The sequence below is a fragment of the Ursus americanus genome, chromosome 9 (genome assembly GCF_024610735.1).
Source record: "Ursus americanus isolate L20-20 chromosome 9, mUrsAme1.1.p, whole genome shotgun sequence".
In the NCBI taxonomy this organism is placed as follows: Eukaryota; Metazoa; Chordata; class Mammalia; order Carnivora; family Ursidae; genus Ursus; species Ursus americanus.
The window spans coordinates 27,287,680-27,522,203 of NC_142135.1; the positions used below are offsets into that span (position 1 = coordinate 27,287,680).

At 35.7% G+C, this 234,524-nt stretch overlaps 1 protein-coding gene and 1 pseudogene across 1 annotated transcript; one reads left to right on the plus strand and one right to left on the minus strand.

Moving 5' to 3' along the window:
• Nucleotides 1-3,370: 3,370 nt before the first annotated feature.
• Nucleotides 3,371-199,345, minus strand: LOC148109433 (BH3-interacting domain death agonist pseudogene; annotated as a pseudogene).
• A 27,337-nt stretch (nt 199,346-226,682) lies between these two features.
• On the plus strand, nt 226,683-234,164 carry KCNV1 (potassium voltage-gated channel modifier subfamily V member 1). The gene is made up of 3 exons (XM_045805631.2): nt 226,683-227,304; nt 228,230-228,759; nt 232,057-234,164. Exons 1-3 carry the CDS (start codon nt 226,838-226,840, stop codon nt 232,566-232,568), a joined length of 1,509 nt encoding a protein of 502 aa, XP_045661587.1. The 5' UTR covers nt 226,683-226,837; the 3' UTR covers nt 232,569-234,164.
• The last annotated feature ends 360 nt before the right edge of the window (nt 234,165-234,524 follow it).

The window sequence follows — 234,524 nt, forward strand, 5'->3', positions numbered from 1 at the left end:
ATAGCTCTATAGTCTAGCAACTTTCACTCTGAAAACCTTAGCCAGACATATTACTACAGAGGAGACCTCAGGCAATTAAATCAAAGAAACCCAGGGCACACGCCCATTATCCATGTTTCAACAGCTCTCTTTGTGACGGGTACAACTGAGGTGAAACTCTCTTTTGTAACTCTTCTTAAATTTGACATGGTTCTGTGAAGTCTGTTACAGAGCAATTAAAAAGAGAATCCAATCATACATTCAACTCTATCTTAAAGTTGCAGCCTGTTCAGCTAAGACAGGTGGGACTTTAAAATGAGGAAAGAAAAAAGCTTATATAATGTCTTTTCTATACCATTTTTCATTAACTATGAATTTGTGTATACCGTAGAATAACCTTCAGATACCTATAATACCATATTACCTTGTTTGCTATAGTCTTATTGCTACAAGTTCAGTGTGTCAAGTACTTAAATGTAAGATTAAAGCAAATTTAAATTACATTTAGAGACATATATTTTAAAATTATAGCTATTCTCAGATAATGCAAAATTTGACTGGTTCTCATTCCAATTAGCCTAACAGGAGCTGGGACAAGTTCTATGTTAATGAATCGTCACACTAGACTTTTGATTTCTTTGGGGCCTAGAAATATACTAAGAAAAAGAAGAAAACCTATCATATGTTATATTATCAATCTTACAAAGAGAACTGGATGAGGGTAGTGCTCTTGAATTCTAGTCTTTACTGTTGCTGCTCACAAGCAGAAACCTTTGGGTGACAGGGGAAATAACAACAGATGGGGAAGGGGACTATTTTGAGTGCATTATGTGCCAGAAACTTCGTACATGCGGTCAATTAACATTCCCAATAACCTCCCAATTACTTCCCCATCAGACAAACATCTGCATGTGGTCAAGTCAGTAAAACTCGACAGCTCTGCTCCTCATTCTTGTCAGCTATAAAATGAACTGTTTGGACAGCTGATCATGAAAGCATTTAAAAATTTCTTAATTAATTCTTACCTCTATCTATGGACCCTGAAACAAGAGAGGCAAGTGAAACACCGAGGGACAGGTAGTCCCGAAGTTTGGGTTATTTAGGAGCCATTCGCTAGCCTTAAAAAAACAAGGAGAATCTGGCGAAGAAAGGGGAGCAGGGCTCTCTGTGGAACTAGAGCCCTGCCTGATTTCTATGGAAGAACAGAGCTGTTGAAAGGCTGCACTCTTAGCAAAAGGATCGGCGAGGAAATAGGAGAAAGAAAGTTTATCTGATTGATTTAGGCTCCAAGTAGAAAAAAGAGTCTCCCCATAGGAATTCATAACAAAAGTCTATCCTGTTGTATGTTGGTATTGAATTGTCGCTATCTGTGTTGTCCAGACACTCCAATGCTGAGAGTTACCATAAAAAGCCATTCCAGGCTGGTAACAGCCTTGTCAAGACACCAACTAAAATATCCTTTGGAACACATCCTCTTCTTAAGCCTCACAGAATTCTCTCAAAGAATGCCCTAGTGAACATGGGCTCTAATTTAACAATCTGTACCAGGAGTTAATCAATATTAAGCACAGTTTTCAGGAAAAACAAACTGCAGAGCTCAACCTACAACTTCAGGTGTAAGACAAGAGGGCAGTGCCAGGTTCAAACTGTTACACAGGACTTGATGTTGAGTGGGGGGAGAAGGAGAAAAGTAAAAAGATTAATTAATATTAATCATAGCTAAATAAAGTATAGGTGTTAACGTTTAAAGATTAACTTCAAAAATAATAAAAAATAAAATGTATAAACTTCAGTGCAAGAGCTGTTGGGGAACAATCAATTTTTGAACACATTTTTAAAAAAATATATTACCTAGAAATATCAAATTATACATTGAAGAAGTCATTTATCCAGAAAGCATAAAATAGGATGATATAAGTATAAATCTATCAGTAATAATAAAGAATATCATTTATTTATTTGTTTATTTATTTATTTATTTTTCATAGTGTTACTGGAAGACTTATTTCCAAATGGTAGCCTTCATACTGTATGGCTTTTAGTACTGCTTTTAGTATTTGTAACATATTGCAGATATCAGATTGAGACCCAGCCCTAGTGTGGTATGTATTTAATGCTGAACAATATAGTCATTTTTTTTCTTTTCTAATTAAACTCCCAAGGAAGAGAAAAGTGTTTTTGGTAACAGGAAAGTATTTAGTAGCTAATTAATCTTGTTCATATGCTTCCCCAGAGTGTCATATTCACAGTAACAAGAGTGTTACTGGTAAGAGTAATGGTAACGTGTGTGATACGGGCCCAGCATCCACTATCATACTTTTACACAGAATCCTAGGAAATGCTTATCGGGGTTGCACTTTCTAAAAGTAAGCTCTCACTGGTTTATTCTGGCACTACCTAGGTGACTTGCTTTTGTTATTACTCAAATTCTGACTGTGTCTCTAAGAAAGGAAACCACCTCAAGTGTTGAATTTTTAAGAGTCTGTTTTTTCATCTTTTATGCCTGGAAACCTATTTTCTTCAGATACAGCTTCTTGGGCAAGGATCAGCTGAGGCATATGGGGGGGAAATAAAAACATAAGATTATGAACAGACATTCCCCTATGGGATGTATGCAGTGGCTTCTGATACCTCATTAGCTTAAAATTTTTATCAAAGTTTTGACTTCTTGGAAAGAGAAAAGGTGTATTTAGTTACACAATTTTGGAAACTGAGGTTGACATAGGCCCTGAAAATACCTCCACACCTTTTAAGTTCCCATGATCCTTCTTGACTCAAATAAAAGGAAATCAAATTGAGAAAAAATAATCAAACACATGTTTTGAAGCCTGATTTTCCCATTGTTTGAGTACAGAACTTTAATCCAGGACCTCTCATACTGTTTGGTTTTTAAATGAGAATACTGTTACTTCTTTAGTATTAAGATGTTCCCTATTTTGAGAGGATTTTTTTCATTTGTGAGGGGTATGTGCATCTGTCTCCAGTCCTTGCTCTCCTCAAACACACCTGCTGTAAGACCATGCCCCAAGGTCACACTTTAGTAAACAGTAAAGTTTTTTTTTTTTAATTGTGTTTTTTACTTCTGCTTTAAAATCTGTTCTTCAATTTAATTTTCAAGTGAAGACCCATACAGCTAAAATAAGATAAAGGCACAATGTGTAGTGGATTTAGAAGATGGCATGAAACTCATTGAAATATGTACAAGTCGACATTTTCATTCAAGCATGTTAATGTAAAAATTTCTAAAGGGATCACCTGCTTAAAACATCATCTTTAAAACAGTAAGAAATAAATAGCTATTATCTCATGTCTATCTTCTCTAAGAACTTTGTTTAAATGGATGGCTCCATCTCCACTGGAGGAAGGTATACTGTTGTCACCATATCAAGTTTTAACCAGTCATACTTTGAAGAGTTGTCCATTCAGTCCATCTCATTCCTAAGTTCCTCACATTGGTGAGTAGGCTCTGATTAATAAAGTTCACTGTTGTGCGAAAGACATCAGGGAGCAAGGATGGTGTGTGATTGGCCACCTTTTTGGCCAACAGCATGGGTCAACATCAGCTTGGTCTTCTCTTTCTCCATGTGTTTAGGGTAAGCCTTCATGACCTGCTCCAACACAGCAGTGAGATACTTCCTTCTGTCTTCCTCCCACAGGTTCACATTCATAAACTGCATCACCAGGTTATACACTAGTCTTGAGTGGATTCTGTGATCTATCCGGTCCCCTATTTGGGTGAGTTGCCTGGTGAGATCCTGGATGATTTCCTCTCAGAATCTGTCTTCTCGCTGTTCAGGAAGTGGCTGCACCAGTTGCCATTTGTCTGTAGCTCGTCATCGTGGTCCTGCAGGTAAGCTGGCACCGGCTGATATTCATGACCCAACATCTCCAACTCTTTGCAGAGATTATAGTTGGAGCAGTTTTAGGGGAAGAAAAACACCAGCAAGTTTGTGATGAGTTCATCCTGGAGGCCTGAACCATTGCTGACCTTAGAATCTATTGGCGCGGGCAGCCTTTCAGGGCTCTGACTTGCTTCTGGCTTTGCAGGTGTCCTGAGTCAACAGCCTCCAAAGGAGATAAAATTTTAAAAGGCTCCTATGTCCATAATTTATTAGATGTCATACTTTTCCTGCTTGTTGCAGCTATTAAGTTTCTTGGGCATTCCAGACCCAAGTCCCCACCCATCAGCCATGGCAGGAGGCTGAGAGGTGGGTAGCTGGGGGTGTGGTGCTGGGTGCCACAGGTCAGGTGAGCTGGAGGTAAAGTCCCCAAGGCACCAAGAATATACACTTATTAAACTCAACAGTTAAAAATAAAAAGAGGTGACCTTATCGGATAAAATACAACCTAACTGTTTACAACTTAAAATCAGCATATATAAAACATAAGAACACAGAAAGTTTGAATGTGAACTAAGAAAAAAATGAAGTTAATATCATAGCCTAACATATTTTGGGAAAAAATATACATAATTGTAAAAAGCAATGAGCAAATCCACAATTATAATAAAATGCAGTTTAACACAACTCTCATAATGGGGAAAGAGATCAATGGGGAACAATGTGAAGAATAAAGATTTGAACAATCTGATTACAAATTAATCATGGGCATATTTAACCCTATGATCAACAATTAGAAAATACAGTTTTCAAGCATTTGCAGAAAAGACAGTGATACTGTCTATATATTTGACTCAAAAGGAAAACTAATCATATTTCAAAAGAACAACGTTTTATCAAGTTTACCATTAGTTAGAAATCAATATCCAAAAGATAAACAAACAATAATAAAATAAATTAAAAATTTAAAAGCATATTGCTGAATAAGTGTGATGAAATAATAGAAATCAGAAAATATTTAACACTAAGTGTAGTGAAAAGTACAATTATAATACCCTTAAAATGCTAATGGAAAATAAGCTGTATAAATATAAAAATAAAAAGCTGTATAAATATAAGCTTTATAAATATAAAATAAGAAATTAATAACAGAAAACGAAAATGCAAGTGAAGATACTGAAATACAGACACGGATTCCTTAGAAAGCAAAACTAATGAACTAGACCAACCACTCACAAGGCTGATCAAGGAAAACAAAATAAGTTCCAAATAAGCAATATTAAGAATTAAAGGGGGAAGGGATGCCTGGCTGGCTCAGTCCCTGGAGCATGCGACTCTTGATCTCAGGGTCATGAGATCAAACCCTACACTCGGTGTAGAGCTTACTTCAAAAATAATAATCACAAAAAGTTTTAAAAAGAATTAAAAAGGAGACTATAGCAGTAATTTTTTAAAACATATGTAAAAAGAATATATTTTGAATACTTAAACTTGAAAATTTAGAGAAAATAGTCAATAAACAAAAAAATATAGCTTACCAAAATTAACTGAATATGAAATAGAACATATTAATTTACTATAAAGTTTAACAAGATTAAATCAGCCCCTCAAGAGAGGGGGAAGGAGGAAGGAAGGAAGGAAGGAAGGAAGGAAGGAAGGAAGGAAGGAAAGAAAGAAAGAAACAGGGAGGGAGGAAGGAAGGGAGGGAAGAGGGAGAAAGAGTCAAAGAAAATAAAACCCCAGGCATAGATGAGGAAAGAAATAATACCTCACATTTAAATTGTTCCAGGGATTTGAAATAGAGCAAATGCTTTCTAATCAATGCATGAAGCAGTATAAATTTATGTTGTAAAACCTGGTAATTGTAGTAATATAATCCATAATCCATAACATTTTAGCTGGGATCATGGCCAACCAGCTAGAGATTATATATCCCATCATTGGCCATGAAAAGGAAAGAAAAGGATTATCTCACTAGGTTCAGAAAAAAGTACTTGACTGAAGTTATACATTCAGTTATTAAAATTAAAAATATATACAAACAACTTATCAGCAATCAAGAAACAAAGAAAATGTTCTTAAGCTAATAAAGTGTGTCTATCAAAAAGCCTATGGCAACAACATAATGGATATTAAAATGTTAGAAATATTGCTTTAAGAGCGCAAATAAAACAAGATCCAAATATCACAGCATGTGTTAAATATCACAAAAAGGATTCAGTCAGTACAGAAAGATAAGAAAAACAAGCAGCAGTTTAAAGACTGGGATAGCAAATATCCTTAGAAATCAAGAGAAGCTACACATTTTTAGATGTAGTAGGACAGTTAAGTAAGGATTTTAGATCAAAGATTAATAACACAAACCAAAATATATGTTAAAGATAAATCAATATATAAAAATCAGAAATAAATTTAGAAAATGTGCTTTGAAATAAATAAATCTTCTTGATTTCATGTATGAGTGTATAAGAGAAAATAATTCCAATAACAGTTATGATTTTGTGTGGGGCGGGGGGGACATATTCTAAAATTTATATAAAAGATAAAAGACCAAGAATAATCAAAACATTGTTTAAGAAAAGGAACTGCTGTGTGTGGTAGGTGGCTAAACTTGCCTTATAAGGTATCATGTGTTATGAAAAAAAAATAATGAACAGTATAGTATTGATGTAAAGATAAATCAACACACAAATGGAACAGAATAGGAGCCACCATAAAAAATATCTGTGTGGGGTGCCTGGGTGGCTCAGTCAATTATGCATCTGCCTTCGGCTCAGGACATGATCTCGGGGTCCTGGGATTGAGTCCCACATTGGGCTCCTTGCTCAGCGGGGAGCTTGCTTCTCCTTCTGTCTGCTGCCTTCTTGTGTCCTTTCTCTCTAACAAATAAATAAATAAAATCTTTAAAAAATATATCTGTGTGTAGGAAAGTGTCATTTGTGATGAGAGATATAATCAAACATCAGTGGGGAAAGTTGGACTTATTTTTCAAAACAATGCTGGAATGATATATTAAAAATATAAGTGGATTCCTATTTCACATCGTGTACACAATTACATTATGAGGAAAAACAAGGAAGTTAAACATTTAGAAAAAATATATGATACATTTTTAACTTCAATAATGGATGATTTCTTAAAGAATACAAACAAAAAAGTATAAAGCATAAATGAAACTCTATTGACAGTTTTAGCTGTATTTAAATAAAAATTTAAGTGCTCCAAAAGACAACAAAAACAGTAACAAAAACAGTAAAGAAAAAAGTCACATATGTGTGCAGCTAATTGCAAAATATATTACCAAGACAATTAAATATCAATAGCACACAACAAATATATACAACTCAAAAGAGAAAATAGGATTGTCAATACAAGTAAAAAACACCCAATTACACAAATATTATGGAAACATAGAGGAAAGCCACAATGAAAATCGATATTGCATATAGTAAACTGGCAAAAACAAAACAAAACACCAAAAAACCTTTTAAGTTAATTAGAATGTGAGCAAACTGAAAACTTAGCTGCTGATGGTGAGAGTGCAAATGAGCACGATCTCATTTGAAAATCAAGTTGCTGAAAACTTATTAAAGTTGAAGAGTTGCATATGCTTCAGACAAGCCATTCCACTTTAGGTTTATACCCTGGAGAAACACTTGAATATTTTCTCCTACAGATATGTACAAGAATGTTCAAAGCAGCAGTATTTGAAATCTCAGGAATTTAGAAATAACTTAAATGTCTATTTAAGTTAGACAGGAGAATAGATGATAAATTCCAGTAGATGTATACACTGGGGCATTCTACAGCTCTAGAAGTGAATTATACAGAGCTATATGAGTCATAATGATACAATTTCTATAAAAATTAAACAGAAAATGACACCATATATTGCTTTAATTTAATTTGTATACATGTATATATAAAGTATATTCATATACATACATACATAAAGTATAAAGGAGCAAATGAAATTTGTAAACACATTCAAATTCAAAATGATGATTAACTCTAGTTGGGAGGGTGGAGAATATGATCCAAGAGGATTAGGGAAAGGTGCTCTGATAGAAATATTTTATTTCTTAAGCTGCATTATGGGTATATTGCCATTTTGCATACAGTTCTCTCTCTCCCTTTCTCTCCACTTGCTTTTTGAAATCAAGACAAAAATAAATATATTAAGATAATTTGATTTTACAAGAGAATCCGTTTAAAACAAAAAACACTGAAGTTACATTTTCTATGAATTGACAATACTGGATACACCAGTTTTGAGAGTGGAACCCAACCACAGTGAGGTCACTTTTTTGAAGGATCTAATCTTTCTGATTCTCACTCAGATAAATTTTCTCTGACTCAAGAACATGTAAATAATAACACTATAAAGGTACTTGAAGGCACAAAGAGCATGTCATCATGCTGGGAATTCATCTGCCTTTCTGATTAATATTAGATGTGAGCAATTTCAGACTACTGATTAGATTTATCAATAATTAATGCAATGTTATTGTGGATGATTAAGGTTATTTCTTTTAATGGGATTCTCAAATCACTTTTAACACCCTGATATAAATTCTTCATGACATATACCCCTGCATACACTTTAGCAAGCCTACCAGACAAGTTTTATAATAGTGATTCAACCAATCTCAGGGCACCTATGAGGAAGAATTTTGTTTTCAGACTTGTTTAATAAATGCTTATAATAAATGCTGAAAACCTTTAGGGGTAGCAAGATTGCTCTCTATATCTACTCTTAGCAACTTTCTTTTACCATTCTGTGATTTATTTTAACTTATTTCATATTCAGGTATGCTTATTCTGTAATTCTACTCACATGAGAAAATAAAGTTGAAATAACAGCTTCAATATCTATTTGGTATGTCAATGCTATAATATGTCAACTGGTAGTGAGGTTCTTTATGTATTTGGAGACCTTAAAAACAAATTTCTATAAAAATGAAATGTTTATCTTCATAAGAAAAATAGACTATGCTATTATATTAGGATGTGATTTTTCCCCCTTCTGTAATGTTCCCTGGTGTCCCAGAATAGTTACTTTAACTTAGGAAAATTAATATGTGTTTATACTCAAGATTTATCCTGAAAATATATGTTAAGGAAATAGTGAGACAATTTATTCATAGTTCTTGAGCCAAAGAACACAGCTATCATAATATCATATCAGCTATCATGATATAATTTTAGAAGACCTAAGAAACATTTGCTCAGGAATCAAAGTAGGCAAATCACCAAAGAGGAAACATATTGACTCATAAAAATAAATAAAACCATGAAATCTCCCCAGTAATCAAATAAATGCAAAAAATAAATCACCAATGAGATGTCACTTTCTTTTGCAAAACTGTCAAAGATTTGTTAAAAAAAATAATGACACTCAGATTTGGCACAGAATTATTACAATTTCAAAAATTTGAAGAAATGAACATTCCCATAACCAGCTAACAATAAGGTAAATCAGTATCTTTCTAAAGACCACAGAACACTCCACCACAAGACGGTGGAAGATTAGGGGACCTGGTTTCATCTGGTCCCTTGAATTTAGATAGATAGCTATCAAACCATTCTGAACACCCATGATTCAGCCTGAGATGTAAGAAAAAAATATCTGGAATTCTACAAGTAGAAAAGTGACTGCTTTGTGCAAGGTAGGAGGTGCAGAGAAGTGAATCTGAGGGGAGATATTGGAAGATAAACGGATGGGGGAGGGAACCTCCATAAGCCGGCTACCGGAGAGTGATACAGTTCTGGAGGGCAAAATCGGAACCCTTAAAAATCTGCTCCAGTGAGAGACACGCCTATCCAAAAGGGGCTCAAGGGATTAACAGGCAGAATTCTAGGTGGGTCAGTATGGTCTCAGGATCCCAGGAGTCACAGAACTAACTGGGGCGCCTGAGCCAGTCGAGTTCCCTAGCCGTGGAGCAGGGAAATTGGTTACAGCAGTGAGCCCAGAAGGGGGATCTCAGCTCCGGTCATCGTAAACCGCAAGCTGGCTGAATCGGGTGACTACTCTCTGCCAGGCACCCTGCAACAGACTGGAACCTGGGGACAATCTGCCATCCCCAGGGAGGGGTGGAGCAGGTACACACACGATTCCGAGACCACTGTCAGCATCAGGCCCTACAAATGGCAGTAACTTGGGACCCTCTAACCCCCCCACCCCCCACCCCAGGGAGGATTGCTGCGGGCCAACAACACAGGAGTCTACGGAGTTTGGCACACACAAAAGTGAATACCCCTTGTAGGGGATTTACTTGAGGGGGGACTGCGATCTTTCAGCTCTGGGGCTGGAGATTGGGGCACAGCCATTTTTATTTTGATCCTCTAAAGAGGTGTGGAAAGCCTTCAGGGAACAAAAGCCACGCAGAGGACCAGCTTACACTGAGCTCAGCCCCCATGGCAAGGCACGGTGCAACTCCCCCAGCAAAGACACCTAAGAAGCAGCACAGCAGATCCCACCCCCAGAAGACAAACTAGAAGAACAGGTGCACAACAAGTTTATGGATCCCACAAGACTGTAAAAATCCAGTGCCAGGGGAAAATAGTATATAGAACTCGAGGTTTTTTTCTCATTATTCATTTATCTTTCAGTCTAAAATTTTCCATTTCTTTCTTTTTTCCCTTTTCACCTAGTTTCTTATTTTATCAACTCTTTGTTTTTGAGTTGCTTTTTTACTTTTATTTCTTACATCTACATTTTATAGATATATGCTTCATTTTTGGCCTCCTTTCACTCTTTTCAATTCAATTTTATTTTCGTATACCTATAAGTTCTGCTTTCTTTGCAGTTTTGGGAGTTAGTGTCTTCTAACACACAGACCAAAATGCACTCAGGAACAAGTGGATCACACTGTTTTCTCCACCCTGTGAGATTATATTCTCTCTCCTCCCTCTTTTTTTTGTTTTTTTTTTGTTTTGTTTTGTTTTTTGTTTTGTTTTTAAAGATTTTATTTATTTATTTGACAGAGAGAGACAGCCAGCGAGAGAGGGGACACAAGCAGGGGGAGTGGGAGAGGAAGAAGCAGGCTCCCAGCGGAGGAGCCTGATGTGGGGCTTGATCCCAGAACGCTGGGATCACACCCTGAGCTGAAAGCAGATGCTTAACCACTGAGCCACCCAGGCACCCCTTGTTTTTGTTTTTGTTTCATTTTGTTTTGTTTTGTTTGCTTTTCTGTTTTGGTTTCTGACCTTTTTGTATTTGTCTAGTGTGTATTTTTCTTGGGTAATTGTTGATATTTTTGATTCTGCTCACTTGTTCATCCATTTTTCTCTGGGTAAAATGACTAGCAGGAGAAATTCACAACAACAAAAAAAGAACCAGAGGTAATATTCTCTGCCACAGATCTATGGATACAAGTAAGATGCCAGAGTTGGAATTCAGGATAACAATTATAAAGCTAATAGCTGGGCTTGAAAATAGCATACAAGACACTACAGAATCTCTTAGTGCAGAAATGAGATCTAATCAGGCCAAAATTTTAAATGCTATAATTAAGATACAGTCTACATTGGATGATCTAACAGCTAGGGTGAATGAGGCAGAACAGAGAGTAAGTGACCTAGATGCCAGGTTGATGGGAAAGGAAAGAAGTTGAGGAAAAGAGAAAAACAACTAATAGCTCATGAAGAGAGGCTTGGAGAAATCAATGATGCCATGAAATGTACCAACATCAGAATTATTGGGGTGTCTGAGGGTAAAGAGAGAGAGAGGGCCAGAAGGCATAATGGAGCAAATCATAGCTGAGAACTTCCTTAATCTAAAAAAGGAAAAAAGCATTCATATCCAAGAGGTAGAGAGGACCCCTCCCAAAATCAATAAAAATAGATCCACACGCCAACATATAATAGTGAAGCTTCCAAATTTCAGAGAAAATCCTAAAAGCAGCTCAAGACAAGAGGTTCATAACCCACAGAGGTAGAAACATTAGACAGACATCAGACCTATCCACGGAGACCTGGCAGGCCAGAAAGGGCTAGCATGATATATTCAGGGTACTAAATGAGAAGAACATGCAGCCAAGAATACTTTATCCAGCAAAGCTGTCATTCAGAATGGAAGGAGACATAAAGAGCTTCCAGAACACACAGAAACTGAAAGAATATGTGACCACCAAGCCATCCCTGCAAGAAATATTAAGGGGCAACCTGTAAGCAGAGAGAGACCAAGAGTAACATAGATCAGAAATAGACAGAGGCAATCTACAGAAACAGGAACTTTACAGGCAATACAATGGCACTAAATTCATATCTTTCAATAGTTATTCTGAATGTAAATGGGCTAAATGTTCCAATCAAAAGACACAGGGTATCAGACTGGATAAAAAAGCAAGACACAGCTATATGCTGTCTACAGGAGACTCATTTTGGACCTAAAGACACCTCCAGACTGAAACTGAGGGGGTGGAGAACAATGCTAATGGACCGCAAAAGAAAGCTGGAGTAAGCAAGCCTCATATCAGACAAATTAGATTTCAGGGGCACCTGGGTGGCACAGCGGTTAAGCGTCTACCTTCGAGCCCTACATCAGGCTCCTCCGCTATGAGCCTGCTTCTTCCTCTCCCACTCCCCCTGCTTGTGTTCCCTCTCTCGCTGGCTGTCTCTATCTCTGTCGAATAAAATAAAATCTTAAAAAAAAAAAATTAGATTTCAAACCAGAGACTGTAGTAAGAGATGAATAAGGACACTATATCACACTGAAAGTGTCTATCTAATAAGAAGATCTAACAATTCTAAATATTTATGTCCCCAACATGGGAGCGGGCAATTATATAAACCAATTAATAACCAAAATAAAGAAACACATTGATAATTATACATTAATAGTAGGGAAGTTCAACACCCCACTCACAGCAATGGACAGGTAATCTAGGCAGAAGATCAACAAAGAAACAAAGGCTTTGAATGACACACTGAACCAGACGGACTTCACAGATACATACAGAACATTCCATCCTAAAACAACAGAATACTCGTTCTTCTCCAGTGCACATGGAACTTTATCCAGAATAGATCACATACTGGGTCACAAATCAAGTCTCAAATGATATCAAAAGATTGGGATTATTCCCTGCATATTTTCAGACCATAATGCTTTGAAACTTAAAATCAATGACAAGAGGAAATTTGGAAGGAATTCAAACACTGCAAGGTTAAAGAGCATCCTACTAAAGAATGAATGGGCCAACCAGGAAATTAAAGAAGAATTAGAAAAATTTCACATCGCAGCAACTTTTTAGAAGACATGTCTCTAAAGGCAAAGGAAACAAAAGCAAAAATAAACTGTTGGGACTTCATCAAGACAAAAAGCTTCTGCACAGCAAAGGAAACAGTCAATAAAACTAAAAGGCAGGGGCACCTGGGTGGCTCAATCAGTTAAATGTCTGTCTTCAGCTCAGGTCATGATCCCAGGGTCCTAGGATCAAGCCCCACATTGGGCTCCCTGTTCAGTGGGGAGCCTACTTCTCCCTCTCCCTCTGCCTGCAGCTCCTCCCTGCTGTGGTCTCTCTCTCTGTCAAATTAATTAATTAGTTAATTAAATCTTAATAAAAGAACTAAACTAAAAGGCAAATCTACAGAATGGGAGAAGGTATTTGCAAATGACATATCAGATAAACCCTGGTATCTAAGATCTATAAAGAACTTATGAAACTCAACACCTAAGGAACAAAGAATCTAGTCAAGAAATAGGCAAAAGACATGAACAGACACTTCTCCAAAAAAGACATACAAATAGCCAATACACACATGAAAAAATGCTCAACATCACTCAGCATCAGGGAAATATAAATCAAAACCATAATGAGATACCACCATACACCAGTCAAAATGGCTAAAATTAACAAGACAGGAAACAACAAATGTTGGTGAGGATATGGAGAAAGGGGAATGCTCTTACACTGTTGGTGGGAATGTAAGCTGGAACAGCCACTCTGGAAAACAGTATAGAGGTTCCTCAAGAAGTTAAAAATAGAGCTACCCTATGACCAGCAATTGCACTACTGGGTATTTACCCCAATGACACAGATGTAGTGAAACAAAGGGGCATCTACACCCCAATATTCATAGCAGCAATGTCCACAATAGCCAAACTGTGGAAGGAGCTGAATGTCTCTCAACAGATGGATGGATAAAGAAGATGTGGTTTACATACACAATGGAATATTATTCAGCCATCAGAAGGATGAATACTTACCATTTACATCGACATGGATGGAACTAGAGGGGATTATGCTAAGTGAAATAAGTAAAGCAGAGAAAAACATATGGTTTCACTCATATGTGGAATATAAGAAATAGTGCAGAGGATCATAGGGGAAGGGACAGAAAACTGAATGGGCAGAAATCAGAAAGGGACATAAACCATAAGGGACTCAACTCTGGGAAATAAACTGAGGGTTGCGGAAGGGGAGGTGGGTAGGGGGATGAGGCAACTGGGTGACGGACGTTAAGAAGGACACGTGATGTGATGAGCACTGGATGTCATATGCAACTGATGAAACACTGAACACTACATCTGAAGCTTATGATGTACTATACGTTGGCTGATTGAATTAAAAAAAAAGACCACAAAATGTTACAAAATCATTCTGACCTAGCAACAGAATTTCCAAAATAATTAGATTTAACAAATTATCTTAGAAGTAAAAGGGTAAATTTAAAAAAGTTTGGCTATCAAAATATTCATTGCCACATTACTAGTAACAAAATTAGAAAATATTTAACATCTAACAAGAGTTTTTGAATAAACAATGACATATAAAACTAATAACAGGAAGAGTTAATAAGTTAAATGTCAAATTACAAAACAGCATGCATATTGTGGCCACATTTTTATGTTTTAAAAATTTCACACACACACACCCACACACACTCTCTCTCTCTCTCTCTCTCTTTAAAGAAAACACATTATTTTATCAAGTCAAATTAAAGCCAGTTCTAAATCTCAAGCCTCCAGTGGCCTGGGTATCAGTCCTCCAGAGCAACCCCTCCTTGGCTTTAAGTCATGAAAGTATACTCAGCTTACACAGTGCAGAAAGTTTAGAACAGAAGCTGGGGTGACATCAAGAAGATGGCCAAATAAGACATCCCTTGCTCATATTCCCCTCAATAATAACAATTTGGTATCCATCCACAGACAAAAGTGCCTTTGTGAGAGCTGTGGGATTTGGGTAAGAGATAGTGAAATCCTGGTACAGTCCAACACCCAGGAGAGCCATTTTGAGAAGAAAAGCCCGCAGCCAAGCAGCTGATGTGCTGACCTGTGATCCTGTCTATAGATCTGGAAATAGCTCCATATCCCTGAATGCTTAGCTACAGCCATTTTGGCTTTGGTTCCGTCACCAGGTTTATACACCAAGGAACCAGGAGGATTCTAACTCACCTATGCATCAGGTAAGAAGCATACATACCCCGATCCTGACTGTGGACCCTGATAGGAACTGTGAACCAGCTCCAGCCCCTCTTGGCCTTGGTGTCAGAGCCCCTGGACATCACTGATTTAGACAGTCACTCAGGGACCACAGAGCCTTTGCAAAAGTCCAGGAACACAGCAGAGAAGTTCCAACACACTGCTGGAGCGAAAAAAAAAAAAAAATCTGAGATAGTACACACTGGAGAGGGTAAGTGGAACAATTTCACTTTACCAATGTCAGCTCTCCCCCAGGGTGGCACAAGCCAGTGCCAGGGAAGCTCGTCTTGGCCCCTGATTTTTCCCACAGGGGAAAGTGAGAGAAGGTAAGTGAGTGCCCTGCTTCCCTAGCTGCGTGGGATGCTGCCAGACAGGCTCATTTCTCCCTCACTGCACCCAGAGTACAGAGTATCAACTAAATGAAATGGCAACTTACACAATGAAAAAAGTATTTCCAAATCATCTATCAGATAAGAGGTTAATACCAAAGTATATAACAAACTCCATAAAACTCAACAGGAGAAAAGCAAATACAATCTAGTTAAGAAATGGATAGAGCACCTAAATAGACATTTTTCCAAAGAAGACATACAAATGGCCAATGGGTATATGGAAAAATATTCGACGTCACTAATTAGCTGGGAATTGTAAATCAAAACCACAGTCAGATATCACCTCACACCTGTTAGGATAGCTATTACCAAAAAGACAAGAAATAACGAGTATTAGCAAGGATATGGTGAAAAGGGAACACTTGTGCACTGTTGGTGGGGATGTAAACTGGTGCAGCCACTATGGAAAACATTATGGAGGTTCCTCAAAAAAGTAAAAATAGAATTACCATATGATCCATCAATTCCACTTTTGAGTACCTATCGGTACTGAAGAAAAAAAAACCCACTAATTTGGGTTGCCTGGATGACTCAGTTGGTTAAGCATCTGCCTTTGTCTCAGGTCATGATCTCAGGGTCCTGGGATTGAGTCCCAAGTTGGGCTTCCCTGTTCAGTGGGGAGTCTGCTTCTCCCTCTCCCTCTTCTGCTCCCCTTGCTTGTGCTCTCTCTCTCTCTCAAATGAATAAATAAAATCTTAAAAAACACACAAATTTGAAAATATATATGCACCCCTATGTTCATTGCAGCATTATTTAAAAGAGCCAAAATATGGAAGCAACTAAGCGTCCATCAGCAGATAAACGGATAAAGAAAATGTGCTGTGTATATATACACAATGGAATATTATTCAGCCACAAAAAAAAGAATAAAATCTTGCCATTTGTGACAACATGATGAACCCTGAAGGCATTATACTAAGTGAAATAAGTCAGACAGAAAAGAACAAATACTATAATATCATTTATATGTAGAATCTAAAAAAGTTAAACTCATTGAAGCCAGAAGGAAAGGATGACTGCCAGCGCTTGAGGGTAGGGAAAATAGGAAGATGTGTGTCAAAGAGTATAAACTTTCAGTTATAAGATGAGTAAGTTCCTAGGGTTTAATGTACAGCATGGTGACTGTGGTTAATAATACTGTATTATATAATTGAAAATTGTTAAAAGACTAGATTTTAAATGTTTACACCACAAAATAAAAATTGTAATTATGTGAAGTGATAGAAGTGTTAACTAAGCCTATTGTAATCATTTCACAATCCATACATGTATCAAATCATCTCATTGTACATGTTAAATTTACAGTGTTATGTGTCAATTATATCACAAAAATCTGGGAACAAAAAAAATAAGAAATATAACCCATTGCTAATGAAAAACAAGTACCTTTGTTTAAAACTTTGTTAAAACTCCATGGCTTTGCTCTGTACAGGAGTCAGTCCGTTTATGTTCAATCGGATGTTGGTTATCTTAGCTTCTGCAACACTGCAGAACTTATTTGTGATCTGCAAGCATTCTTGTATCAAAGCCAATGAATACTACCTCCTCAAGGGGCTTCATTGTCTCAAACGCCCCCAAACTCTAGGAATTCTCTGTTCTTTTTTGGCATTCTTGAAGGTCACTCCCTCCACCCTCTAGATTTCCCTTCCTTCCTAGGTAAGGCAGTTTGTGTACCTTAGAAGCCCATACTTTAGAATGACAATAACATTTCCTTAGTAATCACCTATGGAAAGGGAACGCGGGACAGGAAGTCTTGGTAATTCTTCAGGTGTTGGATGGGTGAAGACAAAAATTACCTCTCATTTTTTGGTGATCACTTGGAGAAGAAAATAAGAGAAATGAATAAGAAATTATTGATTAATCAATAATTATCATATTATATTAATCAATCATAGATTGATATGTTATGTGCTATAAGTAATTAACGGCACATTCTCTAGAATCAGATTATTTTGTTTTGAACTTCAGCTATGCCACTTACTAGCTGTGTGACCTTGAACAAGATTCTTAATTTATCTGTGCCTCAGTTTACTCATATTTCAAATCAAGACAATATATGTATCTATATTATAGGATAGTTATGAGGATTCTAGAGTTAATACTTTTTTTAGAGAGAGCACAAGCGAGCAGGGGCGGGGAGGGGAGCAGCAGAGAGGGAGAGAGAGAGAGAATTTTGTTTTTTTTAGAAAACAAAACAGTTTTTAATGAGGCTAAAAGAAGTTATTGCATCTCAATTTAGCAAGCATTGCTGTCTACTCTGTGCTGGGGACATAAGCAGGATTGTACGAGAAGTCTGTAGGAACAACTGGTCCAGCTGTGGCTGTGGCCAGCCAGAGTGGACACTGGCCAGGAGCTGGATCCTTGTCTTCAGCTGGATATGAGTCCTGGGTATAACCATGGCAGGCTCCACACCAGGCACTGAGCCAGACATGGGGCTCAATCTCATGACCCTGAGATCATGACCTGAGAAGAAATCAAGAGTGCTTAACCAACTGAGCCACCGAGGTGCCCCAGTAGTTAGTACTTTTAAAGATTTTAGAATAGTGCATGTGGTAAGTACTATGTAAATCTTTATTAATAAAAATAATATGAAGTATTCAAAAACAGCACACCCTTTTCTTTACACCAGCTGCATGGAATACAGGGTAATTTGTCCAGAAGCCCCCAAATTTGGAAGAAGTTCACAAATAGGGAAGGAGGAAAATCAACCCAAAACCGTTAGCTCAATAACTTCTTAATAAATGACAGATAATTAAAGATTTCATGGAACAAACTGAGGAAGATCAATCAAAGTTCAGTTTTGTTTCAAGAATTGTTCACTGTTGAAATTCTCAGAAGGCATGGGGAACCAGAGGATGTGTTAATGATGACACAGGTTGCAAGACCTCAAGACTAAGACTGCAGTTAGCCATTAATTGGTTTAGCCATTAATTGGCTGATTTTTGACCAGGAAGAGGGGAGGACCAGTTTGGGGGCTAAGATCTTCCTAGGGTCAGCTGAAAATTTTCAGTTCTTCAGCAGCTTTTGCCCAAGACAAAAGAAGAGAGAATTCCAAGAAAATTAAATGTTAATAAGGAATTACTTGAGGGCAAATGAGGTGCTTTCTCACATTTAAATCCCTGCCAAAGACAAACTAGTCTAGCTAGCATAGAGGTCACCAGAGGCAGAATATCTGAATGTATAGTTAGACTGTTTACATCACATCCCTGGTGCAGCGAGTTTTGGTAATTAGAAATTTACACACCAGGGATCCTGAAGTAGCACTAGGCAGAAAGGCAACTTACTAACCAGACATTAATACCAGAGACTCTCGTATCCACACAATTAATGTTGGAAATGGGTTTTTGTGGATGAAATTAATGTACATTTGGGTAATACATATCAAAATGAGTTATCAGTGGTGCATAAGCAACAAAAGGTATTCAAGAAACGTGAGTTGAATAAAATATCCAAAAGACACTCCTCTCACACAAATGAAATATAAGAATCTATTAAGTCCAATAGCCCCTAAGTTTAAAGAAAACGATCGAAGCTTAAACCATAAATGATTTAATGTCCTCGGCTACTTTGGAGGATTTGTGGACTCCTGACTCAAGTAGATGTTCAGCTGAATCCTCAAGGTGGAATGCTGTTAGATCTTCTTAACGTGAAGTTAAAGCCAAAGTGTTTGCCAAAGTTGCCAAGGACCAGAAAAAAAATAGAGAGAAAGAGCCAAGACCACATCAAGTTTAGAACAAGTTGTATGACAGAATTTTTTTTCTGCTTTGCAGTGTATATGTGCCATGTGTTTTACATGGAGGACTTTTGTCCCTTACTACTCTTCACTGCAACCTGTGGGGTAGCTGATTTTTTCCAACTAGCACTACTGAACAAAGCAAAACCAACATACTAACAAAAAAATAGGTTAGTATGACCAAATTGGAATAGATTAATTCATATTTCCAATTTTATATCAGTGACAATAAAGCATTGCTTCATACAGTGAACAATTGTAGGTACTCATATGTATTTAAGTTTCATGTCATGCCATTCAATCAGGTATGCTATGTCACCATTTTAATACTACACACACTTAATTTTGGTAATAAGACACATGGAAATCTGACTATCATGATTTTTTTTAATCTGGGGGAGAGAACCAGTTGAGAAAGAAGCATCAGGGAGTTAGTTAGGGAAAAGACTGAGGTTCTGCAAAGGTTAGTGTGTTCTAGTACCATTGTTAGGTAGATGAAAAGTTACTGCTGCTATTAACTGTCGATTGACTGATTTGACACTTATCAGAGAACACTGTGGACAGTTCACTAAGCAATACGCTTTTACAACAGACTTAAATTTGCAACCATCTGTGCTGTTTAGAAACAGATGGTGAAAATTCTGGCCTTTTTTTTTTTTTTTTAAACCTGGAATTAAGGAAGGCAAAAAATACTTATTTCACAAACTGGTACATGCAGTTACATTTAACCTATTTTAGTTTCTATAGGTTCTCAAATAACTGCTTTTATAAATCATTATGTATCTTTAAATATAATCACTTGATTTATTTTGCATTTATGTTTCTTAAATTAGATTCATGTAATAAAAATGAGCAATATATTTATATCTGTAAGTATATAAATAGACTAAAATTACAGCTGTATCAGCATGGTCATTACATTCTGTTAAAATACCGCTCCACTTATCTCTAAATTTGACTTATTCCTATTAAATAGTTTCAACCCTGGCAGGATAAAGAGAGGGGTATTTGGGAATTTTTGCAGTTACAACTTTGGTTTTTATTTCAAACAAGTTGCCTAATTATCTGCTGGATGTTTGAGTCTAAAAATCCCCAAGTACAGATGGTAAAGAGATTCCTTCTGCATTTGCTTATCAACAGTTCTTGCTTTGGCTTGAGAGTGCCTTAGGATTCAGAGAAACCAAAGTGTACTGTAGCTACTTTCTAGAGATGGCTAGTGTCTGACACTTTGTGATAAATTTAAATCTTTACAAAATATGTTGGAGTGGTGGGGATGTTATATGGCACCAGTCTTAACTCAAAAGAATGTCCAGGACCATGCCCCTCCAGATTTTCAGCCAGTGGGAGATGGACGCATGATGAAGGGGGAAGAATGACAAGAAATAATTTCCATTTGAAGATAGAATATTACCCATCTTAATGTGACACATTGAAAAATTCGATGAGCCTTAAGACAATCCCAAATATCCACCCCAACTCTGCTTTACCACACCCAAATTTCCAGTTTATCTGCATAAATTTGAGTCTGGCCTGAGACCAGAAATAAAGATGGGGCCAGCTATGTTGGAAATAGAAGACTTAGTCTGCCGTTGAAACATGGAACAGCCCGAGCCAGCAGTAGAGCTAGGGCCAGCTGGATCCAAAGAAAAACTGGCATGAAGCAGTGGTGGGATGAGTTCCCAAAGCAGAAATGGGGCTAGCCAGAAGGGAGCAGAGCAAGTGGCCACATGGCTGAAAGAGAGCCAGTCTTTCAGGATTCCTATATATCCAAATCAGCCCCATTCCCCAGTGATCTAGATATAAGAAGTTTTGTTTTATTCCTACGTAAAGACATAGTACTTGGTATGAAGCCCAGAGCCAATACAAGGTTTTTGCCAACAACCACGGCCTAATTCAGTCAAAATTCATAGGGGAAAATTGTTAAAATAAAAATTTAAACATAGTTACAATATTGTATTATATTGCAGATACCTGAATTTGGGGGTAATACTATCATACTGAAAATTTGATGACAATACCAAATTGCTATGGTGTGTAGAAAATTCAAATACAGATAACATTAAATGATTCAAATGTAATTGTTATTATATATTACAAGTGTAATTTTTAAAATTCAGTGAAGGTAATGGTGATGCTTTTCATGGAAATATTATTATACTTAATTGTGCCTCTTAACTAATATTAAAACAAGATCCCTTGTTATAATATTACCCATGATCTGAATCTCATAGCCCTCTTGCCTTCTCCTGATTTTGAAGAAATTTCTCCTGCTGATTGGCTTCTTTTCAAAAGCATTTAAACATGTTCAAGTCTCTCTTGTATTGAAGTGAGATATCTTTCTCTGGGCCAGAATGACCAGGCTTTTATACTTCTGGATCTATAGTTTGACGAATGAGGGCCACGCAGTTAGGGGTGTAACTTGCACAACCCCTAAGCTGACAAGGGAGGGCTTTCTGAGGAGAACAATCCCAGCATCACCATCAACATGTCCTTCCTTGAGAGAGACTGGGTGGCATAGCACAGTTCATTCCTTTAGTTGTTTGAATTCACCTCTTCAAACACAATTCTGGAAGCAGCTCCACCGGGATTCTGATGAACCTTTCTTCTTTAGGGGAATCATAGAAAAAGAAAAACCAGTGCCCCACAGTTGCTGCTGGTCTCATCATTTCCTTCATCTACTATCCATCCCACATCCTCAGCAACACCTCTGCTGGTGGCTTACATATAAGTGGCATGACCCAGACTCCCAACTCTGAGACTTCTGATCCCATGATCATCATACTTTGCTTCAGGCCAAGTTTGATGAACTTGTCCATTTACCATCAAAAGAGACCCTTAATTGGATGATCTGGATGACAAACATACCACCCCCTTACCTTATTATGAAACAGTAGCCCCATCACTTCCTAATCAAGATCTGTTACCCCAGCCTGGATAGTGACTCCTCTTCTTGCCTTCTGGTCCCTTGGAACAAGGAGCCTGAAGTCCTCAGACAACAGTTACCACTTAAAATTCAATGTCTGTTTCCTCAACAGAAGGATATCCCATTGAGAACTAAAGTCTTTAAACTAACAGAACCCAAAGTTGCAAGAACCAGAAGTCAAAAATTCTACAAAGGGTCAGCTTTTTGTTATAGTTTTTTTAAAAAACATCAATAGAGCTTAACAATGGCTAATTTTGTTTTCCTCATAGTTGCGAGTTCCTCATGATTTCTCAAATCCTTAATGTACCATACTGGCTAATACATCCCCTTCCATCAGTATATAATCCCAATTTTCTATGCCAGGGTTCACTGCTTCACCTACAACCAATGACAAAATCCTCATTGTTGGCTGGGTAGTGAGTGATGCAGCTTCAAAACTTCATCTTTCTCACCTGCTTTCTCAGACAGGTTGGGCTTCCCTTGGAAGCTTGTTTTAAGATGGAGTTTAGCGTGCAGGCAGTTTATTAAGGAGTGAATGGAAGGAAGTGGGAGGGAGTGGAGGAAAAATCAAGCTGTGAAACTGACCCAACAATAATTTACAGCAACCCCACTGGAAGCTCTGGAGGTAGAATGGTCCTTCAGTTTTCCTCAATTGGACAGAGATGTCCAAAGCTTTATATATCTGCATCAATGAGTCATTGAATGTGGGTCTTCCATAAACGGCCTTGGGCTAGATAGTTTTTGTGCAGCTGAGACCTTGGTATGCTCTGAAGGAGTTGAGACTGAAGGTTGTTTACTGACAACAATCTTAGCACACAGTGTAAAAAACCTTCATTGAAGGAAAATCTAGTAGGTGAATAACTGTGTTTACCACTCACATAATTGTGGAAGGTGCCATCAACTCTGCACTACTCAGGAGCAGGATTGTTAGACATATGACTTAATTTTGATAAATACTGTCAGATTATTTTTGGATATTCTTAAACATTTATATTCCCAGTAGCCTCAATATGAGTTCCAACTCCTCACAGTCTCATCAACACTGAAGGGATGGTAGGTAATAGCATACCTTTCTGATTATAGTCCTGCAGTTTGGGAGAAGTCAATTTTTACTATTTTTATTATTAGTGAATTGAATATGTCTTCATATATTTAATAGCCTTTGGGTGTTCCCTCTGGGAGTTGGCTATTTACCTCCCCTAGCCAGTTTTCTATTGGATGTTATGTCTTATTTCCTTACATTTTTAAGGAACTATAATCTTGTCAATTTTGGATGTTGCAAATATCTCGTTTCAACTTGATCACCTGTGAAATAATAAGAAATATATGGATTGGTCTCTATTTCTGGTTTCTGACATAGCACTCCTAAATTCCTTGGAATTGTCTGAATAATAGGAACAACTTTTGTTCTAAGGTGGAGATTCTTAGTGCTCCTGGATAGGGGTGGATCACTAAAAATATCAAGCCATGGTTAGAAGTTTGGCACTTTTGGCCCCACTTTCCATTCTCCGGAGAAGGGAGAGAGGCTCAGAATTAAGTAAATAATTCATCATACCTACATGATGAACCCTCCATAAAAATCCCAAAAGTATAGGGCTCAGAGAGCTTCCAGGTTGAACATATCTACTCGCCAAGAGGGTGGTATACCCCAAATACGTGGGAACAGAAGTCCCTGTGCTTGCATCCCTTCTGTATGTATCTCTTCATCAAATCGTTCATCTGTACCCTTTGTTATATCCTTTATCATAAACTAACAAACATAAGTGTTTCCCTGAGATCTGTGAGCCTTTCTAACAAACTATTGAACCCAGGGAGGGGGGTGTAGGATTCATAGCCAGTAGGTCAGAAATTCATCTGACAATCTTGGTCTTGCAATTAGTGTTTGAAGTGGAGGCATTCTTGTAGGACTGAGCACTTGGGGGGTATGGCACTAATTACAGATTCCTTGGTACTTGAACCCAGTATCTTTTCCCTACTGAAAAACCCTACTGTATTAGTCCCTATGTATATCATGATAGAACTGAATAAAGACTGCCTAACTATTTTAACAAGAGTAAGAATAATTTTTTGACATAATGCATTTGAAGACTTAGGAAATCACTGAACACAAATAACTCCATAAGTATTAGTTATTACACCATTATTAAGAGTGTCATATCATTAAAATTATTTCTAATGGCTAAGATTCATTTCTAATAGCTCTTTTGCCCATTTTGGTGGTGCCATCCATGTAAGGCTCCTAGATTCTGGTACCACCCTCGAAAAGGAAGTGTCCCAGCTATGACTGGAATTTACCACTACCCAACAGAGGATTAGTTCAGAGTACAAATAATTTGTTTTAAAAAGAACACAATGATTTTGATAGTATATCTGAGAATGTGGACTCAGGCTCAGACAATACATAGTCACCTAACTATGCAAACACTAAGGATATACAGATATCTTGAGAGTATCCTCATAGAGAAGACATCATTTAATATCATAACAAAGTTCTTAAAACATGTATTCCTTTTATCATTCTCCTTCACAAAGGCTTCATCATATCAACTTACAATCAGTAAAATCAATTTTGTAGAGGTATCAATAATCTAAAGTTTTACTAGAAAAATAGGTCCTAAAATGGGAGAAATTTTTAAAATAAAACTTCCTAGGTTCAACCTCAGAATTATTGAAACAATATTCCTAAGGCTGAGGTTCAGAACACTTTCCATTGTACGAGTGTTTTGCATCTTATTTCATGATAACTGAAGAAATTATGGAGAAATTATTAATGCAACATCTCTTGTTCAGCTATTTTATCCAATCATGTTTGCATTCATTCACTTCTTTACTGACAAAATACTTACCAACTCTCTTCTCTATCTAGAACTGTGCTAAACACTAAGAGTATAACAGCTGCAATTCATGAATTACCATATTGTCTGGTAAGTGATACAGAAAAATAACAATTCATAAAATAGTATGAGAATCAATATGACAGTTCCACTACAAGGATGATATGGGAGCATTTAGAAGGGATTATTTTGAATGTTGGAAAGCTTTGATAGATATTAGAGAGATTTTCAGCAGTGAGCTTGACATTGTCCTAACTGGAAAATACATTCCCAGGTAATACAATATCCCCACCATAATACATCTTGTTTCTAGGAGTGATTGACTCCCACTATTTATTTCCAGTACATGTTCTCATCATCATTCCTCATTCATTAATGTGATGCAATCAGGCATGCATCCTCCCAACTATCTTAAAGTCTTATAAATCACTACCAAAGTGGTATGCTTTTAGTTATTTCCTCAGCACCACTTTGAGACAGTTAAACTCACATTTAAGTTCACATATGAGAAACCCTTTGTGGCCTAGCTCTTTCAAAATACATGTTGAAAGTCCTCTCAAGGAAAGGATTTCCATTAGGAAAGTAAATGTATGCAGCATTCAATAACGCACCAATCTTAGCATCCCACTCTATTCCTTTACTCAGTGGTCAAACTGAGAGCACAGATCCACCAACACTGCTCTGGCTATCCTTCAAGGTTGTTACAGCCCAGAGTCCATTATCCCTTGTGAAATGTCTAAATGAAGGCTTCTGAAGGACTTAAATAACCACATATCTCTCCCTCTTATTTAGCAGTGGCATATATATCCACGTCATGACAAAGAATGTATACATTAGCTCATTGATATAGCTATTAAGCTAAACTTTATAAAGATCTGGGTTATTTGTGTGATCCACAAAAAGTAAACCCTAAATAAGATTGACATTTCCGGAATTGCCTGGCTCATTTCAAAACCAAGATTAAAGTGAAAAAAAGGTACAAACTACTGAAGAATTTAATAGTTATAGTAGCATATACTAATAGTTAAGCATATTTAATAGTTATAATTTTATTAAAGCCTTAAAACTATTTTCAGAATGGAAAATAGAAAAGGGGGAGGAAAGAATCTTGCCATAGAAGTTTCTCAAAAAGGGACAAGTAGAAAGATCCTTCAGTTATGAGAGACTATGAAGAACAGACAAGAGAAAAAATCAAATAAATCAGATTTTAAAAAAAGATTTCATTTATATATTTGAGAAAGAGAGAGAGTAAGCACAAGCGGGGGGATAGGGAGGGGCAGAGGGAGAGGGAGAAGAATTCTCCCAAAGCCTAACGACATGATGCTCCATCCCAGAACCCTGAGATCATGACCTGAGCCAAAGTCCATTGCTTGATCTATTGAGCCACCCAGGTGTCCCGAAAGAGGTCAGATTCTTAATTTTTTGTTTAAATAGATCTTCACTAGTCAATTAGTTTTTTGTTGTTGTTGTTTTAAAGATTTTATTTTATTTATTTGACAGAGACAGCCAGCGAGAGAGGGAACACAAGCAGGGGGAGTGGGAGAGGAAGAAGCAGACTCCTAGCGGAGGAGCCTGATGTGGGGCTTGATCCCAGAACACTGGGATCACGCCCTGAGCCAAAGGCAGATGCTTAACAACTGCGCCACCCAGGCGCCCCTAAATAGATCTTCAAAAACTCAGATTAATCTCATTTTATTTACTTGTGGTTAATATTTCCAACAATGCAGTAGGGAAAAGAAATAGGAAGTGTATAACTGATATAATTGATTAGGTAGTTTACATTTCTTGGATTTCATTATAAATGCAATATACACATTTACTAAAATACTATAAAATTTCATTTGGTATTCTGACCTTTCATGAAATACAATATGAAATATCCAAATTAAAAAATGATATTTTCAACAACTTCTCTAAACTGAGTGGATGTTAAAACTGAGCTACTGAGATAATAATGATACAGGATGCTAGCTGCATTCAATGTTCAGCTGCAGTCACTGGGTTGAGATGAAACATTATTACAGTTGTACAGAATTTTAGGAATAGCTTTGTATTTGAAATAATGAAAATAACAGCATCGAGCTGAGGAAATCAGTACAAAATCAATTAAAAAGTAAATAAAGGGCTCAACTATTGGGATATCTCCCACAAAAATTAATCATTTTCATTTTGTACCGTATACCAATAGTTTAGGAGAAATGAGAGCATGCATTTCACCTCTCCTTTTTAATTAGGTTGTGATTTCTAGTTTAATAATAGAATTCTCTAACTGGCTTACAAAATAGTTTAGAACTTTGGCTCTAAAAATTTGCTGATCTAATTCTAGAATATTATAGAGCAGATAACAGTAGCAATGAACATGGAATGCAGGGGAGAGAGAGGTGATGCAACCTCCCAGTTAGAAAGCCAATACTCTCATAACACTGAAAATGCAGCTCTATGTGTCTAAGAGACTGTGATCTGGAGACTATTTAATGCAATTGAAATCTCAATTTGTTTTTCAAATATCTTTTGGTTAATTTTATCAGAGAATGTGAGATGAAAATATAAAGATGAAAAAAAAATTATTTTATTTAAACCAGATTGAAGGTCAGGCCAGATTCTATAGATAAACTCTTGGCTTATGATTTTTCAACTTTAGATGAAGTCGTAATGAGACCATAAAGTGACAGTAAACCAGTCAGATCAAAATGGAGATCTCAAATCTTATACAGCAGAATACTGGAAAATAGAGCAGTTCTTTATTTTTTGCTTAAACAAAACACTTAAGTATTTATATAATAGGTTACTGGGCAACTGGAACTTGCAAAAATATAGAGCAAAGTCAAGAGTACAAAATGTTAGTGTAATTTTGAAATATTGTGGACATTATAACCTAAATGTATTTTCTTCATAATTAGCATGAGATATGAATAAATTTTACAGGGGGGAAAAAGTCCATATACAAATAAGTTTGCATTTTTTTAAAGATTTATTTATTTTTATTTTAGAGAGCGAGTGAGTGCAGGAATAGGGGGAGGGGCAGAGGGAGAGAGAGGGAGGGAAGTAGACTCCCCACTGAGTATGGAGCAGCTATGCAAGGTTCCATCCCACAACCCTGAGATCATGACCTGAGCTGAAATCAAGAGTCAGATGCTTAACTGAGCCACCCAGGCACCCCTGGCAAACACAGTTTTGATATAAGTGACTTGCAGTTAAACAAGTAAAAAAGTCCTCAAGGCTTTTCTTTTGTGGCTTCTATATGAATTTCCAAATAGCCAATATAGAATATAAGAAGCACTTCCAAATTTATTTGAATATGGATTTTATTTATCACAGAGCACATCATTGGTCTAAATTTATTTGGAATATACTTTAAGAAATGCTGAATTTAAAAAAAGGATATGAAATGGAGCCATCAAAGATAAAAGGCATATAGTCAACTTCTGGCTTGCCTAAGCCTAATCTAGTTTTTGACACTCTCTAACAGAAAAACACAGTAGTAAGGATTTAAAGAAAAATCATGAGTAACTGGAGACAAAATGCCTACCACTGGTAATAAGAGATAACCACTGAAAGAATAAATTTGTTTGCATTTATTGTCATTCTGAAAACAGTTACCAAATATTACATATGCAGACACTGTTTGAATTTGGGGTTCCAAAGATAAGTAAAATTAATATGCCATATAATCCCTGCCCCCAGGGAGCTCACAATCCAGTTGGGTGAGCAGGTGGAAGAAGGAGAGATATTTAAAGAGATCATTATCATCTACATTGTAGATTTCATAAAAGAAGTACAAAACTTAAATCCATAAACTGTTTGTAAAAAGTCAGTAAGATAAGTCTTACATAAAAAATCATTTTCAAAAATATACACTTTTAAGTTGTTTTAAAAGAACTACAGAAAGTGTAACAATCCTGAGTGACATGCATTCTCCTGAATAAAATGGTTATTGTATAAAAACTAGACTTCCTTTTTGCATGCTGCCAGTAATCTGTTTTACACTTTCCATAAAATCCTGTAAATCAAAATCAAGCCTCCTAACATACCTTGCAAAAGACAGAATTACAAATAATGTACAAAGGCTAACAGCTGTTGCACCAGATTACCCTTCCTGAAAAATGTGATAATGCAGATCCTTTTCTTTCCTGACAGTCATTTAATAAAATAAAGTTCCCCCAAGTGAGAAGTGCCTGCCAACTAAGCAAGAAAAAAAGGTGTTATGTACTCCAACACCTTTTTTTTTTTTTTTCTGCTGTGTCAGGATCCATAAGGGAACATTCTAAAAATGACTTCCATAAATCCCTTTCTTTTGTTCACATTTTCCCAAGCATTCTTGTTCTGTGTGATCTTTTTTTGGTTTGGTTCAATAAAGTTATTTGATAGGTTTGCCATTTGTTCTTTTAGGATTATCTAAAGATGTCATCTATGTACTCTTGTCATAATGTCCCAGAATGTGTCACCTAAAATAGATTAACAGCAGTTGGCTTCAATGGTTACGGAGCTCAGTTTGCATTTTGTCTGTAGAGAAGTTGAAGTAGAAAGCAGGAAATTTGGTAATTCTTGGGGAATTAACATAAACTAATTATTGTGTTGAGAAGAGATTGCAGCAACTAGTGTGCTCTATAAATATAAATAACTGAGTTCAGAAAAAGGCATAAAATTAGATAATAATATTGCTGTTAAGCAATGCAAGAAAGAGGACATTTGGTTTATTATTTTTAAATATATAATTCAAATGTATAGTTCTCAATATATTTTGAGGTAAAATCCAAGAAATGAAAATCCAGTCTTTGGAATTCTAAATGTTTTTTAGAAGTCTTAAGCCATGAGTTTATTTTTTTTTTTCATTTATTACTCAAAATTTTATCTTATTAAAAAAATCAAAAATAAAGAAGTCAAGTACAATAGAAACCCATTGATTCAAGTGAGGGAAAAATCCAGAGTTAATGAATGTGGAAGTGCAGATACCTCTTTAAGATCTTGATTTCAGTTCCTTTGAATATATACCCAGAAATGGGATCGCTGGATGATATGGCTCTTCATTTTTTAATTTTTTGAGGAAACTCCATACTGTTTTCCATAGTAGCTGCCCTGTTTTATATTCCCAGCAACAGTGCACAAGGGTTACAATTTTCCCACATCCATACGAATACTTGTTACCTTTAGTTGTTTTTTAAGTAGCAGCCATCCTAACATATGTGAGGTTTTGATTTGCATTTCCCTGACGATTAGTGATGTTGAGCATATTTTCATATACCTGTTGACAATTTGTATGTCTTCTTTGGAAAATATCTATTAAAGAGTGGGAAACGTCAATATCCCACTTTTAATAATGAATGAAACATGCAGACAGAAAAACCAATAAGGAAATAGTGGACTTGAACAACTCTGTAGATAAAATGGACCTTAATAGAAATATCCAGAACTTCCCGCCCAACAGCAGTAGAGTACGTAGTCTTTTGAAGCTTACATGGAACATTCTCCAGGATAGATCACTTATTAGATCACAAAATATGTCTTTCATTAACTTTATAACATAGACTTTTCACCACATGTTAGTCTTCAGAATTACCTAAATTTTCCTCTTCTGACAGATTTTCAAGTAGCTTTACATTTTTACTACAATAATTAACCTAACACTGAACATCATTGTACATATATCCCCCCCCCCTTTCTTAAATTAGTTGCTTGGAATTGATTCCTTGAGGTAGATTCAATAGCCTAAACTCAGGAAAATTTTATGGTGATAGATGATTAACAAAATTTTGTACAAAACTTTGTGATCACACACTCTATAGCAGAACTTCTTAGATTCTGATTTTATTCTTCATAGGACATAATTTTTTGATTATTGGTCAACATTTTCTTAAAATACTGTTTTGAAAATAGGGTCTATATATTAATTTAAATGTATTTAATTAAATATTACTGATTATCATAAACTGAATGCTCACTGTATGCCAACCCACCAGATTGTTTTATGAGTTAGTTTTGATTATTCCTATTTTACAGATGAGAAAACTAACTTTCAGAGAAGTAATGGGAATTTTCAAGTTTTCAGACTAGAATCACCTTAGCTTAAGGTGTATAGGTATTTAATTATCAATGGAATGTCTTTTCTCTTCGCTTGGAAACTAAGTCTGACTTTCCCCTTGATCCCAAGTTCTTTTAGGAGGACACCTGTACCCTACCTTAGAGTCAGCACTCAGGTACCCCAGGCAGGTAATGGAATTCTTTCATCCCTCCTTATACTTATGTCTTAATAACCAATGCAGTACTTAGATTCCATTAGATCTGGAGTTCTATTTTCCATCCCAACTCCAGGGAGAAACACATTATGTATATCCCAAAGTGGTTTGACTTTAATTCCAATTGCTTACCTACTCTGATTTATAAATTTTCTAGTCTTTTTATCACTCTGTTTTTCTCCCTGCCCAGGACTTATATTTAGTTATTGCTTAATTCTCATATGCAAATTCTTGCCATGCTTACTACCTATTGCTTGCCACCATATTCTTAGAGTATTTTGCTCTGTCTAAATAAAATTTGTCTCTTTGGGGTGCCTGGGTGACTCAGTCAGTTAAACGTAGACTTGGTTTCAGCTCAGGTCATGATCTCAGGGTTGTGGGAAGAGCCCACATCCACTCTATGCTGAGCATGGTCTGCTTGAGATTCTCTCCCTCTCCCTCTACCCCTTCCCCTGCTCATGCTCTCTCTCTAAAATAAATAAAATCTTTTTAAAAACTTTTGTCTCCTTATCTGTATCTGGGTTGGCTTCACAGCCTCTCTATCCCAAAATCAAGCTCCAATTCTCATCCCCAAGGGGATTACCCCACCCCAACACTTTGTACTGCCTCATATTATATGGTTTACCATATTTCAGAGAAGAAAAGGTTTTTTTTTCCTATTTGTGCTAGATTCCCAAATTTAGTCTTTAAAATTAACTTTATACAATAGCTAAAAGATTCTCCTTGAAAAAATAAAGTATGTATTTCTTATCAATTCCTCCTGTTACTACTGATGTGTATACTAATACTTCCAGGAGATAGTTAAGTGTCATATGGATTTTATAGTTCCAGGCAGATCTTTGATAACCACAGTATCCTTCTTCCCTCTAGAAGTCAATATAGTCAATAATGCTTAGTCTATGATCTTCGATTGCAGAATTTGGTCCAATGGTATCACAACTGCCCAAGGGACCAGGTAAAGAAATATGTGAAAAATCCACTTATCTTACTACCTCTATCCCCTGCTGCAATGCATCTCCAATGTGTAACACCCTTATCTCAAAGATACTTCATACTTGGGTCCTTCTGCAAGAAAGAAAACTAATGTAGGGAGAGGCACCTGGGTGGCTCAGTTGTTAAGCATCTGCCTCGGGCTTGGGTCATGATCCCAGGGGGATCGCGCCCTGCATCAGGCTCCCTGCTCCGTGGGAAGCCAGCTTCTCCCTCTCCCATTCCCTCTGCTTGTGTTCCCTCTCTCGCTGTCTCTCTCTCTGTCAAATAAATAAATAAAAAATCTTTAAAAAAAAACAGTAATGTAGGGAAAACATTAACATTATTGATATCATGGACCCCTCCTCCTGTGATACACTGATTTTTAAAAGAAGTGAAAAAACTGGAGAGCTATATTTCACCATAAAAAGTCAACATTATTACAAAATTCATAATTTATATGATATGGTCTAGCAGGCCAATTTGAAATAAATGTTGGAAGGTATTAACTCTATTTTAAAAATTACACCCATTCAGTTATTCAATTATTTGCGATATAGTTTCATTAAAACAAGGAGCATGTACTAACTGAATAAGAGGCTTTTAAAGGAATTGTAGGGGATGTTTTAATTAATTAAAATAAACAAATTTTAATGCTGTATAAATGGTCATGTATTTCCTTTCCTTTCCACAATATCTGCAAATGCAGTTAATATGGTCTTAATAAAACAGTTTATTTTGCCAAATACATGTTAAGACTTATTTCTGTATTTATAATTACAATAGGATACACTTCCCTGATCACTTCATCATGAAGTCTCATATATGTACTGTGTTGAAAAAATTAGGATAAAAGGAAAATCAATTAGTATTTTTCATGTTTCCTCATATCTTTTAATGAATACTCATTGGCCAGTCAATAACCCCTAGCAGTCAAGATTTTACAAGGTCTGTTCTCACTTTACCTCTTCATTCTTCAATGAATGAATCCTATAAATGAATCCTGTGTTCAAGACAGAATTGGAACAACTCAATATTCCCTGAGGCAACCGTAAACATTCCTGCCTCACTACAATGCCAACTTCACCTCAGCCTCTCTAAATTCTAATTTAATCTAATTCTAATTTAATCATTTTTAATTTTTCGTGAGTCACATGGGTAATCTTGAGTACCTGCAGAATGCTACAGTCTCTGTCACTAGAAAAAACACACATAAAAGCACACCAACATTTTGCTTGCAATATCTAGAGTCTGTTCCTTTACATTAGGAACATTTGGCCACCAGATATGCCACTTCTTCATGAAATCTTTATTTTGGGCAATGTCATATAATGAGGAGTATATTAGGCAGTGATAGAAAATTTCAGGTTTCCCATCTCTGCAATTAACTTGGACAAGTCCCTTTACCATCTTGTCTCACTTTTGTGTATAAAATAAGAATCAAAGTATATTATCCATGAATTGCTATCCAACTTTCGAACCCTACTTTTGAGATCCACGTTCAAAATATAATAATGGGATGCTATGTTTCTGGTTGTCTCTGTATTTTCATTCACTAATTAATTTAACTCATATTTATTGAGAGCTAACTTGTCATCAGACACTGTAGTAAGACATTTTGATATTAGCTGAATGAGCTACAGAAAACTCTAAAACTTATTAGAAGATTTTAGTAAGCTAGACATATATTCTAATTCATTTGCACCTAAAAGCTGACCTCATTACTTTGGCTGAATACCAGAATCTAATTTCTTTCAGTTCCTGCTCTCATGGGCCACCAATAAGTCTTCAACAGCCACCAACCTCTCCACCACTAATACATGTTAAAACAGCAATCAGACTTTCTCATAATTAAAGGTAAAACATCAAGGAAAAGCTCTTATGGTTTGTTTTATTATTATTTAATCATATGTTTTCAAATTTTTTAAAAAAGATTTTATTTATTTATTTGACAGAGAGAGAGACAGCCAGCGAGAGAGGGAACCCAAGCAGGGGGAGTGGGAGAGGAAGAAGCAGGTTCCAGTGGAGCAGGGAGCCCGATGCGGGGCTTGATCCCAGGACTCTGGGATCACACCCTAAGCCGAAGGCAGATGCTTAACGACTGAGCCACCCAGCTGCCCCTCAAACCTTTTTATATTTAAAATTACATGTTTGTTGTAAAGTATAAATAACTATTCATCTTTGTATTCTATATACTTTGTATGTAATTGATGATTAATAGGCATTCACTTATTCGAATTGAATTACTTATCCCAAATACATTCCCGTCAATTGTAATATCTAGTATTTCACAGAGCAAGAATTAATATTGCCAATTTGGACCATCCAATTCAAGCAGCCCTGAAGAAGAAAGATAAGTTATTTATCATTTAACCTACTTGCAACTCTCCTCAAGTTGATGCTTCTTGGTACTTTGTAACACTGTTGTGTCTTGAATAACTACTCTATCACGTACTTTATACATATTTATTAAGTTTATCAGTAGTTCAACAAATAATTATCTATTGCCTACTCTGTGAAAAAGATAGCTCTAGACTTTGAGAACACAGAGATAAGGCATCTTTGATTCCGAAGGAATTTCATTCCAGTGAGAGAGACAAACAATAAACATGTTCATAAATGAGCAAGATAATTTTAAAAAATAGTATGTACTATGAGAAAAACAGAAACTTATGGTGATACCATAGATTGACTCAATAGGGGAGGATTCTCTGAGAAGATAACAGTAAGCTTAGAATTGATTGACAAAGTTGACCATGTGAGAATTTAAACATTCTGGGTAAAGAGAGGGCAACATCTTCAAGATGCAGAACGAAGTACAGTATGGCTGACGTTTGACTCTCTAAAAGCAGTTGCAGTAGATCACATTCAAAGATGTATGTAGGAGCCAGAAAAATGTGGCCCCTCTAGGACAAATACGAAGTATATATTGACAAATCAGGAATTCCCTATTATATAATTTAACTCTCACTAGTAGGTATCCTTCTTCCCATTTTATAGGAAAGTAATTTGAAATTTAGAGGCTTTGTATAACTTAGCCAGAGAGTAAAATGATGGAGTTGGTGTTTGACAAGAAAGGATTCTGTTTCCAGATACCATATTAATCCCACTATACTACCTGCCCTGGTCATATTTTCCAATTCTTGATCATGGCCCCTCGTAAGGACTACAATATTCTCCTTCTCCTGTGCAGTCCATCCCCAAAGTTTCTCCCCTCCACACAGATGTGCCAGTTAAATTTTTGAAATCTCCCTTGACTAATTTTTTGGTACCAATGGTGACAATCCTCCCATACTGCTTCCTGTTGGGTTATTAACTAAACCTAATAACCCCTGATATTGTGTGGCCCTTAGGCTTCACTTTAGCCCAGCCCTGTGCTGTACCAACTGGGGCAGCCTACCTGGAATTCTTGACTTATAGCTAGAAAGTGATTAACCTTCTCCAGAGAGAAAAATAAAACATTTTTTTTTAAAACAAACAAAAAATCATGTTGGAGATATTGTTTTTGGATTACAATATTCAAATAGTGAGTAAGTCAAAAAGAAAGCAGCGAACAAGAAAGAAATTTTATTATAAACAGAAAAGAAGTTTTAAACAGATGGAATCTTTAATGAGTAGGATGATAGAATCTAATCAAGTTTTGCTAAACAAGATTGAGCGGCTAAAAAACCAAACTCGATTGTGTGTTGCTAGACTCCAGGGTCGGTGAATTCTGAAGGAGGAGATGATTTGATTGTATTTATGAAAATATGGATTCCTAAGTTACTGAAGACTGATACAGAGAATGATTAAATTAGAGTAAAAGGGCATTTTCGATGCCGTGGAGAACTTTAATAATGTAAGAAAACAAGTGGCTCCAACATTTAAAATCTCTGATAACAAAAAAAAGTACATAGATATTTCCAAAAATGACAGATAAAACCACTTTTAAAATTGTCATTCGTTTTGCCAGTCTTACAAGAGCAGGTAAATGAAAGATAAATCTTCCACTTATTTGTGCTTTAAAGAAAATAGCTATGATAAACAGGGAAATCCTTAAGTAAGAGGTTCTGCATTTTTTTTCTGTTGTACCTTATTAAGACCTACAGTAGTAAGATTCAACAGCAGTGGAAAATACACAAAGTGACCCTAGTCCAATTGGTCACCTATTCAGCATATTAACTATCTCGTATATATCTCTCATTATGTGCCAGGACTTTGATTTTTTATCAGTTGTTTTTGTTTGTTTTTACATATATTAACTCATTTTAATACTCGTAACAACTTTTTGAGGTGTTATCATTAGTTCCAATTTACAAATGAGGAAACTGTCACAAACATGTTAAATATCTTGCATAAAGTTAGATAGCAGTAAATTATGGATCATAGATTCCAACCCAAGAAGTCCAGGTCAACACTCTGTGCCCTTAACTAGCATATTTTGCCACAGATAAAGAAAGGCACGTGACAGGTAGGATAGCATGCAAACTTCCATTACTCAGTTTAACCTTAAAGCACAACTTGTGCTCTCACTACAGCCTCAATCCATCTTCTCAAGTTAACTCTATCTGTTATACAAGCTTTATGGAATTGCACTGCTCTCTTTCACTAGTTCATCTTTACTTCTGCCCAGGTCAAAAGCTAAGAGTGTTGCCTTTCATCCTTTCTGGTCATTCTAAGCTAGGGCCTTTCTGTCACCCAAATTTCCAGATCAACCTGTAAGAGAAACATTCCTGAAGAATCCTAGTCTTCCTACCAGATCACTGCTTCCGTCATTCTATTATCCCTAATTATTATCCTGGGTGAAAATTTCTCTTTCTCTCTAGCAATTTCTTTAAGTCAGTAACCATATAGCTCGAGATAATAGTCTAGAAGTTCTTTCCACCTTTAGTTAATCTGAGCATTTTGCTATTTCTACTGTAGTTCAATAAAGTCATCTCATTACCGTGACCTTCCTAAGAGCTCCTCCCATGTTACTTCCAAGAAGACCGTGTTCATTCTAACATCATCTCTTTCCTTAAATCATCTCCAGTTCCAACTGCACTACCTCCCACTCTCCAAAGAAAAAAGTGTGATTAAGAAGCCAATTTGGAAATTCTACGACCCTGAGCTTTTTAAAATTTCTGCATCCATCATGGAAACAACTTTACCCACTCTCATTTCCTCCAAGCATAATGGTTTCAGAGATGCAGTCACAATTTTCCTCTCTATTTCCCCCTCACTCCTTTTCTAAAGCCCAGTCTCACATTTCTTTACCATCTTCAACATCAGGACTCTGCTTCACCTCTCCTGGCTTTATTTATTTATTTTTAAAAGATTTATCTTTTTTTTTTTTTAGAGAGAGAGCAGAAGTGGGAGGGGTAGAGGTAGAGAGAATCTCAAGCAGACTCTGCACTGAGCCACTGAGCACATTTGTTCCCTCTCTCAAAAAACACCTCTTCACATACTTAAAGCAAGTCTTCTCTTTTTTATCAATTTCATCCTTTTCATCTTTGTCATCCTTTTCAAATTTGCATCTTTGTCAAATTTGCTCTGAATGCTAACTTGTCAATGCTTCCATTAAAATAAGTTATAGAGAAGTGAGTAACTTTCCACTGCTTCAGAAATGTATATACCATCACAAAGAGAAATCAGATGTGGAGATGTGTTTACTGTTGTATCTTCAGTGTTTAGAATAGTCCCTAAGACACAGTAGATAATAAAAAAGAAATTAAACAAATAAATAAATGAATAAACTAAAGAATATATGCCAAATGTGCTATATTTAAATCTGAATATAATGGAGTAATTATCACTGTGCCTGCACACCATGTTTTGTTTACAAAGCCAAATATTGAATTAATTTTTATAATAGTCTTATTACAGTTTGTTGTTTACTAAAGTCTCTAGGTTTTGGCTAGGCTGGATTCATTCCAATATGAATTTAATTGTAACTTCACTTATCTTGTATTTATGCAATGTTTTAAAAACTCACATGTAGTTTTTACAGTTTTCCTGTTACATTTCTTTTTCTTAGATGTAGCCCACCTTATTATTCAAAATCTTTCTGAATCATAATGCATCACATTAGAGATTCCCAGCTTTGTGTCTTCCACCTGTTTGATTCAAATGACATCAGAGGCATATGGTATAGAGAAATGCTATTTGTTGTGTCTATATTCCAAGCATTGTGTCAAAAAAATTGCACAGAGCTTTTCCTAACATCTACTCCCTCTGGTATATTCCTAGAAGTTCCTCCCATGCTGTTGATAAGCTGCCATGTGTGTCTTTATATAATTACTGATTAAAACATGACAATTCTGCACAAGTCAAGAAATCCTATCCTAATCATTGATTCAGACATTCATTGATCTAATAAATATTTAATGAGTGCTCACTGTGTGCCAGGCACTTTTGTGGTGTCAAGGTTATTCTATTTTAAAAAGTCCTTACCCTTGTGGGAGAGACAAATAAACATACAATATGGTGGCAGATTCTGTTATGTTCTACATAGAAAAATAAACTATGGTAATATAAATTGAGTATGAAAGTACCTATTTTAAATATGTGGTGAGGAAAGAACTTCTTAAGGATTCAGAAACCTAAATGAAGTGAAAGAAAGCCATGTAAATATCTAGGTGAAGAGGGACAGCAAGACTTTGGGGTGAAATTATGCTTGGTCTATTAAAAAAAAAAAAACAAGAAGAAAGCCAGTGTAGCTGAAACAGATACCCAGAATGAATCAATCTATTATTCAACACATGTTGGCTATGACCAAGACAAGTTGTCACTTATTCTTATAATTTTACTATCACCTAACTCATATTTCTTCATTTTATGGGCAGAGAGACTAAGAAATAGTGTTAAAGGTCTTTCTTGATTCCAGATACATGCTATTTCTAATGTTGTTGGGTATGGTAACTCATGGACTTCCTAAGTCTCCTTACCTTCTAAACCAACCTGAACATGGGGTTTATCCAGTCAATTATTATTTCTATGTCATTCTACAACCCCTTATTTCTTTGTTCTGCTAAAATTGTATGCTGGCTAACTTCCCACTAATCCTCAGTGTTATTTAAATATTTCTAAATGATTTACTATAATATTATCAATAGCAGCCATTCTAAAATCTCTACAGCTTAAGGTTCCATGACAACATCCCAGTTGAGGTCATTCAAAAAGTATTGTTTTCTCAACATTGACCTTTCTCACCAATAAGCTTTTTGACTACTTGCTCATTATCACTTTTTCCCTAGCTTTCTTAGTTTGCCCTCCACTGCCCTCACATACTGTTAAGTTTAATTTTCCACAATTGACTATGATTTTAGAGTGGTATAAGACTACCAGATTTAGATTTAGAAGAAATTTTTATTGCTGACTTCATTAGCTCCAAGAAATTGAATGGTAATGTTTCTGTATGTCAATTTCTTCATCTGTAAGTTGGAGATGATGATAGTTTCTTGCATGGACACTTAGAATAACCTTAGAACACCTCTTTCTCTTGTTCAATATTCTTCCTTTTTTAATCTAAGTGATTCCATATCCTAATAAACATTGTCTCTATTATACTGGAACTACAAGGTCTGTGCCTTTGCATAGATTGCAAAGCGTCCAGAATACTTTTGCCTCAACTTATCTCTCCCCTTTCTTTGTAAATGGCTACATGTTTTCCATACATAGCTCCAGGTAGTAGGACTTTGTACAGGAATCTATTATTATATCTTATTTGTCTTTCCTGTGAGACTGGAAGATAAACGAGGACTGGAACTATTAATTATTTATATTTGTGTCACATTAAAACAACCCTAGAATAAAGTAGGATATAAATGATATAGACTACATATTTACAACTTACAAACATACCTCCATAATATCTATTTAGAGTGAGACAGTTTGGCAATAAATTTTAGATCCTAAGTTTTAGGGGTGCCTGAGTGGCTCAGTTGGTTAAGCGTCTGCCTTTGGCTCAGGTCATGATCTGAGGGTCCTGGGATGGAGCCCTACATCAGGCTCTCTGCCTGGCAAGGAGTCTGCTTCTCCCTCTCCCTCTGCATGCTGCTCTGTCTAATGGTGCATGTGTGCTCACTCTCTCCCTCTCTGTCAAATAAATAAATAAAATCTTTAAAAAAAAAAGACCCTAAGTTTTAAAGCAAAATTTCATGGATTTGTATTCCACCTCCATTGCCTCAGAGCTGTTACCTAGGAAAAGTCACTTAATATCTTTGAGCCTCAGTTCTCCATTCTTTAACATTGGTTTATAAGTATTTTTACATCATAGCATTGTGGAGAGAATACGAGTACATATAGAACACTTGGTTATTTAAAATCTTAGATATTATTCTACTTCCTCTTCATATATATATATATATTCTTTTTGTGTCTAGAAACGTTGTCTTGTACATATCAGGGGATCACAGGTATCCACTGCATATAGCAGTGTCTGCAACATGGTAGACAATCCATAAATGTTACTGAATGATGAATGAATAAATGAAGTTCTACCTTTCTGAAGTGAATTTCACAGAAGTTTTACTACAGGAAAAACTAAAAAGTGTAAGTATAAAGTAACTTGTCTGAGAATACAAAGCCAGCAAGTAAAAATTATAACTTAACTTTTTAAACATTCTAATTTTACAAAGTACTTGTTAATATACTGTATTTTCATAATTGATCTGTGTGTATTTTAAGTAAATAAAGTAAAGAAAAGAAAAGAAATACAAGAGATTAAGAGAAGGAAAAATATATTCAGTTTAATTACAGTTTATTAACCAATTGGGGCAAGATTATAAATTTTGCTAACTCTTAACCAAATTCCTATTCATGATTTAAGATTTATGATGCTTCCCTTGACTCCTACCACTCCTGCAGTGCCCTCATTTTTACTGATCCAAGCACATACTTGGCACTCCTTCCATAGCAAACCTACCCACCATTACTTCTAACTACTTGTTCTATCTGGATGCAGAGTGTGTAATTCAAAGAGAATCAACTACATGAAATATGGTCTAATTAATATTTATTGAGAGTCCCTAAGGTGCATCATTTACTAAATGAAGAATGATTTGTTTTTATTTAACAACAACATGACATAATTTAATCTGGAAGTGTAGTTGCAAGCTCCTACAAGGAGTAATTAGAGAAGAATGAATGTATAAATGACCATGCAGGCTTTTGCCTTTGGGAGGGAGAGATCTGGATGGCACACACAATCAAAAATGAAACAGAGTTGGTTTATTTTCCCTTTATATTCTAAATCCAAACTTAACGGTTTGAACACTAACATAAGTTAATGAGAATTTCACAGAAGAAATTCTATATAGTGTATGCTGACATCTGTAAGCACCATGAACTGGCCAAAAAAGCAAGAACAGAATGAAAATTTTTAGCAACTTGAATAAAGAAACCCTTTACACAAAGATGTTTATCATGAGTAATGAAATAAAACTTATAGTGACTTTTACTCCCTGAGCAGATCACTGACAAAAGACAGATCACTGGCAAAAGACATTCAGGGAGACCAGAATGTCTTTCAGGAGAGCTAGGAAGAATAATTCTACCAACCAAGTTAAAGTCTCCTTGGCAGTTATGTTATCCCATCTTGTTTATAGCTGTGGTCTGTGAATTATTGCAGATGACACCTCCAGTGTAACAAGTTACCAACAAAAAAATTGGCAGAACAAAGCCAACAGACCAGATACGTCAGTTATTGCAGGATAAAGGACTGTATGATACCACAGCATCTGCTGGAGTGTGCATTGTTCTAGGGCTCCCACAGACATGGTGGACACTACAATGTTTTGCACTGCTGAACCAATCATCTCTGAGCAAATAATGACAATCTGAAGTGAGTTTTCAGTAGCTTCTAAATTCATTCTTTTCATTGTTCGTGTCTCTCTCCATACAGACACCCTCTGCTTAAGTGCTAAAATCCAGGCTTTTCATGCTCCTTAACTGAAGTGTTCCTGCCAATTGCTCTCCTTCTGGAGGTGGAAATGTGTACCATTTTCTTATTTTTTCCTTATATTATCAGAACTCATCTCTGCTGTCTCTACCCCCCCCCACCAGATCTTCCTTACTTACTTCTTTATAATGAGCATGTTACAAAACTGTGTGTCTCAAACTGTAGCAACATCAGAAAAACCCGGAGGTCTTATTAAACACACATAGCTGGGAGTCACCCGCCAAGTTTCTGATTCAGTAGGCATTTCCAACAAGTTCCCAGGTGATGCTGAGGATTCTTCTGGTCTGGGGACCCTCTTTGAGAACCACTGACACCATGACTTTAATACTTAGTCATTAAAAGATAATGTTAACAGCTCGAGGTCCCTTCAAAGGTATTATTTTTTTGTAACATTAGATAATGTAATTAATATAAATGGCCACATCTCTCAGCACATGGAAGACTGCCTAGCACATAACAAATTTCCATAATGAGAAGTTTGAAGATTATAAACATTTTCATAGCCTGCACATGCTGGGCTCAAAGCAGTTAAACAATAAATCTCAGACTGCACATTCTAGAGAAATCTTCGAGTGTGTGCAGCCCAGTAAGTGTCCTAAAGTCAATGACTTCTACACAGCAGGGAAAGCTTTCTCAGGTGGTGACCAACCTGAAAGCTATTCACTTACAGCCAACATCCAAAACAATCCAGATGACCTTTCCCTTGCTAGAGAAGGATGTAAACCGTGGCTTACAGGCAGGCATTTTGCACAATAACTATTAAAAGAGAACAAACATTCTTAAAGCCGCAGCCTCCCAAAAATCTATTCCAGACCAAATTAGAAACAGTGAGAGGCAGAGCAATAGAAATCCATAAATGTGGAAGATGCAGTTTAGGAAAGTGCAGAAAGAGGCCCGAAATGTAGGTTAAACCCTAGAACAAAGATGAGCCCATTTTTGATTCAACAGGTTGTGATGCAAGAATGGCATGCGCACAGAAAATCAGCAGGGCAGCAAATGAAAGAGTTTCAAAAAAAAATTCCATTTGCCACAATAACTATTCTTTACGGTTGAGGTAAAGGATATACAAAATTATATGTAATTTGAAACATACATGTTTAAATTCACTATATATAGAAAATTCATCACTTAGGTGTTATTAAAGAAATTACTTCTGAACACTAAGTGAGCAAAGTATTATTCCTTAAGGATTAGTGTTATAACAAGATATATTTCTCCCCTGGAAGCACAGCATTGCATTTTGGTCTTCAACACTCAATCCTGTGAACTCATCAATGGTATGCACATGTTACACATAAAAAAGGAAATTGAGGCTCAGAACTGGGACTTGAATTCAGGTCATTTGAGTGCAAACTCAGAATTCGTTTCATATCTGTAGCTATCTCCTTCTGGTATCTTGCAGTTAAAGTCCTAGTAATTATTTAATGGAATCCTACAGCATAATCTAGGAGAAACATATCAAAAATTATCTACTGCAAGTATTCTAACAAGGTCTGCTCTTCAGACAAAATTACACTCTATGTGATTCTGAAGCAAGTATTTCATCAAATGCCACCTCCTCTTTGGTCAACCACTTTAGTTTGGTGGATAATATCAACTTTAGTAGCAGTATTTGAATACAAAGAAAATGTATTACAAAAATGCAAGTGAATATTTTTAGATTAATAAACCCACCACTCTGCATAGCCTATGTTTTACCATATCTTTTCTTATTTTAATTTTTGAGCAGTATTTAATTAAGAAAATCTTTCTAATAATATTAAAAATAATTTAAAAATCAGTATGGAGATAGTTTTACAATTACATCACTGACATCCACGAAAGCCAACATCACATGAAATTCAGCACCTTGGGGTCTGAAAGGAACTTATCCAGCATTTACTTCAACCACCCATCAGAATACAGTGGAAATGGAACGTTTGAAATTGGGTTGACCTGAATCTGAATGCCAACTCCAGCACATATCAGCAGTTGAATGTCAACCTCTCTGAGGCTTGGTGTACTCATCAGTAATCAGGATTGTAGAAACAGATATTTCTTGAATAACTCATCTAACATACATATCAATTATTCCCTCTTCATGGAATCTATTTTATATTTTGCATTTATAATAATATACAGTTTGTTTATTTGTTCACTTTATTACTTGTCTCCTGTACTAAAATGAAAGCTCCATGAAGTTAGGAACCACCTATGTCTGTTTCACCACTATATTCCCCATGTTGAGCACAATCCTGGTACACAGTTGACAATCAATAATTATTAATGTCAGGCTTCTAAATTTTTGTCACATTTTGTTCAAATGTAAATCAGCCAAAAATCCTAACCAAAATGTTTGTCAACAGGTCCACTAAGAATATCATCCTTTAAAAAAAAATTCCAGTTTAGGGGCAACGGGGTGGCTCAGTCTGTTAAGTGTCTGACTTCAGCTCAGGTCATGATCTCAGGGTCCTGGGATTGAGCCCCGTATCGGGCTCCCTGATCAGTGGGGAGTCTGCTTGTCTCTCTCCCTCTGCCCCTCCCCCACCCACTCATGCTCACTCTCTCACTCTCTCTCCCAAATAAATAAATAAATAAATAAATAAATAAATAACATATATTTTTTAAAAATTCTAGTATAGTTAACATACAGTGTTGTATTAGTTTCAGGTGTACCATATAGTGATTCAATAATTCTCTACATTACTCAGTGCTCATAATGATAAGTGTACTCTTGACCCACTTCACTTATTTCACCCGTTCCCCCTACCCACCTCCCCTCTGGTAATCATCAGTTTGTCTCTACAGTTAAGAGTCTGTTTTGGGAGATGCCCTGGGTGGCTCAGTCAGTTAAGCACCTGACTCTTGATTTCAGCTCAGGTCATGATCACAGAGTCATGAGATCAAGCCCCAAGTCAGGCTCCACATTTCTTATTTCAATATAGCTCCAATAATTTATTTTTGCTTTTGTTTCCTTGCCTCAGGAGACAAATCTAGAAAAATGTTGCTATGGCCAAAGTCAGAGAAATTGCTGTCTATGCTCTCTTCCAAGATTTTTATGGTTTCAGGTCCCACATGTGGGTCTTTAATTCATCTCGAGTTTATTATTGTGTATGGTGTATAAAAGTATTCCAGTTTGATCCTTTTGCATGTGGCTGTCCGGTTTTCCTAACACCATTTGTTGAAGAGACTCTTTTTCCCATTGCATATTCTTGCCTCCTTTGTTGAAGATTAATTGATCATATAATTGCAGGTTTATCTCTGGGCTCTCGATTCTGTTCCACTGATCTCTGTGTCTATTTTTGTGCCAATATCATACTGTTTTGATCACTACAATTTTGTGGTATAACTTGAACTCTGGGATTGTGATACCTACAGTTTTTTTCTTCTTTTTCAAGATCATTTTGGCTGTTCAGGGTCTTCTGTGGTTCCATACAAATTTTAGAATTATTTGTCCTAGTTCTGTGAAAAATGCTGTTGCTATTTTGATAGGGATTACAATAAATCTGTAGATTACTTTCGGTAGTACGGACATTTTAACTATATTCACTCTTCCAATCCATGAGAGTGGAATCTTTCCCTTTGTTTGTGTCATCTTTAATTCCTTTCATCAATGTTTTAATGTTTTCAAAGTACAGGCCTTTCACCTTCTTGGTTAAGTTTATTCCTAGTTATTTTATTATTTTGGGTACAATTGTAAATGGGACTGCTATCTTAATTTCTCTTTCTGCTGCTTTATTATTAGTGTATAGAAATGCAATGGGTTTTTGTATATTGATTTTGTATCCTGAGACTTTATTGAATTCATTTATCAGTTCTAATAGTTTTTTTGGTGAAGTCTTTAGGATATATATATATATATAGTATCATGTCATGTGCAAATAGCAAAGGTTTTACCTCTTCCTTCCCAATTTGGATGCCTTTTATTTCTACTTATTGGCTAGGGCTTCCAGTACTATGTTAAATAAAAGTAGTGAAAGTGGACATCCTTGTCCCTGATCTCAATGGAAAAGCTCTGTTTTTTACCATCTAGTATGTTAGCTGTGGGTTTTTCATATATGACTTCTATTATGTTGAAATATGTTCCCACTAAACCTACTGTGTTGAGGGGTTTTATCATGAATGGATGTATTTTTGTTGATTGCTTTTTCTGTATCTATTGAAATGATCCATCTGTTAGATCCATCTGGTCCAATGTGTCATTCAAAGCCAGTCTTTTCTTGTGATTTTCTGTTTGGCTATCTATCCATTGATGTAAAGTCTATTTTTGTCCAATATAAGTATTGCTACCCCAATTTCTTTTCACTTCCATTTGCATGATAAATGCTTTTCCATCCCCTCGCTTTCAATCTGCATGTGTCTTCGGGTCTGAAATGAGTCTCTTGTAAGTAGTATATAGATGTGCCTTGCTTATTTATCCATTCCATTACCCCATGTCTTTTGATTGGAGCATTTGGTTGATTTACATTCAAAGTTATTATTTACAGGTATGTATTTATTGCCAATTTGCTCTTTGTTTAATGGATGTTTTTGTCATTCTTCTGTGTTCCTTTCTTCTATTGCTCTCTTCTCCCATAGTTTGTTGGCTTTCTTTAGCGATATACTGGGATTCTTTTCTCTTTATTTTTTGCATATCTATTGCTGGTTTTTGATTTGTGATTACCTAATGGTAATTGTGTATATATAAGATCTGATGCATATAGCAGTCTATATATCTATCAAACTTAAGTTTGAACCCCTTCTTTATTCCTCCCCCCCCCCCCATTTTGGGTATATGGTCCTTCCTACTTTTCTTACTCCTGCTTATGGGCATTCCTTTCCACTCAAATAGTCACCTTTAACATTTCTTGTAGGGCTGGTTTGATAGTCATGAGTTCTTTCAACTTTTGTTTGTCTGAGAAACTCTTTATCCTTCCCTCCATTATGAATGATAGCCTTGCGGGATAGAGTATTCCCAGCTGCAGTTTTTGTTTTTTTTTCTTTTATCATTTTGAATATACCATGCCACTCTCTTCTGGCCTGTGAAGTTTCTGCTGAAAAATCAGTTGATAGCCTTAGGAAATTTCCCATGCGTGTACCTGTTTTTTTTCTTCTTTTGCTGCTTTTTAAATTCTCTTTGGAGTTTTCTGTACTTCTTGGATCTGGATTTCTGTTTTCTTCCCTAATTTGGGGAAGATTTTAGCTATTATCTCTGCAAATAAACTTTCTGTCCCTTTTTCTCTCTTCTTCTGGGATCCCTGTAATGCAAACGTTATTATACTTGATGGTGTAACTAAGTCTATTTTCATTATGTAATATTGTTTTCTCTTACTTGTTCAGCTTGATTGCTTTCCATTACTCTGTCCTCCAACTTGCTGATCTGTTCTGCTTCCTCTAGTCTACAACTTATACTAGTGTATTTTTAATTTTAGTTATTGAGTTCTTCATCTCTGATTGGTTCTTTTTTATGTTTTCTAACTCTTTGAGGGTCTCGCTGAAGTCCTCCACTCTTTTCTCAAGTTCAGTGAACATCTTTATGACCATTACTTTACACTTTCTATCAGTCATATTACTTTTCTCCATTTCATTTAGCTCTTCTGCTGTGATTTTGTCCTATTCTTTTATTTGGGACATATTTTTCTGCCTCCTCATTTTGTCTAACTCTCTGTATCTGTTTCTATGTATTAGGAAAGTTAGCTATGTCTTCTGCTCATGAAAGTAGTGGCCTTATTAAGAATAGGTCCTTAGTACCCTGCAGTGCAGGTCCCCTATTTATCAGAACCTGGTGTTTCAGGGGTGTCGCCTATGTGCGTTGCATGTGCCCTACTGTTGTGGCTGAGCCATTTTTGCTTTCAGTCCAGTCATCTGCAATGGTTTTCCTTGCTTCTTGTGGTCAGGTTTGGTCCCTGTGTTGTTAGTAGGCCAGTCTGTAGCTGCCTTGGGCTTCAGTTGAGTAAGACCCAGTGTTTCCAGAGATGTGACAGCACTAAATTCCAGGGTAGTTTCCCCATGTTTTCCCTGTGTTATGTTGGTGGATGGGGTCTATAGGCAGACCAGATGTCTACCCATAGCCCACTACTGGGGCTGCCATCAGACTGGTGTGTGTGGTTATCTTTCCCTCTCCATGAAGCAGGAGTCACTTTGGAGTGGTGCTGATCCTTGTTGGGGCTGCTTGCATACTGCTAGGCTCAAAGCACCACCTTAAAAGGGCTCTAATTAAAGGCATGTTGGAGGGGGCAGGTACCCAAGAGAACAAGAGGACAGGGAACACAGCATTAGCAAGGTTTATGCAGGTCTTACGGAGAGGGGACCTGGAGCTGAGGTCTGGCTGGAGGGGGCCATGTCTGCAGAACACAAGGGCAGGGCATGTTGTCAGTAAGTTAGGTAACAGGTGCTGCACTGGTTCCCACAGGTTGTCCATGTATCTAGGCTGGGGGGTTGGGGTAGGGCAGTGGCACCAGACAGCTCTTTTGTTCTTAGAAATGTTTCACAACAATCCCTGCCCCTCCAGTATACACTCTGAGATTTGTAAACAAATCTCCCTCTTGTATACTCCAGGCATTTCTCAAATTGTTTCTTCTATGTTGTATCTCAGCAAGGTTGTTTGTTATGCTGTGTCTTCAAGGGCAGGGACTCATTTTCTCTTGCCCTTTTAGCTCTCCTAGAGCTGAGTCTGCTGATTTTTAAAGTTCCAGGTGTTAAGCCCCACTGACTGTAAGAAATCTTGAAATTATACCCGTCAAAGAAAACAGTTACAGGGATTCATCTTCCTTGTGCAGGTTCCCCATGCCTTGGGTGCCCAGTATGAGGGTCTGTTTCCTTCCCCCTTCCACACCCACATTGTCCCTCCTTCCTGGGAACCCTCCCTCCTTTTCAAAGTCAGTTTAACTCCTGACCACACCTCTGCCCTTCCCACCCTCTTTGACATGGCTCTTCTCTACATTTAGCTGGAGAGTCTGTTCTGCCAGTCTTCAGGTCATTTTCTGGGTTATTTCCACTGATGTGGGTGTTATCTAGTTGTATCCACAGAATGGGGTGAACTTATGGTCCTCCTATTCCATCATTTTTCCCAGAAGTCCCCACATATATTGGCTTTTGAAGCTTTATTAAGTAATTCTTGAAAGCATTCTTGGTAATAGTAAAACTTTGAAATTTATATGTATCAGTGATAGAACTCAACTAGTATACAGGACTTAATTTTCATATTTATAATTGAGCTTTGAAATATCCTGAATTGTAGGGAGAATCTCTTATTGAGGCTCTTACTTTCTATTGTTTAAATTTATACTCTGCTTTGGAATAAAATGCCATTGAAAAAACTACAACTCTTGCAGCATGTAAATTTCTAGATTCATCAAAAGAATCATACAGACAAATTAAGAGTTTTGTATTTAAAAAAGATGTCATGGAAAGCTATTCTCAATGGAGACAAAAAGACAGTAACCCTGAAAACATTTCATGTAAAATATTTATACCTTTAACTATGAATTTATGCATTATAAAAGAGTATTTTTTTCGAAGAGACAAAACTGTAGTAAGAAAGGGACAACAGTGGTTATCAGGAGTTAGAACTGGAGGGAGGGTGTGACTACAAAAGGAAAGCACAGAGAACTTCTGGGGGGATAGAACTAATCTAACTCTGTATTGATGGTTATATGAATCTATAAGTGTCTTAAAATTCTTAGAACTTTATACCAAAAAAAGTAAACTTACTCATATGTTATATTCTAAAATTTTAAACTATTATTATCTACAGAGAAGAATCAATTTAAGTTATCAACAATTTCAAATGCGTTAGCTATAAGATGTAATCAATTAGAATTGCAGGCTATTTTATGAAATAATAAGAACATACTAGATACTAGAGACAGAATCTAGAGACAGAAACAACCAAAAACTTTTTGTTATTAAGGTGCACCAAAAATAATTATTCTGCTTCTATTGAATTTCATACTCAGAAAATCAATAATGAAGAGAGAATTTAAAAATATTCTTTAGTGTACAGATATATTGCTTAATTTTTAGAAAAATTACTTTTGAAAGTAATATTTTTTAGAATTATTATATATGTCTCTTAACTTATTGAATTAGATTTGTGGGTCAATTAGCATTCAAAAAGTAATGTAATTTTAATTGGTAGTGTCCTCTTTTACTCTCAAATGCATTTCAGTTTGGATGACAAATTACATGGTCCTCCTACACACCCACGCAGCTTGTTGGTATCATTAGGTCTGAACATTTGCAACATCTTCTGTGTAAATCTCCTTTACTCTTTGTTCATCTGACAAACCCCTACTCATCTTTCAAGGTTCAAGTCAAACTCTAGTAATTCATGGAGAACTAACTTCTAAATCAACCAAGTTCCAATAACGTCCTTGGCATACCTGCAGTGTGTATTTATTATTGTCAACAGGCATATTGAAGGGATTTGGGTATAAAAAGAAGAATGTATAAAAATTAATCACTGCTACATAAGATGAAAGTATACATTTTGAAAAAAAGAATCAGATTATATGAGGTCTGACCATTTTAGACTAGGTAAGGACTATGCTCTTTACCTGTGTGTGAACATAAGCAGCTCAATTCTCCATTCAGTTAATGCGTTTATATTTACCTACTTCTCCCTAAGCTAAAAGTCTGACAGCAACAGTAGTCTTTAAGGATTTTCACACTCTAAGACAAAAACTGTCTTCTTGATTCCTGTTTTTGTTTTCATTTGTTTTAGAGGTTAGCCCTATTTCTGAGAGTGTGAAGATTTTTCTGAGTGCTATCATCTGAGCATTTTTAAATTTTTGAGTCTGACTATGAACATAAACATTCTCCCCATTTGATTCCCTAAGAATTCACCAGAAGTCTGTCAAAAATAACCATAATGTAAATACTTACACTTTTACAAACACCAGAAATCTGTCAAAAATAACCATAATGTACTTACACTTACACTTTTACAAACACTTTTGGCAAACACATTATCCTAGTACTCTTCTCTTCCCAGTCAAGCCAAAGCTTTTGAGTTTATCACAGTGTTTTTTAGCTTTTCTGCCCACAATTACGGTTAGTGACTCTCACATGAGAAGAAGTAAAAGCATAGTAAATCTCTTAGGGGAAATGTCAAGTGAGAATTATTTGGGGGAGGCAAACACTAATAATGACCAGAGTGACAAAATTCAAGGTACTGTTTTTAAAAATAAACATTGTAAAATTTGCCATTTGTCTTGTGACTTTAACAAATCCTTTGAATTTAGTTGTCAAGATAGGATTATCATATGATCTTCAAAATCAGTACTTGAATATGTTCTATATTTTGTAATATAGTTCACCTGTGTTTTTTGTGTTCATTTCACAAAATTGCTTTAGAATGAAAGAGATCATATGTGTGGTATGTTTGGTGCTTACTGGTTTGGAAGTCTATTCAACTGCAATGTCTTGACATTTTACAAAGTTTGTAGCAAACCCATGAGGACACACCAAAAAGAAACTCACTATTTTTAGACCTTAGAAAATCACTTGTAAAAGTGACTTCATTTCATGAAATATAATATTATCTTCAACTCCCTTGTTTCTTATGACACTGAGTTTATTTTTGATTGAGGTAGCCACAGAAACACTGTTCAAGCTAGAATGTAGGGTTTTGTGTTTTTGTTTTGTATTACCAGAACATAAGGGACACGAGGGAGAACATTCATTGTTCACAACTCTAACATCATCTTTTGAGAGGGTGGTGTTCTGGGAGTCACTGGCAGTTCAATTGAAGTAGGTTGTCTGAATTCATCTGGGAATGTGTGTTGTCTATAAATAATCAGTTGGACTGCATGATCATTTTCTTCTCTGGATGACTCCTTATAAAACGGGGCCACAGCTCCTCCATGTTTGAGTGCCAGTGTCTTTAAAACACTATCTTACTTATTATTCACAAGGTCTCTGTAAACTGAGTACTACTGTTATCCCATTTGGTGAGAAAACTGTTCATAGATTTACTCAAGGCCATATCTGAAGGGAGAGGTTGAAACAACATAACCTGAGCCTATTCCACTTCATCACCTTTACTTCATTTCATCAAAAGAAACGAGTTTGCTACCATATTTCACAGAGGCCCTTTCAGTTGCAGTCTCAAATATATATTTGAAAGGATTCCGGGAAGATGATAGCATTGAAAGTACTAGGAATCTCTCTCTCCACCTAGACAACAATTACACAGGCAGAATCTGTCAGATGTAACTATTTTGGAACTCTGAGGTCTACTGAAGGCTTACAACTTCCAAGAGGAGGCTGGGACAGTAAACGGGTTGCTTTAGGTCAATTTCACCTCTTAGCACAGTAGTAGTTGCCCATCTCTCAATTCCCATCCTTATGGCAGGCATCTGTGCATGTGTTCTACGAGCAGCTTGCCTGCAGCTTGTGAGAGCCAAATTGGGCAAAAAGGAACTATCCTCCAAATATTGGGGGTTTGTACTATGATTGCTGATTGCTGCTTCTGATTGCAGAGGTGCAGACAGAGACAGAAAATTGTTCCAAGCACCTACCCTCTGGCTATAGTGAATTCCAGGGGATTTAGAAGTTGGAGATTTTACATTTCCTAATTTTAAAACTGAGTACAAAGCTATAATGATCAAAAAAGCATGGTAGTGGCATAAACACAGACATATAAACCAATAATATAGAGATCTCAGAAATAAACCTTCACCTGATTTTTGACAAGGGTGCAAGACCATTCAATGGGAAAAAGTCTTCAACAAATGGTTCTGGGAAAAACAGATATCCACATGCAAAGAATGAAGTTGTACCATTACTTAAAAACATAAATATAAATTAACTCAAAAGGTATCAAAGACCTAAATGTAAGAACTAAAACTATAAAATTCTTAAAATAAAGCATAAGGCAAAAATCTCATGGCACTGAATTTGGCAGTGGTTTCTTGGAAGTAACACCAAAGGCACAGGCAACAAAAGAAGAGAGAAACTGGACTTCATGAAAATCTTAAAATTTTATGCATCACAAGATACTATCAACAGAGTAAAAGAGTAAGCCACAGAATGAGAGAAAATATTTGAAAATCATATATGTCATAGGGGATTATTATCCAAATTATAAAGAGAACTCTTTTTTTTTTTTTTAAAGATTTTATTTATTTATTTGACAGAGATAGAGACAGCCAACGAGAGAGGGAACACAAGCAGGGGGAATGGGAGAGGAAGAAGCAGGCTCATAGTGGAGGAGCCTGATGTGGGGCTCGATCCCATAATGCCGGGATCACGCCCTGAGCCGAAGGCAGACGCTTAACCGCTGTGCCACCCAGGTGCCCCTATAAAGAGAACTCTTAAAACTCAATTCAACAAAACCAAACAACCCAATTTAAAAATGGGCAAAGGAGTTAAACTGACACTTCTCTAAAGAAGTTATACAAATGGCCAATAAGCCCATGAAAAATGCTTAAAATCACTGATCATTGATCAAATACAAATTACAATGAGACACCACCTCATACCCATTAGGGTAAACAAGCTAAAATAATAATTGTTGACAAGGATATGGAGAGATTAGAACCTTGTGCACTGTTGTTGGGAATGTGAAATATAAAATGACATAGCTGCTATGGAAAACAATATGGAGGTTCCTCAAAGATATAAACAATGGAATTAACATATGACCCAACAATCCCACTTCTGGGTATTTATCTAAAAGAAACTGTTATTCACGTAGTTAAAATGTGGAAGCAACCCAAGGGTCCATCATCAATAGATGAATGGATAAGCCAAGAAACTGAAACAACCAAAATGCTGATAGATGAACAGATAAAATATGGTATACATATACAATAGAAAATTATCCAGCCTTAAAAAGAAAGAAGATTCTAACATGTACTACATGGATGAATCTTGTGGACATTATGCTAAATGAAATAATAAGCCATTCCCCAGAAGAGAAATAATATGTGATTCCACTTATTATGAAGTATCTAGAGTAGTCAAAATCATAGAGACAAAAAGTAGAATAGTGGTTATTAGGAGCTAAGGGAAGAAGGAAAATGTTATTACTTGATGGGTGCAGAGTTTCAGTTATACAAGATCTTTTTCTGCATCCATCTGGAGATGTAAGGTAATTATGATAGCACAACCTTACAAATATATTTAATAACTCTGAATTGCACACTTAAAAATGGTTAACATAAAAATGGTAAATTTTATGTTACATGTATTTTAGCACGATAAAAAATTTAAGATATACTTGAGAAAGAAGGGATAGAGAAGTGATCTTAAAATTCTATGATAAATGCTGGGAACTCAAGCGAAAAAATAATTTCTGTGTCGAAGGTTGGTACCATCAGCAAGCTCCGTATTTATAATATATTAAGCATTCCTAAAATATTATGCTAATATATTTTCATGTGCACATGGGAAAAAACACTATGGAAGTGCACTGCTACTTGCAACAGAGCTAAAATGCACACGGACTTTGTCGAAGAAAAAAATCATTGTAATAATAAGTAATAAGAAAAAATCATTGTAATTTCACCACTCCACAAAATCAGTCTTCTCTCTTCCCTCAGAATAATCATGGGGTTAGAGCTAAAAAGAGCAGAATACACAGAATGAAGTCTTAACTACTGCTAAACCTAACTGAACAGGCTCTGCCTTTGTGTGTTTTTTTCAAAGACCTTTGAAATAAGCTTCACTTGGAATAAAGCCCAAAAGCCAACTGGGCTGGAAAATATCCACAATGTTCTTGTGATTTTTAATCTCTTTTCTAAGCCAATAGCCAATCATGTCACATAAAACACTGTTAAGAACCACCCAGAGGCAAAATTCTTATACCACTGCTGAAATAGTCAGTGATTGCTTAGAAAATCAAATACCTGCACATTTTAAAATATTACATTAATGACTAAAGGGCAACACTCTAACACCTTTATTTCTTCCTAGAGAATATTTAGGCAACTGCAGCTTGGTTGCATTCACATATGTAGAATGTCCTGCTATGCAGTGATCCAATCCCCTCAACTTAGCCCATTAAAAAGATTCAAACTTCATGAAAATTTCTTTGGGAATTTTTATTTTTAGTCATTTACCTTGTAACTGGAACCCCAGAATCATGGACTGTGTGACCTATAGCAAATTTTACGAATGTGGAAATATATTTCACTGTTTACAGCTTCAGCTACATGTACTTTCTATACATTTTTTAGAGTATTTCCTTTAGAGACATTTCCTAGTGCACTCTTCTACTCACAGTCACCTGCTACTAGGTATTATTTTGCTAGTTTCTATAACTTTCATTTATTCTCTCACTCAAAAGTTACCATGACATAATAATAATGATAATAATGAAAAATAAAATATCCATCTTATGTTCGATCGTACCTATTCTTTATGTACCCAACACACACGCAACTTTTTTCCCCCCTGCATTAGATTAAAAGTTATTGAGGACAGGAAAACATTTAATTTCTTTTGATTATACTTCTTAGAGGCATTCAATAAATATAGTTAACCGGCTCCTTGAATTAAGCAAAGTTCTGTCATCAATAGGGATAATACTAATAAAGATAAATAATGTAATAAAAATATGGATAAAATGATGCAAAGGAGAGAGTTCTCTTAGAAAAAAACAGTCACATAATCAACTTGTATAATACATGTAGTACCTCATCCCTGCACTACAAAGAGGATAGCAATCTATCACATTAGAAAAGATGGGTTCCTTAACTCCCAATTTAGAGCTAATGTCTTGATTCGCTCTAGATAAACTTTAAAGCAGGATTAATAGGAATCATGGCTGCCATCGTTAATGTGCCCCATGTTTTTATGAGCACCAACTTTCTATAAATAAGCTCTTTTATATACTTTAATCAGATCAGTAATAGACAAATTGCAAACATGTTTAAAATATACAATTAATGATATTATTTCTTGTTTCTGACTTAAGGAATTATTCTACCCTTAGATGGGAAAAGCAAAATAAACTTTAATAGTCATGTAAATGTCAGTGGAGCTATTATTAAAGGTGAAATGCAAAAATAAACTGGCTTTGACTTATGTGAAGATTTAATGCTGAACGAGCCCACTAATCAGACTCCATGGAGCATTTATCACATTAATACATTTTGAATTAAGGAAGCTTCTAAAAGTGGCTCTTTCCCCCTCAGATATTAGCCCATTTTTCTTAGTTCATCAACCTTGTTCTTGATATAGTCACTAATAGTACATAACGCTACGTAAATTTTTGAATATATAAACATAAGTAGGAATAATTTTTGAAGTACATTTTCAAATATAAGAAAACTTTCATTGGCTTTTGTGGTGAAATGAATAAGAACACTCAGGCCAAAACTGAGATCAACTCTGTCTTATAATGTTTTCAGTTCTCTTTATAGGTCTCAAAGGTGTCCAATAAATTATTCAAAGTAAATGACATTAAATTCCAAGCACATTCCAAGTAATATAGGATTTTATATGTTATTGTTATTTTTAATTAATTCCCTATCACTAATACAAAAAGTAATTTTAAGTGAACCTGCAGGTTAAATATTTGGTGTATCCAAATGGTAAGCAATTTTTTATTTTGTTACAAAACATAAATAAACTTCAATTAAGTCAATGAAACACGTGTGTTATTGAATTCTGTTGATATAAAGCAATTCACTAAAATTTCTGTTTTTGTATCAAACAGATGTTATTGTTTCTTTTTTCGGTATACATTTTCATCAGATTTGTTGTTGTTGTTTTGCTTAGCAATCATTTCCCTTCTTTAATAACTGTCTCCTGCTTTTTACTTGGGGATCTGCCTAGCTCCCAATCTAAATCCATGTTATTTGAATACAGCTGACCTTAAACCTGTCTTATCTTCAAGAATGTCATATGGCCCAGGACTGATCAATATGGCATTCATACTTCTGGTAGAAGAATTTGTTTCAAGTACAGATGTGTGGTTCAAGTTGGTCTAATAAAGATTCACACTGATCATCTGTCAGAGCTACTAAGAAAAACAAATTCTTACCCTAAGTTTTAAGGACAGTAGAATGCTTTTTAGCCTGGGTAAGTGAATGGCCATTTACCACCATTTGGGAACTGAGAATCAAGCAGACATTAGGAAAGCAGAGATAAGAGAGACAGAGTCCCAATGACCTGAGTCCAGCATACCTGAAGTGATATAAGGAGGTCATCCCTTCAGAGAACTAGCACTTCTGAAAATACTTTAAAAATATGTTACTAAGATCATCTCTATATATTTTCCACTTTAATTTTAGTAGGCTTTTAATGTGAACCTCTGAGAACTAAGTTAATTAATTCACATGAGGAAACACAATAAAATATAATTTTAATATAGATCTGCAGAAACAAAATAAAGCCTTTCGTCAAGAACTTATTTTATATCAAATGCATGAATGAGCTCCTCCTACTCTCTAAACCTAACCCAGTCACCTGAATTCTGGTTCCCATTCCCTTCTCCCTTCAGAGGAAATTGTTTTCAGTTGACTCTCTTTCCCTTTAATCTTCAACACAACAACCAATGCTGTTTCTAAAATACAAACCAGATCACGCAATCTCTTACTCATAATGCTTTAATGCCATCTCCTCACTTAGAGAATGTGCTTTTAAGCATGGCATTCAAGGATTTTCATGAATTGGCCCTCCAATCTGATGAAGCACATCTACCACTCTCCACATCCCATTATCTATATCCCATATAACCATAAATAGTTTCTCAAACATGGAAAACGTTCTCAAGCCTCCATGCTTTCCATATGTTGTTTCTTTGCCTCTTTTAGCAATGCCAAGGAGTGGTCCTATACATCCTTCCAAGGATGACTGCCTCAGAGATCATATTTTTTATGTAACTTTTCCACTGCTACCACACACTTTGTATATACCTCTATTAGAGCACATATCATATTATTTTGCAATTATTTTTTAAACAGAAGCTGTTAAATGTGGCTTAAGAGACTAATCAGGTTCAAAGATTTGCTTGGTCCACACCATATTTTCTCACATTCTCAAATTTAAAATGTTTACACTAAAGTCTAGATTTCTGGCTTCTCTTGAAACTGAAAAGACTTGTTACTATACAGAAACAATTATCTCTGACCCAGTAGTACCTGATACTTTGTATTTTGAACACAGGCACTTTTTCCGTTTACCACTCTGTGAACGCTCTCAATTGTCTCTCACAAACCTGACTTGCTTGGCTCATGCTATCACTTGATTCCTTAGATATTTTTCTTGCTTTACATGTCTGTTTTCCCACTGTAATTTCCTTTAGGATGGAGACTTAATTTTATTTTTTAGCCTCAAAGAACAATAGTCAAATCCAAAAATCCAGGATTCATGTGAAAATAACTTGTTATATGAGAGAGCTAAATGTTTGAAAATGTTTCTAAAAAAATCAAGAGATTATTAAAAATAGAAGAGATTGACAACATATCCAATTAAATATTTTCATGACAATAAATACAGTTGTCTTAATTTTCTTAACTTTTGTTGATTGTATGCGTACATACTCAAATGTAAAATCCTTACATAAAAAATCTATCAAGATTTGAGAAGACAAGCCACAGACTGGGCAAAGATATTTGCAAAAGATATGCTTGATAAAGGACTTTGTTATCCAAAACACGCAAAGAACTTTTAAAACTCAACAGTAAAAAACTGAAAAACCTGATTTCGAAGATCTGAACACATTCCTCACCAAAGAAGATATACAGATGGCAAAGATGCTCTACATCATATGTCATCAGGGACTTGCAAATTAAAACAATGAAATATCACTGTACACATATCACAATGACCAAAATCCAAAACACTGACAACATCAAACACTCTCAAGGACATAGAGTAATAGGAACTCATTCTTTGCTGATGGGCATGCAAAATGGCCACCGCCACTTTGGAAAGCAGTTTAAAACTTTCTTGCTAAACTGAACATACTCTTACTATATGATCCCACAATCACACTGCTTGGTATCAAAGGAGCTGAAAACATGTCTACACAAAAACCTGCACACAGATGTTTATAGCGGCTTTATTCATAATTGTTAAAACTTGGAAGGAATCAAAATGTCCTTCAGTTGGTGAGTGAATAAATCAACTGGACAACTAGACAATGGACTGTTACATGGCATTAAAGAGAAGTAAGTTACCAAAACATTAAAAGATATGAAGCAGACTGAAATGTGTATCACTAAGTGAAAGAAGCCAATTTTAAAAGACGACATACCATATGATTCCAACTATATGACATTTTGGAAAAAAACAAAACTATGGAGATGGTAAACAGATCTGTGGTTATCAGGGATGTATGTGGAGAGAGGGGTCAAGAGGCAGAGCACAGAGGAATTTTAGGGCAGTGAAACTATTCTGAATGATACTACAACGGTATATACATGTTACTATACATTTGTTCCAAACCCCATAGAATGTGTAACATGAAAAGTGAACCCTAATGTAAACTATGGACTTTGGGTGATATTGACGTGTCAATGTAGGTTCATCCATTGTGAAAAAAAGTACCACTCTGGTGTGGGATGTTGATAGTGGGAGAGGCTGTGCATGTGTGGGGCAGGGGTATACGGAAATTCTTTGTATCTGAAACTCATTTTTGCTGTAAACCTAAAACTGCTCTAAAAAACAAAGTCTAATTGAAAAAATCCAAACGGAATTTCTGGTGAAGCCCATCAGTCTAGTATTTATAGGTAATAAAATTAGGCTTAATAAATACCTCTAGAGAGCTACAATTCTGCAATGATTTTTTCACCTGAAAAAAATCATTGCAGAACTAATCCAGATAGAATGTCTGTGGCACTCATTGGTCCTGGTATATCAGTATCATAAAATCAGGCCTAAGTTTCCAGAGACTTGCCTGTGTAATATACAGCACGAACAAATTTATTTAGTAACAGTGACTAGTATAATAGTTTTAGAATGTCTCAGTTGTCAGCTTTACTAGGCAGTAATTCGTCTACTCTCAAGAACTATTAAGGATCTGAGATTTTACCTTACTTGCAAGCTAGTAAGTTAGACTGCCACAATTTTATGGATGCTGACAGAAGACACAAGACTCCTGGGTCAGAAATGAGGATGGATTATTACACAGAGCAAGTAAGGAACCTGGCTGACTCGGCTGATAGAGCACGCAACTCCTGATCTCAGGGTTATGAGTTCAAGCCCCACATTAGGTATAGAGATGGCTTACACAGAGCAATAGCAGTAGCTGGAATAACAGCATTTCTGTGCTGTTTCCCTAAGAACAATTCCCACATGGCTGTGTGAAGTGAATCAGATAGCTACACAGGTGGTAGGTTGGATTATGATAGAGGAACTCTGAGTTTAGGGAACTAGAATATTTTACAATAGCCAAAAAGCATGTTTGCCCTTCATTCTGGAGGAAAGCATTGTCGTCATATACTGGACAGTAGGCATATTTGCCCATTGTTCCAGGAGGAGATACTGTATCTTTCAAGATGATTTTCTACACAAACATTCCAGAATATAGTATGGAACAAGGAGCATTCAGTGCCTTAAAAAGATGTGCAGAAATGCTGAAGATCAATGGGGAATTGTTACTCAAATGTTATAAACATAGAAACTTTTGTATGCTTTAAAAAAATAAATAATGGTCCCAATGAAATTCAACTGCTATGCCAGCTTATTAAAAATTAAGTTTTGAAAGAGTATTTTCTGTTTATTTCTCTCTTCACTGTTTGTTTTTCTTTATCAGGTATTTTTGACATTTTATTTGTCACTGAAGTGTAAGCCCTGTGTATGCCAGGGTTTGGGAATCACTAGTACTTACTTTAAATATTAAACTGCAAGAGCTCAAGGCATTTGTCACCAGTTTCAATTAGAAATTCAGAACAGCTATATTTGAATAAATGTTTAAGAACTCACAGAAGTGAAAATTGACTGATACAAACTGAGTTATTTTTCTTTTATTACCAACAATGCTAAATAGCCTCAAGGTGAACTTTGTGTCTGTTTGGAAAAGTTATATAGTAATGTATCATTATTTCTCAATATAACCTCACCGAAATCTGGGAAACATTTTTATTCCTCTCCCAAACTGAATACATAAGCCCTAGAACTTCCTACTAGATGAAAGCTGAAAAGTTTATTATTGAGTGCAAATTCATGCTTTATTTTTAACAGCTTCCTTCTGTATAACCAAATATCATAGCAACAGAGTTAGAACTCCAAAACAAATCACAAAGGAAAAAAAACACCAATATTGGTTTTACTTACATTTTAGGCACTTCAGAGTATCATCATAGCTAATTGCTTAAAAGGTTATGTGCATCTTAGATAGAATTTAACAACACACTAAAATTTTTGAGCTATTAACCATACAGGCATAAGTCATCTTGTCTAAATGAAAGCATTCATAACCAGTTTGCAAAAACCAGAAAAGAAGCTGGCACTTATAGGCACAGGGAAGTTCTGACTTCAAAGAGAATTATCAGAAGAGAAGTAGATAAAATTTTTATGAAGTAAGTAGGGTATCATTTTATTTTTTTCTAGCTCTATGGCTTCCTATTAATGATAGATATTCCTGACAAAAGAAGTCAGCCATCCAAATCAGAAAATGTGACTCTAGAAGAACAATGACATCGTTTTTGGTAATAGGACAGTAGCAAAATCAGGGTACCTTATGAGTTATTGTAGCAAATATCATAATGATGGGATTTTCCATTTTCATCCACATTTATATAGTCACAAAGGGAAAAATGATAAAATAGAGCAACTATTTCGAAGAATTGATCATATATTTTTGAAATCTTTTAATGTAGATATAAGAAAAATAAAACTAATGCTGGTTAACACATTTTTTCTCCTTGTCTGGAGTTTAGATTTCTGTACTTGAGGATATTGACATGGATGTCTGCCTCCATTACCAAACCATAAGCTTTTTGAATGCAGAGATGTTCATTTTTAAAGGATCGGGACAGAATCAGGGAAGAGTACGAACATAAGGAGATAGCAATCATGGGGACCACCCTAGAGTCTGTCTACTACAGAAAAGCCCCCTGAAAATAGAGCCATCACAGAGAAAAGAAGGAAGAAGATGGAAGTCTTTCATGAAAGCTGAAATCTCTTGAACCCCTGGGTCTCAAGAGGCAAAATCAGCCTTACATTTAGCTCTGTCTGTGATGTGAAGAGGGAACAATGAGTTTAAGAACCTGAAGCTAATTTAAGTTGGATTCATGCCACTTGCAGCTGAAAAAAAAATGCCGACTTACACAGGTAGAAACCATATTGGTAATTATCATTATTCCATTCTTATTAAGTATGAAAAAGTGGGTTATCAACGATTGTATGCCATGAGAACTAAACAGGCACATTTCTCCCAAGATCCACCCTTAGTAATATTCTGATATCTTGAAATTAGCCATGGTAGGGATATTTATACCACAGAATTTAGCAAATAGTACAAACCAGGCCGTTCCCCTCCTTTCCTTCCGAACCAATTGTTAAACATTTATAATGTTTAACACTACAGGTTATAATCCACAGAATCATGTCCCTCAAGTTAGACTCTATCACCATATCATCCAGCATGAAGCCTTTGAAAATTAAAGAGCTAATAATAATGGTAATTTTCTTCATGTCTAAAGATATTTTCCACCATTTTGGTTTTAATTATAAATTATACCTACTCAAATAAACCCTGAAACCAAACCCGACTTGATGGAAAATGTTCAGAATAATTTATTAAATTTTAATTCCAAGATATCTCTGAAATACTGGAATGAATCTGGCCTTCTGGGTATCTTAATAAAGATAAAGCAGTTGTTTGGCTTTAGAATACCAAGGAGACTGACAACTGTGATTATCAATATTACTTATCTCACTCTAATTAGCTTCTTTTTAATCACTTTTTCTTGTGACTATGTATTTGGCTCTGCTTCTGAATTTTTCTCTACATCGTCCATATTTTTCCCTCAACAGCAAATGCATTCCTTTTATCTTTTTATTTAGATGTTTCTTTTACTCTTTATGTCTCTCTATAAATTCTCTATGCCCCTCTACTTTTGCTTCTCTGTTTCCATGTTTGTCTATTTCTGTGAAAGGCTTGAGATGATTATTTTTCTTTAACTCTAATGATAACCTAAAATATCCAAATCTGAATAATAACTGTAATTTTACTAACACTTTATGACTACAAAATAGGAAAAATTCCTATCCCGCTGTATACAATTAAATGCATACAGTTGAGTTAATTTGACCATTAACTAATAGTCCATACACAAATTAAGTATAAAATTATATGCTTGCTACTGTATTAGGCACAGGTAAATTGAAAAGCGATGCTTGCTGTCTTTACAGAACAATAATCCAGATTCATAAATGTGCTGTTAAAATACAGTCTGAAAATCTGTTCTGTTGGGAAGTACACTGTGCTAGGGAATCACACAAGACAATCACCACTAACCAGAATTTAAGTGATCAGGGAAGTCTCTAGAAGGAACTGCTCCTTTCTAAGCTGAAATATAATTTTATAAAGGAGGAGTTGTCCAAGATAAGAACGGAGTGGGAAGAAAAAATGTCCAAGGTAAAGAGATGGGCATATGCAAACATCTCAATGGTTAGAAAATGTGAGGATTGGGAGGGAAATGGCAGCTGTTTATAATCAGAGAATTGTGATGAAGAAAACTCTCTTTTGTCTATCTTACTCTTTCCTATGCCATTTACCTGTCCATAGTCAATTCAATTACACAAGAACTGATTTTTCAATTTCTTTGTCATTTGCCTTAAGCCCTTTGCTTTTTGCTATCACTCAATTTACTCTTGAACTATTTTTCCAATCTCTCTCTCTCTCTGTCCCTCTCTCTCCCTCCTGCTCTCTTTGTGTCTCTCTCTCTCTCGTCTATGACCACTACCCCTGCTCTCTTGCAGCCTCTCACTATCCAATAATCTCTCACCATTGCCAGGCTGATCTATATTCTAAACTTTAATTATGTTTCAGATAATCCTGATTTTTTATAATGCATTAATACCTAACTGTATATAATTTACCTATGAAAATTCAATTCACTTAGTAGGCATTTTTTTTTCAACCAATTGACCTTCACTTTATTTGTAGCTTTGTATGGAGTTTTCTGGGTACAATTAGATGCCTGGCAAAATCTCCCTTTTACTTGGAGTCTAGAACACACATAACAGAAGCAATCATGTTTCCATTTATTCCCAGAAGCTAAGGAGACAAATTGATAGTTACTGTAATAAAAATAGGTAATGTTTACCTGTAGTAGGTGATGTTAGATCACTCCCCCAAGCAGGTGCACACATTCCCCCCATGGCTATGTATGTTGGCTGCTCAGGCTCATAGCTTCCCCTTCCTCCAGAGAACTGTTTACACCACAAAACCTAACAGCCATCAACCAATGACTGACTACCATGGGTTTACAAAAGGTAGGGCCTCTTCTCCAGATGGCACCAGCTCGTAGTGTAATTTCTATTCCAGAGCACAACACTGTGTAACTGTCTTCTGTCTTTTCTCGTCTTCCCTTCTACTGAGAGTACTTCTCAATAACTTATTTCACAAGAGTTTCTTCCCTAACCTCTGCTTCTAAGGAACTTAACCTGAGACAGCACCCACACCCTATTTGGGAGATTAGACCAAAGTGTATGAGAATTTGGCATGCTGAGCTCCTAAATGGTGACTCTGAAAGAGCTCCAACACAACTTGCGGGGCATCAGTGCATATCTAAATATATAGAGAAAACACACAGGGCTTAATGATATGGAGAGTTTTAAAAAATGAACGCAAATGAGGCTTTTTAGATATCCTGTTTTTGTTTACTTATACTTTATGGAAATGGTGTGTTCCAATGTAAATGTGAGACATGGATCCTTGTGGCATAATCTCTTCCCCTATGCTAAGGCTTAATTAACAGGTGACTAAATACTCCAGAACTGCTTTTTAAAATGTGTGTGAAATCTGGCCACATTGAAACAACTACCTTAACTTTCAGCCAGAGGTCTGAATGGCTGGGGTGGAGGAGCTACCTTAATGCTTTTGTATTTTTTTACTTTCTTTTTATGATATCACCCTAACCCCCCTTTCTAGCCTATTAAAGCATCCCAAACACCGACTCCATAATAAATAATCTGTGCATTCTACTTTCTGCCAAAAACCGTATGAGCTTGGAAATGAATTCTGCCCTAGCTGTGATTCAGATGAGACTGCAGCCCTGGCCATTAGCATAATTGTAGCCCTGTAAGACCCCAAAATAAAGGACCCAGCTGAGTCATGCTAAAACCCACAGAAAATATGAGCTTTTTTAAGTGTGTTGTTTTAAGCCATAATAATTGTGATAATATTGTCATATGGACAATTGTTCACTAATACATCTTTCCAGAGAGAAGAAAAAAATTTAAACTTATCCTCACTTCATGCAGTTCTGAATGAAGGAATATCTCTTTCCAAATATTTCAAGTTAAATAAAAGTCTCCAGGCTAGATTGGATCAAGTACCCATTCTTGAACCAATCACTTTGAAGTCTGATTTACAAACTCTGGGTCATATGTCAAAGCCAAGAGCTCTGGGTACTGATAATATTGGAGGGTCATTTCCTGAAAGGAAAACGACTGTGATATCAGAAGAAGGAATTCTTTGCCAGCAAAAATAGATGTCCCCCATAACATTCCTGAATCACACCACAAATCCTTTCTATTCGAAAGTAACTCAGACTAGGGGCACCTGGTGGCTAGTCTGTTGAACATCCAACTCTTGGTTTCATCTCAGGTCATGATCTCAATCCCTGCTTTGGGCTCCATGCTTAGTGGGGAGTCTGCTTGAGTTTCTCTCCCTCTGTGCCTCTGTGATCTCTCTCCCTCTCTCTCTCTCAAATAAATAAAGAAAAATAAAATCTTTAAAAAAAAAAAAGTAACCCAGACTAGCATAATGATTGGATGTGGCAGGCAGATATAACTTACACCTTGAAAATAACTAAAAATAAATATTTTAAGGATTATAATAGAAAAACTGAACCTTCATTAACATATGACTATCAAATATAAAAATATAACCTAGATGAAAAATAAGGACAAATTCGATTTTGGGGAAGTTACTACAATTCTCTAATTAGACTATAGTCAGATCATTAGATCTTCATGATGACTGAGTAGCAAAGATACTTGTGTCATAAGTATTTTCTCTGGGTTTAACTTTCTGCACTAGGCTACAGCAATTACCAATAAGGCTAAAGCTTCTGACTTTTCTTTTCTTCTTCTTCTTCTTCTTCTTTTTTTTTTAATTAAAAGAGAGTTTTGTAGTACTCATAGCAAAAGCACAGGCTACTGTGATTATCGCTCACAAATTATATCCTAAGATTCAAGTTTGTGATGACTTATAACTAAGGATAGATATGGTTATTTAAACTTATCCATATGTTCTTTGAAGATATTTTTAAGATTAAGTTTCCAGCTGTCATGATGTTTTTCTCTTGGTATTAAAGAAAAGATATCTATAGAAGGACAAGGTAAGAAGCTGACTGGATGCAGAATGTTTATTCTGACTCTACTATATCACTCACATCTTACCTGATTCAGAGCCCTTCAAAGTACCAGCATCCCAGAGGCAAGAACATTTCCCAGTTCATTTATATTCCCTCTATTTGCAGCCAAAAACAAGGAAATTTGCCTGGGAAATGCCCCCTCATTATAGAAAAGCAAACTAATTCGAAAAACTTAAATTAAGTATTTCAGTGGCAAAATGTATCCCTTTATTAAGGAACTAATATTTATGTCCCTATGACTTCATTTATTATTTTATAAAATGTTACTTTGCCATTGAGTACAGTAGTGAAAAGTGAGTTGCAGGCTTTCAACAGGACATAACCCCCAGAATTAGAGGACAAGTTAAGGAAATATCATCACTGAAAGTAAAGCTAGTATGTAGATTAAATAAACCAAATAAAGTACCTAACCCTAAGAAATAGTTTGAGTGGAATTCAGATGTCTCTTAAATATCATCAGGGTACTTAATATGAAAAGAATCCCATGACACCACCCAAAAGACAAATAGTTACTAAGAGGAGGGACTATCTACTTCACTAACATAAGAATAGGGCAGCATTTCATATAAAGGCTAAAAGAAAGGGGCCCATGAATTAGAATTTGTTCAACACAATCTGAAATATAAATTCTATACTGAGAGACTAGAAAAGTAGAATACAAAAGCAAGAGCAATAGAGAAAACAGTCAAATTTACCCATTCGATAAAAATCTCAAAAAAAGACTACATCACCAGATCTAAGATGATGATGAAGCAGCCAAGACCCACAGGGCATAACTATTTTCTGGATAGGTATGTTGTAGAGAAAGATGTATCGAATATTCTTCATGACTGCCATACCCCTTTGCTCTGATTACGTGATCCTCAAGCCATTTCTGGTCTAAGACAGCAATCAAAAAGTAACTGAGCACCTTACATTATTAAGTAGAGTTTTTTGCTGATCTGAGCATTCTAAACCCCAAAATAGTAGGATCTGAGCTTGAGCCTAGAGTCTTCCTATCAAGGTACACATGTAAGACCCCACTGCAAGAGACTGGTTATACTTTTTTCTTTCTGTCTCTTCACCATGTTTCTTCACTATAAATTAGGAGTATAAAAGTTTAAGTGCTTTAAAATTTTTTCAAAAAATTTTTTTCTGCACTTCAAATGTTGTTGTGGTTTTTCATGCAATAATAGTCCCACACTGTACTAACTAATTGGACATGTATTGCAAAGAAGGCCAATTCATTTACCAGAAGCTAATGAAAGGATATTAAAATAATAGAAAAGGAACAAATGTTTAAATTACCTTATATTAAAATTAAGTGAAACACCACCATGCATTCTCAGTTTTTGATGAAGATGTTTAATCAACTGTTATACAGATTGCATTATTATGCCAACTATACTAAAATTACATTATTGTAACAGACCAGCACATATTACTGTCAATATACCAGAATATCAATGACTCCCTCTAGCTTTGCCCCTGTGTAACTTGAGCATTAATAGAACATAAATTGATATTAAATTAGCAAAGATATATTATTTAAACCAAATTCAATTTTACCTTAACCCCATGATCGTAACATTAATGCAAAATTGTGCTAGTGAACTTCCTAAGTAAGGAAGTTCATGAGAAATGTGCTTGCACTGGAAAACAATGTCTGATCATAAACAGAAGTTATGTTCACCTACCTCTTCCCTATTGAGGCCACAAGAGGAAAAAAAAGAAAAGACTATATCCTTATCTTCCTTATTCATTTGATAATTCACTTTTCTAATTCAAATTCCAAGCTCCAGACTTCAGGTACCGTGTTTCCAACTGCCGATCAAGTCTTTCTTAACTATCACAATAAGCATAGAATTGAGTGAGAAGTTAGTTGAGGTGAAGCCAGAAGAAGTAAGGCCTATATGACAATATCCAAAGTCAGAGGAAGTTTGTATTAAACCAACAAAAGCTGGGGTGAGGGGAGGAATTAATAAATGTTAAAAGTTCACAAATGCAAGCTGGAACTAAGTTTGGTCTATGGAGTAGGGAGAGTTCAGTTAATGGAGAAAGCCACCTCTACAATGTGCCATGAAGGACCCAAAAGACAGGAGTCAATGGGTAAGTTATTTACATTTTTCTTAATTAAAATTTCTTTTTGTTTTAAATAAAAGTACAGGTGATAGCTACCTCATAAAAACTAAAATGCTACAAAAATTAACTTGAGGGGTGCCTGAATGTCTCAGTTGGCTACACGTCTGCCTTCTGCTGAGATCATGATCTCAGGGTCCTGGGATCAGGCCTCACGTTGGGCTCCCTGCTCACTGGGGAGCCTGCTTCTCCCTCTCCCGCTCTCCCTGCTTGTGCTTGCTCTCTTCCTCTCTCTCTCTGTCATATAAATAAATAAAATCTTAAAAAAAATTAACTTGAATGATAATGCAAAACAGTTGCTTGTACAGTACAGTCTAGCACAGTAAAGGAATGAAATACTAGTAAAGGAGAGTTATTAATAAAAGGATTACTTATTTTAACTACTGCCAACAAAGAAATGTGGCCTCTAAGTGATTTTAGTTAACATCTGTAAAGGGATCAATTGACTCTTAGATAAGAACCGGAAAACCTTCAGAAGCATCTGGAATTGGAAACTAGAGTTCGAAGGTAAAGGTTGACAGAATCCTAGGCAGAAACCAAAAACAAACTTAAGGCACTGTTTAGGGGAGACCATTGTTGACGCTGAATGCAGTCTTAGTTAATAATTCTCCAGAGCCAAAATGTGTGAGCTTTATTCTGCCACTTTTCTACAATGCCAAGATCTACAAATAGCAGGAATTTTAAAGCTTGACCGAGCCTTCTGTGTCTCCACAGGAATGCAGTAGGAGAAATACTCAGTTGATTTAATGAGGACATTCTATAGGCTTTTTAATTTAATTTCCCAACTCTCTACTGCTTAATTTACTCTTGGGGGATGCATTAATTTGCTATACTAATGGATCATTAGTATAGCATATGCACATACTATATAAAAGAGCATTATATAGTTTCTGATAGAGTTCTGAGGTCTATAGAAAGCCCTTTGTCTCACTTGTGTCTTTACAGATTTCTTTTTTGTTAAAGACTAAGATTCAATATGTGAAAAGGTCCTACTACAGTGTTCAGATATTGTTACAGAAATATAAACATGAAACCCATCTCACATTTCATCATTTGGTAAACATTTGTTGAGCATTTGCTACTGGGGTCTCTAGGGAATTACAGGGTAGCTATAGTTTTCCTAGAGACACAAAACACTTTTTCTACTTCATACAGCCCCTCATCATTTCTGCCAGCCTCAGTCAAGCTGGTGGTCTTCTGCTTTCCTGATTCATCATTCAGTGATTTACTATATAGAGGTGATAAAAAAATAGAAAATGTCAAATTAAGTTAAAAAGAACTTAAAGTCTGTCACATTTGGATCACAGCAGGTTTTCAGGGAAGATATGGAGACCTGAGAGTATAATACTGTTACACAAAATTAGGATGCAGCTCCACAGACCTCGAGCCTCTACTCCCCACGAGTTGTATGTTACCTAAGCCTACAGTCAACCTCTGACATGCTGAACAGAGAAAACCTTCTCTGTTGCAACCTTCTTTTATGCATATTCATAGCATTAGTCATGAATATATAGATAGTGTCAAATGCAATTTAACCTTCCTGTGTCATGTAAGTGAAGATAGATTTGTGTCTCAGTATTTGATAGTTTAGAAATATCCTTGGGTTTCCAGCCCATGTAAACATTTAGAAAGCTTTTAACCTAGTGACCATGATAATTTATTTGAACTACTAGGATATTAAAAAGAGATCATCAAACATTTGCATTAGCTAAATGAAATTTATCCCCAAAGGCAATGATATCCTAATTGACATTCTAATATGTATGATAATTAGAATGTTAAAAAATAATTTCTATAGAATCTGTAAACCAATATTACACATGCAAATAATATATTTTAAGGAACATTTTAGTTCCTCAAAGAAAGATGTATTCATATTTTTGAATTTATTTGTCTCTCTTCATTTATTTTTTTTGAAAAAGAATTAAATGTGAAAAAAACCACATGATCAAAGTTCGTGTCTCCGTCACCTGAGGGTCTACATTATAATCCTACTGATTTCTAACCTCATCAAATTTCAGTAAGTACCATTTTGACAATCCCAAATACTGTGTGCTTGGGGGCAAACACTCTTTTACATTGAGGTTGTGAGAACAATGATCTGCTGCTCTTTATTAGGAAGCACACCTTCTCTAAAGCTGTAAGTAATAGAGGGGGACATAGCAAACTGCTTAGAGGATGGCCAAGGATTATACCCAATTTGATAGCACATGTACAAACTGTGATATATTTTTCAGTGTTTCAAATGCCTTTTTAATTTCTTGAGGAAACTATGCTTATCAGGTAGGGTATTGATGAGGTGATTGATACCAATGTTAGGGGCTCAAACTGCTCAGGGCTTTAGTACTGCATCTGTTCCAGAGGGGTAGAGAGATTCAAAGATTTTTATATTACAAATGCCCATGTGTGAGGGAAATGTTTCTGGAGAGTGGGTAAAGAAAGGAGAGGAAGGAAATAAATCAGACAATCAGCAGTCATAAATTTTCCTTGCCTTCATGTTTTATTCTAATGAAAAGCTGATTTTGATGCTCTCAGATGAGTGGAATACAGTTGATCTTTTTTTTTTTATTTTTTTTTATTATATTATGTTAGTCACCATACAGTACATCCCTGGTTTTTAATGTAAAGTTCGATGATTCATTAGTTGCGTATAACACCCAGTGCACCATGCAATACGTGCCCTCCTTACTACCCATCACCAGCCTATCCCATTCCCCCACCCCCCTCCCCTCTGAAGGCAGCCCACGGAATGGGAGAATATATTTGCAAATGATACTACAGATAAAAGACTGGTATCTAAGATCTACAAAGAACTTCTCAAACTCAATACGCAAGAAACAAATAAACAAATCATAAAATGGGCAGAAGATATGAACAGACACTTTTCCAATGATAACATACAAATGGCTAACAGACACATGAAAAAATGTTCAAAATCATTAGCCATCAGGGAAATTCAAATCAAAACCACACTAAGATACCACCTTATGCCAGTTAGAATGGCAAAATTGACAAGGCAACAAACAATTGCTGGAGAGGATGTGGAGAAAGGGGATCCCTCCTACATTGTTGGTGGGAATGCAAGTTGGTACAGCTACTCTGGAATACAGTTGACCTTTTTGACTAAAGTGCATGGTCCACTCATACACAAATTTGTTTCAATAAATACAGTACTGTAAATGTATTTTCTCTATCTTACAATTTTAATAACATTTTCTTTTCTTTAGCTTACTCTATTGCAAGAATATAGTATATGATACATATCATACAAAAGATGTGTTAATCAACCATTTATGTTATCAGTATGGCTTCTGGTCAACAGTAGGCTATTAGCAGTCAACTTTTGGGGAGCCATAAGTAATATACATATTTTCAGCTGTGCCAGGGTTGGCATCCCTAATGCCCAAATTATTCAAGGGTCAACTGTATTATTATAGTTCATGTTCCACCAACCTGAATGCAAGCATCATAAGGGCAGGGGATTTTGACTATTTGATTTATACATAGCCACAGTTCTAAGAACAGTGACTGGAATATAGAAGTTTAATAAATATTAGTTGAATGGACAACTAAATTTTTCATCATATTTTCCAGAGTTGAAATTTTCTCCTCTGGCCTAACAGTAAGTATGAGAAACACATTACCATAATATATGTGCAGTTATTATAAAACAATCATGTATATAGGCATAGACTATGCCCCTAAACCCAGTGAGGTTAAAAAACAAAACAAAACAAAACGCATAAACTTAGCCACAAAGAGAGTCCGATTACAAAATGACTTAACCAATACAAGTACATCATCACACTAAAAGAAAAGATTTCAGCCAACAAAAAGCCAATAGTACCATTATAGTTTTAATTCTATATAACTAGAGAAGTCATAGCGTTTCCTGACATCAGAACTTGAGATACCATGAACATGTTCATACATCTTGATAAAAGTTTGTTTTCCTTATTTTTTGTATTTGAACTATGTTTCCCTGAGGTCTCTGGTAAGCTGAAATAATGGCCCCCAAAGATAATCAGATCCTGATCTCTGGGAACTGTGAATATTACTGTAAAAAGAAACTTTACAGATATGACTCAGTTAAGGATTTTGAGATGCAGAGATTATCCTGAATTAAACAGCTGGGCTTAAATATAATCAAAAGTATCGTTATAAAAGCAACATAGGGGGAGATACTACCACAGAAGTGAAAAGGTGATGAGATGACCTCAGCAGAGAGAGGAATTTGAAGATACTAGGCTATTGACTTTAATGGAGGAAGAGGCCACAAGCCAAGAAATGCAAGGAGCAAGCTGCAGAAGCTGGAAAAGGCAAGGCAAAGGGTTCTCCTCTAAAGCCTCCAGAGGGACCAGAGCCCTGCTGACCTCTTGATTTAGGCTCACTGAAACTATCTCAGACTTCCAGCCTTCAGTACTGTAAGAAAATACACTGGTACTATTTCAGTGCACAAAGGTTGAGAAAATTTTTTAAAACTGTCCTAGTAAATGAATATGGAAACTGTCAAGATAGGTTCAGGCAGCTTTCACAGGGTAAGTCTATGAAGAAAGGGTTAAAAGAGGTCAAATGTTAACCAAGAAAATTGCAGGTAGTGAATTCTTGGAATCAAAGGGTAAAATGAATTTGTATTTAGTGAGCTATATTTCCCAAAGGAAAACTGGTAGATTTAAATCCCATGACAAATACAGCATTAAATGAATAAGAGATAAAACCGTATTTCAAAATCAGTAAAATAATTCTAATTGGTCTTTAATTAAAATGGTGAGAAATATCCTCCAAGTGCAAATGTTTATGTGTTGAAAGTCTTGATTATTCAAGAATAATAGTGTAAGTACCAAATAAGTGTTAAAATAGTTTTAAAATCTTAACACACAAGTATTAAATAGGTATAATATATACTTTGAAATGCATCAAAGACTAAGTCAAAAATAATATTTTACTATCACTGATATTAAACTTTGAGCAGAAATATAGAATTTTAAAGCCAGGAAGGACATTTAGTAAACGTATTCCAAGTAACTATGCAAGTTTCAGCATCTGTGATCATTCAGATTGACATTATGGCTGCCAAAAGTACTGTACTGAGGTAGGCGGTAATACCAACTCTTGTTTTGGAGAGAACTAATGTCATCATCAACTGTGAAGTAGTCCATGGCCAGCTGTGGGCAAGACTGATGCCTTATTTTCCATGTATGTGCCAGCCTTTGTCGAGTTCACTTTTTTCCTCATATGCCTGAGACGCAGAATAAGAGCTTGAGCATAGACTAAGTCATCAAGTGAAAAGTTAGCAAGAGTGATGGGATTTTAACTTTGATCTCCTAAAATAAATGATTCTCTCTTCTTATGCTTGAAAATAGATTTAGGTGGAAAATTTAGATAACTTAAGATAACATAAGAACCATCCTATGAGATCTGAACTAATGTTTCCTTTGCCCCATTGGTAATCTTTCCTACATCAAGTAGAGGCATTCTACTTTATTCTAACACCTTACATAAAAACTAGCACACCCAATCTTAGGGACCACTAAATGACACTATGCTTCTGAAATTCACCAAGTGAGTGGGTAAAGTGTAAATGTATTAAATAACACCAATACATGAAACCCAACAACCAAAGATGATACTGTATATGTTTTTCCTGTTAAAGTTTCAAATATTATGTAACAAAGAAAAAGAAAGAAAAGATACTCATGCTTTAGGAGCAAAACACTGTTCCTTTCTTGCTTTCTAGGTTCTTTGGCTGATCTAATAATTAAATTGACATAAAACAGATTAATAGGAGAAAAACAAATTTAAATTCCTACTCACAGGAGCTCCTAGAAATATGAGACTTGAAGAACTGAACAAAGCAGGCAGCTTTTCTACCTTTTAGACAACAAAACAATAAACTTGTGAAGAATTGACAAGACAAAGAATTTTGGGCTTGGGACAGTAAATTAGTAAAGAATTGACAAGTTTGTTTTATATAACATTTTCACCCTTGGATTCCCTATCCCTGGCGATAATGATGATTCCTTTCCCCCTGGTACAGAGAGGGTACCTTTCACTTAAGAGACTTACTTCCTGCCTTCAGGGAGACAAAGGACATCAGTGTCCTTCTTGCCTTGGTTGTTTCTTATGTAACCTTAATTCAAAATAATCAATATGCCAAGGTGGCATATTTGGAGAAGGCTGACCTGAACCTCATCAATGCGTAAGAAAGATGTTAAGGAATTTTTTATAAGTATCATGCTGTGTTTTTAATAGCTATGATATTATCTCTGCTTTTAAGATAGATCGAGTTTTTAACATGCAAAACATTATATTCATAAAATGTCATACATATCTCTAGTGAAGCTAGACCTTGTTATCCATTTGCATTTACTAATCTTGTTTATTCAAGCCTAATTAATAGCAGAAGAAAGTTTGGAAATTAAAGGTTGCCCTTGTGGCATAGTCACCAGTTATTGAAAGATTTGGAAATCAATGTACTTTATTAATTAGTAGTGATTTTGCTTTCAACTAAGCAGATAATAAAAATGGGCATGTCTGTCTCACACGACATAAGATTAATAAGTAACATGAGAGCGACTGATTCTGTCCTTACATATAAATCTTGGCTATGAGAGAGTTTGTGCCATTGATCAAGAATATAGATATCCTAGTTGGTTTTATGTAATGGCTGGTCAATGATGGAAAGAAATGTTCCAAATATCTCCAAATACTTCTGAACAATGTTTCCTATCTTCTGCTCTTCAGTATATCCAACCTGAAGAGAATAAAGCAAGAAAAGAAAAAAATAGCACAAAACAATAGGGTGTGAAAACCAAGAATGATAAAATTGATTCTACTTTTTATGCCAAAGCTAATACAGCATAGAATAACCTAGACTGATTGAAAGATTTGTAACTCAATGCACTTTATCATTAGTGTCTCTCCTTTTCAGTTTATCAGCTAATAAATGTATCACAAGAAAATGTGTTTTGTTTTTTGGGGTTTTTTTTCTTTTCTGCCCTAGCTCCTTGATAGCAATTGTACACCAGAGGTCCTGAAGAGCCTCAATTCTTTATGTAACCAGACTTTCCACTTCCATCTCAGGAACTGGTTGAGCCCCAGGTTAACTTCTCAATAATATTAGAATTGATATATATTTAAACTAGAATTGTCTTGACTGTTAACTCCACATCAGAGTCTCATAAAAACAATGAGCAAAGTTGAGAGGAGTGTTCAGCCTTCTGGGAAATCTTCAATGTGGGGGATGGGAGCAGTATTAGAATTCAGCTGGGTTTGCAGAGTGAAGGCGTGTCAGAAAGAGGAAATCAGGATTAAAAGGAGTGCAGTTGATGTTGAGAGGAGGGTGTCAGAAATGCTAAGTCGATGATTTGATTCAAACAAAACACCCACATGGGGAGGACAGCGGAATCATGTTCAAGCAAACTTGTATTGACAATGAATTCCTTAACCCTCCCCTGCCTCGGTTATGGTCATTCCACGAGATTTTCTTCTCATCTTTCTTAGTTATCTCAGCTACCCCAATAAGGTCAACCATCCCTCTTTTGAGAGCTTCCTGAATTACTATATGGTGGTTCTGAATTACATAGAAATGGGTCTGAATTTTGCCATGTCAACTTTCTTAAGCAAACCTGTTGCAAGTTAATAACTCTTATCTGTATAATGAGTATAATATTGGCCTTAACCATTTAAGTTCATTGTGAGAATTAAATAGGATAGAGAATTAAAACAGGGTATTTTAAATGTTTAATAAAACTTCAACCAGAGTAAGTACTCAAAAAATATTGAAAACTGGAATGATTATATCTATGAAAATTTGCTCTTATATTTCCATTTGAATCAACACTCTGATTCATCCCTTCATTACTTTACATCTAAATGTCTACAATTCCTTTTTCTTTTTGGCAGTGTCTTTTTGAATTCTTCTCCATGGTCATTATTTTAACAATAAAAAATTTAAAAAGGGAAAAGAAGAAAGCATTACTAATATCACTATAACATTTTCTATGCATGTTTTAAATAATTTAGTTTTTACTGCAAATTATATTATATAACCTGTAATTTACATAGCAATTTAAATATGGTATTTCCTTCATTATTAAATAAACATTGCATAAAGATTGTTTTGAGTTTCATAGTATTATTTTATGTGAACATACTAGAATCTAGAATTTATTTAACCAATTACTCTTTTTTTATTATTTAAAGAATACTGCGATGATTGTGTTTACGAATTTTTCTTGTTTGAGGATTCTGGGAAGCTCGTTTTTCCCCCTTAATGTAAATTCCTTGAGTTGGTATTTCTGAGACAAATAAAATGAGCTTATACATTATATATTTTTTAGTAAATTTTCTTTCCAAAAAATTCACAGTAATGTCCATCCTCAGCAGCCATATACATTTTACTTTATTCTCATATGTTCTGAGCAACACTTTCTAAAAATATTTGATAATTTTGTAATGATGAAACCACTTTGTATTTCATATCTCTCACTTCAGTTTTCCCTTTTGACCTGTCCAGCTTACCACCACCAGATTCGTATTCATAATCACTGTTTTACAAAGTACTTCCTATACAAAATATTCAAGAACTCCCCCTTGCCATCCAACTGAAGTTCCAACTTCAGTTTTTACCTTAGAATTGAATACTTTCACAGTGTGATCATGACTATTTTTCATGTCTTATCAACTTATCTGCCATCTAAAATTGTGATTTCATGCTCCTTTGGGACCGACCTTCAAGGTTCATTCTATGTACTCTGAAGAGTCCCTCACTTACATTAACTCTTTTCAGATCTCCGGTTCTTATACTTAGCTGACTGAACAACAGCACTTGGATCTTTCAAAGGCACCATAACCCTAACACATTCAAAACAGAACTAAAATATATTATTCCTACATCTTTCCCCTTTCTGAACATGGCAACTATCCATGCAGTTCCTTAGGTCAGAAACGCTCTTCACCAAATCCACCATCTGAACTACCAGCAAGCCTGTTATCTCTACCTGTACAATGTATCTCAACTCCTAGCATGTTTCTCCATGCCCACTGCAGCCACCTTGCTCAACCTACTTGCACGTTTTCTGGGAAATGCTGCAGCCTGTTGGCACATCATCCTAACTCCATGCTTACCCTTCTCTCCCCTTCTCCTCATATTGACCAGACTGACAGAAAAGTTTAAAGAAAAGACCAGCTGAATTTCACCAACTCATTTTTCTTTTTTTTTTTTTTAAGATTTTTTTATTTTTATTTATTTGGCAGAGATAGAGACAGCCAGCGAGAGAGAGAACACAAGCAGGGGGAGTGGGAGAGGAAGAAGCAGGCTCTCAGTGGAGGAGCCTGATGTGGGGCTCGATCCCATAACGCCAGGATCACGCCCTGAGCCGAAGGCAGACGCTTAACCGCTGTGCCACCCAGGCGCCCCCCCAACCAACTCATTTTTCTATGCATGTTTTTACTTAGTTCAGTTTATTCTCCTTTTTAAAATTCATCATTAAAAGATTATTATAACATTATAACATATAAAAGATTGTCATTCTCTAAGTAAAACTTCAATGGCTTCTTATTATACTTGCAATAAAATGCAATCTCTGTATCATGATTTATTAGACCTTAAACAATCTGACCTTGCCAATCTCTCCAGCTTCATTTTGTGCTACTCTCTACTTCACACACTATGCTCCATGTACATTAGCACCTCTCACACGCTCAAAAGTGTCAAGTTCTTTCTTGTGGTAGGACTTCTGCACATGCTGTTTCTATATGAAAAACCCAAGTCAGCCTCTCCTTTGACTATGAATTGTATGTTTGTTTTTACAATGCAAATATGGTTATATGCCACCCTATCTGATAGAAGATCCTATAGGGGATTCAAAGGCTCTGAGCTGATCAGGGAAAAGATAACCACAAAAACACAAACTTTGTTTGAGTGACACTGACAGTTTGCATGCAAGGTAATCTCTTACAGCATGGGGCCACCCAAGATTATAGTCTTGGGGATAGGGATACCATCCAGAAGAGGAAGGCAAAGGAACTCTTGAGGGAGCGAAGGACTGGCTACGGACTCTAATGTGTCTTGATGGATGTTGCTCAGCAACATAGTGTGGAGGTTCCAGGTTAGAAGCTTGGAAGGGCAGCAATAGTTGGAGACTTTTCAGCCCAAAGTTTTATCTAATCTACGGCCAGTTGATGTTGAGCACAGTTTCCCTACATAAGCAAATCAGACAGTCCTAATGGCTAAAACCCTGCTTATTTGTATTATGTTCAAACAATTTTGTGTATAAAATTTTGAGTTTGGCAGAGGGATTTTTGAGCTAACAGATCCCATCCTGTCATAAAGTAAACAATTTAAGGACCAAAATACAAGACTACCTTTGGTTCATGTATATAGCAGGTACTTCTTTGAAAAAGCTTATTATAGCATAGAGAACTATTATGAATTTTTCGATTGAGATTCTACTACATATTTGATCACCCAAACTTGTGGGTCCAAAATAACACACAAAGTCAATATTTTTAATAAATATATACTAAGAAATCTTTCTTTTTCCTTTTCTTTTTTTTTAGAGAGGGAGAGTGGGGTGAGGGTCAGAGAGAGAATCTTAAGCAGGCTTTCTGTCCAGCATGAAGCCCAACGCAGGGCTTGATCTCACAACCCTGAGATCATGACCTAAGCTGAAATCAAGAGGCAGCTGCTTAACCGACTGAGCCACCCAGGCACCTTCTAAGAAATCTTATCAGGAACTATGCCACATTGAAGTCTTCAGTTTTCCCTAAATCAGTTTTCTAGTTTTACAACTTAGTCATGGAACTAAGAATGTAGGAATTAGGATTATTAATCATCTGCTTGATATTAATGATCCTCCTAAAACTCTCTCTCTCAATCTTTACTTTTTAGAATATTTCTAATCTATCCTGACTGGTTTACTAAATGTCAGTAATATTCTCTTACTCAGAATTTTATAGCTATCCATTACAAAGTTAAATATATGCTAGATTTTCTTACATTTCTTCATTTCTGACAAAACTTTAGATTGACAATGAAAAAAAGGGAGAAGACACAAATAACTAAAGTGAGAAATAAAGGTGGGGATAGACTACTGATCTTATTGAAATAAAGAGGAGAATGAAGGAATACAATGAACAGTTGTATGCCCAAAACAGTAGATGAGCCAAATGAAGTGGAAAAATTTCTGGAAACTAATTAATTAACCTGACTCAAGAAGAAATAGAATATCTCAATAGATCTGTAAGAAGTAAAGAGATTGAATCAGTAATTGAAAACTTCAGGGCCAAGAAAAGTCTAGGACCAGATGGATGCTTTCACTGGTGAATTCTACAAAACATTAAGAACACCAATCCTTCTCAAACTCTTCCAAAAAACCAAAAAGGAAGGAACACTTTCTAACTCATCCTATGAGGCCAGCATTACCCTGATTCTGATACGGAAGCCAAATAAAGACATCACAAGAAAAGAAAAATGCCGACCAAAATCTCTTAGGGAAACAGACATAAAAATTCTCAACAAAAGGCTAGCAAACCAAACCCAACAGGATATCAGAAAGATTATATATGACCCAACCCGGTGGGACTTGTCCAAGGAATGCAAGTGTGACTCAACATAAAAAAAAATCAATTAATGTAATATACCACATTCATAAAATGAAGGAAAACAATGACATAATCATCTCAATAGACACAGAAAGGGCATTTGGCAAACTCCAACACTCTTTCATGATTATAAAAGACTCAGAAAGCTAGGAATATAAGCGAACTTCTTCTATATGACTAGAGGATATTTATTTTAAAAACTCAAAGTTAATATCATACTCAATGGTGGAAGACTGAAAGCTTTCCCCTAAAATCTGATTCAAAAGGGTAGGGGATAGGAAGTTATTGCTTAATGGGCACAGAGTTTCTGTCTGGGATGATGGAAAGGTTTTAAAAACAGTGATTATGGTTGCACAATATTGTGGATATAATTAATGCCTCTGAGTTGTAACCGATATAATTAATGCCCCTGAATGGTTAAAATCTCGTATTGTATGCTATATATTATTTTAACACAATAACATTTAAAAATGCTTTACTAAAATTAAGTAAACCAAATATTAGAAAAGAAATTTAAACAAACTTTAAAATGATTTTTAATGAGCTTGTAGCATTTATTCCAAGTTACTAATGCTTAAAACCACAGGAAGAATATATATTTAGTACAATACATACTAGAAAAATATAACTAGGGGCTCCTGGCTGGCGCAGTCAGTGGAGCACGCAACTCTTGATCTCAGGGCCGTGAATTTAAGCCCCATGTTGAGTGTAGAGACTACTTAAAAATAAAATCTTTAATATATGTAAAACTATCAGCTGTAATTGAGTGATATGGTTTGTTGCTGAAATACACTGATTTAAGATGAACTTTTAAAAAGTATATGTTGTCTGGAGATATGACAAAAGTGAGTTTTTAGCTTACACTAACTATCTAAAATGCAAGGTATGATAGCTTTATAAGGCATAAAAGACATGAATTATGATCTCTATTTTGCAAATGACAGGGGACTAGAATAAGTAACTAGGAATGTACATTAGTGTATCCCTAGCACATGGAAGAATGCCTAGGACAGAGCAAGTACTCAGTGAATATTTTTGAATCAACAAATAATGATCCAGTATTAAAGGGATCCAACATTAAAAATATGTATATAATATTAAAACCATATCAAGTATTTAAGATGAAGAATAAATCACTAAGACTGAAGAGAGTAGGCAGATAGTTTGGGAAAGCAACTTTCAAGTCACTCTCCCTTTAACTAAAATCGTAGCTTATTGGCAGCAACCTATCCTTGCATGGCCATCAGCTTTGCATGTGGCCAGACGCTGTTTTAAGTATTAAAGATACCTATTATGAATATGCCACATCTAGCCACAAGCAGCTTCTGTATAATTATAAAAGGTATTGCCATCCCACTGGTTCTGTGAAGCTTTCCATAATGACTTCAACCTTCATTGATCATGTCTTGTTGCACGGGATCCGATCACACTATTTGGCTCACCTTTATTGTTATTTATCTGAATTCGGGGCCATAATAAAACAGCTATAGTATTTTTGTTTGCTTTAATCCACGGCAACTAGAATTTTGTACAGCAGGCAGTAGCTTCAAATTATTTGGGAAAAGGATAGTTGGGAGTTGGAAGGAATATAACTGAGAAGAATGTGGCTTTTAAATTTTTTTTCTTCTTCTCAATATAGGGAGCAATAGATTCAAAGAAGAAAGAAAATTAGTAGCCCCACTGTGCTTTTAAGAAGATGGTTTTTCTGGCAGAAGTCTTATACAAAACACTGGAACATTGGTAAATGACTAAATAGGCCCAGCCACAAAAGCAGTCTTCGTGCTAGACAGATAGAAAAGAGGAGAAAAATTCTATAATTTACTGTGTATCATTAATAGATTAATAACATGAAATCAATTTTGTACTGAAGATTGTTGGACTGAAAACAAAATCCATAGAAGCATCAGGGCTAAGTTCTTCTTGGCTTTTGTTTCCATGTATAGCAGTATGGCCTCTTAAAGGCAAAAATAGAAATGGAATGAGCCTGTAACCATAGAAACTGCATGTAGCAGTTAGGGGGAAATGCACTTAAGATGTAAAAACACCAAGTGAATATACAGTACATAACAAAAACATATTCGTAGTTGTCAAACTGAAGTACAAGTGTGAATATTTTTCACAATAGTTTTGGCTAGTAATCCTACGTCTTAAGGAGATACCTGCTAAAAACATAAATCTCACTGTATAGCTCCAAAGATTAAAAGGTGAAAAAAAATAAAAACTCTTTTCTGATAATTGTAGCCTTTGAGTAGGCTAGAAAGAGATTAATAGGAAACAAATAGGACTTAAGTTCAATTTTACTTAAAGATATATTACACTCTTTAATCAATAACCAAATACTGTTTATTGACTATATAATAGTTCCAGTGAAAAACTAGTGTTGCTGTACTTAATTTTCTAGAAAAATAAATGATAGTATTTATTATTCAAGCCAAACTAACAAAGACCTGGACATTATGAATGTCCAGGAATTATGATAAGAATGTCCAGGAATTATGATAAGAACAAGGGGAGTATAAAAAAGGATCAAGGGTAGAGAATTGATTATCAAACAGAAAAGAATATGTCAAAATTGCATAGAACTTACATTTTTAAAATTATTAGTATATGCATATGCTACACTTTTCCATTGTAGACTCTATCCGAATGACATTTAATAAACAGAATAGTCTTCTGCTTACTGTCTTACTCCCCAAGCAGACAGTAAACTCCTCGGGACTGAGTCACACCTGTTCATCCTGATAACCTCAGTGCCTAGCGCTGTGCCTTACATGGAGTAAGGACCTCTGATATTTGCTGAATGACTAAAAGAATAAAAAGACTTTATAAAAATCAAACAAAGTGGTTATGAGCTGGTGAAATGAGGTGGTAAATTGCGGGGGGGGGGAGGGTAAGAGATGAAACCAAAGATACTAGAAAGTCATTAGAGTTTCTAGTCAAACCACAATCACAAAAATGCAGGTCTGAAACTATCTGGAGATGTATGTACAAGAAGGCTACCGACTTCTGGTATTTGTATTGCCAAAGGAACATCAAGCCTGTGACTGCTCCCAAAAAAATCCCAAGTCCTTAAAATGCATCAACAGAAAGCAGATCAAGAGCTCAACAGCCCACACAAAAAAGTGAAGTCTCTCCAATGGACATGGACAAGGGATAAATAACCTCATGGAATGTGAAGCAGGCCAGGAAGGACAACAGACAATATACAAGGGGCACCACTCTTACCCCAGAACGCAGACCCAGAGAGCATCGGATCTGGCATCTGAGGCTGTTACTCCATTTCTGGATCATGCAAAGCAGATGATTTTTGTAATTTCTGCTCAATGGGATTTGTAAATGCCTAGGAACCCGTGATTAATGCCTGTCTTCATTCTTTCCACTTATCAGTAGCAGTTGTTTAGCAACTGTCCTATTCTTACTCTGTTACTCCATACTGAGGGTATGTTAGTTGTGGGTGGGGATCCACAGATAATTCATCTTTTATCTTATAGTGGGTCAGACCATGAGGATCAATATCCAGACATAATGGAAAGAATGACAACTTATTCCTGGACTTTGAACTGGATAGAACAGCAACGGTCTTTGGGGTTGTTAGTTGGAGAAGGGATGAATGAATTGTGTGTGTGGGAAGAAAAATACACAAACATTGGACCCATCACAGTAATTTTCTTTAGAAGAGATGACTGGGCACTCACAGTATCTGTTCTCCACAAATAGTTTGGCTGAAAACATAGCCACCCAACTAAAGACTATGTTTCCAGTCTCCCTTGCTCTTGGTATGGACATGTTTCTATATGCTGAACAATGGAATGTTAAGTGAATCTAATGTAAGCAAATGGCTGATCAGGTTCTGAAAAGGAAAGGACAATGTTCTGCATTTCCTTCTTCCACTCATCTCACTGGTGGAACTCAGACACAACGGCAGGTGCTACCCTGCCACATTATGCTACAGGACAAATGTGTAAAGAAAGAAGACAGAAGAAGCAGAGCTCCAGGTACTGTGGGGATTACCATATGATCAGCCCTGAACTTCTGTTTTTCTAGTTCTTGTTATAGAAGTTCAACCAGCTTTTTGATTTTTAAGTAACAATGGACAATTTATATAATTTTCCTTTTCTTCATATCTAAAATGTATATAATAATGCAGCTGCTTCTTATGGTTCTTGGGAGGATTAAACCAGATCATGCCGTGAAAACTCTTAGTATGGTTTCTGACACATGGTAAGTGATAACTAATATAACTAATATAATAAACTCGGCTCTACTTTAATTTAAACTTTGGAATATAGGAATGACTACAATTAACAGTGGCATTCTGCCTCCTTCATACCTGGCCCTCCTCACTCACCAAACTATCCTTTAGTATTTTAAAAGCTGATTGATTTTTGGATGCTGGGTGGCTCAGTGGGTTAAGCAACTGCCTTCAGCTCAGGTCATGCTCCCAGGATCCTGGGATCGAGTCCACATTGGGCTCCTTGCTCAGTGAGGAGCTTGCTTCTCCCTGTACCTGCCCCTCCTTCTGCTTGTGCTCTGTCTGTCTCTTTCTCAAATAAATAAAAAGTCTTTTAAAAAAAAGCTGATTGATTTTTGGTAAAGTGAATAAAAATTTATGTTGAATCTTAATTGCCAATCATGTTTATTACTCCACACACATCCCTCCACACTAGTAAAAATTTCACACAGCTAAATTAGCCATTGGCTTCACATTCAGGTTGTATACAAAGTAAGATGGAATTCCTCCTTTACAGGCCAATTTTACTTCTGAAAAATCTTCCATTCAATATTTTGGATAAGCATCCAAGAATAAATTATTTTCCTATATAAACCAATAATAATCATCTCACTTAACGTTCCTCAAGTTTCATCTATGTTGCATACTATAAGATTTCCCTCTCTTCTAAGGCTAAATAATATTACATTGTATGTATATACCACATTTTTTATTAATTTATTTTTCAGTGGACATTTTGGTTGTTTCCACAATTTAGTTACTGTACACTTAAAAAATCTGTTAAGAAGGCAAATCACATGTTAAATGTTCTTAACCACAATACATTCTATTTTAAATTGCTAATTTAGCTGGCCATATTTTTATTAAGTATCATAATTTGCTTTTAAATAGCTCACCATATCTCCATACTGGGAATTATTTTCCTTCTTCCACATTAAGCATGTATTTTCAAAGTTTTGCATCTACTAATTCCAACATGCTCTAATAGCCATTATATATTTAATAGAACATTTCATTAATATATAATAAAAACAGATCAGACAAGAATTAATTTGAGAGAAAGCTTCGTAAATGTTTTCTGATGGTAAATATCATTTAATGACTTTCTGGAAAGAGCTATATCTCACCACTAACCTCAGCACATAAATTTTGAGGAATCAACTTTAGTAAGTAACAGTGGTGGAGATTTAGCATTATATGGACCACTACATATCAATGCATACAAAATTGGTCATTGAGAAGACTGATCATCTAAGTGACAGGTTGTCTGATTTATGAGAAGCAATGCTTGGTGTTGACTCTGAAATTCTGTATTTAGCTACAAATATTCAAAAATATGGGCTAAAATTATATTGCTTATGTTGGTTCTTCTATTGGCTATCTCCTTCTGAGTAAGTTTTTAACTGTTCAACATATCATTTTCCTCACTTATAAAAGAGAAATGGGAATAGTTTAACTGAAATTGATGTAAAAATTAAAAAATATAATTCATATGTGGTACTCATTGCATGTTAGAAAATAGTAAGTCCCTGACCATTCCACCTATTATCATAATTTTTAACTTTTTATTTTGATATAATTAAAGATCTATGTGCAGTTACAAAGACATGTACAGGTAAATGCCATCTATCCTTTACCCAGCACCCTTCTATGTTTGCATGTTGTCATTACAGTATTAATACCAGAAAATTGACATTGGCAGATGCCACAGAGCCTATCTGGGTTCTATCAGTTATACATGCACTTATTTGTGTATGTGTGTGTGTGTGTGTGTGTGTGTGTATTTATGTGTTTGTGTATGTGTAGCTCTATGCAATTTTAATCACATACACAGCTTCCTCACATCACCAAAATCAAGAAACTAAGCTGTACCATCCTTCATGTTACTCCTTTGTAGCCATACCTGCCCCATCAGGCTTCCCATCCCTAACTTCTGGCAAGCAATGATCTATTCTCTATCTTTAAATTTTTGTTTCATGTTTTAATGTCATGTGAATAATAGACTAAGAATAGCTATGTGCCAATAATGTAGCTGAAATGTTTACACTTTGCTCTTCATACTCCTGGTCATTTCTTGAAGAGTTGTTTTCCATAACTACCAAAACACAAAAATATAAATGAAGAAAAAATGCATTCATTAGGGGACTACTTATTTCAAGTTTTATTTTTAGTTCCTACTATTTCTGAGGTCCTAGGCTTAGTCTAGGATTTTAGAGCCCAAGGCTTACAAAACTTTTCTGTTAAGAATCATAGCTAAAGCTCTTAGCTAATTTCCACAGCTGAAGAAAAAAAAAAAGTCTGTGTTAACATCTTTCATTCCAATGTTGATTGTTTGTATTAAGAGGAAAGAAGACTAACATGTTATTGAGTTCCAACAATGTACTAAGTACTGTGCTAAGGAGCACTGTATGCACATTTTTGCTTTTGTCTGTGTAATATCTCTAAAAGGAAAGTATTATCATTTTAATTTTAAAGCTCATGAATCAAAGTCTCAAGGAAGTTAAATATTCATGTTTCTTTTTGACCTCTCAGTTATCAGATTAATATTCATCTCAATATCTATAAAATATGTCCTCTACAGGCAATAAAATCTTAATATTTCTCTTATTAGTTTTACCTATAAAAATCTCAACCAATGATTACTTAAACAAAAACATGTTTATTATATTTAATAAAATAGTTGCTCATTACAGCAGGAATACTATATAAGTCCCAGTTTCCGATTGTTTAGATCATTAGTGTCTTACCTCCTGCCACAGATTTTAGCTATTTGATGGATATGATTATGAGGACAAGCAGAGATCAATAATCCCAAACTTTGACAGCTCCAGAAGTTTCTTGGTTTGGGACAAATTTATAAAATCTGCAAATCTTATGGCTGTTACTCCCAATGACGTTTGCCCACTTATTCATTAGTCAGTACTAATATATTTTTTTAAGATTTTTTTTTTTTTATTTGACAGAGACAGAGAGTACACAAGCAGAGGGAGCAGCAGAGGGAGAGAGGGAAGCAGGCTCTCTGCTAAGCCTGATGTAGGACTTGATCCCAGGATCATGACCTGAGTCAAACGCAGACGCTTAAACAACTGAGCCACCCAGGTGCCCTAGTACAAATATTTTTTTTAAAAATTGACCCTACTATCACTAACAGTAAAAAAGAGGGTGGTAGTAGAAATTACATTTCATGCTGTAAGAAAAGGTTAGCGTGGATTACTGCCATTTCAATTCCCATAAGTACTACAAGAAGGCAAGGATGGCAAAACATTAAGACCGATAAACAATAAAGAATCTTTAAGGAAACAACGTATTTCTGATCTCTAAAGTTTCCTTGGACTGAGAAAATTTGTCTGATTACAAAGTCAGGGTGAAAGTGTCTGTCTGGACATTTGGAGTGGTGGGTACCGGGCTTCTGGATGCTTGGTGGAGAGTGTGTGTGTGTGTGTGTGTGTGTGTGTGTGTGAGCATTTGAAATAGGCTTTGCCATTCAAGGTCGAGCAACCCTTAAGTTGCCAAGTTAAGTACAAATCAATTCTGTCAAACTCTAAAAAACTTTCTTTTGCCTTGAGAACTAAGCTCAGGAGTATTCACTTCCTATCATAACAGGATATTCAAATAATTTCTTAGAATACTAAATAATTATTCATTTTAAGAGTTTTATATGTCAACAATAAAAAATCCAATTTTTTTCACTAACTTAATCTTACAGTCTTTATTCTTGATACCTATCAATAAGCTCAGTAATTTTTGATATGCTAGATTTTAGGGTTGTTTTTAGCAAGTCCCTATTCCCTAAGTTTCTTGGTATGTCTTATTACATGGTGAGTAAAGAGAGAGGTTTTCTCAAGAGCCGGATGATCTGTGTTTAAATCATGGCTCCACTATTCACTGTCATAAGACCCTGGATAAGTCAGTCCACCTTTCTGACTTTTTTTCTATCAGTGAATTGCAAGTGAGTAGTGCCCACTTCACAGGGATCCTATATTAAATAAAGTCAATCATCTAACGGGTATAGTGTCTTTCCTGGTCCATAGTAAGCACTATTAAATTGGAAATATTACTATTACAGTAGTGAAAGTGTATCAGACACTCTATTAATCCCCAAAGACTTAAAATGAATAAAATATGATCCTGACTGCAATGAGCTCACTGTTTAGTAGGTGTCAATTTCTAAAATAGAAGTTTACATAAGATATAGCTGGTTACAGAGCAGAATGGCCAACTATATCCGAGGAAATTAGCAATGGATTTCTTGAAGAGGTGTCATTTGACCTGAACTTTAAAGAATAAATAGGAGATTATCAAGACAAGGAGATGAGTCAAGGTATTCTGGGAGGTAGGAACAACACTTACAAAGTCAAAGAAACAAGTAATTGTCAGAGAAAATGTGGTGCAGTTCTGCTCAGGAATCAATTATCAGAGGAAACTGATGGGCGCTAGGGCTAGAGAGAATTGGGATCTGGGTAATGCACTCTATATTAAGGAGTATAAACATTTTGATTAGAAAATTGGAGGTAACTGGTATTTAAGAGGTTTTTATTAAGAAAGAGACATATCCCATGAGGGTCAGTGAAAAAATTAATTACAGGAAAGCTTAACAAGAGAATTAAGGAAAACTAATCTCATGAAAATAATCACAATAACTGAGGCAGAACTAATGTTTCTGAAGTTTTATATCCCCATCTTATTCTCAATAGAAAAAAGCTTATCTACAGATTGTGGCTTCTAGGAAAGTTATTAAAACAAAATCTATATATAATGAATACGCTGAATTAGCAAACCAGGTGGTGTGGAGGAGTGATCTAGGCATGTCTCAACCACCAAACACAAATTAATCTATTTATATGTGTTATTATCGTTATTAAACAGAAAAAAAAAAGGACAGGATGTTAAGTGTGCATTTTACAGATTAAAAAAAAGATGTATTTAAGTATCCTAGAAAGTTGCAAAGTCAAGAGAAACACAGACTGCATTTGATCGAGATATTTTTTGAGAATTCTAAGAGAAAATAAAATAAAATGTGAAGTTCCAATAGAAATTAGTTTTAAATGAAAAACATTCAAAAGGTTGTTGAAAAGATAATAAAAGTGCTGTCACTGACATCTTTAAAATGACAAAATTGGTTTTCATGGATAGAATAAACTATTTCAAAGTATTTTACCTGATTATCTCTACAAGCTAAATAAAATTTATCATTCTACTAAGACAGCTTGGGTTATCGTAAGATGTATTAAACTAGACACCTATAAAGTTCTCATGTTCTACTGGCTATTCAACGACTGACTTTTTAAAAAGATTTTATTTATTTATTTGACAAAGAACATGAGAGAGCAAAAGCAGAGGGAACAGCAGAGGAAGAGGGAGAAGCAGTCTCCCCACCTAGCAGGGAGCCCAATGCAGGGCTCGATGCGGGGCTCGATGCAGGGCTCGATCCCAGGACTGCGGGATCATGACCCAAGAAGAAGGCAGATGCTTAACCATCTGAGCCACCCAGGTGCCCCACAATGACTGACTCTTACAAGAATTTTCCAATGGTTTAAGGAACTCCTTTATAGAAACATTAACCAAATAGTTTAGCTCTTAATCCACACATAGAAAACATCCCATGTGCTTTATTGTACATCATTTTCTAAAAAACAGATCAATCATTTTGAAATATCAAAGATACCAATAAATTCTAAGACTGTAACTGTAAAATTCCTTCATTGGTCATTTTAGAAAGAATTTTATAAAAAGTAATACATCGATAACAAATTGCTTGAAAATATGGATGGCAGGCTCATTTACAAGTTTTCATTTATACATAAATGCCATATTTGTTTATTCTATTGTTCTGTGAGAAATGAAAGTCAAGATATTTTGTCATCTCATGAGAAGTTAATAAAACTTGCTTTTGAAAATGATTAATTCTGTAAAAAAAAGAGAGCATGGATAAAAGGATGGTCTGTCTGTCTGGGACCAGGAGGGTTCATCCTAGCCAAAATATCCCAAGTATGGTGGCAGGTGGCATAGCTTAAGTAGGCACAAGCCTTCTGCCAGGGTCTGACTCTGCTGCAGATGCTACCTTCCATACTGTCACTTCAGGTTGTATGATTTGGGCAAATTAATTGACCTCTCTGCTCTCATGCTTTTTTATCTTAAAAAAAAAAGGAAATACGAATAGTAGCTAAGCCATAGGGTTGTTATGAGAATCAAGTAAGTTCATATTTTAAAGCACTTAGAACAGCATCAAGAACAGAGTCAGCACTATGTAACTATTAGCTATTATTATTTATAAAAAATAATTTTTGCTTCATAATATCATCTCTACCCACCTTTATACATATGCATGTACACACACACACACACACACACACACACCACAAACACACACATCAAAAAAGCAGAAACAACACAAGCAAAGGTAAAGATACAAGACATTTTCAGACACGATGTAGCTTGATTCTTTGAGAATCAAGTGTAAGAAGGGAAATGGTAGGAACTGGGACCAGAGAAGAAATTGGGATACAGTTAATGTATGTAAGAAGAGCTACAGTTCTCAGTAATTATTGATCTTGCTTCATTTCTCCCAAAAGACAACACTAACTTACACCTTTATTTCAAAAATAAACAAAAGCTTTTATCAAGCACCCACTGTGTGTGTGAGTCAGAAGGTAGGTGCCACAGCACATCCCATAATAAAACAGAAAATGGTTATAGTTTCAAAATTTTACTCTATTAGAGCACATGAAAGAAAAAGAACACCAATCCCTCCAATAAAAGGTTGAATATGAATAATGCCAGAACATATTACAAAATTTTCTCAATATTTACTCTTCAGAGGAATAGGAAGATATCACATCTAATGGGAGAGAAAGGGGGCAGTTTTAAGAAGTCGTGGCATTTAAGGATATGCACAAAACAGGGGTTGGACTTAAGCGTCTGGAAAAGTAATGTATAGCATCTTCCTATGTTTTAAGTGGAATACCACTATCTCCTTTCTTCAGCAACATAAAGCCATAAAATCTGTAATTCTGCAATTTCCAATTGAAGTTTGGTTAGGACTGTTAACATAGTTCAGGTTGTTTTTCTCAAAATCCTCTTTAAGAGCCACCTTCAAATTAAATTAATAATACAATTGAAACATCTTCTAACTTCCTGATACCAGAAGCCTACACCAGATGTGGCCTTAGCTGGCAGGGAGCCCTGATCTTTCTTGGGCAGGGACAACAAAGTCTATCCTCACATTAAATATTTACCCACACATTTTGAAAAATTTAAGACTAAATTACTTGATGCAATTAAAAAAATTCAAACAATCCATAAGATACATAGATTTGTGTTGATATTTCCATAATTCCTATTAAAATTGCATATTATGATGAATGAATTTAAAATGTCATTTGTAAATAAAAATGAAAAGCAAATGTTTACCAAAAAAACTCTTCAGTTTGACTTGAATGCTATAAACTTTTCAATAAAAAAGATGCTAACCAGCAGATAAGGTCATTTTCTGTGCCACACATACATTATTCAAGAGGATAGCACTAGCAGACCATGGTGACCTCAAGAAAGCCAGGAAGTGCAGCCTTGCATACTGCATTCCAAATGTAGGAGCAGAGAAAAAGTAACCCTGATGTTTGATTCTAGAGAGATGTATTTTCCTTAACCTTTGGTGCTCTGCTCAATACGAAGGGTTTCATTCTCCAGCAATCTTATTTCCCCCAGCTTCTATTGCTCAGAATTTCTTCAGATAACAAGATATAAAGATTTTAATAGCAAAGAAGGGCAACTGGGAGACAAAGACCCAGCAGGAATTGGGGGAATACAATATGATATAGGAGAAAAAACACAAGATTTTGAGAACAGAACCAGGTTCCATCCCAGCTCTGGCATTTAATGGTAAGGTGACCTTTCCAGGTAACTTGACTTAGTTAAGCATCATCATTAAAGTGACTGACATGCCCTCCCTGAGTTTGTAGAGAAGGTGAACAGTGTTAAGATATTTGGAGCATCTTAGTTTACCACTGCACATACCCTAGAAAGTCAGTAATACCAGTTCTTTCACTTTCTATGGAAATACAAATGTAGAAATCAAAAGTATGCAAGTGATTTTTGAAAATACAATTGATCTAATTACTAACCTTTATTTTCCCTTTTTAGTTCTCATACTTGTTGATCTTCTGTTTCCTTCTATAAAATTTCTTCCTTTAGTTAATTTCCTACCAGTTTTTTATCCCATATCTCAGATAATTATTTCCCTCTCCCTATTTTTTTGCTCTTCTCTTTATGGAATATCATTAAATATTAGATATGTTGGTATTCCTGAGAGTTCCATTCCCGTTCTCTTTCTCTATACTACTGAATGCCCTCATTTGTTCATACGGAGTAACTTCAACTTTTACATCAATAGCTCCAAAATCTTTGCTCCTGTGATTCATATATTATTTGAAAATATCTAAATTGTCTTCAAGTTAATATATGAATCCAAACTCACCATCTTTTTTGCTAAACCTAATCCTTTGTAGCAGTCAACCAAAGTAAAACCTCAGATGTTTTACTTTTTTCTACTCCTTCACCTACAATATTCAATCCATTACCATTTTCCATTGATTCCATTTTCTAAATATCTCTTGGTTTTCCTCTCACCATTATCATTGCTATCACTAGTTTTAATCCTCATTAGCTATCTCTTCTATTAAAACACTGACCCATTCACTTCCACGTCTTTATTCATTTTCCTTCATTACCCAATACGGAAGCCACTAACCACATGTAGCTATTCAGCACTTGAAATTTCAGAGCTAGTCTGAATTGAAATACACACACCAGATTTTGATGACATAATATGGAAAGGAAAATATAAAATATCACATTAATACTGCTTATATTGACTACATATTAAAATCATAATATTTGGGGTAAATTGGGTTAAATAAAACATGAAAATTAACTTTATCTGTTTATTTCTAGTTAAAAAAATTTCAGTACATATGTGGATTGCATTCTATTTTTATTAGACAGCACTGTCTAACCCCCTTATCCATTTTCTTGCCAGAGTCATCTTTCTAAGATACAAATTGGATTGTGTCATTCCTGTTTTAATCCTCTTGAGTATGTTTTCAGTATCTTTGAAGCAGAGCTGCCTTATTATGCAATTCTAGAATACAAAGAGAATGGGGCTACATTTGTGCACAAACTTGAGCACAGGGGCTGGAATTTGAGGGGAAGAGTATCAGTTTGAGCCATTGTCAATCTGAGGTGAAGGTGTATTGACTTGGCATTGAGCAAGTGGCAGGCTGTGCATGCTGACTCAGATAGGAGGCTGGCTGGACTGTGAATTTGGGACCCACAAGCCAATGGCATTGTGCATGACAGGGACGTGGCTGGTTTTGCTTTTAACTGTTGTTTTTCTGGGAAACTCTGGGATTTCTCTTTCCATCCCCAGGTTCAGGAAGGTTTTAGCTATTATTTCCTCAGACAAATCTTCTGCCTCCTTTTCTCTCTCTTCTCCTTCTGGGATCCCTATCATGCAACTGTTATGCTTGACAGTGTCACTGATTTCCCTGGGTCTATTCTCATTTTGCATATTTTCATTTTTTCCTCTCTCATCTGCTCAGCTTGATTACACTCCATTACTCTGTCCTCTGGGTGGCTGATCCATTTTCGTACTTCCTCTTGTTTACTATTTATTCCAGGTGGTCTATTTTTAGCTCTAATTGGCTCTTTTTACATCTCCTATCTCTTGGTGGGGGGTCTCAGGAGGTCCTGCACTCTTTTCACAATTCTAGTGAGTATCTTTATGAGCATTATTTTAAATTCACTATCAGACATATTACTTATCCCCATTTTGCTTAGCTCTCTTGCTCTAATTTTGTTCTGCTCTTTTTTATTTGGGACATATTCCTCTGTCTCCTCATTTTGTCTATTGTTATGTCTGTTTCTATGTGTTAGGAAAGTCAGCTATGTTTCCTGCACTTGAAAGTGGTGGTTTTATGAAGAAGAGATCCTGCAATGCAATGTCTCCTTTTCACCAGAAAATGGTGCTTCAGGGGTGTCTCCCATGTGTGTTGCTACAGGGGTGTCCTACTGTTGTGGCGGAGTTGTGTTTGCCTTTAGTCCAGACTGCAATGGCTCTCTGCCTGTTGTGGGCAGAGTCTGTTGCCTGTGGTGTTAGTTGAGCACAAAAGTGGGCATAATTGTAACAGCAAAATGAAGCAACCCAAACAGTGACACTATTTATGTGGAATATATAATGGATAAAAGGACTGTGCTAAGCTGAGAACATCTCCAACAAGCACATCAAAGAATAATACATACAGCATGATTCTGGTTAGTAAAAGAAACAAACTTGGGAAAAATAAAACAAGATGAAATCAGGGAGGGAGACAAACCATAAGAGACTTAAGAGTAGGAAACAAATTGAGGGTTGCTGGGAGGGGTTGGGGGGATGAGGTAGCTGGGTGACGGGCATTATGGAGGGCATGTGATGTAATGAGCACTGGGTGTTCTATGCAACTGATGAATCACTGAACTCAACCTCTGGAACTAATAATACACTATATGTTAATTAATTGAATTTAAATTAAGAAAAGGACCCCCCCCCAAAAAAAGAACGGTGTTACTTCCAGCATATAACTCCGCCTGCAAAGTAAGCTTAAGTTCTCTACCATGCCTTCAGAGTTCTCTCAACTTATTTCACCATCTTTATCCCCATCACACCCTGCCCCAACATTGAACTCTGACCACTTTAGCCACACTTGGCTAGTTCAATTTCTGAGCAATCTATTCACTTTTATGACCTTATACCATTTAATAATGCTATTTTTAAAGACTGGAAATGCCCTTGTCTAAGCAATCACTTACTAATTATCAAGGTGCAACTGAGAACTCAACTCTCTGGAAAGGCTTTTCCTTCAAACCCACTCCCAGGAAGAACTGATTACTTTCTTTTGTTCTTAGTAACACTTAGCACATGACTATATTTTGTACTTATTACTTATAAGGATTGTTTTATACAGATGTCTCGTATTAATATACCAAATGACTCAGTTAAGAAACTATGATGTATTTCCTAAGCCCATTTTTTTGCCTCTACCTACATTCCACTCTGCAGTCATAATAATTACTCTCTCTTAACAGAAAGATAAAGACTTGGCTAGGCCTAGAGAAGACATTGGGAATTTTGGCTTTAGTTGGAAAGCTAGTTTTCATCTAACAACATAATGATATCCCCCCTTTTAGAAAATTATAATCTCATTCATGGAAAATAAAACATGCATTGGAAATACTATTTAAAAATTGTATAATTATGTTTAATGAAAATGTGCACAATATTTTCTATAATATATTAAACTAGATATTGTGCTGGAAAGTCCCTCTCTTCTAAGGACAGTGAGAAATAATCAGTCAGAACGTCTCAACCTTGTTTCTAGCATGTGAAAACATATCTAAAGAGAAAAATGCATTCATGGGCAAAAGAGGAACCCAAACTGTCTTTAAGGGATTTCTAACTGACTCAGCATTCATGCAGTTTACAACAAAGCAGTTAATCCACCATATTTGCCTTTTAGCTTCAGACTAGAAACCTGGAGACAAATGTTACTCTCAGCAGAATGGCTGACTGAGAATGGTTCCATTAGGATACGTAGTTGTCAGTTACTTAAGGGTAGATTATAGTCTCTCACAGTCCTACAAGCTTTTAGGTCCATATCCTTCTGGTCCAGTGCCAATTTTTAAAGGGTTTATTGGACAGTGGAAAAGGCACTGAGAGTCTAAATCAAATTAGACTTCTTGAACTAAGTACACACACCTTGGAACTCTAACTGGGGTAAAAGATGATGACTTAAGTTTCTACTATGTAAAAATACGTAAGTTTCATTGAACTTAAGAAAATTCCAATTGTCATTTCCATTATTCTAGTGATTATAAAAATTGATAACACACATTTAATCAATACTTTTTACATAGCAGGCATTATGTTAAGACTTTCTGTGAATTATTTCACATAATTTTCTTTCATTTCCTATGAAATATATAGGCATCAATTTGAGTTCTTGGATAAAAGCAGTAAAAGTTACTTCTGCCTTATTAAGTAAAAAGAAATTTAATAAAAGACATTTGGATCCTCTCTAGTTCAACTGGAGCTGAAGGACTACCAATAATGGAAACAGAGAAAAAAAATGACAACCTGAGGTTTGAGACATCAGAAAGACAGAATCTGGACATTTGCAGAATGGTCCACTGAGGACACCATTCTCCCCTACTACAGCTATGTACATGACGTCCAATGATTCCCTTCATCCATTTACTCACTCCACTCACTCCAAGGCTACAGTCTGAGAACAGAGATTCTGACTGGCCAAATGTAGGTCCTGCAGCCTCCCCCATGGCAGTAATAGAGTAGCAGAGGGAGGATCATCTCCTCCATCTTCCCATACTTCCCATAATTTCCACCAAAACTATATACTCTTCCCATACTTCCCATACTTTCCACCAAAACTATATACTCTTGGGAGGTGGGTAATATCCCCAAACAGAAAATTGAGGTGCTTTTCCAAAGTATATAGAAATGCAGAGAAATCAGAAATTACAAAGATTCAGTATGTTCAATCCTCTTTGCTGCCCAGAATTCACATTTATATCTCATTCTTTCAAAAGTGCTCTAACCTGACAAAGTAAAATTATCCCCCGTAAAACTGAAAATGAGCTCATCCTTTTCCTCCCAACACTAACTTTGGTTTTCCAGTATTTTTGTACTGTAACTCAAAGATAACAAAGACTCCTTAAGCATAATCAGTAAAAGCACCTGATTTTCAGTCTGTTTGTACTGTACAAATATAGGAATTTGAGTTTATCAATGCTTTTTAGTCCATTCAGAATCATCAATGACAGCACCCCAGCTGCAGTTCCTGAATTCTCCACAGCCTTCATAATATTGTCTATGGAAGCTTATGTAATCAGAGAAACTTACTTTCCAAGTACGCTCTGTTGTACGTGATAATGTATTTGTTTTTTTCCACCACAGAGAACAAAGTTGCCAGATTCTCCTCCCAAAATGCAAATAGTCGTTTTGCCACCTTATAACCTCATCTTAGTTAAGTAAAGAATAAAAAATTACCCAAATTTGCCTGAGTCTTTGGCCCAACATCCAATTTTTCAGTGGCTCTTCTGATTCCACAAAGCAATAGGAAGAACAAAATTATGGCTGAATTTTAAAAAGATGGAGAACATAATTAGAAGGTTTTTAGAGGTCTGCAGAGTTAATGGAAATTGAAATCATTGGCTTGAGAATAGACAGGAACTACCCTATCTCCATATTGCTAATAAGTGGGGAACTCTATCCCTCCTTGGTTGCAATGACTTACCATAGCTGCATAGGGTGTCTCCAGAGGTATTCAGAGAGCTTAGTTGAGAATCTAGGGGACTTGCTCCATTTGTCAACATAGAATTTTTGTCTCTTCAACATCCCATGACCACTCAAGTCTCTGCTTAATTTTTTAGTTTCTCAACTGCTTTCTGCTTGCTTCTTGGAGTCTTGTCCATGCACGAGTAATAAGAAGTTGGCCTTGAAGAAAAATTGTGACAGAAGTGTCAGGTTTACTTTTCTCCAACTTCTCTCTCTCTGGGTTACTGACACTTTGAATCCTGGCTGCTTTGCACAGTTAAACTGTGGCAAGTTTCAGAATTTATGACTTTTAGCTTATTTTGTCCTCAGCAGAAATAGGCAAATGTTTCAGGAGCAAAATGGAGGCAAATATGAGCTTCACCTCAAAGTTTTATCCTTTATTCTGGAATCTTAGCTTCTTAGTTCTACTGCTTTGGTTGTTCTCTGATGCTTCAATCAGTTGATTTTATATTTTGTCCAGATTTCAAAAATATTGTTTTCAGGAGGATTAGTCTATTTGAAGTTGCTCCATTATAGCCAAAAGGTGAAGACCTCCCAGTTGCTGAGTTTTATTTAATTGTCTTTGAGAAAAAGTAAATAATTCAGACTTTCTAATTGGGTCACATTATGGTTGATAGAATCATTCACCAAGACAACAGATATAGAAAGAAGAAAAAGTTTGGAAGGATGTATGTAGAGAGTGCTAACTAATAACAAGAGCTGATATTTTGGTTCCTTTCTCTGGTAGAAAGGTAAGTCACACATGTGGAGCACATACACACACTTTCAAGGAAACAATGATATACTTTCTTTATGTAAACACCTGATGAAACTACGGCAAATACCAGGATTTTCCACCACAAATCTCTGTATTTTGAACATTGTCAAGAGTTCTAAGCAGTTGTTCTGAAATACTCCTTCAAACTTGCAAGCTCAAAGAATTTTCATATATTTCTGCCTAGTGTAAAATTGTAACTTCACAGTCCTTCTAGGATAACTCTTTATGTGCCTTGGTTCAAAGTTTTGAGATAGGTTTATATTCTAAGAGAAAAAAGGTAAATGACATCTCTGATGGCTTATCTATGTTATTTGTTCTTGGCAGTTTAAGTTTGGTCAAGTTGATTTGGCAAAAAGAAATTCCAAAGCTCATAGAGCCTGGAAACAAAGATTTTTGAGCTTATTTACTGTTGCCTGATCCATGATCTTATCTTTATTTTGCTTCTTAGATAATAAATTTTAAAATGTATTGATATTTTCAAAATTCAGGCTGCTTTCTCAGATTATCTGTAGTCTTCCCGATCTAAGTACTATCTTTTGACCAAAACTTGAATAGAAAAAAAAGTTAGTCTGGAAAGATTTTATATATTAAATTTGTCATATACTGAAAAGAGTTCCAGAGGTCTAGGGGGCAAAAATCCTTTCAAATGGATAACTGTTTCAAAGGTCATAAGGTATACACAGAGCCTTTAAACTAATTAGATTGAAAAACTTGATTCAGCAAATGCAGTTTACTTACTACAAACCACATTTGACCTCCCCAAGTTTAGAAATGATTTCCATTACTTGTGACATTAGTATGATGCCTCTATAACTTTTCATCAATGTAAAGGGGCAAACCTTCAACCCTGGAAATGATCTATTGTACATCTCTTTACGATCATTAGCAAATGCATAAAATTCCAGAGTGCTTAAAGTAGCATGTCCTTACTTTTAAACTTGCTTTTGTAAAAGGGAGTATTTCCCTTCCTTAATATGTGAGTGCACTTTCCAGCCTCGGGGACAAACAACACCATTATGAAAATTATAAGCAAAGGGAATCAATTTGTTTTCCTAACTTAATTTACTTTATAATTTTAAATAAAAGTCACACTGTATATATCCTTTATGGAAACTGGAAGTTCAGTTAATCCAATAGTTAACCATAAAAACAAATTATTTTTGTCAATATTGAAGCTGTTGCCTTGGTCCCTCCAGCCAACTCAGTAGTCTCTAAGTTTCAGCAAGCACCTCTAGCCCTAGTGATAGATTAACTAAACCATTCTTTGTACATCTGTAGATCATGCACTGTTTCCCAGAAAGACTCAGAATCAAATTCTCTTGGACTATCTCCCCGCCATCACTGGGGAATCAATATACACCTTCCAAGCACCACAGTAACATATAGCTGGCATACTACTGAGTTGGCATGCAATCAAGAAATGTTATGGACCAATGTGCTCCCCTTTTACTGATTAACTGACTAAGGTTGCTTTAAAAATCTTTGGGCCAAGCAGAAACCTTGGAGTTGGTTTTTAGACAAGAGTCCGCCTTCTCCCCACGTGGCTGGACTCCGAATAAGGTTCATATTCCTTTCCAGTCAAAACTTGTCTCTTGATTATTGGCTTTTTCAGTGATGACCAGCCAAACTTGGCTGTTTCAGTAATAATATTACATGGATCTAATCTATCTTAAATATGTGACTAGAAGCAGATGTAAAGACAACTGATGTAAAATTAAGAAGAGGCACTGCAGTCCTGAGAGAAAAAGAGGATTCAGCTGGGAGCAAATCCAAAAGCCAAAAACAAAAAACAAAACAAAACAAAAAACCAACAAAACAAAAAACCACAAAACAAAACAGCATAGAAACACTAAATGTTAGGATTCTGGGGCAGATAATGCAAAGAGATTTCCACAGACACTGCTTTTCATGGCTGAACCTCTTTTGAAAAGTCATATACTTGTTTCCTAAAGGAGTCCTGCTTTTAAAGAATATAGAGTCTAAAAATCATATGCTTTTCTCATGATGTGACACTGGAAAAGATAAACATACTGTTTTATACTTAAACTATACTTTTATACTTTAAACTATACTCTCGTATTTTCTTTAAGAAAATGAAGTAGAGATAGATATGTTTGAAAGAATTTCTACATTAAGATTGTGGCATGATGAAATTATGCCAAATAACAGGAAAAAAATTCCTTAACTAAAATAGTAATAGAAGGAAAAATAGCCAATGACCCAGGAAACAAGGCTGTAGAATGGTACCTAGCAACATGAATGCTTTATGAAGAAGAATTACTTAAAAACTTAAAAAAAATCATTAAATGAAATACTCATAAAATAAAAGAATTATTGTTTTATTTTATGCTCTGTGGTTAAAACTTAAGGTAAAACACTTGTTAGGCATTATTAGCAAAACATAGATCATCATTTGATGCATCAAAAGAGAGTTATGTTGGCTATGTTATATAGCTTTCTAAAGTTAGTGCAAATTATAAGATTAAAATAATGAAAATACATGTAAAAGTAAGACTCCTCTTCTCATCCAATTTAAATATATTGGAGAGACAGATGTGTACAAATGACAATTACACCAAAGTAATAACAGTTATAATGCAGATAAATAGAAGGTAAAGTGGAAACATAGAGAAAGTCCCTTAGTCCTCCTATGGGAGTTTCAAAAGGAAGAATTTCCTCTGCACTTCAAGGTCCTTCTACCCTGACTAAGAATCAAATTGGCATGAGGCAGATTAGCAAGAAGAAATCAAATTTAATTTCATACATATAGGGAACGCACACAGACATGAAATTCTAAAGACAGTCAGGCAAAATGAGGTATATATAGGTCATTCTGAACTAGGAAAAAGAGGGTAGGGGTCTGGGACTTCAAAGAGAAGGAATGGAACTTATAGGAAGATGTAAAAGAGTAAACATGGTAAACAAATGCTTTCAGGGCCATCCAAAAACCATGGGACATAGAGGGCTTTGATCAAACAGCCCTTGTTAAGTTCCTCCTTGTCCACCATACCTGGTTCTTATAATAATGTAGTTCTCTATGGTGATAGCTGTCTTCCTGGAGCCTTTCTTCCTCCATCTAAATTATTTTTAGGCAGTTGAGGGAGAGGTAAAGAGTTTTTCTGGAATCTGCTGGGTTTTGATTGTTTTTAACTCAAAAATGATCTTTTTGCCAAAGTGGTTCATCTTGGGGCAGCCTGCCTTTGGCCCCTACAGGAGTCAGGGAACTCCACAGAAAGTGACACTGGAACCCATGTTAAGTGAAGAGCACTATGTGAAAACATGACAGAATATTTCAACGTTAAGGAACTAAAAATAGTATGATATCTCTGAAAGTTACAGCATCAAACAGAATGCCTGAGGGGGGAAAAACACACAAGAAAGCAGAGACAAAATCATGAAGGAACTATGCTGTTGCTACGGCCAGGTGTCAGCATTATATCCTATAATGAAGATATATAAAATCAAAGAATTTTGCAGTTCCATTAATGCTTGGAAATGCATCTTTATCTATAGGAATCATGTTATTAGTCATTACAATTACATGTTGTGATACTGTGTTTTATAAGAAATACATATATATTTGCTCAATTCAGTTTATCGTAAGGTACAAGTAGCTGTAGACAGAGAGGGAAAAAGAATAAACTAGTAGAAGAATATATAACTGTTTGTAATGGTTTTGTAGGACAAATGAGTTGTTTCTTTAAATCTATCCCACATTCTCCAAATGTTAGGCATATTTTGTTTGTACTATTGCTCTATCTGTCCTATAGGTGCTACACTAAGTGTAAGTGCTGTGACAGGTATGACCATTTTTGTTCAAAGACCAGCAGGTGGACTGTGATATTGTGATTTATAAGCAATATATCTTTGGTCATTCAGATGACCAAAATACATTTCACATATGTATTTGGTCTTCATCCACCTTTCCTGGTTCACAGCTCCCAAAACCCTTGGAATTCCCCAAGCGGTAAGAGTGACTAAAGCATCTTTTGTCATAATTGGCCTCCTGTCCTTGGTTATTGGAAACACTTTAGAGCCATGAAGGTGAAATGGGTGTATTGCTATTCATAACAAGTCCCTTTCCACCACAAGTGGGTCTATGTAATGAAGGTGACTTTTAGGAACTTCCAAGGATGGGGGTTGCTTGCCAGGGGACTCAACCCTGGATGGAGGGTTGGAACTTCCAGCCCCATCCCCTCATTTCCAGGGAGGGGAAAATGGTTTGAGATTCAATCAATCACCAATGGACAATGATTCATCAATCATGTTTATTTATTGAAGCCTCCATAAAACCCCACAAGTAGGAGGACTGGGGAGCTTGCAGGTTGGGAAAACCAAATACTTCCAGGTGCCGCTGTGCTAGCCCCCAAGCTCCACGAGGAAAGAAGCTTTTTTCTTTAAGACCTTGTCTTTTTTTTTTTTTTAAAGACTTCATTTATTTATTCGACAGAGATAGAGACAGCCAGTGAGAGAGGGAACACAAGCAGGGGGAGTGGGAGAGGAAGAAGCAGGCTCATAGCAGAGGAGCCTGATGTGGGGCTCGATCCCATAACGCCGGGATCACGCCCTGAGCTGAAGGCAGAAATTGACCGCTGTGCCACCCAGGCGCCCCCTTTGGGACCTTGTCTTATATATCTCTTCATCTGGCTGTTGATTCATATCCTTTAATATCCTTTGTAATGAATCTGTAATCTAGTGAGTAAGTTGGCTTCCTGAATTCTGTGAACTACTTTAGCAAATTAATCAAACTCAAGGGCTGGATCATGGGAACCCCTGATTTATAGCCAGTCTGTTGGAAGTACAGGTAACAACCCAAGCTTGAGATAAGTAAAGGGGGGTCTTGTGGGACTGAGACCTATACCTGAGAATTGAGTAGACAACAGCAGGGTATCCAAGAATTGCTTGTTGTTATGGGAAAGCCTCCATGGACACATAATGGAATTGGGTCCAGGAACCACAGAGATATGGGTTTTCAGTGAATGAATAAATGTTAATTAAATTGTACTAGAACTATTAAATTAACAAAAAAAATTTTATTTGAAGTTACCTACTATGAGATATGAATCTTACCATTAACAGAACTCAAAACTTCCCAATTCAACATTTAAAAAGTGATATCAGAGTAGTTATAAAACACTTAAAGGCATCAGGTATTACAAAAGTGTAGATGAAAAAGAAAATTTAATAGTCTTAAAGGCAAATTACTTTATCTATACCTAGTATAATCAGAAAGGATCCTGGATTAGGAATAAAGAAACCTTAGTTCTAGAGCTCTTGTTATTTTATTCTCTAACTACCTATTAACAGAATATGACTGAAAATCTAGTAATAGAAGTACTGATTAATGCATTCTCTATTCTGATGAAACACTATGTGAGCATCTGAGAAAACAGTTCTGAGCAGCAGCATCTATAAAATTTAGGATGTCATATTCTTATTTATGTTATTAACATTAACATTTTATTAAGACCATAAAATATCTGGATTTAAAGGTTGTAATTTGTATTTTACCATCCAGACCATCTGTTTCTATGTATTTGTCAGTTAATTTGAATGACAGTAATAAAAAAGTAAATTTCATTTTCTGTATCCTGGCTAATGACAACTTAAAACCATTTTCATGGTAAATTATATATAAATATAAATATGTGTATATTTATACATAGAAATATATATTTATTCCTGGTTTCACTTTAGAAGGAAAATAATTGGTGAATGAGAAATGAGATACAAAAGTTAGCTCATTAACAGGAGCACAATCTCTTTAGCTAAATGTCTATAAATTATAGTATAGCTTTGACTACTCTAGCAGAGACCTAAAATAATAGTTGATTCAACAAGACAGAATTTTAGCACTTCGGGTCCAAATATTCCATCACTAACGTGGTGATTTCATGATGCTAGGAATCCAGTATCTTTCATCTCTTTGTTCCACCATGGAATTTTGTCCTTCTTTTCATGATCTGAGATGACTCAACTACATGTAAATATTCTGGCCAGTGGGAAAGGAGAAAGCACAAGGAATATGTATGCTTCTGTTTGTATCTTCTTAGCCAGCATTTAATCACATGGACATTCTTAGTTTTAGTAAACATCTATGAGTTTAATTTTTATTATGGGTAGCCACGAATCCAGTCAAAAACTGAAGATCCTTTTCCTAAGGGGAGAATGGATAATAGGAGTAACCCCCATATCTGCCATATTCTATGTTCACTGCATCATTGTTTACAGTAGCAAAGATATGGAAGCAACCAAAGTGTCCATCAATAGATAAATGGATAAAGAAGATATGGTACACTCATGTGCACACACACACACACACACACACACACACACACACACACACACATATACACAGTGGGCTATTACTCAGCCATAAAAAAGAATGAGATCTTGCCATTTGCAACAACATGGATGGACCTAGAGGGTATTATGCTAAGTGAAATTAGCTGGACAAAGACAAATATCATGTGATTTCACTTATAAGTAGAATCTAAAAACGCCAAACAAATGAACAAAGAAACAAACAAACAAACACAAAAGACCCATAAATACAGAGAACAAACTGATGGTTGCCAGAATGGAGGGGGATGGAGATGGGAGAAGTGGGTGAAGGGTATTAGGATGTACAGGCTTCTAGTTACAAAATGAGTAAGCCAGGGTAATGAAAGGTATAGCATAGGATATACAGTCAATGAGATTATAATAGTGTATATGGTGACTGATGGTAGCCATACTTCCGTTGAGTATAGCATACTGTGTAGAGTTGTCAACTTGCACCTGAAACTAATTTAATTTTGTATAGCAACTATACTTCAATTAAAAAAAAGAATTCCACAAAGAAAAAGGTGATAAACTTGCCACTAAACATCAATGTGACATGGAAAATCTTTCAAGTATTTTTCAATCCTTTAACAAATTTCTTTCACTCTCAAACATTTAACAGAGAAGGGCAAAATGACTTTTATTAATTATACTTGAATCTGTATGAACATTATTTGTAGATGAGTTTTTAAATTATCATTTTTATTTATTTTACCTATGAAAATGCAATTTGTTTTCTTCCAAAACCCTCTGATTCCTGGAAAAATATTTCACTGAGACAGAAAGTAAAAGTTTAGCAAAAGGAATAGTTAAAAAACAGAATTCTGAGTGTTTTCTATGTGAAAAGTACACTACATCCCAAGTTAGGTAAAAATACTTTTTGAATATATATTTTAAAAGTACATTTAAATTAGGACTTATGATTATCATATGAAGTATAGCCTGTACATCTTTCTACTGAGAATTCTCTACTGAGAATTTTAATTGAACTTTATCCTCATATCTTTCAAAAGTAAGGCAGATACCATCATAGAGATACATAGCATTCTTTGTCTAAATAATATAAGAAAAGTAATAAATCATGTCATGCACAAAATGGGTCATTAGACTTTATTTGTATGACTACATGATGAATAACATGGCTTCAATTTTTTTAAATAAACTTTAAGATGTCAAGCAAGACACTTAAAAAGTGTGTTATGCATTGTAGCATTTCATGTTTAAGAGCTTTGAATAAATTTAGGCAGTAAAGAGTATGCATTTTCTAAAATGTGAAGTGGAAAACTACTTTGAAATTCAAACCAAAGCTAAGTTGCTTGACAATTATCTGGACTTTAAATGAAAAATATATATTCATTATGTATGTGTATATATATATATATATATACACACACACACACACACACACACACACACATATATATATTTCTACTTTATATATTGTAGAAATTGAATTCATCTCACATTGCCACATAAGTCTGCAAAATTTGTCAACCTGAATGAGAAAACATAATTTGTACAAAAGATGCAACATGCAGTGGTTGAGAGTACAGACACTAGAGCCATATTTACTACTTCAAATCCTGGCTGTTTTATTGGGTGTGTGGCTTAGATTGACTGATTTAACCTTTCTGGGCTTCTGTTTCTTATTTTTAAAGCTAGGATATTACAGTCCTAGAGTTATTGTGGAGGTAAAATTCTTTGATATAATAAAGTACTTAGTGCCTATAAGTGTTATCTACTATTATCATTTTAACTATTACAACCGGAGTTCTCAGCCTTCTGGAGCATAAATGTATCCAGAACCAGGCAAATCTGTGCCAACTTTCAATAAAAATCCTTCTCATACTTGGTCTTTTCCAAGAAAGTTCCAAAGAAATATCTATATTTAGGGTAAAATAAATAACATAATAAAGGTCTGATCCAAATTAACTATTTAAAGAAATCCTATAGTTAATTCATTTACAAAACATCCAATCAATAAATCTTCTGAATGCATTAAAATTTTCATGTAGTCTGCTCTAAAGGAATGTATTAAAATCTGAATTTACAAAGATATGTTTGTGAGATAATTAGTTTTCTTAATAAAATGTTTTTTGTATCTTGATTTTTTTTTTTTTTAAGTAGGCTCCACATCCAGCATGTAGCCCAATGCGGGGCTTGAACTCACAAACCCTGAGATCAAGACCTGAGCTGAGATCAGCAGTCAGACGCTTAACTGACTAAGTCACCCAGGCGACCTGAAAATGTTTTTGATTAATAGATTTTACAATAACTGCATAAGGGAGAGCATTTTGGTCAGTTATCTATACATAGGGTATAATACTTGTCTTAAAATGAAGAAGTAAAAAAAAGTAGGTTTAAATACTTCAAATTCCTGATTCCAATTTAGCAAGAAGAATTCAGAATTTTTATTCTAAGCATTATAAAAATTTTCTGATAGATCATTTTTTTTCAGTCCATAATGGAAAAAGGTCCTTTAATTCCTCAACCTAGGAAAGATGACTGGGCACTAGTTATCTTCATCTGTCTTTTAGTTAGCGCCATTGGGAAGTTGTTCCTTGTGCAGACAATGAACAGAAAACTTTCTTAGAGATATCGTTTGCCTCTAATTTTTCATCTCAACTCAATTGTCAATAAGTTACTAACTTGAGTTTATCAAAATATGTTATAAAAAGTGCTAGGAATTATATTTTACGTAATAAACATTAGGAATCAAGAAATTAGACTTATTAGTTTTAATATTTTATATATGTTACCTTGGTTTATGTTAGATTAGGCAATTATTTTTAAATGTTTTATTCTTAGAACATTTTCCATTATGAAACCAACATAATCAAACAATTTTAGCAATTATAAAATAGATAAAAGAAAATAAAAATTCTAATGCTTTAATATAAGCATTTTTAGCATTTTCTTTTATTTCCCTATAAAATTTTTCTTTGCATATTTTACTTAGCCATAATCATAGTGCATGTAAAATTTTGCATCCTGCTTTTCTTAAGTTGGTAGCATAAATTTCTTATTAGGACATGCTATTACTACATAGTCTATGATTTTTAATAGCTGTATAATATTTCTTACAGAAGATTTATCTCAATTAACTATTTCACAGGTTTCTTCTCCTGTATTCCTTAACTTAGTGAATAGCATCCTTAATGTCTAAACCAGACACCTGGGAATCATGCCTGGCTGCTTACCTCCACCCTTCAAATCAAATCAATTAGAAAAGTCTAAATATTCTATTTTCTTATGGTTTCTCTCATCTATGGAACATAAGAACTAGGAAGATCGGTAGAAGAAAGGAATAAAGAAAGGGGGGGTAATCGGAAGGGGGAATGAAGCATGAGAGACTATGGACTCTAAGAAACAAACTGAGGGCTTCAGAGGGGAGGGGGGTGGGGGAATGGGATAGGCTGGTGATGGGTAAGTAAGGAGGGCACGTATTGCATGGTGCACTGGGTGTTATACGCAACTAATGAATATCGAACTTTACATCAAAAACCAGGGATGTACTGTATGGTGACTAACATAATAAAAAAATATTATTGTAAAAATAAATAAATAAATAAATAAATAAATAAATAAATAAATATTCTATTTTCTCAGTGTAAGGTGAATATCTCCATTTCTTTCCATCCATGTTGCTGCTATCTTAATTCAGGCCACAATTTCTCTAGTATGAATTATTATAACAGCCTCTTAACGAATCTTTCTGCCTTCTGTCTTGCCTGTCTCAAATTTATTATTTATTGTGTAGCCAGGGTGGTTCTTCTAAATGACTAATCTGAGCAGGATGTTTTAGGCTTAAAATGCTTAACCAGTTCCCCAGTACTCTCAGGGTAAAGTTCAAACTCTTTAATGTGTCACACAAGGCCTTCCCTGATGTGTACCCTGATAACCACTCTAGCCTTATTCCATCATTCTATTCCTTTCACTGCAGGCTGTGGTCATAATAAAACATTTTGCAATTGTCAAAATGAGCCCTTGTTATGCCGGACATTTGCACATGTTATTTCCTCTACTTCATTTACTTTCTTGCTCTCCTGTCTACCTTTTACTCCTAATGACTGATGGTTCATTAAGATTAATTTGAGATTAATTACCATGTCAAGCAAACCTTTGCTCACACAAGGATGAATAAGAATTTCCTTCTATGGGCTTCCATTAAATAGCCTGTGCTTACCTCTTTGCCAGCACTTATTATACTCTATTGTCCTTATCTCATTACAAGTCTGTCCTCCATAATCAACAGTGAACTAATCAGGGTCTAAGATTACATTAGAAGAAAAAGTGAGGGTAAGAATCGAGACCCAAGCAGAGACTTCTTCAGAAAGAATCAAGAGCAAGAAACTTGGACATAAAGTTATTCAACCTGACTTGCATTAACAAAGGGCACTATGGTTTAAATCTTCCAGGCACATTAGGAATAGAAGCAGCAATGTAAAGATCTCAACAGTGAAAAAGGTACTTTTAATTTACTTCAGATAAGGTTCTCCCAACTGATACTGAGTTTTTGGTTTAGTATTTCTACAGTCTAATATTTCCGAGACTTTCAAGCGTTTAGGTATCAATGAACATTAAAGATTATAAGTACTATAGGAGTGTGGAGTAGGTGAAGAGTACTGGTGAATGGAACTCTTGCCTAAAAAGGTGGGATTCAAGCTGATACTTGAAGGATAAACATGAAAATGAGGTTGAGTGATCAGGGTACTCCACGGAGGAGGCAGATGATAACCAAAGCTCAAAGATAGGAGAAATTGTCCTCTCATTTCTGGAAGACAGGAAGAAGACCACTTGCTCTTAGATCTATATGAAGCTTATTTACATTTAGATGACAGAATCCTGATGACTAAGCATTAATTAGTACATAATTCGGGGAATTCTAATGAAAAGTTGGACTTATAGAAGATCAACCAATTTTATTATATTTAACTATAGCCTATCTACTATACACCATTAAAATGCAGTGAAAAACTGAGCATTTTTTAAATATGTAGATAAGAGGCCAAAATGCATTTGTTTTGCTTGAATTATAAAGCTCAAAATTCAATTCTTCACTTGACTTTTATGATGATAGCGTTGAAAAGTGGCAGAAGGCAATAACATTCCACTAAATTGGAAAAATTGAAAAAGAAAAAATCCTATAGATATGCTCATTCCGAGGGCATATAAAGTAGCAATAATGTCATATTTGGTCCCATTCTCTAATAGTCTAAACTAAAAATAAGTCATCATTTTTTATTTTCTCAAAAATAGAAATCTTTCATAAGAGACTGTAATTTCAAAGTTAAACTATTCTGACTTCATAATAGTTAAACACCTTGAGGACATAAATGACACATAACTCTCATAACCTATAAAACATATTAAGTATATTGCTCTCATAAAGCTAAAGGTTACAGTTAGTAGGTTGCCTTTAGTAACGTGCTCAAAGGTTACTATAGCAACTCTTCTATGCAAATCAGCATGGGTTGTCCCTCACGACTCTCAGATGGTTGAAACAAAAGAAGAATTAAACAAATGGAAGATCACTGGACTTCTCAGTAATCAGTATTACTCCTTTTCCAGATAGTCACTAAATATCTGTAATGCACCAATTTACTCACCCATATGGCTACTGGCATTGTTTTTCCTTCAATGATGTGAATTATATAGCAGCTCTACCAAATTAATCTCAGAGAACTTGTTTTTGCCACTCATCCAGCTCCCATAGAGAAAAGAGATACGACCAAACAATATGACATTAAAATTTGACAAATGACAAATTCCAGAGTAGTACAATGAACATAGATTCTATAAACCAGATATATCTGGGTCTAAATCATGCCACAAATCGCTTCATAAGTGATCCTGCACACATCATTCAAATTATCTAGATCTCAGTTTCCTACACTTTAGAATGTCAATAATGGTGTCTACTTAGTAATTGTGAGGATTCCATATAATTTACATAAAATACCTAGCTTAGCATATTGGTTGGAATACAGTAGGATTACTACAAAGTCTAATGAATACGATTATTATCATAATAGATTTTCAAGGGGAACATGTATCTAGAAGCATTACTGCTTTAAATAAAGAGTGGCAAAGTTATACACTGTTTTATCCTGGGGACATAATTTGGTGAAGAGTAAAACATTACCTCAGCCCAGTTGAAATCATCATTTATTGATAATTCCACAGTGAAGTCCTTGCTAACACTGAATCCAACTAAAAATTGTGTGTTTCTATCTGCAACTATGTAAATATATTATATTATATAATATGTATATGTTTATATCTGTGCAAATGTATAAATATACATAAAATATGTATATATTTACATTTGTGTATTTATATGTATATGCCATTTGTGTATGTTTGTGTACACAGGACAATGTTAAAAGCCTTTCTAAGAGCTCTCCAAGGTGCTGACCCCAAACTAACCCCATCCTTTACTTGTCACTCTTCCCTGTTACAAGATGCTTACTCAAGTAGTAAGTGCATCCAATGCCAGCACTGTTCCATAGAGAAACTTCAATGTCAGCACATATCTTCCCACAGACATAATACCAAGATGTCAGAGAAACCTACTTGATACTTTCAGAAGCATTGTACCAAGTCTTTTGTAATAAATGAACACAAAAATTTTCCTATCACAATAGCCACAGATGAGCTAGTAATCATATACAGAGGATTGCTGTTTGATCTCAGAATGATAAGAAGTTGAATCTGTTGTCAGAGTAATAGACCGTTACTCAAGAAACCATTGGGCCCCATTCAATAAAAAAGAGAAATGTCTTTCTTTTTTCCAGATTTACTTTTCATTAGTCATTAAATCTAAATGCTTTCATTCAATGAAAACTTGACTGAATCCATAAGAATGAGCTCATCCCTACATGTATTATCAAATGGAAATGAATCTAAATGAAGTCCATCACAAGAAGTAGATCCAGAAATAAATGCAAAAATATAGTCCATATCCTAGCCTGGAATGGCAAATTAATTCAAACACTTTCATAAATCAGACATTAGAGTCAAAAACACTGTTTTGAATAAAAATACAAATTCCTAAGGTACAAAAGATAGGCCTCTCCCTTGCATATCTTTCAGTATAGAACATGCTTTTAGAGTGTCTTGCATAGGTCAAGACCTTATCAAATACTTGTGACTCAGTAGCCGTAGGAATAGGATATTAGTTACTTGCTGTTTTCCAACTACCTCATGTATCTTCTCTACGTGATTCAACTACAGCGAAAGACAGGCATATCTTAACTGCAATTTATTTTGACTTTTTCCCTTTTAGTTTTATAAGAAATATTATTTCCAGATAGTTCTACTATGTCTTTAAATGTTTACAACATTGTATTTAAAAGTGCCCAAAGCTATTTGGATATCAATTTAAATGAGACACACCGAAGAAGACGAAAGATTTACACATTGCTATTAGATCACAGGCTTAGAGGGTTTCCTTGAAGCTAGCATCATATGATTATTCTCCATTTTCTAAAATTGTAATTCTGCAATGAAAAACCATGAAGAAAGGCTTTAAAGCAGTACGGTGAATGGGTAGTTAGTCTATGTTAACTATTGAGTACTGCCATAAAATGCATTTTTCCTGATGCAGCTGAACTGCATTTATTTTCTGAGAGAATCCAAGAGGTCAAATTCATTATCGTAAAATGGAATCTAAAATAGAAGCTCTATTATCAGAAGTCACTGCTTTAGCTATTCATGGCATGGTTCAGATGGCTGCCAGCCCTCACAAATAAATAAGTTAGATACTCACCTCTATAACATGCTCAGTAAAATATACCCCATGGTATTTCAGAGTTGCCAAATAGCAGCTGCAAGGTCCACAGGAATACTAGAGGGAAGAGTTTGCAAAGATTTTGAAAAGCATCCTTCGCTGACTCATGGGGATCTTTCCACCATCTAGGAAGAAACTTCTGAAGGCTATGATAAATTTTACTTAGATGTAGTTTAGATAGACAACAAATGTCATAAAAGGCTCCATACTGTAGCAATAGTACTAGGTTACACCATTATATACTCCCCTAAGAAATGTCTGATTGTTTTCAGAAGAAGCTGCCTTCTTGGAGGCCTAGGCACAAGATCCAGTATGCTACATCTCTGAGTAAAAATATCCCCAAGTATAAGAGATGACACAGACCTCTGCAATGTCTCGATTATACCAACATATTAAGCCCTTACAAACCATGCTAATGGGCAACCTATTATAAAAGTTCTAAAAGCATACCTACCCCTGTGTTCAATATGGTAACAGGTGATACCTAACTTTGGAACAATCAGAAAAATAGTCCAAATGTTCTAAACCCTGAAAGAAAATTAATAGTACTAATATTCTGTTTTCAGAATGTTGTCAGTCAGTTTACATACATTCTTTCAAAAATGGGAATTTTTTTTTCTCACATAGTACAGCTGAAAAGCTGAGTCTAAGTTTGTTAAAAACAATGATCTGAAGCCAGATTTCTTATGCAAAAGTCTATCTACTACATCACACAGTTGTCAGGAATGGCTTATGGTAAGGCTTGTATATAAGAGAGATATATATACGGGGGGGGGAGGGTGGGAGGGAAGGAAGAAGATAAGATGGAATAAGGGAGGGAGGGAAGGAGAGAAAGAAGGAAGGAAGATAAGTAAAAAAGAAGAAAAGAGAAAACGAATGAAATTTAAAAAATAAAAATATGACTGCTGCAAAGAAACTGTGCATTTGTGTTTTAAGCCAATACAAAGACAATTTATATATACATCATAAGATATAAAGACTAATTTGGAAAAAAAATAAGGCAGCCAGAAAACCAAACATATTTATGTGATATTAAGTGCATAGATATGATAATAAAAATAACATTGAGTCCTCTGTACCATGTCCTGGAGGTAAGGGCAGGGGACGTTACTAAAACTGCATTATTCCATTTCATTTATAAATTAACTCTATGGGTTAGAAACTATAAGTATATCCATTTTACAAATTAAAAAAAAAAAAAAACGGAGGCAGAGAAACCTTTGCAAAGGTTGCATGTCTATGTAGTGGCAGATCTAAGATTCAAAACCCAAATAGCTTGACAGAGAGACACTGCTCTATATATACCAGTCCAGCAGTCCATTTCGTTTATCCTATTCCTGTGGTATTCCCATTTTTTCAAGATTTAAGATATATCATTATATATGAGGAGGTAATAAATAGCATTCAAAGCAATGACCTTGACTATTTTTCCGCACAATAATCATTATCTTGCTTTTCATTCTATCAACAGAGAGTCCCCTTTCTTTATTATCTAGTTATGTATCATACCAAGAACATTATAAGCATGCAGGAGATAAGAGCAATATTTTTCTGAAGTTCTACTTCAGTTCTACTATTTTTTTCTTTTAGGATGAGTAATAATAGTAACATTTCCATAGAGCTTCCAAAGCACTCCCAAACATTCAGCCTATCTTGCTGCTCACATTATGCCATTAGTATTAGACCATTTCACAAATTTAGGAATTCGAGCTTAGAGCAGATAAGTGTCTTACTCAATATCATACACTAAGAGTTGAAAGCAGATTTTCAACCTAAGATTTCTTACCTTGAAACCCTTTCTAACAATTCATCATTTTTTAAACTATAATGTATACCCTTTTATAAAGAGTAGACATTTTAAAATGTGTTTAATTAAATCAATTTTAGAAAACAAGATGGATGTCTTTTCTTTTCTTTTTTTTTTTTTCCTGATGGGCCTCCAACAGATTCTCTGCCCAAGCAATTGCTTACCAATACAGGAATATATTTAAGTCACTCAAGATATTGATATCCAAGCATGGAAATAACCATTTGCTGTTTTGCTTGGGGAAAATAAAAGTATACAGTCCTATTTAAAAGAAGAAGAAGAAGAAGAATGCTGATTTCATGGTTTTATTATTAGCCTCAGGAAGCAAGATCTAAATAAAAATTTGGTGTGGGGGCTGGCAAAAGCTTTCTCCCTCTTATTGTCTTTGTTTAAATTCAAAGCTAGTTTGCCCTTTGCATGTGGGACTGCTAATACAAGAACCTCATTTTAATTCAACAAATTAGCCACAGTACAGTGTTTCTGCACTGAAGGGGAGTCATTCACAAATTGTCTGTGTGGTTCAAAACATGAGGAAATGCTGACCGTTCTTATGTTTTGCATACACTGGTGTGCTACACTCACAAGGCAAGAGCTGCAGTGGAGAGCCTGGGTATCCCTAATTACCAGTTTTGTGGGGTTTTTTGCAAGAAATTTAGGTCAAACTATGGAGCCAAACGGTTTGCAACTAGGCAATAGCTTCCATTCTCCTGCACAGTTTGAAAATGATAGACTAAGTGAACCAAGGTGTCCTCCTAGAAGAAGAAATGCAGCAGAGAACCTCCTCCTCTATGGAGACCAGCGGCCTGGCCACCTCTGACTTTCCTTTGGGATTAGGCAAGACCTTGTGAAAACTGCAAAATTCTCATCCTCTTTTCCTCCTATGGACACTTCTTGTGAAGAGACAATGAGACCCTAGTATTGAAAAGTGCTTTGAAAGTACATTTAGAGCATACCACTGAACAACTTCAAAGAGAAACTAACTCTATTTATATTTTAAAAGCAGCAACTTGTTTAACAGAGTCAATTCCATGAATAGAGAAAAAAAAATTGTCCTCTTCCCTTTAGTAAGACTTGGAACCTATGATATATCTCTTTAATGCAAATCTTATTTGGCATATATAATCAGTCTTTTGCCATAACCTATAAACCTCATTTATATTCTAGCAGCCCTTTTCATTTCTTTGTTCCCTTGAGGTGTTTTTTCTTTTTGCTTTATTCTCAGAATTATAATTGTATCATCTTTTATTATTATTAAGGAACCAAGAAGATTGAAATCTTAATTATCCCCCCCAATATTTAACATGATAGTTAATTATTACGATAACAATTGAAAGTTAATATCTGGATATTCCCCAAAGGAGAAATTTCATATAATAGTATTTATGCAATTACCACAACTTTATCTGACCATAAGAACCAACATCCCATCACAGATGTTCATTATAAAGAGAAGCAAGTGACATTCTTTTGACTGCTCATTAGCTGAATCCCCTTCAAATGTTTGCAAAAACCCCACCTTATGAATATTCTTAGACCATACAATCTGAAAATGCTCTAGACATCCAGAAAAATAAATTCATAATGTGTAACTCCTATGCATATAGTTAGTAAGCACATGACCTAGGCTCACCAATCGAGTGTAATCACCCAAACTTTGAAGCAAGAGAGAATGAAACAAAGGGGTGATGGAATACCTGGAGGTAGTGATATTATCTGGGGTCCAGAGCTAGTGGTACTGATGCACAGGTTTCCTTGACTAATATTCATTGAGGGCAACAAGATGACTAACCTGTACCATTTCTGGGGCATACTTTTTCTAGCTGCACTGTCCTCAATGCAGGTATCCATCCTTCCAATTGATTATGTAACTACCAATATTCACTTAATAAAATTTGTTTGTTTAAATCATCCACTGTTGTTGTTTTATTTTAAGTTTGATTTTGTTTAAAAAAAAAAAAACTCGCAAAACCCTGCTTGATGCAGCAAGATTTTTTTGTTTCTGTTTTAGGAGTCCTGTCTGTGTACTTACATCCATTTCATTAGATTTTGATTTCTAAAGATCTAAAACACTACAAACTAGGCAGTAAATATGGATTGCCACCCAATATGTCACCTCAGATATATTGAACACTGAGCATTTAAAAATAAAAAATGAAACAAGTATCAAAAATTACAGATACCCAATATCATATATAAAAAAAAATAAAAAAAGAAAGTCATTTTCTTGTAGTAACTAATTGCTAACAGGTTTAAAACAAAAGTTAAACACAAAATGCCCCATGACACTCTTTTCCTTAAATGAAGCATATTTTAAGAACTTAGCCGAAGTAGATTTGACTCCATAGCTTATCTCATTTCTGACTGAATACTCCATCTTTAAGAAGATATCAACCTTTATACTTTTTAAAAATCATAATAAAGTCAAAATAGAAAAATACTGGAGGAAACAAGGTCTGTTATGGCTTAGGTTACAAAGAATCTCTTTGGGGGGAAATATACTTTCATTTTCATGAAAGTAATTTTTTTATTTTTCAAAGATTTTATTTATTTGTTTGTTCCTTTGTTTATTTATTTAGAGTGAGCGAGACTGGGGGAAGTGGGGAGATGGGGTAGGGGCAGAGGGAAAGAATCTCAAGCAGACTCAGTTCTGAGTGTGGAGCTGATGCTGGGCTTTATCTCACAATCCCAAGATCATGACCTGAGCCAAAACCAAGAGTCAGACATTCAACCGACTGAGCCACCCAGGCACCCTGAGAGTAATTTTGAAACTAAATATTAGTTAGATAAGGATGAATATTACTAAGTAACAACCTGTGAATATAAGAAATATAGTTTTACAAAGGGGGTGCCAGTAGTTAAATCTATAATAGGAAAAAGAAATCTTTAAAAAGTATCACTCAATTCTTTCCCTGATGACTGGGAGAAAGTTTGGCCCTTCAAAGTTTTTATTCTAAGTATGACTATTTTAAATTCACTGCATATTTTCTAAACCTATTTGGTTTAACCAAATCAGCATAAGCCATGGAGATTTTAACATGGTCAAAAGGATTTTTCTATACTTAGTTTCATTTCATATTGATATACAATGCTTACCTCATACCAAGAAATGTATCTTTTTAGATTTGAGTACACTTACTTTCATAAGCTTCTTAGCCTTATCTGTGTCTCAATACTTTGATGCTATGATAATTTTCTTTAAAAAATGAATTATTTTTTCATGAAATCACCTTCAATATTCTTCAGATTTGCATGTTATGGCTAATACATTTAAACATTGTAGACATCATCAAAAATTTTAAGATAAATAGTTTAGTACACTGACCACTACCCTTTGAAAAGAAAAATAAATCCATAATGATGACAGTATCTAGTGAAAGGCATGACTAGAAATCATTGATCAGTAATGTCCAAGTAAAAAAGTATGAGGTTTCTTTTTCCAAAAAAGTGGTCCAAATTATTCAAGATTTTTATTTTCTACTTTTCTTCTAGATGACTTTACATGAAGAGGAAAACTAATGCTATACAAAACATTTCCGCAGACATTTTCCACCTCCTGCTCTCAGACTGTATCTACCCAGGATCAGACATCAGCATTAAAAATTTAAAAATTAACACTAGAGGCACTTCCAATTCACAAATATGTGGAAATCTGCTAATAAAATATTTGAGAAAATTAGTCTCCAGTGAACTCAAACCTCACTCCCTGGTACTGCATGTTTAAGTGGATGAGGGAAACCAGAAAATGGGGGGCTTTAACGGTGATCACAGCAAGAAGTTTTGTCTTTTTTAACTGCCTTAGACAATGTTTCTTTATTGGAAGGGTGTGTCCCAGAGAATTCTAGGAAATACTCTTCTCTCATGCTCCTGGACATTCATGGAAATGGGGAGGTTTTCACTCTCATCTCATCAGCTAAATAAATATCAATGGCTCTTTTAAGTATAGAAGAACCCAATTTTGTGACCATGAAACCTGGAAATCCAGGCTGGAAAAGAATTGAAGGGAAGTTGGGGGGAGATATGTGTTAAGGAGGGGACAAGGAAAGGTGGAATTGGTAACCTCAAGCTACTCTCCTGGCCATTTCCTGATTCTGTGCCTCTGAAGCTTCCAATCTCAAAGGATAAATTTGGATTTAAGTAAGGAAAAACAGCTTGTACTCTCCAAATTAATTTCTATCTAGAATTTTTGATATGATAAATTTAAAGCAGTAAACTCCCGTTTGCATTGCCATCTGAAAATTAAATGATTTAGAAATACTATACTTTTCTTATATAATTGATATAAATAATCCTTAAGGTAGCATTCCTTGTCTGTGGCTTTTGTGAGAAATGACTAAATAATCACATCTTTTGCTAAATCCCCCTGATTCTTGCAAAGGAAAAAAAAAAAGTTTGAAATACAGTCTCATAGTATTACCTGACTGAGAAACATGCACACCACGTCCACAGGGACCATTCATGGGTTGCTTTGGTTACTTATATTTACTAAACACTTATGTTAAGTGTTATTGGTTTGAGCCTAGTTGAGATCAGTTCTTAAATGAGACACTTAAATTACAAAATACGACATAAATTACACCTCTTTCAGAGAGGAAATATATCCTGGAAATATTGTTAGAGATTTTCAGTCTTACATCTTTGCACTAGATTCATATATGTACATTTTTGCCAATTGATTTCAAGACTAGCGCAGTGACAACTTACAAAATCTAGTACATATATATCCATTTTTTTCCTATGAGAAGAATGTGTTTCTCTTTTATAGATATGATTCAATAATAAGGGCTATATAATTTGCCAGATCAAACCTCTTCTGGATCACAAAGGCACTACTTCCTCCCTTAAAACCAAGTGTTTCATAGATGAACAGTGCTCTCCTGTGATCAAAGAAAGGAACTGCTTGCATCATAAAACAGGTAATTACTGCCTTTTTATTGCCAATGTGTCCCCTCCTGTTTTCCTATAGTTATCAGCAGGATTATCTTCTATATGTATTATGCCCATTATCTCTCGGAGGAAGACTTCCTTTTTCCTTTCCAAAGTAAACATGCTACTATACCAATTACTTTATTCACATAACTATAATTGAAGTTCTCCTAGCTCATTTTTACCCTTGTTCAAGTCATAGTAGAAACAATAGTTGTGAAAAGAAGAAATCTTTCTAGAATTGATTACATAAATGTTGGCAAATTGAAAGATACATTATTTGCAAAACTGTCCCATATAAGCCAACATGCGCTTGTAAAATTAGAACCTTGAATTCTGCAGTTTGTTCAGCACTGCCTTTTATCAAAAAGTAAGAAAGATTTATGCCATAGCTTCATGAAAAGAGCTTCTGAGGATATTTGCTATTTTAAATGCCCACAATTTACAAAGCATCAAAGAGCACTTATTCTCAAACAATTCCGATTTCTATTAAAAAATAGAGGTTTAGGCTTCCACCAATGCTATTTATATTCATGAGAGGAGTTTCCTGAGGTTTCTGTAAAACCACCATAATTTCCACTGACACATTTATCTAACAGTTGATGTCATTTTGGAGAGAAAAGGAGGGCAGCTAGGAAACTTGCTCCCTGTGAGCACTGATCCAGAACACACTGCAAACAGGTCTGTCAGAGCAGCCTTCTTCGGGGAGAGTAAACCCAATTGCTACATAATCAGACTCTGCCACCTAGATTAATGTCTTACAGAAAAGGCTAAAATGCGTGCCTGTCTTAAAATGGTGGACATGTATCTGTCACATAAAACATAGTGCAGGATTTCTGAGAAACTCTTTTATCATACCAAAATTGGTATAAATTCAGTTAATGTATATTTGGATTACATATGGACAATACATATAAATGTATGGATGATATAAATATTCATTGTGGTAGAGATGGTATATGCCATCAGCAGATGCATTTGGGTCCTTCTTCCTGCAGCTGGCCACAATCACAGCGGGCAGACATTGGAGCAACCACCTGCCATACACTTGCCAAAGCCACTAGTGATGGTGCTAACAGCAGTGAAACAGGGATGGATTTCCCAGAGAGAGGAAGTCAGACCCTATGGGAAAAAACAATCTCAGGGAGGCATACAAGAATTCGACTTGTGTACTCGAGTGTAGATCATGTTACTGAGCAAAGAAAACACCAACATCTAGGAAAAGAGCTGAACAGACACACAACTGTTCATTAATTAAATCAATGCCCCATTGGAATAATTCGTTACCTAAATTTTTAAGAAGACAATGAGAATAAATTGTCTATATTTGCTGGACATGAAATCACAAGGCAGTAAAGTCTCAGGTATCAGCAGTGATGATAAAATTTGGGGTGAGGAAATCAGAGGGGGTGGGGAGTAGTACAACCCACAAAGTAAGTCATTTTCTCACATAATAATACTCTTTTCAAGTACTGAAAATAAAACAAAACAAAAACTAGGGACTACTTTCCACAAAATAGAAATCACCTAAACAAAACCTGTATGAGGTGGAAAACTGCACATCCTGCTCCTCCTTACCTGTTGGGAGTTTAAAATCCACATCCCTACTACAACATACACCCACTTAAAGTTGCCTGGTATTAACAATTGACAAATGCTGTAACAAAGTGAATATTAACAATATGACTCCTTGTCAGAATCTCTTGGTCCAGAGACGGGAACATGACCAAGGCCTAGCCAACAAAACCCTCTTCTAAAATTTGGAACTGGGGGTGCCTGGGTGGCTCAGCTGTTTAAGCATCCAACTCTTGGTTTTGGCCCAGGTCATGGTCTCAAGGTCATGAGATCAAGCCCCATCATGGGCTCCACGCTGAGTGTCGAGCCTACTGAAGATTCTCTCTCTCCTCTCCCTCTGCCCCTCCCTCCTTGCTCTCATGAGCCCTCTCTCTAAAAAAAAATTGTTTTCAATAAAATAAAATTTGGAACTAAAACTAATAAATAATATGGGAACCTCAGAAACTCTTAACTGCTATTTCACCAGCATGAGGATCAAAGAAGTAGGCTAGCTATTCTGGAGCGAGTATGAGGACAAAATCAAGGAGAAAAGAAGGAAGCAGATACTGAAAATATGTTTAGGTGAAATAAGGAGAAAAAACTGCATTCAAATCATTGGTTTCAGCAGGTCTCGGTGTCCACCTACATTCATGCCTTAACACACATCATGCTTCTTTTCATAAATCCCCCATTTTCGCATAAGCCAGTAAATTATGTTTCTTGTATTTGCAACCAAAAAGTTTGAACTAAGGTACTTGCTAAGAATTTCAACAATATGCTAGTTATCTGGGACCTATAGATTGTTCTATGTATAACTATTAATGGCTTGGTAACTATATAAAGATCATTCCATTTACTAAGTTGAGCGATTATATTCTTTTTATTGTCATATGTCTCAAAAAATAATTCTTTCGGGTACTATTGATGTGAAACAAGTGATTTCAATGACAGGTCAAGTTTCAGAGCCATGAATGAGTACACGAGGGGTTCCTGGGTGGCTCAGTCAGGTAAGCATCTGCCTTCGGCTCAGATCATGTTCTCTGGGTCCTAGCCTTGCCCTGCATTGGGCTCTCTGCTCAGTAGGGAGTCTGCTTCTCTCTCTCTCTCTCTCTCTCTCTCTTCATTCTCTCTCTTTCTCTCTCAAATGAATAAATAAAATCTTTAAAAAAAAAAAAAAGAAAAAGAATGAGTACACTAGGTTACCAGCGAATCTGTGACAACTCTGTATTCAAAATCATTCACTCATATATATTATTTATATAAATAAAACTTAATTTCTTATTTCTAAAGTATGACCTAGAAAATATTTGTATACTTGTTAGAACTATTTAACAGAGCACAAATAGTCCTCAAACCTATAAGAGTCCCTCATCAGTCCATGCTACATTTCCCTCCTGCTAGAATCACCTCAGAATTTAACCAAGGACAAGTTTATTTTGTGATTTTATAGAATTTTTTCTCTTTTTGCCCACACACAACACTCATATTGGCAGAGTAGGATCTAGAGGACAATACTACACATTAAGGAATAGCAAAATCAAGTGAGAGAGTGTGTGTGTGCGCGCGCACACACCCATAAACGGGTGTATATGTTTGTGTGAACATAGTACTATACACCCAAATTAAATAGCTGTAATTCTCAAGCTGTAAGAATAGTTGTAAACTTATGTTTCACTGATTAAAAGCCTAATATTATCTCCTATATAGGAAAATTGCAGGCTAATAACAAGGCTACAATGACAATAAAATCTGGACAATGGCCTCTTTGAGGGAAAGAACAACTTGTTTTATGCATCATCAGAGGGGATAGTGAGATGGTGTAGCAAACTGGGAAGATAATAGGATTAGGAGGAAAATAAGAGCTGAATTTAATCCAGATTCTGTTTCTAATATCTATGTGGACTTTGACTCACTAACATTATCTGAGCCTTGGTTTTTATACCTATAAAATGGATGAAATAATACTGGCCATTTAAAACTGTTTTAATGATTAAATTTGTTCCTTTATCCATTTAGCAACTATTTAGGAAATCCGTTTTCCCTGTCAGACATATATGTGTCTTGTGAATAAATGGTGGAAGAAAAGAGAGAAGGAAGGAAGGAAGGAAGGAAGGAAGGAAGGAAGGAAGGAAGGAAGGAAGGAAGGAAGGGGGGAGGGAGAGAGGGAGGGAGGGAGAAGGGGAAAGGGAACCAAATTACTTTTTATTCTGGATTTCATGTTAGATTTATATTAAACAAAAATCATTACCTGCTTAAAACCTGGATCTAAAGATTACTTGGTAAAACAAGGAAAACTATATACAACAGCAGTCTAATCTGTCATGTGAAAGTGTTTTAAAGCCACTGTTCCATATTAAAGTAAAAGGGAAAATGAGAGCCCTGTGCATTTTGTCTTGTTTGATATTAAAGCAGGATCTTAGAGACGCTCAACTCAAACATTCAGACAAAGAGATAAAGAGTAAGGGGTTGTAATTGACTTGAATTAGCAGGATGATTACCTCTCTATGCTACATTTCTTTGCTTCAAGAGCCCTTGTCAGCAAAAGTGTTTGTGATTCTTTCTATTATAAAAATCCATTTTTAAAATTCTCATCTTTACTCCAGAAGGGAAGAAGACAAGAACAAGAACTTAAACATTTCAGTTGTTCAAGATGAATAAGTTCTAGAGATCTGCTGTGTAACACAGTACCTCTGCTGTAGCAATACAGTATTTGTATATTTTAAAATATGTTAAAAGCATAGATCTCATGTTAAATGTTCTTACTACAAAACACACACACACAACACAGGAAATGTTGGAGATGATAGATATGTTCAGCAACTTGATTATAGTGATGATATCACAGGTGTATGCATATGTCCAAACTTATCACAATGCCTACATTACATGTATGCAATATTTTTATACCAATTATACCTCTATGAAGCTAAACATAATAAAAGAATTGAAAGAGAACAAAAGAGATTAACAGAATGTGTTTATATAAGTCCCTCTTCTTACACATCCATACAGCTCAACAAATATTTGTAGAATAGGATGGGCACTACGGAAAGGACTAAGAATACAGAACTAAAGAAGCCATTGTCCCTACACAGACTTGCTCACACAGTCTCCTAAAGAGAGAGGTATCAATAAGCAACTGATCTGGGGCACCTGGGTGGCTCAGTCTGTTAAGCATCTGACTCTTGATTTTGGGATGGTAGGACCGAGCCCACGTCGGGCTCTGTGCTTGGCACAGAGTCTGCTTGAGATTCTATTTCCCTCCCCCTCTGTTCCTCCTCCTGCTAATGCTCTCTCTCTCTCTATTTAAATAAACAAAATCTTTAAAAAAAAAATCCCTAATGCTTGATTAAAATGAACATAATTCAACTGACCCCCAAAGCTGGCAATAATTAATTAGATTCGGGACAAAGGACACATGGAAGGCCTCACAAACTAGATTCAAACTGCTCCTTGAAGTGTGAGGAGAAAAGAAGGTGCACCTGTGACCCATAAGCACCCTGGTTTTTTGTTAAGATAGAATGGGTGACTTAATAGAATCCTTTAGAAAACTATTAGAAAAATAAAGAGGTCTGCAGAGAATATTCATGTCATGCCCACGGCTGAAGCAAGGGAAACCCAAAGTCTCTGGATGCCCAGTTTCTTGTTCCTTCTTCCATCCCGCATTCCTCAAATTCTCAAAGAGAAGCAGTGTAGAAGTAGGAAAAGCTGTAGAAGAGTCACACTGGTAAGTGGCTCTCAGTCTCCATATTTGAAATAAATTTAAAGCTGTCTTTGGAAGGAGGGAATTACCCTTTCCTGAACATCTTTGGTGCACCAGGCCTCACAGGCATTATCTTATTTTAATCTGCAGACTCCAGCGACCAAGAAAGTCACTATGTGAGGGCATTGTTGTTGCTGTTGGTTCTCATCAGGTTTAAAATATACCTGACTTCTGTCATTTCTCCTATCACAAAGTAAATTTTATACTCCTAGATCTCAGTAATAATCACTTATCCTTCTTTATTTTCTGCAACTATCAAGGAGACATAAATAACTAACTGAAGAAGGGGAAAAGTTGTTAATTCAGGAAAATAAAGGTCCTGGTAGTCCAAGAGCAAACTAATGTGTGCCAGACATTTTTTCACAGTCCTGAACACATTCTCCATATTAAATATCTGTGTATAAAATAGGAATAAAGTCTATATATGTTTTCCATTTAAAATTCATTTCCCAAGCTTTATAACAAATGACTGCCAACACATATGAAACATCTGAAATGTTAAAATATCCTTATTTCTTAGAGCAACAAATTAAGGCATAAAGAGCTTTAGTGGACAAATTAAAATAAAGTTAAAAAAGGAAAGAAAGCGTTAGGGGGCCAAAGAGTCACACACCATTTACTTTATAATCTATTACTTTTCTACTGGTTTGATTTTCCTTTCAATTGTGTTTGAGATGTGGCTACCTTATCAAATCAAGGTTTCTTGACCAAGTGTTGTAAATAAATAAACAACAAAATTCTCTTTTTCTCTCTTCCTCTGTAGCTAAGGAGATACACAGGGATATTTCCTTTCACACAGCTGCTGAATTATATTTATGTCCTTCCTGTATTTTGTCTTTTGGCTTCTGAAATGCACTGTTCATATGTTTCAGCGTTCACTGGGTGGAATCTGATGTAATTTCTGGCAGATGCTTTCAGAGGGTTCCAGGCTGTTGGATTCTGGCACTAGGGGCTTAGGAGGAAGTCAAGCAGATCTTTCATAATAAGGGATTGTTGAAAGGTGCTTTATACACTTCACAATAGCTATGAAGCTATTCTGTGGCACATCCCTCTTAGCCTTGGTTTCTCAACAGTTCTCTCATCTGCAACTGAGTCTCCTAGCAGACCTTCCTAATCCCTAGAGTATGCGAAAATCCTAGTAACCCAGTAATTACTGGAGGCTTGACAGCTAATCAAGCATGGCTGCCACTGAGTCAATAAGCACCCGTCAAGAACATGGAAAGATTTTTGAAAAGAATGGTCACGTCTCTTTTAAGACGTTTTTCCAAAAATATGTTACATACCAAATGTATTTTGATCGCTGTGGGTTATACAATATTTTTGCCTTACTTTGATTTTTATTTGAGATGGATTGGTTAAATTCTTTCCATCCCTTTTGTTTTCTAGCTAGTGAAATGTATTGCTCTTTGGAGATTCTCTCCATGAAAATTATGTTGAAAGTATGAGATACAGAGCAGTCACATTTTTTCTAGGTTTAGGAAAAGTCACTTGGAAAACTGATCGTTGTTATTTAACCTTCAGAATAATTAACACGTTGATATCTGGTACAGATCACAGAGCCGAAAAAGAACATTATGTAGTAACAAAATGTTACTGTTATCACTTACTTTACCAAAAAAGCAAAGACAGCAGGATACATTGTTCCTGAAGGTTTTCAGAATCTTTTCAGACACTTGATCTTAACCATGCTTTTTAACTTCAGTTTCTGGAGAGACAAATTGTCCCAAATCTCCTTTTAATAAGAATGACCTTGTTCGTTTGCTTGAGGCTGAGTGTTAAGTGAACGAGAAAAATATATTATGGTCCTTGCATTTGCTCCCAAAGGACCAGTTTAGATTCTATTGTAAAGCTGCTCATTTTAAAAATACCTAGAGTTTATTTTAAATTCTCAAGCATTTTATTCAAAGAGAGAGAGCATAGACATAAGCTAACTGAAATAACATTATACTATTTCAGATTTAAGTGTAAGCCCCTAGAGAACACTGGCGTGTGTGTGTGTGTGTGTGTGTGTGTGTGTGTGTGTGTGTTTTCAATTGACAACGTTCATCAATAAGTTGAGGCCACTTGCCCAGAACTCTGAAGCACTAATCCTCTCTCTCATGCAGTATTAAGTTACTCTTTAGCAAATCAGAAGAAACTATATATTATAAAACTTGACCAGACTTATGGATCCTAACAGGCATGCCAATATAGCCTAATTATCCTGGCCACTAGCCAGGGAATAAATTCATACAATTTAAGGTGGAATTCTTTATATTTTTAACAGCTTTATTGAAATACACTTTACATACTGTGAAATTCATCCATTTTAAATTTACAAATCAATGACTTTGACCAACTTTACTGAGTGGTGCAACCATCACCATAAATCAGTTTCAGAATATTTTCATTCCCAATGAGCTCTCCCAGGCCCTCTTACGGTTAAGCCTCATTTGACCTCCAGTGCCAGGAAACCACTAATCTACTTTCTGATGCTTTAAATTTACCCTTTGGAACATTGTATATCAATAGAATTATCCAAATATGGCCTCTGTGTCCAGATTATTTCACTTAGCATAATGTTTCTGAGGTTCATCCATGATAGCATGTGTCACAAGTTAATTCATTTTTCATTGTTGAATCATATTCCATTATATTGAGACCACATTTTGCCTATCTATTCAGCAGTTGATCAATATTTAGGTTGATTCTAGTTTTTTTTTAAATTTTGAGTCATGTTGCTTTGAACATTCATGTGTATATCTTTGTTTGTACATGTGTTTTCATTTCCCTTGAGTAAACACACTGGCAACGTATGAGGATTCCTATTTCTCCACATCTTTAGCAGCACTGTTATTGCCTTTCATTAATTATGGGCAATCTATTCGGTATTACATAGTATTTCATTGTAGTTTTAATTTGCAATTTTTAATGACTAATGATGTTAAGCATCTTTGCAATTGGTTACTAGCCATTCATATATCCCCTTTTACTGACATATCTATTCATATCACACAAGTCCTTTATCATATATATGTTTTGCAAGTATTTTCTCCTAGTATGTTCCTTATCTTTTAATTTTTTAATGGTGTCTTTTGGAGACCAAAATTTTTTAATCGTGATGGGGTCTAATTTACCTTTTTTTAATGGACTTGCTTTAACTATAGTATCCCCCAAGAAATTGCTGATTCCAAAGTCTTAAAGACTTTCTACTATGGTTTCTTCTGAATGTTACACTGTTTTAGAGCTTAAACTTAAGTTTATGATAAAATTTTTAATTAATTTTTGTATATGGTGTAAAATGATGGCATAAATTCATTTATCTGCATGTAGCTATTCAGTAGGTCCTTTACCATTTGTTGAACGGTCTATCATTTCCCCAATAAATTTCTTTGGCACCTTTAAAAAAACTTCTGGGGTTCAAACTATGATTCAAACACATGCTAGATTTTGCCCTGGGCAAGTTATTTAACAATTTTATGTCTCAATGTCCTCATCTGTAAAATCTATAATGTAGTATTACCTGTGTATACTCCCACTTTATGAACTTGTTAGAGTTAAATGAGTTAATAGATATCTATAGAAGTTTTAGAATAGAGCCTAGAACACACTAAACACTCAATAAATAGTTAAACATGAAAATCCTAAGGGATGGCAATCAAGTAACACAATGGAATATGACTTTAGAAATGATGGGGGGTGAGGGGTGAGCTAAATGGTTGAAGGGGATCAAAAAGTACAAACTTCCAGTTATAAAATAGATAATTCATGGGGATGTAATGTGCAGCATAGTGACTATAGTTAATAATAGTGTAGTGCATATTTGAAAGTTGCTAAAAGAGTAGATCTTAAAAGATCTCATGATAAGAAAAACATTTTTGTAACTATGTATAGTGACAGATGTTAACCAGACTTATTGTGGTGATCATTTCATAATGTACACAAATACTGAATCACTTTGTTATACCCCTGAAATTAATATAATGTTATTTGTAAATTATACCTCAATTTTAAAAAAGAAATGACAGAGAGAGTATGAGCTTCTAACATAGCAGGTCGCATTAACAAGAGGATAACTGACTGATAAGACTGGGAGCCCAGGACAATAGGCAAGCAGTTACATTTATTTTCTGCTCCTCATGTTTTGAAATGGATGAACTAACCTAATGTAACATTCCTGGCTTCTCTTTCCATTCCTATCCAATTATTCTTCCCTATAAGAGAAGGAGGATCTTATCAATTGATTACTAATGAAAAAATATACTAGGCATGCTCCATTGACTTTCTATGCTTTTTGTAGAACCAGCCACACAGTAAGAAGAATGCATAGTCTCCTCCTCCATCCTTCGGGGGTCTGCTGGCTTCCACTCCACCAGAGTGAGTAGTTCTTAGACTTTAAACACAATATTCAAAAGTCCACTTGGCTATATACATAAACTTTACTCTCTGCTCTAAGCTTTTATCAAAAGTTGAAGTACCTTTTTGATCTCCCAATGTCAGATTCCCAGTCGATTCAAATCCATGGATAGAGAGCCTCTCCAACACCATCACAATACACAGCTTTTAGGACTCGGGTTGATAAGACTGGTGTGAGAAAGTGGATTATAGGCAGGGAAAATGAAACCACCATTGTTGATGCACAGGGATCAATGACATGGGGGAAAAAGTCTTAAAAAAGAAAAAAACTGACATGAGGCAGCCAGGAAACAGAAATACTTGTCCCAAAACTGGGAATATATATCTTAAAGCTCTTGAGATTTTTAAACAAAAAGCACCCAAAACTTTGTGTAAATCCTGCCGATCAGTGAGATTAAACATTTTCTTTTGGGGCGGCTCAGTCTGTTGGCTCAGTTGGTTAAGTGTCTGCCTTCAGCTCACGCCATGATCCTGGGGTCCTGGGATGGAGCCCTGCATCTGGCTCAGTGCTCAGTGGGGAGCCTGCTTCTCCCTCTCCCTCTGCCCCCTACCCCCATGCTCACTCACTCTCTTTCTTTCAAATAAATTAAAAAAATCTTTAAGAAAAATTTTTCTTTTTCTTCTAGTTGACCTGATTTTAATTCCAGGGGAAAGGTAGGGCAGCAATCAAAGGACTAGGTACATAACATAAACATCTAACCAAAAGCATAGCATTACTAGATCTCAAACTTCATAATATATAATTAATTGTAATGCTTACTAAAAATGCAAGTTTTCATGAGTTACCTAAAGAAATTCTAATTTCATAGGTCCAGGTAGAACTCGGGAATCTGCATTTTAAAAAACATTGATTCAAGTGATCTATATATACTTTGATAAAAATTTGATAAATTTTGATAAATTTATGAAGTGCCACAGTTTCGTGTGGAAGGAGAATATTTGCCTCTGCTCTTTTTTTTGCCAAATGACCACAGAGTCCAACTTGGAACATTTCTATGGCACAAATGGCATGGATATACAAAAAATATTTAGCTTCCCAGAAATTGATAGGAAAATTGCATACAGAATGTCTCAATATTTTCTTCTGAAAAGTGTCATTTTCTTTTCAGTGTCCTAAAAAATTACAATATGTAGGCCCCTTATCTACAGACAGCAACATCTATTAGACTACCTTAATCCCTTTGGAAACTACTATTTTGCTAGTCCCATTTCTCAATCTGGGGGTTTTGGGGGAGAGTACCGAAATCTGCCTATGTATAAGCAAAAAAAAAGAAAAAGAAAAAAAATCTGAAAATGCTAGTTGTCTGATGGATTGTATAAGTTTATGTATAAATTTCCTAAGTGACAAAATGTTTCATAAATTCAATGTGTTGTAATGATGAGTTCATCTTACTGGAAAATATCTTGTTTAAAATTACAAAGTGAATGAACCTTTGCATGATAACTGAAATTAATAAAAATAAAATAGTGAATTTGTCTGATATGTTTTAAATAGGACTCCAATTTTTTCGACCTTTCAGTTTTAACTATAATATCTTTAGCTCACTCAGGGATTTACTATGTAAAAGTAACTTACTTCCAGAAACTTTCAAAAGCCTAATATACCATTAAGTATTATCCCTGCCTATTACCACATATACAGAAGATGCAACTGGTAGTGACTGAATGAATGAGTAACAGTTAGTTAGAGAAGACATTGTTCAAATGTTCAGATACTTCAATCCTTCAAAGATAATTCTGTGTTGCTATTACACTCCAAAAATACTTTAATCAAATACACATAACATTTTATTGCATACACTTACTTAGATAAATCTTTCTTCACTAGACTATAAACTTCTTGAAAACAGGCTATCTACATTGTTTTTCTCTAGAGAACCTGGAAGTAAAGCACTGTAGCTAACTAGGCACCTGACCCATAGACTTGGAACACTTTGATTTCAAATTCTGATTCTGCCACTTATCAGCCGCGTGATAAGGCACGTTACTTCATAGTTTGAGCCCCTACATTACCATCTTTAAGAAGGAGACAGTAAGACTGTCCTCATATAGTTTCATGAATATTTAAATAAGATCATATGAATAAAGCTGTACCCTGTACATGGTACATGGAAGTCTGCATAAATATAGTAGCATCAGTACTAGCAGCCTAACTTAACCTGACACAGAGTTTCCACATAATAAAAAGCCTCTGAATAAAATGGACAATGAACATGATTTTTATACCTGGTTTATGCTGGTATCATGACCAATGTAAATATGATGTGGCATTTAAATATACCATACTTACATAAATACAGTTTCTTACAAGTTTTATGGTATATTTGTATTGAAAATGGGATAGGATGAGATAGAAAATTCATCAGTTGGGACCCCAAAACTCTGAGCCCATGACAGCCACCTTTTGCTACAATAGGCAGGTACAGGAAGTAGAAGGGGGACAGTACATACAAAATAACCATTACTCATTTACCCTTTGACTCTAATCCCAGTGCCATCTCCTGGACAACTTGGTCAAATCGCCGATGCCCAGAGGCATTCTTTTACATAGATTCGACAAATCAAAGAGTCCTAGACTAGACAAAGGCAAGTCTTGTACTTACGCCCTACCCTGGGTAAAGAAGGAGGGAGACTCAAAACCTTTTGAGTTTACATAGAGTTCTAAAAGAAGCAATTCAAAGAGGAAACATGAATTCAAAAGAAAAGATTATAGAAAGCCCAGATGATACAGCATTGGAGTCATTAATCACCTTACTCATCAAAATAAAAACTCTAAATCTTAACGCTGTGCCTAAATTGCTTCCATTTTCTGAGAGCCCCACTCTTCCTTGGATTTAAGTATCAGGGTAGCTGCCTTCTGCACTCCCTAGAGGTTAGAGCACCAGGGAAGATAGAGAAAGTCAAATTACTAATGGGCAAATTTTATTAAAATTGACAGAAGTTTATCAACCACTAAGAAAAATATGTTTCAGAGCCTTATGAAATAAATGACACAAGAAAGGAATTTCAAATGTTTTTGAAGGAAAATAAATGAATAATAAAATGCATGAATCAGATCATCTTAAAATTATTTCTACTTTTAAAGTCAGCAACCCCTTGAAAATAATCAATAATCAATTAGCTTAACATTTTAATATGGATTTATCACTGAATAAATTAATGCTCTCTGCTCACTTAAATCATTTTTAAAAATTAACTTAAATTTGGAATTTCTGCGTGATTCTTAACCATCACTATCTGATTTACTGTCTCTTTGTATCTCATCAAAAAGCCATGGAAAAGAAAGAGCCCCACTGGAAAGAAAGAATATTAATCAACATATTGCCAGATCCTGGAGAGAACTGCATCTATAATACATGGATGAAGTTAGGCTAAAATCATAACTATGCTTCATGCACAATTAGACCGTGAAACAAATAGCCAAGGATAGGGAGAAAGTAAAAAGAGATTTCAAAGCATTTTATTTTACATCTCTATCAAAAATCAAAGCCAGTATCTAAGAAACTGAAACAGTCACTATTGTAGAAAAGAGGGACATTTTCTAAAATTGTCAGGACCTGGATGGAGCTTTTCTCATTTAAATATGAAAATCCTCCTACCATAAAAAACAAACAAGCAAATAGCAAAAAAAAAAGTATAATAGAAAATGGCTCTCTCTGGAAAAACAATCTTACGCTTTGTCTCACATCATAGTCTCAACAAATTATATTTTTAATAATCAATTGATAAAATATAGAAGACAATAGAAGTGAATATAAATCTAATCTTAATTGAGGAATGAACTTATAAGCTTAAAAATAATGGAAAACCTTTCAAAGAAAGAGGATGAAAATATAATAAATATTGGGTAAAGAATTAATAACTTCAGTATAAAATAAGTTGGCATAAATTGATAATAAAAACACTAAAATCCCCTAATAAATAACAAGGACATGGAAACAACTATATAGACACACACACACACACACACACACACACACACACACACACGCAAATGCACCTAGCTAATAAACAAATCAATGAATACTTAAATCAATAAATTCGCTGGTAACTTAAAATAACTATGAAATGTCACACTTTGCCAACAGTTCCAGGAAAAGGTGTCATGACCTGTGTACTTTATTTTTACATACTACTGGTACCCTAAATAAGCACATACTTTAAGAAGTACATAACCTAAAATGCAAACAAAATATTTTCATAAAGGTTCATTATAGTAGTGAAAAACTTAAAACAAATTTAGCGTGCAACATTGATAAATAGCAAAATAAGTTATTCTTTGTGGATATAATAGCATCTATAATCATTAAATGTCATGTTTGTGAAGTAATGAAATAAGGTACTTTTGGCACATTAACCAAAAGAAATGCTAAGCTTAAATACACAGTTTACCTATGTGAAAGAATATAAATGTTTAGAAAAGAATTATTAGAAATACTCTATAATGCTAGGTGTGTTTATATTCTCAGTTAAGTATTTTTCATTTATTTTTCTATGTTTCAAATATTATAACGGCCAATAATTGACTCTATTTATGTATTTACTTATATCTTATTTTTCATTTATTTTAAAATAAAAATATTCATGCCATCACATTCAAAAGGGTGGAAGTCTCCCTCCCAAAGGTTGACCTCCAGGTAATCAGATGTAGCCCATGTTTTTAGTTTATAATAATTCCTTTCAATAGTCTTCTACGTATATAACAAACATTCTCTTTTTTTAACACACGTGGTAGCGTATTATACACACTGATCTGATGTGTATAGAGCACTTGGCTTTATTTACTTAACCATATATTTTGGAACTCACTCTACATAAATACATAAGATATAAATATATAATAGAGCTTTCTAGATGTGTTCTGTTTTGTTTTTAACACTGCATGTTATCACATTGTAGATTGTTTCTAATCTTTTTTCAGTAAAGTATGCAATTTCCCACATATGAATATTATCTACAGGATATTTAAAGGAGAAGAATAATTAAATCAAAGTGCAAATGCACTGTAATTTTAATAATAATTACCACAGCCTCTCTGAGACACTGAGACAATGTACATAACTACCATTAATGTATGAAAATTATTTTTTAACATTTTGGCCAATAATTTTTCTTATGAATATTATCTTTTCTTATGAATATTATCAGTTAGAAGAAAAATAATATATTTGATTTAATTTGCATTTTCTTGTTGTTATAAAAAGAAACAAAAACATTTTAGTAGATTAACTTGACCATCACTTCTCTAAATGATTTTCCCTAGAAATGATTATCATTGTTCTAAACCCCCAAGTTTTCCCTTATATTTTGACTGTTGTGGTTTTTCCTTGTAGACTTGCTCACACACTCCAAATAAACGTTCAACTAGAGCTCCCCATTAAGCTTAATTTTCCTATCAAATGTACTCTTCAAGTGCATGATGCCAAACACATTATTTTGGAAAAGGGTAGATGTTCCTGCAGTTCTCACCTTTTAACAGGTTTCTGTTTTATGCTGAAGATTTAGGTAGCTCCAACCTAAAACTGCACCCCTCCTCCAATAGAATGATGTTAGAAAGAGGAAATAGCCTCCCTTTCTCTTCCCTCACATTCAATTTTTCGCCCATAGAAATTATGTCCAAGGAGGAAAGCATGAACATTCTGACAAACACAAGCCTGAGCATTCTTAGCTCAATTACTGACCCTAGGCTGGGCTGAACACTCTGAGGACTGGTGTCATGATTAGCTTGGGTGTCATGTGAATGAATTGCAAGAGCAGTCTCCATATCTGGAAGGCCTCCTCTCTTGGACAGACCCAAGGAGAAGCAGATAATCTGTCTCATTGCTTCCTATATTCCATGAATGTTTTTCCTCCTACCACATTATCACCTAAGCAACAAAATGTGATGAACTTTTCAAAATAGTTGCTATTTCCTCAGGGGAAATGCCAAATTAAAATAGCCGCATGTGTTTATCTTTAAGTACTCCCTGAAATCAAATGTCATGTGATGCTCTGAGGCTGGAGACTGGGACCCTTTCCGATTTGCCTCTCGAATCTGAAGACAACCCATTAACAGGAAGGAGATTAATTTGTGCATAACAAACCAAAGAGAAGATTCTAAATTAAAACCAAAAAATCATTCTGATTCCATTATAAAGGTCAAAAAATTTAGCATGACTCTAGATTAGAGTAGTTTGTTTATAGAAAGATAACTACTTTCTTTAATCAGGCTTCTCGAGAGTTAAGTATTTGATTTCAATCTGTATCTGCCACAGAAAAGAAGCAGAAATGCAAATAAAAGGTTCTTTACCAATGTGTTTTATTTTTGTTTTCCAAAAACATATGGTTGATGTTTCTTATTCAATTTTCAGTATATCAAGTCATGTCTTTATCCTAGCTCTTCCCTTTACTTATCAAATCACAGCATTAGAGACATTGAAGAGTATAATCTTCCCTACTATGAATAACCTTGCTAATTCTCAGATTCTAAGAAAAAAAACTTACTTACCAAGAGCAAGGTGTTTCAAAGTCTTCTGTTTTCTTAAGAGTCTTGAGAAAATACCTGAAAATCCTACTACCCCATTCTGGCAAGTCTTAGTTTTCCCTCAAAGTGAAGGAAAGCCTAGTTCCTGTCCTAAATTCTGGAAATGTTCTGCACCTTGCCAACTTAATTTTCTTTGTATCAGTTTCAACTTTAGTGTCTGTTCTTAGAGCAACTGCTGCCAAAGAGCCCACCATGTCCTTTCTTGAGCCTATTGTAATCAGCTCATTTCATCTACAATTATTACATCCCACCATCATTCCATTCTCCCTTGAACCATTACCCTTACACACTTCAATTTACAAAGAGATTCATCCTTCTGCTATGATTTTTTTGAGATTGCCCTGGAAGGAAACTTAGAAATGATATGCTTTGTCCACCTAATTTTGCAGTTGAGAAAACTTCAGCCCTGGAAGAAGTTAAGAAAGCAATGAACATCTCTATAGCCATTCTATAGCCATTATCTGCCAGTTAGTGACTAACCTGGGTTAGAATCTAGGCATATTTACACTGGTTGTGAGCTCTTTTGCACCACACCCATGCCAAGTCCTTATCCACTCTCGACCCTCAATAAACTATCTCAAGATATTTTCTATTTTCTTTTTAAATGTGCGATTTATTCAAATCACACTGGAGAATACCAATGAGTTAGTCACAACCATTTCTAACAAATAGCTTTATTCAAGAATAATTCAAGATAGGTGACTAACATCATCATTACAACAATAATAGCTATTAATCACATAATAATACCATGTGTTAGCTAATTATGTTAGTTAACTATTTCTTACTTGAAATATTACAATTATCTCTAAAGATAACTAATATTTATACTCCTTATTTATACTCCTTATTTATACTTATTTATACTAAATATCCATATTTATACTCCTTCAATACATTCTCCACTCTTAGGCTAATCTTTTTTTTTTTTTAATGCTACCACTAACACTTTAAGCATATTATTACCTATAGCAGTGGTTTTATTTTTTATTTTTTTACAATTTTTATTTTGTTATATTAGTCACCATACAGTACATCACAGTTTTTTATGCAATGTTTCATGATTCATTATTATAACAGTGGTTTTAAATTTTATCGACACATTTCCATCAAAGAATTAATTTATCTATTGAATAAAAATAAGATAGAAATTCCTGAATATGTCACTGAAGACCCTTAAGATCTGACAAATACCTATGTCACTGCTTCTTCTCTAACTTCTCTTCAAATCCTACCCTCCTACATGCAAAGTTACTCATGCTTCTCCAAGTGTCACATGTAGCTTTGCCTCCACGTTTTTGAAGACATTCTATTCTTCCTGGAATACCCTTTCCTTCATGATTTCCTGCTACCTCACAAGTGGCCAACATCTGTCATCTTTTGAGGTTCATTTCCTTTTTGAATGTTTTCTGCCCCATGTAGTGGAACTGACTCTATCTCACTTGATTCAAACTCTACAGATTTCAAGCATGTACTTGCAACACATTGCAATTACTCTGCAAGTTTGACTTTCCCTACTAGACAATAACCTCCTTAGGGCAAGAGCTGTAATGTACTTATCTTCCCATATTCAGTGGCTATATAGTGATTGCTACTAAAAGAAATGAATGAATTAAAAACATTTACTTTGGATCCAAAGAGTTAGTTCACTTGTTAATTAAAAAAAGGAGAGACTTAAAATTAAGAAATCTCAGCCGACCTAGAAAAGGAGACCACCTTTATGCTAACAGTGGAGTTCTAGCAGAAGAACTAAACACAAAATGAGTGACGCTGGAAAGAAGGCGGGGGGGGGGGGCGGAGGTGAGTTCTGAAAAGTCTCCAGGGCCAAATGGGTGGAAAGGGAAGCTAGCACAAAGCAGGATTTAATCTGCAGGTCAGGCTCCAGAACCCTGTAACACAGATACCAACCAAACAAAGGCACCACCTCAGAGAACACAATGATGTAGAACTTAGAAAAACCCAAGACCAACTGTTGGGAGATCAAGATAATTTCCTACCAATATTTTACATTTCTGCAGTTCCTGTCCTCTAAGCAAAGGCATTTACTATCAATTTAGGAATGTTTGTATAAGTAAATATTCCAGGAAAATAAATCTTAGAGACACCTTCCTCCCCCTCCCCAGGGACGGTCCAAGTTAGTAAAGAGAAAGACCTCTTTCTTCTCTCCCCAGAGTAAATTTGATTATAATCCAGAGTAAAAATAAGGTTTCTCTCTCCCTGGAGAAGAAGATAGGCAGGTTACCAAAATCTCATGTACGATCCAAGGTGTATTTTGGTTTTTGTCTTTTTAAACTTCTGCAAAAATTTAAAAAGTTCTTCTATACTGTACTTAACTTCATACACACGTACCATCAGCTCTCACCAAATAATTCTATCTAAATTGAGACTCAGAGAAACAATGCAAGACAGCACTCTGGATGCTGCTTTTACTATGAGCAATTGAATAATGAAGTATCTTCTTTTTCTCTGTCCCAAAGGCCTTTTTAAAACTATAGCCAACTAACTTTGTGTCTTGTAAGTAGGGCTAAATCTCAGAACCTTCACAGTTCCTGTCTTAACATCAACCTCTATTTTAATGTCTATTTATTAATGGAGTGACCTTACTTACCCTTAAGCAAAGAATTGAGGGCAGAACTACTGATCGACAAATAAATATTTCTTTTATTTCTTTAGTGTTCTTTTTTTTAAGAATTTTATTATTTATTTGTTAGAGAAAGAGAGGGCACAAGAAGGGGTGTTGCAGGTAGAGGGAGAAGCAGACTCCTTGCTGAGCAAGGAGTCCAATGTGGGACTCAGTCCCAGGACCCTGGGATCATGACCTGAGCTGAAGGCAGACGCTTAACTGACTGAGCCACCCAGGCATCCCTTCTTTAGTATTCTACGTGATGATCTGACTGTAGTTTCCTGAAATTAATGGAAGGCATTTCAATGTGGTTCTTCAAATAAAGGAAATTTACCATTTCTCACATGAAATAGTGAGAATTTTTAACTTTTTATTTATTTTAGAAATTTTTCAATGATAGATCTTATGCTAATGGAGGAAAATGGTAGAAAACCAAACTAAACAAATAATGGTTCCGTCTCCAATATGTTAAATATTTGAGCACCACTCAGTTGTAGTTCTGGAGTTTCTATGACAAGTTTTTCAAAAATTAATGAAGCAGTAGAAATCCTTCCCATGTGAATATCAATGATGTTATGGTGTATTCATTTGAAGAGTTAAGGATGCAGAAAGATATCATTACAACATTTTTTAGGGGGGGTGAGAGGGACAGAGGGAGAAGGAGAGGGAGAATCTTAAGCAGGCTCCATGGCCGGTGTGGAGCACAACATGGGGCTTGATCTCACAACCCTGCGATCACGACCTGAGCTGAAATTGAGAGCTGGATGCTTAGCCAACTGAGCCACCCAGGTTCCCCAGAACATATTTTCAAATTATGTGATTATAAGGTTTAGTAAAAAAAAAAATTCCAAAATAGTGGACATTTAAAAGAAAAAAACCAAAAAAGATTCATCCTTTTAATCTGGAGAAGATCAATTTCTATGCTGAAGTTGCACAATTATGAAGTATATATAGGATTAAAATAAGAAAAAATGAGTACAAATTCCAATTTTCCTAATATTTAGCAACTAAGTAGAAGAAAAGACATTTTGACATCTATAAACATATTCTCCTGTGCACAAAATTGGGATAGTACTATACTATCTTATCTTCCTAAGGTCCTTCTCAGCTTTATACACAGACTATGATGAGATGATTGATTTCACATTGAAACTTAACACTTGTTTAAATTAATATTGGGTAGTGTCATTTTAAAAATGACTGTACTTATTCATTTATTTGGTTGAAGTAAATCCATTGTATCAAACTTACTTAATATGTACTAAAAATATATAAGGGAGGGCCAAGTTAATAGAATTAACAGGATGATCAAATTCTAGATTTTAAACAACTGGAAAAATACTAAAATAATGATTTTATATTGTCTGTGATAGAGGACATTTTAAGATTGAGTTCCACTTAAAGTAATTAACTTTCATTGTTAATGCAGAATCATGTTGGAAGGTTCTTTTCATTGATCTACTTTCTTTGATATGTTTCCAGTTTGATGTTCCATAGAGTGTAATTTTTTAAGATACTTAGCTTTAATTACATTTACTTTTATTTCATCTAATGAAAACTCCAATGGATACCTTGGTGACCAAAGTTGCTTTTCTTTTTTTTTTTTTAATGACTTTTTATTATATTGTGTTAGTCACCATACAGTACATCCCCGGATTCCGATGTAAAGTTCGATGCTTCATTAGTTGCGTATAACACCCAGTGCACCATGCAATATGTGCCCTCCTTACTACCCATCACTGGTCTATCCCAATCCCTCACCCCCCTCCCCTCTGAGGCCCTCAGTTTGTTTCTCATAGTCCATAGTCTCTCATGTTTCATTCCCCCTTCTGATTAACCCCCTTTCTTTATCCCTTTCTTCCCCTACCGATCATCCTAGTTCTTATGTTCCATAGATGAGAGAAATCATATGATAATTGTCTTTCTCTGCTTGACTTATTTCACTTAGCATTATCTCCTCCAGTGCCGTCCATGTTGCAGCAAATGTTGAGAATTCATTCTTTCTGATAGCTGAGTAATATTCCATTGTATATATGGACCACAGCTTCTTAATCCATTCATCTGTTGAAGGGCATCTCGGCTCCTTCCACAATTTAGCTATTGTGGACAATGCTGCTATGAACATTGGGGTGCATATGGCCCTTCTCTTCACTACGTCTGTATCTTTGGGGTAAACACCCAGTAGTGCAATGGCTGGATCAGAGGGTAGCTCAATTTTTAACTTTTTAAGGGACCTCCACACTGTTTTCCAGAGAGGCTGTACTACAAAGTTGATTTTCTGACACAGAGCATTGTATAACAGTGAAGTTTCAGCTCTTGATTATCCATGTATCATCTTTCTGGTATGTTTGATCTGTATGCGGAAGTTATTTGAAATATATATGACATAGACTATGATCAAGTTATACTCTTTAAATGTGACGGTCAAAAATAACAAACTGAAGTAAAAAGAAGCAACACCCTTGCTCTCACAGCTTGAAAAGTAGCAGCACCATTTCTGTCCTCATTTCAGCCTTGTAACAGGTAAGTAATAGGACTTTAGATAAAGGCAGATAACAATAGTGAGCTGAAGAGTCCTCTAAGAAACCTCTAACTTCACTTTAGTTGTAGCTGTTGCGTGTCAGAGGACATGAAATACAAAGAAGCCAAAAATGGAAAGAAAGATGGAGTAATAATCTTCAGTGTGATTTTAACACTGCCATATATAAAAAGCACTGGAAAAAAGTCATTTGGTTGATGTAAAATTAAACTTATTTAAACATTCAAGAATATGCCATAGGAAATAATCCCCACGCCATTAGGTGAATTGATGAGGTACCCTAATGGATATTTTCCTCATCAACTTTCTAAATTATGCAAAATTGCGCCAGGCTTCTATATAATTTGTACAATTAGAAACAAATTCTGCCTTTCATTATGCATATTTCCCTTTAATTCTGACAGATGCTACATATTTGAATAACGTGTCCTTTTCAAAACCTTAATGTATGTATTTATGTTAAGCAGCAAAGCCTCAGTAACTTTTTCCCATCCCCCTCACTTTGCTCCCACTTGAGTTATAAGAGTCATAGCTACAAAACTCTCCGAAAGGCAAAAATTTAAATCCACTAGAGCTTTCTTTTTCTGGCATTTCTAAACTGGGTTAATTTACCTGGTAACAATCTGGTGCAAATGACTCCAATACTGTTTGTTTCTTCACCTTATGGACCAGATGAATTAATTTGTGATGTGAACTGGGACTCCACTCCAAATTATGGCTATCCACTTGGCAAGCTGGCTCTTGGTTATAGTGAGTACTAACTAAGAAAACTTGAGTGGAAAAATAGAATATATGACCACAAGAACTTATACAAACTGTTTTACTGACAATACAGTAATATCACTACACCCCCCATACACACACACACACACACACACACACACACACACACACAGAGGCATTTCCCTTCATAATGTGTAGCAACATGTATTTGTTCTAAACATTTACAAGCATAGTTACATCAAAAACTGCCTACTGCAGGAAATGGTGAACAGATAACTAGATAAGACCTTTTGTCTAGACCTTTGTCTGGTTTAGACAAGAGGACTAGAGTATCAGTCATAGATCTACCACAAATTAGTTCTGTGATACTGAGTAAGCACTTAAACTTATTTTTTCTATAAAAATATGTCAAATGATCTTTAAATTTCCTCTCTATATAATTCTGAGATATTGGCTACAGATTTAATCAGGTGTTATTGATATCTTCTTCTCATCTGATATAAGTACCCTATCTGACTAATATTAGTATCTCTCTTTCCCTGTATTGTTTTGAATCTATGTCATTTGGTTTCATGTCAAGATAAGTTGATGTGGAGAGTGTTCATTATAAACCTTAAGTTACATCCATGCACAGAAAGACTGTATATCTATGTATTCCATAAAATACAGTGGGGCTACTTTGCCATAACACTCCTTTTACCTATGATAGACTCAAAATTACTTTATATAAACCAAGCATTTTGTTTCCAAATTTAAAAAAATGGATATTTATATAAACAAAGCATTTTCTTCACTGACCTTGGACTTGTATTCATTTACTACAGATGACAGATTAAGAAAGTTTTATGATATTTTTTCCCATTTATTCACAAAGCATGTATTGAGTACTCACTAATCTAGGCAATAAGGGAATAAAGAAAAAAAAAAAAGATACAGCCTTTGTCCCTGGAAGACTATTGAATTTGAGAAAACAGAAGCAGCAGGCACAAGTAAAAATACTTAAGCAACACTACCAAAACCAAAGATGATAAGCAGAAAAACAGAAGAGATGCAGGTAAGTCAACTTTAGAAAACCTATGATCAATCGCAAACCAAACTGCATAGATAAATGAGTCTAATGAGCAGTATAGTATATCCATGTATCAAGAATAAATACAGCTATTTTAAAAAAGTTATGTAGTCCCTCACATCCGTATGGTCAAGTTCTAATTCTAGGTAAAACACATTCTAGAGACATACCCACCCACATTTGTTAGGGATAAACTTTAATGGTCTCTGATAGCAGATCACCTCATCAAATAGCATCACTGGAAATCCCTAACTATAAATGTCCCTAAAAACAGCTTTGAAAAACCAAAATTCTCATTGTTTACAGCACTCTACTCTTAAATCCCACTCTGCCTACATTTAAAAGAAAAAATCATTCTCAGGAACAGAATTATGTTTACCTTTTTTTTTAATGCATTCTCTTACATTAAAATAAATAGCAGAGAATCTTGAAATTTTCAAGAAATCACATTTAAATATGAAGTAAAAAATCAAATAACAATAAAAATGTGAATTCAAATAATTCATTTTAATTAAAAGTAAACTATTTCAATATTTTTATAAAATCATAAGCTTTATCCCTTGAAAATATTAGAACAAGTATTCCATCCATTCTAACAATTAATTTTTTTTTTCTTATACAAGAAAAATGAATTGTAAACTAGGTATCTCATATTTTCTTGCTGGCATTCCATTGCTGGAGTCCCACTGGATTCAGGTGGAATTGGGTTTCTAAATCACAAGTCAGAGATCGGTAGCAAATTTTTCAAAATTGTCCCAAACTGAAGCTATGGTTTCCTATGCCTTTTAATCTCACCTCAGTGCCCTCAGAGAGAACTTGATGGAAGGTTCTGTACTCCCTGGAAGGTCTTATTTATTTTCTAATAATAAATAAAAGCTTTGTTCTTTAGAATTGCCAGTCTACTACCCTAAATACATTTTCAAATATTACCAAGGGTACTACCTATGTAAGTTGATCATTTGAAAATGCAATTTATTTGATTCACATTACTCAAAATTTACATAAACATTTCAGTTAATAAAGCTGTCATTATATTTCATGGTAAATATTAATTTTTTAGGATGAATGAAAAACATTGGTTTATCAGAAGATTTAACATATGTGAAGAAAAATACTGATATTACAAAATGATTTTAGTTTTAATATACTGTATCAAACATATTACCTAGTGAATGCTTAAAATTATTTCTCAGGCAAAGAAGTAGGGCCATATTCAGTAAACTCTTTTGGAAATAAATCAAATAATTCATTTGATTAAATAGTGATATTTACATATCACTATTGATATTGCATAAATAGTGATATTTACACAATCACTATTAATGTACTTTCTATATAATGGCACCTGGATGGAAAATAAACTCAGGCAATTTACCAAATAGCATGTTTAAAAGTTCCAAATAAACAATCTGATCAATACTTTCACTGAATTCATTAGCTGTCTTTTTGGAGCCCCTTCCACAATCAAACAAACATGACCATTACAGACATACATGCATAAAAATCACTCAAAAAATTATGAGATTCTTATTCTCAATACATGATTGCGTTTTGACACAAAGACATTCATCTACCATCATGGTCCATAAAAATGGTAGACTCAAAGTAATCACATTTCAGTAAATGTACTGATGGCCCTCCATATTTTTCTACTGTCTTTTATTGTAGTTGGCATGTGTTAGGAATATAGGAAGAAACAGAGTGTTATCCAATATAAGGGAAATTTTCAAGAAGAGAGATGTTTCAACACTTGGAAGTGCAATCATTTCCTAAATTGCCTTCAACACATTAATACACCTTTAAAATTACTTGACCATATTACAAATAGGAAGTAAAACTGCCATGAGCTAGTTTTTTCCCGTGAAATTATAACCATTAAAGTGGGGCTGTTTGGAACATTAGCAAACCTGGAGCAACACAGATTATACCAATGAGACAAAGGCATTAAGATAAAATGAAAACCAAAAGCAGCTTTAATTTCAATGTATTAAAATTAACTAGATTTCCTCAATATAGAGTATATTCCAAATGAAGAGGGCCTATATTCTTTTCTTCTCAAGCAGTATCGTAAAATATTCTTGGTCTCTGTGAAAATTTTAAATATAGGAAAAAAATCCTTTATAAATGATTCATAAAATTTCAGATACCTATAAAATACCAAAAGCACATGAATACTAAAATTTAGAGATCCACACTTCCTGAGCCAATGTATGAATTAACAAGAATCAATTAACATTACCTCCCAAAAGATTAAAAAAAAAATTTTTTTTTTTTTGTTTTGCACCTATAGAAAAATCTTTGGGATTTTTTTTTATGATGGCAAGATAATGAGTTTCTCAGAAAAACTTACTTCTTTTTACAGGCTTTGAAATATCATTAGTTTCATTTCTTTTGGCTGCTAAAAATGAAATGTATGTTGGCTATAGAAAGAAAAGTGATTCCATTTTTTAAAAGGTTGTATCCTGAAAATATTTAAATAAGAAAATTATTTCACTTGCTTCTACCTTACAGTAGCAGCAGCAAAGCTTGGCTAGAGGTTTGGGTGCCATATTATTATAGTACTGCACACATGGAACTATTCATAGACTCATTGATCTTAACACTTCTTCTTATTAGTTTCTCTGGAAAAAACACTTTTTAAAGGATGCAATATATCTATTTGTTATCTGGATCAGTAATAGGTGAATATGTAAATTTATTACAAATCAAAATTAACAAACTATAAAACAACTGACAGGATTATTTTCAGAGAAGTAAGAAAAGGGGGCAGATTTTACCAATCATTTTATGAACTCCAACATCTAAAATTTTCTGTTCTCATTTGCTAAGTTTGAAACATGCATTTTTCTTATACCATCATTAGTTATATTTGATTATACCATTACATATTTATCACCTGGCAATAAAAAGAGTAAGCTCTTTTTATCTTTATCTCTCTTCCAAAAACTAATTCTGGAGTTTCTGCCATCATTCACTTTTTTGAGAAATCATTGCTAACCTTAAATTTGTGTATATTTCCCTTGCTTAAAAAATTGGCTTACCAATTATTTTATGTTTCTTGTTTTTGAACCTTATTAAAGTGGTGTTATATTAAATATAATATAATAAAATATATAACAATGTGATATAATATAATATATTTAAAATTTTTTTCAAGTATTAGTGGTAAAATAGGAGATTCCTATTCTGTACCTCTCCTTCTTTTCTCCATGATAAAAGCCATACAGCCATGTTAAAGCTGGCTGGGTGATATAGCTTGACAGTTCTTTCTGGCAAGCAGAAAAACTTTAAAAACAAAAATTCTTATACATTATTCTTTGGTTACAAATAAAATGGTAGCCATTAGTATAATTTATCTTTCAACAAGAAAAATTACCAAGAAATTTTTCAGTATCATGTTTCTGGTTGATTTCTCAAAATTCTGTACGTATTACACAAAACTCTAGCACAAAAATTATGGTATTTTTTTTTAAAGATTTTATTTATTTATTTGAGAGAGAGACAGCCAGTGAGACAGGGAACACAAGCAGGGGGAGTGGGAGAGGAAGAAGCAAGCTCCCAGCGGAGGAGCCTGATGCGGGGCTCGATCCCAGACTGCCAGGATCACGCCCTGAGCCAAAGGCAGATGTTTAACGACTGAGCCACCCAGGCGCCCCAAATATTATGGTATTTTTAATCATAAAATAATATTTCCCATTAAATTTTAAAACTATGGTAGAATAAAAAAGTTGGCATGGAAAGGGATGGAATTTCTTTCTTTTCTACATAATCAAATGGAACATTTAGATTTTAAAATAGCCTGAACACAGAGAAGGATCAACACTTTCAAAAGCAGAGATAGATCACAATAGTGGAAGAAAAACCAAGATGAATGCCTTATGTTAAAAACAGATGTGCCAGCAAGTTTTTAAAGCTGTAGAAAACTGCTATTAATCTGTTCTGAATAATGTCTGACACAACACCATGTATATGTTGATAGACTTGATAATGACATTTTAAAATACCTTCTATTATTTCTCAATGAGGTAGCTTTGAAAAATTTTGTTTGAACTAGAGAAATTAATTTATTTGATCCTTGCAAATATTTCATGAATTGGTAAAATGAAAAGGGCAGAAGAGATCAACTAATTTCGCCTGCTAGGATACAAGAGTGAAATCCCACTGATTGGTTATCCAGAGGAATATAGCAGTTTTGGGGTGGGCAGCTGAGAGACTGAACAAGGACTCTAGTAAAGCCTATTGTTTCCATAGGAATAGGAACTTATGCTGAAATAAGGAGCTAATCAACAATAGTAATTTAGGAAACCGAAATCACGTCAATTTGGCCAATTTTCCTGAAGAACAATTTGAATCTTAAAAATGAGAAGGACTAGGTGGTTATCCAGAGAGCAACTCAGTGAGGATAACATTCTTGAAAGTTTGCAGCCTGAGATTTCAAATATGCAACACACTTAAGGAAAGTGGTTAGAGAAAAATCTCCCAGTGCTCTGAAAATAAAGCCACCATCACAGGAAGAAATGGAGTTAAGAGTTCTTATCGGTTCTAGGAGGCTTTAGTTTCAGAAAAAAGCATTTAAACAAAAATTTCATCTCTCTCATGAACTCCCTCACTAACTCGTACCTTGGTTTCCTTCCTGTTCAATAGAAGAAAGGATCAGTTTTATTCATGTAGCAATAAAGTAGAATGAGCAGCTCACTGGTGTTCGCTCACATTCTACCAAGAGCAGTATTCACGCAGAGACACCTGGGACATCCCAGGTTATACTCAGCAGACAAGCAGGTCCTTTCCTCCATATTTATGCCTTGGTTTCCACCACAGACCAACACCAGCACTGAGAAAAGGATAAAATAGAAACTGCAATGTAAACTTTCCGACTCTGGTTCTCTTTATCTTAGACTGTCTCCCCACAATCCAGCTAAGTAGGTTCTCAAATGTCTCTTAAGAATATTAATTCAAAGATATTTTAGTCACATTATCAGTCATATAAGTACACTGATGGAAACCATCAAATTTTCTAAATCAATTAAGATTTTTCCCTTCTATTTTTATCACAAAGACTAAAAAACTCACCTATTTTGGGTTAAGACACTGAGCTTCCTCATAAAAGGTACATGATTTTTTAATAAGAATCCATACCAACATATTGTCCACTATTAACTCTATAACATAAACTAGTATGTCACATGACCTCATCCACAAGTAAGACTGTGAGATAAGGGTATTGATTAATAGATATATCCGGTTATGGGAAAGAAGCTCCAGTAAGGCCTGGATACTTCAGCATTGTCAGAAAGGGCCGGCCTATGAGATCATCACGCTGGCAGGCTCTGGGTAGTCAGGAGTGACCTGAGATGTCTGGGTGCCATGAGGACAAAAACATCAAAGAGCAGTGCAGGAATGGGAAAGTGAGACTCCAGAGATGAAAATATTTCCAAATTCACTGTTCAGCCAAAATCCAGCCTTCATATATCATCTAGGATTCCATCCATAGTACATGGAGAACTCACATTAAATTGACTTAAGAAAAATAGGAAATGTCCAGCATACCTAACTAAATAATCCATGAATAAGTCTAGCTTCAGGTGAAGTTTGACAATTTGATACAGAGGCTTAAAAGATAGTGTCAGGACTCTAAGGAAACTATTTTGTTTCTCTCCACCCAGTCCTGCTCCCCTCCATGTGTTGACTTTATTCTCTGATGGGTTTTCCCCTCAAGGTGCAAGACCTGTGAAGCAGTTCCAGGAAAAAAACACAAAGAAACTTGGGTAGAGAGAGCTTATCCATCTCTTCCAGCAGCTAAACAAAAGTCCTGGATGTGCCTCTCTTTTTCTTAAACTGAGTCACATTGTGACCAGAGGGATGGGTACACTAATGGATGTATGGATTAGCCATAGTGTCAAACTCACTCAAACCATGAGGATGAACAGTAGAGGAGGATGTGGAATTGGACATTGAGGCTGTGTTATCAGACAAAGGAGGAAGAGATGCTGAGGAGGAAAGCACGCATATCTACTGCACACATATCTACTAGTACACTTATCTACTACACTACTACTTGCTTTAGGGGAGACGGTATTACTCCAGAAGACCTCCAGCTGGGTGCCTAAGTCGATTCACAGTTGTACCTCCATATCACAAAAGGATATAACCGTCTATCATTTTCAGAAGGAAGTTTTCTTCTGAAGAATGTACCACAAATATGGATTATTTTCCTAACATGTAGATCTGCTATCTTTCTGCTTTGCCTATTGGCTTCCTTTTTAGATTTCTTCTTTAAAATTTTCTCTTAAAGACCTAAAGAACTTTGAAATATAAATACAAAATATACTTTTATTTAAAAAAGACAGTAAATGTAACCAAACTATATAAAACTTCAGGCTCACCCAGCAATGTTCCTATTTCTTTTTCACCTGTAGCAAAGCCGAAGTGTCTAGATGCAGGTGAGTGCAGGCCATGATGCAAAGATCTGCCAAAGGAGTAGGCAGTGATGGAAACTAAGATCCAAGCAAGACTGAGCCAGGACTTCTGGAGAAGAGTCTGCAAATGTCCCTTTAGGGAACAGTATGGTGGCAGACTCTGGTGACCAGAGGTGATTATGGAAGACCTGCAACTAGGTCAACGGTGGAGACTAAAAGAACAAAATAACGTAAAGAAAAAAATTAAGCCCTAGTAAGAACAATTTTTCTCAGTGTTTACAACCAGGTGAAAGCTCTCTCTCTCTCTTTCTGGAAAAATGCATAAAGGCATGCGTTTTTTAATGCAATTACAGGGACATCCCAGCTGCCCTGAAGTGCAGTGATAGATAACCCCAGGCATATATGCCCAAGTTAAAAGACCCTATTATGGACTCAAAATACAAAATTACCCAAGTACTTAATTTCCTGTGATGATACTGTTTCAAAATGAAGTGGCTTATAATAAAAATAAAAATGGGTATAACAAATTTTAATAAAGAAACCAGCTTTATTTCAGGAACATATAATATATAGGAAGCCTTAAAACGTCTGAGCATATTATCAAAGAACATGTCAACTTGGTAGGAGAAAACTACCTTGTTGTCTCTGGTATTTGTGACAGCAAATACCAAAAGATATATGTTAACAAACAGTCTAACATAATACTATAAATACAAGAGTGAAAATATTTTAGGAAAAACATTCCCACACAGTGGTACGATCAATCTCCAGACATCGATTAGATAGCTCTTAAGAAGCTAAGAGATTTCGAGGGTTTGTTTTTTTTTTAAGATTTTATTTATTTATTTGACAGAGAGAGAGACAGCCAGAGAGAGAGGGAACACAAGCAGTGGGAGTGGGAGAGCAAGAAGCAGGCTCCCAGTGGAGCAGGGAGCCTGATGCGGGGCTTGATCTCAGGACCCTGGGATAACGCCCTGAGCCAAAGGAAGACGCTTAACAACTGAGCCACCCAGGTGCCCCAGATTTTGAGTGTTTTAACGGCATTCTTAAATTTTCTCTTTTGTTGAATCTTATCTCATACACTTTATCCCCCAAAATAAACTCTTCAAGAACAATGACCCCTGAAACAAAATCTATCTACCATCTCCATAAACTTAGTTGCAGGCAGCTCTTTCTGGGCCTGTCATTGAACATATCACAGTCAGTGAGATGAGTGACTGGCTGGGTGACAGAGGTCCTTATAAGATCCCCCCTACATTCTAGAGGCTTCACACCCTCAGTAAGTTAAATTAAATCACACAAATATTAATTTACTACTAAAAAAAGCAATCAGCATTTAGGGAAGGTAAATTTTTAAATATTAGGTGTCAGAAAAAGTTCCAGATTTTTCTCTTATCACTGTACATTTAACATTTTCTTAACATTTCAAATGAAAGTTAAAGTTTAAACAGAATTTACCAAAAAAAAAAAAAACCCTAAATTAATCAATCCCATGAGTTGCAAAAATGCCTACTCTAGTTAATGTGAAGTTCATTTTGAAATTCTAAAAAAAAAAAAATGAAATTTATAGTTTGTGAACATTGAACTATCACAAAAAGACAAATAGTGTAAGAGAGGACACAGAAATGTTCTATGAATTTTGATACTCTATTTTTGTGGCTAGAATAACTTAACTAATGAGTGTATTACTGAAATTCCTGCCTGAGAAAGCACCGTGTAGGACAGAATCATCATTGTGACTCAGCACCTTGATTAAAGCAAAGCTCTGAGTTCCTCCAATTCTGTATTATTCTGTGTACTACACTGGCAGTACACAGAATAGAACCAAATCATTTAATTTCAGTGGACTTCAAATTCCAGAGTCATTGAACGTTCCCTTATAGTTCAAGTTAGATGTTTTGTGATATAATATACATGTTTTGTGACATAATATACATTTCTTTGTAGCAGTGGCTTGAAGGACTAGAATAAATAGCACTAGAGCAAGCTTTAATAAAATATAATTATATTTGGGCCTTAATAAATTATACTGATTATGAAGAGTACTATTACTCTTCTTCACAAGTCAGGGGACAAATAAGTGAAACTTCTTATCCCAAGAAAAATTATCTCATAAGCCCTACTTGAAATTATAAATGGTTTGAGAAAGCTTAGCTTATAGGAAACTGTGGCTGGCCAAATTAAAAGGAGTTAATAAAGTCAAATCCAAGCTACCATCAGCTTTGAAATTAGATTGGCCTAGTTCTGGTTGTCTCTGCCACTTACTGAAGAACCTCAGAAAAGTCTCTTAAGTAATTATACCCCAGTTTTCTTATCAGCAAAATAGATATCGTAATACCATAGAGACTTAATGTGAGATTAAATGGAATAATTTTTGGAAATAGCCAAGCAACGCCTAGCACATAATAGCCATTCAGTAGTAAGTAAAAGTAAAAGACAGTAGTAAAAATGAAGGTGACGTAGGTAATATGCATAGCAGTAATATACCAATCAGTCTCTGATTTGCACAACTTTAATATGCATGAATTTCAGTTACCACTGTTTAGCTGAGTATAAATAACACAGCCCTCGCAACAACATGGTTTAAATTTTAGTTCCATGGTATACTAATTGCAGTTGTATAAGGTATAAGCCTTGCTGCTATGTCTTTGGTCCAAAAATAAGTACACAGGTAATAGATGTGTATCATAATTATTGACCAATCACATCACTTCCTTCAGATATGTTAGTGATTGGTCCCTGTACCTCTGTGTGCAGTTCGCGCAAAGACTGCGAAGAATGTCGTTGAATTGCCGCCTCACGATAAACATACATAACATTATGTAAAAATGAATAATCAAAAAAGGGAATTGATAAACAAAGATGAAAGCAAGGCCAAGAAACAAAAATTTACCAAGAGTAAAATGTAAATAAGAAGTAAATGGAGTTAGAGCTAATCCTGGGAATGATGACATTCTTGCCATTCAAGACTCCAGATACGAAGCCAGAGGAACTTAGTGAAGGTGAACTTCTCAACATACATGAGAAAAGTGGGTGTGACAAAAAGAATGAAGATGTCTCAGAGGAAGTGACATTGGCCAAAAAAACCTGCACATTAAAGGAATTCATGGGGATATTTCACAATATTGAAAAAACAAAACATAACAGAATATTGGAAGCTGATCCCAACACTCGAAGGAGTATGACAATTTGCCAAGGTGTAGATGGGATGCAGGTTTCATATTGTAAGTTATTCAACAAGGAAAAAAAAGATAAGAACTGTTCAAACTACTCCTTATAAGTTTTTAACAAATACTTTGTCCATGTTTCTAATGTTTTAAAATACAGTGTACTAAATAAATATTAGTTTCACTATTTTCTCTTTTCCCTATAAATTTATAATAGACTATAAGAAAGTTTTTTAAAGATTTTATTTATTTATTTGAGAGAGAGACAGCACAAGCGGGGAGGAGGTTGCAGAGGGAGAGGGAAAAGCAGACTCTCCACTGAGCAGGGAGCCTGCCATGGGGCTTACCCTGAGGCTGGATCCCAGGACGCTGGGATCATGATCTGAGCCAAAGGCAGCTGCTTAACCAACTGAACCCCTCAGGCGTCTCTATAAGAAAGCTTTTAACATTGTAACAAAAATTGTTAGGGATCACAGAAAAATCGTAATTTTTTTTTCTTATTGATTATTAAGATTGGTTTGCATGGTTTCAACACAAGTCATTTTTGTGGTTCTGGGCTATATGCAAAGTGAGGACTGTCTGTATCTACTTTGAAAGGAGACTGCTATGTGTGTCTGCCCTCCTCTGCATCTTTCACTTAAATACCCTTAGTAATTATAGAACTTTACTTCCTGAGTTTGAAGGTATCTACTCCCTTTAGCCTGTATTTGAATGGATCGTGGAGGAGGGCAAAGAACAAGGCTATAAGATCTACTAAGAATTGCTAATGAACTTATTTTGGAAACAAGTACTCTATTCTCAAGATATGTATCCCACATTCTCCTCTTTCATCCCCCTAAATATGCAGTTCCTAATAACTAAAAAACACGTTCCTAAAAACTAAAAAACTTGAGAATAGAATAGGCACACTATAATTTGTACAATTGTCCTTTAAAAAGTAAGAACAATGATAAAAAAAAATGTTACTGAATCTAAATAAGTCTCCCCACCTGTGCAAAATTATCCTGTCCAATAGACTTTGTAATACTTCACCCAGGCTAGTTTTAAATGTCCCCAGGGATTATATTAGAAATATCATATAGAATAACTCAATTCCTTAAGCTTGCTAACTGTAATGAGTTGTAATAAGGGTGGAGTGGCAGCCAGAATAATATTTCCATTAATTTTTGTCAATTTAAATAAATCATATAGTGTTATTTTCTTTTGTGTAGATTTTTTAAATCATTTTATTTATTGGTCTCACATATGTTGCAGAAAATTCAAGGAAAAAATGAATCTATTTTCTGGTCTTAAATGGCAGCCAGCAGGATATATAATTATTATAAATGACATTCATACTAAATTACAGGCAGATAAGAGTTTTGTTGAACATTTGCAGAACAAATGGACCAATAAAAAGCTATATTAAAAAAAGTCACAGTCTTAATCTATTGTGGAATAGTTTCATTTCACAAGATGTGCTGAATTTTAAGAAAAGCAAGAAAACCTTGAGGGAAGACATAAATCAATGTTCTCTTCTCACATACTAAACATAAGAAAGGTTTCAGTTCACAATTTCTTTGAATTGAGTGAAGAGAGAAGTGGTTTTTTAAGCCACTTTAATTTCCATTCATTTCTCAGGACAAAACTTTTCTAAGACTTAGTTGCAAATCAGAGACAGTAATAGATATTTTTTTTTACATCACATAGCAAATAATTAAATTAGATGACAATTAGTGCTTTGAAAGTGAAGGAGGTAGTAGGGGATAAGATGTAATGAGAGTGTGTGTGTGTACAATTTTTAATATAGTGCGCAGAGAGGATGTCTCTGTGGGTGACATCTGTGCAGTGCTGAAAGAAACGAGAGAACAGCACATTTGCAGATGTCTGGAGAGAGGAGCCCATGCAGAAGGAGCAGCAGGGGCAAAGGCTCTAGGATGGAAGCTGTTTGGGAGTAAGTGGGAGCCCAGTGTAGCTGGAGCACAGAGAGCAAGTGTAAAAATGGTAGGGAATAAAAACAGGGTACTCTGTCCCAGGGGAAATATGGTTGGATCACTAGGCAGCACAAAGGGCCCCCTTTTTTTGAATGAAAGAGAAACCAGCCAACATGAGTATGGGTATTTTTGCAGTCACATTCACCTGTTTATATTACTATTTTATCCATCCCTTTGGGTATCAACATTTCTCTGCTCTTCTTTTCTTCCTCAAAGTCCTCCATTCCCTCCACCTCCTTGTACACTCCTCTTGTCATTCTCCCCACCCTCCTCCTCCCCTCTTCTCCACATGTTTCCTCTTCCTCCTGCTTTTCCTCTTCCTTTTCTTTTTCTTCTTTTTTCAATCCTCCTCCTGATTCTCCTTCTTAGTAGTAATAGAGATATTTATCACATACTATGAAGTAATGTATCTTTCTGACTCTCTATGTCTTCATCAGCAATATGGTATAACACTTATTATAGAGGTTATTGACATAACATCTGTCAAATATAAGCCGAAGAACATTTAAAATTTCAAGAGTTCATCTGAGCAAAAATCAATTCAAATTAAGCAGTGCCAGAATAGTTAGCAGGGCTCAGAAGAGACTTTTAGAGAGAAAATGCAGAAGCAAAGCAAGGAAATTACTGATTGGCTATTTGTGATTGGTTGTCCTTAGTTTCCATTTGTAACCTGGAGGCATTTATAGGCTTAGATTTTGGTTTGCTCACATAGGCCACAATGGCATTAGAGACACCTCAGCCTACCTGCCTCCTTATTTAATTAATTTAACACATGTGAAAGTACATACCACAATACTTGACATATAATCAGCTCTTGGTAAATAATGGTTGATTATATTCACATATGTCCTAAATAAGTTAATAGTTGAATCTGAAATTGTGTGAAGTTTAGAAATGTGACTATTTGAGTGTTTGGGGCAGAGTTTTCTCTGAACCTCCAAGAAACAAGCTTTACCCAATGTTCTCAGTGCCAATACTACCTTTACTAGTAGCTTTTTAATTATAGAGCAAATCTTTTTTAGTTCGTATCGTGTTTAACCCATTTAATTCTAAGTGCAACTTTATAAGGTATATCTTTCATTAGTACCCTAATTTTACAAATGAGGATTTGAGACACAAAGAGATTAAGAATGTGCCAAAATTACATAGTTATTAAGTGACGAGTGGTGTGAACCAAGAAAGTCTGCTCTTCCTTCTGTCTTTTAACCTGTCTGAAGTCTTTGATGAAATTCTCAGCTTAAGACTCTAAGAGAAATATACCCAAGCACACAAATCACCTTATAGAAACCAGGATGATAATGGTAGGCCTAAAAGGAGAGGAACATTTAAAGTTGAAGAAAAAGAAAAATTTGACATCAAAACACCCAAAAATAGGGCTATTTTTCTCTAATTCAGAATGATAATAGATAATGTGGCTGATCAAAAAATGCCAGCAAATCTAATATTTGCAAGAGCCTTGGTGTAGCATTTCAACTGTCACAGTATCTGCCCTCTATCCCCCTCGAAAAGATCAGCTTCTATTTATTTTTCTTCATCTTGGCTGATTACTTTTCCATTTGTATTTCTCTGTAATGAGTATAGACATTCATTTTGTAATATGCTTGTTAACTATCCATGTTTTCTCTTCCTTGACTTGCTTATTTATATTCTTTGTCCATTTTCCCATTGAGCTTCTTATATTTTCTTTTTGACATGCAAGAGTTTCTCTTTAATGAAGTCTACATTTATAAACATATACACAGCAATAATTGTACACAATGTATCAGTCAATATACATACAAAGAAATGTATAAAATCTACCACAGTTATATTTATTATCAGAGCTGAAGGACAACTGGTAATTAAATACTATCTCTATTTGACATTGGGAATCCAGTATCCGAGATTAAGTGATTTGAATAAGACTACAAAGTACCACCAGATGGTGATAGAATTAGGACTGGACTCCAGGTTCCCTAACTCCAAAGTCAGTACTTATTTCCAGTAACTCATCCTTCTCCCAAAAGAGGCCATTACTCAAGTTTGTGACTACGTGTTTGTGTATGAGAACTTTGTCATAAAGTTAATAGTGTTGGTTTAAAAGGGAAGTTTTATCTAAAATATAATTACCTTTCTAAATATCAAAGAATATATTTGACTTGGCTACTAATAAAACAAGGTGACAAAAAGTGTTGTTCTGACTTTTTTCTTATCAAAGTGTTGGCAAGTGGATAACTTTACTAAAGAAAGAAAAGCATATTCTCTTCAGAGTCAATTGAAGTGCAGAAAAAAACAGCACAGAGAATACTGGTTCTTACATATTTGAAAAGTAGCTTAAAATCTTATTTTCAAAGGAATATTATAGGTAATTGGATAGTATCTCATTAATAATGAAATGCATCAGGAGGCAAAATTTTACAATTAAACTGAAATGTACATTACTGAAGTGTCCTTTAATTAAAGGTCCAAACCATTATAATTTTATCTTTACTTACTTTAAAAAATAAAAGCTGAAGCATATTGACAAGAACTTCTTAGTCAATTTAATAATACATAAATTCAAGTTATATATACTACATATGGAACTCGCACATCTCTCAAAGTGTTTTTTGAATGTTATAGACAGGTACAATATATTAATACATTCCTCTGAGAATCAGAATTTTAATTAGAATTTTAGGAAATCTGTTACTTCTTACATGTGAATCTCAAGAAAGAAAGTTTATTATTTTGTTCAGGTAAAAACTTTTCTTTTTTATGCCATAGCCATAATGAGATTTATAGTAATTGGAGTTTCATGATTGTACCTTAAATTGGTCCCTTTTTTTTTTTTAAGATTTATTTATTTGAGAGAGAGAGGGAGAGAACTTGGTTGGGAGGGGCAGAGGAGGAGAGAGAGAAAATTCCAGGCAGACTCCATGCTGAGCATGGAGCCCAATGTGGGGCCCAATCCCAGGACCCTGAGATCAGGACCTGAGCTGAAACCAAGAGTCAGACACTCAACCAACTGCACTACCCAGGCACCCCAAGTTGGTCCCCCTTTTTTTTTAATAAAGATTTTATTTATTTGAGAGTGAGAGTAGAGAAAGAAAGAGAGCGTGCTCAAAACATGAGCAGGGCAGAGAGAGAGGGAGACGCAGACTCCCCACCAAGCAGAGAGACCAATGCAGATCTTGATCCCAGGACCCCGGGATAATGACCTGAGCCCAAGACAGACCCTTAAGCGACAGCAGACACTTAATGGGCTGAGCCACGCAGGGGCCCCAAGTTGGTCCCTTTTTAGTGATAATGCATTATTCATCAATAATTGGCCATGGAAAAGTATCTATCTCTGTGTTTAGAGATTTCAAAGCTAGAATCAGGCTGTCAAATCTGCACCCTCTTGCTATTATTTGCTATTCTGGCTAATTCCTACCAAAAGTCATCCAATGAGGGCTTTGACTAATGTGAATTCCTACATACAGCAAGGAAAAGACAGCTCCTCACTCTCACATAACAAGAATTTGTTCATAGCCCAAATTGCTTATTGAAGAAAGATCCTAAAGGGAACCCGAATAATTGTATCCAACATGTTTATAACATTGAGCCACAATTTAAATTAATCACTAATCTTTAGTGTTTTAGAAGAGTTAACATGATGATCATTTTTTGCACATTCAAAACTATGCCTGCAAGTCTTAGTTTAAATTGGAGGTATATGAAATTCTGTAATTTAGTTGCATAATTTTATCTGACTTCAATCATTCAATTACATTGAGAACACACCATGTACTGAGCGCTTGACTAAATTTAGAAAGAGTCCCTTTTGATATTCTTTTATTCTTATATATAAGTCATAGTTTGTGAGACTTTACTCTGAAGCATGCAGTCTTCATGGTGGGCTGACAGAAAACATTTGAGGCATGGTGAACTTAGACTAGAGGATCTATCGTTTATTTCAGCTGCGAGACCAAGCCAGCACCTAAAGCCCCAATATCCAGAATATAGCACACTTTAACTCTGGATACTATTGATCTTTAAGCTCTGACAACTTTCTGATCTGATAGGTAGAGTTTAGTAGCTCAGAGTTTCAGGACAGAAGTAATAACTACAGTTTGATTAATTGGCAGCACCACATATCCCAGTGCATTATCCAGGTTGAAACAGAGTTTAAGTCAGTGACTAAAAGAAAATATCAAGATCCTTGATGAGAGGGAAAAATGGTTATTATCAGAGACCCAACTAAATAGACTGTTTATATGAGTGAACACAAGTGTCATTAAGGTTTTATCTTCAGGATACCAAAACACTTGGACATTATACTAAGATTTAATCAAGAATAACAATAGCTTGGAAGGCATGAAAATTCTTAGGAACATATCTCAAGGTTTTACTAACAGACAGTACTTACAAATTGTAAGTAAACCAGATGACAGAATAAGAAAGTCAAAAAAGAAAAAAAGATAGTAACATTTATTACTCAGATTTCAGTGGAAGAACTGAAAATGAGGAGTTTCCTTTGGCCATCTCAAGGAACTTTAATATGACATAAAGTGAATTCATAAAATTTTTCCATATAGAAAATTAATACATTGTTAATGTTCACTAGATTGTACCATTATCCAAATAGTCTCTCAAGCGAGAAATCTAGGAGCCATCTATGACACCTCCATTTCAGCCCCAAATCCCATTCATGACTAAACCTTGATTCTAATTCTCAACTATCTGTCCTACATCTTCATTTCCATTGTCATCACCCTATCCAAGTTACCAAATCTCTCTTTTAAAAATCTACTTAACTACACTAAAGCCAGGTTAATCATTTTAAAATTCAAATCAGATTCTGACACTCCTCTGCTTAAAACCACTCAACAACTCCCTAACACCATGAGAATAATGACTCAAATCTGCACATGACCTCCTTTTTATCATACTATCCCATCTCAACTATAGTCTCATTCTACCTGGGCTCTAGTTACACAAGTTTCTTGTAGTTTCTCTAAAACTTGTGTATATATACACACACAGAGTTTTCCTTAGAATTACATATGATTTAAAAAAAAAAGGAAAATAATTCTCTATAAATAAGGAATTAGAGGAACAGAAAAATTATGTGATGGACACTCAATGGAATTACATAAACAAAGAAAATATTATTTGCTTCAAGTAGTGAAGAAAAGCAACCAAGAAAGTAGTTAAATAAATTAGGATATATCCAAAATGAACTATGTGGTTAAAGAAGGAAAACTTTCCCCTTCTTTTCTAGGTTCTTTGGCTGGTCTAATAATTAAATTGACATAAAACAGATTAACAGGAGGAAAAATATTAATTTTGTATAAATGGGAACAGCAGAGATATGGGCTTAAAAGCAGCTTTGATACCTTTTAGACAAAGAAACAATAAATTTTTAAAGAATTCACAAGACAATTCTTCGGGCTTGAGGTAGTAAATCAGTAGTGAAGAGGTAACAAAGTTTGTTTATATAGACTTCTCAGCTCTAAATGCCCTATCTCTGATAATAAGGATGTCTCTCTCCCTCCTGGTACAGGGAGGGTACCTTTCACATGGAAGGTTTATTTCCTGCTTTCAGGGGAACACAAGGGGGTCAGACTGTCCTTTTTGCACTGGCTATCTCTTAAGTAACTTTAATTTAAAATAATTAATATACCAAAATGGCATATTCTGGGGTGGTCGCTTCTGCTCACCCTCAGTGGCAATTAAAAATGATGTTGTATAGCAAGGTTTTTCTATTTTTAATTTGCATGCAATCACTCAAGGATTTTATTGAAATGCAGATTTTGACTCAGTAGGACTGGGGAGGTGCCTGAGATACTGTATTTCTAAGAAGAAACCAGGTGATGCCCGTGCTATTGGTCCATGACCATACTTTTGGTAGCAAGACTATAGAATTATATGTAATATACAGAAATATGTTCATGAATGTATTATTCAGTAAAAAAAAAAAAAACAAGATTTCAACAGATGTATAGTAAGATCTCATTTTTGCCAAAATATAGATTAATAGATAGTGATAAATAAAGATAGACACATGGTAAATGTTGTGTGTTTACCTCTGTCTTGGATAAAACAATGATGAGTAACTTTCAAGTTGTCATTTTTTTATTTGAGTTTTCCATTTTGCAGTAACAAATGTTATTATTTTGGTAATAACAAATAAAAAATAAAAAATACTTAAAGTGATGATAATAAGGAGAACTAAATATTTTGTTTGAAACAAAAATGTAGAATTTAATAAAAATATGTGCATAGCCTCTATGTGCCAGGCTTGAACTAAAACCAAAGACAAATGAAATGCAAAAAAATTTCAGCAGGGCTATTTTAGGGGTTCTTAATCATTCTACTTTTCACTGTTCATCATATTTTCTGTAATAAGTATTAGTAATAAAATGAACATATTTATTTAAATTATTTTTAATGATTACTTAACAAAAACCCCTTGGGGAATAAGACTCTAGTATTTTGAATGATTATGTAGATGAGCCTATGAAAACGTAACAGCAAATAGTTGAGACTCTTAACAGCATCTTTTTAAGTGACAGTTGTGTAAGACCACAATAGTTATCAAGTTAAAAGATAGTAGTAGTGCCTTTTGGTAATTACTAACCTCAATGTGACTTACTTACCTTGTTTAACCTTTCAAAGGTTATTTACAAAATAATTATTTTATACTGAACTCTGGTAATTCTCCAAAAATGTACAAAGAATAAAATATTATCTTTGAATAATAAATTCTAGTGGTTATCAAAAATCAGAAACATAGTACAAGAAGTGATAAAATAGAAACATGCACAAATTGCTATGGATATACAGACAAAAGAGGGACTATCTCTGCATAGAGGACAGGAGTGTCAATATCACAAAGAAGGTAATATTTGTGTTGAGTTTTGAAAAATAGGTAGAAGTTTTGCTGGTGTATAAAACAGAAAATGGAATTTCAGACAGAAAATAGTATATAATTAAGCATTAAGTTATTCTGTATGGTAGGAATTTAGGTTGGATGGGTAGAAAAAGAGAGGTAAACATTACAATTGGATTGAAAAATGAAAAAACATACTGCTAAATGTCATGCTAAATAATAGGACTTACATTGTATGTAGATCATTGCCTATATAGGCACTTAAGGATTTTTAAGTAAAGGAGTGACAATCACAGATTTTTGTTTCATAGGATATTATTCTACAAATAATATGAAACATAAATTCAAAATAGCAGAGAATGTGACTTTTGTGGCTATTTCCATGTTTTTTATTAAAGAGGTCCTAAGAAACAATTAGCAATAGATAGGGAAGATAAAAATGCAAGAACAAAGTGCCATTTGATTAGACTCACTGAAATCTGAGAATAGTGCCTTTGTATTGTTTTGTATTTCTTGGAGAGGAAAAAGTTTACTCTACCCTTTAAGGTTCTTCTGGCTGGTCTAAAAATTAAATTGACATGACACAGATTAACAGGAGAAAATCAAATTTAATTATATACATAAGAGAATCCACATAAACATGAAAGATTCCAAAGACAGTGAGGAAAAATGAGATATATGTGTCATTCTGGACTAATGAGAAGGAAGACGAGTCACAGGAAGAATGAAAAGTGTATATGTTTGGTAAACAAACATTTGCTGGGCCATGAAGAAACAATGAAACAGAGGACTTTGATTGGACAGGCCTTACTAGGTTCCTCCCTATCTACCATATCTACTTCATATTATATTATAGTTATCTGTGGTGAAATCTCCCTTCCAGGAACATGTCCTCTATTAAATTCTTTTAGGTAGTTAGGGAAGGGAGGCAAAAAAGAAAAACTTTTTGAGTCTTCTCTTTCTTAAAATTAATCAGCCTAGGGGCACCATGGTGGCTCAGTTGGTTGAGTGTCCAACTCTCATTTCAGCTCAAGTCATGATCTCAGGGTCATGAGATGGAGCCTGAGAGATGGAGCCCTTTGTCAACTCTGCACTCAGTGGGTAGTCTGCTTGGGATTCTCCCTCTCCCTCTGCCCCTCTCCCCGCTCATAGTCTCTCTCTCTCTCATTCTCTCTTTCTCTAAAATAAGTAAATCTTTAAAAAATAAGAATAATAATCAGCCTAAAATAATATACATGCCAAAGAGACACATTTGGGGGTGTCAAATTTTGCCCCCCAACACATTTATGTAGTTGTCTTTTTCTGGAAACAAAATAGCTCAAAAAATGTTTAGCTCAAACAAAGGAATCAAGTCAGTTCAATTCATATATTGAATATCTAGTATGGGGTCAAGAACTATATCAGTTGTTGAACTGTTATACAAAATAATTAAACCTAAGATTATGATAGACTTATCATCTAGAATGGTTAGTAGTAAGAGTTTTCAAATGTTTGTGGGACTATAAAATCATATGAAGTCTATCTATATTTGCTTTTCTACTTTATCAAGGTTTTGGGGTTGTCCTGTTTTGTTTTTCTAATATCACTGCATATTTTTCTTGGTTAAGCATACTGAGTAACGATTACAGGACACTATTTTTTCAGACATTGAAGGAGCACTATGTACAGCAGCTGTGTTTAAGAAATAAATATAGGTGGTAATTCTTATATAAGCAAAAAGTACTTCCAAAAATACTTGTTTTGACAATGTACTTGTCAATATTAGTGCAAAACAAAAACTTGTCTGAAGGGTGGCTAATCTAGACTGAATGTAAATGGATGACTTGCTTCAAGACACAGGTCTGTCTGGGCTTAGATTCTTACTCTTGGATGGGCTTGGGTCTGTCCAAACTTCTTTGAAAAGAAAGCTAGTCTGGCAATGTTTTTCTCAAGACAATAGCAGAAGTCCAGATTAACAACAAATTGTGGTTAAGGTAGAAAGTCATGAAATTATCAAAATCTAAAATATAAAGACCATTGTAAAAACATGAGAAATACATGGGACCGATTGAATTTTTAAACGATATAAGCTTTGCCCTTATAACTAATAAAGATTATGTATGTACAGCACAATGTGTACAGATTAAAATAGTTGAGTTACACATTTAAAATTATAAGAATATTTTATTATTTAAAACTATCTTCAAATAATTGATTTTATTTTTAAGTTTAACTACAATTTTCTTTGTTTTTTTTTCTTTTATCCTTCTGAAAATAGGATATACTTTTTTAAAAATATGAATGGGCCAAAGGTGATAAATATTCCACAGTTGTTTTTAAGATAAATTTAAGAAGTTTAGAGAAGAAACACATATGTGGACAAAACTAAAGATCCCCAGTGTCAAATACACTTCAAAATCCAGGGCGACCATCATAACATGAGGTAATAACACTATGGCAGTGCTGATTCCATTTTTCACTTTCAGGAAACAAGGTTAATGAATAGTATATAAATTATTCACTATAAATATTAGAGGCACATATCTAATATTTTACTCAATTTGAGAATTCATCAATGAAAAAGTATTCTATATTGATTAATGACAGGAAACATTTTATTGTGCCCAACTTACTGACTTAAAGAAGAAAATTGCACTTATAAAATTATAGTCAGTTTTTGTTTTGCAAAGCACAGTGCTAACTGAAACATATTGGTGTATTAGAGGCATATTGCAACTGTGTCCTTGCTTTGCAGAGCTCAGTTACCAAGTATCTGTACAAAATGAGGAGATGATTCCAGTAAGTAAGGGTGTGAGTCAACAGGCATTCTGCAAAACAAAGACAGCCATTATGCAAATTATGCTACTGCAATCTTATGTTGATACATTTTAATTTTACTAAACAGAAATAATAAATAGTCTAAGTCTTTGAAATATTCTTTGGAAAAGGTGGCTTAAAAAGTAGGAGCCTCTGAGAAAATTTGCTTTCAAAATAATGAGGCAAGTTTACAAAATCAATAATGTGTACATTTTTAATAATGTTTATTTTTAACCTGTTAAAATTTAATCTGTTTTAATATAAATATTAATAATCAAAACATGAAAAATCTTTTTTCATTGAATGATTCATTATTCAAACAAATGGATCATTCTGTAAGATAATTCAACCTAAGATGATAATGGACTGGTAACAGATTGGCAGTGAGTGATGGGCTAGCTAGTACAGAGAGAGTTTTCAAATGTGTAGAACTGGATAAATTATGCAAAATCTACTATACTAATGTAAGCAGTTTCAAAAATAAAAAGAGCTAACTACTCATGTCTAATTAGTCAAAAAGACAAGGGACTACTTCAACATTCCATGTAAATGGCCGCTGACAATACTGCACACCATTCACATTCACTCTAATGACAAGGCAATAAAAGTGTTGAAAATGCTTTTAAGCAGAACATACTTATCTGTTAGTACAAAATTCGAAAAAGTTGAAATTCAAAAAAGTTTCCAGAGATGTCTATAAAAGTGGGAGTTTTTTATTAATGATGAAACTATGTATCTCATGGAGATTTTTATGTCATCCCATTTCCTTGTGCTGAGAATATAAATTTATTCAACAGGTAGAATTGGTTCTACTCCAGCAGCCATTTTAGTCTCCAAAATGTGTGATACATCAAGTGCCCACAACAGGTTTGCCCAGGCAGCTTTCTCTAAGGGACACTGTTCTACCCACCAGTCGGTCTATTGCCTGGAATATTGACTAGAGACCCAGTCATGCTGACTGCCTGGAATGGCGACTAGAGACTCATCTTGATCAGGTACTTCTCTCTTCCTAAAAATAACTCATCAGATTCACTTATTTTAAATATTTTGTAAAGACGACAATTCACTTAGTTCAGAATCAATCAAGCTAAACTCTTTATAATGAACCATGTGTAGTTCACTTAACTAAAACATGAATATTGATGACAGCAAGTAATTGCTGGAGAAACCCTCTCACCTACCACTTGGAAATACTGATTGGAAAGACTGTCCTCTCCCTCTGCCACCTCAAGTCTTCTCCTAAACAGAGACACTATCTACTGGATGGTGAGTTTAAGAAATGGAACAGGATGTGTTCCTTCCTCCGTCTCTTTCAAATCTGCTAAGCTAGAGAAGGCACACAATGTCTTCTCAATCACATGATAATTTTCCACAGTGGGCTCTGCCACAGCAAAGCAACTTCTGCAGCACTGGATGGAAGGATAAGATTCCTAATGAGCTGAAACATAAGGAAAACATTGGGACCACCATCTCAGTCACATCCTCCACTCATAATCACCATCTTTCTGACACCAGTCTGTATCTCTTTATTGGACTAAACCCAAGAAAGGAATAAAGGGGTGTACTTTATTAGCCCTCTAGAAACTAACAAATATTGGTAGAGTATGGTTATGGAGTAAACGTTTAATTCTGGTTCTCACTCAGTTTGATACTAAATCTCCTGTTGTTGTTATCAGTCTGATTCTGCCTCATTTTTAGATACTCTTTCATGCTCTAACTTCTTTCCATTCCAAATAGATCATTCTCTGCATAATATGTAAAGCAAACATTTGAGTGCTTTGTAAGACATACAGAAGTTTACAAATGTAATTAAATTTAAGCCTCAAATCAATTGTATAATGTAGGTACTACTACTTGTATTCTAAAAAGTTAAACAAGCTTAAGGAATTTCAATAGTTAGTAATCAAGATCATACACCTGGACAGTGATAGTGCCAAAACTCAAACCTCAAGACTAACTCTAAATCCCATGGTTTTGAAATGTTTTATGCTATGCAATCCTCACAAAAATCCATTATTTCTACAACTATAACAATTATTTATTCAATTATACAAGTTCTTGAATAATTATTAACAACTATAATGTGCTAGTCATTGTTGTAGTACAGGAATTGGATACTAAACAAGACTGAGAAATTTTCTTTGCTCACGGAATTTATAATCCAGGGCAGGGGAATGAAGATAAACAAATTTAAATAGTGATGAGTGCTATAAAGAATTGAAAAAAGAAAATAAGGTAATGGAATCAATAGTGATGTAAGTGGGAAAGGTGTGCGGCAAGACAAGTTTAGACTGGTTGATATGGGAAGTCCTGAGTCAGTGATATTTTAGCTGAGCTTTGAATGGTAAAAAGTCAGCAAAGTGAATATCTGAAGTTACTGGGAAATCATAGTGCAAAGGTAAAGAATATAAATACTACATCTAGACTTTTCATGTTTGAGGGGAGCCTGGGTGGCTCAGTCAGTTAAGCTTCTGCCTTCAGCTCAGGTCATGATCCTGGAGTAGTGGGATCGAGCCTTGCATCAGGCTCCCTGCTGAGGGAGGAAATATTACCTCCCTCTACCTACTGCTCCCCCTGCTTGTTTGCGCTCTGTCTCTCTGACAAATAAATAAATAAAATCATTTAAAAAATAGACTTTTCATGTTCGAGAACTATGTCTAACATATACTAGCTGTGACTATAGGTAAGCTATTTAATGTCATTGTTCATCAATTTCCTCCTCTATAAAAAGGACGTAATAAAAACACCTACTTCAGAGAGTTAGGATTATTAAATGACTTAATTTATAAAAAGGATTTCAATTAGTACCTAAATATAACAAATCCTGTCTTAGTGTTGGGTACCACCAACACCATCATCATGATCATCACTGTTTTCAACAGGCATGATAAATGGCTTTTTAAGGCCTTAGAGCTGGAACAAGTTTGGCAAAGTTGCTACTATTATTATCATCCTAACATACAAAGACTGAACCAGAAACAAACGTTTTCCATGAGTAGTCAATACATTATAAGGTAAACCAACAAAGAAATACATCGTGTCTCATCAAGGGGCAGGTCAGTCTATCATAGAAATGAGAATCTTACAGAAAAGAAAATCTTGGGCCCTTGGGAGAAGCAATTTCCTGGCTCAATCCAAGAAATTTATGAGCCAACCTTGGGTGAAGAGAAAGATGCTCAAATAAATATATAAATAAATAGCCAGCCAGCGTAGAGAATATGGTTAGTGAATGTGAAGTCCATGATGAATTAATAACGAGACTGACTATAAATGTAAGGGTTAATTCAGACATGAGGGTTCAAGTTAAAAACTCAAAGGGAGTTTATACAAGTTGTCTTAAGAGTAGCTAGGTGTGATGATAGAAAGAATTCATGCCTATGATTTCCCAAACAAACAAACAAATAAATCAAAACAAGTGAGACATAATCACAGGGTAAAAGTATTATTGACTCAATTACAGTTAAATAAAGACAAAGTTTTACATGTGGCAAGACCAAACAGAGGTCGGATGAAAAGTGGAGGTTTGTTTTTATTTTAATGATCATCTGTAAAAAGGTGGACTTGACTTCAAAACATCCCAAAGTTGGGATTTTATCTTTTTATCCTAGGAATTTGAATTGGAGGCTTTATATAGGCTCTTGGGAAAAACTTTTCTTCCAACCATAATAGAAATTTTTTATTTTATAAAATGCAGGTTTTGGGTCATAGGGCAGTTCTATTTTTAATGTCTTGAGGAACCTCCATATTGTTTTCCAGAGTGACTGTTACCAGCTTGCATTCCCACCAACAGTGTAACAGGGTTCCCTTTTCTCCACATCCTCACCAACACTTGTTGTTTCCCGTCCTGTTAATCGTAATCATTCTGACCGGTGTGAGGTGGTATCTCATTATGGTTTTGATTTGAATTTCCCTGATGGCTAGTGATGTGGAATATTTTTTCATGTGTCTGTTAGCCATTTGTATGTCTTCTTTGGAGAAGTGTCTGATCATGTCTTCTGCCCATTTATTGACTGGATTATTTGTTTTTTGGGTGTTGAGTTTGAGAAGTGCTTTATAGATCTTGGATACCAGCCCTTTATCCATAATATCATTTGCAAACATCTTTTCCTATTCTGTGGGTTGCCTCTTAGTTTTGTTGACTGTTTCCTTTGCTATGCAAAAGCTTTTTATCTTGATGAAGTCCCAAAAGTTCATTTTTGCTTTTGTTTCCCTTGCCTTTAGAGACATGTCTTGAAAGAGGTGGCTGTGGCCAATGTCAAAGAGGTTACTGCCTATATTCTCTTCTAGGATTTTGATGGATTCCTGTCTCACATTTAGGTCTTTCATCCATTTTGAGTTTATCTTTGTGTACAATACAGACGTAGTGAAAAGAAGGGGCACATGCACCCCTGTGTTCATAGCAGCAATGTCCACAATAGCCAAACTGTGGAAGGAGCTGAGATGCCCTTCAACAGATGAATGGATAAAGTAGATGTGGTCCGTATATACAATGGAATATTACTCAGCCATCAGAAAGGATGAACACCCACCATTTGCATCTAAATGGATGGAACTAGAGGGGATTATGCTAAGTGAAATAAGTCAAGCAGAGAAAGACATGATTATTACATGGTTTCACTCATATGTGGAACATAAGGATTAGCACGGAGGACCACAGGGGAAGGGAGGGAAAACTGAATGGGAAGAAATCAGAGAGGGAGACAAACCATGAGAGATTCTGGACACTGTGAACCAGACTGAGGGTTACGGAAGGGGGGTGGGGTGGGAGGATGGGGTAACTGGGTGATGGGTATTAAGGAGGGCACGTGTGGTGATGACCACTGGGTATTATATGCAACTAATGAATTGTTGAACACTACATAAAAAATTAATGATGTATTATATGTTGGCTAATTGAACATAATTAAAAAATTTAAAAAATAAAAATAAAGCTTTAAAAAAATAAATAAAACAAAATGCATTTTTTAGTTTAAAATAGTTATTTCTATCCCATATCCTTGTCTGACCTAACATGACTTTCTGGTGTGGGTGAGCTTCCTCTGGGGAGCTGCAGATGGGAAAGGAAGGTTGTTCATGAAGTAAAGACTATAAAAGCCAGACAATGAAGAAGAGTCATGAAGATGATTCCAAGGAGTCTGGATATTACTGTATTATGAGGGAAAAGGGCATAATAAGGTCTATGTTTCTTAAAGAAAATTTTCTCTTCACAGTGGAAAATAGTTAAACGTAGAAATATTAAAGACAAGCAAAAGATTAAGAGATTATACAGGATCAATAATGCTGAAAGACAAAAAGTAGAATAAGTTAAATGACATCATCAGAAGACAAATCAGACAAATTCAGAATGTGGAACATTCTAAAATACAACTGACCTGGTCTCTCCCAAAGACATTTTTGTGGGAAAAATAGGAAGATTAAAAGTTACCTAAGAGTAATAATAATCAAGTGAAAGGCATAATGTTCGGTTGGATCTTGACTGCCTCCCAAATAAAATACATGTGTGGTACTATGGGGGAAATTTGACTATGGAGTGTTTATTAGATGACTTTAGGAAATTATTTTTAATTTTATATCATAATGGTATTGCTATATAAGAGAATCACTTTATGTTGAGAATTACTGAAAGTATTTAGGGATGAATTATCACCATTTTTGTAATGTACTCTGAAATGATTCAGTGAATGGGGTGCCTGGGTGGCTCAATCTGTTAAAGTTCGACTCCTGATTTCAGCTCAGGTCATGACCTCAGGATCTTGATTTCAGCTCAGGTCATGATCTCAAGATCATGAGATCAAGCCCCACGTAGGGCTCAGCACTGGGTATAGGGCCTACTTAAGATTCTCTCTCTCTTGGGGAACCTGGGTGGCTCAGTGGGTTAAGCATCTGCCTTAGGCTCAGGTCATGATCTTGGGGTCCTGGGATGGGGCCCCACATAGAACTCCCTGCTCAGTGGGGAGTCTGCTTCCCCTCTCCCTCTGCCTTTCCCTCTTCCCTGCTCATTTTTTTTCTCATAAATAAATAAATAAATAAATAAATAAATAAATAAATACATCTTTAAAAAAAAAAGATTCTCTCTCTCCCTCTCCTTCTGCCCCTCCCCTATGTGTGCATGCAGGGGTGAGTGCACACAGTCTCTCTCTAAAAAAATTTTTTATATATGCATAGCATATATTATATAACACATAAAAAATATCAAAATATTGAAAATATTTTTGGAGGTGGTGGTGTATTCCTGCTTATTTTATTACTCATTATGCTTTTAAGTATATCTGAATTAATTCATAACAAATAGGCAACTTTAAAAAAGCTATTGCATTAGTTTAAATTTTGGAAAACCTCAAAATGCAAGGGATCAGCTGAAGAAAAAGAACAGAAAAAGGATCTGAAGAGTATTTTGGAAAATAAAAAGAGGTATCAGAAATGAGGATAATGCTAAAGCAGAGAATTTAATAAAGTGGGCACTATTTCAATTTAGGTCTTCAAAAGTATGTATACATATTTATTTTTCATTCTTCAGGAGCAAGTCGTTTAGAATTTTCAATAAAAAGCCCATACATAATTATCTAGTTAAATATTACAATTTAAATAATTATATCAAATTTAAAATGCTTCATTAAAGATGAAGTTTTCAGAAACTTTAGAGCAAACTGTTAAGAAGGGCAGCACACCTCATTGTATTTCCCCCACTTCCTCTTTACCTGGGTGTTTATTCATTTAGACTTGATCTGTACCTGTTCTCTTTCTGTTTATGAGTTCTAGCTTCTGATTCTTGTGAAATTGAAGTGTTTTATCTTCCAAGCACATCTTCCCAGGTCTTGAATAGCTTACATCCTAATACTCTAATTCTCAAAGGCTTATCTGCTACATTGATATCAGAGGGTCCTTATGAAAGAAACATCAAGGACCATCAGGGTTGACAGACACAAATTATGGAATGAGGTATCTGTGAGACTTGAGAATTTGTTATAGTCTATTACATCTGGGTTACTCCTTTCAAGTCATATCTAGGACAGTACTAACCATGAAGTCAATACCACTAACATGCATTTGCCACCAGGGTCTTTGACCTGTGTCACTTATTCTTAAAAAGTTGTATTGATACAGACACTCACATCGCCTTAATAACAGCTTATAATTGTCCTCTTTTGTTCACAGAAAGATCCAGTGAGCTGTGAAGCCTAAAGTAGCATTTAATTTCTAAAATAAAACTTTGACCAGAATAACGACACTTCACATGGAATAGCAATACTGATCTTCTCTACTGTATGTTTTTTATCTTTTTGTTAGAATAAAGGCAGTTTAGAAATCAAATTGTATTCAGTGCATTCTGTCAAACTATAAATGCCTAAATAAGTTTAAGGTGCTGCAAATGACACAAAACATAAATATGAAACATGTTGTTTAAAATCCAAAGCAATAAAATAGAGTTAAAATCCTATCTGCCTGCAAACTGTTTCAGGAGATGGATCCCACAAGCAGCAGAACTGATATTTTGTGACACTCTCTGAGGGAAGAGACAGGTCCAACATAAAGCCATGGAAAATAGAGTTTAGGTAATTTTTAGGTCCAAGACAATTTCCCAGTGATTATTTAAATGCCAGAAGATATAAATATCTTAAGTTCTTTTCTTGAATAAAGAAAAAATAGTAATCAAACCAGAGAGCCCACATTTTTAGTTAATGCAAGACTGTAAATTCTCAAAGGGGAAGATCGTATTTAAGACACTTGTAGAAATAATCTATTATAAAAAATAAAAAAATATTTGATAGTATATTTAAAATACTATTCATGCAAAATACAACTACTATACACATATTCAAGTACTTTTATACTTGTCAGCAAAAATTAATAATTGGCCATTTTTAAAAATAACACCGCATTGTGCAGCTTCTAGCCAAATGGAATTAACATCAAATTTGAGCCATTTCATCTACAAAAAAAAGAGCTTTTTTGACTCTAAGAATGCATTATAAAATGTTTGCTGAATAAAATCTGTTGGTAGGTAGGAAAATAAAGGCAAAGACTGTCTTTTGTAGTGATACTTTTCCTTTAGAAAATCAATCTTAGATGAGTCAGGTATACTGCAAAGAAAACAGATCCTGACAGCACATTGAACATGCCCTATTTACAATTCAGCTAACTGCTCAAGAGAAAGCGAGAGCACGATAGGACCACAACACTTTCTCTTGCGTGCCCTTGGAGGACAGCATCCCAAGCAACTATGCATCATCCAACGAGTCATCACAGTCTACCCACTGATGTGTGCTCATCATTGTTTATGAATTCAGAAGACAAATGTTAGCACAAAGTATTTTACCCAACACCACTCATCTCACCTGCTTTTTTTTTTTTTCTTTCTTCTTCTTTTTTAACTCCTGGATCATAAGTCTCTTAAAATAGTCTCTGCTGACCTTGCGGGCTGTTTATGCTTAAACAATCCCCTAATAGTCTTTATTCTATCAAATGCGTTATTACAGCAACCCACCATTTGTTACTTTTAAAATCATTCTTTCACAAGTTTTTTTTTTTTGTCATCATAAAGAAGAATAACTTTCTTTTTGCTATTTTAATTCAGATAGGGTAGTGTACTTTTAATAACCACCTCTATTTTCCTTGAATTTAATTTTTATCATTAAATCAGCAGTATTACTACTTGCTGATAACTCAGGGTTATTATTTTAAATGATTATTGATTCTGATGCTGGGGTTTCATTTCCCACATCCTTATATTTAAAGACAAAAAAAAGGAGCCTGAATTAAATTGTAAATGCTGGGGGGGGGGTCTTTATAGGTTTTGTAATTGACATGGTTGTTATAGTATGTTTCAAAACAGATAAGTAGCAATGTCAAGGCTAAATTCATAATTACTAATTCCATGTGCAGGTTTGAAAAAAAGAAAGAAAAGGGAGGGGAAATTAGTAGCTATCAAGTAACTTTCATATGCTCAAATCTCTCACATATGTTATGACCTTTCCTTTTCGTAGCATCTTGGATTTTGTTTATCTTTCATTCCATTTTTATAATGAAAATTCTTCCAGGTCAAATAACTGGTAAATGGTAATTCCTGATTTGATCCAAAAATTTATCTTACTCCCAAGTCCTGATCTTTTTACTCCAAAGTAGCAGCATCTTTTCTACCTCCTCTTCTGTGTCATCTTTCTCTTTCTCCACTAAACTTACCTTTTCCTTCCCCCACCCCCAGGATCCCTTCCTGCATGAAATCTTCCCAACATCCTTCCTCTACCTCCAGCATTCTCCAGAACAAGAAAGATTTGGGGGTGAAGCAGAAAAACAGATGAAAAAAGACTGCAACAAGAACTTTAAAAACCATTTCAAATGATTTGTAAGCACAGAAAGTAACAAAAGAGTTGAATAAAATAAATCTACAAAAGTGATCCAAACACTGCTTCACTTTAATCACTTACAAAAATATAAACTGATTTCCTTACATCAATAAAAAGACCCTTAAAATCTTAAGAACTGAAGTTATTAATGTGTGTGGTATCTTTCTAAAGTAACAAAATCCTGGATTGCCAGATTTTCATCCTGTTACTTACACAAACATTTGAAATTTGATAGTACACAACACTCAGAATCCCCAAATACTCCATGCTCTAATTTATATGCTCTATTGTCTCTCCTTATATAGTTCCTTTTACATGAAATTCTGTAACTTCCTTTTCTTCTAGTTATAGTACTGTTCATCTCTCAGGTTTCAATGTAAACGTCTGCCTAAAGAGTTCTCTCCTATCATCTAGCAGCAAGTAATCATCTGTTCCTTTATGCCTTTATTGAAGTTTTGCTGAATATCTTCCACATGCTCCTCCAAACCTCCTCTCTCTCCTTCTCCATTGTGCCCGTGTACTTGAGCTACATGGCTAGACATTCTTGTCTCTGGATGCCATTTGGTATCAGCCAACATGGACTAACAGCAGAACAGAGGGAAAGAGGAAGAGAGGTCAGAGTATTTATTCCCCCAAACTCCTCTGCTGTGTCAATTTTATTAAGCAAAAATCTCCTCTTAAATTAAATTTAAAACTCCTCTGAGTCCCAGTGATCATTTCCTCCCTCTGGGACTTCAACTCAAAGGTACTAACAGTGTTGCCTTGCCTTGCATACAACTCTGTAAATCATCCTTCATTATGCTCATTTCAGTGACCCAATTGTCATTCCCTTCCGTTCTCTCACTTGGACGTGGACGTTATTTTATTTGTATCTATAGTGTACATGTACAACATGTTTTAAATAGTTATGTAAATATTTATTTTTCCCTACAAAAGTAAGGGTTTTGAAAAAATCTTATATGTATTTATGTCTTCTGGCACATCTAAGTGTCTTTCATATATTCACCACCTGGTAAATGTTTTTTGAGTTCAGGAAATTTACTCTGAGATGTTTGTTCTTTCATAAAAGGTAAAGAACAAAAGTTCAAGCCCTTGCTTTGGAGGCTAACATTTATCAACTTATGGGCTTTACATATGCAATTTATTTTCTTTCTTAAATCACCTTCAGACATTGATGGAATTATGTCAGCTATTGGTGAATGCAGAAAACATTTAATGAAAGGTCATGGCCATGATTAGAGAATCACTGCTCTAAAGGGCACTGAATGAAATTTCATGTTATGTTCTATGGAAGATTAATTTAAATTATTTTCTCTATTGTCAAAAGATATATTTTTTTCCTTTGATACCCTATGAGCTTGACTGAACCGTACGCTGTTATGAAAGAAACAATCAGAACAGTTCTGTGATGGAGAAAATAATGCTAGGGATGGCGACAGCCAACTTCAATTTACAACATTCTTATAACAATTCAATATGTGGCATCTATAAAAAACAGATCACAAAAAGTGAATATACAGATTACTTAGTCCTATAAAACTGTAATGCCTTATTTTTCGGTTGTTATCCTAAAACAAGGTCTTTGGGTTTTTACGTATACACACACATACACACACCAACTCCAAATAGTCATTTAATGTTTATTAGGCAGAACATTCTCTTAATCTTTAATAAATTTGTGATCTACTTGGAAAAATAACAGACATACATTTACGTGATAATACAAAGGAGAAATAAACCTTTCCTATATCAAAAAGAAATCACAAAATAGGCATGGTTATTGGCCAAGTTAATACGACAGGTATTAATCATTATGGGACTTAATAGTTTAATTGTTAGAGCAGGTCATGCAGGAGTGGGAGTTTAAAATGGAGATTGAAGGTAGAGAAAGCTGAAGGAATATATTCCAAAGTAAGAAATACAAAAACATGGATGTGAAGACTAGGCTTGTTTAGAGAATAGCAATCATTATGACTAGAAATGAATACAATAATAAACATCTGTCCAATAATATAGCTTAATGTAGATTTCATTGTAAAGGGAAACATCAATAATATTTGAATTGAGCATCAAAAGCTGTATTTTAGGAAAACAACTATCTTTCAGGGACCTACATGTTCATCCATCTACCAGGGAGATGATTTGGACAAGTTACTTTATCTCTCTTTGTCTTAATCCCTTTAACTATAAAGTGCTATATGAATATTATCTACCATATAAGGCCTTCCTATAGGACAGCTTAGGTAATCTTTATAAAATGCTTAGAAAAGTGTCTGGCACATTTTAAGCACTCAGTAAAAGTATTAACAGTTTTTATTATTACTGCTGTTGGTTTTGTTGGTAGTGGTACTGGAGGTATTTTAAAAATGCAGAGGCAAGAAGAGTAGTTAAAATACTTCAGTAGTCTAATAACGAAGTATTAAATTAGATGTAAAGTGGTAGTGGGTGATGTAAAATAATAAAGATGTATTGTTTGAATCCACCAAATTAGTGGTAATTTGTTATGACAACAATAGGATATGAATATAGATGCTGGTACCTGAAGTGGGGTATGGCTGTAACAAATACCTAAAATATGATTGCCTTTGCAATTGAGCAATGAGAAGAGGCTGGATGTATATTGAGGAGTGTAATTTAAAAAGCCTAGACAGCGGGGCACCGGGGTGGCTCAGTTGGTTGGGCGGCTGACTCATGATTTCAGCTCAGGTCATGATCTCAGGGTCCTGGGATCCAGCACCGCATCAGGCTCTGCCCTCAAGGGGAGTCGGGTTGGGATTCTCTCTCCCTCTCCTGCTGTCCCTCCCCACACTCGTGCACTCTCGTTCTGTCTCTCTCTCTCTCCCAAATAAATAAATAAATCTTTAAAAAGAAAAAAAAGAAGTAATAAAAAGCCTAGATTGCTTTGAATAGACTTAGTAGAAATGTGGCTGCTAATAACTGTTGATGAGGGCACTGAGGAAAAACAGCATATTTTCCTAGAGAATACTTAAATCATCATAAGCAGACCTCTACCTGATTCAGATGCTTTAGAGGATGAGATTTGAGATTTCTTAGCTGGTAAGATGTTAAACTGAGTTGATGCTGTAATAAGTTGAGACTTTTAGTGACATTGGAATAGAATACATTCCATTGGTGGTAAAAATATGAATATTTGGGTCAGATTGTAGACAATGATAGGCAGAATAAGGGCCCTCAATGATATCCATGTTCTATGAATGTGCTAACTTACATGGCAGAAAGAACTTTGTAAGTGTGATTAAATTAAGCATCTTGAGATAGGAGACTCTTCTGGATAATTTGGGCGGGCCCACAGGGTTCCCTATAAAAGTGAAAGGAGGCAGGAGTGTCAAGAGAAAGGTTCAAATACCCTAGCTGCTGGCTTTAAGAGAGAGGAATAAGCCATGAGCCAAAGAATCTGACAGCCTCTAGAAGCCAGAAAGCAAAAGAAAACTGACTCTCCTTTGGAGCTTCCAGAAGGAATGTACTGACTTCTGGAAGCCCTACTGACTTCTTTATCTTAACCCCGGGAAGACCCATTTTAGACTTCTGACCTCCATAACTGTAAGATAATAAATTTGTGTTGTTTTAAACTTCAGTACCTGGTTGGAAAAGTAAGGAAGAAAATATTATGAAGACTCAGCAAAACTTGGTGACTGATTTGATATTGAAAGTAGAAACAAATAAAGAAGTTAATAATGATACGATCATTTCAAGTCAGAAAGGAGAAGAGTGAATGTGTCCTTTCACAGACATTTGTTAATTAAAATATTTTATGATTTTTAAAAAGCCCCTCACCATTCTCATTACATATTGAAGTTCCATTCTCTGTTTTGTCTCAGTTACAACAATCCTGATTAATTTTGGTATTCTCATGCTTATGCTGATACCTAATCTTTATAAAATATCACTAAATCTGTGGTTCTTTTCATTATGATGTAAGGATTCACTTCTCTGTTGAAAATGAGGCCTGTAACAGCAGGCACATTGCCCTCTAACTCTACAAGACAAAACTGAATAAAATAAACCTTGAAGTGAAGAAAAATTAGAATTTTCATTCACTTTCCAAATCCACTGTACTTTTCATCACAGAAGAACAGAGCTTTAAAAAGGACAGAAGAAATGTCTCCCTGTGTCTGACCCCATAGTTCTATAGTACATATTCTAATCAGCCTTATAAGAAGAGCTTGTTTCTCCATTTCAGAAATCATCTTTCCTACATTTTCCAAAAGAAGCGATTCAATAGACATTTTGTAAGTTAGTGTAGCACACTGCCTCAATCAGGACTCCTCTACTTCACCACTGATGAAAGTTAGGCAACAATTAAGAGAGAAAAAAAAAGATAAATTGAAACTAGGAACCTAGTTTGGTGTTTGTGCCCTCTCCAGGAAGTACAAGTCCTTCCTACCACCCAGCTATCCCACCAGACTCCCTGCCCAATGTGATTCTTTATGAATATAGTTAGTCAATAGTTAGTCTAACTATATTCTGAATAATTATTTCCTACTTAGGAGCCATAATATAATTTTGACCTATACCTAAGTTTGTCTTCCTACCAGTAAGGCAATAGAACAAAATCTTTGACATTTTAAAATGTTCCACCAACACAGACATAAACACGCATACACAATATCAAATGATTGTTTAAATGTATAGTAGGCAGGACATTCTGTTAATCCTTAAGAAATTTACAATCCAGTTGTGGCTAAAGTAGTAACCCTCTTTACTTTCTCATCCAATATCAAGAGTACCTTTTGTGATTGATTAACTTCCAAAGCAAAGACATCTTAACCAATTATGAATATAGTCAGAAGAGTGTAATAGACTTAATTGTTAATATTAGTAGTTGTAGATTATAGGGCAAACCTAGAAAGGCAGTATGGAGTTTGGGAGTAAAAATCATGGCTATGAACTTCAGACTGGACTAGATGTGAATCCCAGCTTTACCTGGTACTACTAGTGTTAACTTGGGTAAGTTAGTGACATTCTTTGGGTCTCAATTTTCTTATGAGTAAAATTTAAATAATAATACCTGGCAGAATTTTGTACATATAACATAATAGCACAAAATAAGTACTCAGCAATCTATTGTTACTTAGATAACATTCTTCCCCACACTAAGTCATCTGAGCAAAGATTACAGAAATTTTACCTTTGATTTAACATTGCACAGGCATAACGGACATGAAATGAAGAAGTGCTAAATTGAATTTTGATGGTTCTTATCTGATGCTATTAGCCCAAAATCTATAATCACTTATGAAAATTTTCACATTAGTAAGGATATATAGTTCTTTTGTTGCAGAAAACATTTTCCTTTTATAATAAAATATTCAAGATTATTCACCTAAAACATTCTCTGGTCAGCATCTTGAATTGTAAGTTGAATCACAATAAAAGTATTGTCTAGATAAACCCAAAAATCTGTGGTGACTGGCATTTTGCTGTGTCTTAATGCTTTATAAGTATTACAAATGTAAAGTTTTACAATTTTAAAAAATCAGTCCCTCATTTAAAGTGAAAGTTTATAATAGCAGGAGTTTTCAAGAGCAACCTGATACAAATAATTTTTGTCTCATTTTCTTTTGTAACAAATGGCTACTGCATGTGGTCATAGTTTCCTTTCCATGTACTTATTGCTACAGACACAAATGTAAAAATTAGAGAAACCTATGGATAAGCTATTTTTAATTTTTATTTCTACACACCACTGTTCATCAATGGTTCAAAATAGAAAGTTAGCTATCTTAATTCTTGTCTTTAACAGAAATTATTTCAACATCAAGAACTCTTTTATTCTGGAAAGTGTTTCCTACAATTACTTTTACTGACTGATTCTAAGGTCCCACAGTGTACAATATGTGAATATTGTGGGACCTAACAGGGTTCTCAACAGGGTTTTAATTAGAAAATGCTGAATATCCTTATTTTTCTTTCATTCTTAATGAAGCAAACTCACCTCAAGAGCATATACAGCTTATAAACTTCATTGATTTCTCAAATATTTTCTGCTCCACTTTTATATAGCTAATGCTTTCCCATCTATCTCATATTTATGACATTTCATTCTTGATTCCTTTATATTCCAGGAAAGGCAGAGAAATATTTTGAGAAAAAATTATCTGGTGCATGTATATGTGGGTGTTCATTTTTCAGTAAAATAATAAAATAATCAAAACATGTTATTTAAATTTATGTGTCTGCTTTACTGAAGATCCAAATACCCTATAACTAATTGTAAATATTTCATAAGCAAATGGGGAAACACAAGAAAAACTTGGGATAAAGAATCGTTTTGGGGGGCACCTGGGTGGCTCAGTTGGTTAGTGCTGGCCTTCGGCTCAGGCCATGATCCCATGATCCCAGGGTCTGGGATTGAACCCCCTTCCTCTTCCCCCCCCCCCCAAATCAGGCTCCTTGCTCAGTGGGGAGTCTGTTTCTCCCTCTCCTTCTGCCCCTCCCCCTGCTTGTGTGCACTCGTGCTCTCTTTCTCATAAATAAGTAAAATCTTTTTTAAAAAGAATCCTTTTTGGAATAATTTTACTAATTTTGATCACATGTGCTTCATTAAATTCTTGGTATCTGTCCCACCCTTTTCTGTCTTTGTGCTTTAGTTCACCCCACCCAACCTGCCTGAAATACTGATCACTTTCTCTTTGTACTACATTCATTCCTCTACAGAGGGTTATGCTACCTAGTTGTTAGTATATGCTGTGCTATCAGTTTGAAGGTACAAATTTATCCATAGAAATCCAAGCTACCCTGAGAAGAGTGAGTAAAATAACCACGTGCGCATTGAAACATAAAACATAAAATAAAACATGGGGCGCCTGGGTGGCTCAGTCGTTAAGTGTCTGCCTTTGGCTCAGGGCATGATTCCGGCGTTCTGGGATCGAGCCCCACATCAGGCTCCTCTGCTGGGAGCCTGCTTCTTCCTCTCCCACTCCCCCTGCTTGTGTTCCCTCTCTCGCTGGCTGTCTCTATCTCTGCCGAATAAATAAATAAAATCTTTAAAAAAAAAAACATAAAATAAAGCAAAGCTAAAAGGTAAATGAATGGAAAAGGTGCAAAGGAAATAGAGACATGGTTCAAAATCACGTTTGCCTGACTGGAAAAGTCAGAAGTGGGATTTGAAAAAAGAAATCAGTGCTATTATGTTCCATGTAAGAAAGTATAAATATATAGAAAGTATAAATATATATATAGAATATATAAATATTAGACCTCAAGGAAACACTGAATCATGGAGAAGAAAAAAATTGAGAGTGAACCTAAAAGCAAAAGTTTAATGCAAACACGTAAATGACAATTTTGTTGTTGGATATGGTAAAGGCAAATTGTTATTTTTAGATATGCTAAAGGCTAACAGATGGTTTATGCTGCTAAGGATTATTAAATTTTGATGCTATGTAACCCTAAGCATATTTATTCAACGTTGATGGGAAATGTTCCATAATGAAGAAAAAAAACCCATAATATCCAACCTGAAGCCAAACAAGATAGAAGTAAATCAGATACATACTAGAGGACAAGATAAATACAGATGTGCATATCCAAATACATCCAGTGCAGATTAGATGAAATATTATAGGATACACTATTGCTTTGTGAAAACTAGATATGTTGACCTGAGGACACCGAAGTGTCTCCTACTAAGTATCTCATGACATTGCAGATCTCTTAGCATCTGGAGCTGCTGCTCAGTTATTCAAAACTTGTGAGATGGTGGAAAGATAACCTGACTTATAAGCCTCAGTTTCCTTACAATTACATTTGCAAAAGTGATTTATAATGGAAACTCTGTAATCCAGGATTATAGAACAGTCCCCTGCACATAGAATCCAAAACTTGACAACCGTTGTGAATGAAGAAGAAATCACACTTCCCAAGGGCATTGATTTCACTCAGATAACATTAATCAAAGAAATATAAATCTCATGACCTCTGCAAGTTGTTTAACCTAGATGAAATTCAGTTTTAGACAGAGTTTTAGATAAAGTTGATAGTTTTATATAGGATTAATGGTGTCTAAGGAACTTGGATTAACAGTACCTGGCTTAAAAGTCTTTGAGGGGGATGAGCTAAATGGGTGATAGGTATTAGGGAGGGCACTTGTTGTCATGAGTGCTGGGCGTTACATGTAAGCAACGAGTCACTAAATTCTATTCCTAAAACCAATATTACACTATATGTTAACTAATGAGAATTTAAATAAAAACTTTTTTAAAAGGCTTTGAAAAGCTTACATAAGATGAGATACATATTTCTGACTCAGAGAAAGGCTAGAGAAGATGCTCAATAAACATCACTTTCTTATTAACACACTGCCTGCCCCTCATACGTATACTACCTCTGTTAAGAGGCCTATATGTCCTATAATAACCTTACATCCTTTTAAAGTAAGCTCTTAATATATTGAACCATTCATTTGACTTCTGTACATTGTAGCCAGTAGGTATGGGGCTTCTGACTACAACTCTCTTTGGATTTGTTTTTTACCCCAGGTTGTTATAAATGGCATGCCAAATTGTTTTACATGCTAGATCTATAATTCAAAGGAGGAAAAGACTTTTAGCTCCTAGTCAGAGAAATTTGATATGCTCTTCCAGGTTTGTTGACAACCATAATTAATGCCTTCCTACATTTAAGTGTTTCTATTTGAGGTGAACAAAATACATTCATTCAAGTGGGAGAGAGTATATTTTTCCTTTACATCATTTCACATAGGTAGATACTTAATGATGATGCATTAGCCTGGAAAACATTAACTGTAGAATTTTTCTTAACAAGATTATTCATGAGCTCCTTGTTGCAAAATCTAGTGGAGCCCTTTTAGTTGTATTTAGGTTGTTTTGCTTTTTTTTTTCTTTTTTAACTTTGCTGCAACATTTGATGGAGCAGACTTCTCAAAATTTAGTTAAACCAGCGGTTGTCAGTATGTGGCCTGTGTACCCCTGGGGTCTCAAGACCCGTTCTGGACATCCACAAAATTAAAAGTATTTTCACAATAACACAAAGATGTTATCTGCTCTTTTTGCTATGGTGACATTTGCATTGATTGTATAAAATGAATGGTGATAAAACTGCTGGCACTTTATCACCCATCAAGGCAGAGGCCCAAACTATACCACAGTACTTCACTACAACATGCTCACAGTTAATAAAAATAAAGTCATTTCACCAAATGATATCTTAGATGAAGTAGTAAAAAATATTAATCTTATTAAATCTCAACCCTTAAATACATCTGTTTTTAATATTCCTGACAAAATAGAAAGGGTAAGAAAGCCCTTCAGCTGGATACCGAAGGAAAGAGCTTATGCAATTGAATTGTAAGCTTCTGAATTTGCTGTTTCATTCATGGAACACAACTTTTATTTGAAAGAACAACTGACAGGGAAACCATGCTTATTCAGATTTGAGTATTTGGCAGACATTTTGTGAAAACAAATGTAGTGAATCTATCTCTTCAATGAAAACAATTGACAGTATGTTTTGCCAGTGATAAAATTTTAGCTTCTGATAGAAATTTAGAATATTGGAAAACTTGCATCTGCCACTGTGAGCTTAACAGTTTCCCAATACTTAAATACTTCTCTGATGAGAACTGCAGTGATATTGATAAATGTAATTTTTAATATTATATAATGAAATCTGTCAACATTTGGAAGATCTACGTAACTCAGTGAGCTAATATTTCCCAAATGGCCAACAAGAGATGATACAAAATCATGCATGAGTTAACTATTCATTGATACCAAGGAATTTTAATGTTATATAGAACAAAAAAAGTTCATTGATACGATTTTAGATTCTCCACTGTAACCAACCTTCAAGAAGCTACCACTAGTCAATTTCTGGTGTGATATCAAGGAACAATATTGACAATAATCTCAAAAGGCTATAAAAACATTCCACTCTTTTCCAACTAAATATCTATGTGCAGCCAGATTTTCTTCATAGACCTTAACCCAAACAACATACTGCAACAGAATAAATGCAAAACAAGATATGAGAATCCAGCTGCCTTCTATTAAGCTGCATATTAAACAGATTTGTATAAAAGTTTGTCACTCAACTCTCTAGAATTTATTTAAAAATATCATTTTCACAAAACTCACATTTCTGTTAACATTGACTCAATCTATTATAATTAGATGAATTAACAAGTGTTTTAAACTTTCTCAATATTATTTCTGTTATAATAAATATCAATACCTATAATCTGTAAATTCTTTGCATGCTCAAAAATTTTTAATGTGAAGGAATCCTGAGACCAAAAATTGTGAGCACTACTAAATTAAAGCATAATGCCTGTGCTCTAAAAAAGGATTATTTAAGTACTTCTGTGGTTATACAACATCGCTCTCGTGGATATCTTTCTACTTCTCTAGTAGCTCCTTACCAGTCTCCCATTCAGTCTCCCAGTAGCTCTTCCCTTCAGTGCCAGGCGCCCCAGAGTTTCTTACATTGGTTCAGTTTTGTCTCACTCTATATTCCTCTGGATCCTCTTCCAGATCTTTGAATGTGTTAATCACTCCCAAATCCACATCACCAGAATCTAGTATTCTCATGTTCTTATTCTATATGTAAATCTTTACTGGGTATTTAGATTTGTATGTCCCACAAATATGCTAAACTCCACATGTCTAACAATGAGCCCATTATATCTTCAGTATAGATCTCCAAAGCTGATGGTCTTCCTTTCCATGAAAGCTATCACTATCCATCCAATCATTTAAGAAATCGATGAGATCAGGGGAGAGGCAATCCTAGACTCTAGTTTCTCCCATAATGCCCACATTCAGTCACTATATCCTATAGATGTTACCACTTGAATATCTCTTTAATTAATATCTTCTCTCCTTCATGTCATATTCTTGGTTAAGATCTCCATCATTTCTTATCTGAATTATTCTAATAATCTCTTAACAAGATTGCTGTCTCCAGTAACAGTCTCTTAAAATCCATTCTCTAAAATGTAACCAAAGTGACATCTCAGTTACTTCCCTGATTAAAATGTTTCCCCATAGGCTTCAGGATAAAATTAAAAGTCTTTGAATATCAGACCTTCATGATCCGGGCCATATCAAACTCAATGCCTTCATCTCTCACCACTGCTCAAAGTAAAAGACTAGAATTTCAATGACTTGCTCTCAGACAATTGATTCCACATCTCATCTCTAGGCAACATCAAAGAATACACAAGTTGAAAAGATCTTTAGAGATAAAGTAACCATATAATTTATCATCCAAACCAGGACACTTTTGAGAGTGAAAGAGTGCTATTAATAATTACATTGGGATAACAGGTGTAAACCTGGACCGTCTCAAGCAAAAGAGCCTCTATGATCACCCTACCTAGAGATCAACTAGACCATGACAGAACTTGCGTCATTAAAGCAAAGTGGTCATGCTGATTATAACAATGACTGGACTAGAATCAGTCTTTCCCATCTCCCAATCTACTGCCTTTTCTTCCACATTATGCTACTTTGTTAATAAATCTTTTAAGATAAAAATCAAATAGTCTAATAGTTTCTATAGTAAAATGTGTGACATTTTTATATAATCATAGTAAATATAGGTAATAGCTTCATTTGCAGTCAAAAGTATCACTATTAATGGGAGTTCTATAATGAATAAAAGTGATTAAAGAGATCAACATACCTATGCAAAACTAGGATCCATTTCAATAGGATGGTAATGGTAAAAGATGGCTGGGATCTCATATCCCCAAATCCTTGACTAAGTAATTTCATAACCACTGCCACTCTGGCTGGGTTCCCAAAGTATGTGTTTGGTGTATGAGTGAGGATGTACATGAATGGGAGGCTGAGAGACAAACAGAAAAAGAGAGAGAGAGAGATGCCCAGTAAGATTCCCTGCCTGGTTGAACCTGGCTGAATCACATAAGAAGGTCAGAGATTCATCTTCCCCAATCCTTCACTAATTGTCTACTCTAATGCCTGGTATACATAACTTCTCCTTTGCAGTCTACCTAAACCTATACAGCTCATACATGAATTCTAAAGTCTGAGTTATCTCCAATTCAAAAACTGTTTCAAATCCATACTATCACAGCAAGTGCATGAGATGGTGATCCAAAACAGAGCAATAGGAATGTTGAGTCAAGAGAGGACTGATCCCTCTCTAGTTCCATCAGCATCACATGTTCACCTTCTGTTAAGCTCTCTCTTTTACTTCATTGTTTCCCTTGTGCCATATCAAAGTTTTTTTCTCTTTGGAGAAGAAATGAAAATAGGAAAAACCCTTAGTACCCCATCAGGGTTATGCTATGAGAATAAGGGAGTGTTCATCAATTAATGCACTAAAGTGTTATGCTCCAATAAAACTCTTAAGATGAGAATATGGCTTTAAATATTTATCATCAAGATAATATTGAAATAACAGAAATTCAAGTAGAAAATCACTCAAAATCCCAAAGAAACAAACTCAAAATTTTATTTATCCACATCATCTGATTCCTATTCTTGTGACATATTCAACTTTTGAATGTTTACATCATCACAAATCTGATTTCATACTCTATATTTTATGTTGACATTATATAGTATATACATTTTCCATTTTGCTGCAGATTAACATCAATGTTTTATAAATAGGCCAAAAACATTTATTCCTCATCATTAAGGAAGGGGGTGTCTTCTGTTTTATCCTTTCCAAACATAGCAAAGCACTTTAGTCATAACACGTATAAAAAGGGCATAAGCAAGAAGAAATACCAAAACAAGACACTTGCTTGACACAGGGTTAAAATTTCAAATGCTTTACACTGAGAGCATCCAAACAAAATTCCCAAAATTCTGTCAAAGTGTGAATTTTTTCCCATTAAAAAAAATTAGCAATAATTTTAATACCTTTTATTGCACTTCCATTGTGACCTACATTTCAGGGAGCAATATTCAATGGTGAATTCTCTTAGGGTTGCTGTAGTCAGCAGGGGTATTTTAATAGTGTTTTCCAGCAAAAGCTATAGACTCCTAAGCATCTGCGCAATGGGGGATCAAGACCAGTTGAAATTTTTCCTCTTCCTAACAAAAATCAAGGATAAAGCCATTCCAACTCCCTATAGCACAGCAGAACACAGAAGAGCTCAGAAAGAGATCAGCTGGAAGGCTGCAATGTCACATAAATATTTCGATTTCTAGATAGCTAATAACCAAAAGACGATCATAACCAGAAAATACTTACCACAACTGCATTGCATAGCATTTTAATTCCTTGTACATATTTTCAAGACAATTCTATTGTGAATGGTACATTATTCTTTTTTCATACTATGAGTTTGAAGATTCTTACTTAATCATTTTGCTGTTATCAAGAAGTCCCCTTCAGATAGTTTCAGAATTAGATATTTGGCTCAAGTTAGCCCTAAATGCCTGCTGTCAAGATTCTTACATTCTCCACAAAAGTGGTATTTTAACAATATCTTTTTCTGTGACGTGCTGGGTATTTTGCATTTATCCATGCCCTATTTGACTGTTCCATTAAAATTCATAAAGCATCCTTTCACTTCTCCACCCATCTTCAAGCCTCTCTCGACACCCCACTTTCACCCAGGACCTTGTCTACACCTCTGCTTCATGCTGGGCCCAACAGTTTCAGAGCTGCCCAACTGACGCAGTGTCCTCTATTCAGAGTTTGTCATTGCCATTCTCCAGGACTCGCGTACTACTGCAGATGGGTTTTGCCTTCTAAAGCATCTACAACTATTTTAATCTAAACAACAAACTAGTGTTAACAGAAAAAGCCTAGAAACTTTTACTTCCTTTCCAGAAAGAACAAAGGCATTATGAGGTGACTTGCCTTCATCACTGGGCACCTGTAACTCTAAAAATAGAAACTGTAAGTCCAGTCAAAAAGAGAGTAAGATGGAGTAGGACCTTGGAAAGCCAGTGCTGCCCTATGATCTCCATCTTCAAGTCCCCCTAGGCAGTTTGTTTATTCCTTTAAATGTGTATGTTGCATTTCTTCTATGTGCCAAGCAGTGTCTTGGGCACTGGGGCTAGAGAAACTGTGACATTTCCCCTTCCTCGGGCATGTATAATCTCAGAAAGTAAATCCTATCTATATATACAGGGTTTTTTTTTAAGATTTTATTTATTTATTTGACAGAGACAGAGCACAAGCAGGGGGAGCAGCAGGCAGAAGGAGAGGAAGAAGCAGGCTCCCTGCTGACAGGCTCCCTGCTGAACAGGCAGCCTGACTCAATCCCAGGACCCCAGGATCATGACCTAAGCCGAAAGCAGACCCTTAATGACTGAGCCACCCAGGTGCCCCTATATGAACAGTTCTGCTTAAGGAATACCTTTGCGCATATCACACATTTTAAAACATTTAACGCTAAAAGAAATTACAAATATCATCTACTCTGACCTTTTCATTTTGTGGATGAAAGAAACTGAGATTTAGGGGGGATAGTTGGATTTACCACCTGCCAAAACCCAAACTGGATTTCAAGTGCCTCAACTCCTAGTCTAGGGTATTTTCATGCCATCACCCCTTTCCTCTCAGAGCAGGAATTTCTCAGGGACTTAAAAAGAAATCCATCCTTTTTCTATGACTTTTTTAGGATTTCTCTCACTACAGGAAATATGACTTGGTGCTCAAATGGAGTTTTGAAGTGAAAAATAAAGTCGGAAATAATTTTGCTAAGGATCCAGGCATTGAAAAATGGCATCCGGCCAATAATCATAGTCCTATTGAATTGTCATCTGTCACCTTTCATTATTTGTTGACTAGACACAGAAGTTGGCAGCACGTTGCACATAGGTTGTAATTTCATACAGCTAATGGTTTGCAACTAAGCTACACAGGCTGTAATACAAAGGCAAAAAATACATGAGATGAAATAAGAAAAAAAGAAATATCCCAAAACAGATTTTCATAGACTGCTTTTAAATAGCTATATGGAGCCACCTAGTGGCAGAATTTTGTGTTTAAAAATGCAATCCTATTTGGTAATAAAAAATTCACAGTTAAGATATTATAAATGATGAGGTCAGGAACAGAGCCTAGTGTTGTGTGTATATAAGACTTCAATTGTGAAGAAAATATGATTAATCTGTCAAGGTTTTCATTTTTTAATTATTTTAATTTTGCATTTATTGTCCACAGGAAACAACTAAGCTTTCTGAAAAAGCACAAAATTTTTCCAATTTAATAGCTCTTCAACAAAGTGTACAAGTTAAAGATAATTGGATTCTACTTTTAAATTCTTATATTTTGTCTGAATTAGGCTCAAAAAGTCAATTTCTTTACATTGGAAAATATCTGTTAATGTTTCCAAACAGAATAGAACAGGCTTTTTTCCCCCTATGAACTTGAGTCTTTTATCAATGAGACACATTTTATCAACAAAGCTACAATTCTAAGGAAGCTAAGGATGCAGAAAATTGGCACTCCAATTAAAACCCTTTGCATCTCCAAAGAGAATAAAAATAACAACTGTATGAACTTACTTTAAATGGATTTATACAGACCAACATCTAATTAGAACATTTTAGAAATGCTGTGATTGTTAGGACAAATCCTGAGTCAGGATCACTTGAGCTTTTGTTAAACATTTGAATCACCTTCTTTCATCTGAGAATGATTTATTATGAATTAATCCTAGAATCTTTCAGAAAGATAGATGGTAATCATAACAGATATATACTAAAGATTGATATTTTACTAAAGATTGATATTTTATATGAATAACATCTTATGCTATGTAAACTACATTTTCAATCCATCATTGGAAAATTTATTGAAAAGTTTCTTAAAATTGTTAATGAAATTACAGAGGGGTGTGTGAAAGATGATTCAAGATAGTTCATTTAGTTTTATATATTCTTTCACCGACCAAAGATATATTTGAAAATCATTTTTTGTCCCATTCTTTGTTGTTGAAAAACTTGATTTAAAATACTGGATGGCTCTACCCTTACAGATCGAGCCTCTGCCCAATAAGAGACAGCCGTGAGGAAAAGGGCAGACGCATAATCTCTTGATCCTTGTCTGTGACTTAAGATAACATACATAAAGTACAAGTTGATCTCTGATTAGTAAGATTTTACCGTGTACATATTGAATATGAGACATCAGCACACTATAAACATCATATCATTGTTTCTAAGCCTTGCTATTACATTCACCTACAAGCCAATCAAATAATAATTGCAGCAAGGTAAAGATCAATAAAACTGAAATCCTAGACATAACATTTAATAATAATTAATAGGAAGGAATAGAATCAGATAACCCTAATAACTTTTTTTAATGGTGTGGATGATTCTAGCAGAAAAGAGACTAAGGTTTATACAGCTCTGAAGTATGATTTCAGACAATATGACAATGGGAACGGGACAGGATTACGGGGAAATCAAGGTGGGGAAAAGACTTAACAACAAACTGGCATGGGATATACAGGTTTGATTGAATATCTATGGAATATTGAAAACCAAATAACTGATGCAAATAGCAGAAGAATCCTCAGGCAGTCACTATAGCTACAAATCCAAGAAGGCCCACCTGTGTGCACTGTGCAGACAAAAAACTGCTCTCTGTGGATAAGGCTATTTCAATGATGTCATCATTGAATACAAAGGGTAATAGGATAAGGGTAGCTATCATTACAGAATGTCTGCTGTGTGTTGGCACAGGCTAGGAGTTTTACATATGCCATTTCAGTTAACATTTACAAAACCCTCAGGCTGGTATTAATTGTTCTATTTCACAGGAGAAAAAACTAAGACTCTAAGAAGGATTCTGAATCCCTTGTCTGCCTCCAAAGCCATTCTCTTTCCATAGGAAATACATATATGCATGATACATCACTGTTAGAGAGCCAAGATGTTATTCTAATTCTGTTTACCTAACAATAATCACCCTTTTCAAGATCAAATTAAAATGCTTCATAGAAGGTAAACTAAAGATGCTCATTTTTTTTTAAAGAATGAGAGTCCTGGCAGTATCCAAACTTCAATCTCACTATGATCAAAATGCAGTTTTACAATTCAGCTATAGAAGATAATTATTGATGATTGATTGATTGATTTTTTAATGGGACACCTGGGTGGCTCAGTCGATTAAGTGTGGGATTCTTGATTTCATCTCAGGTCATGATCTCAGGGTCATGAGATGGAGCCCTGCATCATGTCCGGCTCCACACTGGGCATGGAATTTGCTTAAGATTCTCTCTACCTTTCCCTCTGCCCCAATCCCCCCTATCCCCACCACTGCTCACATTCTCTCTCTCTCTCTCAAAAAAAAAAAAAAGATAGTGATTTTTTTTCCATATTTATAAAATAACTTTCTTCTCTCACTGTATTTTCTAAATGTGTGCAATTAAAATATGAAATGATGGAATTGGGATGGATTAAATTCAAAGCCAAATGCATTGACAATCAAATATTTGAGACCATAAGAATTATATCCAAGGCTCGTGAAAATGCAGATTCCTCAGTCCCACACCCAGAAATCTTGACTCAGTGGTTCTGCAGTGGGACCAAGGAATGTACATCTTGACTCATACTTCCTCCAACAACGCCAGGAGAATCCGATGCAGGTGGTCCTCAGACAATATGAGAAATACTTTAGTATATTACTCCTTTGAATTTTGGCTCATTTTCATAGAACTTCATGTCACATCCTCAAAGTAATCTTTTCTTTCTTTCTTAGCTGTATTTATCTCTTTATCCATGGTAGGTCTTGTCAGAATTTTTACTTGTTCATAATTTCAAGGAGGAAGGGTCATCTTTCTGGGCCTGATTCTTAAAAAACTGTTAAAATATTTATGTTAAGAAATGCTACCTCATATTTTTAGAATTTCTAGAGTAAAATACCTATGCTAGCAAAATATCTATATCATCTGTTATGGTTGTTATAAGAATCTGTACTTTATTGAATATATTGAAAATTTTACATACGTGAAAAATCACTTGTGCTGTATCAGCCCTGTCATTATGCAAATGACCAAAGAAAGTCCCAGACACAGTTCATCATGATCCAAGACTGAAACGGCAAGTGACAGCAGGACCAGTATTCAGTGCCCAACCCAGTTTCTGTTAGCCACCACATGAGCATTCACCCACAAATCTGAATCTTAAGAAAAATTAAAACATTGGACTCTCGCTCTCACTTCAGGTCCCAAGGGCTCAAAGCAGAAAAGGGATTAATGTAAGTGACCTGCTGCTCAACCAAGGTCCAGATAAAGAAGCCATTTTAGTCTTTGTTGTGGACAGTCAAAACTATTTTTTCCACTTTTATTGAGATATAATTGACATACAACATTGCATAAATTTAAGGTGTACAACATAATGATTTGACATGGGTACATATTGTGAAACAATTACCACAGTAAGCTTAGTTAAATCCAAGAAAACTATTAATGTGTATCTTAGGTTACAAAACATGATAAAATATACCAGAACAAAAATGCTAAATTCAGTCTATTGTTCATTTTTTGTCCATATGCTACTGTAAAATGTATTTGGAAATATCTGGATAGTTATATGTAATACTGATAAAATATTCAAATGGTAAACTAAATTCTTCACTTTTGTTTAAATATTTGACATCCCTGATAATCTTTGTCTCAGAACTTCACTTTCATTCTGTGGTTACTTTTATGCAAAAGTAAAATCATATGTATCCAACAAAGGCAAATTAGAATGTCCAGATATGCAAGTATAGATGATTTAGTAATTTTCTGGGACACTAAAGAGACCTGAGTTCAACCTTCACCTGACTTTTTCTGTTTGAAATTGAGAAACTCACTAAAAGTCAATAAGCTACAAGTTTTTCTTCTGTGGTACAGTGATATAGATATAAATATAAATATTAAATGATGATAAAATTAAAGGCTCTGTCTATAAAGTACCTAATACCAGAGCTCTCACATACTAGGTATTCAACAAATGACAGCTAGTGTTTTCTATCCAGAAGTGATTTTCTCTTTTGAATTTTCATACATTCTCACAGATCAGGCTCATCTTAAAAAGCCACATCTAGCAAGCTAGGAGCCTTAACCTACATGAGCCAAAATTCTCTTAAAAATGTAAGAGCCTACGCAATCTCCTTCAATTCATGAACTTTTATTTATTAAAGTTCCACTCCTAAGGTGAGAGGCATAGGAGTGCCTATAAACACAGAAACTTCTCTTTAATAGATACCAAATTGCTGATAGAAAAAGGAATTTAATATCCCCCTGAAGCCAAGAGCTCCATTCACATTTACTTTGAAACAAAATGGATTGGATTTCTTAATAGTATTTTGTGATGATAATATTTAGCAATTTTTAAAATGCCTAAAATGTACATTTTCCTGCCCTAAATATATAGGCTAAAAATTTTATACATTTTTATTGCAGAATTTAAGAATTTAGCTCATTATATTAGTTGTATGTGTGGTACTCTAATACCATTTTGTTTTTTTGTCACTTGGATTAACTGAGACAGGTCTTATACATAGTAATATCCAGTGTTTCATTCTGTGCCTTACAATCATTCAAAAGCCGTAAGCAGCAAGCTTTCAAATGTAATTAACTTTATTTTTCAATGTAATATTCTACCAGTTACTCTAATTTATTGAAAGTACAGCCTGACCTTTAGAATGTTTTAGTATTTAAGCAAACTAGAATGGAGAAGGGATGAGCTTCCAAATCTGACATATATCTAAGATTTGAGATTCCAAAAGCTTTACTAATGAAGAAAGAGTTGCAAATACATGCTTCTCAGTGGTTTACTCCAGCAACAGATATCTGGTTTGAGCTAAAACAATTAGATTCCAAGAGGTTAAAAAAAATTATAATGCCAAAGCTCAGATGTGCCTACTTGGGTGTAACAGTTTCAAGTAAAATATTAAATGTCACAGACTATTCGAAAACATACACAAGCTCTTTTATTGATTGATTTTTTTTCTTTTGAATCTCAGGTTCAAAAAGTTGAGTTCACCTATTTCTTCAGTCATGTAACATTTTCCTAGTGGGTCCACATAAGACCCCATTTCTTTTTCACTTCCTCTTTCACTTCCACTTTTTACTCACACCCTCTTCCAAACTGTAATGCGTTAGGTATATTGCTCCTTGTAAAGCACGTAATGTTATTTTGTATGTGATTGTGTTTTTTATTTACATTAAATATATGTGTGCAAAACTCATGACACATTGTAAATATGTTAGTTTTGAGCAGAGGAGTGATATTATCACTCTGGCTGCCGTGAGGATGAAGGATAGACTCCAGGGCTCCAAAAGTGGAATTGGGGAAGCTATTGCTGGGGAAGACGTATTGCAGTAGGTCAAGTAAGAGATGATGGTGGCTTCACCAAGGTTGGCAATAACAGAAATGCTAAGTACCAACATCAATTTCAGTGGAAAAAAACAAAACCAGTGGATAGCCGATCTACTGATAGACCTGATTGGAGAATGTGAGGAAAAAGAATCAGAGATGACCCAACACTTGGAGGATGGGCTAAATAATGGGACAGACGTCTTTGTTTTGAGGGATGGAGAAAGAAATTGAAATCTTGTTTTAGATATGTTAATTTTTAAATACTCATTTGAGAGCCACATGGAGCTAGCACATAGCTATTGAGATCACTTAAAATACACAACTTGAGTTTGATAGAGACAATAGGGCAGCAATGTGGATGTTATTTTTAAGTCATGGGCTTAAATGAGATTACCTCAGAGAGAGAAAATAGGAGATCCAAGTACTGAGTCCTGGAGCATTCTAAAAGTTTATAGGCCAAGAAGAGGAATATCAGCAAAGAATACTGAGAAGGAGCAGCCTATGTGTTAGAAGTCCCAAGTCACGAACATCAAAAGATTATTTTTGTTTGGGATGCTTCAAAGGCTAATTAATTACCTTCCAAAAGAGGATTTTGGTTAACATACTTATCTACAACACATAGTTTATACTGAATTACTTAAATGATCATACAGACAATAAAAACATTAATTGTGAACCCTCAGTCATCCCCCTGATAATCTACCCTTGCCCACTTTTTCTGTATTCCATGTCTGCAGTGAGCTCCTAGCATACTAAACCAGTGGAATTTTCCAGAGGTGGGCTCAAGAAGTGCCCTGCATCTGTCATGCTCAGCAAATATAAGGTGTTCACAGAGATATGCTCTACCCCACGTTACCACAAAGCCACACACTGTAGAGCAAATTGCCTGCCATTCACTTGTTTGTAATCCTGCTAAAGTCAATGGCAACAGTGATCTGAAGTGATAAGAACAGAAGCTTAGTAGAAAATAGGAGATGCCACAGAAAGAAAACTGCAGAAGTCTCTTATAAATGACACTGTTTCAATTCATCCATTTTAATTTTTAAGGAAATGAAAGTAAAAAAAATTGATTGCCATTTAACTAGCATTTATTCACTTTAAGAATATTCTAAGTATTTTATTCTAAATTGTATTTTATATATTTTTGATATCTGGAGAGTAGATTCAGTCCAGAATTCAGGAGCTATTTATCACAAATTATTTCTATAGTTAAATTTTCTCCAAATTTTACATATACAAATTTATCTGAGCACAAGTAACTTCTAATATCCAATTTGAAAAATTTCTAAAACATTTTTAGAATTTTTTTAAAAAGTAGTAACCCTGACATTCGTGTATCTTACTTGATATGATGTCTTTAGGCTTTTTCACAAATTTTTGTTCTAGTCCAGTGACTATACTAGGTGTCAAGTTCCTCTTCTTTCTTTTCTTTCTTTCTGCTGAAATTATGCCTCTGTCCTAATCCTCTGACATGGTTTCCAGTGAATAAGAACCATAAATACTTGTGTTGGTCATTCATGATGTTTACCAAAATCTTCCTGGTCTTCCTCCAATCACATAGAAGGATTGCACCTCCTAGTCCTTTTGAGGAAGGATGAGATCATATAACTATTTCTGGCCATTGAGCTGTGAGGAAAAGTGACATCTGTGCCTCTCAGGTTGGAGCATATAATTATTTGTGAAACAATTTAGAGCTATCCTAATTTCTGCCACGGTGAATGGAAAAATTCAAGATGGTAGCTTGAGAAAGAAAGAAATCTTCCTAGTTTCAGCCAATCATAATCGGGCTTTTTTTTACTGCAGCATAATCCATCCTGATTGAGACAATGTTCCAGCCAAGTGCACTTTCAATTCCTTCCCAGGGCCTCTGTCACAAATCTTAAACAAGTAAGGTAATCTTCACATGGTAAAACTCTTATAATCATCTCTTTGCCTAGTTCCCTTGAAATTAAGACCAGAACCAGATCCTTGTAGTCTTCCCTTTTATTATTTTTCTGAGGATAATCCTTTCCTAGCATAGCCCCTTAGACTGAAGTCATTTCCTAAGAAGGTAATACACTCAGTCTTATTTTAATTACTCTGCTAGAGGACAAATTTTAAAAAGCATGTATAAGATAAAAATAAACTTTATCCCACCAATAATTCCCTTCCGAAGTTTCCATATTTAAATATTTAAATGTGATTATCTGTGGGATTTTTAAAAGCCTTCTTTACATCTCTTAATTTTGGGAACTTTTAAAAATTGCTCCTCTACCAGTTCTAACCAAACTTAGCTGTCAGTCATATGAACCACCAACTTCCTACATTACAGGAATACATGTGTGACCCAAGCTGGCAAATCAGAGTCCATTACTATGTAAGCAACATGACTGGTCCAGAGACAGGCACAGCACCCAAGCAAGACCAACCAGAATCCTTTTGGAGGATTGACATAAATTCAGGTCCAAGGAGGGTTATGTTCTTTTCTCTAGCATCACTACAACTAGCAAGGACAATGTCCATATCGATCTGCCAGGGACCATTGTACTGCCACATGGAGGCGGCCTGCCCAAAAAGGAAAACAGCATAGAGAGAATACAGCAAGCTCGAGGGGTGGCAGAGAAGTCTAATGACATCAATCGGCTTTCTCTGTGTCACACTTCATCTTTGGAGTTCCTAGTTTTGAATAGGATTGAGGTTGTTTGGGGTTTTTTGTTTATTTGTTTTGTTTGGCTGAAACTAGTTTCAGTTGGCTTGCAAACAAAAGTGTCTTTTTCCCAGAATCCCCCAAACACATATCGGCAGGGCTCTCTCTCACATCCCTTTTGGATTTCTAAGTAAAAATAGTCACCAACTCAGAGAGGTCTTGCCTGGCCACCCCTGATGCACCTTCTTCACTTCTGTACTTCCTGTATAAGTTTTGCTTGTTTGTCATGACCCTCTAGAAAGTAAGCTCCTTGAGAGCGTAGTTCACTGCTACATCTCTCAGGGCCAGTGTGTCTGTGTATACTTGCTAAATACACAAATGGATGAACGAATGTAGTATTTTCCCCCACTAATGCTACATTACTTGTCTTAACTAATTCAGCATTTTCCCTAGATCCATAAGACTCTTATCTACATGTTTAATATGAAAATATTTTTATGACCAGACTTAAATGGATAATTATCATTTCCTCACTTTACCTGCCTAAATACAGTTTCTTTGTAGTAGACTCATATTGCTGACTAGCTGCATTTCTAAGAAGCTACATTAAATTTCAAAATCACTTGAGTGTTATTTGGTAAATTATTCCAGTAAATTTTTATAGGTTCAGTACTTAATACTTTAAGAGACTAATTTACCAAAGTGCACCATTGTGACAATTAAAAAAAAAAAACGAAAACCAAAAACCTTCTTCTAAAAGTGCCTGAAACCCTAAAAGACAGTAACTAAAATAGAGAGTAGATAAATTTCTTTCTGTTCCCTAATTTTCACTTCATTATCACTATTCAGCATCACAAACACTTCTCTCCAAACTGTTTCCTTTTTCTGTATTTACTGACATCAAAATAAAAATTGATCACCTAAATATACACACATATGTAATATATATGCATGCACATGCACACACACATATATATACAAATATTCATTTGCATTCACCTATGAAATGATGTATTATCTCAAGAATCATATCAGTATAAATTAAAGCAAATCGATCACACAGCATTGAGGACATACATCTATTTTTCCTCTTTCCCAAATTCCAAAAAAAAAAGGAAATTATTTTAAAAAATAAATCTACAGGTAGGAGAGAACAAGAAAAGGGTCAAAATGCCAACAAACTTTTGGAAGTTGAAAAGTAGATGCATTTGAGAAACTAAAATCTTAAATGGCAATGAGGAGATCCAAGAAGCAAGCCAATTTACCATGCAGAATCACCAAAGTGCTCTGCAATTGGCAGCCTCCAGCCCATCTGGAAATTGGAGTAAAAAGAAGAGATTAATAAAGAGGGTTAATTCAGGGGCACTTGGGTGGCTCCATCAGTTAAGCATCCAACTCTTGATTTTGGCTCAGGTCATGATCTCAAGGTTGTGCAATAGAGCCCTGGTCTGTCCCTGCCCTGGGTGTGCAGCCAGCTTAAGATTCTCTCTCTCTCCCTCTTCCTCTGCCCCCCCCACCTCTAAAAAAGAAAGAGAAAAAAGAAAAATAAGGAGAGTTAATTCAAAGTCTGCTTAAGAAATTGTCAAATCTCCAGGTCCCCTCCCTTTCAGTGGCAAAAACTAGTTTTTACTCTTTGCAATAGTAAAAGAGAGTTCCCGTGTATTAGAGAATGCATGCCATCTTTCAGGGTAGCACACTCTTCATGATCCTCTGTACTTCAGAATATAAACAAGATAACATACTGGGGCTCTGACCCCCTTGTTTCTCCAGTATCCCAAAAGGGAAACAAGTAGCTTCTACCAGGGCGTCCTGTGGTAAAGCTCACAGTGAACAAACCTAATCATATTCTTTTAAGTTCCTTTAAGTTCCTCACTGTCATTTATGACCAGCAAATAAAGATTAGCAGACACTTCATGAAAGCTTCTACTAAAAGATCAAGGCCAAATCAAAAGGCAGGGGGGAAAAAAAAGCAATGTAAAGGAAACAGACTATGATACTGTGCATATATATGTATTTTTAAAAGAAAAATATATATGACAGTATGCCTATATTTTTTAAAAAGAAAAATATAATAATGGAAATACAACAATAAAATTAGAAGAGGATATTATCAAAATGGAACATTAAGATTATTCAAAAGGAGTGCTCTCTTTTTAATTTAAACTCCAGTTAGTTAACATACAATGTAATACCAGTTTCAGGAGTAGAATTTAGTGATTCACTTACACATAACACCCAGTGCTCATTACAGCAAGTGCCATCCTTAGTACCCATCACCCATTTAAGCCATCCCTCTACCCACCTCCCCTCCAGCAGCCCCTAGTTTGTTCTCTAAAGTTAAGAGCCTGAGAATTCAGTATCTACCCAAGCTAGCACATAAAATATTTATCATGCAAGGTCCAGTGCAGGAAAAAGAATCCATCATAGTTACTTTTAAGCAATATTGCAAGGTATTAGCTGACTGAGGAAACAGACTTTAGGTTTAGCTTTCAGAATTGACGGAGAGCTTTGCTGGCAAACCAGACCACCAAAGGGATACGGCCACGTCCAGTATCCCAAAGCCATCACACTCAGGAGCCTCTGTGAGCAAAAGATACGGTAATTCTCCCTTATCTGTGGGGCTATGTTCCAAGACCACGGATAGTACCAAACCCTGTGTATACTGTGTTTTTTCCTAGACGTACATACTTAAGATAAAATTTAATTTATAAATTGGGCACAGTCAGAGATTAACAATAACTAATAATAACATAGAACAATTTTCACAATATACTGTCATAAAAGTTATGTAAATATGGTCTGTCTCTCCAAATATCATTGTATTGGACTCACCCTTCTGGTGACGATGTGAGATGGTCAAACGCCTACGTGGGGAGATGAAGTGAGGGGAATGACGCACGCGTTGTGACGTAGAATTACCCAACAACTGACCTTCCGACGATTCGTTAGAAGGAGGCTCATCTGCTTGCAGACCCAGGTTGATGGCAGATAACTGAAACCCAGGAAAGCGAAACCACGGATAAAAGGCACTGCTGTTCCGGTGCATGGCGGTGCTTCCCAGCAAAGCGTGGCATGTTCCTCACCTACACCTTCGAAACTTGCGAGAACGTATCTCATGGGCACAAACTACCACACTTCTAGGAGCCCACTGCGAGGAAGGCTGGGAAATGTAGTTTTTAGCTTTACAGTCTGCAGCACCCTAAAAAAGTTTGGAATTGATGCTGAAAGACAATTCGCTATACGCACCACACAAAATTTCAGAACTCTATTTCCCATGTGCTCTTTCTCTGGAGGTTTTCGTGGGTATATCTCACCAAAATATTAGTAAGCCACAGAAAGGAAACATGATAGAGGAAACAGGACACCCAACATGGGGAAAAAGAGGAGAGGACGTCTCAGGATAATGATGAGGGCAGATCCAGGATAACAGTCCTATCTATCCCAGGCAAGGAGGAAAAACCAAATCAGGCTGGAGTGGGTCAGAAGGTTCTGGGAAAAGACTTCTTCAGGAAGATGGAATAAACAGAATACCTGATGTGTCCATAGCCTTGATTTTTAATGGGCAAGAAATTTGAGGCTAAATTTGTGACAAATATATAGAAAACCAAGCAAATGATAAAGTGAGACAACTCATGGGGAAAAAAGATTAGCAGGATAAAGGAAAGTTATCCAAGTTTATATGTCTCAACTGTATTACCTGCCTTAATATGTATGCTAAGTCCTCAAAAAAGAAGGAGATGCGGCATGTGGGTGGCTCAGTGGGTTAAGCGACTGCCTTCGGCTCAGGTCATGATCTCAGGGTCCGGGGATTGAGCCCACGTCAGGCTCTGTGCTCAGCAGGAACAGCCTGCTTCTCCCTCCCCCACCCTCGTGCTCTCTCATGCGTGAGCCCTCTCTCTCTCTCTCTCAAATAAATAAAATCTTTTTTAAAAAAAGACATGAAGGTAAATATTTAAATAATCAGCTAAAATTAGGGAAGTATAATTGCTGTTAGGGAAAGAAAATAGGGGGAAAGTACGGCTATTTAAATTATGTGCATTTATATATTTGGTAAAAATAAAAACTGAGAGGATAGGATTTGGGAAATAGATTACACCTCTTCATCTTGCTCCCCTCTTAAAATGAATCTGTTCTTCAAAGGCATTTAAACATTTCCCAAACTAGTCCCACAATAAATTCCTCTTTCAATCTTGGCTAGATCTGAAATAACATAGGCTCAAAGACCGAAAACAAGATGACATATGATTCAGCAGTAACTTTAAAAATGTTTCTATGCTACTAGCTTTTGAGAATTCATTAATCATTCACTAGATGGGGCTAACACACTGCAGAGAGGTGACAACTAACTAAAACGTTCCATTTTGTGAGTAAGGACACATCTGAATTAAATTCTATAGATTAGACAACATATTATTTACATTCTGTTATTTTGTAATAGATACAGAAATTTTTCACCTGTAATTTAAAAAGCAAAGTATTATCAAAGAGCTTAGTTAAAAAAAAAAAAAAAAACCTTTAGTGATTACCTATTTGAACTCTCTGATTGTGTACATAGGAAAACTATGATCCAGAGAAAAAGTACTTGCCTGCCATAGAGCTAGGCCTAGTGGCTAGGCTATAGACCCAGATCTCTTGAAGTCCATTAGCCTGAGGACTACAGGCAATCAGTTTACAAACAAACATATATTGATAATGTGCTAGACACTGGGTTTATGAAAATTATAAAGATGAAATACAGTGCCTTACACAGACAATTTAATGAGAAAAATAGATATACAACAAATTTAAGACAGTAAACAAAACTGGGGGCAGGAGGAGTAGAAAAAGAAGAAGGACTGATTGTGTGTCACTCTGTAAGCTTTTAAACTAGGAATTACTTATGGTCTCCTTGGAAATTCAGTCTTAGGAATGGTGGGCAGATTCCACGGGGATATGAAAGCAAAACAGCTGAGTAGATGGAGGGGCTGCCTTTAAATACTTTCATATGGAGAAACCCTAGTTCAGCACTGCAATACACAAACTTGATACTGTGTAATAGCTAATAAAATTTTATTAAAGCAAGATATATTTTACCTCTGCCAAGATATTTCTCCCAGTTATATAGGCAAAGACAAAAAAATTGATAATACTCAATTTTGATGAATTTGCAGAGAAACTCCTCCATTCATACTCACTACAGGTGGGACTCTAAATCGGTTTAAATTTTGTCACTATAAAATTGTAAAATACACATTCCATTGACTTATTATTTCAATTCCTGAAAATTATCCTAAATATTGATTTACATAAATGTACAAAGTTATTTTTTTAAAAAATATTCATAGTGGCATTATTTATATAGTAGGACCTCCTTATCCATGGTTTCAGTTACCTGTGGTCAACCATGGTCCAGAAGCAGATGATCCTCCCCTGAAGTAGAGTCAGAAGGTCGATAGTGGCCTAATACTATGTCATTCATACCACATGGGCTCATCCAGTAGGCATTTTATCCTCTCACATCATCACAAGAAGAAAGTTGAATACACTGCAATAAGCTATTTTGAGAGACCACATTCACATAACTTCTATCACAGTATATTGTTATAATCGTTCTATTATTAGTTACTATTGTTAATCTCTTACCATGCTTAATTTATACATTAAACATTATCATAGGTATGTATGTATAGGAAAAAATATAGTATATATATATAGGGTTTAGTACTATCCATGATTTCAAGCGTCTACTGGGTATCTTGGAACGCCTTGTAGATAAGGGGGAACTACTGTAATAAGAAAATATTTGAACCTAAATGCCAAACAATCTTTAACTGAACAAATAAAAGTGTACATTAATCTCTCACAGTGTTGTTTGTCCATCCTTTTATTTCCTAGAAACTATTAATCTATAAATAGCAAGAGAATTCTAGCTGCCATTTTGCACAATGATACTACCTTGCTTCACCAAAGTTGATTGGACCACAGATGGACCTACCTGGCTCAAACTGGAGCTTTCCTTGGGAATTAAGAGTTGGAACTGAGCCAAAAAAAAAAAAAAAAAAAGCCAATGTCTGTGCAGATGAATAATAATGTACATATTTGAGATCTATTATTTTATATACTTTCTGCCCTGTGTACTATATAATCAAAGTGAGCCATTCTGCAGGAGGAAAAATTCTAAAGGTGCATGAATAGAAGCCATGAGTGTAGTATTACTCAAATCCTTGAATCCAGCTGACTTTTAAAACCACAGCTCTGTTCTCCTGTTCTTGATTATGTAGGACACCAATGTTTTCTTATAATATATTGATATTTTGGCATAAGCCAGATCAAAATGTGTTTTTCTAACTTGCAGTATAAGGGTCCTTAATTTTTAAAAATGTGAGCAATGATCTAGTGCAGTATTATGCACTATCCCTGTAGTACGATACTATGCATCTATCAGAGAATATTATATACGCACACACATTGAAATGGAAAGATGTCCAAAATATGTTAGCGAGAAAAGAAAATAACAAAGCAATGGGTAAAGCATGAGCCCATTTATGTGAAAAGAAAAATTACATGTGTGCATGTGTGCACATGTGCGTGTGATTGTTTCCCTACAGAGAAAACTTTAGAAAGAATCACAGCAATCTGCTAATGATAGCAAACTCTAAGAAATTGGAAAAATGGCAAAAATTCTTAGCCAAACAGAAATATCTAGAGAAAATAATATGAAAATGTTTAGGAAAACATCTAATGTGATGGCAAAACTGAATAATCAAGGCTTGCCAAAGTTCTAAATTTTATTAAACACATGCACCTGCACTATAAAGCGACTATGGCTGACTCATTACACCCACAGTGTTCACCCTCCTTAGTTACCACTTCAACAGTGGGCCTATAGTTTCCATCAGTTTTAGTACCTCCTACCCATGGGCCAGCGTCTTGTAGTTCAGAGAGTGGATTATTACCAACGACCAGAGAAATGGGATCATCACAAGCTAAGTTTCAGCATATGATTGTTCAGTGTTGCTTCAAAGAAACCCTTCATTATGTTTGACAAATATTCATTCATTCAAATTTTTGAATAAGCATTAAATTTGATGATGCAATTGTCCAGTTTATATGAAGTATCAGCCTTTCATAAAGAACATCATTGAAGATGAAATTTCTGAAGTCAATGGGCACCTGGGCATGCCAATTTGGTTTGAGAGCTCCTAAATACATAAGCAATCTAAATGCCACATCTAAACTATATTCGGTGGAAGAACTGCAGTGGGTCCATGAGGAACGACTGTTGCATTGAAGCCACTTAAAATATACAAAATCCAGTCTCCTCTATCACCTATTGCCCACCCTACGAAGGACTGACTTATACCCTACAACACTCAGGCTCACTTCGAGTAACTAAATGTTGACCTATCCTCCCGCAGAGAACGTCATTTGAGGTGCCATATTGGAGAAGACATAGATCCAAGATCTTGTTCCTGGAAAGGGTGGCAAATAATTGAATGTAGAGATAAAAATAGAAGTAAAAAGATATCTATCTATGTATAGATCTTGTTCATAGAAAAAGTGGCAAGGAATTGAATATTTTCATCAGATCTGATGAAGTTGTGCTTACATTGCACATTATCCATTTTGCCTGGAAACAAACCTGAAAATATTCAGTTTACTTCTCCCGGATGTCCTACCTCCATCCTTTATAATTGAATTTACTTTGAGAATTCTGACTGTCTCATTTTTTCCACCAAACCACTATCCTTCTAAGACTATGATGTATATTATTATAGATGATATCTTTGCTATTAATTGTTTTCTTTCCACACCTACATTCTCTTAACATTCAGGCAGCAATGATAGTTTTCTATTCACACTACCTTCAAAGATAGTCAGTTCTTGGTCTGTGAAATGCTCTCCTCCAGTCAAATCTGTGATGTACCAAAAAAAAAAAAAAAATCTGTGACGTACAAAGGAAAATAATTTCCTTGGATACATGGCTTTTTGCAAAGGAAAAAGTACTAAGATGCTGAATCTGGATGAATCACCACCATGGGTTCAGGAATCCCATAGCCAAATTGTCTAGATTTCTATATACTTTTAATTTAGTCTGAGTATGTAGCAAACACGTGCTTTGCATGTAGAGTACATAAAGTCAGTTATAGTTGGATTCCATCTTTGAATTACATGATCTAAATCTTATCTAGATGAATTATCTTATGAGATAACAGAAATAATGCAGATTTGGCATCAGTGAATTGGGGTTTAAAAAACATGTTTTAAACAAGTACTATCAAGGTAACTATATCTATGACATAGTGTATTCATTAATTATAAATAGGTATTATCAATTTAATGAATAGTAAATGGATAACGTGGGTGAGTACTTCATGCCAGGCACTGTCCTAACACTTTTCATGTGTTAATTTATTTGCTTTTCATTAAAATTTTACAAGCTGTAGCTATCAAAATCTCACAGATGAAGAATGTGAGGCACAGGAAGAGCTGTAACTTGGATACGGTCATGGCGGTCAGACATGGCAGCTCCAGGATCTGAACTCAGGAGGTATGATCCCATACCACGTGTACATACTGAACGCAACTCCACATCACCCGTCCCAGAGTTCAAAATAGAGTTAATATTTTTTCAAAAGGTTTTTCTAAGGTATAAATGAGAGAGCATATGCAAAACATTCAAGCCAACAGACCTTGGCAGAGTGAAAATCAGTATGATTAGTTGTCCTAATAATTTGTAGTTCAATGATATACAAAAATCCTCCCATCATCCTTATTGGTTAAATTATAATTCCATCAGTTTCATTATCAGTTATAAAAACAACAAAGAGGACTGGTCCTAATATCTTAATTAATGCCTCTATATGGTTTTCATGTCTATGATGTCATCTGCTCCTAATCTTGACTTTAGTGAAAGAATAAAAAAGATAACATCCTTAGTCAATAGTCATAACACTAAGCTAAGAGACACTAAAAAATCTGCCTCCTTCCAAGAGCTAGGAAATGGCAGTGCCAAGACGTTTCCACCCCAGTTCTTCAGACCTGAAGTGTCCACTACATTGTTCTGCAAAACCTCAACAGATGGCACTGAGACACTAATGTCCAGGTGACATGCAGCTTCTGACTGTAATAAAGGGCACTATCACACTACACTTTACAAATGCTGAGTAGTAGGGTCTAAGTTATATTTCACTGAAATTTGAGTGCAGCATGCACTTCTGATTCAAACAATTAGTAACAGTTCACAAAATCCTCATTGTCATAAGACTTACAATTTTTTATCATCCTGTTGATTTAAGGAGCAAAACATGATTGAAATTGGGGTCAAGGTAAATGACATTTTTACAACCATGATTATTGTATTTCTGTAAATTAATTTGTACAAAATACAATAAAGAAAGAGGATGAGTAACTTGAGATCAACAACTTAGTTTATTTCTACCCTTCAATGAAAAAAATCTGTTGCCATGGAAATGAGATAAACCCATCCTTTGAAAAATAATTTTTTCACTGGAAACAGATACATTCTGCAACTGGGAGATATTAAAGCAATTCTGTATTTCTGTGGTTGACTAATTTGGCTGAATTTAAATAAAACTGTGATAATAACGATTTTAAAGATTTTATTTATTTATTTTAGTGAGAGAGAGAGATTGAGAGAGAGCAGGGAAGGGAAAGGGAGAGGAAGCAAAAAAGAATCTCAAGCAGACTCCATGCTAAGCCCTAAGGCCAATGCAGGGCTTTATCTCATGACCCTGAGATCATGACCAGAGCCAAAACCAAGAGTGGGATGCTTAACTGACTGAATCACCCAGGCACCCCAATAATAACTATTTAAAAAATACTTGAAGATAGTAAAAGAAAAGAATATAGTGGTTAGTGGCTAAGTGTAAAGCCTAAACTATAAAACTTCTAGAAAAAAGCATAGGAGAAATCTATGTGTCCTTGAGTTATGCAGTTTTTCAGGTATAAAACAATAAGTAAATCCATAAAAGATAAATTAGTTCCTTGGATTTCATCGATATCTAAACTCTGCTTTCTTAGAAGGACTATCAAAAGAAAAGATCAGCCACAAAACAGGAGAAAATATTTTTAAACCATGTATCTAATAAAGGCCTTGTATTTCAAAACTCAACATTAAGAAAACACACACACACACACACACACACACACACACACACACACTGATTTGGACACTTCCCCAAAGATATAGAGAAGGCAAGCATATGGAAAGGTGCTCAACTATGATTAAGGAAATATAAATTAAAACTTCAGGGGCGCCTGGGTGGCACAGCAGTTAAGCATCTGCCTTCGGCTCAGGGCGTGATCCCGGCATTACGGGATCGAGCCCCACATCAGGCTCCTCCATTATGAGCCTGCTTCTTCCTCTCCCACTCCCCTGCTGTGTTCCCTCTCTCGCTGGCTGTCTCTATCTCTGTCGAATAAATAAATTAAAAAAAAAAAATCTTTAAAAAAAAAACTTCAATGTGTTATGATCATTAACCTACCAGACTGTTAAAAATTACAAGACTGACCCTATCACATGTTGATGAGGATGTGGGGCAACTGCTACTCTCATAACACTGCTGATGGACTATAAAATGGTGGAATCACTTTGGAAAACAATGTGGCAATTTTTTTAAAGTTTATCATACACACCATATGACCTAATTATTTCAATCTTAAGTATTTACCCAAGAGAAATAAATTATATATTACACAAAGATTTGCACACTAACATCCATAGGTGCTTTATTTAGAATAGTCCAAAGGACAAATATAAATGTTCATCAAAAAGTGAGTGGATAAAAAATGATATAGCCATAAAATGCCATTTAGTTCAGCAATAAAATGAACTATGGTTACATACTACAAAATAGACCATTTTCAAATTGTTATGCTTATAGAAAGAAGCCAAACAAATAAAAAAATACATACTGTATGAGTCCACCTATATAAAATTCTTGAAAACACAAATAAATGTATAGTAATAGACAGCAGCTGAGTAGTTGCCTGGGGAAGGGAAGAGATAGGGAAGACCAGAAGAGAAGGATTACAAAGGGACACTTTTCAGAATAATGAATACGTTCATTATCTTGATATTGGTCAAGGCTTCATAGATAGATAGATATATATCAATATATATATATGTATATATATATATATATATATATACATATATATCAAAAATGATCAAGCTGTCTGCTTTAAAAATGAGCAGTGTATTGAATGTCAGTCGTACTTCAACAAAACTGTTGACATGCATGCACAGGTGCAGATATACAATGTGTCAAATTGTAGACCGATCCTTACCAAAGAAAAAAACCCAATGTTGTCCATGAGAAGTGTGATCTGATACAAGGCACAAGAGTATGGCCACTTGGTTGATTATTGAACAGATAGGGGAAAAAAATAGCCATTTGTAAAAATAAATTTCAATTTCATTATCTTATCATCTTTTCAAGATGTAATTCACATAACTTACAATTCACCCAGTTAAAGTATATACTTCGGTGGTTTTTAGTATACTCACAGAGTTGTGTAACCATCACCTCAATCAATTTTAGAACATTTTCATCATCCCAAAAGAAGCCCCATACTCATTAAAAGTCAGTCCCCATTTCTCCCAACCCCTTCCCATCCCTAGGTAACTAGTCTATTTCTTGTCTCTAATCTCTATAGACTTGCCTATTCTGGACATCTCATGCAAATAGAATCATACAATACATGACCTTTTATAAAGGACTTATTTCACTTAATATGTTTTCAAGGTTTATGCATGTGATAGCATGGATTGATATTCCGTTTCTTAGTCTTATTGAATAATATTCCATTGTTTGAATATATCACATTTCATTTATCCATTCATCAGCTGATGAACACTTGTGTTGTTTCCACTTTTTGTCTATTATGAATAATGCTATGAACATTCATGTAAAAATTTCATGTGGACACGTTTTCCTTTCTCTTCATATATAACTAAGAGAAGAATTGCTGAGTCTCAGGGTAACGTCTATGTTTAACCTTTTGAGGAACTACCAGGCTGTTTCCAAAGCAGCTTCATCATTTTATATTCTCACCAGCAGGTATAAGAGCTCCAGTTTCTCTTTCCCTGGTCCGCTCTGGTAAAGGAGCTAGCATAAGGTTTAGCTTGTTGCTCTAGTGGAACTACCAGCATCCTCTTAATTATTAACACCAACATCTCCATGTTTTTCAGCATACCCTTAGGCTTGAATTTACCCACACTCTGTTGCAAATAAAGTCCTTCCCTTTTGGGTGCACTTTCAAGCTCTCTTACGGACTGCCTCTTGGAGCCACTGCTCTGGACCTGGGGAGCAGAGACAGTGCCTGCTTCTGTCAGAGGGACACCCCTGCTTTAGGAACACGGCACTGGGCAGGGTAGTAGCTTGTTCTTCCAAGCTTGTATTTCCCAGCATGGACCCTCCAGTCACGATGAGCTGTGGCCAGGGTGTCCCCACCCTGCAGCGCCTGGATGAGTGGGAACTGGGTGAAGAAGGGAGCTTCTGAACTCATGCTCACACTTGCTTGGAATCTGGCCCTTGCAACCTGGAGTGGAGGGTGATGAGAAACACTAGTGGCCTGCCCTTTGTTGGAAGGATACCATTGTCCTTAACTAGGAGCTAGAAGCAGAAGGAGCCCCTGTCTCCTTGGCCACAGCTGCCCAGAGTGGAGTGTCCATCGCATCCAGCTGGGTATGATAGGAGGCTCCAGGGCCCTAGATTCTCACTAAGCTTGCAGAGACTTAGTAAACTTTCTCAGATACATATTTCTCCGTTTTCTTTATGCACTCAGGACAATTTCCAGAGACCTTAAATTGTTGGGTTTTTTAAATAATCTCAACAGTTAACGGTTGTTTCCTTGGAAGCAATTCTCACGTTATCATTCTGGATGTGGAACTTGCCTTCTATTTTATTATGTCAAGAAGTATAACTATATGGGTGATTTTTAAGTTGTATTTTCATATTGAGTGATTGTTTTTTTCTCGGTAAACTCACAATTAAATTTAAGAAGTATTTTTTATATTAGTTATGTTAACCTGATCAAGTTTCCCATTTTTGACTGACTATAATTTTTGAAAATATTTAGTACTTTTACCTGCCAGTGTGTGGTATATTCAATACTGAACTTTGAAGAGAAGTCACACTTATTCCTATACCATATTAATTATAATTTTTTAAGGAAGACCGGAAATTTAAATAACAGTTAATGTATTCAAGTGAAACAAACCTTGTCTTTTATCATTGAAAGATGAGGTATAGAAGAGCTGTTTCGAATTTCCTTCTGTCTCAAAGTGCTGTCAACACTATTCTGCAGTTACTTCTAGGTCCTTTCAATTACAAAACCAAATTAGCAGCAATTTAACACTAATAGCTTACTAATTAACGCACCTCCTCCTGGGCATATTGTCTAGTCCATTCAAATAAACCTCAGCCCTAAAAAACATACGGAGCCTATTTACCAAATTATCTTATCATATGGAATTTCTGTCATAAAACAATATCATGTGAAGCCAGCCCTCTTACAAAATTCCTTTTTTTCTGTTTCCTTGGATTAGCACTGAAACTTTCTCCTAAAGTTAATCATAGCTAAAATTGAGAATTAGGTTAAATTTTTTCTTGAAGCTCTCCAACTGACCTTGCTGCATTTCCTTCTCAACTCCTGACATACCTTTCTCTAAAGATAGTGTCATCATATAGGCGTATCTTCACTGGAAAATGTCTCCACGTTCCAAAATGATGCCCCCCACTGCTCACTGCTGTTACTTGATGTCCCAGTTACAACTGGCCGATGTACTAAATCACACGAAGTTGTACGAGGACAACAGTAGTTCAGTGCTCTATTGTTCTTGGAGTTATTATTATTTACATGCAGACACATTTTTATATGCAAGGTACTAATGCAAAACACTGATGCTAGGAATTCGAAGATGAATGAAACAGGAATCTAAACTTAAGTGAACTGATGAACTAGTGAGAGAGATAAATTTGTTAATAACAATATCCAACATTTATTAAGCCTCCGCTGTGTACCAGATAATATGCTAAGAATTTTACTGACATTATCTTTCCTAAACCTCACAGTAACCTGTGCAGGTGGACATTACTATTATTCCCATTTTATTTATGAGAAAACTGAAACGTATCCAACAAGAAGCCAAGCCAGGATTTGAATCCACAGAACCTATGTTTATCCCCAAAGCCAGTGTTACTAACACTCATACTACAGACAAAACAAAACAAAAAAACTAATATAAGAAGAAACAATTACTATGTTGCAAGCACTATATTAAGTGCTTTATGTCTTATCACAGACACTACTCATTGCAACCCTATTAGGTAAGCGCCACTGAATATTAAATGAAGACACAAAGACTTCGTTTAATGCGCCCAAAGACACACAACTGGTAAGTAGGGAAATTAAGATTTGAACTCAAGTTGAGACAGAACAATTGTAGGCTATATCAATAATGTGCCAAATTTAAAGAAAATTTTTAAGGAGAATATAAATATTTATTTGTATACGATATCTATACGTATCTACATGCGTATCTATATACCATATCTGTAACGGTCATTCATTTATTCAAAAAGCAAACACCATGGGCTTATTAAAGGCTGATCTCTAGAGTAGGGGCAGAGAACAAGATAGCAAACTGGAAACACTCCTCTTTAAAATGGATTTTGGTCTCCTGCTGAAAAGGACACACGTATGAATAGGCAACAGCTCCGGTGGATAAACCCAGAGGGCCACGGAACAGTAAAGGAGGATCGCCTAGCCTAGATTCAGCAGAGGGAAGACCTAGGCTGAAAACTAAGACACATAAGAGTCAGGTGGAACTGGAAGCAGGAAGCACACTTCTACATAGAGTGTGGAGGCCTAGATCCAGAGAACAGGACTCCCTCTCAGAAGTAGGGCTAATTTGGGATGGCTACAGAAAAAAGTGTGAGGGATGAAACGAAAGAGAACTCTGGATCCTAAAACACTCTGTGAGCTATGATAAGGAACTGAGAAAACATCCTGAGAGGAACCAAGAGCCCTTGAAGGGCTTTAAGCAGGAGAATGACATAAGCAAATGCACCAGTCTGGCTGGTAGGTGGAGAATGCGTCGGAAACGATCGGAGTTAGGCCGGCGATGCATCATAATTGACTGAATATAATCCTACAGGCACAGTTAGTCTTCAGTAACATAACAAGTTAGTGTAGCTTGAGAAAATGACCCAAGAAAAGGGGAAATTAATTTACAACACAGTCAAGGTTGAAATATGCATTTAGAAAAGCATAATAGCTAATAAACAGAGTAATAAAGATGCAGTTTCTAATACTTTCTACTGGATTTACTACCTATACATTTATTTGAGATTTGTGATATGATATAATGCTTATAAGGAAAAGCAGCTTGGTATTTTTTGCATTTTATTATGCTCCCTGTTTTCCCACAATGACTTAAGATTGTTTAAGCAGATTAAAAAATAAGACAAAAGAAAAATAAAGTTCAGAAAAATAAAGTAGAGCTATGTTAGAGACAGCTTACTTAAGTTAGGCTGCATTCACAACCTGGTTCCAATATTTCCTAATTATGTGACTTTGGACAATTATTTATCCTCTTTGTACCTCAGTACAAGATGTACAGATGGAGACATCTGTAAATAAGGGTAATTAATAACTATACCTATGTCATAGGGTTATTGTGAGAATGAAATGGGATAACCCACATAAAGTACTTTTATATGATAACTAGCTAATAGTAAGCACTATAGTGAGCATGTGATAAATATTAATTGTTATGTTTTCAAAATATATATATGAATAAATCCTCTATATTTCAATGGCCACTAGCAACATGAATCAATTGAAAATAGTTATTCTTCTATCTGAGAAAGAAGAGAATTTTATAGCAGAGATCGTCCTAGAGAGAATGCCATGTAATGGAATAGATACCATCCTCAATGACATATTTGTAGCCAACTCCAACATGAGCTGTTTTAAGACTCTTTCTTATAAAGTCCATCAACATAGACCTGCAAACACACCAAAATAGAACTCGGTTTAAAAAAAAGATTCTACATTAGACCAATTTGGCATGATCCCAATGAATATCTTGATAATGATCTGACCAAATCAGTGAATAAAATGTAGGCTATCTAGAATAATAGACTAGACATTTTTCAGGCAAATGTCCCTAAGTATTTTTCTCAGCATTTCTAAGCATTTAAAATTTTTCAAGAGCACCGAACTTGAGCATACACTGTTATAATCACTGAGCAATCTTATGTTTAAAGGCTCCTAGAGATTATCTAAACCAGGAGAAAACAAGCATTGCTGAGAAGAAGGGAAGTATCTTTGCAATGTTCTAGAAGATAGCAATAAACAAGTTCCCAAACCAGTGTGTCTATAAAAAGGCAATGTCCTCAGCTCTGACTCCAGAAATTGCAAATTTGTGTGTATAAACAAATATTTCCAAACCTGAGTTTTGAGAACTGCTACACTGCACAGTAGCATATTAAAGTTTCTGGTAAATCACTGTCAGCATAATCTGCATTTATTAGTGCCAATTATGAGATAGGACCCGTATTAGGGCCTGAGAATACCAGTGGTGAACAGTACAGACAGGGCCACTACTCTCCTGAAGCTTCTTTTTTTTTTTTTTTTTAAGATTTTATTTATTTGACAGACAGAGACACAGTGAAAGAAGGAACACAAGTAGGAGGAGGGGGAGACGGAGAAGCAGGCTTCCTGCTGAGCAGGGAGCCCGATACGGGGCTCTGTCCCAGGACCCTGGGATCATGACCTGAGCCGAAGGCAGACACTTAATGACTGAGCCACCCAGGTGCCCCCTCCTGAAGCTTCTATGGCTGTGTTGGAGGGAGATGAGACGGTATTAGGTATTAAAAATACTCCATTCTTCCCCATCTTGTAACTAATGTTAAATAAATAGGAGACCGGCAGCAAAAGATTAAAATGTCCAGTCTACGTGGTTACAAATGAGTGGTTGGAGAGGTCAGAAACTTTGAAGGCCATGGAAAGGAATTTAAACTTCATTCTATGTGTGATGAATGGTGAAGGCTTTATATATATATTTATATTTTAAGATTTTATTTATTTATTTGTCAGAGAGAGAGAGAGAACACAAGCAGGGGGAGCGGCAAGCACAGGAAGAAGCAGGCTCCCAGCTGATCAAGGAGCCTGATGTAAGACTTGATCCCAGGACCCTGGGATCATGCCCTGAGCCAAAAGCAGAGGCTTAACCAACTGAGCCACCCAGGAGTCCCAGGGAAGGCTTTTAATTAGGGAACCAGCACTGTGTGATTTGAATTTTTTTAATGCCATGATGCAACCTATGGGAATTCAGTAGAAATCAAGAGTGGAAGGAAGAAATCATTGAATGCATACCGAGAGTTGATAGCTCAAACTAGAATAACAGTGAGGAAGTGGAGGGGTGTATGGATTTGAGAAAGATTTTGGAGAGAAAACAAAGCTCTTTAATTTTTTAATGCAAACACATTTGATAAAGAGCATATTTTTTGCAAAATACCTATTAACAACCCAAAGGGGTTCCAGAAATAATGTTAATAGGAATGGCTCATCCGAAACTACATCCATTCGCATCCTTGACCATCAAAAACAAGTAGGAAGGACTGTCCTTGCAAACACATTCCACCGACTCATCAATAATAAATGGCTTATTCCTAAAATTAGAATTTAGGTGGCCCCAATTTCACTTCAAACCCCATTTGGTTAAAAATATGGGAAGGTTGGGTGAGGGAAGGGTCCCCAGACACCTAAGTTCTATGGTGAGCGAAAACGGAGCCATCAGAAGGCAAAACAAGAAAAAAGGAGCAAATATTGTTCAGGGTGCACTGAGGCACAGTTGCAAGTAATAAATAAGATCCACTGGATGGTTCCATAGGAACGAGCGGCTGAGCATGCCAGGTGTGCAGTAATCAGAAACCAACTGGCTCTTTTTGTGTCTAAGAATTAATTTTAAAGGAAAACAGGTTCTGTAATAGGGACTGAAATCAGGAGGAAAATGGTTGCCTTTTGCGTGTATAGTGCGCTCCAGGGAAAAAGAACTATTGAGAATTTACTATTTTTTTTTTTTTTTGGTCAAACATACAAATTGCAGCACTAAATAGGAATAATACCTTTGTGAATTAAGCCCAGGAAAGGAAAAATCATAATAAAATCTTTATGACTTTAAAAAGATTTTACATGTGATCTCACTGAATCCTCAAATTTTCCATTGCCCATAAACACATCAAGCCTTTGCCACCAAAGGGAGGTTGAATGTCTCAACTGACAGACTCATTGGTCTGTCTTTCTCTCTTTACCCACCTGAGGGAAAATGCTCCCATCCCATCTGTTTCACAGACAGATAGTTACTTAGATGAACTCTCTAAAAATGCTGTTTCTTAGTCACCTAATTGTGTCATTTAAGATTCCACCTTCTAACCATGGCAGCTGCTCATTTTGTTCGGTTGTGGTCCTCCAGTGAATACACAAAACCTTTGCCAGGTAATCATTGTTCCCCTTTCGGTCAGTTTTTAAAGACTTTTCTGATTCAACTACCTAAGCCGTGCCTCACTGCAGATTTCTGGACAAATGCCAGAGAACAAAATGCACTGAGTTTCCAGTTCTGCCTCACCAATGAAAAATTTTAACTGTGTGTTATAATCCCAGACTACACTAAAACCAATCACTCTAAATGGTTATTGGTATCTTTGAGCCACAAAATGCACCTCCATTCAATTTTTCCTAAATCACTATTAAAGTGAAGACAAATGAACACCAACAGTCACCAAAATTGTGATTAATTAAAATTATATATATATATCTCAAAACAATGTTGCCATGTCTTAAAAGTTTCAAAAATAAGTCAATCTCTGACAAAAATTATTTTATTTTCAATTTGACATTTTATAAAAGATAGAGAAGATACACAACATATTGGATATTGTTATGGATTTTGTAACGTGTGTGTTAACTCACATATCATTGTCATCTTCCTAAATTAAAACATCTCCAAAACTTCCACTGACTGTGAATCACTCCAAATTAATTCAAACTCAAGAAATATCTGTCATACAAGTCCTTTAATGTTCTCTATGAAGAAAAAATCAATTCAAATGTGTTGCTCTCATCAGGCATAACATATGTCCATTAATGAAAGTTTTTGGAAGAATAAAAATATGGCAAAATTAAATAAATAGAAACTGTAAGTTAGTATAGGGAAAGCCTACATTTGCAAATATATCACATTCCAATGAAAGATATTCAATCTGAATGTGTTAATTTTATGCATCATTGACTTAAAGAATCATAATTATATAAGTCATAGAGAATTCTAATGTCCAAATTCAATGTTTGGCCACTAGACCTCTAGGAATCTTATAGGATTATTATACATACAATACGTATTTTATTAAACAAAGACCAAGGTTTGGAATATTCTGTAAACAGTATAAAAAATATCTAAAGGATACTTAATTAATTATTTGCAGTCCATTTTGTTATTTCTACATGCAGACTGTTTTCTCACATGTGAGGGAGTCAATTAATAAACTAGCTTATTAAAGGGAAAAACAGATTGATGAGGTATAAGGAAGTGAATAGAAAGGCACTGCAAAGACATTCTGGAAACAGCACTCTTGTTTGCAGCTTTGGAGGTAAAATGATTATCTGGAAGCTAGCAAGGAAATCATTTTGGGTATTCTGTCCTTGAGAAGGCTAACCAAAGGTATTATAAAAAGTAAGTTCAGCTTTTTTTACGGATTCTTCCAGAAACCTTGCCAGTTCAGTTGTGGAGCATACATGACAGGCTGTTTTTGTGGTGTGTGCCAACATGCATCCATAAGGACCTGCACCATCTTTACAGTTACGACAAGAAAACAATATTATTTTGTTGTACATTTTAAATAAATGCATGTATATTTATATATTTAGTTCTGTTTAACGTGCCATCCTTATGCAATGGTAGTATAAAAATGATCACAAGTTCAAACATATATACATATTTCATATAATGATAATAGTATTGTTTGTATTTCTGGTCCATGACATTTTGTGCAGTCAGCTCAAGGCATCCATCTGGAGGATCATGGGAAGACTAGATAGTTCATGTTGTGTCTGTTATTAGAGACCATGATTAGGCTGTGAAGCCTCCTTCCCCAGGTTCTGAGAAATTTGTATCTACAGCAGTGTTTCTCATGAGAGCATTACTAACACTTCTGGAAGAGCAATTCTTTACTGCCCGTACATTAAAGGATACTTAGCATGTTTGGATCCTAGGTAGTAATTGTCAATAATACTCTCCAACCATAGTGACGGGTAAAAACAACATCCCCTCCCCCACCACCATGACCACATTTCCAAATGTTTCTTTAAGAAGGAAGTACAAACACTGAGAACCAATGACTTAAACTTGAGGGGGAAAATATGAATAATTATAAAGAAAAAAAAGGTGGAGAGAGTGGTGCCTGGGTGGCTCAGTCAATTAAGTGTGTGCTTTCAGCTCAGGTTGTAATCCCGGGACCCTGGGATCCAGCCCTACATCAGGCCCCCTGCATCAAGCTTCTCCCTCTCTTCTGCCTGCTGCTACCCCTGCTTTTGTGCTCTCTATCTGTAAAATGAATAAATAAAATATTTAAAAATAAAAAAAAAACAGAGAGGGAAAGATAGCAACATCAAGTGGATTGTCTTTAGGGTTCCTGTATCCCCCATAAACACAAATACATATTGATGTCAAACCCCTGCACATCCAGGAGAGGCATTTAGAAGCTTCTAGGAGGTGTAAGAAAGCCCAGGAACATGTGCATTAACACTCTGCCGTTCATTTTAAAAGTGAGAAGCTGCAAGCTCTAGGAGGAGCCCCAAACCCAACTGCTTCTACCTGGGGCAAGATACTGTGGAAGAAATAATAGAAGATTATAGGTACAGACCCCAGAAGTAGCTCCACGCCCTGCTGGGGAGAGATAGTGATGGAAGGCTGGAGGGGACTCATTAACCATTTATAACCTGTGCTAAAGGAAAGAGATAAAGGAGGAGGAACTTAGACACCAGAAGCAAATGGCCCAACAAGGGCCTTTTGCTGTTCACACTCATGTATAACCCGGCAGTCATTAGTCCAGGAAGGGTCCTGAAGCTGTCTGTAGCACACTTTAGTACCACGGTTGTCTCAAGGAAAAGCACACGCGTAATTATTCTGGATTATAAGTTGCACTAGCCTCTTTTTCCCGTGGATCACCATTTTTACTTGAAAACATGACTTCAGGACAAACTATGCAGCTGTTTATGAATAATTTCTTAAAAATGAATGGATGGATCCTGTTACTGTCGAGGAAAGTTGACAATATTTGCTGCTGATAACAAAATTTGAGTTTCCAAGTGAAAATTAGAATTTTGGAAAACTTATTTCTCCCACCATGAGTTTATAGCTTCCCAATACTTAAAAACTTTTCTCAGTTGGTTAAGCGTCCGACTCTTGCCTTCTGCCCTTTCCCCTCCCCGCCCTCTCTCTCTCTCTCTCTAAAAAAAAAAAACCAAAAAACGCTTTTCTGATGAAATTGGTGCTGATATTAACAAAAGGGATTTTTTATGTTATTTAATTAAATGTGTCACTTTTTGGAGAAACCAACACTTTCCAAAATAGTAATGCATGACATAACAAAATCATGCATGGATTTTAGAAAAAATTCCAAAGGCAAGATAGGCCAATGGATTTTAATATAACTGAATATGAAAGCTCCTGGATACAGTTTCAGGTTTTACTTTGAAACTAACCTGTCAAGTTCTAGTATAGCTCAGAAGCATAGACAGCGTTATATGCAAAAGCTGTTAAAACGCCCCTCTTTTTTCCAACTACCTATCTGTTTGACATTGGATTTTCTTTGTAAACTTCAAAAGAAATATCACATTGCAACAGTTTGAATGCAGAAGCCAGCTATCAAGAAGATACAAAAAGATATAAAAAAATTGTAAAATGATGTCGTTATTCTCACTAATACTGTTTTGGAGAATATTTTTATTTAAAAAATTATTTTATTAACAAGTATTATGCTTATTACTGTTATTTTTAAATTATTTAATAAATAAATACTTTTAACTTTTCTTGCTTTAACTTTTAATATGATAAATATCAATAGATAGAACCCACCTCAGCAAAAGTTTGGGGTCTTCAATAATTTTTAAGACTGCAAAGGTGTCTTAAGACTACCGCCTTGAGGCACGGGTCTGCCACCTTCTATCACAGCCATGTTTGAAAACCTGCAACCTGAGAAACAAGTATTTTAATCACGTGCCTTATCCAGCGCTTATTATGTAACAAAGTGATCTCCACTAATTCACTGGAGAGAGGCCCACTCACTTGGTTACTCTTACTGCCCGAGGACAAATTCTCACTGAAATAGGAGTTGAAAGTCCATCATCACTCCTTCTCCAGTGAACATGACCCCAACCGCAGGCAAGGTTTGCCCGGGTGCATAACATGAAAGAGGTCACATGACCCTCTATTGTCATCTTATTCCTACCCGTGTTCAAATACATCCAAATGTGTTTTTTATTTTACAATTAGGCGTTCAATAAATATTTTACAAAAACCGTTATTGCCAGTTGGTAATACTATCAATAGAATAAAAGTGAAGTAAGACAAAAATTAACTGTATCTGGAGTCTTTTTGAAATGTTTGCTGAAAAATACTTTCGTATTTATTGAGCAATATTAAGCGAGGAAACAGTTCTATATTTTTGGCTTACTTATTTTTTAAAAAATGAAATTGAAATACCTGTTCTACACACACATGTAAGCACATACTCATCCGTAAAACTACTTGGTATTCTCAAAACTTCCATATAGTCGCTAATTATCTGTTCTTGATTTTTCGTCACCTTCTGCTCTCAAAAAGAAAGCATATGTGGCCTAGAGTGAGTGTAAATTTTGAATCCATTACTAAGTTGATATTTCATAAATTCATTTTAAAACCCCTGTTTGTTTTATTTCCCTTCTCTCACAAATTATTTAACTGGGACTTATTTTCATTTCAAATACCAGAAGTGGTATGGAATATTTCTCGCGGCTGCCATGAAAATGAAACATTCCCAGTTGCCAAAATGGATAAATTTGACCTTATAGAAATTTCAAAAAAACAAAAAAACAGGCCAGTACAAATTTGCTGTGCTTTGACTTCCCTCTGGATTCCCATTTGGTTTAGTTTTCTGGGAAATCTGTTTGTGGGAGAATGGGGAGGCCGGGTCTCTAACTGAGCCGTCAATCAGATGCAATGGTGAAAAGGAGAAGCCATATGGCTCACTGCTATTTTTCATGTTGAAAAAATGACAAATTTTTATATTCAGTTCCCACCAACTTAATTACACTCTATAGAGAAAATATAATCTGCAACACATGCACCGATCCAAGGCTTTTTTTTTTCAAATTAACCAAATTAATGTGTACTGACTGAAAACCCATATTTCTACTCTTTTGAACCAGCGATACAAGTATAAGCTAAACATACAGTTAAGTGTAAAAAGCAGTAATTTTGAACTAAACAGAATTAACTTTTTCCTATTTATGTGCAATAATTTAATATATAAAATATTTATTTAAAGTAATGTTCTATGTATTCAAACTGAGATTAGAATAATAGGTATTTTTTTAATGATTTTTTATTATATTATCTTAGTCACCATACAGTACATCCCCAGTTTCCGATATAAGGCTCGATGATTCATTAGTTGCATATAACACCCAGTGCACCATGCAATACGTGCCCTCCTTACTACCCATCACCGGTCTATCCCATTCCCCCACCCCCTCCCCTCTGAGGCCCTCAGTTTGTTTCTCATAGTCCATAGTCTCTCATGTTTCATAGAATAATAGGTATTTTATACAGGTTTATAATCCAGTCAACAAAACTACTTTGGCACAGAGTTCAGCATATGTGTCCTAAAAAATTACTTCATATTTTTCTTTAATTAGACCATGTTTAAAACACAGGAGGATGTTATTTAAAGGTTCTACACTATGTAACTAAGAGCCATTTTGTAAAGAAGAATTGCTTTTCTCCTTCCTTAGCTCAACTATTTTCCTTATATTGCTTCTGATTTTTCACTACTTTTCTTGCATTGTAATAACAATGTGACCCGCTGACATAGTAATCAGTGTAAACCTTAGTTCTTTATGTGTGTGTTTGTTGAGTGTCTATTCAAACATATGGTATAAATTATGTATATAGTATATATTACATATTCCATCTGTATATACAATACCACTACCAGCTCTTGCAAAAGTACATTTCTACAAATATTTACTGATTGAAAAACTTTTCAATTTTGAGTTGATTCCAGAAAAAGCAAGAAAATGCAACATAAAAACCTTATAACACATAGGAAATGTAAAGATTACCTCTCTTCTAATTACAGAATGGAATTCAGGTTTACTGAGTTCCTTAATAATGGAAGAAAGCACTAAATAGAATAAGGACAAGTTTAAAAGCAATTTAACTTTTAATATTAATAAATCACATATACTCAATGAAAAGCATTTTTAATGGTTCTGTATGACTCAATCTCCATCAACATAAGGGAATTTCATAGAGCTGGGTAAAAAGGATTTAATTGGAATTTTCAAATTCAATATTAGGTTCACTTAACAGCCTACAGGACCTGATGAGCAAAGCACTTGCCCTGTGTTTGCTCCACTGCTTCTAAATCTTGTTTATAAAAATTTAATTTCAGTATAATTATAGGAGTTAATCCAGTGAACAATAAGTGCCTGGTTCTACACAGTTTCTTAGTAACTCAGGAAAAATTCAACCATGTCTTTTGCATATCATAGTGGCCTGGTGAGAATCATTTAATGGCCAAACCAATCAACTATCTTCTTCACAATGGTTAGAAGAAAAATCCAATTTATTAAAATGAAAATCACATGCAATATGTTGGTCATGCATTATAAAATATATAATCATCTCAATTATTTTAAGCATAGAATAGAAATCTCCCATATTAAATTATTTTTAAAGAGGAGAAGAACATTTCTAACAATGATTTCTCATCATCGCATCATTTCCATATTAATGCCCCTCAAAGGCTTTGAGTCAAACAAAGTGTTCAAGTCTGTTTCTACTATCACTATGACCCTTGAGAAATTATTTAAGTGCTGTGATCCTGGGTTCCTATCTGCAAAATAATAATGATAATATTACTCTCTTCAGAGGTTTATATGAATTTACAAATGAAATGAGTAAGTTCTTAACATGGTGATATGTGACGTCCTATGTGATAGGATCACATAGTAAGTGTCAGTAAGGGGGGATCAAAAAAACATTACTAAAATATAATAGTATTAATAATAGTGACAACAGAAATAATGACACTGCACTAAACATTTACATGGATTATCTCATTTAATTTTAAAACAATACTGTAAGGTAAGTACTCTTGTTACCCCTATTTTACAGATGAGGAAAAGGATATAGAGAGGGCTTAAGAAACTTGCTAATGTCACACAGCTAATAAAAGAGCAGAAATTGACTAAGTAAATGTAGCAGCTATTATTATATTATTATCCTCATCTTCACCATCATCAACCCATTTGGTGATCTCTGCAGCAGACTAGGCTATAAAAATGAGTTCTTGGGTACTTCCAAAGATAATTGCCTCCTTTTGGAAGGAATCCAGAACAAGCCCACATTAAGCTAAATTCTGCATTAGAGTGGGCTGTTATACAGTTGGGAGGATTTATTCCAAGCACCTAGAAGACTCATGGAAGATGAATAGATAGAATTTGTCAGATTTTCCTTTACCTTTAAACATAACCCAATGCAATGAAAAGGACAGTGTTATTTTGTCCATACACAAAAACATTTTTAAACATCATTACAATGAGCTCATCTGGTTGTCAGTCCCTGGGAAATTAAGTACTGAGTCAAAGGTAGGCAAGCACACCTCATTTAAAATATGGTCTGCATTGCTAATGAATGATAAAAATTAAAGGGATTTTAGTGTAAAAGTATGAGTCTACCCTAAGGCAGTTTAAAATGAAAAGGTAGAGTTTACTCAAGTTTAATTCTATAAAGCTCTTTATCAAAAGTATTCATTTGTTATATCTCCCCTACCTAATTATTAAAAATAAATCTAAAGTTGTAGTATTTTGGATATAAATTAATAATGAATGCACATTTTTCTAAATATTTTTTCAATGACTTATGATCATATATGTATAATCATTTTAAAAAATTCTTATAAAAGATGAGACAATGATTTCACAGAACATCATAATACATTATTTAAGTATATTACAGAAAAACAAATACAATATTAATATAAATACATTCTCATTATTTTTTCAAAAACCTAGATGAATGTTCCAGAGTTTTAATAGAATTCCTAATATGCTTCAAATGACTTTTAACTTTTATTTTCTTAACTATTATCAATAATCAGTTCTTTTTTTCTTTCTTTCTTTTTTTTTTTTTTTTTTTGGTAATCTCTACCCCCAACATGGGGCTTGAACTCACCACCCTGAGATCAAGAGCCACATGCTCTCCCAGCTGAACCAGCCAGGGGCCCCTAATTGTTACCAATAATCAGACATTTAAAGTATGCTGTGGTTTTTTTTTTTCCTTTTAACCCAATTTTTTAAAATGACTGTTAAGAGTGCATGTTTTTCATTAATAAATTTAGAAATATTCACAAAAATTGGAAGAATTAAAGGGGTGCCTGTGTAGCTCAGTTGTTCAGCGTCTGGCTTCAGCTCAGGTCATGATCTCAGCGTTGTGGGATCGAGCCCCACATCAGGCTCCCTGCTCAGCGGGAAACCTGCTTCTCCCTCTCCCACCCACTCCCCCTGCTTGTGTTCCCTCTCTTGCTGCCTCTCTCTCTGTCAAATAAATAAACAAAATCTTTAAAAAAAAAAGTTGGAAGAATTAAAAACTACTTGTACATGGAGATTTAATATGCAAATCGATGTTTGATAAAGCCAAACACTGGAGAGCATTTCCTAACAAGACTGTTAATGGAAAATCACCTGATATAACACCTGATGACTGGAGAGAATATAGCCAAAGCCATTCGAATGTTGAGTTTTCACATCTCCGTACTGTGCTGCCTCCTACGTGACAATCACATTCCTCCCATGCTTTGTAGGAATGAAATTGAAAGCAAGACCTCACCACCCCCAAGTACTTATCAGCAATTCTCCTTTAACTTCTTGACATATTTTAGGGCATACCTCAGGTCAAGATCAGAGACCAGGAAGGAGATCCTTTGAATGGCCTTATTTCCGCTCTTATTTATCGTTTCCTTTTCATTGGGCTCTCTGACTCAAACGTGGGTAATCAATGGAGAACGAGAAATGATAGATTAAAGGGAAAAGGACACGGAGGAAGGCAGAAATTTTTATTACCCAAGAGACTCTATATTTTTAAATGGGTCATTTGTGTTTATATACTCCCAGTTAACTAGTCATCATCTCTCTAGTTATGATTATTTTATTTAGCGGAAATTGTTTCAATCACAGTTGAAGCCCAATTGAAAATTTTAGGCTTTTAGTAGTTGAGATAAAATCTGGAGTCAGAAAGACCCCAGTTTTGATCCCTTCATATAGTCCTTCACATATTCACTATAAAACTGGAAAAGTTCCTTAGTGCCTGTGAGCCTCTGAGCTGAGATCTGTAACTTAGGAAGACCATACTTCATGGGATCCTTGTAAGAATTCAGATGCTTAGCTTGGGCTTTACACTTCAAAGGTGGTTACTGTTATAATTCCTTCTACCAGATGCCACTAACTACAACTGAAGTCTAGGGTCCTGGTGTGGCAGTGCCAGAGACCTACAAGCCTCAGTCACCACTTGTTAACTAACCCCTGGTTACCTGTCCAAGATCTTCCTTCTCATTGAAAGCTGTCATTCTCCTCCGAAAGCTTTCTTCCTTCCTCACCACAATCTGTAAAGCAAGGGTAGACCTTTAACGTTCATCATTTGACGAAAGTTATTTACACGAGGGTATGAATAAGGCTCAGCGGAACTGTGGACTTCTGCCTTTCTCAATGCCCAGATAATCTACAACAGAGACGCTGGGGGAGTTTTACTTCCTCTGTAAGAGAAGCTCTGCTACCTTAAATAAATTAACACAGAACCTAAACGTAATGATGAAGTATTTACCAGGATAATTTTAACTCCTCCATATTTTCTGTATGGAAGAGTTCTTCCTAGAGGCAAAAGTTATCCAAATGGATAGCTGTCAAAAGAACCATAACCTATAAATACTACACTGTTGTTTTAAAATTTTCTCTAAAGTTGCTCTTTATTCACATAGGAAAAACTTTAGTTCCACGAGGACAAGGATCTTCTCTGCTTTTCTTCGTGGATCTATCTGAAACACCTAGAATAGTGTCTGGTGCATAGTGGATGCTCAGTAAACATTTGTTGAAAGATCAGGAAAAACCACGAAACTCCTGCCCTCCTTTAGAAATTTGCAAAAATAAATTAAAAAGTAAATAAAAGCAAACACACTGATTTATTTGAAAGTCACACAAAAAGGGGACGGCCCAAGCATTGTGTTTAAGAGGGTAGCCTCTGACAATTAGTCCTGAGTTTGAATTTGGATTGTACAACCCTAACTAAATCACTTAACTTCTCTGTTTTCCTCAATTTCCTCCTTCTGTAAAATGGGTATGCCAGAACCGAACAGCCACGTTTTGAGTCAATTTATGAAAAAGTTTTTCCCACTGTACCAAGCTCCCTGCTCATCTCTTTATATATACTTTTTAAAACTACTTACAAGGAAAAAAAGATGTGTGCTTCACCCTGTTTTGCAAAGATTGAAAAATTGAAAAATTCAGTATTCTCAGATACTTGCTGGAAATATTGAGAAAACCTTGAACCATGCCACACAAAGCAGTTACTATAACTACCTTAACCCTGAGTTTAGCAGACTTATGGAAAATTTTGTTCTTGAGCCTTTGTGAGCACACAGCTCAGGGAAACGGGAATCCGAACAGGATCCTTGAGGTGTCTTCAGGATGAACAGAATATTCAGAGTCACGGAGTGCTTCTCTTCCTCCTCCGGTCTCACCTCCCTCGGCTCGCAGCATTCCCCACAGCTGGTGCTGGAAACCGCGAATGGCTCGCTAGCGCGGGCGGGGGCGGCCAAGGGGCCGGAGCCGGAGGCGGGAGAGATGAGGCGAGGCTAGGCGACGGGCGCCAGCGCCGAGCTCAGCCTCCAGCACAGTCTTCCTCCTGGACCTGTCAAGTCAGACCTCACGTGTACACCGGGAGATCTAACCAAGGCAACCGAACCAGCCACGGCCTCTGAGCGCTGCGCAGATGTGCCGGGAGCGGAAGGTGAGTCACCCTGCCCTCCTCCCCACCCCCGCCCCGTGTCCAACAGGTTGGCTGGGGCGCGACTCCAAGGGGCCCAGTGGCCACACCTCTAGTCTCACCTGGGCACGGCGCTCGGCTGCTCCCTTTACCGAGTCGTCGTTACTATTTAAACTCCTGCCCCAGCCCACGCCTGTTCTATTCCTTGTCTTTTTGCCTTCCCTTCTCCTAAAATGAGAGCTCCGCTGTATGCCGAGGAACGAGCCTAGAACGCCTGCTTTCCGGGAAACTTGTACCGGTAGAAATGGTTAAGCCGAAGGGTGCAAAGTGCCTGGATACGCGGCGGGAACTGGCAATGGTCGTGACCCCTAGTTCTTAGTGATTCATTGGGACTTCAGTTAAAAGTCATTACCAATTATCCTTATTTCTCAACCAGGAGGTCAAAACCAGAGGGAGGGAGAAGAAAATAGAGCGTGAGTGACAATCAGACTTGAATGAGAATGAATGGGAGCAGATGATGCGGCCCCCTCGCCCTGGGCACCCTCCGCCACGTGCTCACGCCCCCAGCGACCACTCCCGGGGAGGTCTCTGAAGCCGCCGCAGGAAAAGACGGAGGAATACAAAGCCTCGAGTTGGAAACTCAGACCCGGCTACCACTTCCCCTGCTTTCTGAACTTTTCCTCTTAGTCTCCTGGGCTGGAGTGAGTCTTACTGACCATTCCCCTTGCCTCGGTTCGTTCCCCCCAAGAGTCATCTTGTTCCTCCTCCCCCACTCTAGAGCTCCCACCTCTCCCTCCCCGCCTGCTCCACGCCCCAGGTAGCGAAGCATTCAAGCCGTACACCTCTCGGGCTGAGAATCTCCAGCACAAACTTATTGGGGGGGGGGGCGTAAGTCCGGGAAGGGCCTCGGCGCCTAGCAGTGTGCCCCGGGGCTGTCCCCGCTTAGACGGCGTCTAAGCATTTCCCCCGCGCGACCCCTCCTCTCGCCTCAGCCTCGGCGCCCCGGCACTGGTGCGCTGCTCTCGCGCACTCGCCGCGCCCTAGCGGCCACAGGCGGAACGAGCACAGGGGGTGGAGAGTGGAGGGGTGCGCGGGCGGGAGGCACCCCCCTCGGGAGTCAGGGAAATCCCGGCCGCCACCAGGGGCCGTGCCACCACCCTCGCCGGACCGAGGCTTCCGGCGCGCCTCCCAACTTTGTGGCGCCCTCCGAGAACGGCGGCGGGAATGGAGCTGCCTCCCCGAAGGCGGGCGCCGCCGGACTCGCCGCTGGACAGCTGCTCCCTGACCTCGCTGGAGTCCAGCGTTTTCTGCAGCGAGGGTGAAGGGGAGCCCCTGGCGCTCGGGGATTGCTTCACAGTCAACGTGGGCGGCAGCCGCTTCGTGCTCTCGCAGCAGGCGCTGTCCTGCTTCCCGCACACGCGCCTTGGCAAGCTGGCCGTGGTGGTGGCCTCGTGCCGCCGCCCCGGGGCCCTGACCGCCGTGCCCAGCCCCCTGGAGTTCTGCGATGATGCCAACCCCGTGGACAACGAGTACTTCTTCGACCGCAGCTCGCAAGCATTCCGCTACGTCTTGCACTACTACCGCACCGGCCGCCTGCACGTCATGGAGCAGCTGTGCGCGCTCTCCTTCCTCCAGGAGATCCAGTACTGGGGCATCGACGAGCTCAGCATCGACTCCTGCTGCAGGGACAGGTACCCGAGAGGCGCGCGGTGGCTGGGCGGGGAGGCGGGTGCAGTGGAGAGAGGGCAGCAGAGGTAAGATAGGAGCTTCACACAAGCCTCGCTGAATCCAGGCCTCAGAATACCTGAGGCTATTTCTGAGCTGTGAGGTGGGGTGGCGGTGAGGTCTGGACAGCGTCAGAGCCAGCTTTGTATTGGAACCTTCTGAACCTCTTCCTTTTTTGAATGAATGTGTGCCAACTCGTTTTTAAGGCAAAGGAGGTCAGGCCTGAAATAAATATTTGATGATTGAATAAATGAGTCAGAAAAGCTATAATCCAAAGGTGCATGTATAGAGATGGAGGTTTCAGTAGGAAGCATTATCATTTCTCAGACCTAGAACACTAACTTTTTTATTTTTATTTTTTTATTCTTTTTTGGCATTTTTTTAATGTTCAATTAGCCAACGTATAGTACATCATTAGTTTTTGAAGAACACTAACTTTAAACTTGGATGGAGAACTGCTTTAAATACAGGAGATAGAAAATTGGTTCCTTGACCGTGAATATTTGTGGCACTTTGATGATGACTTTGCTATTATCTTGTTATTAGTACTATTTCTTCACGAAGACCTTTCCATTACATGCACACAAGAGTTCCATATGGCAAACTTCTGTTCCTGTTACAAGAAAAATGGGTAATAAAATGCATTAAAGTAGATTTGCTATGTATAAATCCTTTTGCATAACCTTCTACCAAGAAAGGGTCATTTTAAAAATAATCCTAAATGAGAAGTTCTGAGTACTGTAGGCAGGAGACAGCCTGGGTAAAATATGAATGGACATTTTCTGCGTTTTACTGACCTAAAAAGCATGACCTCACTGCTAAGTTTAATTTTCTTTTGATGTCTTTATTTTTAAAAAGTTAGACTAATCACCAAGTTGTTTTCTCTAAAAGATACTTCAGAAGAAAGGAGCTGAGTGAAACGTTAGACTTTAAGAAGGACACAGAAGACCAGGAAAGTCAACATGAGAGTGAACAAGACTTCTCCCAAGGACCTTGTCCCACTGTCCGTCAGAAGCTCTGGAACATCCTGGAGAAACCTGGATCTTCCACAGCTGCTCGAATCTTTGGGGTCATCTCCATCATCTTTGTGGTGGTGTCCATCGTCAACATGGCCCTGATGTCAGCTGAATTAAGCTGGCTGGACCTGCAGCTGCTGGAAATCCTGGAGTATGTGTGTATTAGCTGGTTCACCGGGGAGTTTGTCCTGCGCTTCCTGTGCGTGCGGGACAGGTGCCGCTTCCTGAGAAAGGTGCCAAACATCATAGACCTTCTTGCCATCTTGCCCTTCTACATCACTCTTCTGGTAGAGAGCCTGAGTGGGAGCCAGACGACACAGGAGCTGGAAAATGTGGGGCGTATTGTGCAGGTTTTGAGGCTGCTCAGGGCTCTACGCATGCTAAAGCTGGGCAGACATTCCACAGGTATTCGAATCTCAGTGATGCTTTTTAATTTGCCATTGTTCGTAAACATTAGTGCTTGACCACAGTCCAAGAGAAGTGACTGTGAACTGATACTCAGAATCACCAACTCACATCCTTTACCCAACCAGGATCTCCAAAAATGTACTGGGAAGCCAAAAGTTGTTATCACAGGTGTAGAGGAGAAGATGCCTCTCACACTCCTTCTCTTCATTAAGACATGTGGAAAACTGTTTGACCACTTGTTAACCTCAGTTTATTTTAACCCAGTGCTCAGAAGTTGTACAAAAATTAAAGACACTCTGCCTCTAGAAGGTTCTAGATAAAATATGCATAAACAGCACATAAAAAGATATGCATAAATTATTCGTGATAGGGACATAAGCCAGTTTCTCTTCTGTGTCCAAGGAAGGGCTTACCATATACGTTCCTGGGCAAAAAAGAAAGTCAGCCTTACAGGGCTTTCTTCAGCCATGCAGAAAGTGGGATAACCAGGAACTGGTGGCCATCCCATAATTTTTGAAGAAACAATGGAAATATTTGCTTTGGAAGAAAGCTGAAGACATGGTTTACATGCTTTATCTAGTATCTGAGAATTTTCTTGTCCCTAAACTGGGATGCATGAGAGAGATGGCAACAGGAATTCCTTCAAATCTAATGAAAACCTAACGAACACTCTCCCTAGAAGAATCCCCACACAACACTCAATTGTGCGTGAAAGTTATAGTCAGCGTCAGGGGAAGTCACACAAATCCATTGAAGATGACCCTTGTGGTCCTGAGGCAGTAATTCTCAGTGGCTGGTCCTGTGGCTGTTGGATGCTCTGGAGTTACCTTAGGTTAGATTTTAATGAAAATCAGAACCCCTTGAAAAGCTCGTTAAAAGGCAAATTCTGAGCCCCAATCCATGAAGAGACAGATTTTAGTATTTGGGGGTGGATCAAGGAGCATGCATATTAACAAGTTCATGAGGGATATTGGTGGACTACACCTTAAAAAACACTGGAGTAAGATGCCATGTTAATATGGTACATTTTAATGCAATACACAAAAATACAAATAATTTAGCTAGAAAGTCCTATTACCACCTTATTTCACTAGATGTGTGCCTGACTGGTCACCTAAAAGAAGTTGCTGGTCGTTGTTTCTTCCTATTAATACAGGAAGAAATTAACTTCATATATGTTTTTTTTCTCCACATGTCTGAGGTAATTAGGACTTCTCCTAACATAATTTTGGTAGTGTATTTTCCTAGCTAGTCTCACATAGCAGGGATTTGATAATGGGGTTTCCAACAACTTTTAGAAGTACCACTCTTTGTTTTCTGACACACATAATAGGATGCTTTCTTCTAGTATTTATAAACTCCTCACAAGATTCGATTTAAAAACACCCAGTAAAGACTACATTTTTTCCCAAAAGAAAAGAAAAAGAAAATAATAGTAATTTCCAACGTGTCACCTCTTCAAAGGTTTTTTTTTCCCCCAGTTCCAAAGCAGTACAAAGTATTAATAAAGCCTTAATTTATTGAGAGGATATGAACGCTTACATAAATATTTGACGATTTTATGTTAAGCATTACATTTAGCAATATATAGACATAGATGACATAGTTCCCCATGTATTGAGTATAAATATAAGTTGAGAAGTATTCTAGAATAACAGGAGGACCGTGGTGGGCCAGAGAGCCAAAGTTTAAATCCTGGCTCTGTAGCTTTGTACGAAATATGCCACCTCTCTGTGCCTCAGTCTCCTCATCTGTAAAATGGCATAATAATTACATCACTCTCATATTATTTTTTTAATATTATCTGAGTTAATAGATGCAGCGTACAGAAATTCAGACCACTTTGTGTTTCTTTACAAAATTACTTAGACCATTTCATCTTGAAATGAAAACAGTCTCCTGAACACTGTGCTTTTTCTCATCTGCTGTCAATGTATTTCAGAAATACAATTCAATACAGACACATCAAGGTCAGTTTTCTAAAAGATATTCTAAAGACATTCTAAAAAAATCTTCTTTTGAAGTTAAATGTCAAAATTAATATTCCTGAATCTTTACAAATAGCTGGTAAATAAGACTATCTTAAGGTTTTAAGAACAAAATTTAAAAATAATGAGAGCACAAATGGCATTTTAATGCAATTTCAAATAGTCTCTAGTGAATAAAAATTAAAATGCTTCTAGGAGGTATTGCTTTGACTTCGGAGACAGCATCATCATGACTTCAGGCTGATAGGACTTCAAACTGTGGGTACACCTATAGCAGTGTTTGTGAACTTTGGTGTCAGGGGAGATGCCTTATTCGAACTGTAGTCCCCTTATGGGCTCATCTGACTCTCCTTAAGGGTGAGTCTCTCTGGAGACGGGATTGGACTTGGGTTGTCTCCCAGGGGTTCAGTGAATCCTCAGAATAGCAGTAGGGAATGCACCAATGCCTCATAGTGAGTGAATTTTCTAGTAGCTTCAGTCCCCCCTACCTTTTGGCAGTGAAGGAATAATCTGTATTTGGGTCTATCTCCTTACAAGAAAGCAGAAATTCTGTGTACTCAAGGAAAATATTTCCCTATAGCTTTGGTGCTATGGGTACAAATTTCAGTGGGTGTCCCGAGAGTTCAGGAATCCCTCCTGATAAACCTTTAAGAATGCCCTGTGAATGCACATAGGATGTTCTCACGTCAGTGCGGTCCCTGATGCCTCACTTGCTCCTGCCGCTTCACTTCGTTCTCACAGTGGACACCCTTTACTGCTTCTGGCTTTCAGATAACAGAGTCCTGATTATGTTCAACTTCGTTGGGGGGGTGAGTAAAGCAGACACATACAATGTCAGGAGACAGCATAAAACTGACTTTAGAACAGTGTCCAAAGTGATGCATGGAGACACAGGGGGGCCAGGTGAGCCCTGCACTTGGCATGCTGCCGAGGCCCCCCATTTTACAGACTAAGATATAATTCCTGTCATCGTCCCCTGCCTGCCTTGTAGTCTCATCTGTCACTTTTTTTTTTTTTGTAAATAGTAGGTGTTTAGTAAATACACAATTGAATGAATGAATCTAACTAGATTTCTTTCTATCCTTTTCGATCTGGCCCCGCCAACTAGACTATGAGCTCTCTGAAGAAAAAGATTATGATTTATCATCTCTGTACCCCCAGAACCCTGCCCAATGCTGGAGACATGTTAGATGTGAAATGCATGTGTGTGGGCGGAGAGCCGGGCAGGAGAGGGGAAGAGAGGGAAGGGGAAGGTGGCGAGGGGAGGAAGGGGTGCCAGTGACTGACGACAGTTCTTCTATTCCAGGATTACGCTCACTCGGGATGACAATCACCCAGTGTTACGAAGAAGTCGGCCTACTGCTCCTATTTCTGTCTGTGGGAATTTCTATATTTTCAACTGTGGAATATTTTGCTGAGCAAAGCATTCCTGACACAACCTTCACAAGTGTCCCTTGTGCATGGTGGTGGGCCACAACATCCATGACTACCGTGGGATACGGGGACATTAGACCGGACACCACCACAGGCAAAATCGTGGCCTTCATGTGTATATTATCAGGAATCCTCGTCTTGGCCTTGCCTATTGCTATTATTAACGACCGCTTCTCCGCTTGTTACTTCACCTTAAAGCTCAAGGAAGCAGCCGTTAGACAGCGGGAAGCTCTGAAGAAGCTCACCAAGAATATAGCCACCGACTCATATATCAGTGTTAACCTGAGGGATGTCTATGCCCGGAGCATCATGGAGATGCTTCGGCTAAAAGGCAGAGAAAGGGCAAGTACCAGGAGCAGTGGGGGAGACGACTTCTGGTTTTGAATTCACTTTCAGTTTATGTACAAAAGCTTGGGTACAAATAAGTCAACTGATAAAGCCTTGATATGGATGTCTGTATACTGTCGAAGAGTCTCTTCTGAGTACTACCCATGTTAGTTTTTACTCATATATTGCTTGGTCTGCTAGAATAGTTCACATCCCCCAAACCAAGTGCACACTGAGTCTCAAAACTAGTCACTTCACACAACCCAATACAAGTAGGCCAGATGTCGAATTGTCAAGTATAAAATAATAGTGCAATACATACAACGAAGTTTAAAGTTTTACCTGTCACTAATTTTAGAAGTTCTTTGCACCACCAACCTAAGAGCATGGGAGTTAAAGCGCACAGCCCAGAGTGAAGATAAGTGAATATTTTGGAACATACTGAACAACTTTGCCATTTAAAGACATTCTCCATGTAAAGAAACCACTCCTTTCTCCATCAGTTAAAGCTGTGAAATACAACGATTCGCTTTGCAATCGAAAATCCTGATTCGATGGCCATAGGTGGTGACCCTGTCTTGCCTCTGGTGCAAACCACTGGTTTCTGGCTTCCATTGTTACTCTCGGAGGTGGGAATCCCCAGACTGCTCAGCCGACAGCAGAAGAATGCTGCACAAGGGCTTCGAGAACTGTACCCCTCATCCCCCACTGAGTGCAGTAGTGCAGTCTACGGCAGGCGTCTCCTGCACCCCTGGGAAATCAGATGGTCTTTAAAAATCTCTTTATTGATGTGGTGTTCAAATTATGTCTTTAAAATCACAAATACGTAAAGGTGAAGTAGTGAACATCCTAAATATATACACTGGAATTATTAAATAGTCTTATTTCATTAAATGAGAATGATATGTTGAATGGTATCACTGGCTGAATTTGAAGATCTTTTGTTTGTTAACAAAAAATACTGTGGACAGCTTTCCGACTGTTGGGGCAAATAGCAAATGTTCAAACTTTGCACGCATTTTAACAGCATTTTGTCAGTCATCCGTGATAATGATAAAATTTCTAGACATTCTGTTATATGATTAAAACCAAAAGTTCTGAATCTAAGAATTAGTTTATGATTCCCAATATTCTAGTTAAGGAGATTTTTAAAACTAAGAGTGATATGGAGTGTCACTTTAATACCTGCATTTTCAGTGTGTTTAATCGTGCCCCCAAGGGGATGAAAGTGGTTCTTAGGGGCAAAAATATCAGTCCTTTTATTCATAAGACAGATACATACATGCAATACATGAACAAATATCTATGATGTTAAAATTTCATGGGGTGGAATTTAAGGTAAAAAATGCCTTAGAGGCTCTTTGCCAGGGTTGGATGTTATTAAGAAATACATATTGAGAAATAACTGCTTTAATATATGGCTATACCATAGTTCACCCTAGTTTAAAACACCCTATTGTATTATGAACCCCCCCCCCAAAAAGGGAGGGAAGGAGGAAAGGAAGAACAAAGGAAGGAAGGAATGAAGGGAGGGAGGAGAGAAGATAGAAGCCAGTCAATTATAAGAGGCCATTGATTATAAAATGCACCCAGATTTTGGATATGTAAAATTTCAAATATGCATCTTAAATCAATAAAACATCATATATACTACCTCCGGTTTTCTGGTATGCATGCTTAAGCTCTGAAAACATTTTCAATGATGTCATGAGTTTTAGATTGTATGCTAAAATATTTTAATGCACTTGGCTTGTTTCCACTTCTCCCAAATATTATGAAAGATTTAGGAGATATGAATGGTAATAAAATAAGTATTTTCCCTCTTACACACTTCACAGGTGCTTGAGTATAACCCAGGGTCACTAATTCTAGTATAAATCCCATCCATAGTCTGAGGCGAAACAGAAGTTAGATACAGAAGCCAAATTTACCGTGACTTCTCTAGAACTCTCCGCATTAAGAATAGTTGCTCTGATCCAGGTCTGTGCTCTATACTCATCATGTATTACGTCA

Coding starts and splice junctions, on each gene's coding strand:
- KCNV1 (XM_045805631.2), top strand. CDS start 226,838: ATGGAGCTGCCTCCCCGAAGGCGGGCGCCGCCGGACTCGCCGCTGGAC. Junction 227,305..228,229: donor GACTCCTGCTGCAGGGACAG/GTACCCGAGAGG, acceptor TTTCTCTAAAAG/ATACTTCAGAAGAAAGGAGC. Junction 228,760..232,056: donor GCTGGGCAGACATTCCACAG/GTATTCGAATCT, acceptor CTTCTATTCCAG/GATTACGCTCACTCGGGATG.